Here is a 272,336-nt window from a genome sequence, read left to right on the forward strand (position 1 = left end):
CAAGCTGGCCACAGAAGGCAGTGGGAGCAGGACCAGAAGAGGGGCTTAGGGTCTGAGATGGGGAAGACGTGCCACCTGCCCCACGTCTGTCCTGCAGCCCCCACCCTGGGGCCCCAGCTGGGTCCTGGGCCCACAGACACTCCATGGACCAGGATCAGAGATGGCCAGCCCAGGGCAAGCACAGAGGAAGGCGTGGAGGAAGACAGCACAGACCCCTGGGAGGCCCTGGAGCCTCAAGTGGACCGGAGGAAGTGTGATGAAGTGGCACTCACCCATCTGCCCAGGGCAGACTCTAGAAAGTGCCCAAGTAGCCAGGTACCTGGTAATGACCTGGCCCATCTCTGGGCTATCTGCTGACCAGCCATCTTCTTCTCACATTCCACACTTGCCTCTTCCCCCACACAACCTGCCCACAAAGCGCCCCCAGCTCTGGGCCTGAGAACCCACTACACACATGCATTCATACATAGTCCACGGAGAATCCTGATTTATTTACCTGCTCTGTTCATTCATACATGTGTGCATTCATTCATTCATTCATTCGCCAAACGCTCCTTGAGCACTTCCTGTGAGCCACCAGCCCTGCTGAGTCCCTCTAGCCCCCAGGACCCCCCAAGTCAAAGCAATGATGGCAAAATCCCAACGGATCTTGATGGGGGTGGCTCAGAAAAGGGGAACCTAAGGGCTGGGTGGGACGGTGGCCGTTAGCTGGAGGGAAGCTCTGGGCTGCTGTCACAACCAGGCCACCGCATCAAGCAGGATGGGCTCTGGAGGTTGGGTAAATGTCATGCCTGCCCTTCCCCCATCCCAGGCTCCCCTGGCTGGGCCTGGCACTTCACTCTGCCGGAAGCCCAGGGTCTGCCTCACCTGGGATCGACCCCAAGGCTTCAGAGTTGTTCCCTATTCTGAGACCCCAGAGAACAAGGTTCACGTCTCAGCCAGTTCTAGGGAGCCCTCAGTTGGACCCAAACTGCCCCTCATGCCCCATCCCACCAGCTACACCAGGCTCTGTGACTTCATCATGGGCTTCCAGCTCCTCCTCGGTCTCCCTCCTCAGGGTCCTCAAAGGCCTAGAGAGCCCCAGCCCACCTTCCGAGCACCACCCACTGCCCTCCAACTTCTTGTCTGTGACTCCTCACTTGCATTTTACTCCTAATAATAGCAATATAACGAGACATATCCAACACCTCCTTGTGCTAGGCACAAGGGGTGATGTTTCCATATGGTAAGGCACAGCAACCGGAGCTGGAGGCGACCAAGAGCAGGATCCCTGGCCTGGTGTGCTCCACCCCAACCATCACATGGTTGTCTCTCTCTCATTCTTTAGGACGAACCTTGAGTATCCCATACTTAGGAGGCCTCTCCAAGCCCCCAAATAAAGCAGTCCCTTTTATGGTCACTCAGACCACCCATGGGACCTCTCACTCTAATGTCATCACACATTTGAATGGGACTGTGTTTACATCTCCCACAGACTGTCCACTCCACAAGAGCACAACTACATGTGTCCTGTTTCACAGCCCCCACCCTGGAACCTAGTGTGATGCCCAGTAAACACTAGGTGCACACTAACTACTTGCTGAATGACTAAACATATTTATCTCTTTCCTAAAAGATATGTCACCCCACCGAGAATCTGAGGTTATTTATAGAACACATACAATTCTACATGACAGAAAAATCAAAGTTGGAATCCAAGATTTTGATCTTCAATTTGACCTCTGACCTATTGATTTCATGTCTAAATATCCCACAGAAGTCCTCACATCATATGAAAAGGGATGTTCGAGTATGTTTGTGGACATAAACTACTAGAAATCACCAATTGCTAAGGGGCTAGCTTAATGGGTGAATCATGAGCAACAATGCACTGGAGTATTACACAGCTGTGAAAAGGGTGGCCACTCTCCACTTATGGGGCTCTCTCTAAGCTATAGTATTAAATATAAAGAGAAAAGACAAAGAGGAATATGTTCCAAAAGTGGAGCAAAGGACATGTTGCTGATAGTCAACTGATAAATGCTGAATGAGTAAGATCTTTCTAGAAGGACTCATGAGAATTGGGGAGCAGTGGTTTTGTCTTGGGAAAGACCTGGAGGACAGGAATTTCTCAGTTTCCTTGTCATACTATTTGTGTTTTTATCATATACAAATATTATCTATTCAAATACATAAGTTTTTGTTATTAAAAAAACAATAAGAGCGTTCCCGTTGTGGCTCAGCAGTAATGAACCTGACCAGTATCCATGAGGATGCAGGTTCGATCCCTGGCCTGGGAACTTCCATATGCTGCACATGTGGCCCTAAAAGACAAAAAAAAAAAAAGAATTCAGAATGTTCACATAAAAACCTGGATGTGAGGTTTTTCTTGGAAAATGAGAAAGCCTGGTCATACCTGGCAGTGTTCCTGGGGATGATGATGGCCAGAGCCAAGATGGGGCTGCCCCTCAGCACCTGGGGCGCAGGGTATGCACTGCCTCACCCCATCTGGCCCCTTATGTGCTGCTGACCCCAGGTCTATGCTGCAGAGACTAGCTTGCGAGGTCTGCAGAGTGCAGAGTTGGGCTGAGAAGGGTGCCCCAAGGTGAAGGGGTGGTTGTTTAGTCATCACTTCTGGCTAATTTCACTCACAACGACTCTAAAGCCACAGCAGGGGCACCACAGTTCTAGGGCTGGTGAATGTTGGCATGTCACAAGCCTGTTAGTCTTGCCCAAGAATCTGTTAACTCAATACCAGCCGGGCCCCAGCAGTGCCTCTGGTCTCATACCTCCCCACCCCCGCACCAGAGTTTGACAGCTTTAATTTCAACCCAATGCAAACCCCTGGAAAGAGGGAGCCACCAGTATCATGGCAAGGAGGTGGGTGTCAGGACAAGGACACATTGAGAAAGGTGAGTAGGCAGGCCTGGCTCAAATCCTGACCCCAGCTCTGAAACGTTGGACAAGTCACTTCTCCAAGCCTGGGTTTCCTCCTCTGTAGCCACCAGCCAACACTAACGACATGCCATTTCCAGGGTGTGGTCACTCCCTCAAGCATGCAGGCAGGGTCTGAGAGTCCTCCTGTCAACCTTGCCCATAGAAAGTATACCAGTCAGGGAGTTCCTGTTGTGGCGCAGTGGTTAACAAATCCGACTAGGAACCATGAGGTTGCAGGTTCGGTCCCTGCCCTTGCTCAGTGGGTTAAGGATCTGGTGTTGCCGTGAGCTGTGGTGTAGGTTGCAGACGCAGCTTGGATCCCGCGTTGCTATGGCTCTGGCGTAGGCCGGTGGCTCCAGCTCCGATTCAACCCCTAGCCTGGGAACCTCCATATGCCGCAGGAGCGGCCCAAGAAATAGCTAAAAAAAAAGACAAAAAAAAAAAAAAAAAAAAAGAAAGTATACCAGTCAGGAGTCTCCAAAGAGACAGAACCAACAAGATACAGATGTATCATATTTGGTACATCGGGAAAGAGACAGATTTTATTTTAAGGAATTAGCTCACACGATTGTGGAAGCTGAAAAATCTGAAATTTGAAGGACGGGCTGGGAGGCTGGAAACTCAGGCATCATTTCTGTGTTACAGCTGGCAGCAGAAGTCCTGCTCTAAGAAATCTCGGCTTTTGTTCTTCCAGCCTTCAGCTGATTGTACGAGGCCCACCCATATTATCACAGACACCCTCCCTTACTTAAAGTTAACTGATGGCAAGTATAAATCACAAGTAGCAAATACCTTTACAGCAGCACCTAGACCAGTGTTTAAACAAACCATAGGCATCATCACTCAGCCAAGTTGAAACACAATGTTTAACCATCACAGAATGTATTACTTCCTTTCATGCATGAGGAAGTTGAAGCTCAGAGCTGCTGTGCCAACTGCTTCAGGCCAAGGAGCACATGGAGGATAAAGCTGGGCGTTGGCCACAAGCCAGAGTCGGCCTCTACTCTGAGAATGTGGCTGTGGGTAGCTACCTCACCGGGCATGTGTGAGGACTGGATACAAAAATGCACACAAGGACTTCCCATCTTGGCGCAGTGGAAACGATTCTGACTAGGAACCATGAGGTTATGGGTTTGATCCCTGGCCTCATTCAGTGGGTTAAGGATCTGGCATTGCCATGAGCTGTGGTGAAGGTTGCAGATGCAGCTCAGATCCCATGTTGCTGTGGCTGTGCTGTAGGCTGACAGCTGCAGCTCCAATTCGACCCCTAGCCTGGGAACTTCCATATGCCGCAGGTGCAGCCCTTAAAAAAAAAAAAAAAAAATGCATACAAGTGCCCGAGACCATGCCTATGGTAGGAATAGAATTCATCAGGGCAGTGGTCGTAATTGGGAATTACCATCAGTACTGAAAAAGGATGAGATGGTGTGGGAACTGGGAGAGGGGCCGAGAGGAGTGTTGTTCCCCACCGTCAGAGATGGTTCTAGAGTGTGGGGCAGAGAAACCTATAGCCTCCTGGGCCCCCAAGGAGAGAGAAGAGTGGGGGAGAAGGAGGCCCCCATCAGGCTGAGAGCCCTGGTGCCAGGCAACCCGGCTCAGAGCCTCTGACCCAAGTGCAGGGGACGGAGAGGGAGCCCAGAATCACGAGTGTGTGTGCTGTCAGAAAGGAGTCTCACCTCCTGAGGCTGTGGCCAGCTGGCAGAGCTACCTGGAAGTGGGTGACTTCTCCTAAGGGTCAGGCTGGCTGGCTCCTGGGCTGGGTACTCCCATCTGCCCGCCCAAACTGGACCTATGGCCAGAAGTAGAGAAAAGCTTCCACTGAGACCAGAAAGCCTTAGACACAGCTGAGGCTCCTTCCTTAAGCTCCCCTGGCGGGAGTGCTGGACCAGAGGCAGAAGGCCAATAGGTTAGCCATGCTCTCCACCTACTGGCTATGTGATCTTGGGCGAGTGACTTAACCATTCTGGGCTTCTGTCCAATGTATGTGGCTACTCACTGCTCTGACCCACAGGGCTGCTTCAAGGGGACCAAGCCATGGCACTATTACTTGTCACCATTCTTGTTCATCATTGCATTGGTCTTCCTGGCCATCTTATTGCCCCTGTTTACCCAGCACCACTTCTCTCAGTACTACTCACTCTCTCCCTTCTCCTCCCTCTATTTTTCCAGCTCCCCTCACAGCTGGTCAGAATGTGTGCTGGGCGGGCCTCTAAATGCCTCCAGGGTCAGAAAGAAATGAAAGCCCTTGCCATCGTTGATAATCATGTCGATAACAGTGGGATTCTGGCAAAGGTTGGATGGTTGGGACTCTGACCCTCCCCCACCCCATGCTGCCCCCCCTGCTGCTATATGCCTCTTTCTTCTCTCTCTGGCCTCCAGCCTCCCTGGCCCTCTAACGTCCCTCCTCCATACCGGGCTCCTCTAGGCTTTGCTGAAGGCCCCTCAGCCTGGCTGCTCCATCAGAAGCAGTATCTGGTTGACACCGTCCAAGCTCCGAAGTGGGTCTCTCTCCACGCCACTGTCTGTCCCAGAACACTTGCCCATACTGGTCACAGCCTGTAAGGGTTCCTTGCCTAGCGTGTCTCCCCAGCAGCCCAGGGCAGGGAGCAAGGCTCCTTTTCATGTGCATCCTGCACTCGCTGGGGAAGGCAGGCCCAGCCAGCTCCCTTCAACTCCACCCCATCACCATCCCATCCCCCAGGGGGCCTGCTCTAGCCTGACCCACAGGCAGGGGCTGGGGTGTGAAGACAAGCACTACGGAACCTGCCTCTGGGACAGTCCCCTTCAGAGAACCCCTCACAGCCAGCCTGATCCTCCCCCAGCCCCCGCCCCAGACCCTCCTCCAGAGAGAAAAGAGCAAGCATGTGGGCTACAATGGACTCCTTTGTAGCCCAAACCTTACTTGCTGTGTGGCCTTGAGCAAGTACTCTTCCCTGAGTCAGTCACACTGGCTCCAAAACAGGTTAGGGCTACAGACATACACTTAAGATGTCCTCAAAGCCAGGCGGTTGTCATTGCTAAGACAGCACATGTCTACAGAGTTAGGGACCCTTGAAAGAGCCCATCCTGCCTGGGCCAGCCCAGGGATTGCAGGCCTGTTGAGTCCTCAAAAGAAGCTGGAAATCTGAGTTTCAATTTAACAATCTCCTGATTGACAACTAATTCCCTCCCTTTTTTTTTTGTTCTTGGTCTCTTAGGGTTGTACCTGCAACATATGGATGTTGCCAGGCTAGGGGTCAAATCAGAGCTACAGCTGCCAGTCTATGCCAGAGCCACAGCAACTCAGGATCCAAGCCATGTCTTCGACCTACACCACAGCTCATGGCAACGCCAGATCCTTAACCCACTGAGTAGGGCCAGAGATCAACCCTGCATCCTCGTGGATCCTAGTCAGGTTTGCTACCGAAAAGTCACGAAGGGAAGTCCTAATTCACATTTTTTAAAAGCACTTATGGGTCAAACAGGACATGTCTGGGCCACAGTTTGTGGGTGCTAGGCTGGGAGGCCAGGTTCTGGGGTCTGCTGGGGCTCTCTGGGAGGGTAGTATTTGCTCTTTGGTCATTTTCTGCTCCTTTTTGGCAGGGGAGGAGGTGCTGTTCCTTGTGTGCCACCCCAGACCTGCCTCCTGGAGTACTGGATGACTTTGCTCTACTCTGGCCCCTTAGTCAATTAGAGCCCACCCCTTGCCCTGAAGATGGCTTCACAAACCCAGGTCCAGGTGGGCCAGAACCTGAGAGGGTTCCAAAGGCAGGACCAGCACAAGGCAGGGGTTAAGGGCCTCAGAACCCTCATGCCCTGCACAATCCCCAAATTCCTATCATAACTCCTGGGCCCTGACACTGTAAACCCTGGAGCTCATGTTTCCAACCCTCCAAGGCAGAGCTGAGCTGTTTCCAGAACCTCTGGCCACTCTGCAAAGCTGGCTCCCTGCCCCCACTATTTGGTCAGGCACTGAAACTCCAAGGAGCACCCCTGGTCCAAGGCCAAGGCCACAGTGAGCATCAGCAGCACAGGCTGGAGGTTTTGTCCATCTTCAAAACTGTCCCATGTCCATTCAGGGGATTCCTTGAGGGGAAGGCTGGCAAGATTTCTCACCTGGCTGGCAGATGTGGAAACTGAGGCCCAGAGCAAAGCAGGAAGCTCACTCAGGTCCCTCAGAGACATCACCTTAGAGAGAGGCACTGCTAAAAATAGCTCCTGGGGCCCAGAGTGGGAAAGGATGAATTCTGGGGCTAGCATTAACATTTTCTTTTGCCTTGAACACTGGGCAGGTGCTGTGTGCAGCAGTCCCTGACAGTAAAGATGACACAGACTAGGGGGGAGGGGGGAAGTGAGGGAGGTCTGGTCCCAGCATCATCCCCAGATTGGAGTCTGACCTTCCTTGTCTGAACTCTGGAGGCCCGGGTTCCCCTGCCCAGGGCCAGGGTGATAAGATGAGTTTGCACTGCAGCTGAGGAGGGAGGCAAGACAGGAGCTAGGGAGAGAAGCGAGGGAAGAAAAAGCAGGGGTCAGGAGAGAGGGGAGTAAGAAGTCTGAACCCAGGAGAGGGATCACAGCTCTGCCAGAATGGGGCTCACCCAGACTCATCACTGAGGCAGGAGAGACAACCCCACTTCACAGATGGAAAAATTGAGGCTTAGGGCATGGGGTAATTTGCCCAAGATCTCAGAATCAGAAAAGCAGCAGAGTCAAGATTAGATTTCATGGCAAGTTCCTGCTGTGGCACAGAGGAAACGAATCCAACTAGTGTCCATGAGGATGCGGATTTGATCCCTGGCCTCACTCAGTGGGTTCGGGATCCGGCATTGCCGTGAGCTGTGGCATAGATTGCAGACATGGCTCAGATCCCACGTTGCTGTGACTGTGGTGTAGGCCAGTAGCTACAGCTCTGATTCAACCCCTAGGGAACTTCCATATGCCAGTGGTGCATCCCTAAAAAGAAAAAAAAAAAATTAGATTTCATGGCTTTAGCCTTTTCCCTTCAAGATCTCAGGAAGCAGTTCCCAAAATGTGATCCCCAAGATACCCAACCCTGGCATTACCAGGAGGGAGTTTTGGTTAAAATGCAGATTCCTGGGCCAGAATCAAAGGGGCATGGCCCAGGGATGTGCATTTTGACCAACGCCCTGGTGGTAGTTCTGCTCTTTTATGGCCTTTCTGGTCTGACTTCCTAGCCCCACATTCTAGCTGCACTTCTGCAGTCCAGCTAATTGGGCTGACTCACACTGTCCCTCAGAATAGGACTGGGTCTTTCCCACTCAAGGCCTCACCCACCAGTCTCCCAGCCAGCACGGCCTTCCTCGTGGTTGGGATTTCCCTTTCCTTCAGCGCCTCCTCCTCTATCTGGAATAGTTTACAACATTCTAGTTCACTTTCCACATGGGTCTGCTTTGTTTTCCAATCTTTCCCTTTATTAAACAGGAAACTCCCACAGGGCTAGAAACTTGTTGGTTTAAACAATAAGTCTCTGAAATCCATGACTTCAACTGACCCTCCTGCCAACCACAAGTGGCAAGGCTAAGAGAGCTTTACAACGAGGAAATAAAGCCTTAGGCTGTAGCCTGCCTAAGGCCAAATAAGATTCAAAGCTGGGGTTGGAACCCAGGTCCAGTGCCAATGTCCAGTTCTTTCTGCTTTGCCCCTGATCACTCCAACAGCCCTGCAAGGTGGGCAGAACAGGGATTATGATCCCATTGCTCATATAAGCAAGGCCCAGAGATGGGCAAAGCACTCAATAAGAGCTTTACCCTGTTTCCACTTCTAGCTGTACTTGGATATGACCTTCTGTTTGTTGTTCTGTTCCCAGGCAAAGCCCTCATCCTAGACCCCTGGACGGGCCCCAGGGCCACTCTGGACCCAGGTGCCTCCTCTACAGGTAAAAACTCACCTCACCTGCATTGCAGCTGGCTGGAGACTCAGAGAGAGGGAATTGGGAAGCACCTGGACACACCTTGGTCGCCATCACTCTAGACTTTGTCCCTCTTATGAATCCCAGCTGAGGAAACATTAAGAGTGGAGGAGGGCTGCTCTGAGCCTGGCACAGGCCCAACCCCACCAAGGCCAAGTTAAACTGGGAAGGGTGTGGGGCAAGGAGGCCAGGCTGGTGTTCCTGAGGGGTTTGCCAAGCTCTACTTCACAGCTGCGGTCTGGAGGAGACTCAAGGAAGCTAAGGCCAACTCTGAACTTTGGGAGAGTCCTGAGTCACTCAGTTGGTGCCCAGACAGGATGGCAAAGGACTTTGGATAGCCCAAACGAAAAATAAATAACTAATATGTGTCAAACGTCAACTATGTGTCAGGCCTCATGCTTCCACCCTCCCCACAACATCTGCAATGTGTAGGGTACATCCAGCCCTGTTCCTGTGCTCCTTCTCTGTCTCAGGTTAATTCCCTTCTTTTCAGATCAAAAAGCGCCACAACTGGTTCTCCTTCTGCTTCTGCTCCTCGTCCTCACTCTGGGATTCCTCCTTCCAACACCTCGCCCCCCCCCCCCCCCGCATTACTCCCAGGGCAATTCTATCATTGGTAAATCCAAGCCCCCCTCCTCCAGGAAGCCCTCCACTGCGAAAACAAGGCCCAGGCGGGCTGGATCCTGCTTAAGATCCTGGTCCGTAACTCTTCGTTTTCCTCCTTCTTCTATATCCAAGACATCGGTTTTTACAGCCCTACAATCCCTCAGTTGGCCCTAGTGGCGCCTCCCCTCCAATTCTGCCCTTTTATGCCCCACAAAGGATTCTAAAGCATAGAGAAAATGGGAAGGGGCCATGGCAGTACAGGATGAAGCCAACCATTCACAGCCTTGCCCTTCGTCCTCCAGGCAAGCAGTCCTGGTAAGCCCTGGCCCCAACCGGCACGGACCCGCACCCTCCGAGCTCAGCTTCTCCGCCCCAGCCCGCCCTCCAGACTCCTGGATCGCTCTGCGACGCGCCTGCGCGGAGGAAAGTCCGCGCCCGTGGCGCATGCGCAGCTGGCTATCTCTGTGTATATTAGGACGGCCGGTTCGCGGCCTGAGGATACCCGCGGACAAGGGCAACGGTTTGGCTCGATTCTTCAGCTTGAGTACCTGCCGCCGCCGCCGCCGCCGCCTACTCCTCCACAGAGTACCCCGCAGGTGAGGGCCCGCGATCTGGGTGCGGCGCGGCCGGGGACATCCCCGCGTGCCCTGCCTATCCGCGCCCCCCTGTCCTGGCCTTGGGGACCCCATCCCCCACCGCTCCAATAGCCCACTGACCCGGGGTCAGCGTTCATATGCCCGATCTTTTGCCTAATCGGCCGCTTCCCTACTCCCCGTTTATACAGGCCGCTTTCGATTTCCTTCTTAAACCCCTTGCGTTATTCTCGGGCCCTCGGCCCCCGGGTAACCTCTTGACCTCCCCTTCCAGGACCACTGCTTTCCGCCAGACCCAAGGTACTCAAGTGTTAGCCCTTGCCTCTTCCCATCTGGCCTCAGCGGCGCTTCCCCTCGCACCCCTGTCCTTTCTTAGGCCCCCTCCTTTCTCAGTTATGCCCCCTCCTTTCTCAGTTACGCCCAATTCGCTGAGCTGTATAGGGGCATAACCTCAGGGAAATCCTGGTCTGGGAAACCTGGGGCTGGAATGGATGCCTTCGTAGGCTTTGGGCAGTGTGGGGACCAGGAGAAGATCAGGATCCCTGAGAGTCCTCTCTGCTTGGATGAATGACAGTGTGGCTTCTTCCCTGACCTCACTTCTCCACCTGGGTCTGTGCCAAGGTGTCTTATCTGCACTGTGAATTCTCCTTAAGGAGCCTGTGGCCTCCCAAACCTGTTCCTCATGTCCAACCCCCTTGGTTATTAATCATCAGTATTTACTGTATTTGGTAAAGTTGCTTTGCAGGTCCCTATGTATAGAGCTGGGGAATGAATTTGGTGACCTGGGTAGACTGCAGTCACCACTTCTTAGTCAGGTCCCTCATCGGTGCTGTTGTTAGACATTTTTGAGTGAGACTTGTTAGTATCCCAGGGTACCCTTGCTATTAAAAACTTCAGGTGACACCTGAACCCAGTGACCTTGGAGTGGTATCTGCCTGATTATTAACAAGTGTTGATGTCACTCATCATCTTTGTACAGGATCAGTGCATATCCTCTCGGACATGGAGACTGTGGTTCGCCGCTGCCCATTCTTATCCCGAGTGCCTCAGGCCTTTCTGCAGAAGGCAGGCAAATCCCTGTTGTTCTATGCCCAAAACTGCCCTAAGATGATGGAAGTTGGGGTCAAGCCAGCCCCTCGGGCCCTGTCCACTTCATCAGTACTCTGCCACCAGGTCAAGGAAACCCCTCCAGCCAATGAGAGTAAGTGTCATTAGCAATGAAGTTGGGGTTGGCAATGTTTGCATTCCTTACAAGACCCACAAAGCAGCTCTAGTCCACAGTACTGATGAGGGTCATGCTATCCGGGGTGTTACTGTGTGCCAGGCTCAGTTCTTTGCGTGGATTATCTCATGGAATTGTCATCTTAACCCCACAAAGGGTGCACTCTCAGTTTTCCCATTTTTAAAGGTGAAACAGTGGCCAGCTGTCCACCTTGTAGATTGCATGTCAGTGTCTGTTAGAATTCTTCTGTTGCCAAAGCCTCATTCACATAAACACAGAGTTAGAATGTTCTATTCCAACCTTCATTAGATATTTGGCCTTTTGGCTTTTTTTTTTTCTGTTCTTTTTTTTTTTTTTTCTTTTCTTTGAGACAGGGTCTTGCTGTGTTGCCCAGGCTGGAGTGCAGTGGCTATCCACAGGTGTGATCCCACTACTGATCAGCATAGGAATTTTGACCTTTTCCATTTCCGATCTAGGCCAGTTCACCCCTCCTTAGGCATCTTGGTGGTCCCCTGCTCCTAGAAGTTCACTATATTGGTGCCGAACGTCAGTCAGACACTGGATCAGCATAGCGCACTGCAGCCCAGAACTCCTGGACTCAAGCGATCTTCCAGCCTCAGCCTCCCAAGTAGCTGGGACTGCAGGCATGTACCACCGTGCCCAGCCTTTTGGCTTTTTTTAAAAATAGACTTTATTATTAAAGCATATTTGGGTTCACAGCAAATTGATTAGAAGCTTTAGCTTTTTTTTTCTTTTTAGGGCCGCATGGGCAGCACATTTAAGTTCCCAGGCTAGGGGTTAAATCGGGCTGCAGTTGCTGTCCTGTGCCATAGCCACAGCGACGCCAGATCCAAGTCACATCTGTGACCTACACTGCAGCTTGCAGCAACACCGGATCCTTAACCCACTTAGCAAGGCCAGGGATCAAACCCATGTCCTCATGGATGGTAGTCGGATTCATTACTGCTGGGGCACAACGGAAACTCCTCTGCTAGTTTCTTAGGCAGTCACTTATCTTACACATCTCTTTGTATGGCTTCAGATCATCTAGGTTGTTCCAGGCTAAACTGTCTTCAAAGTCAACCCTTCCTATATGTTTTTCAGTTAGGTTAGGTTACGCTGAGGTATCAAGTAACCCCCAAATCTCAGGGGATTAACACATGAAGATTTCTGTTTTGTTCATACAAGGTCCACTTTGGATCATTGGGGCTAGTGTCTAAGCAGTGCCCTGGGATTCCCCACTGTTGTGTCCTACAGCTTTACCTCTGAAATAGGTGGTTTGGGGTCACTGTTGGATGAGGGGAGAGTGAGAAGGTCTCAAACCAGCTCACCATTTAAAAACTTTTCTTAACAGTAATTTCAATTACGTATAACAATAATCAGTCTAGGGCCAATTTTGCTTTGCTTGTGTCCCTAATCACCCTGTCTACTCTCAGTGAACTATTTTGAAACTGGTTCCAGAAATATCTTTTGTAACTATCAGAATGTACCTTTAAAAGATATGGGTTCTTTCTAGAAGCACCATCACAATACCATTATCACACCTAAGAGATGACAGTTTCCTGATATCAAATATTCCCTTATCCCCACTAACTCTTTGGTATTATGGCCAGGAAGCAACACATAACATTTATTGGACAGAACTAGTTACACGGCTCCAACTAAATGCAAGGATGCTGTTCTTTTTCGCTTTTTAAAATCATTTTTTTACTGTGGCAGAATGCATATAACACAAAACTTAGCACCATCCCTGTTAGCTCAGCACGTTAGGAATTCAGCATTGTCCCTGCTATGTCTTGGGTTGCTGCTGTGGCGTGGGTGTAATCCCTGGTCCGGGAACTTCCATAAGCCAGGGCAAGGCCAAGAAACAAAAGCAAAACCTTACCTTCGCAACATATTTTTTTTTTTTTTTTTGGTATTTTAGGGCCACACCCATGGCATGTGGAGGTTCCCACACTAGGGGTCCAGTTGGAGCTATAGCTGGGGGCCTACGCCACAGCCACAGCAACAGGGAATCTGGGCCCTCTGCAACCTATACCACAGTTCATGGCAATGCCAGATCCTTAACCCACTGAGCGAGGCCGGGATTGAACCTGCGACATCATGGATGCTAGTCGGGGTCGTTAACCACTGAGCCACCACAGGAACTCCTCAACATTTTTGAGTATTAAGTGGTATTGAGTACATTTACGTTGCTATGCAGCCACCACTACCATCCAGTGCCTAGAACTCTTTATCATCCCAAACTGAAATTCGGACCCCCTAAATGCTGACTCCCCATCCTCCTCCCCAGGCCCTGGCAAACATTATTCTACTTTCTTTGTATGAAATGACTACTCTGGAAACCTCACATATGTGAAATTTGTTTAAGTTGTGATTTGTTTATTTGTTGTTTTGGTCTTTTTAGGGCCACACTCACGGCATATGGAAGTTCCCATGCAAGGGCTGGAATCAGAGCTGCAGCTGCAAGCCTACACCACAGCTCATGGCAACCCCAGATCCTTAACCCACTGAGCAGGGCCAGGGATCAAACCCACGATGTCCTCATGGACTAGTTGGGTTTGTAATTGATGAACCATGACAGGAACTCCCACGTTGTAATTTTGAGACACCCGTATCTTTATTTTGCATATAAATTTTTATTTTTTTTATTTTTTTATTTTTTTGCCTTTTCTAGGGCTGCTCCCGTGGCATATAGAAGTTCCCAGGCTAGGGGTCTAATCAGAGCTGTAGCTGCCGGCCTACGCCAGAGCCACAGCAACGTGGGATCTGAGCTATGTCTGCAACCTACACCATAGCTCACGGCAACGTCAGATCCTTAACCTACTGAGTAAGGCCAGGGACCCAACCCGCAACCTCATGGTTCCTAGTTGGATTTATTAACCACTGAGCCACGACGGGAACTCCTAAATTTTGTTTTTATTAAGATCAGAGTTAGATTTAGTTTTGTCTGTCTCTGCCAAGAGAGAATAAGGCTTTTCAGACTCCACTAATTCTAGGGAGCAATTTACCTTATAGGCTCTCTTAGGTGTGTTCTCTGGGTGTGGACTTATAAGAAGAGAATGTTTTTGTCTTTTAGTAGGAAGGATTTAATCCTTTGTAGGATTTCTTTTCCGCTTTACCATTGTTCAGGAGTTAGTTCTATTTTTTAAACTGAACAACCAAAATCCTCCTTTCTTATTTTGTCCCTAGCAGTAGAGTCCTCTTTTTTTCCTGGTTGAGTACACTGTGGCTTGTCCACTTGGTAGACTACCATGCAACCATCACAAATGATATTCGCAAACTATTTACTAGCTTAGGTAGATCTCGATAATGAGTGTGGAAGAATAAACAGGCATATACAGAATAAGTAAAACTTCCTTTATGGAAGATTTTAACACAGACTGTATGGAGACATCTTACTCAAGTTGTAGGAGAGCCTAGCAGATGACTCACAGGAGTATTCCAAGATGATGAAAAAGACTTTTCTAGGACAATGAACACATTTGCTCAAGGAGAGAGGGAAGTCAGTATAACTAGAAGCACAATTAGCAGCCAGCTGTGTTAAGTCAGGACCTTCAGTGCATTTAGAGAAAACCAGTAGTTTTATATGTTAAGCAATAGCAAGCCTTTTTGGTCAAGAATCTGTTTAGAAAATATTGGCAGAGAAAAAATTGTATGACCACTTCCAGTTACCTTCAGGAATGTGTCCTCTTATGAGATATGCTGAGTATTCTTGGGGTGGATTTATTGGAAATGATCCAGTTCAAGAATGCGGAACTGTCTAGAACTAGGAAATACTACTGTGGGGATTTAAAAGTGAGAAATACTATGGGTTTGAGAGGTAGGTGGCCTGTGCCAGTTAACTCTTCATGGGAACATCGTTTCCACTGAGGCAGATGAGGAAAAAGTTGAATTAGCAGAACCTAATAAGAATAAACTTGTGTCTGGTTCACGTCATAGAGTAAGTATGAAGTTTGTCTTTGAGACAATAAGAGAAAGAAACAAGTGGTTTCCTTGTGTACTGAGCGACCAGATGTGATGCTTCAGTTTTTCCATTTCCCCCCTCAGAGGACAAAACTGCCAAAGCCGAGGTTCAGCAGGCTCCTGATGGCTCCCAGCGGACCCCAGATGGCACGCAGCTTCCAACTGGTCACCCCTCCCCTGCCTCGAGCCAGAGCACTGCAAGCAAATGTCCTTTCCTGGCGGCCCAGATGAGCCAGGGTGGCAGCAGCGTCTTCCGCAAAGCCAGCCTGGAACTTCAGGAGGACGTGCAGGAAATGCATGCTGTGAGGGAAGGTAAACAGATGACATGAACCGTCTGGAAGAATGAAGAAGCCTTTGGCTCTTCCGGACCCTCAGATTTATGTATGAACTATTTTTAGGGCAGCATTTGTCAACACCTTCTTCATTTAGGGCCAGGGAGGAAAGTCGTAAGGTCATCAGGACAGATTAGAGGACTATATGACACAATGTGGGACTTTCTTTTGTGTATGTGTGTGGGGGTGTGAGGTATATGACCAGCTTTTACAGTAATTGGTTAATTTCTGCAAATACCCCACAGGCAGAAGCTGTTACCAGTGGCCCTTTGTTTCTTTCCCACCATCTGGTGGGATAAAAGATTAAAAAAAAAAAAAAAATGTGTTACTGTAGTAAGTGCCCATCTTATGACTTCCAAGCTGTGTATCTTCCTGGTGGTCATTGAGTGGCAGCTTTTAGTTCCATTTGTGGCTGTATCCACGGAACTCACAAGGTCCCCAAAATAGCTCACCAGGAGAAATGATACTTGTGGCTGGAGTTATTTTCTGTGAAGAAAATTCTGTGTCTCAATTAGGGTTGGGGTTGTGGGGAGCAGGTTGCCATGGGAAGGCATGCCAGCCAGCTGGAAAGCTTTGGACTTTAATGTTCCTCAAAGCTGGCTGATAGCTCTGAAAATAAAACCAAACAATAACTGAAGAAGAGAAGCTTCATATATGCCATTAAGTCTCACTTTGGTTATGATGGGCTATTTTTGTGAACTAGGCAGTAAGCCATTTTTGACAGTATATCTGGAAGGTATCATGAACTCAGAATAGAACATTGGTCCCCCTCCCCCTTGTTACTTTGGTTACAGAGGTTGCTCAAACCTCAGTGAATCCCAGTGTGATTAACGTGAAGACTGATGGAGGGGAGCCGAGTGGACTGCTCAAGAACTTTCAGGATATCATGCGAAAGCAGAGACCAGAAGGGGTCTCCCATCTTCTTCAAGATAACTTGCCAAAATGTGAGTCTCGTTGCTATTTGATTCAGGAGAGTCTGTAATTTAAACATACATCAGATGAAGCATGTACTTGTGTGGCGAGTTGTGCATTAAAAGCCAGGTCCCTTGCTTGCTGCAAGTAGGCACTCTTGGTCATGGTGAGTATCATCCTGTCGGTTGCCTGCCTTGTCTCTTTCTTTTTTCTTTTTTGCTTTTTAGGGCCACACCTGCAGCATATGGAGGTTCCCAGGCTAGGGGTCCATTCAGAGCTATGGCCGGGATCTGAGCCATGTCTGCGACCTACACCACAGCTCACAGCAACGCTGGGTCCTTAACCCACTGAGCGAGGCCAGAGAGCAAACCTGCAACCTCATGGTTCCTAGTCGGATTGGTTTCCACTGCTTCACAGTGGGAACTCCTGCCTTGTCTCTCTCAATACATACTGTGTGCTCACGGGTGCTGTGCTAAACACTTGCTGTATCCAGTGTCAGGTGGGACATATAGAGTCTCAAGATGAGGACATCAAGTAACTTAGCCGGGTGGGTACTTCATTAATTGGTCCAGAATCTCCCTGCTACCACATGACCTAGCTGGGATTGGAATCTAACCCTAGATGTGCCTCATGACTATCTGACTGTACCATCTCTTGTTCCATTTTTAGCTGTTTCCACTTTTCAGTATGATCGTTTCTTTGAGAAGAAAATTGATGAGAAAAAAAATGACCATACATATCGGGTTTTCAAAACTGTGAACCGGAAGGCGCAGTGCTTCCCCATGGCGGATGACTATTCAGACTCTCTCGTCAGCAAAAGGCAGGTGTCCGTCTGGTGTAGCAACGACTACCTCGGGATGAGTCGCCACCCACGGGTGTGTGGGGCCGTCATGTAAGTAGGCCTCAGCTTTCGGATACTGCTGGCATGCTGTGACAAATCATAGATGATTTATAGGGATTGGACCTTTGGCGGGGGTGGGTATTCAGCAGCTGAAAGTGTGATGTAGCAAAATGCTCTTCTTAGCCTTTAAAAATATTTACAGGTTACTTTAAAAACAAAACACAAAACTCTAACATGCAAACAGTTAGTGGAGTGCCTTTGTATGTGAGGGTTCAAGTTTATGGGCTCACTGACCGTGCACGTCCACTTACTTCCTACTTCTCCACAAGTGAGGGCTTCTTTTACACTGGGCAGTCTTGCACAGAGAGGTGTCCTTGCTTATAGCTGTGGATAGAGAGATACACATCTGGCAGCACAGGAGGAAAAGCTACTCCAAAAAGACATTACTTTTTAATGTAGAGCCCATCGTTTTTGTCCTTCAGGAGGTTTGCCACGGCTCCGGACTCTTGAGAGAGTTGCTGGCCAGACTCTCCAGGAGGCTCACTAAAGAGAGCCTGGTCCAAGGCTTAGTAATAGATATATGCTATGTTATGTGACTGGTCCGCAGAGGGTGTGGGGAACCACCATCCAGGAGGCTCCTCTAGAGCCTGATGGGTTATTGGAGAGGATGATGTTTGTCAGAGAAAAGGAGCCTTAGTGCATTAACTAAACTTCAACTAAGACTGTTAAACAAACTCTTACTCTGGAGGCGTCCTCGTTCTAGTGTTGAGGCTTTCTCCCCCCACCCCACCCCACCAGTCTTTAGGTGAAGACAGTTGAAACTTCTGGTCCCAGATTCACAGGGAGAGAGTTGCTGGATCAATACTATTTTCAGTCTCATAAGATTCTGAAGGGAGGATCTATTTGCACAGTATTCAGAACCATGAGATTGATTTTCTGTCTCTCCTTTTCTGCCCAAAGAGATACTTTGAAACAATATGGTACTGGAGCTGGGGGTACTAGAAACATTTCTGGAACTAGTAAATTCCACGTGGACCTGGAGCAGGAGCTGGCTGACCTCCACGGGAAAGATGCAGCACTCTTATTTTCCTCGTGCTTTGTGGCCAATGACTCAACCCTCTTCACTCTGGCTAAAATGATGCCAGGTACGAAACCTACTGTGGGTGCCTTAGGTTTTCTGGGTTTCTTAGTAGTAACAGGAATATTGACAGCAAAAAAGGCTTGCCCAAAGCACTCAATTATGATAGTACCTGGAAGCATTTGTTCTTGAAGTGAGCATAAAGTGCTACCTGTATGTTCCAAGTCCCAATAGAAGATGATAACAGAATCAGATTTAGAGGGCTTGTCCTTAACGCTCATTGCCTCCAAAGTACTTGGTGTTCTAAGAAAATACTTTGGAGAACTCTCTTAATCATTGGAGATTATCTTTTGGTTGAGTTTGGAGTGAGGCAGCCAGATTTAAAAGCAGATTAATTGCCTGCCACCAAGTTATTCTGCACATATAGGCCTTCTCAGAGAAGAAGCACTAGTTATTTTGCCAGGAAGAAACTGGCACGCAGTGTCTTTTTCCTACTGGGCAAAGCAGCATTTTCAGGGCAAAGTCTTTTGTCCTTGACTGTGGAGGAAATAATTTGTCCTTGAGGCAGATGGCAATTAAACAGCATTTTTAGGAGTTCCCATCATGGCACAGTGGTTAACGAATCCAACTAGGAACCATGACGTTGTGGGTTCGACCCCTGGCCTTGCTCAGTGGGTTAAGGATCCGGCGTTGCCATGAGCTGTGGTGTAAGTCACAGATGCGGCTCGGTGGCTGCAGCTCCAATTTGACCCCTAGCCTGGAAACCTCCATATGCTGAGGGAGCGTCCCTAGAAAAGGCAAAAAGACAAAAAAAGAAACAAACAAACAAAAAAACCCGCATTTTTATCTTGTTAGGCTGTGAGATTTACTCTGATTCTGGGAACCATGCCTCCATGATCCAAGGGATCCGGAACAGCGGAGTGCCCAAGTACATCTTCCGCCACAATGACGTCCACCACCTCCGAGAACTGCTGCAGAGGTCGGACCCCGCAGTCCCCAAGATTGTCGCTTTTGAAACTGTGCATTCCATGGACGGTAAGTCTAGATACAGCCCAGTCTGAAACTTTAAATGAAGTTAATGCCTCAACTTCTTAAAAGCATTGCATTCAATTTGTTTTTGTAATTTCTTTTCATTCTCTGCCAGGATTTCGTAGTCAGGGGGATAAACTTGGGTGAATGTAGATTTTCTACTCTGCCTGTTACTAGTCTCTAAGCCCCCAGCGAAGAGCCTGTAACCCTGAATCTGGGGGAAGTTAATTTGTCTCCCCAATGTTAAAAATATCTTAGAACATAAGTTGTTATGTTCTAACTCTTACCAAAACAGCAATCTGTGAAATAGCGAGCACTTAGAGCAGTCTGTGGTCTCTCCTCAGGGGCTGTGTGCCCACTGGAAGAGCTGTGTGATGTGGCTCACGAGTTTGGAGCCATCACCTTCGTGGATGAGGTCCATGCAGTGGGGCTGTATGGGGCTCAAGGCGGAGGGATTGGCGATCGGGATGGAGTTATGCCAAAAATGGACATCATTTCTGGAACTCTTGGTATGTATGCTCTATAGTCTGTAATCTGCACCAAAATCATTATCCTAATAAGGCCAAGAACTTCTGGCCTAAAGGGTCAGGTGAGGAGATTGTATGATAGCATCTAAAACCGGGGCTGCTTTTTCGGTGAGTTTTTATTTTCTCAGTGAATGGCACAGCTTAGCAGAATCCCGAGTTGTGGACGCATGGACCCCACAATCAAGGTACATCTCCCAGGCTAACATGACAGAAGTAGCACTTGCCATCTGAGCTCATTCCAAATGTATTGTGGCTCTAGCTATATGCCATGGCAACAGCCATTACTCTTTATCGTCAGATTGTTCCCTTATATTAACAAAAAAGAATTGCAGTGCTGTTCAAGACCTGCAGGTTCAGGCATCCTATCGTGAGGCGTTGAGCTCTGTGCCTACTGAGTAGGAAGTTTCTAGTACATCAGCTACTTTGCATTTCCTCTGTTCCTCCTAGTTGAGAGGCAGTGTCTCTTGGAGTCAAACTCCAGACTCCTCCAGACTCCATAGCCATGCTACCTTCTGTGTGTAAATCCTGCCTCTATAACTCACTAGCTGTGTGACCTTCAGTTGGTAGTTAACCTCTCTGTGCCTCAGTTTCCTCATCAGTGTAATGGAGATAGCAGTAGAATCTGTCTCCCCTTGGAGAAGATAAAAGGACTGTGTGCAAACAGTTACTTAGGCGGTTACTGTAGACACAGTCTCTTTGTCTATGAGGTGAAAATGTAAACTGTAGAAATTTGAAGATTTCAAAAGTTAGTAAGGCAGTTGGAGACCCATGTAGCAGATAGCCGAGATGCCGGTGTACAGCCTGCACTTAGTAAAGGAAGGGCCGGCAGAAAGCCCTTTAGCACTGTCAAGGGGCATGAGAGCTGCATGCAGACCAGGAGAGCCTGGGTTTGGCAGGGCAGAGCCCTGCCAGGAGGAGAGCTCTTGTTCATGCGTCCTAATTTCAGCAGCCTTTGAGCTCTTGTGACGCGGGCTCCTTGAGGTATGGTCTTTGTGAGGGGTCAAAGGCTGGAAAAGAAAAATTTTCCACTCTTAAGAGCTTACAAAGAATGTTAAGTACAGAACATAATGTGAAGAGTGAGGCGGACTCTTCTGGAGTTGTTAATCCTGAAACTTGAGATAACCGATGATGCAAGGGGACTTAGAATTGAAAAATGAAGCTGGTCCTCAATCAGCCTAACAGGTTCCGAGTTTTCCTGTCTGGCAGATGTTCCTTGTCAGAGTTTTGCTATTACTTGCATAGAAAATAATACCAGTCCTGCCACAACAGCTAATATCTTTGCTGGGTGACCTTCCGGCCTCAAGGGGAACCTGGAGCAGCCAATGGAAGAGAGGGGGCAGGAGGCAGGAGGCGCCTGGGCTGCTGGGGCCAGCTGCCCTGCCAGGCCTGGTCTGCGGATCTGCGTTTAGATCCTGGTCAGACCCCAGCTTGGCCCCTGTGACTTTGGACAAGACTCTTTCATAAGGTCCTCAGCTTTTTCCCATTAGGCAATGGGCCGGCATCCCTTTATTTGTGTCTGAGGGCAAATAAAGAAGAGGAGAAGGCAAGTGCTCTGAGGCTGTGCAGCACCTGGCTCTGCACACTTAGGGCAGTTGCGGTAGTAAACAAGCTGTCTCCTCCCAGGCAAAGCCTTTGGCTGTGTTGGAGGGTACATCGCCAGCACGAATTCCCTGGTTGACACCATCCGGTCCTACGCGGCTGGCTTCATCTTCACCACCTCCCTGCCACCCATGGTGCTGGCTGGAGCCCTGGAATCTGTGCGGATCCTCAAGAGTGCCGAGGGCCGGGCCCTCCGCCGCCAGCACCAGCGCAACGTCAAGCTCATGAGGCAGATGCTGATGGACGCCGGCCTCCCAGTCATCCACTGCCCCAGTCACATCATCCCTGTCCGGGTAATGACCTGCCTGTGACTGGACTCGCTGGGGGCCAGGCCTCTGGGCTTGTCATGAGATATTCTGGTTCACACCTTCCTGAAGTTAGGCTGCAAAAGGGTGACTGCCAGGACAGGGGGCTGTAGGCAATGGCCCTCTGCCGTGTTTCTGCCTTTGGTTGACTTCACAGTGAGAACGAAGCCTTTGAACCCAGCAGGCTAGAGCAGAGGTTCGTTCTCCAGAGTGCTGGCCTTGACAGGGTAAACACAGAGCTTATATCTGGAAGGCTCCAGAAGCCTGAGCTTGGCTGGCTTTGAAGTCTGGCTTTCTATTCCTTCAATTTTGAAATAGGTCTTGTTCTTCCCACTACAACGGGTAGCCCTGTTGGTGTCACAGTTGAGTTTGTCTGATCAGTAGAGCTGGTATAGCCAAAGCTGCCTTCACCCCCAGTTTACACACATCCTGTTGCCTTCATTCTGGCTCACAGAACCTCCCCCTTTCCCCATTCGGAGCCTCGGTGGGAGATCAGGGTGAAATTAACTTCTAATATGGTTTCAGTTCTCGGGTTGGTAGCAAACAGCACTGGCCCCTTTCAGGTGCAGGTGCCCGGACAGCGCTTTACCTTCCCGCCAGGCTTGCATATGTGGCTCGAGCCCGAGCCACCTGGGCCTGCGTCTGTTTGTTTCTGCTAAGAGGGGGTCCATCTTGTTCTGACCTTGCCTTCTGTTGTGCTCACACTTAGGTTTCAGATGCTGCTAAAAACACAGAGATCTGTGATGAACTAATGAGTAGATACAACATCTACGTCCAAGCGATCAATTACCCCACGGTGCCCCGGGGGGAAGAGCTGCTGCGGATCGCCCCCACGCCCCTCCACACCCCGCAGATGATGACCAACTTCGTTGGTGAGTCCCTAGCGCCTCGAAGCGGAGTCGCAGGAAGCTGTCTGCAGTGTTTATACCTTCAGAGGCATTCAGATTTGTCCCTATTTTTTCCAAGTGATTAAGAGTGTTTTCAGATGGCACGAAACTGTAAAGACACTTAGTTGTTTGCTTCCCTTCAGGAAGGTGCAGTCATTTGGGAAGCTCTGGGGGAGCCTGCTCACCACTCACTGCTCCCGTGCCCCCTTGTCTGAGTGACGCCAAGATGCCTGGTAACGGCTATTGCAGGAGAGATGCCGCTGGAGGCCTGGGTCTGCCGGGGCCTCCAGAGCTGGGCTCTGCACTTCTATTTCCTGAACCAAGTCCACACCTAACCTCTTGTACTGACAGTCACTGTTGAGCATTTTATATTCTCACAGTCCTGTAAAACCCAGTCCTCCACCCGGTGTCCCCATAAAGGTAGACTGAAGAGGCTGCTCATGGTTGCCTCTGCCCTCTTGAGCCCTCACACACACCCCCACCCCCACCCCCACCTGAGGGAGTTCCCCTGCCTGGAGGGCTGCTCTGCTAGGAATGCTCAAGTCAGTGCAGCCAGCCCTGTGGGAGCAACTTCTTCCCTGAGGCATGTAAAGTAAAGCCAGTGGTGGGTTTTGTTTCTCTATTATTACTCCTCTTATAACAGCCGGTTGAGACAGAATTCACATACCACAAATTCCACCCTTTCTAAGTATACAGTTGAGTGTTTTTTAGGTAATGTGCCGCCCTCACCACTCTGATTCCAGTTCATTTTTATGACCTCAAAGAAACCGCACACCCCTTAGCAGCCACTACCCATCCCCCCTTCCCCAGCCCCCTGTCAGCCATCAGCCACCACCACAATTTCTGTCTCTGTGGACTTGCCTGTATGTTAATGTTTGATGTAAGTGGAGTCATACAGTACATGGTCTTTTATGCTTGGCCTCTTTCATAGCACAGCAAAGTTCATCCGTGTTGTAGCTTGAATCAGCACTTTCTTTCTTTGTATTACCAAATAATCCTCCTTCGTACAGATAGAGCACATTTCGTTTATCCATCAATTTACAGATGTTTTGGAGTTCCTGCTATAGCATAGTGGGTTAGGGATCTGGTGTTGCCACAGCTATAGTTGGGATTTGATCACAACTTCGGCCAAAAAAAAATTTATGGACGTTTGGGTTGTGTCCCCTTTGGATTGTTGTGAAAATTATGCCACTGTGAACATGGGTGTTCAAGGTTTTGTTGGGGGGTGTATTTCCATTTCTCTTGGGTATGTAGTTCCTTGAATTTTTAAAAATTGTTTCTCTTCACAGACAATCTGCTGGCTGCATGGAAGCAAGTTGGGCTGGAACTCAAGCCACATTCCTCAGCTGAGTGCAACTTCTGCAGGAGGCCACTGCATTTTGAAGTGATGAGCGAAAGAGAGAAATCCTACTTCTCGGGTATGAGCAAGTTGGTGTCTGCTCAGGCCTGAGTGTGCCACAACCTCAGTTACTCCTCCTGAGCCCAGTCCAGGCCATGTTGCATCCACATAGTCTCTCCAGAGTTGTCTTTGTATGTGAATTAAATTATATTAAATTTTAATCTATGGTAATCACATAGTCCTGAAAATAAATTCTTGTCTAAGTCATGGGTCCTCCTATTACTGGCTCCTGAATCAAAAAATCATTTTCTTCATCCCTTTAAACTTGGTCTATGTTGTTGAGTTGTATGAAATGTGTGAAAATATCCTGGTCTTCTGGGTGTGGCTTCAGAGCCTGCCCGGGTGGCAGGACCTCCCAGTCCATGACAAGCCAGCAGCTTGCATGCGCATGTGTGGCTGCCTAAGGCCGCCCAGCTGTACTCCAGTGGCTCTGAGCAGCCACTGTTTAACTCTGAGTCTCCCCCTCAAACCTAAGGCAGCAGCAGGGCAGTTAGCGCTGCCCAGCCATCCCGCTGTGACTGCCTCCCTTCCTCTTTCCCTTCCCAGCCACTGCCTCGCCTCACACTTCCCTGTGAAAGTCAGGTTTGTCTGTCACCAGCAGGTCCCCAGGCACCTGTCCTGTACCTGTAATTGCATCCCTTCCAGTGGAAGTGAAGGCCTTCGTGCTCCTTACCGTGGCTGCTGCTGCTGCTTGTGTTCTGGGTCCCACTGCTTCTGGTGCGTTCCTGTGACCATCTCTTGTCTTCTGTGTCATGAATTTCTCCCCATTGGCCTGCAGCAGGCACTCATCCATCCTAAGGACAAACAAGCTCTCCCCTGTCTCTACCCCCATCTAGCTACTGCCACATCCCTCTGTTCTGCCCCCTTTCTGCTTGGCCCTCCCCACCTGGTCTTTTGTGCTGTTCCTTGTGGAGACCTCCCTCTTCTGGATGCATCTTGCCTCGTCCTGCCAAATCCAGTGGCCCGTTTTGTTTTCCCTCACTGGATCGCCCAGTGGTATTTGAGGTGGTTTGTTGTCTTTGGCCTTTTTACAGCTTTCTCTAAGCTTCCATGCCACTCACCTTTCCTGATTTTCTTAGTCCTTCCTGAGCTGGTCCTTCTCTGAATGTTGGGCACCCATTGGGTTCCTACATAACTTAACCCTTCCCGCCCCCCCACCCCAGGTCTTCAGTTCCAGCTGTAGGTCGCAAGCAAGCACAGGCCCCACATGGCTCCTGAGGGACCCTGGGTCTGCCCGCTCCTCCCCCACTGCCCGTCCCCTCATTTCCCCTCGTCTACCCAGTTACTCCAGCCTGACATGTGGAAGTCAGCTCTGTCTTCCCTTCATGTGAGACTTGTTAACAGGTCCTGTCCGCTCTACCTTGAAGGTACATCTATCTCAGGCCAGGCCACTTCCCGTCACCTCCACTGCTACCATCACACTGGCATCAACCCTGGTCTCAACCCCACACAGCAGCCTGAGAGAAGGTTTAAAAATATAAATTCCCTCCCCTGCAGAAAACTTTTTGGGGTCTTCCAGTGGCACTCATTAAATTCTAGATGGTCATGGGAGCTGACAGCATTCTTGGGGGTCAGGATCCCATCCAGCTCTCCAAGCTCATCCCCACCCCACCCTTACCTGTTCATGCTGCCTCACGTGTGGGCGGGCGCATGCGCTTGGGTCTCAGCTGCCCAAGAAGCTTCCAGGCCTTGATGTTGGCCCTTGTTTCTCTCCTGGATTCCCCTTCCCTGAACTGTGGTGTAGCTGCCTCTCTTCACACAGGACAGGGGTCTGAGAGACTTTCCCCGGACCCCAGGCCAAGGCAGCCCCTCCTGAGTTCTCACCATCGCTTGGCCTCCCCCACCCCCTGTCCCTGGCTGCCCTTCAAACCCCTGGTCGCCACCCCTGTTGATGCTTTCCCTGTTGTTCTCAACCCTGTCTCCTCAACACTGTGCACAGTACCTGATACACTGGATGCTGAGCAAATGTGCTGAGTGAAAGAAAGGGGACTGTCTCAGCTCAGGCTGCTATAACTAAACACCACAGACCACAGAGAGACGTGTCCTCACTGTTCTGGAGGCTGGAGGTCAAGGCACCATCAGTTTTGGTGCCTGGTGGGAGCCCTCTTCCTGGCTTGCAGACAGCTGTCTGCTCACTGAGTGCATGTCCTTTCCCTCTTCCTCTTTTTTTTTTTTTTTTTTTTTTTTTGGTCTTTTTTTAGGGCTGCGCTTGCTGCATATGGAGGTTCCCAGGCTAGGGGTCGAATTGGAGCTATAACTGCCAGTCTACATCATGGCCACAGCAATGTGGGATCCGAGCCGCATCTGCAACCTACACCACAGTTCAGGGCAACGCCAGATCCTTACCCCATGGAGCGAGGCCAGGGATGGAAACTGCGTCTTCATGGATGCTAGTCAGGTTCATTTCTGCTGAGCCCACAATGGGAATGCCTCCCTCTTCCTCTTCTTAAGAAGAGGAAGACACTAATCCCACCATGAAGGGTGTGCCCTGTGCCTTAATCTAAATCTAATTACCTGCCAAAGGCCTAAACTCCAACTGCTATCACCTGGGGGTTAGGGCTTCGACTGATGGGAGGATACATTCAGCCCATAACAGGGACCCAGGGGGAGTTCCCCATGTGGCTCAGTGGTAACAAACCCAACTAATATCCATGAGGATGTGGGTTTGATCCCTGGCCTTGTTCAGTGGGTTAGGGATCTGGAGTTGTTATGAGCTATGGTATAAGTCACAGATGCGGCTTGGATCCTGTGTTGCTGTGGCTGTGGCTAGTCCGGCAGCTGTAGCTCTAATTTGACCCCTAGTCTGGGAACTTCCCTATGCCGTGGGTGCGGCCCTGAAAAGCAAAAAACAAAAAACCAGGACCATGGAGGACACCCAAGGCTACTGTGCCAGAAAGAATAGCTGAGCTGAAGAAACACCAAAGAGTTGGAGGGCCCGTCTCCTGACCCCACCATCTTTCAGCTCTAGAGAGGCGGATGCTAGCTCCTTTCCGGACCGAGCTGGGCTCCACCACTGCCCAAGAGGCTGGGGTGGGCACTGAGAGAGGTCGCCAAGTCCAGGTCCCATCAGATAGAGCCACACACCCAGGCAGCCGCAGGGCATGATGGAAGTCACATCCCCTGGGAACCACCACGCGGTTCCTTTCTGCTCAGGAAACATGCCTCCCTCAGCTTTCCCAGCTCTGCTAGAGAGCTTTCAGGGCCTTTCCATTGTCCCTCACGTTCCCACGCCTGGAACTCCCTCCACCTCCTTTCCCCCCAGTGCAATTTCCCCTCCACCTTGGATCCAGTTTCTTCCCTCTGAATGCTGAGCAAGACCCACCTTCTTTCCCACAGGGTCAACAAGGTTATCAGCACAACTTCTCACGGCTATTGAAGGTTGAGAACAAAAGATGAAGGAATGTTCTGCAGGAAGTAGATGGGATTTATGAACTGCTTACAAATGAGCAGCTTGGCTTCTAATAAGAATTCAGCTGTGAAAATATATGATGTCATGGAAGTTGCCCAAGAACAGTTAGAAGCCTAAGGCATTAAATAAAGAGTCCTTGGGGGTGGGGGGAAGAGCTGTAGCCTAAAATGCCAGCAGGTAGAATTTCCTCACATGTACGTTTCTTCCCATCAAGTTTTCCTAAGTCCTGTGCCCAGACCTCTACTTGTCCGGCACTCACTCCCTAATGGCAAAAAGCACAAGGAGGCAACACCAGGGTCTGTGGACACACGGTCCTGCTCCCAGCTTCTGCGCCTCTGAGCCCTGATCAGGGTTCTGGGAAGGTCCCTGACTCAGGAGGATCAATCTCCGGGTGGAGAAAGAACCTCTCAAAGTCACATCTGCTGATTGTCCTCAGCATATGCCCCTTCCCTAATAATGACCACCCAGGACCTGTGAGGTTTCCCAGACCTCACACATGTATATAATCCATGAATCCTTCCATAGCCTGCACAATAACTCTGGCCATGCCCACCTGCAGATGAACAAACTGAGGCTCCACAGGGGAGGTCCCCTGCCCAGGATAACCCAAATGGCAGAGCTGGTGATCACCCCAGGTAATCTGACCTGAGCCCCATCTCCTCCCCAGCCTTGCAGAGCTGTGCTGCAGGTGGTGTTAACAGGTGAGCATGCCCAGCAGTGTGGAGAAGGGGGCGGGGAGCTAGCCAGAGCACCCTTCCTGAGCACAGTGCCTCCCACCCAGCCCCACTAGAGCCCAGCTCCTAGAGCTTCTTGCAGGGCCTGGGGTAGTGGCTCTGCCCCCTGACCCCATAGAGGAGAGTAGAGCTTTTCCCTGCAGGCTGAACCAAGTGTCATGGACCCTGAAAATCACTTAAGCTGAGTCTAACAGTCTTCCTACCATAGCCCCCATGCTTCATCTCCAAAATGCTCTTCTTCTGAATCTGTAGTCCCACAAGAACCAGGACTGTGAGCATAAGTGAGTAACGTGTTCACAGAGGTTCTGGCTGGGAGCTGCCCAAGGGCAGACTCTGTTGATCTGAGACCAGCAAATTGTGCTTCCCACATGCAAACTGTGGTGCCCGGGACAGGGCCCTACTTCCTGCTCCTGCTCTGGATGTGGCCAGAGCGGCCTCAGAGCCACTCAGCAGGGGCCTCCCCAAAGACTCCAGCCTGGGGATAAGATGTTTTTTGTTTCCTTTTCTCCCCAGGCATGGGCCAAGGACATGCATAGGACCATGCTCTACCTTCACCCTGCTCCTCCAGAAGCCAAAGTGGGGCTTCTGCCCAGTAGGTCAGAGACCCTCCTCTGCCTTTCTTTCAGACAGACAGCTAACAGAGCATGCCAGCCCCCTGCAAGAGACCCTGTACCCAGGTCAGAAAAGGGAAGGAGGGCTATACTTCTCTCCCAGCTGTGGCCGATAGGGAGGCAAAAGCAGCCCCTGCCCCCACCACAGCTTCCCACAATCAGGCTGCAAGATTAGTCAATTCTGCAGGAGCTCCAGCTTTCCAGCCCAGAGGCCCTGAGCAGCTAGAGCTGCCCCAAACTGGCTGGGGCCAGCTACGCTGTCTCCACACTCCTGGTGCCCCAGGCCCCAGTTCCCAGCTCAGACTGTCAGGCTACACGTGTCTCCTCTGTTCCTTAAAGGGCAAGTTTAACTGTGAGGATGATGAAACAGCTGGCCTGGGCGAAACACGTCAAGGGCTCCAAGCCTGACAGGACCCAACAACAGCCTGTCTCCAAACTTTGGTCATCGAGGCTCTAGGCATTATCCTGAAATCTACTATCAAAACTAGAAACACACAAATACTCCGTCCTGGTCAGATGTGGCTATAAGCCTCACTTAAATGCAGTCAGCTGTGACAGGCAGGGCCAGGGAAAGGGGCCCCACATTTGTAGCCAGATGGTGGCTCACTTGGGCTTCCCTTTGAAGTCAGAACAGAGAGACCCAGCATGCACTCTAGGTGGAAACAGAAAGGGATGAACTGTGAGCGCACTCTCAAATCGTTTGTGGCTTTCAGCTTGGTGCTGCCAGGATAAAGCCAAGAACCTTCCATTCTGCAACCCGGGCCAGCCTCCTGGGTGCAGCACAGACATGGCCACCAGAGGGCGCAATCACCTCCTCTGAACTTGCTGAAAATCTTTCCCCATCTATTTAGGAGTGAACATTCCTCAGGGCCCGGGCCTCCCAGGAATCTGGTGGCCAGGCCGTCAGAAATGGAGCCGGCCTGCAAGTTCTCTGGCCTCAAGGGAAATTCATTCCGGCAGGTGAGTGAGGCAGATCCTAAGGCCAATTACAACAGAGGTTGTGATGAGCCCAGTAAGGCTGGGCATTCAGGGAGAGGTTGAAAGGGGCAGGAGACCCAGCCTGCTCTCTGGGAAGGACCAAGACCACATTCAGTGATGTTCCTCAGACTCCACTGAAAAGATGCTAGTGAACACAGCTGCCCTTAGCAACTTCCCTCTACCGCAGACCCTTTGCCCTCTGGGCCCTCCATTTCCCTCATGACAATTACCTCCAAATCACCTCTTGCCCCTCTTCATTTTAGGAAGGTGTGGAGAATTCTCCCTTCTTTCCTCCCAGCCACACCTCCAGTGAGTTCAGGGTTAGCTCTTGGCCCTCCGGTAGCATTTATTGGGCACATGTTACATGCCAGGCTGGGGGGTGGGGTGGGGAACAGGGAGCAGAGCAGTGGTGTGGCTGAGCAAAGCAGGTTGGGGCACCCCAGGCAGAGAGGCAAATCCAGGGGGGCTGGGGCAACTGGGCTGTCACTCAGTGCTATTCGGCTGTCGTGGGGCCCCGGCAGAAGTTCCGGTTATAGAAGTGGTGGTTGTCCCTGGTCAGGGCTGTGCCCAGCTGGGCCCAGAAGCTGCCCTGCCCACGGGGCTGGTGGGGCCAGAGGAGGACACTCTGGCGGCAGAGGCGCTGGCGCAGCCGCACGTAGCGGGAGCGGTAGGCATCGGGGCGCAGGATCACCAGCACTACAACGTCCTTGCGGTCCTCCAGCAGGCGCTGCTGGGCCAGCAGGAAACTGGCACGCAAGAGGCCGCTGACACGGTCCGTGTGGGCCAGCACAAACAGGGTCTTGCGGCTGCTGTAGACTGAGGCCCACAGGTTCTCGAAGAGCGTCTTGCCAGGTAACCAGTCTCGCTCCTCCAGGCACAGGCGCAGTGCGCGGCGCCCACGGCGCTCCTCCAGCTGCACCCGCAGCTCGTTGTACACCCAGTCGGCCACAGCACTCTGAGCTTTGTCAAAGACCACGAAGGCATCATAGAACAGGGCGTCTGCGCCCCGCCGCTGCCCTCGGTGGGGCAGCCAGGCCAGGCACAGGTGGAAGCAGTACCAGAGGTCCCAGCCGCAGAGGTGGTGCAGCATGGGCACAACCAGGCCCAGGGCCATGGCCAGCAGCGAGATGCCAAAACAGTTCCACGAGAGGGTCTCATCCAGGCAGAGGCGCAGGTCTTGCGCAAAGATGCTATGGCCCTGGAGCTGCCCCGGACTGCCACACTTGACGCGGCTGGGCAGCCCAGGCACGGCAGCCTGTACCTCCAGCAGGAAGCCCACGAAGGTCGCCCCACAGGCACAGTGCAGAGGGTTGGCGCTCACGTCTAGGACTTTCAGGTTGCCCACCATCGAGCCAAACCAGGAGGGCTCCACTGTCTTGAGGGCATTGGCGCTGAGGTTGAGCTCTTCTAACTGCTTGGCCAGGGCAAAGAAGCCAGGGTTCACAAAGCCGATGCTGTTGCCACTGAGGTCCAGCCTCCGCAGCTGGGTGCCAGATGGCAGGCTGCCATTGCTTAGGGCCTTCAGCTGGTTTCCAGCCAAGTCCAGGGTTTCCAGCTTGGGCAGGAGGGTCAGGCTGCTCCAGTTGAAGAAGGCCAGGTTATTGTCACGGAGATGCAGATGCTTCAGGCTTTTGGGGAGGTTGTCCAGGGCACGTGGCAGGAGGGTGTGCAGGTGGTTCTGGGACAGGTCCAGCCAGACTAGGCTTCTTAGGCCTTGGAAGAAGCGGAGATAGAGGTCTCCCTCAGCCCACATCCGGCTCAGATCGTTGCCGCTAAAGTCCAGGGCGCACAGTGAGGCGCTACAGAGCTGCTGGGACACTCGGCTATGGATGTCATTGTGCGCCAGGCTGAGGTAGCGCAGGGCGGGCAGCTGGGCCACGAAGCTGAGGTTGTGGCCCACACCCTGCATGGTAAAGGGCTGGCTATTGTAGCTGAGGTCCAGTGCTTCCAGGCGCGGCAGCTCCGTGAACGAGCGCCCGTGATACAGGTCCAGCTTGTTGTGGGACAGGTCCAGCACCCGCAGGCTGGTCAGCGGCACAAACTGAGAGCCATTGACCGCCTGGGAGATGCTGTTGTGGCTCAGGCGCAGGCACTCGAGGCGTGAGAGGCGAGCAAACATCTCCGACTGGATTGTCACCAGGTTGTTCCGAGACAGGTCCAAGGTGAAGCTGAAGGCCTTGCAGTTTGGCATGAAGTCCTCTGAGCGGAGAGTGTCCAGTGGACGTGGAGCGAGGTTCCTGGAAGGCAGCCAGACCCTCTCCCTACCATCCACCTCCCTAGTAATGGCCACTGGCCTTGCAGCTCCGCTGATGCGGTTGTCCGATAGGTCCACGTACAGCAGGCCAGGGAAGGCCCCAAAGATGCTGAGCTGGGCCTGGTTAATGAAGTTCATCTGCAGGCGCAGGGTCTGGAGCATAGGCAGTTGGACCAGAGGTTGGAGCGTGGTCTCACTGAGCGAGCGGAAGAAGATGCCATGCATGTCCAGCTCCTTCAGGGACCGGAGGTGCCCAAAGGAGGGTGCCAGGTGCAGGTGGGCAAAGGACACCTTCTTGTGGTAATTGAAGGACAGGTTGAGGCTGCGCAGTCGGGCCAGGCCCTGGAAGGCCGTGGTCTTGGTGATGCAGTCGTAGAGGAAGTTCTCACTCAGGTCCAGCACTTGGAGCCTGTCCAGGCCTCGGAACCACCTGGTGTCCAGGTTGTAGAGAGAACTGTCTTTCAACACCAGGCCTTCGAGGCGGCTCAGGTGGCTGAAGGTGTCAGAGTGCAGCTTGGGGTGGTCCTTTGGGCACTCCCTGCAGGGGTTGCGGGCATGGTCACAGCGGCGGCAGTTCCCCCCCACATCAAGCACGCGCAGGGCAGTCAGATTGGCCAGGTCCTCAGGCGTCAGGGTGACAATGTGGTTGTAGGACAACAGCAGGGTCTCCAGGCTGGGGGGCAGGCTGCGGGGCACCTCCGTGAGATTGTTGTACTTGAGTGAGAGATGTGTGAGGTTGCCCAGGCCGAGGAGGGCACCCGGCACCACCTCCAGCGCCCCCTGGCAGGGGTTCTTGTAGTAGCAGTTGCCATCCATGTACAGGTAGCGCAGGGCATGTAGGCCAGTGAGGTGGGTGGGGTCTAGCACCAGGATGTTGGTGCGGCTCAGCGACAGGGACACGAGGGAGTCGGGCAGGGCAGGCACGGTCGTGATGCTGTTGTAGCTCAGGTTCAGCTCCTCCAGGGTGGGCACGGCCAGGAAGGTGTTGGGCTCGATGGTCATGTGGCAGGGGAAGTGCATGGGGCTGAGGCCAGCCGGCGGGCAGTTCCACTTGAGGTTGAGAGTTCGTAGGCTGGACAGGTGGACGAAGTCGGAGTCGTGCAGGTGGTGGATGCGGTTGGAGAGTAAGGAGAGGCTGGTGACGTTGGCCCGGGGCGCTGCCGCCGAGAAGTGGGGCACGGACTTCAGGAAGAGCCAGTTGCAGTTCACCAGGCCGTGGGGCTGGAGCTCACAGGGCAGGAAGGCAGGCAGCCTGCCCTGGGCCAGAGCCGCAGCCAGCGCTGTCACCTGCACCAGGAGAGAAAGGGGGTGCAGGGTGCAGCGGGGGCCCTGTGGGGGTGGGCACCATATGAGTACATGGCCACAACTCCACCTCCGCTGAACTTGGGGGGTGTCTCCCAGCAGGGCTCCAGCCCCCTCCCTCCCAGCGCTCCAGGGTGGTTCCTGTTTCTCTGCCCAGCGCATGTCCCAACTCCAAGGCCCATGGGGAACTTGAACTCAGGTCTGAGACAGCCTTTACTCAGAACAAGGAATCAGAACGGGTCCTGAGACCTGGAAACCAGCCAGATGCATGACCTAGAGCGTTCATTGATAACCAAACCCCAGCTGGAGAGCAGAGCCAGGTAGGTGGTCAACAGGCCCCCCAGGCTCGCCCCCCTTCCCCTTCTGTTCCTTGGAAACCATTTCTCTTTCCTCCCGAGCAAGTGGACACCTTCCTTTCCCTCTAACCCCCTGAAAAGGCTCCTCTGCACTCTTACCAGGCTCCCCCAACCCCTCCCTCTCCACCTGGCCAAGAGGTGGTGATGAAGGTCTCCTGCTGGGGTTCAGGCTGATTACTACCCAGGGCCCCTGACCAGGGTGGCCATGCCCAGCTCTTTCCTATTTCTGCCCACTTCCCTCCAGCCCAAACACTTAACCTGCTGGGGGTCGGAAGGGATTGGAGGGGAGGCTGGGCAGCAAAGGGCAGATGGGCCCAGCCCTGGGTATCCACTTCCCTTGCAGCCCAGCGCTCTAGGTCCCAGCCTCATCACCCAAACAATGGGTTTGGGTCTAATGGCTCAGAGAAGGTCTTCTGCTCTGATGTCTTCAGGGTTCAGTGATTGTCCCCAGAGCCACCTGAGTACAGCCACTTTCATCACAGTCTGAGCCACCAAGCCCAACTTTCTCCCTGCCACTTCCCACTGTCCCCTTCCCTGGGGGCTGAGGGCTGCAATTGGTCCTACCATGACAGGGAGTGGGGTCTTCTCCAAAGGGTCTGGCTGGCAGACCGGGCAGCAGCTACAGTGAAGGATGTTCGTGCTCTCAGCCCCTTCCCGTGGTGGCAGCTCAGAGAACAGAGGAAGTGAGAATTTCACAATAACCTAGTAGCCCCCTTCCGCCACCCCCCACCCCGCCCCTCATCTGCATCCCATGGTGGGGGGGAGGGGGATGCAATGAGTCAGAAGGCATTTACATAGTCAGGTGGCAGACTGCCCCTTCACCCCTTCCTCTTTCCACTCCCCCTTCCCCCACCCCCGGCCTGTCCTAACGATCCTCCACGTGGCAAGGGCCTCACACCTGTCCTTGGGTAGAAATGAAGGCCCAGAAACCAGTCTAAAGTCAGCGAGAGATTGGAATTAGGGGCAATGCCAGACCGGGTGGGCATGCTGACACCCACGCCAGGGTCCTCCCATCCCAAGAGGAATCTCTCACCCTCCAGGCTCAGCCCTCTCAGCCTCTGCCTCCAGGCAGCACACAGGCCAGCAGCTCCCCCACTGCCCTTTCCTGCCCCTGCGGCCCCATCCCCAGAGCTTTGTGTGCCATGTGGAGCCTGGGGGGGTGGAGGCAGCCCCAACCCGCACAGGTTCACCTGCTCCCACCGCAGCTTCCTCCCTGCATTCCCAGGGCACCATCAGAGCACAAACATTACTGCCAGGCCAGCTGGTACCTCCTGCTTCATCCTCCCCAGACGCACCTCTGACCCAGGTGATTGGAACAGACCACTCAGGCCCAAAGCCTCAAGGTGACCCGAGACCCTCAGCAAGTCCTGCTGGCTCCACCTTCAGAATCCGCCCATTGCCCACCACCTTCTTGTCTGCCAGCCTGGTCTGAGCTGCTGTCACCTCTCACCTTGACCAGTGCAGGGGTCAAATCAGAGCTATAGCTGCTGGCCTATGCCACAGCCACAACAACACCAGATCCGAGCCATATCTGTGACTCACACCACAGCTCATGGTAACTCTGGATCCTTAACCCAAGGACCGAAGCCAAGGATCAAACCTGAGTCCTAATGGATAATAGTCAGATTCCATTTCCACTGAGCCACGACAAGAACACTTCCCTCACCTCCTTTATGTCTTGGCTTACAGTCACCCTCTTAGTGAGGCCTGCTCTGACCTTCTTATAAAAGCCTACCCTGGGAGTTCCCGTCGTGGCGCAGTGGGTAACAAATCTGACTAGGAACCATGAGGTTGCGGGTTCGGTCCCTGCCCTTGCTCAGTGGGTTAACAATTCGGCGTTGCTGTGAGCTGTGGTGTAGGCCAGTGACTATATCTCCGATTCGACTCCTAGCCTGGGAACCTCCATGTGCTGCGGGAGTGGCCCAAAGAAATAGCAAAAATAAATAAATAAATAAAATAAAATAAAATAAAAGCCTACCCTGGATTGGATACTCCTGAGCTTTTTTTTTTTTTTTTTTTTTTTCGTCTTTTTAGGGCTGCGCATCACAGCATAACAGAAGTTCCAAGGCTAGGGGTCGAATCAGAGATGTAGCCGCCAGCCTACCCCACAGCCACAGCAATGTGGGATCCAAGCCATGTCTGCAACCTACACCACAGCAGAGGGCAACACTGGATCATTAACCCACTGAGCGAGGCCAGGGATCGAACCCGCATCCTTATGGATACTAGTCAGGTTCACTAACCACAGAGCCATGAAGGGAACTCCCTCCTGAACTGTTTTACCTACATTGTCGTGATAGTTGCCACTTGCTAACACACCACATCATTGATTTTGCAGTTTCTTGTATATTCTCTTATTCCTCTGCTGGAATGTCAGCTACTTGAGGGCAAGAATCTATCCCCAGAGCCCAGCACAGTACCCAGCACACAGTAGGTGCTCAATATTTGCTGAGTCCATGAGTCTCCAGCCCTCAGCCCTGGGCAAGCATCAAGTATCTCTGAGCAATGCCTGAATAAGTGAACAAACAAATAGCGCTTCTGTTGCCAGGGGTGGGGAATGGCCAGGGCAGGCTTCTGGGTGGGTATCACGGCAGGCAGGCTCCAAGCTGCCAGGCATCCAGCTGGTTCATGGGCCCAGGTGGTGTAGCAGCGTGGGGGCGATGGCACTGTCTTCCTGCCTACCTGGGAACCAGAGTTTGGGGTGGGAAAGGACAGGCCTCCTTCTCAGGATCCTGGCTCGGTAGGGATCCGGTTCTCTTACAATTCTAAGGGCTTTGGCAGCAGCTAAGTAAGACCCCAAGGCTGGGACCCTGCTCTGAGTCCCAATCCAAGATACTCTCACGATAAAAAGATAGTGCCCATACAGCATCTGAATCCATCACCAGCCCCATAAGTTCCCTCCCCTGCACACCTCCCACCTGGGATGGGGGGGGTTGGGAGGGGTCTCCCACCCACTTCTCAGAGGCACAGAATAAAATTCCTACTGAGGAGTTCCCGTCGTGGCGCAGTGGTTAACGAATCCGACTAGGAACCATGAGGTTGCGGGTTCGGTCCCTGCCCTTGCTCAGTGGGTTAACGATCCGGCATTGCCGTGAGCTGTGGTGTAGGTTGCAGACGCGGCTCGGATCCCGCGTTGCTGTGGCTCTGGCGTAGGCCGGTGGCTACAGCTCCGATTCGACCCCTAGCCTGGGAACCTCCATATGCCTCGGGAGTGGCCCAAGAAATAGCAACAACAACAACAAAAAGACAAAAGACAAAAAAATAAATAAATAAATAAAATTCCTACTGAACCCCCAGCCAGTGGGAGATACTCCCAAAGTCCCTGGGACCAGGGACCCAGGCCCCTCAGGGCAGGAACACAAGTACCTAGGAGAGGTACAGACAGCTGCAGGTACACACACAGTCTGAAGGCACCAAGATCCAGATGTCCACACACAGCTGCCATGCCCCAACCTCACAGCAACCACAGCTTGTGGGCAGAGCTCACCCAGTGTGGCGGGTCCCTAAGGAGGTTCTTGTCCTGATCCCCAGAACCTGTGAACATGTTTCCTTACATGGTAGGGACTTTGCAGGCGGGATTTAGTTAAGGATCTGAGATGCAGAGAGTGTCCTGGATTATCTGAATACAATCACAAGTGACCGTATAAGGCAGAGGCTGAGGAGATTTGACTACTGATGGCTATGTGACCCCGGAAGCAGAATCAGAGAGAAAAATGCTATTCCCCTGGCACTCAAGACACAGGGAAGGACCACAAACCAAGGAAGGCAAGCGGCCTCTAGAGCTGGAAAAGGCAAGGAAACAGATTCCCCTGGGGCCTCCAGAAGAAACCAGAACTGCCAACACCAGGATGTTAGCCTTGTAAAGCTCATTTCAGACTGAGAATAAACATTCGTGGTTTTAAGTCACTAAGTTTGTGCTACCTTGTTGCAGCAGCCACGGAAAGTGAATCCACCCAGATCCCCCAGATCACCGCAGAGGTGGGCCTGCTTCTGGCACCGAGCGATGGGAGCCTCTCTGAGGCTGTGCTGTCAAACACACACAGACCACACACACACACACACACGCACGCACGCACGCACGCGCGCGCACACACACACACACACACACACACACACACGCTCGCGCTTCCCTATACACCTGCAGCCAGGAGGGCTGGAGCTCCACCTAGCAGGCAACAGGCCCCTTCAGCTTTGGGAGGGGGCAATTCTCCATCCAGGGCCTTCCCAGCCCCAGGGCCAGAGGTGGTCCTTCAGGGCCAGACTCGGTGTTGATTTAAAAATATTTTATTCTTTAAAAAATACAGCATTCAACCATCTTGTCCTGCAGTGACCCCCTGGTTCAGCCCCAAATGACCTCACCCCTCATGGCCAAAGCCTTCTGGGCTGTGCTGGGACCCTGGTCTCAGTTCCCTGGAGGCCAGGTTCATGCCAGGCCCCCCAGCCAGCCCCTTAAGCCAGCTGGGCAGGGCCCCCAGACACCCTGGACACATGGATGAGAGCAGGGGACAACAGTGGGGGAGAGTCACAAAATGCCAGCCCAGTGGCCCTCGGAAGCTGCAAGAATGTTTAGTCACCGGCTCTCCTGCCCCACAGGAGGCAACCCCCACCTGGAGCCCAGGCTGGAAAGGAGGGAGGTGGCCGTGGGGGTGAAGGTAGGGGTGGGGTAGGGGCGGCCCCACAGTCCACACGCCGGTGGGGCTCAGCTCCTGTCACCTAGCTGTCATCCCCATTCTCGCCAGGGCCACGGATGAGGCGTTTGTGGCCCCGTTTGCCTCCGGGGCCCTTGGGCTTGGCGAAGGCCTGCTTGAAGGCGTGCTGCTTGGGGTGCACCTCGTCGTAGAGGAACTCGGCCGTCAGCTCTGCCCCATCGCCGATCTCAATCTGTGTAGGGCAAGGCAGTAGCTGGTCATGCCATGGGTTCGGGGTCCCTGACACCCCCTACCTTTGGTTACCTCCACTCCTGAGGCAATCTCTTGATCTCTCATGCACCAGCCCTGGGGAGTCCTCCCAGACCCCCACTTGAAATGCCACCTCCAGGAGCGGAGCCCAGGGCCTGTGCCTTGCATGCTCTGTCACCCCCAACCTGCCTTTCAGACCCCGGGAAAGAGACATGGGGGTCACAGCTGAGGTTTGTCCAAGCCAGCAATTAGCTAGGCGGCCCTTGGCTATGCACATTACCCCTTGGGCCTCAGTTTCCCCGTCCATGTGCCCTTGTCTTGGGCTTCCAATGACCCCACATGGAGGGTGACAGGGCCCTACGGAATGGGCACCCACCTTCTTGGCGATCTCCAGCTGGAAGTCCTGCTCCACGGAGTCGAGGAGGCGGCTCTTGCAGCTGGAGTAGAGCATGCGCTCCTTGATGCTGCACTTGTAGCCCGGCATCGAGTAGATGAACACTGTGGAGGCACAGGGAGGTGACGAGGCAGGCCTGGGATTCCCACTGCCTCACGTCCCCCTGTGGGAGGCCTGCCCAGTGGGAGGCCAATGCTGCTCGTGCCCAAGCACAGGCACGGGGATCTCACTGGGTCCACTCACCCACAGACTCCAAGGGGTCACCCTCATGGGTGTGCTTGTAGAGGAAGAAGTGGTAGCGAGCAGCATCGCGGGGCACTCGAGACGGCAGCTGGGCCACATCCGTGGGCTCAGTGTGCACCAGCTCAATGGTCTCTCGCTCCAGGTCCAGCTTCTGCCGAGGGGCAGGGGGAGACGTGAGGGCTCCACATGGGGGAGAGCCCAGGCCCACCTTTCCCATTGAGAACCCCTCTGAGGTGTTGGAAATCTGTGTGATCTCTCTCGCCCGAGACCTCCTCCCAGGGGCCCTCCCAAAATGCGGGTCCCTGTAAAGAGGCCACTCCTGGGTCCAGCCCTAACTGCCTGTTGATCACTCTGCTAGCAGAGCAAGTCCTGCCAAGGACGATGGAGAGGGCAGCGGGGAAGGCTCTGATCTCAGAGGCACCACCCTTGGGCGGGCCCATCCCCGGAGGGGAGGTCTCTCAGGGGGACACGGCTTGGAAGGGAGAGGCCACTCTGCTTGAACCGGGGACATGCTGGACCTCTGGGCAGAGAGACCCTGGCTAGGGGAAAGGGGTGGTCGGGGGGCTGATGAAGGAGTCTGGGACAGGAAGTGGCTCAAGGCCGAGGGGTGAACCCAGGGGTAACATACATACGTGGTATGGAGGGCAGGACGAGGGACAGCGTCTCCCAGGTGTCCCTGCATGTGAGCAGGGGCTGGGCAGGGCAAGGGAAGAGAGTGCATCCACTACACATGTGGCTCAGGGGGACAGGCAGGGATGGGGGGGCAGCGTGTTCCCACAAGTACACGGGTTAGCTAAAGTGAACAGGCCAGGAAGGTGCACATTCGTACATGAGTGTGAGGAGTAGGGTGTGGATGCAACATGCCCTGTGTGTGAGCCTGGGGCAGGGACTGGCACCCACCAGCTGGATGTAGTTGATCATCTTCTGTCTGAGCTGCTGAAGTGCCCGCTGGGCCTGAGGCTGCAGAGGGAAGGCCAGGCCCTGTAGGGTCTGGTGTTTGCTCTCCACACTGATCTCTGTCTTCACCTGCGGACAGGTGCACAGTGAGTGAAGCCCTTGCCCACCCAAACCAAGGTGTAGCCCCACTCTCACATCCAGAGCCAAGGCCAGGGCTTCTGCCCACCCCGTCCAACGCACCCACCTCGTTAATACGGATCTGCTGAAGTTCTCTCTCGGCTGAGGTCAGCGGGGCGGGTGCTGCACAGGACGACAGATGCTTCTGGTACCCAGCAAAGGAGAGGTCATCCTGGCCAGGGGATGCAGAGGTATATATGAGCACCTTGGGGTGTGCTGGCAAAAGCCCACTGAGCACCCCAGCATGCTCACCCAGACCTCACCACTCATCCCCAAACCTGGCACCCACTTGTTCTGTGACCCTGAATAACATCCCACCCTCTGTGGGTCCATGCCCCAGTCTGGTGAGTTCCAGCCCCAGGGTTGGGGGTGGGGGCCCTACCTTCACAGTCCCAAAGAGCTCATCCTTGATGTGGCCGCCCCCAAACTCCTTCTTCACTGTGGCCCGTGTGGCTGCATACAGCATCTTCAACCGTACCTGACGGGCAGGGGGCAAACCTTGAGACCCCTCCAGGCAGGACTGACTATAAGGGAGCCTCTGGGTGGGGACCTGGTTACTTCCTTGTGCCCACGAGCCCAGCAGAGGGCGCAGCATAGACGCAAGGATGCAGTGGGGTGGCTCAGACAGCAGGGGGAGCCCTCGCCCAGTCTAATCTCTGCCTCCCAGAGCCAGGCTGACAAGGCTCTAGGAGACCCCAGGTTCTAAGAACAAGGCTTCCTTCCTTGCTCATGCCCTGGAACAAGATCTGATGTCTCCCAACTCAGACTCCCCAGGGCAGGGCCGTGTTACCTTGACCAGACCCAGCGTCCCCCCTCCTTTGATGTTGGGGCTGGGCCCCTGCCCCTAGGACTTACAGGGGAATTATCAGGTGACCAGGCGAGGAAGAGCCATTCGAAGCCCTGCGCGTTCTGCGTGTCCAGGCGGTAGAGCAGGTAGCAGGGCTGCTGGGCATCCAGCAGCGGCAGCACGGCCCTGTCATAGTCCTGGTCCCAGCAGCCCATCAGTTCCCGTGAGGCACCCAGCACGAGCTGCTCTGGGGGCAGAGGCCAGGTGAGCCAAGGAGTAGCCATCTTCCACACCCACCTCAGCCAACTGGCCTCAGCTTCTGGCTGTGGCTCAGACTCCCTGACTACCCACCTCACCTTCCCCTGGAGTCCTCAAGACCCTGAAGGATGTCCGTGTGACTGAACCAGTGCCTGAGTGAATGAATGAACATGCACTACTGCCTCTACACGTGCACACGCATGTGCACAGAAATGGCCTCAAGAATATGCCCACAGATGACCCAACACAGACAACCACACCAAGACACAGCGTGTGCCCAATGCCACCAACAGCGCGGCCCCTCAGAGACACCCACACTCTCGGACCCGCCCCATCGGCAGAGCTGCTCAGTACACAGCCTCCCTGCACCTCCTCCTGCCCCCTCCTTGCTCAGCCTGGGGCTCCAGCAGAACCTCAGCACCCCCTTCTTAGAACAAACGTGCTGTGAGCAGTGGAGTCACAGCTGGAGGCCACAGGGATCTGCAGGAGTAAAAGCACACGGGGAGGAAGGAGACAAGGGCTACTGCCACATTGTGTAAACAGGTACCCTGCTGCCATCCACCAGCTGTCAGCCCCTTCCCCAAAAGTAACAAATCAAAAGCAGCCAACCTCTTAATGCCTGGGCCGACCAGGCCTGCCACCTCCCTGGCTGGTGCAGAGTTGATGACAGGGATATCAAGGCTGGACCCACACTTTACCTATCAGCCCACAGAGCCTTAGTGTGGCACCAACACCAGCCTGGGTGTGCACAGGATCAGGCTGGAGGAAGAACTGGGGTAAGGGAACAATCACCACCTGGCCAGGGGGTGCCTGCACTTGACCACCAGGCCCTACCGATGGAGGCAAGAGTCCTGACTGTCTGGGAGCCCCAACAAGCCAGGCCCAGCCCAGCGGCCTGCCTCTGGCCTTGGCCTCCTCACCTATCCTCCCAAAACTCAAATGGGATTAAGGCTGAAGACCAGCAATCACAGACGGGCGGGGCTCCAACAGCACTGCCAAAGTTGTTTAATTTGTTGCTAATATTTTTTGAACTGGTAAGTATTAGTGGAACTCCCACTAAAGAAATGGAATTCATGGCTTCTCTAGAAAAATCAGGAGCTCAAACCACACTCAGTTGGATATGGGCAGTGGCTGCCTGTCAGGTGGCCTGGACCCTCCTGGGCACTCCCAGATGCCCAAACAGCATAATGCAGAATGGAGATAAGGGCCCACTGAGAGACTCCTTCTAAACGTCTACAGGGATGTCCTGTTTGGGAGGTGACAGGGAAGGCTGAGAAGTGGGGTCCGTGAACCTCTTTGGAGGAGTCTGGGGGGTCTATGGCTACCACCCCAAGAATCCTTCACTCCTGACCTACCCCAATACCCCAACCCAGCCTCTGAGGATATCTGAATCTGGGGACCCTGGACAAAGCCCAGCACAGCTCTGGCCCTAAAGCCTGGGGTGAATTCTGGAACCGAGCAGACTCTACTTTGACCCAACTCAATGTGTGAACAGTCAGATAGGTACCAGACTCATTTGGGGAGCCCCTAGAAGGGCCTACTACGGCATGGCTACCAAGAAGGGCTGGAAGGATTCGTGGGGGGTCTGGCCCACCCCCAGTCCTTTTTTTTTTTTTCCTTTTTAGGGCTGCACCTGCGGTATATGGAAGTTCCCAGGCTGGGGGTCAAAGACATGCAGCTATCGCCCTACAACACAGCCACATTGGATCCAAGCTGCATCTGCGACCTAAGCCACAGCTTGTGGCAATGCTGGAACCTTAACCCACTGAGTGGAGCCAGGGATCAAACCCGCATCCTCATGGCTACTAGTTGGGTTCTTACCCTGCTGAGTCACAGTGGGAACTCCCACCCACACTCCTGGAGTCTGTCACCCCTCACCTCCAGGGACAGCCCCTCAGCTGTTTTCTATCCCAGGACTTCTCCACCCCCAGCCCTCTCAAGACTCAGTCTAATCCTCTGTCTCCCCAAAGCCACTTCCCACTTCAGCCTCAGCTCAAGCTCGCCCACCCCCAAGCCCTATACCCCAGTACCTCCCCTTGCGGTAGCCCCAGGTCCCCAGAGTCCAGGTCAAAGCCCAGCCAAGCCTGGAATCCCTTGGTCCTATTCTCCAAGAGGCTGACACGTGTCCCTCCTCCCCATTGTGAGGGCACTTCCCAAGGGCAGGGCCCCAGCTTCGCCTTAGGATGCCCCCGGGGCCTTAGCCAAGCCAGGCAGGCCTGCCGACCACAGAGGAAGGTGAGTGGCACTAGCCACATGGGTCAGTGCCTGTCCTAAGTCATCCCCTGCCCCCACGCCCCACCCAGCCCAGCCTCCCAATCGGCCCTGCTGATACCTTCGGAGCCTCTGTGAGGCGGGGAGGACCCTGGGCAGGGCTCTCTGTGCTCCCTCCCTAGCTTTCGCTTCCGGCTCTGTACAACAGGCATAATGACGGTGGCTCCCCCCGACTCTCCGACACGGCATCTCCCATTCCCAGATGGAAAACTGAGGTCCTGAGGGGGCTAAAGACCCACATCCCCCCACCTCCCAGAGAAGCAGCTGGGCCCAGCCACCAGCCTGTGCCCTCGCCCGTAGGAGGCACTCACCGTCCTCAATGACGACTTTGATGAGCCGCACAGAGCCAGCCCGTGCCTTGGCAAAGAACTCCTTCAGCTCTTCGGTGGCTACAAGAACAAGAAACATGGTGGGGGAGGAGCAGGCAGAGGGAATGGGCAGAGACACTCAGGGCCTGCTCCGTCCTGGGGGGTCTGGTGGTGGAGCTGGGAGCCGGGTTAAATACGGCCCCCCATGTGACTGGGAACCCGAGACAGCCGCTGAACACAAGCTCCCAAATTTAGCCAACAGAGGTGGCAGGCGGGCGGCCTGCTGGCTGTGAGAGCTCCGTTGACAGGGCATGCAGGGGTGGGACGGCCCACTCGAGAATGGGGGCGGGCTCTGGGACAGGCCAAACCAGCCAGAGTGAATGGCCCCCACCTATCTCCTGCCCCCCAGGAAAGCCCAGCACTGAGCTGGCCTGGGACCTTCCCAAGACTGTCACATCCACAGAGAGAAATACATGAACAACTGCCCCCAATGTGCACTGATTACTGTGTCTGTCTACACATGCCCATGCAAACACACACACATGCACACATGCAATGCACATTGCATGTGCCAATAGGTACATACCAATCCAGCATATGCGAATGTTACACATAAACACTATGCGACAGAAAGAGGAACAGAAACGCAAACACTCTCAGCTGGTCAAACAGAAATGGACACACACATTTAGATGTACGAATGTACACACACACAGATACAGTCCCCAGGGTGCTAGGAAATTCGCAGACAGGCAAATGCAGAGTGTGACTGACATATGTGTGCAAGAGAGAAGCTGTACAAAATGTACCCAAAAAAACAGAGGTACACACTGACACATGCATGCATGCATACCCAGCCCCAGCCCACCAGCCAGGCTGCCTAACCCTGAGAGGCCCTGAGGAGGCAGGCCAACCCTGGCTCAGCCCCACCAGGGGGTGATAAGCCCCTACCCCCGGCAGCTGGGAAGAGGAATGGCTCTTGGAGACTCTCCAAAACAGTCCCTGTCTTGGTCCCTGAGCCACAGAGCTGGAAGGTGATGGCCAATGAATAGGGACCCAGGTACAGAGGTGAGGATTGTGGTCAGAACTAGGGAACCACAGAAGTCACAGATTCACTGATGGTTCAGATGAGGAAACCAAGGTCTAAGTTGGGAAGGGCCCTGCTTGGGCCTCTGGGTGCACAGGACCAGGCCAGCATGACCTTGGGGCTGCCCAGGGGTCAGGAGAATTCTGCAGGAGCACAGCTGGAGGGCTGAGGTCAGAGAATATTTATAGGGCCCAGACTGGGCAGCTTGGGTGTGGCGGGGGCGGGGGGACCTTTAGGAAAACAAACTCTGGTCATGTCCTCGGGTGGCCTGCATGAAGGGTGACCCTGAGCCTGAGACCTCAGGCTGTATACAAGCCTCCAAGGCTGCTGGGAGGGCAGGGTCCCAGCTAAGTTCAGCAGGCCCTTGGGGCTCAGAGCAGCCTGGCATGGACACAGCCCCAGTGGGCCAGGACAGAGCTGCTCCTCTGTGGACCCCAAGCTGGTCCATGATGAAGAGCCTGGATTCTGGGGCTCCACCTTTCCGGTAGCTGTGTGTGACCTCTGACCTCACTGAACCTCAAACCCATCTATAACACGGGGCTAATACTCCCCAAATGCTGAGGAGTAAATAGGAGACAGTGCTCCGCAACGGGGGCCTCTCCTAATAATCATTAACTTGTGTTACTGTAATGACGCGGGGCAGGCTGTGCTGAGCTGTTCCTTCCACCTGCTCAGACCTACTGCTTCTATTGTTACCAGGACAAACTGACACCCCAGTAGTGGGAGAGACATCCCCCTCCATGCCTCCTCAGCCACCATCAATAATCCAGAGGCCAGGCCTGGGATACCTGAGCCTCAATCATCAAAGATTCATGCCCCCCCTACTCTCACCCACTTGCTGCCTTACCCCCCACCCCTCCACCCAGTAAGCCTCAGGTTACAGGTCCCTCCCCTGCCCTGCTCTGAGGTCAGCAGATCCACACTTATAGCCAGGTCAGGGCTGGCACCTGGGCATCCAGGGTGATTTCTCCTGCCACCTCCCCAGGCCAGAAATGGAAAGGAGTGGGCTGCCCTCACACAGAAGGAGGGCTGGGAAAGGGGTTCAGCCCCCAGATTCCCCTAGGCAGGCTCATCTCAGCATATGGGAAATGAGGGAGTGAGGGAGGGCCCAGGCCACAGGACTGGTCAGCCCAGAGAGGGGAGGAGGAGCCCTAACTTCTGATCCCCTCCCAGTTAGAGGTGACAGCAACGATCAGACAAAGGGGAAGGAAGGGGCAGGTCCAGTGAGGGGCTGTTCCCTTCTGTGGGGCTGAGTCATGAAGCTGCCCCTCCAGCTCTTCTTGGAGAGTAGCTGGCCCAGACCCAGACCTCTGCCTTTTCTGGTCCTGTGGGCGGGGCCAGGGAAACCCTCTCAGGGCCAGCCACCAAGCGGCCACAACCGCAAGCAGACCAGGTGGTCAGGCTGGTCGATGATGATGGCCCCAGGCAGAGGATCCTGGCGTGGTAGGAGGAATGGCTGAAGGCCAAACCACTGGGCTACCTGGGTAAGCAGCCTGGGCCTTCCCCACAGGCCAGGTAGCCCTCCCAGGTCAGTGACACAGGGGGACATTGAGGCCTGGGTAGGGTCAGAACACCTGGCCCCTGGTCATTGCTTCTTTCCCATCCTGTATAAGGAGGAAACCAAGCCATTTGGGAGAGGAGGCTGATGCTCTGGGCTGAAGGAGGACCTGGCCTGGAATCTCTAGGGTCAGGAGCCTCTTTCCTACCTCCAGCCTGGAGCTGGGACCTTCCAATACCAGCTGGGGCAGACTCAGGAGATCAGAGGTCAAGGTCAGATTGGTGACTCTCCACATCCCATTTAGTTTTTCCCAGGCTGGTTTGTGAGGGTCCTGGGAGGAGCCAAAGGTCGGGGCTCCCTTCTCACACAGACATAAAGCAGTACAAACCAAACACCCATCCATGGTAACAAATGAACACTGAGATGCACTCAAATTGTGCGTGCACACACACACACAGACTCCCACAGACATGTGCATACAGTCACGAAACACTGATGTCTAAAGATGGTTCCATGCAACAGTGTCCAATCAAGACATTGCTGTATGTGCACGAATGACCCTAGATGTACACAAGCAGTCATATCCAGATGTGCACACAGGTCCGTACATACAAGTGCACATGCGTGCTCACTCCCTCAGATGTGCACATCCGGGTACACCCACTCCCAGAAAGGGACAAAAATACATAGATAGGCACACACAGGCACATCCACCCCCGGATGGGAACAGAGATACCTTCACCCCCAACTATGCCCAGTAAGTCCGCACCCCACTAAGATTTGCCCACCCCAGGCGACCCACGGCTGCAAGAGAACAGGAAGCTTCCCTAGGCTGGTGCCGGATCGGAAACAGGGGCCGGGAGCCCAGGAGGGGGCGCAGCCTCAGACTCTCCCTCGGCCCCCCGTCCGTCCGCCATCTGCCCTCACCGTGGATGCCGGTCTGGTGCGCCATGGCTCCGTGCCCCGCTCCGCCTGCGCCCTCAGAGCCCTCGGCTCGGCCACGACCCAGCTCGGCTCGTCTGGACCGGGAGGAGGAGAAGGAGGAGGAGGATGTGGCGGTAGCCTCCCAGCCTCGCGCAGCTTCCCGGGCGGTGCCGCAGGACCCGCCCCCAGAGCGCCCCGCCTCCGACGGGCGAGGCCGGGACTCGAGGCCGCGCGTGCGTGCAGTAGGCGCCTGGCTCCAGGTGGGCCCAGGGAGGAGCTTTGAGTGGTGTTTCCGCGCGCTTGCGCTTGCCTTGTTTCTGGCGGAGAATGCGATCTGCGTACCGCCTAGCATGTGTGGGCGCATGCACGTGTGTGTCAGTACACCCGGATCCGAGTGGTCTGTGGCTGGGGCGTATCCATATGAGCGCGCGCAAGCCTGAGTCCCGGTCAGGGGCCAGGTGGGTTTGCAGATGGGTAGCATCCTGGCGTGGCCTTGAAGCGGGGAAGGGGTTTTTCTGTGTGTGAATGGGCACCCGTGTGTTTGTGTGACATCTCTTTCCTTGGAGACGTTTCTTGGGCGGCTCCTGTGGCCCTGGGCACCTGGAGGCGACGCGCCTGAAGGCCCCGTCCTGACGGTGGGAGCCCAAACTGACTTTCTGCTAGACAGCCCGCAAATGAACAGTGTCTGTGGTGGCGAGTGCCCTGTGCAGAGGGTAAGGGGCCGTTAGGAGGAGGTGAAATTTGAGTGGAAACCTGGAGGAAAGCCTGGCAGAGGGGTGGGGAAAGTCTTCTGAAAAGAGGAGACTGCAGAATTCCCTTCGCGACGCAGGAGAAACGAATCCAACTAGGAACCATGAGGTTGCAGGTTTGATCCCTGGCCTCACTCAGTGGGTTAAGGATTCGGCATTTCTGTGAGCTGTGGTGTAGGTCCCAGACGCGGCTCGGATGTGGCGTTGCTGTGGCTGTGGTGTAGGCCAGCAGCTGTAGCTCCATTAAGACCCCTAGCCTGGGAACCTCCATATGCCTGCGCCATGGGTGCGGCCCTGAAAAAAAAAAATTCCTTGGAAATAGGAATTAACCAAGAAAACACATTAACTAAAACTAATAAGGTTATGTTCTCTATTCTAATGTCCATCACTGGATAAATTACACGACTACCTTAATTGCAAAGTCCTCCCTCCTACCTGGTTGGCCCCACTCTGCATCATTCTCTTTGTTTTTATCCCTGCCTGGCACATATATTTACTCGCTTATTTGTTTATTGTCTTCCCTCCACCAGTTTAAGTTTTTACCCCTGCTGTATCTCCAGCAGCTAGAACAGTGCCCAGGATTAGTAGGTGTTCAGTAATATTTTCCAAATTAGAAGTTCCCATCGTGGCGCAGTGGAAATGAATCTGACTAGGAACCATGAGGTTGCAGGTTCACTTCCTGGCCTCGCTCAGTGGGTTAAGGATCTGGCATTTCTGTGAGCTGTGGTGTAGGTTACAGACATGGCTCAGACGTGGCACTGCTGTGGCTGTGGTAAAGGCCAGCAGCTGTAGCTCCAGTTCGACCCCTAGTATGGGAACCTCCATATTGCCATGGGTGCAGCCCTAAAAAGCAAAAAAAAAAAAAAATATATATATATATATATATATTTGCCAAATTAAAACAATGTCTGAATGAACTATTAGAATCTTTGTGTTGCACACTTACTATGGCTGGACACGTTTATTCAGTCCTTATGAAAGTCCTGTAATGTATGTGTTGTTACATACATTACAGAAGAAATTTGAGGTTCAGAAAGATAAAGTGATTTGATCAAAGTCACAAGGTAGTGAGTATCCCCAAGAACCTTAGTTTCCTTAACTTAGGGAACGGGAACAGATCTACAGCAGAAATTGAAAAAACACTGTAAATCAACTATACTGTAATGAAAAAGAAAGAAAGGAAAAGAGAAAAAGGAACAAACGATGAGAAGCCCTGCTGGGCAGTGGCCCTCATTGCTTCCATCACTATCTCACACCTCAGTGATGAGGGTTTAACCAGAGAAAGGAACTTCCTGGAAGCTGGGGTTGGAGCCCAGTTCTGCTCAGCTTCAAAACCAAGGATGCAGTGAGGAGCACAAGGGCCAGCAGACTCCATCTCTGGCTGAGATCCGGTTTTAGGCAGAAAGATAAGAAAGCTGCATGCAGCTCCTCGAATGAGTCCAGGGATGATCAGAGTGTCTAGGAACAGGTAGGTTGCTCCTTTCTTTTCTTTTCTTTTTTTTTTCTTTTGCCTTTTCTAGGGCCGCTCCTGTGGCATATGGAGGTTCCCAGGCTAGGGGTCTAATCGGAGCTGTAGCCAACAGCCTATGCCGCAGCCAACAGCCTATGCCGCAGCCACAGCAACACGGGATCCGAGCCATGTCTGCAACCTACACCACAGGTCACGGCAACGGCAGATTCTTAACCCACTGAGTGAGGCCAGGTACTGAACCTGCAACCTCATGGTTCCTAGTCGGATTCGTTAACCACTGAGCCATGACAGGAACTCCAGCTTTCTCTTTTCTTGCTGTTTCTCCACACAAAGTCAGCCACTGAAATAGTTTTTTTATCAGGTGTATCAAGGATTTAAATGTGCTTTTTTAAAACAGTGAACTATTAAAATTCTGAAGAAACAAAGGGAGAAGATTGTAAAATCTTGGAGTGGAGACGTCCTTCTGAGTATGTCACCAAGCCCAAAAATCATAAAAAAAAAGAAACCAACAAATTAATTTACATTAAAAATTAAAAGTCTTGGAGTTCCCGTCATGGCTAAGTGGTTATCGAACTTGACTAGTATCTATGAAGACCTGGATTCAACCCCTGGCCTCACTCAGTGGGTTAGGGAGCATGAGCTGTGGTGTAGGTCGAAGACACGTCTTGGATCCCGTGTTGCTGTGGCTGTGGTGTAGGCTGGCAGCTACAGCTCTGATTCAACCCCTAGTCTGTGAATTTCCATATGTCGTGGGTGCAGCCCTAAAAAAAAAGACAAAAGACCAAAAAAAAAAAATTTTTTTAAGTCTTGGGGTTCCCAGATGGCCTAGCAATTAAGGATTCCATGTTGTCACTGCTGTGGTGCAGTTTTGATCCCTGGCCCAGGAAATTCTATATGCTGCAGGTGCAGCCAAAGAATAAGTAAATAAAAAAGTCTAGGGGTTCCTGACATGGCTCAGTGGAAAAAAAATCTGACTGGTATCCATTGAGGACAAGGGCAGGGACCAAAACCGCAACCTCATGGTTCCTAGTCAGATTCGATAACCACTGCGCCACAATGGAAACTTCCCACCTATCTTTATTTTAAATTGAAGTGAAGGTTAACGATCCGGCGTTGCCATGAGCTGTGGTGTAGGTCGCAGACGCGGCTTGGATCCCGAGTTGCTGTGGCTCTGGCGTAGGCGGTAACTACAATTCCGATTCGACCCTAGCCTGGGAACCTCCATATGCCGAGAGAGCGGCCCAAGAAATGGCAAAAAAAAAAAAAAAAAAAAAAAAAAATGAAGTGAGGAGTTCCCGTTGTGGCTCAGTGGAAACAAATCCAACTAGGAACCATGAGGTTGAGGGTTTGATCCCTGGCCTCGCTCAGTGGGTTAAGGATCTGGCGTTGCCGTGAGCTGTGGTGTAGATTGCAGACGCTGCTTGGATCTGGTGCTGCTGTGGCTCTGGCGTAGGCTGGGCAGCTACAGCTCTGATTGGACCCCCAGCTGGGGAACTTCCACATGCCACTAGTGCAGCCCTTTAAAAAGACAAATTGAAGTGAAAGTCCCATAACGTAAAACTAACAATTTTATTTATTTTATTTTTATTTTATTTTTTCTTTTTTTTGTCTTTTTGCTATTTCTTTGGGCCGCTCCCGCGGCATATGGAGGTTCCCAGGCTAGGGGTTGAATAGGAGCTGTAGCCACCGGCCTACGCCAGAGCCACATCAATGTGGGATCCGAGCCGAGTCTGCAACCTACACCACAGTTCACGGCAACACTGGATCCTTAACCCACTGAGCAAGGGCAGGGATCGAACCCGCAACCTCATGGTTCCTAGTCGGATTCGTTAACCACTGTGCCACGATGGGAACTCCTATTTTTTTGTCTTTTGAGGGCTGCACCCACGGCACATGGAGGTTCCCAGGCTAGGGTTCTAATCAGAGCTGTAGCGACAGCTTACACCACAGCCACAGCAACACGGGATCCGAGCCAGGTCTGCAACCTACACCACAGGTCACGGCAACGCCAGATCCTTTACCCACTGAGTGAGGCCAGGGATCAAACCCACAACATCATGGTTCCTAGTTGGATTTGTTTCTGCTGCGCCACAATAGGAACTCCACAACTAACAATTTTAAAGGGAACAGTTCAGTACACTCACTAGGTTGTGCAACTACCACCTCTATCTATTTCCAAAACATTTTTATCACTCCAAAATAAACCTCTGTATTCATTAAGCAGTTACTTCCAATTCTTTCCCACCCCCAGCACCTGGCAACCACCAGTCTGATTTCTTTTTCTATGGATTTACTTACTCTAGGTATTTCATATAAATGGAAACATAAAATCTGTGACCTTTTGTAAACATTTTGGAGTTTCATCTATGTTGCAGCATGTATCAGCACTTCATTCCTTTTCATGGCCAAATAGCCTTCCACTGTACATATATATGTATGGCAATTTGTTTATCCATCTAATTGATGGACATTTGGGTTGTTTCCACCTTTTGGCTATTATGAATATTGTTGTTGTGAACAATGAATGCCTTTGCTACAACAATTCTATTACTAGGAACGGATCCTACCAATATGCCCACACAAAAAATTGTAAAGCAAAAAACTGAAAACAATCTAAATGTTCATCACTGGGGGACTAGCTACATAAAGTCCGCATATCACATTTGTGGAGACTGCTCTGCAGCCCTCACAAGCAACAAGGCAGCTCTTCAAGGACTGATTAAAAAAAAAAAAAAAAAGTAGAGGTACTTTAGGTGCAGGATGCAGTGCAGAGTATGCTATCGTTTAGGTAAAGAAAATATATAATTGTTACATATCCATTTATTTATTTAAAATCAAATATAACTGGAGTTCCCTTCGTGGCGCAGTGGTTAACGAATCCGACTAGGAACCATGAGGTTGCGGGTTTGGTCCCTGCCCTTGCTCAGTGGGCTAAGGATCCAGCGTTGCCATGAGCTGTGGTGTAGGTCGCAGATATGGCTTGGATCCCTCGTTGCTGTGGCTCTGGCGTAGGCTGGCGGCTATAGCTCTGATTAGACCCCTAGCCTAGGAACCTCCATATGCCTAGAAAGGGCAAAAGACAAAAATAAATAAATAAATAAAATCAGATATAATTGACACTGTATTAGTCCATGGTGTACAACATGATTTGTTTTATGTACATATTGTGAAATGATTACCACAATAAATTTAGTTAACATCCATTACCACAGTTATGTTTTCCATGTAATTTAAACTTTTAAGATCTACTCTCATAGAACTCTCAAACATACCATACAGTATTGTTAACAATAATTACCATGCTGTACACTGTATCTCCAGGACTTACTTATTTTGTAACTGGATATTTGTACATTTTGACCACCTTTGTTCATTTTAACTACACCTCTACCTCTGGCAACCTGATCTCTGTTCTCTGGCCTATGGCTTTGGGTTTTGTTTTTTGTTTTGTAGATACCACATATAAGTTCGATCATTCAGTATTTACCTTTCTCTGTCTGACTTCATTCACTTAGCATAATGCCCTCAAAGTCCATCCATATTGTTGCAAATAGCAGAATTTCTTTCTTTTTTATGGCTGAATAATATTCTATATATAAAACTTTCTTTATCCATTCATTCATTGATAGAACAGGTGTTTCCACATCTTCACTGTTGTAAATAATATTGCTTTTTTTTTTTTTTTGCCTTTTAGGGCCGCAGCCACAGCAGGCTAGGGGTCAAATCGGAGCTAGAGCTGCCAGCCACAGCAATGAAGGATCTGAGCCTCATCTGTGACCTACAACACAGTTCATGGCAATGCCAGATCCTTAACCCACTGAGTGAGGCCAGGGATCAAACCTGAAACCTCATGGTTCCTAGCTGGATTAGTTTCCACTGGGCCATGACGGGAACTCTGCAAATATCTTTTTGAGGTAGTGATTTTGTTTTCTCTAGATAAATACCCAGAAGTGGAATTGTTGGATCATACAGTAGTTCTATTTTTAATTTTTTTTGAGGAACCTCAGCACTGTTCTCTATAGTGGTTTCTCCAACTTACATTCCCAGCAGCAACACGTGAGTATTCTCTTTTCTCCAGATCTTCACCGGCACTTATTATTTCTTGTCTTATATGTAATTTTTTTCCCTTTAACTTGCACAGAATACCCTTGACATCTGTGTAAGGATCCACAAAAACTAGTAATATTGGTTATCTTCAGAGAGGGGAACTGAGTGGCCAGGGGATGGGGTTGTGGGGAAATTTGTTTCTAAATACACTTTTACACCTTTTAAAAATTAAATCTGAAATAAATCTTGTGGAGCTCCCATTGTGGCTCAGTGGTAACGAACCCAGCTACTATCCATGAAAACTTGGGTTCAATCCCTGGCCTCCCTCAGTGGGTTAAGGATCCGGTGTTGCTGTGACCTGTGGTGTAGATCACAGACACAGCTGGGATCCTGAGTTGCTGTGGCTGTGGCGTAGGCCAGCAGCTGCAGCTCTTATTCGACCCCTAACCTGGGAACTTTCATATGCTGTGGGTCTGGCTCTAAAAAGCAAAAGAAAGGAAGAAAAGAAACCTTGGGAGTTCCCGTCATGGCTCAGTGGTTAATGAATCCGACTAGGAACCATGAGGTTGCGAGTTTGATCCCCAGCCTTGCTCAGTGGCTTAAGGATCTGGCGTTGCCATGAGCTGTGGTGTAGGTTGCAGACTCGGCTTGGATTAGTTTCCACTGGGAAACTAATCCAAGCCGCATTGCTGTGGCTGTGGTGTAGGTCGGCGGCTACAGCTCCTATTCAACCCCTAGCCTGGGAACCTCCATATGCCGTGGGAGTGGGTCAAAAAATGGCAAAAAAGACAAAAAAAGAGAGAGAGAGACAGAAAAGAAACCTTGTTATGAACATGTATGCGGCTCAACAAAAGCTACTGTCAACGTAAGTGAAGAAAATATGGCATACAATTCTTTTTCCTTTTTCTTAGCTTGCTCCTTCCCCATCCTCCTCCATCCCTCACATCCTGACTGATTTAGCTGAGGAGAGTTCTCCAACCAGGAGGAGGCAGGCTTGGGTTCATTTGAGCAGCTGGGAGAAGGGTGTCAGGAAGTGTCACTGGAGAGTGAGTGAGCAGTTGCCTGGCCTCCAGGGAGGACTCAGTGAAGGAATGAATGTTCCACCCCAAGGAACCTCACCTACAATTTCAGACACTAAAAACAGAAGAGTCTGGAGGCTTCTGGAGAGAGAAAAAGGCAAATAGCCAATTCAAAGGTCTGAGAATGACAGATGCACTGGATTTCAGCAGCAGCAACAGCCAAAAAAAAACCAAAAAAAAAAAAAACCGGAAAAACATGCTGAAGGTAGGCAGGGGTATAGTCTGAATTGAGCTGATTTTCCTGCTGCAGCTAGGAGTAGTCCTATTAATGGTATGTTTGGGCATTCACTATTTAATATAAAGATTTGTTGGAAGTCTCATGCATTTGAGTGGGATATTGTGGGATACAAAACCCACAATGAACAAAGCAGTCAGAAAGAACTCTGAGGCAAAATATAAATCAAAAGAAAATATAAATCAAAAGCAAAGGCAGGATACAAACTTTCAGACTTGCGAAGACCCAGAAAATTACCAGGACACAGTCATCCTTTTTTGGAAAGTTATTAGAGGATGTGCTTCAGCAGAATGAAGGAGTAAATCAAGAGAGTCAGGCTTAGATCCAGGCAAGAGCAGAGGCTTCTAGGAGCCTAGGGAGCCAGAGGAACTATGGTGTTACTAGAGGAACACTCAGGCCACCTTGGAATTGGGAGGATGGGATTGCCATAGGACTCCACATGGCTTTGAAAACTTAAAATGGCTAAGCTGGGCAACACCTAGCTGCCAGGACCTCTCTGAATACACCTAGAGGATAGGACCTTCATTCTCCCAAGGGAGCCCAAGAAGATGGGTTGGGGGAATAGACGGTTTGCATTGTTTCCTCTAATTTTACATTTTAAAAGCCTCTGAGTCCTTGGCTTGTGGAATGAGGATGTTACCCCACTGACAGAATTGGGTCTGTATCGCCTGGAGTCCCCAGTCTGTTTCTTTCCTAATGACAGGTCAGGTGTCTTTTGGAAAGTTTTCTCTGATTTCTCCCCTGTCCCCTTTGCCAGCTGGATCAAACAACACCTACCAGGACTTCCACCATCACTGCAGGGGAGCTCATTTCCAGTAGTGCTGTTCTCCTGAGCCCAGCATGGGGGACCTGGAACACATGGGGGTCAGTAAATTAGCTCCAGGCTCCCATTCATTTGAGGGAAGGGGTGCTGGGCACAGCTCCCTACCCCGGAAAACTTCCTTTTTGGGTGAGAGGAACTCCCAGTGGGGCAAGGCTGGCCTTCTGGAGGAAGTAAGGCCTAGTGAACATGAGCTGGACTTAGGCATGGAGGGGAAAGTAGGGACTCCTATAGCCTTCCCTGGGGGCCTTGGGCTATGAGGCCTCAGGGGTTTGAGTTAGCATGCCTGCCTTCCTGAAGGAGGAAAGGGGAAGAGAAATCCCCTGTGGGGGTTCTGAGTCAGCTGCACTGTCATAATGGAAACAGCACAGCCCTGGGCTTCAGGACACTTCCCCTCTGTGGGTCTGAGACCTCATTATGAAATGGAAATAACAGTCCCGTGCAGGGAGTGGGCTTATGTGACAGAGGGTGACAATGCACTCTGTTAACATGCAGATGTGAAGGGGGACATATCTGCCACCTGTGGTGGCACCTAGCCAGGGGTTAAGAGACTGCAGCATTCTGCCTCCAGGCCAGATGAAAAGTCTTTCACTTCCCTTAGTGGTAAGTCTGAACTCTGACCAGTGGAGTCTTTTGCGGACCATGGATTCCTTTCGTCCTCCAGTCACTTACACTCTAGTGAGGACCTAGTGTCTAGTGAAGACCGTGCCTAGTCCGTCCAGAGAAGACACTTTGATTAGAGGGGCAACCGTTTAGGAGACTTGGCCCTGAGGGTGGGAGCGGAGTCTAAAGATAAGGAAGACCAGGGTGACCACCAAGCCCAGTCCAGGAGTGGAGGGTGCCAAGTGGAGTGGGTGAGGCATGGTCACTTGAAGGAACACTCTGCTCTGAGACTCTTACTCAATGTGTCAGTCTGACACCTGCAAGGACATCTTGTTCCTGCCTTGCTCTTTCGTAAGTTTGGGGCACAGCAGGAGGCCTGGGGCTCTGCCATGAACACTGATCGAGCCTGGAGACTCAGGTGTGCTCGGATCACCTCCTCCAGCCTCACTGGGCAGGGAGGAGGAATTTTTTCCTCTCGAAGTCTCCTGCCGTGAACGTCAGTCTCCTCCAGTTCCTGTGTGACCCGGGGCCAGCGACTTCGCCTTTCTAGGCCTCAATGTTCTTGCCTGTAAAACGGGGTTTTCCACAGCGTTGGCCTGTTAGGTGGCCTGAGGAGCCGGATGGCACCAGGGTGCGTTCGGACTCTATGGGGGCGGGAGATTGGGGTTTGGGGGCGTCACCGCCCAGCTGGCCCCGCCCCGCCCCGCTTCCTCCTCCCGAGACGAGAGGGCGGATGCTAACTCCCCAGCCTCCCCGCCCGGCGCCCCGCAGGCAGCCAGCCCCGGCCGCCGCACCATGTCCGCCGACTGGTTCCGGCGCCGCTTCCTGCCTGGGGGTCCCCTCACTGCGCCGCGGCCGCCTCGACCTCGCGCCAGCCCCGTGCCCTACCGGCGGCCCCGCTTCCTGCGCGGCTCTGGCTCCAGCACCAGCACCGCCGACGCCTCGCGCCGCCCGGACGCCCGGCCCCGGCCGGTGCGTAGCCCCGTGCGGGGCCGCGCGCTGCCCTGGAACGCAGGCTACGCTGAGTGAGTGCCTAGCCCCAGGCGGTCCCCGCCGGACACTCCCGCTCCTCTTATTCTGAGGCCCCGACCCCCCCACCTCTGTGATCCCGCCTGGGGTCCCGCGCTGTCAGATAAAACAGACCAAACCGAGGGAGGGACCCTCGCCCCCTCAACCTGTGGTTAACTACCTCTGGTCCCCTTTCCGGACTTTTGACAACCTCCCATATCGACCAGAGGTCGAGAAGTACCTGAACCCCTGGGGCTTCCAAAAGAGGTAGGGACATTTGCTTGTTTGGGGTTTTTTGTTTTGTTTTTTGTTTGTTTGGATTTGGTTTTTGGTTTTTTTTGTTTGTGTGGTTTTTTTTTTTTTTGGTTGTTTTTTTTTTTGGTTTGTTTTTTTTTTTTTTTTTTTTTTTTTTGCTTTTTAGGGCCGCACCCGCGGCATATGGAGGTTCCTAGGCTAGGGGTCCAATTGGAGATACAGCTGCCGGCATACTCTACAGCCACAGCAGCGCCAGATCCAAGCCGCGTCTGCGACCTACACCACAGCTCACAGCAAGGCCAGATCCTTAACCCACTGAGCGAGGCCAGGGATTGAACCTGAAAGCCCATGGTTCCTAATCAAATTCGTTTCTGCTGTGCCACGACGGGAACTCCCAAGAGAGGTAGGGACATTGGATAGAGTTCCAGGGTTCTGGGCTTTAGAGATTCCCTCCCCTCCCTACAACCTCAGCAAGGGTTATGGCCTGTGCTGCATGGGACTGGGATTCTGGCTGAGATGGGGCAGAGGATAGGCAAAGAAACTGCGTATCTCCCCAGGCAGCCTGGCTCTTAACCTCCCTGCCCAGTGAGCAGGTAGGCTCCAGGGTGGCCTAGCCTCTGGAGTTTTTGCCTCTCTAAACAGCAAACTTCCAGCATTTGCTTCTCCAGGTGTGTGTCAGGGACAGCATGGGGGCCGTTGCCCCAGAAGGAGGGCTCCTCTCTGTGTTCCAGTTCTGTTCTCTATGCCCATGGGGGCATAGGTGTGTCCCTAAAGGGTCACTGATCACTTCCTGGCCTCAGGATCATCAATGCAGAGAAATCTGAGTTCAATGAGGATCAGGCAGCTTGTGGGAAGCTATGCATCCGGAGATGTGGGTTTGGGGTTGAAGAGGACCAAGAATGGCTGACCTTGTGTCCAGAGGAGGTGAGTGCAACTGGGCCTGAGCCCCTCTTACAAGCTGGGACCAAAATTTGGGGCCAGGACTGCAGGCAGAGGTTCTTGTCTTGGTGCTTAACCTTGGGCCATGGGACAACTGGGGAAACCAGGCAGAGCCTGACTCCAAGCCCTTCCTGTACAGGTCCTGACAGGTCATTATTGGGCACTGTTTGATGGGCATGGCGGTCCAGCTGCAGCTATCCTGGCTGCCAACACCCTGCACTCCTGCCTGCGCCGGCAGCTAGAGGCTGTGGTAGATGGCATGATGGCCACTCAGCCCCCCATGCATCTCAGTGGGTGCTGCATCTGCCCCAGTGACCCCCAGTTTGTGGAGGAAAAGGGCATTAGGACAGAAGACCTGGTGATTGGGGCTCTGGAGAGTGCCTTCCAGGAGTGTGTAAGTATGGCATTTGCCTGGGGAAGGAGGGAAGATTTTACCCCCAAGGACCCGAGGAACTCTGGGTTGTGGGGCATCTCTTCGCACAATGATTATCACCTTGGATCTTTGGACTGGAAGGCTAATATTGGGTTGATTGGGGAGTTCCACTGTGGATAAGTGGGGTTGGTGCAGTGCCAGGACTCGGTTTGATCCCTGGCCTAGCACAGTGGATTAAGGACCTGGCGTTGCCACAGCTCAGATCTGATCCCTGGTCTGGGAACCCCATATGCTGTGGGGTGGCCAAGAAAAAGAAAAAAGGATTGGGTTGGTTGGTTTGCTATTGAATGGCCATCATTGTCATCATGTCTCCTGTTTATCTATTGCCTACTATGTGCTATGCTTTTACCTGCATCATCTTGTTGCATACCCTGTTGGTTTCCCTTCCTCACTGTTTTGATAGGACTTCCTTCCCTCCCAAGAGATATGTCTAGATCTCCTAACCACAGGGATCTTGGAGTCACAGCTAGACTTTGGGCTGGGACTGCCAGGCTTGCTGGTGTGGAACTGAACTGTAGGGTGGGGGTTGGGGACAGTGATATAATGGCAGTACAAGCAGTGGCTAAAGCAGCCTTGGTTTGCCCCAGGATGAGGTGATCGGGCGGGAGCTGGAGGCCTCAGGCCAGGTGGGCGGCTGTACTGCCTTGGTGGCTGTGTCCCTGCAGGGAAAGCTGTATGTGGCCAATGCTGGGGATAGCAGGTGAGTGAGCCCTGGAGGGTAGGCAGGGTGGGGCAGGCAGGCAGCAGAAGCAGTGAGGACAGTGAATGGAGGCAAGAAAATGGAGAGACAGAAATGGGAAAGATTGGCTGAGTCATATACCTGGCATGTATCGAGTGTGAAAGTGGACAGCAGATGTCACGGAGGGCAGGGACCTCAGATGCCAGGCCAAAGGGCTGAGCCTTTACCTTGCAGGCCTTAGGTGGTCATGGGAGGCTGAACAAGGGATTGACATGGGCAGAGCTGGCCACTGGCATTTGGGAGAGGGGCCAGCAGGAGGGAGGCCATGGTTGAGGATGGAGGCTGACCCACAGACCTCTCCCTCTCCTCCAAAACCGCATCCAGGGCCATCTTGGTGCGGAGGGATGAGGTACGGCCCCTGAGCTCTGAGTTCACCCCAGAGACCGAGCGGCAGCGGATTCAGCAGCTGGTAGGTGCCCTTGGCTGAGGGAGGCTGTGGAGCCCCAGTTCCTGGGTCCAGGGCCACCAGGAGCCTGATCTGAGCATGATCTCCCTATCCCAGGCCTTTGTCTACCCTGAGCTTTTGGCTGGTGAGTTCACCCGACTGGAGTTCCCTCGGCGACTGAAAGGGGATGACTTGGGGCAGAAGGTTTTGTTCAGGGATCACCACATGAGCGGCTGGTGAGTGAGGTGGGGTTGGGAGACACCATTGGGAGAGCCCTGGGGTCCAGGCCCAGTTGTGTGGCCTGGAGCAGTCCCCTTCCACCTGGGCAGGGTTGGCCCTGTGTTGGGGTGATGAAGTGGGAAGCAGAGTCTGGGTTGATGCTGGGTCTGCTCCTGGTAGGAGCTACAAGTGCGTGGAGAAGTCGGATCTCAAGTACCCATTGATCCATGGACAGGGTAGGCAGGTCAGTGAATAGCCCTTCCAACCCTCTTAAAATTGTTCCCTGTAGAAGTGAAAGCTCCTTTGTCCCTTGTTGGGGGCTGTGGCTGGGGTCCTGACTCTGCTCCAAGGTCATAGGATGTTTCTCCCTTAGCCCAAGCACCCATGGACTGCAGATCACCTCTTGTACATTTGCTAGGGCTGTTTGCTGTCATCTCACACCTCCCTTGTCTCCAGGCTCGGTTGCTGGGAACACTGGCTGTCTCGAGGGGCCTAGGAGACCATCAGCTCAGAGTCCTGGACACAAACATTCAGCTCAAGCCCTTCTTGCTCTCTGTCCCACAGGTGAGGGGACAACAGTCTACACCAGTTTCTATCTGCCCAGAAAGGCAGACAGTGAGGTTGACGGGAGCTGGGAAGGGAGCGATGAGGAAACCTCAGGCTTAACTTGCAGGTGACTGTGCTGGATGTGGACCAGCTGGAGCCACAAGAGGAGGACGTGGTTGTCATGGCAACTGATGGGCTCTGGGATGTCCTGTCCAATGAGCAGGTGGCATGGCTGGTGCGGAGCTTCCTCCCTGGCAACCGAGAGGACCCACACAGGTACTATAGCTGCTGGGGATCAGCCAAGGGCCTGGGTTGGTGCCAGCAGCAACATCAGCAGCAGGGCTGGCCCTCCCTCTCTGGCCCCAAAGTACATCTATGGGATGGTCCCCCCAGGTTCTCGGAGCTGGCTCAAATGCTGATACACAGCACGCAGGGGAAGGATGACAGTCCTACACAGGAAGGGCAGGTGTCCTATGACGACGTTTCTGTGTTCGTGATTCCCTTGCACAACCACGACCAAAGGCGCGGTAGCCACTGAGGATTCAGACATTGTATCCCAGATAACTTAAGGGCCAGATGCAGCGTGTGCATCCCTCCTCCATGGTCAAAAGCAAGTCTGCCTGCTCTGCCCCTAGATACAGCCCCAACCCCAACCTATTTCAAGGGAAACATTTCTACCAGGCAGTCAGAACTGGAGGAACATGGAGAGTCTGGCTCCCCAGGTCCCCCGCTGTGGCAGGCAAGGAATGAGTACTAACGTCAGTGATTATGTCTGGCAAAAATTTACAACTTAGGAAACCAATGTGAGGCTCCTCAGACAGGATCCTTAACAGCCCAATATATCATTCCCAGATGAGGAGTTAGATGACGGGCGTAGGCCAAGAATGCCAGGAAGGGCAGCCTGCCTGTGTTTGGATCCAGGTCTCTAAGCCATGAATGTTAGGTTATCTACTACAAAACCCCCAAAGCCAGTGGCGGCTGCCTCATATCTTCTAAACAGCCATGTTGAAGCAGGCCCTGGGGAAGAGACCAGCTCAGATCCCTACCCTCATGCCCTCTGGTCTAGAGAGGTACAGGGCTGGAGGGTAGCTGGGGGAGAATAAAGAAACAAGGGGGCCCTCGAGTTGGCAGAGCGATGAATCTCCTGATTATTGCTCCTGCCTCTAACCTAGTTTCCTGATTTCTCCACTCTGGCCCCAGCCCTGCCCTACACTGATGCCAACAATGCCATTTTGTTGTTCCCCATCACCTCCCTATTAAATGTTTGTGTGAAGAACCTTTGTGATTCGTGAATTACTGTACAGTTTAGCTTTACAGTACACCTTTTGCTTTCTGCTATTCCCTTTTAAAAAAATCAGTCTTGGAGTTCCCGTTGTGGCTCAGTGGTTCATGAATCCGACTAGGAACCATGAGGATTTGGGTTTGATCCCTGGCCTTGCTCAGTGGGTTAAGGATCTAGTGTTGCTGCGAGCTGTGGTGTAGGTTGCAGATGCGGCTCGGATCCTGCATTGCTGTTGCTCTGGTGTAGGCCGGCGGTTCCAGCTCAGATTAGACCCCTAGCCTGGGAACCTCCATATGCTGAGGGTGCAGTCCTAGAAAAGACAAAAAAAAAAAAAATCTGTAAAAGAAAAAAAAAAAAAAAATCAGTCTTAGCCCTTAGCCTTAGCTCCATCTTACCTGTTTGCCTATATTCAGTATTCTGTTCTCTCTGGCCTCCCTGGTTCCCAACTTGGGGTGAGGCCCAAAGAACTGTTGCCCAGGGAACAGAAAAGCAGTCTCCACTCCATCTGCGAGCTCCAGACTTGAGGTATGAGAAGTGATACCTTTGCTTTTTTAATGTAAATTAACCTTAACAAATGGTAAATTTATAGTAAAGCTAGACTTACTGATGGGAGACAAGTGCCTTGGGGCTCCAGGGCTTGCTGTCTAATGAGTAGCTTGGTTCTTGATCTTACCCACAAGCCCGTTTTTTATCATCTAGCACTTGCCAAAGCACAAATGCTCAGGAAGTATTTGTTGAATTGTTTGTTGAATTTCATGACCTCAGTCTTACCTAACTCTTGCTTAATCTACTCCTTCTTTAGTCTACACTTGAGATTAATTCTTGCTAGGTAACTCCCAGCCCTAGACTGCAACTAGAAAAGATGAGGGCCAGTAAGGCCTCAGAACTGATGGTTAAACTTGTGTTTAACCATCACTGGGGAGGCTCTCTCAGGCCTCCTTTCCTGCCCATTAACTGATTTTAGACTCTATTTCCTGCATGTTCTCTGGGGAAGAGACAGGAAAAACTATGAAATTACTCATTTTTCATAGTCATATTCCAGAGCCCAGCACTTTTGGGCCTCTATCTGTCCCTACCTGAGTATGGACAAATGTGGTTGGTCCCCAGAGCTTTGGGCTGCTTCTCCAGACCTCCTCTAGTTAGGCACTGGCAAGCACAGAAGCATGCCCCTACCAATCTGTAGGAGTTTTACTTCCTCCTTGCTCAGCAGTTCCCATCCCCCAACCCCTAGTAAAGCACGCAGTGCCCTGTGCCTGCCAATCAGTCACCCACATCAACTACTAAGCCAGTTAGCCCATACAGTCTTCTGATTCAGCCTACTCTTGCTCCTCACACCATAAGGCTGAAGCCCAGGGAGTGGGCAACAACGAATGGGTCTCTCAACTGCAAACTAGCCAAACCTACAGGACTGACCACTGCAGGATCTGACGCACTGACCTATATGTTCATGTCTCTCAGCAAAGTCAAAGCTGCATAGCCCTCCATCAGGCTGAGGAGGCCTCTTCTTTCTTGAGCAGTCATGTCGAAAGCCTATACATGGCTTACCACTCACAAGCTAGGATGCACCCTCTGCTGTCCTCTAGAGCCCTTGGCCAACCTCTAATGACCATGGGCAAGGTGGCAGCCCCAAGGTATTGTAGCTGAGGATGCTGAGCTACTGCTGATACCGATTCACCCACCAAGCAATGGGTTATAAAGCAACTGGCCAAGCCTTCTGCCAGAACTGGTGCAGGAGCCCCAAAGAGGATATTCTTGACCCTAATAAGCCAGGGCCTGGCAGGATGAACCTTATCCCAGCTGGAGGCTGCCAACCTGATCAAGGGTTGATGTAAGAGTAGGGGAGGAAAGGCAGCCTAAGGCACATGCCAGATGCAGTCTTTGAGGAGCTCAAGGTTGGCTCTGGCTGGGTTTACACAGTCAGTCATTTCTGGCCCCATGGTTGCTTATTAGATCTGGCAGTTGAGACCCAAGCTGCTTGAGAGCTGGGTCCAAGGGTTCCTCCCACCAGCCCACAGGCCTTAGTCACCAGGGGCAGTCTGAGGGAGCCCAGCAATCCATCCACACAGCAGTACAATGAGTCCCAGGGTGAGGCAGGAGGACTAATAGGAGACAACCCTCTTCCCTCCCTCCAACTCTAGGAATGAGGCAATCAATGCTATGAAAACTCAATGGAAGAGGCTGCAGCCATAAAATTCTGTTTAAGACAGATAACGTGGAAAAAACGTTTATATGTTAAGTACAAAAGGGACATAAAATTGTATATACAGTAGAATAACAACTATGTAAACACACCAAAAATCTATGCACAGAAATGTCTAGAGGAACATTTAACACCAAAAGGTTAACAGTGGTAACATTTGGGTGGCAAACTGATTCTTTGTAATATTCCCAGATTTTTCCTTAATATGCATTAATTATGATTGCAAGGGGGGGAGTTTTTTTCTAAAAAAATATCCCACTGGCTGGTGGCTGAGCAGTGCAGTGACTGTCACATATAAAAAAATCAGTGGCTTTGGCCCTGACTCTTGGGAGCATGGTGCATCCCCACCCCCAGGAGAGCTTAAGCACTCTGGCTCCCAATGAAAGTGTCCTTGCAGCCCCAGTCCTCCTCAGCCTCTCTGAACCACATACTCTTTTTTCCCTTAACTCTACCTTATTCCCACCACATCATCACCTCTTGTCACTTTCAGCTGCATCTTTCCCTTTCCTTCCCAACTCAGGAGCCAGCTCTGTAGTCACAGGTCCCCATAAATAGAAGCTATGCAGTGCATATTTTCAAAAGACAGGGTGCCTCAGCTTTGGACACACTGGAACGCAACATAAACCATAGACAAGTCATGCTTGGTGGCTGTTCTGGTTGCAGATCTGTTAGCATGCATTAATTATGCTGCCTTTCTTGTTAACCCACAGTTCCAAGTACCCTTTGAATTTATTCATACCATGAATTTTCTACCCTAGAAAGCCAGGGGTGGGCAGTAGTAGCTCAGACCACTTGGTTTCTGAAAGTTCCTCTACTCTGTGAATAAAGAGCTATACAGTGTGTGGCACCACAGAAGCTGCAGATTCCAGTCTGTGTCTGGGGAAGATGTATGCCCCTTGCCCTTAAGTTTGAGGAACAAGCAAACCAAAAAGCAATTGCTAAAAAAGCAAAACTTTTAAAACAGTAATTGCTAGCAATTCACAGCCGATTCCTGCTGCTGCTTTACAGAGGCAGTGATGGCTTACTTTCCCTCCTAGTGGCTAGATGCACTTGGGCATCTCATTCGTAACCTTGTTAAGCCTGTTTCTGGATCTGCAGGGAATGTGTTAGCTCCTTCAATGTTTGGTAACTTAGTAAAATAACATGCCACTTGTCCTGCTCTAAGAAGGCCATGCAGGGGGAAAGGCTATAGCTAGCAGCAGCTCACCTCAACTGCAATCCGGAACCCTCCCTCTCCCAAGAGAAGGCAAAGAAAAGCAAGAAAGCAGACAAACCAGGTAAATAGGAGTGACCTGTAATTGGCAAAGAAGCCTCAGACAAGCTGAAATGCTCTGGTTCCAGCATCCTGTCCCCAAACGCTGGGAGCCAGATACAAAAGGCATGCAAAAGTGACTGTCACACACATATAGGCGCAGACAGGAGCATCACTGGGCAAAAGGGGGGCTAATACTGCAGAGAAAGCCCCAAAGTGCGGCTTGAAGAACACAAGGGAGTCATTCTAAGACCCTCACTTAGCTGCCATGGGGACAGCAAACACTTGAAAGCTTTGCTTTTGTTCAGTATCCCGAAGGGAAAAAGGTAATAGGGAAGACTCACTAACACTTGTGGCAAACACCATTAGCAAGGATGTGGTCTTTCTCCTGGGGCACAGGACTCCATCTCCTTTAACTGAACTCTGATACTTTTTAAATATATTTATATATATATATGCACACATACATATATGTATATATGTATGCACACACGATATATTTAAATGAAGGCATACACACACTGTGCTAAAATACAAACAACAGAATCCAAAGTCATATATAAAAAGGCTAAATATAACATATAACACAGGCCTAAAGCCAGCTCTTGGTTGGGAGCTGGGAAAGGGGTGGTTATCATCTGGAGACTATGTACACAATTTGTGGTGGGCAGGGAAGGTATCAGTGTAAACAACTCAGACTCACTCCACAATACTGGCCCACAGGAAAGCGTGATGTAGCTCATATACAAAAATAGATACCCACCTTGCTTTTGTACACACCCAAGCTTGGCAGGCACCCAGAAGGACCACGGGTTGTGTTGACGATGGGGCACCACACTAGGCTGCTGCTAATCATCCAAGCCCTACAAACTCACTTCTACCTCTCCTCCCTCCTTTTCAGGCTCTTGGCCCTTTTCCCACCCAACACCCAGAGGCCGAAGCATGCCCTCACATGACTAACTTGCAAGGCTTCCTGGCAAGCAAGGTCCTTCTGAATCTGTCCCTTTCTGACCCTAAGATGTATGGAGACTTATTTCTGTATATGTTTGGCACCTAAATAACATGATGGTTGTGGAATAATACCACAATGACACAGGGAGACCCAGTAACAAGACATGCAGGATGAGGGGAAGGGGTACTGAGCTGCCCTAGTATCTCAAAACCAGAACTGTGGCTTCCCATGCATTTATGGGGGTGGGAGAAGGGATGTGCAGAATTAACAACTTCACTGACTCCTCAGCAGCAAATACATTCAAAACTGAAGGCGTCTTGAGGGCCCCACTATACCCTAATCATGAGTCTGGTCACTCCTCTGGAGCTTGATGCAGTGACAGCTGGAAAATGAGTCCCGATTGAATCTGCTGCACCAAGAGTCCTTTTGAAGAAGCTCCGCAAAGTAATTTTTTTTCTTTTGAGTAAATGTACAGCACATCCTTGGGAGGCCATGTGGAAGGATATTCTCCAGCCCAGTCAAATGATCCAATCCCACTACATCTTAGTCCCCTCTGAGTTTCTTCCTGCTGGCCACCCTCACTGTACAGAAAACAGCCGAGTAGCATGAGGGTCAGTCATCAATGGTGGGCAACCAGAAGGCCTGGATGGAAAAAGAATATAAGTCAACTTTAAAAAGACAAGCCTTGGAGTTCCCGTCATGGCTCAGTGGTTCAGGAATCCGACTAGAAACCAGAAGGTTGTGGGTTCGATCCCTGGCCTTGCTCAGTGGGTTAAGGATCCGGTGTTGCCGTGAGCTGTGGTGTAGGTTGCAGATGCGGCTTGGATCCTGTGTTGCTGTGGCTCTGGCATAGGCCGGTGGCTATAGCTCCAATTCAACCCCTAGCCTGGGAACCTCCATATGCCACAGGTGCAGCCCTAGAAAAGGCAAAAAGACAATAAATAAATAAAAAAGCAAGCCTCTCTCCTCACTGCTAAGGGTTTTTCTTACCCCTCCCCCACATGATTAAGGTACTGAAACCCCAAGTTGGAGGAGTTATGGCTGGTGGCTCTCCCTCCTGACCAAATGACTCTGGCAATCTATGAAGACAGAAACACTCTGCCATCTATGTGAAAGTAAGCTGGTTCTTTTCCCCTCCAGCACTGCCTAACTTCCAAAACAGTGGTCCAGTGCCGAGAAAAAAAGGACCATCAGGGAGATGGGTACCTGGGTAACTTGGCCTTACTGCTAATCTACCAAGTAACCTCAGATATGCCTTCTCATTCATGAGCTGTGAAAAATCAGAGGGACTAGATTGGATGGTTCTGCTGCATTGTTTTGTGACCTTGGTTTAGATTAAAAAAAGAAAAAGAAATGGAGACAATGTCTTCTGGGAGGTTTAGGAGATGTCAAGAGGTAACTAGAGGCTGAGACTCACTGACACTTTGTTAGTGCTGTCTATAAAGAGACAGGGGCCTGGAGGAAATTCTAAATGATGGGTTGTGGTCAATTAGAAGAATTTCTGATGAACTTAGTGTAAACTGAGAAGAATGGAAAAACTGAAAGGCTGCAGCCACAGAAAGCTGGTTCACAGTATTTTAAGAAGCCAAAAAGATATGAAGCGCAGTCCCAGATAGTTTGGCATAAAACCAGGAGCCAGAGCAATAACTGGCCTAAGATCTCCCAGGAGCGCAGAGGTGATCCTAGATGGAAAGAAGAGTAAATGTGAAAGACCAGCCTCACCAGAGATCAAATAATGAGGTAAAACAGAGAAGCCACCAGTTGAGAAACATGAACTTGGGTGCTTATAATTATACTGATTTAGAGCACAGCTTGCTGTGCTTATTGAAGCATCCACCACAACTAGAAAAGAGCCCCTTGGTGGAGGACATCTCCCATTGTTCACATACCATGTTGGAACATGCGCTGGCAAAGGTCATGAACTTGGGGTTGAACTGCAAACAGGTAATGGGGCCTGTGTGTTTGCCATCCAACACAGCTACTTTTATACCACTCTCTCCATTCCAGACATGGATCTTGCCATCCTCTGAACCTAAAGAGAATGATCAAGGAATATAACAACAGCTCAAGGCACAATACAAAGACAAACGGGAAAGTCATAGGCTAACATCTGGAGAGAGGGCAAGCTATAGGATCCAGCCCTCAGAAGAAACTGAGAGGGAAGAAAGACAGCGATGAAAAGGCACTTCAGGAGTTGAACTTAACCCTAGTTATTTGTTCCTGTGCAAGTCACTTCCCCTCTAAAATCAGTTTTCTCATTTAAAAAGGGGATTGGGGAGTTCCTGTCATAGCTCAAGAGAAACAAATCTGACTAGTGTCCATGAGGATACAGGTTCAATCCCCGGCCTCACTCAGTGGGTTAAAGGTTTCAGCATTTTCGTGAGCTGTGGTGTAGGTCACAGACATGGCTCAGATCCGGTGTTGCTGTGGTTGTGGTGTAGGCTGGCAGCTACAGTGCCAATTTGACCCCTAGCCTGGGAACCTCCATATGCTGCTGGTATGGCTCTAAAAAGACAAAATAAATAAATAAATAAACAAAACAAAAAGGGAGCTGGCAGTTTCCACTGTGGCTCAGTGGTAACAAACCCAACTAGTATTCATTAGGATGCAGGTTTGATCCCTGGCCTCACTCAGTGTGTTAAGGATCTGTGTTGCTGTGAGCTGAGGTGTAGGTCACAAGTGTGGCTCAGATCCGGTATTGCTGTGGCTGTGGCTGTGGCATAGGCCAGCAGCTGCAGTTCCAATTCAACCCCTGGCCTGGGAACTTCCATAAACCGTGGGTGCAGCCCTAAAAAAGACAAAAAATTTTAAAAATTTTAAAAATGTTTTAAAAGGGGGGATGAATAAAAATCACCCTACAAACATCTACACTAAGACGACAGAATGCAAGATTACACCAGGAAGTTAGTACTATTAATAAGATAGTGCTTGTAAAATTTAACTCTATGCTGGTCTAGGGAAGACCAACATTAATTCTAGTTCCCAGTAAAGAAATGCAAAGTCAGGACAGTTTAAAGACACTATACCTTTGATATAATGTACTACACAGAAATCTGAGAATATCTATCAAAATGATAATTAATAATATCTTAATTATGAGTTCCTGTTGTGGCAGAAACAAATCTGACTAGCATCCATGAGGATGTGGGTTCAATCCCTGGCCTTGTTCAGTGGGTTAAAGATCAGGCACCGCTATGAACTATGGTACAGGTCGCAGACATGGCTCAGATCTGGCATCGCTGTGGCTATGGCTCTGATTTAAGCTCGAGTCTGGGAACCTCCATATGCCACTGAGTGCGGTCCTAAAAAGACCAAATAAAAATAAAAATAAAAAATTAGTTAAAACACCACCTCACACCAATCAGAATGGCCATCATTAATAAGTCAACAAATAACAAGTGCTGGAGGGGTTGTGGAGAAAAGGGAACCCTCCTGCACTCTTGGTGGGAATGTAAACTGGTACAGCCACTATGGAGAACAGTTTGGAGATACCTTAGAAATCTATACATAGAACTTCCATATGACCCCGCAATCCCACTCTTGGGCATCTATCTGGACAAAACTCTACTTAAAAGAGACACATGCACCCACATGTTCATTGCAGCACTATTCACAATAGCCACGACGTGGAAACAACCCAAAAGTCCATCGACAGATGATTGGATTTGGAAGGTGTGGTATATATACACAATGGAATACTACTCAGCCATAAAAAAGAATGACATAATGCCATTTGCAGCAACATGGATGGAACTAGAGAATCTCATACTGGTGAAATGAGCCAGAAAGACAAAGACATATACCATATGATATCACTTATAACTGGAATCTAATATCCAGCACAAATGAACATCTCCACAGAAAAGAAAATCATGGATTTGGAAAATAGACTTGTGGCTGCCTGATGGGAGAGGGAGGGAGTGGGAGGGACTGGGAGCTCGGGGTTATCAGATACAACTTAGAATAGATTTACAAAGAGATTCTGCTGAGTAGCATTGAGAACTATGTCTAGATACTCATGTTGCAACAGAACAAAGGGCAGGGGAAAAAAAATACATGTAACGATAACTTGATCCCCTTGCTGTACAGTGGAAAAATAAAATTAAAAAAAAATTAGTTAAAACTAACAAAAATAATATAATACAGAGTACCAGAGAAATAACCCCAAGGGAGATAAAGGAAGCTTACCAATCATAATAAACTGGGAATCTGGAGTAAATGAGGCCTCCAGTGTGACAGCTTTGCTGTTAGCATAACCCTAAAAGAAGCAGAACAATTCTTATTACATGCCATTAACAAAAAAGAAGTGCCTATAAACAAAGACCCAGCATACACATCACCTTCCTTTCTGTGAGATTGTCTCCCCTTTATGCACAGTGCCACCAAGGTTCCAAACTCGGCCACCACCCTCTACTATTCACCCCCTTATTCTCAACTACATAACCAAGGGGACAAGAAAATGTTTACAGTCAGGAATTATTATATATCTAAACATCAAACTTGAGTCACTGGGTAAGAAGTGTCTCAGAACCCAGAAGAAGTAAGGTCATATGCAGGAAGAAAAAGAAAGTCCATGCCTCAATCAGTGAGCCAAGGACGCAATTCGAACACAAGCTAACACAATTCTCAGAAGGGATGAGCATAGCAAAAAGGAATGAACACGGAAAAAGCCATGCTCAAAAGTGTCAGCTCACCCCAAATGTATGCATCACCACTCCCTTGAATGCATCAATGAGACGGATGAAGCTGCCATTGGTGGAGATGAGAATGAGTTTGCCATCATTGCTGAACTTAAGTCCTGTCCACTCACAAGTCCGATCATACTGCATTTTAAATGTCGCAAATGGCCCCTGCAAAAGATAAAAACAGCAGCCCCAAGCCCAAGGCACATTAACAATGCCTTCTGCCAGAACCAATCCCTTTAGATTCCTTTTTTGACTAGGGAAAACAGAGGATGAAGTACTGCTCTGATGCTCTCCGATATTTACCACATACCTCCTCTACTGTAAAAAAAGGCTCTTAAATGTCCATCTTGCCTTCCAAAACTTTAATAACATTAAGATAGTGCAAAGCCTGAAAGATTTACCTTATCAAAAGAGCGAAGATCATAAAGTTTGACCATTTCGGAATTGACACCTGCAGCAAAAATTAACCCTTCTGGATCAAAAGAACAAACTGGCTTGCCTTGTAGATGCATGAGACCCTAAGAAAAGAAGTTAAAAAAGGTTAATGAACTCATGATCCTACCGCTACATAATATACTTTTCCCAATGATAACTAAGAAGGGGACACAAACAGATACCAATCTACCTACAGTACAGAAAGAGCAAACATAGGAGTTCCCGTCGTGGCACAGTGGTTAACGAATCCGACTAGGAACCATGAGGTTGCGGGTTCAATCCCTGCCCTTGCTCTGTGGGTTAACGATCCGGCGTTGCCGTGAGCTGTGGTGTAGGTTGCAGACACGGCTCGGATCCCGCACTGCTGTGGCTCTGGCGTAGGCCGGTGGCTACAGCTCCGATTCAACCCCTAGCCTGGGAACCTCCATATGCCGCGGGAGTGGCCCAAGAAATAGCAACAACAACAACAACAACAAAAAAGACAAAAGACAAAAAAAAAAAAAAAAAAAAAAAGAAAGAGCAAACATAAAACTAAAATGAAGTTTTTAAAAAATAGGTCTGAGTTTCCACTGTGGCACAATGGGATTGGTGGCATCTTTGGAGCACTGGGACACAGGTTCAATCCCTGGCCCAACCCAGTGGGTTAAGGGTTGGCGTTGCCTCAGCATCAGCATAGGTTGCAACCATAGCTCAAATATATGATGATCCCTGGCCAGGAAGTCCATATGCCACAGGGCAGGAAGGAAAGAAAGGAAGAAAGGGAGGGAGGGAAGGAAAGACAGACAGAGAGAGAGAGAAAGAAAGAAAGAAAGAAAAGAAGGAAAACAACAACAAAAAAGCAGGTCTCCATGCAACTGATTTCAGATCAACCCAAACTGCACAATTTTACAAATGCTGCATTCAAATAAAAACAAATCCCTGGAACCTAAAATCTAGCTCAAAGGCTTCTAACTTTTTAAAGCAATAAGCCACACATCATAATGAATATGCACTGGATGAAGGTACTAGCTTAATTACCAGCTACCTATCAAAGACTCTGGGATCCCAGAATGTAATCACTGCTTTCCCCCTTCCTTGAGAAGGAGTTGATGATGGTGCCAACCATAGTAACTGTGAGGGAACATTACCTGGCAGTTAGGAGACCGGAGATCCCAGAGTCGAATGGTCTTATCAAGAGACCCAGATATGAAAGTGTCATCCACAGGTGACATAGACAAGGCCACCACCCTGCAATACACCAAGATAAATAGGTGTTGAAGGACAATATTTGTAAAAACTGGATGTGACCTTTACAATACTTTACCTGCCTACCTATATATACGTGTTCTCCTAAAAATGCCATTTTAAGAAACACACATACACAAACAACCTGGAATAATCAAAAGCAACGAGTATAATTTAAAGAATAACTTAAGGGAAGCATTCTCTCGCAAGTGGGTTAAAGATCTGGTGTTGTCACTGCAGTGGCTTGGGTCACTGCTGTGGAGTGGGTTCAGTCCCTAGCCTAGGAACTTCTACATGCCATGGGTGTGACCAAAAAAAAAAAAAAAAAAAAAAAAAAGAGAGAGATAACAAGTGTCTGTGAGGATGAGGAGAAACTGGAACCCTGGTGGGAATATAAAATGGTACTGCTGCTCTGGAAAAGTTTTACATCTCCTTGAAAAGTTAAAGACAGAGCTACTATATGATCCAAGCATTCCACCCAAGAAATATGAAAACATTATGTCTAAAAAAATCCATACACGTTCACAACAGCATTATTTATAATCTCCAAAAGTGGAAACAACCCAATTGTCCAACACCTAAAGAATGGATAAACAAAATATGTTAACTCCATATAGGAATATTATTTGGCAATAAAAAGAAATTAAATGGAGTTCCTGTCATGGCGCAGTGGTTAACGAATCCGACTAGGAACCATGAGGTTGCGGGTTTGATCCCTGGCCTTACTCAGTGGGTTAACAATCTGGCATTGCAGTGAGCTGTGGTGTAGGTTGCAGACACGGCTCCAATCCTGCTTTGCGGTGGCTTTGGTGTGGGCTGGAGGCTACAGCTCCGATTAGACCCCTAGCCTGGGAACCTCCATATGCCGCGGGAGCAGCCCAAGAAATGGCAAAAAGACAAAAAAAAGAAAAAGAAAAGAAAAGAAAAAAGAAATGAAGTGGCTCAGCAATAAGGAACCCCCCCTAGTATCCATGAGGACGCAGGTTTGATCCCTGGCTTCACTCAGGGGGTTAAAGGATGTGGCATTGCCGTGAGTTGTGGTGTACATCACAGAGGCAGTTTGGATTCAGCATTGCTGTGGCTGGGGTGTAGGCTGGCAACTACAACTCCCATTTGACCTCCTAGTTGGGGAACTTCCATATGCTGTGGATCCAGCCCTAAAAAGAGAAAAAAAGAAATGAAGTACTGAATCATATTAAAACAAGTATAAAGTGAAAGAAGTCAGGCACAAAAGGCCAAATATGGTCTGATGCCTTGTATACAAAATATCCAGAATCAGCAAAGCCATAGAAACAGAGTAGAAAGCATCTGCCAAGGACTGGGAGGAGGAGAAATGGGGACTGTTAATGGATACAGGGTTTCTATTTGGGGTGATGAAAGTATTCCAGAATTAGATAATGGTGATGGTGAATATACTAAAAACCATTGAATTGTACTCTTTATAAGGGTGACTTTATGGTACTGAACTCTTATCTCAATTAAAAAAAATAAAACCAGGAGTTCCCCTGCTGGCACAGCGGAAACGAATCCGACTAGGAACCATGAGGTTGTGGGTTCAAACCCTGGCCTCACTCAGTGGGTTAAGGATCTGGCATTGCCATGAGCTGTGGTTTAGGTCGCAGACTCAGCTTGGATCTGGTGCTGCTGTGGCTGTGGCATAGGCCAGCAGCTATAGCTCTGATTAGACTCCTAGCCTGGGAACCTCCATATGCCGAGGGTGCAGCCCTAAAAAGATAAAACAAAAACAAACTATGATTTTTTAACTGGAAGTGTGTGAATTACTTTTGTTCTCAAACCTGAGTGGCATCAGCATCACCTGAAGGCTAGGTCAAAACACACATTGTAAGATCCATGTCTATTACATAAGCACATTCCCCCTCTAAGACCGCTTCCCTTTCCTTAACAGTCCAGCTATGCCCTATTAAGTATGATTCTTTGTGAAATAAGAACTTGAAATATTTGTGTGCTATGCTACTTCTTCATTTCTAAATTTCTCCCCTAATAAACCCTAACTTATATTTGTGGGGAAAAAAACAAAGACCCATGCCTAGTATTTCTCCCCCGCCCATTCCTACAGCTGCACCCATGGCACATGGACATTCCCAGGCCAGGGGCTGAATCGGAGCTGTAGCTGAGGCCTGTGCCAAAACCATGACAACACCAGATCCTTGACCCAGAGCCCAGCCAGGGATTGAAGCTTCATCCTCACAGAGACAATGTGGGGTCCTTAACCCACTGAGCCACAACAGGAATTCGTATTCCCAGAACTTCTAATCCAGTAGGTCTAGAATAAGGTCTGAGAATCTGTTTCTAACAAGCTCCTAGGTGATGGTTAAGACTGTTGGTTTGGACACCACACTTAAGAAAGCCACAGGCTTAAGTTAACAGCAACTGTATTTCTTCCTTTTTTTTGGCTGCTCCATGGCATACGGAGTTGCCAGGCTAGGGGTCAGATCTGAGCTGCAACTGTGACACCACCAGATCCTTAACCCACTGTGTCGGCCCAGGGATTGAACCTGCACCCCAGCACTCCCAAGATGCTGCCAATCCCATTGCACCACAGAGGGAACTCCTCCAGCAACTATATTTCTGATATGGATCCCATTTTATTTATTTATTTTTTTGCTTTTAGGGCTGCACCTGTGGCATATGGAGGTTCCCAGGCTAAGAGTCCAATCGGAGCTACAGTTGCTGGCCTACGCCACATCCATGCAGGATCTGACACATGTCTGCGACCTATACCACAGTTCACGGCAACACCATATCCTTAACCCACTGAGTGAGGCCAGGGATTGAACCTGCAACCTCATAGTTCTTAGATTCATTTCCCCTGTGCCATGACAGGAACTGCTGGATTCCATTTTATAGTTATACCATTAACAGTCACTCATTGAAAAACATTTCCTCCAAGAGCTCTCTTGTTCCCTCTGCTCATGTTCCTTTTTTTTTTTTTTTGCTTTTTAGGGCTGCACTTGTAGCATATGGAAGTTCCCAGGTTAGGAGCTGAATCAAAGCTGCAGCTGCCAGCCTATTGCACAGCCACAGCAACTTCAGATCCGAGCCGTGTCTGCAACCTACACCACAGCTCATGGCAATGCTGGATCCCCAACCCACTGAGCAAGTTCAGGGATCAAACCTACACCCTCATGGATACTGGTCAGGTTTGTAAACAGAGGAGTTTCTGTTTGTGGCTGATCATGTTCTTGCTCTGCCATGCCCTGCACTGAAGATGCCTACCACCTCCCTAGTATCTGGGCAATGCTGAGAAGGATGGCACATAGCTCCACTTTACCTACCTCTCGCAGCATGCCATAGCCCCAACCAAGGGAGTCCTGTGTGCCATGGGCTAGGACCTGTACAGAGCCTATGGGTCTACCGTACTACCTTTTGAGGAAGCCATTGTGAAAATGAACACTCAAATCCCTCTTCCTTCTAGGTGTTATGGAAGAGTAGTTCCACATTCTAGCTAGACTGCAAAACACTTCACAGATACATGAGCTGGTGTCATAGGTGAAAAGTAGAGAAAATGTTGGTATTGTACTGTTTCACAGTGACAAAGTAAAGCCTGAAGTCAAAAAAGGTGACCAGGAGTTCCCGTCGTGGCGCAGTGGTTAGCGAATCCGACTAGGAACCATGAGGTTGCAGGTTCGATCCCTGCCCTCGCTCAGTGCGTTAACGATTCGACGTTGCCGTGAGCTGTGGTGTAGGTCGCAGACGCGGCTCGGATCTTGCATTGCTGTGGCTCTGGCGTAGGCTGGCAGCTACAGCTCTGATTCGACCCCTAGCCTGGGAACTTCCATATGCCGCGGGAGCGGCCCAAGAAATGGCAAAAAAAAAAAAAAAAAGACCAAACCACATAGCTTGCTTATGAATGAATTTTTTCAAATGTAGAAATAGAGGAAGTTCAAGTTTTAGATAACACTGAGAGGCTCAGGAGGTTTGGGATCCACTAGAAAGAATCGAAGCAGTTCTTTTCATGGCTCAGTGGTTACCAAACCCGACTAGGATCCACGAGGACTCGGGTTTGATCCCTGGCCTCACTCAGTGGGTTAAGGATCTGACATTGCCATGAGCTGTGGTGTAGGTCAAAAACATGGCCAGATCTGGCATTGCTGTGGCTGCGATACAGGCCAGTCGCTACAGCTCCAATTCGACCCTTAGCCTGGGAACCTCAATATGCTGTGGGTGTGGCCCAAGGGGGGGAAAAATCGACTTAAAAAAACATTTACACTAGCTCCTCAACTTAAAAACTTAAAAGATATTATCGGCCAAAATTTCCTGGGAATGCTGAGCTGGTAATAAAACAGTGAGTAGAATGCACATGGACATGTTATTTTACGCCTCAGTATTCAGTTCAAAAGCTTGGAGAAGGCCATCTTGGCACAACACTCTATGCTGAGAGGTAGAGGGAATACAAGGAGGAACAAGACTTTAAGGAAGTTTAACTGTCTAGTCCAGACAACTCCAAGAGAGGGCCAGAAAAGGCATTCTGGAAGAAGTAGCATTTGTGGTGACCAAGGTTTCAATGGAAGTGGACTTTCTGGAAGGTGCTGGATAGGAAGGCATTAGGCCAATGTTCAGGAAGTAGCCCAGAGTTCACCTCAACTGGAGTTGCAGGAGATCCTAACACTGGGAAAATGGGTCAGAGAGGAAGGAGAATCTGACTCCAAGGCTTTGACGGAGGCTGTGCAGTGGTCAAAACTGTAAAATAGTGTGCAGAAGCAGGATGGTGAGAGAGAAGATTAGGATATGACAATAATTTACCCAACAGGGTATGAGCTATAATAGAAACAAAGGAGTGAGTACAGAACAGAGTGACATAGGAGATTAAATTTAGAATTTAATCAACAGGATTTATCAACTCACTGGATGTGAAGGCAGGGGAAAAGGAGTGAAGAGGCAATAGAGGCTTTAAGTTGGGAGAACCAGAAGGGGCCAAGATGCAGAAACATGAAGCAGAGGAGCTGGCCCAAGGAACCTACCAATAATGGATAGAGTGTCAGACCTATCAGGTGAGGGCAAAGAAGAGACATCCACACAGATGTGTATAAAACAGATGTGTAGGTGGAAGTCAAGTCTGGAAATCATGGGCTGAAAATACTGATTTGGGAAGCCATCTGAGGAGAGGTGAATGGTATCAGTGATGGAGATATTTGAGAAAATAACAAGAGAGACAAAAGCTAGGGTAGAACCTTGTTTACTTTAGGGTCAAAAGGAGAAAGAGGCCAAGAATAGTAAGAACAGAACCAAGATGGGAGAAGTCAGCTGCCAGAGGAAAAAAAATTTCATTGAGAGGATGAGCACCAAAAAAAGCCCCAGGCAGCAGATTTTACCTGGAGGCAGCAGAGAAAGGGGAGTAAATGGCTTAGCTTGGATAGAGTAAGTTAGGCAGTGAATGTGTATGAGAAGGTGGATATGGAAATATGACGATTATTCTTTCATGTTTGACAGTGAAAAGAAGTGGGTGATGGTTCTCTTGTGGTGTAGAGGATTAAGGATACACCACTGTCACTGCAATGGCTTTGGTGCGGCACTGCTGTGGCGGAAGTTCAATCTCTGCCCAGGAATTTCCAAATGCCAGTTGTGGCCAAAGAACCCTGACATTATAAAACAGAATAAGGAAACAAGTTTTTTGATTTTCAAAAAGTAACAAAGGACTTTATTCATTTTTTTTTCACATCCTTATTAAGATCTTAATGTGGAACAAGTTTACAAAGAGCAGAGGCCTGCTGAAATAGGGACCCCCATACTGACAAGGCCTCATACATGTAAAAAGTCCTTTCATTAAGGGATGTCTGGTATTTGGGATTCCTAAATGCTAAATGTAATTTTTACTACATAGGCTTCCACTGAATATCTTTGGATCCGTATTTTTCCTAATAATTTTTTTTTTGCCTTTTAGGGCCTCACCTGTGGCATATGGAAGTTCCCAGGCCAGGGAATGAATCAGAGAGCTGCAGCTGCTGGCCATGGCCACATTGGATCCAAGCCACATCTGCAACCTAAACCACAGCTCATAGCAACCCAGATCCTAACCCACTGAGTGAGGCCAGGGATTGAACCTGCATCCTCATGGATACTAGTCGAATTCACTGCCACTGAACCACAAGAGAAACTCTTTCCTAAAAATGTTTTGAGATTTTGGTTGATCTTTGAAGTCCTACTCCTGCCTCCACAACCCTGATTAATCAAGAATTGACTGTAGGGATGATTAAAAAGACAAGATTAAAAAGTATGACAAACAGCAGTAAGGAACTAGTTTCCATTCTCTAATAAAATCTCTCCATTCTTTTATTCTCCAGATAACCTCAGGGATAAAAGAACTATCTACTTCTCTAACACTTGAGTCTTACCTTTTGCTATGTCCAGGAAAGTATCTGATGTATTTGTTGTCATGTAAGGACAGGTAACGAATAGTATCTGTAAAAACACAAATAAAGCATGATGATATCCTACTTTTTTTGTTGGCCTCCCTGGTTCATATGGAGTTCCCAGGCCAAGGATCAGATCTGAACCACAACTGCCGACCTATGCTGTGTCTTTAAGTCACTATGCTGGTCTAAGGATTGAACCTTCATCTCAGCGCTGCGGAGATGCTGTTGATCCAGTTTCACCACAGCAGAACTCCAATATTCTACTATTTTTATTTTTATTTATTTATTTATTTGCTTTTTACGGCTGCACCCATGGCATATGGAAGTTCCCAGACTAGGGGTCGAATCAGAGCGGTAGCTGACAGCCTATACCACAGCCACAGCAACGCCAAATGAGAGCCACGTCTGTGACCTGCACCACAGTTCATGGCAATACTGGAATCTTTAGCCAACTGAGCAAGGTCAGGGATCAAACCCGTATCCTCATGGATGCTAGTGGAGTTCATTACCACTGAGCCACAATGGGAACCCCTACTACTATTTTTAAAAGAATTTACTTGAAAAGGCAAGGTCAAGAGTTCCCTTGGACAGCAGGTTAAGGCTTTGGCATCACTGCAGCAGCCTGGGTCACTGCTGTGGCACAGGTTTATTCCCTTGCCTGGAAACCTCCATATGCTGCAGGAGTAGCAAAAACAAAAACTCAGGTCAAAGAATTCACTGTTTTCCATTACCCAAGCAAAGTATGAATAAATACTGGTGAATAACTCCTCTCCACAGCACTAGAGAGTTTGCGTAATTCAAAAGCAGAGCTCTTGGCACAACATTGTAAATCAACTATACTTTAATAAAAAAATTAATTGAAGCAGAGTTCTAAAGTTGACAGCATATAGAGCAATGTTTAAAATCATTGTTGCTACCAATCTTTGGTTTCTGCATAATTACAGTGAAACCTATCCTGCAAATATGCCCCACCTATCCCCCCCACCCAAAAAATCCTCACAACAGCTTTAGTGCCCACAGAATAATAAACCTTAAAGAAAAACATAGGGCCACTCAGGAAACAGACTCAAAGAATTAAGTAGCAATGCTAAGCTGAGGACCAGATTGGACTTGGGCAAAATATCTTTGTCCAGTGTTCTCCAACAGCATGTCAACCCAACCCTTCCAAATGTAATCTGAATGTAAACTGGATATACAGTTTACATTAAAACTAAATAAAATGGAAAGAGAAGTAATGTTCTAGTCCTTTTGTAATTAACCAACTATCCACTGGTCCCTTAAACAGAGAAGTGAGTTAAAAATAATACTGATAGGAGTTCCCTTGTGGCTCAGTGGGTTAAAGATCTGGCAATGTTGGAGTTCCCATCGTGGCACAGTGGCAATTAATCCAGCCAGGAACCATGAGGTTTCGGGTTTGATCCCTGGCCTTGCTCAGTGGGTTAAGGGTCCAGCGTGGCTGTGAGCTATCGTATAGGTTGCAGACAAGGCTTGGATCTGGCATTGCTGTGGCTGTGGTGTCGGCCAGCAGCTACAGCTCCAATTAGACCCCTAGCCAGGGAACCTCCATATGCTGCAGGTGTGGCCGTAAAAAGAAAAAAAAAAAAAGATCTGGCAATGTCTACTGTGCACATCTCTAGCCTGGGAATTTTCGCATGTCTCAGGCAAGACCAAAACAACAACAAATTATTATTATTGAGGAGTTCCCGTCGTGGCGCAGTGGTTAACGAATCCGACTAGGAACCATGAGGTTGCGGGTTCGGTCCCTGGCCTTGCTCAGTGGGTTAACGATCCGGCGTTGCCGTGAGCTGTGGTGTAGGTTGCAGACGCGGCTCGGATCCCACGGTGCTGTGGCTCTGGCGTAGGCCGGTGGCTACAGCTCCGATTGGACCCCTAGCCTGGGAACCTCCATATGCCACGGGAGCAGCCCAAGAAATAGCAACAACAACAACAACAAAAAAGACAAAAGACAAAAAAAAAAAAAAAAAAAAAAAAAATTATTATTACTGATAATAATAATTATTGGCATTCCTGTTGTGGCTCAGCAATAAGGAACCAGACTAGTATCCATGCAGAGATGCAGGTTCAATTCCTAGCCTCGCTCAGTGGGTTAAAGCATCCAGTGTTGCCCTAAGCTGTCATACAGGTCGCAGTTCAGATCCCAGGTGGCTATGGTACAGGCTGGCAGATGCAGCTCCGATTCAACCCCTAGCCTGGGAACTTCCATGTGCCATGGGTATAGCCCTAAAAGAGACCAAAGAGGAGTTCTGTCCTGGCTCAGTGGTTAACGAATCCGACTAAGAATCATGAGGCTGCAGGTTTGATCCCTGGTCTGGCTCAGTGGGTTACGGATCCAGCGTTGCCATGAGCTGTGGTATGGGTCGCAGATGCGGCTCGGATCCCGCGTTGCTGTGGCTGTGGTATAGGCTGGTGGCTATAGCTCCGATTGGACCCCTAGCCTGGGAACCTCCATATGCCATGGGAGCGGCCCTAGAAAAAGGCAAAAAGACCAAAAAACAAAAACAAAACCCAAAAAAACAAAGATATATGTATGATAAATAAAAATAAAAAGATATACAGCGTTGCCGTGAGCTGTGGTGTAGGTTGCAGACCCGGCTCAGATCCTGCGTTGCCGTGGCTCTGGAAGAGGCTGGTGGCTACAGCTCCGCTTCGATCCCTAGCCTGGGAACCTCCATATGCCATGGGAGTGGCCCAAGAGATCACAAAAAGACAAAAACAAAAAACAAACAAACAAAAAAAACAAACAACAAAAAAAAAAACCACACAAGACATTTAAAAAATCAAAATTATGAACTATACCAACTCATAGTTGTGAGATTTTGACAATATCAAAGAAGAATAATCAGAGATTTATGCATAGGGAAAATAAGGCAAACACTCTTAAAAACCAAGTAATTCCTTCTGAAAAAGTAAAATAAAAAATGATGGTGGTGGTAAGGGAATGAGGTGCCATAAAGAACTAGAAATTACAATGCCTCTAAAAAGACTACAAAGAGGGAACAACTGTTGAGAAAGAGGTAAAAGGAAATGATGTCAAAATACAGAAAGGAAAGCAGAGAAAGAACATTTCTGGAGGCAAATAGAACATAGGAACAAAGAGGGTGAAAGCACCAAGTCATCCCAATGGCTCACAGGGGTACTTATAAGAAGACATTCAACGTGGGAGGGGAAAAGGGCACTCCTTTTATGTTCCCAACTGAATATGTTTTTTCTTGAAAACACCATCAAAGTTTTCAAATGACAACTATAAAGTCTTCCTGGTTGTTCTATTGCTAGCAACTACTCACCTGCCCTAAGCAGAAAAAGACTTCCTCCCCATTACCTGGTTTCCCAGAGATGAGCAGGGCGTCGCCATCCTCTCCGCCCCACTCAGTAGCTGGCGCACTGTTCCTGGCAAGGCAGTGGCCTGTACAGTTATCTCCTGTACCGGGTGGTATCATAGACCCTCAAACTGTACAAACTACTACCTCAGCCTGGAATCAGGCAAAAGGATACGGAGCGTTGGAGGAACTCTTCAGGATGCACTCGAGACAGGAAAGGCAACATCCTCACAGCAGAGGCCTGGCAGCAAAGCTGCAAGTGCCGCACATTTGCCTCATCTTGTACCGTATTTGGAGAATCCTCACATAATCACTCAGAAAAACACCCCAACAGAATAAATATACCCGTCATTCAGATGATCACAGAGCTATAGTTCCTCAAGATTCTAATGTTTTAGATTCTTGTCCAAAAGCATCAAGTGCACTGCCTACTTCTAAAACCATTTCTGAAACAGAAGCATGAAAAGCAGAAATAATATACTTACTAAAAATCAAGTAGAGGCAGAAAAGTCTCAAAAAAAAAAAAAAGGACTTCTATCCACCTGCTCTGAGTTGGGCATAACCAAAATAGCAGTCTAAAATGAAATAATGTACACATCAGTGAGGTAAGTTTTTTAAAAAAAAGAAAAAGAAAAAAGAGAAAGTCCTAATATGAAAGTGTCATAGCTCAATTCTAAGTCAATCTGACAACTGAGAATGTTATCCCAGGGAAAATGTAGGTAAAAACAGAGATCCTTTATTAGAAAGAAAGAAATTCACAAGTTTTATTTCTAAAAATAACTCTTTACTCTTCAAAGACATTAACTTTATTTAAAAGGAAAAAAGGATAAAATTCAGATTAAAAAAATATCCCTGGAATCAACAATAACTAAGGTCAGTATGCTGCCCTTTGTGACAGACCATAAATGGTTGGGCACACACCAAAAACTCTTCTAAGGTCCCCTAACCAACACAGCTTAAACATCTGTGAAAACTTATCTCAAATCTATTTTGAATGGGAAAGTAATGCTGTGTAACACTTGCTGTGTGTCAAGTATTCTTTCCTTTTATTTCTTCTGAAAGTATTCTTCCAAGTTTCAAGAAGCACAAGAAGTTCCCCTGTGACACAGCTGGTTAAGGATTTGGCATTGCTGGAGCTGTGGTGCAGGTTCAATCCCTGGCCAGGGAACTTCCACATGCCACAGGTGTGCCTCCCCACCCAAGTTTCAAGAAGCACAAACCATAAATATAATTTGTTGCTTCCTATTTCCACTCTCCACTCTAAACTGAGGACCTTACATACTCAATTTCAAGTCCTTCAAAAGTACTAATGGCTTGCTTTCAGCATCCTTTCAGTCATAAGTGTACTAGCATACCTAACATCATAGGAAAATTTAAAGTACCTATAACCAAAGCAGAAGCAGTCACAAAGAGTCCATGAACTATTTAACAAAGGTTTTAATTTAAAAGCATCACCATAACTTCCTAAAAAGAAGACTTGCTTACCGTCTATTTTGTTAGAGCTGTAAACAACTGTGTTTGCTGCATGAGTGTATCTGATGAGGTCCACGCCATATTTCTTACTGTACAGGGTTCTCTTTGGTCTGACGAAGAAATGGACAGAGAAAGAAAACCATCAAAATTCTCCATCACCAAAATGTAGGATCTTCATTTAAAGAAAAACACTAGAATGATGTGGGAAGGGTGAAGATTCTTGATAAGCTTTAACACTGGAAAAAAACAGAATTTCTTCCAAAATAGAATGAAAGAAACAGAATCGATCAAGTGCAACAGCCTTTCACCACTAAACACCAAATGCTGAAGAAGTGGAATCAAATCTGAGAGCTCAATTCAGTCTTTACTACAATGTTCAAAATTAAGCTCTGAGAAAAAGTACATCTATTTGGGAAGAAAGACACATAAGTCATAACTTTTAAGAAAGAGGAAAATGGGAATATATCAGATCAATGAGGCCAGAACTCTTCTTAAGCCATTCATTTACAAAGATGCTTTCTTCAAGAAATAATATATCAAAACTGAAATGAGATACGAAACTGTTTGCCTTTCCTAAAAGAACATTTCCATCCTATCTTCAGGTCCAAAACACTTACTGAGCCTTTCTGCAAACAAACTTTACTTTCCCTACCAAAACTAGTCATTGATTGTTTTCTTTCTATGTAAGTCTAAGCTAGAAGTTACCAATCTATTTGTTGAAGCTCCTTCAATGTTACCTTCTTCTATAGAACCTTGAAGATCAAACTGAAACTGATCTCAGTAAAATATTTAACCAAAAACTTCATAATATTTCTACACTTAGGCGTAGGAGGATTCCATAAATCCTATACCGATATTTACCAGTAATTTAATATAATATATAAAGAAGTTGTTCACCCTCTTGGAGTTCCCACTGTGGCACAACAGGATCGGCGGCATCTCTGCAGTGCGTAGACACAGGTTTCATTCCCAGCCTGCTACAGTGGGTTAAAGGATCTGGCGCTGCCACAGCTGCAGCATAGGTCACATCTGCAGCTAGGATCTGATCCCTGGCCCAGGAACTCCATATGCCACGGGGCAGCCAAAACTGAAGTGTTGTCACCTCACATCACTTCCTAGTTTTAAAGCAAAATCCTAATGCATTCTTTTCAAAGGGTTTTACAAAGTCTATGCACAAAGTTTTTTTTAACAAATATTGTGGTAAGGTTCTTTACACAAACTATATTCTAAAGATCAGGAATAAATAAACCTTTGAATAATTCACATCACCTACCACAGATAATACCCTTTGTATGTATTTTTTTTTTTCTTTTTGGGCAGCCCCACAGTATTGGCATATGGAGTCCCCAGGCCAGGGATCAAATCCGAGCCACAGTTACAATCTACGCTGCAGCTGCAGCAATGCCAGGTCCTTTAACCAAATGATGCTGGACTGAACCTGCATCCTGGCGCTGCAGACATGCCACGAATCTTGTTGCTACACAGCGTGAACTCCACATATTCTCTCAGAATTAAAAAAAAAAAAAAAAAAAAATGGAGTTCCCATGGTGGCTCAGCAGTTAACAAGCCCGACTAGCACCCATGAGGATGCAGGTTCGATCCCTGGCCTCGCTCAGTGGGTTAAGGATCCAGTGCTGACATGAGCTGTGGCGTAGCTGCAGACATGGCTCGGATCCGGAGCGTGGGAACCTCCAGATGCCGAGGGTGTGGCCCTAAAAAGACAAACAAAATAAATAAATCACTCAAAAGATGAACTTTATCATAAAGAAAGTTTAAATGAACAGTAACATGGGAATATTAAGCATAAAAAATCTTGTTTTAGCCATTTTCAAATGCCCACCATTAATAACCTCTTTTATTAGAGGTTGATATTGATATTATTGATATTAGAGGTTGATTATGATATGATATTGATATTATGCTTTCCAATAAAACATTACTTTTCTTCCTAAGGGCCAGAGAATTGATCTAATCTACGTCATACACCTACCTGGTCACAAAGCAAAACTAGAACCCAGGTCTCTTATCAAGCCACTCTCTTACCACAGACCACATGAAACAGGTCACAATTAATCCATACAACTTTTAAAGAGCATACTGTATACTACTGTATAAATACCAAATTCCCTAATTTGGATAACTGTACTCTGGTTACCTAAGAAAATGTTCTTGTGCTTAGTAAATTCATGTTGAAGTGTTGAGGGATAAAGAGCCTTAATACCTCCATATTACTGATGATTCAGACAAAAATGCATATATAGACACACACATATAAACAAACATTCACATGGATAATGACAAAACAAATGGGGCAAAATGTAACCAATTATTGGATCAAGTGGGAGGTCTCTGAAACAATATGGTAACTTTTCTGTAAGTTTGTAATTATGTAAAATGCTACCTGAATGAATGAACTGTATTATTTATAAAATTAACATTTTACTTTTAACAAGACAACACTTCAAGTCGATGTCATTTCTACAACCAATCAGTGGAAAATATGCCATATTTGGAGACATACTGTGAAGAAATGCTATCACCATCTTCATTTCCTTTAAATGAGGTAGGTATACATCTCTATCTCCAGGTTCCAAGGAGAGGTTCTAATCTGTGCACAAGCACTAAACATTTCAAGCAAGTCAACTTCAAATTACTTCCAGCTCCAGGACTCCAAAACTCCAATCCCCAGCTTTATAGGTTACTCTCTCTTCCAGGCTGCTGTAAGTGGCCAGATTTGGACAGAAATGAGTAACATTGACTTGAATCACTCAGCATCGGTCCAGCTAACAATAACAACCCTTTTCTCAGAACCACCACTATAGGACCCTCTTCCACATACTTCAGGCAGATCCTGAAGCCAGTAACATAAGACTTTTTCACAATACCAGCAGGAAAGTTATAAGGGGGAGAAATTATAGCTCAGCGCCATACAGCTTTAATTCACAAGTGAAGAAACAAGTTCCAAAAATTTATAGAAGACATCAGTTTAAACAAAAATAAAAAAGACAAAAGGAACAGAGAAAAACTCAAGGATTCAAAAAATAAGATCTGGAACTAGATAGCAAAATGAAGTCTGAGAAAACCAGTAGCCTGCTTTAAAACCAAACATCCACAAGCCTGCTTGGGGAAGATGGCTGAAGGGAAATCAAATTTAGCCTACCTAAACCAGCTTCTACTCCAAAGGAACTCACAATTTAGCAAGGACTACATGCGTGAGGCAAAGCGGACAGGTGCACAGGGAAAAAAGCAAAATGCGGTGCTTTCAAGATTTTGCAGAGATACAGGTGTGATGAGTCTCCAGAGGACTTGGGACAACCTACAAATGTCATGGTCTAACTAGGAATTTTGCTAAGTCCAAGTAGACCATAAAGTGTAACTTTAAAAGAAAGTGTTAAGAGGAAACATGAAATTGTTAGACGATGCTTTCTTTGTTCTACTGGGAGGTTCACATTCAGGTCAGGACTGGACCGCCAAGTTTGTACGTGTCTGGCAAAAAGGAAAAGTTTCAGATGTTGTTAAAAAGTTAACTATAAACGTAGGCTTCGGCACTGAGGGAGTAAGAGAACTATTTGGAACAGAAAGGAAAAGAAAGAGGGCCCAAAGAGGCACAACAAATAAATCCTGACAGCTAACAACTGCAACCCACGCGGCCTTCAGGCAGAAAGGCGGCGGGAAGCTGAGGGGCAGGGGATGGGCGGAGTGCCAGGCCTGAATCGAGGTCACCATGGAAAGGGCAGAGAGAGGGAGCTGCCGCTGCTGAATGAGGCAGCAGAGCAACCTCTGCAGTTCCGCGCGGGGGCCACAGCAAACCGGCACCTTCGAGGGAGTCGGAGGGGCGGAAAAGCTACCAGCTGAGGCCGCGGTGGGCGGACCGGGCGTTTAAAGGTCAAGGTCAAGGTGGGGTTCGGCCAGCGCTGCAAAAGCGCTCGCTGAGAAGGTCGGGGGCGGGGAAAATAAATACGATTATTATTATTATTATTGCTATCCTTATTTTCTAAAGAAAGAAAAAGGTCTCCTGGACAGTTTCGGAGTGGACGCGGTCCTGGCAGGAGCGTGTGCAAAACAGGCAGGGGGCCGGGCGGAGGGCGGGCCTCCGGACTAGCACTGGGCCTAGACGGGGATGGCGGGAGGGACTCAGACCCGAGCCCAAGGCCACCGCCGCACTCACTTGCCCTCCTGGCAGTCATAGAGCACGATGGAGTCGTCGTCGCTGCTCGAGATGACTGTCTCGCCGTTAGGGCTGAAGTCGAAGCAGTTAATCTTGTCCGAGTTCTCGCGGAACACCTTGGCGACGCGGAAGCTCCGCAACACGCTGTCGGTCAGCTTCATGGCGGCGGCTGCTAGAGGCGGCGGCGCAAGGCCGGGGCGGGGCCCGGCGGGCGGGCGGGCTGCCGAGGGGCCGACCGGGGCAGGACCGGCGCTGCGCTGGCGGCCAGAGGGAGTGCGGGCGACAGTCGGGCCACCTACTCCTCTTCCTCCGCCTTCTCGGGCAACACTCTTCTGTCTGAACTGTGGAGCCTTGCCGACCGTTCCCCCTCACAATCACCTCAGGACCAACAAGCGCGGCACCGGCTCATTGTGTCCGCCATCTTGGGGCGACAGGCAGAAGCCGAGGGCGAGGAGCCTCACCGCGGCGCAAGACGGGAAAGGGGGCGGGGCGAGAACGGCGGCGCGAGGCGAGGCGGTGACGTCAGCGCGGCCGGCAGAGAGAGTGGTGTGGCTGGGTGGCTGGGTGGCGGGGTGGCCGGAGGCGACGGTTCCCGGAACTGCTGCTGGGCGGGATGGGTGGGGACTCCCAAGTCCTTCCCACCGGAGCCCCAAGGTCTCTGGTGCCCGTGAGGCAAGAGCCTTTGTGCTGAATCGCAACCCGCCGCCGACACTGGGGCGCCCCCTGTAGGCCTCCCCCACCAAAGGGCGAGTGAGAGCAAATACTGCCCCTTGGGCTATCCCCCAGGAGGCTTGTTCTTGTTTTCGTGGGTTTTTGGTTTTTTGTTTTTTTTTGTCTTTTTAGGGCCACACCCGGGGCGTATGGAAGGTCCCAGGCTAGGGGTTGAATCAGAGCTACAGCTCCCGGCCTGCACCACAGCTACAGCAACACCAGATGCGAGCCACTCTGTGACCTACACTATAGCTCAGGGCATTGTGGGATCCTTACTCCACTGAGAGAGGCCAGGGATTGAACCAGCAACCTCATGGTTCGTAGTCGGATTAGTCAACCACTGAGCCACGAGGGGAACTCCCGTTCTTTTTAAATTGAGGTGTACTACACGGTAGACTGCATAATTTTTTTTTTTTTTTTTTGTCTTTTGTCTTTTGTCCTTTTAGGGCCACACCCATGCCAATGGAGGTTCCCAGGCTACGGGTCTAATCAGAGCTGTAGCCTCCGGCCTACGCCACAGCCACAGCAATGCCAGATCCAAGCTGAGTCTGTGACCTACACCAGAGCTCGCGGCAATATCGGATCCTTAACCCAATGAGCAAGGCCAGGGATCGAACCCGCATGGTTCCTAGTCGGATTCGTTTCCGCTGCACCACGACGGGAACTCCTAGACTGCATAAATTTTGTGGATGAATTTTTTTCATTTGGCTGAATTTTTTTTTCATTTGGCTATACATTAATGTGATCATCACCCAGGACTTTTCTTCAAACCTTCTTTAAAAACCTTTAAATCGTTATAAGTGGGTAAAATGAACTAATTTTAAGTGTTCAGCTACACACATTTTTATAAACAGTCATCTTTAAGTTTTAAAAACTTGTAGCATCAATTACAAATAACTTTTTAAAAATGGAAAAGTATCTTCTCATTCAACAAGACAGTTTTAAATTCTCTCAATATCCTCCTCATTCATATATCAACATAAGCTATAGATGCAACAATTCGTTCTCCCTCCAGCTCTAGTATTGCATCTTATACATTTTTCCATATTAACTTAAACCAGATTGTTGTTGGTATTCTCAATCTAGGTATAATTTATGTACAGTACAAATCAGCTTTTTTGGAGTTCCCTGTTGGCTGGGCAGGTTATGGATCTGGTGTTATCACTGTTATGGCTCTGGGTACAGCTGTGTTACGGGTTCCATCCCTGCCTGGAACTTCTGCATGTCCTGGGTACAGCCAAAAAACAAAAACAAAAACAGCCTTTTTTTTTTTTAGGGCCACACTTGTGGCATATGGAGTTTCCCAGGCTAGGGGTCAAATCAGAGCTGCAGCTGCAGGACTACATCATATACCGAGCAACACAGGATTCGAGCCGTGTCTGCAACCTACACCACAGCTCACAGCAGTGCAGGATCCTTAACCCTCTGAGTGAAGCCAGGGATCAAACCCACAACCTCATGGTTCCCAGTCGGATTTGTTTCTGCTGCGCCATGACAGGAACTCCAAAAACAGCCTTTTTTATAGATTTATGATTTGCGACATCCATATACAGTTGTGCAACCGCAACGTTCATGATATAGAAAGTTTTTGGTTTTTTTTTTAAGGGCTGCACCCACGACATATGGAAGTTCCCAGGCTAGGGGTCAAATCAGAGCTACAGCTGCCGGCCTACACCACAGCCACAGCCACAGCAACACAGGACCCAAGCTGTGTCTGCAACTTACACCACAGCTCACAGCAACGGCAGAAATCCTGGGGCACTGGGGGATTTCTGGAAAGAACTAGGGTCTGTGTTCCATCCCTGGGTGAAAAAATAACCAGGATCCCTGCCCATAAAGAGAACTTGTTGGAGTTCCTGTCGTGGCTCAGTGGTTAACAAATCCGATTAGGAACCATGAGGTTGCGGGTTCGATCTCTGGCCTCACTCTGTGGGTTAAAGATCCAGTGTTGCTGTGAGCTCTGGTGTAGGCCGGCGGCTACAGCTCCAATTAGATCCCTAGCCTGGGAACCTCCATATGCCGAGGGATCGGCCCTAGAAAAAGACCAAAAAAAAGAGAGAACCTGTTCCTGGAGAGGAGAGTGAAAGATCCTGGTCAGGTCTGAGTTGCAATTGCCTTCTGACAAAGAGCAGAGCTTTTGGCTACAATTTTTCTGGGGTCTGGAAAAAGCCTGTTTGAGTGGAACTCAAATGGATGGCAACTTTCCAAACTGCAAAACAGTAGAAGAAAAGCCCTCTGTGCCCCAGAGCAAACATTTCCCTGCAATTTCTGCTTTTTTATTTCACAGGCTAGGAAGGCTCATGTAGTCTGCTTTGAATGGTTAGATAGCAACAAAGATCTGGTGCCATGTCCTAAAACTGTTGGGAAGTGAATATACCATTTTTTCGGTCCCTTTTAATCTACAAAGAAACAGCCATAATTTGTGAATATTGTAAACCAAAAGATATCTTAAAGCATTTTTAAGTTTTGTGCTTCCTGTACCTTTTCCAGATTTCACTGTTAAGACCAAAGCTTCCCCCCTAAGACTTCCTGAATTATTTTTGAAATGGAAAAAAGTCATTTTTTTTTATATTTTAAGAGCATCCCGAAACGGCTCAGCCTATTTCACATTCTCACTGTTTCACATTCCAAGGCTGGCTCTCTGCCCTGTTGTAGTGGGGCTCTCCTAGCTTCCAATCCAACAGTGCCGCATAGATTGGGCTTTAAAAAGTGACCCAGGGAGTTCCGGTTGCAGTTTAGCAGTAACGAACCTGACTAGGATCCGTGAGGATGTGGGTACGATCCCTGGCCTTGATCAGTGGGTTAAGGATCCGACGTTACTGTGAGCTATGGTGTAGGTCGCAGATGCGGCTTTGATCCCACATTGCTGTGGCTGTGGCGTAGGCTGGCAGTGGCCCTAAAAAGCAAAAAACAAACAAACAAAGTGGCCGAGGGGCTCCCTTGTGGTACAGCAGGTTTAGGATCTGGTGTTGTCACTGCAGCAGCCCAACTAACTGCTATTGCAGGAGTTTGATTCCTGGCCTGGGAACATCCATATGCCATGAGTATGGCCAAAACATAAATGAATAAAGTAAAATAAAAAGTCACCCAGATAGGCTAGCTGCAGTGGGAGGTGAGCAGAGGGGAAAATTGCAGTCAGAACTGTCAGATTGCCTTATAGAGCATCAGACTTAATTTTTTATTTTTCCTTTTCTTTTAATCATTTTTCAATTATTTACACAGTTTTCACACCAGCAAATATACATCCATTGCAGAAAAATTAAAAATATAAATAAGTAATTAAAAAATGTCCAAAAGTAGCTACTATTAATCAACTATAATAAAAAATTTAAAAATACAGCAGAAATTACCAGAACAATGTAAAACAACTATAATATTTTTTTTTTTTCTTTTTTGGCCACCCCGAAGCATATGAAGTTCCTGGGCTAGGTATCAGATCCGAGTCACAGTTGGGACCTAAGCCATAGCTGTGGCAGTGCTGTATCCTTAACCCATTGTGCCAGGCTGGGGATTGAACCTGCAGTGCAGTGCTCCGAAGACACTGCTGATCCCCTTGCACCACATCAGGAACTCCTTTTTTTTTTTTTTTGCTTTTCTTAGGGCCTCACCTTTGGCTTATGGAGGTTCCCAGGCTAGGGGTCTAATCGTAGCTATAGCTGTCGGCCACAGCCACAGCCACAGCCATGCCAAATCCGAGCCGTGTCTGTGACCTACACCACAGTTCACGGCAATGCCAGATCCTTAACCCACTGAGCAAGGCCAGGGATCAAACCTGCAACCTTGTGGTTCCGAGTTGGATTTGTTTCCGCTGCACCATGATGGGAACTCCGGGAAGTCCTATTTAAAAGAAAAAAAAATTAGGAGTTCCCGTCATGGCTCATCAGGTTAAGAACCCTTCTAAACCAGTCTTCACAAGGAGTTGGGTTCTATCCCTGGCCTTGCTCCGTGGGTTAAGGATCTGGCATTGCCTGCCAGGAGCTATGGCATGGGTCACAGAGGCGGCTCAGATATGGCATTGCTGTGGCTGTGATGTACGCCACCACCTGTAGCCCAGATTTGACCCCTGGCCTGGGAACTTCCATATGCCACAGGTGCAGCCCTAAAATAAATAAGTAAGTAAATAAATAAATAAATATTGTACTTATCCCAACACTGGGAAATCAATCACTAGCTAGCAACATTACATGTGGTGCTTATATTGTAACAAAGGGTAGGAAAAAAATGTATGCATGTAAGTGTATCTTGGCCCCCATGCTGTACAGCAGAAAAATAAATAAATAAAATTTATAAATAAATAAATACATAAATAAACATTACATGTGGGGAAAGTAAATGATGTGTAGCCATAATAACAATTATCTTGCATACACATTTTTTATTATTACATCACATTATTTATACACATGATCCCACTTGATCCTCATTAATGACTCTGAGAGGCGAAAATGCAGGCCAAGAGAGGTATTCCAGTAGCAAGTGGCAGAACCTGAGCTTGTCTATAGGTAACTTTGTGCATATTCAAAGCTGTTACCAAACTCAGGTTTGGTTGCTCACTGCTTGAAAGCCAATTCAGAGACAGATGTTTGTTGTAAAGGGAAAGGTTTCTTTTTTCAGGAGGCCAGCAACTTGGGAAGAAGGTGGATCTGTGTCCCAGAACCAACTTCGAAGATTCTGCTAGGCCATGAAAATTTTTAAAAGGAAAAAGGAGAAATAATCTCAGTTAATCATTAAGGTAGGGACTCAGATTCTCTGTCACTTACCGCTCTGTGTGCAGACTTGCTGACTCCCCATGCTCTTCCGTTAGACCCTATCTGGTTCACATAGTTTGCACACACAACTGCTGAAGGGGAGGCTGGGGAAAAGATCTAATCATCTGTTAATGTTGTATTCTTCATTTCTACTTCTTTAATTGAAGGAAAGTGTGAACAGATTAGGTAAAGTATTGTGTGATAAAAGGACTTGGAAGGTGTACTTGGGCCTGAGGTTAGTTAAGCATGGGGAGCACCTGGTGTCAAGGTTAGTTAAAATATAGCTTTGTTAGATGACTTGAACTTCATGCCCAGTCTAGACTAAATGACCATACATTTTAAACTGATAAGTTTAAAATTAAGTTTTATTGCAATGTTATAGTTCATTGCAGAGTGAAATGTAATTTTATCTTGTTAGTTAAGATGTAAAAGTTATTATGAGGCTGTTTATGATGTAATTTTCTGTTAAATAATCACTTGGTAAAATTAAAAAAACAATATTCTAAGGCTGTAAATTTCTGTTAAACTGAAATAATACATTTGAAAAAAATATATATATGTATGGCTTTGCTAAAGTGATAAGACAAAAGGCCTTCTGCAAAGAGCTGCTTCCTGCAGAGAGCTGCTTACAACACTAGACAATAAATGTGCAGAGATAGAGAGGTGTAGGTGGGAATTGATTGGGTAAGTAGACATATCTGAACATGTGTGGAAACATGTGTGAACCAGCAAACTGATGAGGATGTGCAAACCTTCATCCCACGATCATGACCTCTTTTCTGTAAATTAGGACTCAGTATGTGGCTGTGTTTCAACTTGAGCTCAGAATACTAGGTTCTGTCTCAGTAAACTTACTTCGTTGTTGAACAGTAAATCAAAACTCCATTGGCTCCTCTTATCACTCACCTAATTACGTTGAGTCCAGGAAAACCAGTCCCAAGGCTAGAAATTAGCTCTAGCACTTGGTATCAGTGGCAGATAATAATATGTAAATGGAAGTTCCCATTGTGGCGTGGTGGAAATGAATCTGACTAGGAACCATGAGGTTTGCAGGTTCCATCCCTGGCCTTACTCAGTGGGTTGAGGATCAGGTGTTTCCTTGAGCTGTGGTGTAGGTTGCAGATGAGGCTTGAATCTGATGTTGCTGTGGCTGTGGCGTAGGCCAGCAGCTACAGCTCCGATTTGATCCCTAGCCCGGGAACTTCCATTTGCCAAGGGTTGAGCCCTAAAAAGCAAAAAAAGGGAGTTCCCATCGTGGCGCAGTGGTTAACAAATCTGACTAGGAACCATGAGGTTGGGGGTTCGATCCCTGCCCTTGCTCAGTGGGTTGACGATCCGGCGTTGCTGTGAGCTGTGGTGTAGGTTGCAGACGCAGCTCGCATCTCGCGTTGCTGTGGCTCTGGCGTAGGCTGATGGCTACAGCTCCAATTAGACCCCTAGCCTGGGAAACTCCATGTGCTGCAGGAGCAGCCCAAAGAAATAACAAAAAGACAAAAAAAAAAAAAAAAGCAAAAATAGAAAAACCAAAAAAACCACAACAAAAAATAATATGTAAATGACTTAGTATTTTTTATAATTGTATGTGTTGTCTTCAAAATAAAATTGCTCTTGCTAAGATCAATAAAGATCTTCTGTTTATCCAATCCAGTGGTCACTTTTCAGCATTTTCCTTCCTGACCCCTACCTATGGTCTTGACTGTTCTCTTCCTGAATCTCTTCTCCATGGTTTCCCTGACATCATTCTGACTTTCTTCTCACCTGTCTGGACACACTCCTAGTCTCTTCCTGCCTGTTTTTTTTTGCCACTCCATGGCAGACAGTACTGGCTGCCTATCCAAAAGTTTTCTCCTCTTGTTCCTTTCTTCTGGAATCCCCTTTTTTTTTGTTCAGATATCCTCCCTCCTCTGAGTGGCAATGTATTTTCCAAGAGTTGAGCCCAGACCTCTGAGATAAATCCTGATTAGTTTAAACCACTTGTTCTCAAAGTGTGGACCAGCAGCTAAAAATGTGGCCTCTGTATACCTGCACCAATTAAGTTTCAGAGACAGAGTTTTGAGGAAAAGAGAGAACAGCTTTATTGCTTTGCCAGGCAAAGGAGGACACAGCAGGCTAACGCCTCAAAACTATGTCTTGTCTTGAGATGGGATAGCAAGGGTTTTATAGGTTTAGCTCAGAAGACAGGGTTATTGATTAAGGTGTCTATATTATTCTTTATCCACAGATCATTTCAGAGTCGTCAAATCCGGTGTCAGTTGGTCCAGTAATGATTTCTGGTTGTCTTCGAGGTTATCGTTCCTTGACTTTCTCTCTGGAAAGAAGATTTCTTACAAGGAAGGGATGTTAGGGAGTGTTTCAATTACAAAAGTAAACACTAGGTGTGATATAACTCTTAACTAGAAAGTAACCATTAGTAAAAGAAAACAGTCAAGGAAGAGGTCATTTGTGAAAAGCCAGATGCTAGGTGCAATGTAACTCTAACTACAGTAGCAATAAGTTAGTGGGCCAAGGCAGGACATAACATAATGGAGACTCTTTTAAATAGTTTTTAGCTGTAACAATATTTTCTAGAAGTCCAATGAGCCATCCATTGTGCCATGGAGCCACCTTAATATTTTCTAATCATTAACTCTTGTATCAATCAGCCTTTTGAGACTGAGGGGAGGACTGAGGGGCTAAAGGAAAAAACTTTTACTTCAAAACACAAAAACTTAGGGCCTGGTACATGGTTTCAGTCCCAGGACCAGCAGCATCAGTTTCACCAGACAAACACTGATCATCAAAAATTCAGGGAGTTCCCAGCATGGTGCAGCAGAAACGAATCTGACTAGGAACCATGAGGTTGTGGGTTAAATCCCTGGCCTCGCTCAGTGAGTTAAGGATCCGGCATTGTTGTGAGCTGTGGTGTAGGTTGCAGACGAGGCTGGAATCCCGCTTTGCTGTGGCTGTGGTGTAGGCTGGCAGCTGTAGCTCTGACTGGACCCGTAGACTGGGAACCTCCATATGCCGCGGGTGTGGCCCTAAACAGCGAAAAAAAAAAAAAAAAAATTTCATATTCTCAGACTTGGAGTTCCCTGGTTGCTCAGTGGATTAAGGATCCAGTGTTGTCACTGCTGTGACTCTGGTTACTGCTCTGGCACTGTTCGATCCCTGGCCCAAGAACTTCCATTGCAGAGTTCCCATTGTGCTGCAACAGGATTAGAAACATCTCTGCAACACCAGGACACAGGTTTGATCCCCAGGTCCGCACAGTGGGTTAAAGGATATGGCATTGCCACAGCTGTTGCATTGTAGGTCGCAACTGTGGCTTGGATCTGATCCCTGGCCTGGGAATTCCATATGCCACGGGTTGGCCAAAAATGAAAACAAACAAACAAACAAAAACCCTTCTGCATGCTGTGGGCATGGCCAAAAAAAATTCACAGACCTCACCCCAGAACTGGGAGCTCTGGGGGTAGGGCCCAGCAAGCTGTATTGTAATAGGCCCTCCAGGTGATGCTGATACAGGTTGAGATCTGAGAACTGCTGGCCCAAGCCAATCATGATGAGTAGACTTGTTCCTCTTCCCAGTAATGGCATTAGGCATGCACCTGTGATGAAATTTTTGCTAATGAGAAATGAGAACAAGTCTGCTACAGAAGGGGTCTTGGAAAGGTTTCTTTGCTTCTGAAAGGGATAAAAGGGTTCATTCATTCATTGCACTGGATGTAATCCTGGGACTTCTACAGCCAGGTTGAACCATGAGGAAGATAGTTCAGCAGGTTGAGAAAGACAGACTGGAAAGATGGAAGGGAAATGTTATGAGACGAATTGTGTCCACCTTCTAAAAGGTATATTGAAGTCCTCACCCCCAGCACCCCAGAATGTGACCATATTCGAAAGCAGGGTTGTTGCAGATGTAATTAGTTAAGGTCATACTGGAGTAGGGTGGTCTCTAACTCCAGTATGACTGGTGTCCTTATAAGAAGAGACACACAGGAGGAAGATGACTGTGTAACAATGGAAGCTGATTGTACAGCAGAAATTATCACAACATTGTAAATCAATTATACTTCAATAAAAATATGAAAGCAGAGATTGCAGTCTGTCCTACAGACTTCAGAGGGAGCATGGCCCTGTTTGATAGGTGGCAACTATAAAATGGAGAGGAACTGAAATAAAACCAGATGGCCTGATGCGGGACAGATTTATAATTAGATGGTCTCCAGGCTATGGCTGACGGCCCTTGAACAAAGATAATCTCATGAACCTCAAAACCTCAAGATAAACATAGCTGGAGAAAGTGTTAAATTTTATTTTATTTTATTATTATTATTATTTGTCTTTTTAGGGCCACATCTGCATCATATGGAGGTTCCCAGGCTAGGGGTCCAATTGGAGCTGTAGCCGCCGGCCTACATCAGAACCACAGTAACGTGGGATCCAAGCCCAAGTCTGCAACATATGCTACAGCTCACAGCAACGCCAGATCTTTAACCCACCGAGCAAGGCCAGGGATTGAACCCCCAACCTCATGGTTCCTCATGGTTCCTGCAAAACTGAGTTTCTCCATATGCCAGGGGAGCGGCCCAATAAATGGCAAAAAGACAAGAAAGGAAGGAAGGAAGGAAGGAAGGAAGAAAGGAAGGAAGGAAGAAAGGAAGGAAGGAAGAAAGGAAGAGGAAAGGAAGGAAGGAAGGAAGGACGAAAGGAAGAAAGGAAGAAAGAAAGGAAGGAAGAAAGAAAGAAAGAAAGAAAGAAAGAAAGAAAGAAAGAAAGAAAAAGAAAGAAAAAGAAAGAAAAAGAAAGAAAGACAAGAAAGAAAAAGCCCCTTGCTGTCAGGCAGTGAGCCTGGGTCTCCTCTTGACTCTGTGCTCCTGGACACTTTTCTGGTCAATAAACTTGCTTGAGATCTCACAGTCCTTGGTCTTTGGCCTCTTGTATTCTAACACTGCTGACAACCTGATTTTATACTACTCGGCTCCAGAACTGTGAGACAACAAAATGCTATTGTTTTAAGTCATCCAGTTTGGGTGACTTTCCTAAGATAGCTCTAGGAAACTAACACAGGGTCATCGTGAACTATTTAGCCAACACTAGAGCCATTTCTACCTTGAGATCCCTTGTTATGTGAAAGAACTTTTCCTTATTGTTTAAGCTAGTTGGACATGGTTTTTCTTTTCTTTTCTTTCTTTCTTTTTCCCTGAGCTTTATTGTGATATAATTGACATATAACACTGGGTCAAGTTTAAGGTGTACAACATGATGACTTGATACACTTATATAAAAATGTGAAATGATTACCATACTAAGATTGGGATTGGCTCATTTGTTAAATTTCTACATTTCATGCAGTTTAAAGTGACTTAAACAAATATATCATCTTTTCAAAACAGGTCTCTTGCTGTCTCATGCACTGGACTCCTAATTTAATTTCAGAGACAGAGTTTGGGGTGAAGTAGAAAAGAACAGCTGTATTGCTTTGCTAGGCAAAGGAGAACACCGCAGATTCATGCCTGCAAAACTGAGTTTCTCAACGTGGGTGGCGGTCAGGGAAGAGTTAGAGAGGAGTTTTATATCAATGGTTCAAGGGCGGGGTTGCTGATAAAGATCAGGGTATGTGCAGGTTCTGCATTCCTTTAATCTGGCCTCAGGTGGGGATAAGCTTCAATTTTCCAGGTTATCAAACTGTGACCTCTCTGGAATGAAGAGTGCTTCATCAAGTAGTTAACATCTTTCATTTGTTGGGAGTTTTAGCTCTAGAGAAGAGCTCAAAGATATGATTTGTGAACCCCTTAAGGCTGGAACTAGGACCCTGCACCCAGGCTGCATTTTTAGTTCTAGTCTGGTCCTCCCCTTTTCTGCATCCCCTCCATTCCCTGATTAGTAGCTATTTGAACCTGCCCTTTGGAACTCAGGGACTAGCAGGGAAGGCTGAAACCTATTCTGTAAGCAAGAAATGGGGGACACAGAAAGGATTTGTACCTGGGAGTCCCCGGGGTCCTGCTCAGTTTCAAAAGGATGGCCTCCTTTGCCTGGTAGCAGGACCAACTACATAATTTGCAGACCCAGTACAAAATAAAAACATGGACCCCTCTTCAAAAAAGTTAAGAATTGCAAGACAGCAAGAGCAGAATATTTAGTCAAGTTCAGGGCCCTTCTGACTTCGGTTCCGTGTGTGACTCCCCAGGTCACATAGCTGTAAAGCTGGCCCAGCCACAACTGTGAGCCTTTCTGTGTGCACTCTAAACACATTGTTTAAAGCTCTTAACCCCATTTTAATGATGAAGACTGAGGTTATGAGAGGTTAGGTAACTTTCCCAAGGTCATGCAGCCCGTAACCACTAGAGTCTGGATTTACATTGTGTTTCTGGACTGGAAGGCTCCAGCTCTGTTTCTACTGCAAAGAGTAGATAATTGTCACATTTAACAAAGTCCATTGTTGGTAAACAATGCCGTCTTGTTCTGGAAGGAAGGGATGGGACCTTCCCAGATAAGCTTAGACTGCCCAGAGCCAGGAAGAACTGCCTAGACCCATAGAGCCTCTGCCTCTGAAACTGTAGAACCATTGGAAAAGGCTTAAAAGTCCTTTCTGCCACCCCAACCTACACTGCTTTAGCAGCCCTCTTCAGTCCCAGCTGAGCTGCTTCCTGGTGCTTGTTTGTATTCTCCCCCACCCCTCCTTTCAAGAAAAATAGCTCTAGGGTGTTTAACAGCCTTTACTTAAGACAGCTCCAATCTAAACCTGCCTCTGGACTGCTTGACCCTCTTCTCCCACTGAGCAACCTTTTACAACATTTTCCATCACTAGAACTCTGGGCCCCTACAGCACCCTGCCTTGGGTCTGCCTTGGAGAAGTGCCCAGCAGAGACAAAGGCAGGGTGGGAGGAGTGGGGCGGTGAGAGAAGGGGCTCCTAAAAACTCACTGCAGCGCTGACTCCAGCAGCCCCTCTAGGGAGCTCTTCTACTCCTCGGTGCAAACTCCATGAGGTGTTAGGGGCTGAAAGGTAAAAAAGAGGAGTCTGAGCCCCAAGGTGCAGGATGTCGAGGACAAATGACCCAGCGGAGCTCCCCACCCCCCAAGGTCACTGTCTCTAGTTTGGAGGTGATGACAGACACCCCCTGGCTTAGCTCAGGTTTTGCATTAAAAAAAAAAAAAAAAAAAAAATTACTGCTTTATTTTCATGGTGGATTTTTAGGTGGCAGAGATTTTTATAGGTTCTCTTATGAATGCACTATAATTCATACTACTTTTCAGGTTAAAGTAACCAAACTGAGTTTACCTTATTAGAGAAAAGTATGAACACATTCTTATTTGCTGGGCTTCAAGGCCCCTTCAAGGAGGTTGAACTCAAAGCCTCTGGCTAAAACAGGAATTACCAGATCCTTATTGTAATGCCCGTCTTCCATATAGAGCAACGTGGCCTACTCCTTCCTGCCCCCTACTAGGAAAGGTATGTGGCCCACTCCTCACCCAGCCCTTATAGGGCCCTTGTAAGCTCCCAGCTCCCAACTAAGACCCCTCTTTCCCAACCAATCAGCAGGTCAGCACGTATATCACAAAATCTCTCCTCTCCCTGGGTTATAAAAACTGACAGGCCTGCAAGATCTGGGTAAGCTCTCCTTGATTATCAAGAAGTTGGTCCATTCTATTAACAGCATCTTGCCTCAGTAAACTTGTCTTGCCATTTTTTTTTTTTTTTTTTTTTTTGCTATTTCTTGGGCCGCTCCCGCAGCATATGGAGGTTCCCAGGCTAGGGGTCCAATCGGAGCCGTAGCCACCAGCCTACACCAGAGCCACAGCAACACGGGATCCGAGCCGCGTCTGCAACCTACACCACAGCTCACGGCAACGCCGGATCCTTAACCCACTGAGCAAGGGCAGGGACCGAACCCGCAACCTCATGGTTCCTAGTCGGATTTGCTAACCACTGCGCCAAGACGGGAACTCCAGTAAACTTGTCTTTACTTTGAATCCAGAATAATCTTCTTTTGGACCCATGTGCGCAGACCACGACAATATTCACTATTTTTATTTTTGGTTCTAAATCAGGATTACATTTCCTGCTAGTCCTGAATTCTTATTATTTGCCTCTGTGCAGTCACAATTAAAATGCAACAAAGGAGGGGGACCCTAGAAGCCACATGAACTAATGAAATAAAAATCTGCCCTGCCACAGAAACCCAAGACTGGTGCAGAGAATTTCTCTTCGTGGAAGCTGCTTTCTGCTTTGTTCTCCCGATTTGTGGTATTGATTAGTGCACAAGACTCTCCTGAGTTTGTGAATTCAAACAGCAAAATGTTTTTGACCTTTTCAATATTGTTACAAACCTGTTGACTAAAAAAAAAAAAAAAAAAAAAAAGTACAGTCTAAGAGCTGAGAATTATGTTTTATTTGGTGAATATACTGAGGACTTAAGCCTGGGAGATAGCCTCTCAGATAGATCTGAGAGACTGTTCCAAAGAGGTAAGGGAAGAGCCAAGATATATAGAAACTTTGCACCTCTCCTGTGGGACTTCAAGGCTTCTCCAAGGAAATAAAACTCAAAAAGCCTCCAGCTGAGATAAGAATTGCCAGACCCGGAGCTTCCGTTGTGGTGCAGTGGTTAATGAATCCGGCTAGGAAACATGAGGTTTCGGGTTTGATCCGTGGCCTTGCTCAGTGGGTTAAGGACCCGGCGTTGCCGTGAGCTGTGGTGTAGGTTGAAGATGCAGCTCAGATTCTGAGTTGCTGCGGCTCTGGCGTAGGCCAGCAGCTACAGTTCTGATTCACCCCTAGCCTGGGAACCTCCATATGCTGCGGGAAGCAGCCCTAGAAAAGGCAAAAAGACAAAAAAAATAAATAAATAAATTAAAGAATTGCCAGGCCCTTATCATCCCACCTGTCTCGCTGTCATTGTTACAATGTCCTGAGGACCTACCCACCCCACCAACTTGGCCTACTCCTTCCTGCCCCCTACTAGGAAAGGTATGAGGCCCACTTCTCACTCTGCCCCTTTGGGGGCAACATATACACCCAACAAAACAGCAAGTGTAGTTAAAGACCCCATCCTTCCCCAACCAACCAGCAAGTCTATCAGAAGACCCCATTCTTCCCCAACCAATCAGCAGGTCAAAAGGTGTATGACAAAATCACTCCTCACACTCCTTTTTCTTTGGGTTATAAAAACAGATACAACCATGCCCCAAGAGTTGAGAGATAATCAGCTCTCCCTGATTATCAGGAAGTTTGCTCACTGTGTTAATGAAAGGATGAAAATGCAACCTAACCCTCCCAGAACCCAGGAAGTTAATAAAAAGCTCTAAATGCCCCCGAATTCCAGACCCTGCTCGCTGCCAGTAAATAGGTAGAAGGTCACACTTCCTATTGTTCCAGGGCCTGCTATCCTGGCCTAAGTAAGATAACAGGAAATGAGTTGACTAATCACTTATCTGGATTCTGTAAAACTGACTGGCACCATAGAGGAATTGATTACACATTGAAAGCCCTAGTGACCTATCTCAACTGCAATCTGTCACTCTGCCCAGGAGCCCACGCAGATGCGGACCTCCGGAGCTATTTTAAAATGATTGGTCCACGGAGCGCGGGCTCTCAATATTTTAAAATGATTGGTTTGCGACGCACAGGCTTTGTTGTGAACCCCATAAAAGCTGTCCCGATTCCGCACTCGGGGCCGCAGTCCTCTACCCCTGCGTGGCCTACGACTGTGAGCCCCAGCGCGCTTGGAATAAAAATCCTCTTGCTGTTTGCATCAAGACCGTTTCTCGCGAGTGATTTGGGGTGTCGCCTCTTCCGAGCCCGGACGAGGGGGATTGTTCTTTTACTGGCCTTTCATTAACAGTGTCTCTTGCCTCAATAAACTTGTCTTTTCTACACCTTGGTTTAAATCCGGAAAATTCTTTTTCCACTCACATGCAGAGACCACAACATCTTCCCCTCCAGAAAACCCCCAAACCCCCAGGTAGTTGAACATTAAAAGATTACTATTTAAAAAACAAAAAAATCCAGCCTCCCCCCAAAAAACCCAAAAACCAACCAACCAAACAAAAAACAACAACAACAAAAGTTTACTATTTATTTGGCCTCATCCCAGACATATGAAGTTCCCAGGCTGATTTTGTAGAGATAGCAGTGAGTGATGACTTGAAGCAAAATCTTAATTATCTGCTCAGGAATTGAACATGGGCAGTCTGGATGAAAACCAAGAATCCTAACTACTAGACCAGCTAGAGACCAGAAGCAGAACTTCTGTCATTCTTGCCTCCTGTTGAATGTAACAATGTTTCAAGGAGGCAAAGACTAAAAACAGGTACAAAGCTTATTGTTAGAAGCACAGTACAACATGTGGGAGAGCTACAGAGAATTAGTCTATTTTATCTAAGGCAGAAGCAAAGCAGTAATACACATACAAAGGAGGAGTAAGGTTGAAGACAGCCCCCCTCAATTAGGAGCTGGCCAGAGATGAGTTTTTTTTTCTTTTCTTTTCTTTTCTTTGTGCTTTTTAGGGCTGCCCCCTAGGCGTATGCAAGTTCCCAGGCTAGGGGTTGACTTGGAGCTGTAGCTGCTGGCCTACACCACAGCCACAACCTGGGATCCGAGTCGAGTCTGCAACCTACACCACAGCTCCCAGTAAAACACCAGATCCTTAATTTAACCCACTGAACAAGGTCAGAGATGGAACCCTGGTCCTCATGGATACTAGTTGGGTTCATTACCACTGAGCCATGATGGGAGCTCCCAGAGTGTGATTTAAATCACTTATTTAGGACAGTACTTCCAAGCCATTATTATCCTTTGGCCAATTCTCTTGTTCTGCCTTTCACCTCTGACCAGACCCAGGGTCCTCCCCAATCTGTGTACCTATCTTTTGGCCAGGATGGATTCTAAGGCAAGGCATGGTGGGAAGGTTCTCTAGATTTATCATGGCCTGGTGTCCCCTCCCTTTTTGATCCAGAGGGGTCTCTCTATGCATGTGTAGTTGGGGTCTCCCTGACCCCAAGGATGGGAAGTATGTGACTGGTCTTTTAGCCTCTCTTTTGACCCTGCTATTACCACTGTTTAACAAGTACAGAGAAGGCAAGTACCAGTTATTTACCTTGTGCCTGTTATTTCTATCTTGAAGTATAGATAGGTGGCTGGTTATAAAAGTTTATCCCGGAGCCCATCTATCTCCTGCCTCCGGAAGTGTAAACTAGAGGCTAGTTGTAATTGTCTATCCTGGAGCCCATCTATCTCCTACCTCAAGGCCAGAGATTGGGTGGACCACAGCTGCTGTGACCTATGCCACAACTGTGGCAATGCTGGGTCCTTAACTCACTGTGCTGGGCCAGGGATAGAGATCCTAGTGCTCTAGAGATGCTGCCAATCCCGCTGCACCACCGCAGGAACTTCTCAATGGAGGTTTACATTGCCTTATTTTTATTAATTATTTTTTGGCTGCACCCGCGGCATACAAAAATTCCTGGGCCAAGGATTGATCCTACACCACAGGAGTGACAACGCTGGATCTTTAACCACTAGGCAACCAGGGAACTTCTAGATTGCTTTATACTCATAAAACCTCTGGGCTGAAGATCTCTTCATGTCCATCAAAGGGGATCAGAATATCCCACACCCAAACATGTCACTTTTTTTTTTTTGTCTTTTCAGGGCCGCACCTGCAGCATAAGGAAGTTCCCAGGCTAGGGGTCAAATCGGAGCTGCAGCTGGCAGTCTATACCACAGCCACAGCAACTCGGGATCAGAGCCCCGTCTGTGATCTACACCACAGCTCATTGCAACGCTGGATCCTTAACCCACTGAGCGAGGCCAGCGATTGAACCTACATCCTCATGGATACTAGTCAGATTTGTTACCACCGAGCCACAATGCAAACTCCCAAATATGCCACTTTGGCATAAGAATTATTTTGAGCTGAAGGAATATAGAAAACAGTAATGCCCTCCTCCTTTCTACTGAAAAGCAGGGCATTAATTTCCTGTGAGAGTTAAGGAGCAAGGTCTCGTGTGCCCTGGCGCAAAAAGCCAAACTCTGACAGAGTGTGTTTATAGCAAAGTAAGGGTCCATTGCACGGTGCCAAGCAAGGGAGTGGGAGACAAGTCTCAGATCGAGTGCAACTTGGTCTCTGAGCTAGGGATATTTTTAAAGGGAAAGAACAAAGAAGCTGGGATTAACGATTGTTCTGGGACATTTCTGTAGCTTATTTTAATCATATTTTCAGGAGCCATGATGTCTCTGGTTTACAGTTCTCTGGCCAGGCTTGGGAGCCTGTTAGTTCATTTGCCCTGGAGAAACAATCTGAATTTGCATTTTTTTTTTTCGGTCTTTTTGCCTTTTCGAGGGCCACTCCCACGGCATACGGAGGTTCCCAGGCTAGGGGTCGAATTGGAGCTATGGCCGCCGGCCTACACCACAGCCACAGCAACGCAGGATCCAAGCCGTGTCTGCGACCTACACCACAGCTCACGGCAAAGCCGGATCCTAAACCCACTGAGCAAGGCCAGGGACCGAACCCACAACTTCATGGTTCCTAGTCGGATTTGTTAACCACTGCGCCACGAAGGGAACTCCCTGAATTTGTATGTTGATGATGGTTTCTACAACAGCAATTTTAGTCATCTGACTCTAGTTGAGAGTGTTCAGTTAGCACAGGATTGTGGTCAAAGAGGACAAGAAAGGAATTGAGGTCAGAGGAGACAAGAAAAGGAATAAAGTTTTGGTTGGAGAGATTAATCACAAACTTGGTAAGAGAACTCAGTTTTAGGGAAGATTGGTTTTGAGAAAGGTGCCCTCCCCACACCAGGAGATGGGGAGCCAAAACTGAGATAAATCTCTACAAATTACCTCAGCAATCTTTATTTTCCATTAGTTTCCCCCATATATTTACTTTCCCACAATGTACTGAGAAGCTCATACCCCTTTTGCCTTGTCACATCTCCAAAACTGATCATTCTTTGTTAAAAATGCTATATAAGCTCACAGGCCTAATGGCTTTTTGGGGGTTTTCACTTCATTTCTGTGAGGGTCCACCTATCCATATAAAATCAACTTTGTTTTCTTTTCTTTTTAGGTCTGCACCTATGGCATATGGAACTTCCCAGGTAGGGGTCAAGTCAGAGTTGCAGCTCCTGGCCTATACCACAGCCACAGCAATGCAGGGTTGGAGCAGTGTCTGTGACCTATGCCACAGCTCAGGGCAATTTGTGATCCTTAACCCACTGGGCAAGGCCAAGGATCACATCTGCATCCTCATGGATGCTAGTCGAGTTCTTAACCTGCTGGGCCACAATAGGAACTCCTGAGATGAACTTTTTTCTCTTGTTAATCTGTCATTTGTCAGTTTAATTTGTAGAGCCTCAGTCAATGAACCTCAGAGAATAGAGGAAAAAATTTTTTCTTCCCTTACACCATCTTTGCCCACCTAACCAATTATTTTCTTGGACTGAAGTTGCTTGTCACATTTCTTTTCTTTCTTTCTTTTTTTTTTTTGTCTTTTTAGGGCCACACCCACGGCATATGGAGGTTCCCAGACTAGAGGTCAAATTGGAGCCAAAGCTGCCAGCTTATGCCTCAGCCATAGCAATGCCAGATCCAAGCCACATCCTTGACCTATGGCCGAAGCTTGCAGCAACGGTGGATTCTTTATCCCACTGAGCAAGGCCAGAGACTGAACCCACATCCTCATGGATACTAGTCTTGTTCTTTATTTTATTTTATTTTTTTGTCTTTTTGCTATTTCTTGGGCCACTCCCATGGCATATGGAGGTTCCCAGGCTAGGGGTTGAATCCGAGCTGTAGCCACCGGCCCACGACAGAGCCACAGCAACGTGGGATCCGAGCTGCGTCTGCAACCTACACCACAGCTCACAGCAACGCCGGATTGTTAACCCACTGAGCAAGGGCAGGGACCGAACCCGCAACCTCATGGTTCCTAGTCGGATTCGTTAACCACTGCGCCACAACGGGAACTCCATAGTCTTGTTCTTAACTTGAGGAGCCACAATGGGAACACAGCTTGTCACATTTTGACATTACTATTTATTGCCAAAGTGCACCTACTATCAAGGTATGTTTAAGCATTCTGATGAGCCTGTTTTCTTGGGCCCAAATTCCACTTCCTCATGAAGTTTTCTACTTCCACTCACCATCATCTCTTTCCCTTTTGTGAAATCCCTTCCACCTAGGATCTGCAGCACTTTGTAGCTGAGCATTTCTCTCTCGTTAACTCATTAAAAAGAGAAAAAATCCCAGCTTGTATTTGTGTCTGGTCCTATGCAAGGCAGTGGAAACGCAAATATTAGTCAGACCAAGTTACCACCTTCTAGGAGCTCACAGTCCAGTGTGAATCTAAACTGAAGGACATAAGCTTGGGCCTTGTTGACATTCCACAGCACCGGTGTCATGTAAGCAGCTGGGCACCTTAGCCTCTGGCAGCTGCCCCCTTCCTTAGAGAACAAGGTTAGCTGATAAGGAGAACTGCATTTGCTACATGGTTACTCATCTAACCACCTCTTTGACTCCAGCATAAGCTGCCTGCTTGAAGTCAGGAAATAGAGCCCTTACCCTAAATCGTTACTATTTAACCTAAACACTATTACTAGTTAAGGTTTAAAATAACTTAACCCACTGCTTTGCTTCTGCACCCCTGCTTAGGCATGCGTACCTCCTCCCAACCTGGGTGTAAGTTTGCTTTTATAAACGCGGTCCGTTTCTTTGTTCGTGGCTTCACACTGTTTTAGGCACTCTTTTAGGCAGTGTGTGGCCCTGGCCAGTAATAAAGACTCCTAATTTGGCTTTTTTTCTCTGTTGGAATGGTCTCTGTTCTTTTACTGTATAACAAAACCTTATCTTTAAATGCATCTTGTGAGTAGCTGTAGGGTGGGATGGGGATTAAAAAAATGGATATAGGAGTTCCCTTTGTGCTGCAGTGGTTGATGAATCCGACTAGCAACCATGAGGTTGCGGGTTTGATCCCTGGCCTTGCTCAGTGGTTTGAGGATCCGGCGTTGCTGTGAGCTGTGGTGTAGGTCACAGACGAGGCTTGGATCCCCATTGTTGCTGTGGCTCTTGCATAGGCTGGTGGCTACAGCTCCAATTCGACCCCTAGCCTGGGAGCCTCCATGTGCCACGGGAGCGGCCCAAGAAATGGCAAAAAGACTAAAAAGAAAAAGATAATATATCTCCTGCTAACAGTCTGATATAACAGCGCTGGCACAGTAAATGGTGTCTGTTTATGAGAGTCTGGGACTAAATAATGAGAGGATGCTCAAATTTACACCCCCTCTTCTGGCCCCCAGCACTGTCGGAATGTAATTACAAAAGCAGAAATTTCTCAACTAAGAGTACCACTTCTTACTCATCCCAGCAGCTAGACAGAGCGTTTGGTCCACCTAGAAGGCACTCAGGAAACGTCTCTTGAGTGTTGGAGGAATGAATAAAAGCATTTCTCCCGAAGAAAACATTAGTAACAACAATGTACCCTTCTGCACCTTTTTTTTTTTTTTTTTTTTTTTTAAGGTCCACACCGGGGCATATGGAGGTTCCCAGGCTAGGGGTTGAATTGGAGCTGTAGCGGTGGGCCTATGCCACAGCCACAGCAAAGCGGGATCTTTAACCCACGGAGTGAGGCCGGGGATGGAACCTGCGTCCTCGTTGATACTAGTCCGTTAGCTATAGCTGAGCCACTAGGGGAACTCCAGGAATTGTCTTTTTGTATAAGGGAAGGTAACAAGCCAGGCTCAGGGTGAGAGCGGGGACTCCGTGGGAGGCCTAAGATCTTTCGTGTTTACACACTGCCTGTGTGTTCGAGAACCACGAAGCAGAACTCTCTTGCTGAGTTGGAGCTGTGATTTGGTCGCCCAAGGGAGAAAGGGTAACCGGAGAATTGTGGAATAACAGCGGTGAGGGGAAAGGATGACTTAATATGGCGCCAGAGTGGATGGGTTGTGTAGAGTGATTTTTCCTCCCGCTTGATTAGTCCAGTGCCTGGCACCTAACAGTAGGTCGGAATGATTTGAGACTGATGGGATAATACAGAATAAAGGAGGGGGACGGATTACAGCAGTCGGTGAAGCGGGGATTATTATTCCACTGTGGAGATGAAGACACTGAACCCTGAAAGTGCCTTCAGCCGGGGATGTAGTCGGTCAATGATGAGCCAAAACCCCGATCCAAGATGCCAGTCCGGATCCTCCAGCAGCTCTCCCTAGAAGTCCCAGCCCCGCCCCACGCACTAAAAGTTCCGGATTCCGCCCCGCCCCCTTGGGGGACTTCCGGTCACGAAAGGTGGGATCCGCGGCCTGGAGCTGTGGGGCAGTAAAGTCCGCACCGCCAGGGCCACCGGGTACCTTGGGCTTGGTGACGGCGGTTGCTGCCCTTTATTTCTCGGGTCACTACTGGACGTTACGCGGCAGCCATTTCCTTCGTGTTGGCCTGAGGCCTCGGCCCCAGGGTAACGTCATTTCCGGGGCTGGGCGGACAGGCGAAGGAGGAAAGGGCTCCAGCCCCGCTTGGTGGGGGGAGGACTCGAGGCGGGTCTGCTCAGTATTTCCGGGTTTTGCGCAGGATCGCTGGGGGTTTTAGGAGAGGCGTTGTCACGAGTTGAGTTGCTGGGTTTTGCAAATAAAAAGGCAGGGCGTGTAATTAAATTCGAATTTCAGGTGAACAACAGATAAGTTTTTAAGGGTTCCTTTGTGGCTCAGCGGGTTAAGGATCTGGGCGTTGCCCCTTGCAGCGGCTCTAGTCGCTGCTGTGGCGTGGGTTCCACCCTTGGCCCGGGAATTTTCACATGCTCCTGTTGCGGCCAAAAAAAAAAAAAAAGGAGTTCCGGTGGTGGCTAAGCTAGTATCCCTGAGGACGCAGGTTGGATCCCTGGCCTCACTCAGTGGATTAAGGATCCCGAGTTGCTGGGAGCTGTGGCAAAGATTGCAGACGCAGCTCGGAGAATTTGGCATTGCTGTGACAATTGGTGTAGGGTGGCAGTTACAGCTCCGATTGGATCTCTCGCCTGGGAACTTCAGTACGCGGTGGGTGGGGCCCTAAAAAGACAAATAATAATAATAAAATTTTTTTAGTATAGGTATGTCCCCAACATGGTATGGAGGTTCTTACATTTAACAAACTACTTGTTTATCTGAAATTCAAATTTAACTGAGTGACTTGTACTTTATCTGGCTACCTTAGTCTTGGGCGCCCCCTGCCCTGGGCTGGGATCCTCTAGGCCCCTATCCATCAGAGAAACTGGTACAAAGTTCACCCAGGCTGAAAAATCAACTATTGCTACATGCCAAAGGGCTTTTACCTCTAATTCTAATGGCCCAGCCCCAGAGGTCCTAGGCCACAGCTGAGCCCATTTTGGATCCCTTTGTGTTGCCTTTCACAGCTGATCTGGGGCATGCTTGGTTCTCTTCCGGGAAAGCTGAGTTTCATGTAGACTAAATGGCTGAAGGCTAGAAGTTGCCAGGTTTTTTTGCTTTTTGTTTTTTCCTTCCTCCCTCCCCTCCCTCCTTCCCTGGCCATAGATTGAATATGCTGCAGCTGTGGCGATGCAGGATCCTTTACTGCACCAGGCCAGGATCGAACCTGCCTGTATGAGCAACCAGAGCTGCTGCAGTCAGATTCAGCAGGTTAAGGATCCAGGCGTTGCCACTTGCAGGGGCTCTAGTTGTGGCTGTGGCGTGGATTCCATCTCTGGCCCAGGAATTTCCTCATGCTGTAGTCGTGGCAAAAAAAAAAAAAAAAAAAAAAAAAAAAAGGAGTGCTCATGGTGGCTTGGTGTTAACAAACCCCTGCTGTAACCATGAGGATGCAGGGCTTCAGGGCAGGAACTTCTGACAGGTTGTTTTTTATTTTTTGTTTTTGTCTTTTTAGGGCTGCACCTGAAGTTCAGGTTCCCAGGCTAGGGGTCAAATCAGAGCTGTAGCTGTCTGCCACAGCCACAGCAATGCCACATCCAAGCTGTGTCTGTGACTTACACCACAGTTCACAGCAACGCCGGATCCTTAACCCACTGAGCAAGGCCACGGATCGAACCTGTGTCTGCATGGATGCTAGTGTCAGATTCGTTTCTCCTGAGCCATGATGGGAACTCCTGCCGGGTGTTTTGAGTGTGGGATAAGATGATGTTTGGGTTCCATTGTTAACAGTGGACAGCTTCAGAGAGTCCAGAGATGTGCAGGGGAGACTATTAGTCTTAATCTCATTCCACTTTTCTTTTTACACATGAGGCCCCATGAGAGAAATCGAGCTGTCCTTGTGGTGGATCTGGAGCCTGATTCCCAGCCCCTTTCTCTTGCTCTGTCCACACTTGCTGCTGCAGTCAGCTGTCAGCATTTATGGTGGGCATTTATTAAAGTAATGCCTTTTTTTTTTCTTTTTCTGTTGTACTTGTAGCATATGGAAATTCCCAGGCAAGATGGAATCTGAGCTGCAGCTGTGACCTATGCCTCTGTCAACACAGGATCCTTAACCTGCTGCATCACAGCTGGAACTCCAATAATATCTTTTTCCTTTGTCACAGCCACACCTGCGGCATATGGAAGTTTCTGGGCTAGAGGTCAAATTGGAGCTGCAGCTGCAGGCCTACACCACAGCCATAGCAACACCAGATCCAAGCCACATCTGCGACCTACAACACAGTTTGCAGCAATGCTGGATACTTAGCCCACTGAGTGAAGCCAGGGATCTAACCATCATCATCACGACACTATGTTGGGTTCTTAAACTGCTGAGCCACAATGCACATTCCAGTAATGCCTTTTTCGAGGTGAGCTCTTTGGGACTTTATTGTCCCTAAACTCCTCTGCGGCCTCTTGACCTTCACCTCAAGACTTCTTTAGCCTTTACTGTGCCCAGTGGGGAAAATGACTACTTGGCCTCAGCTGTGGGAGCTTGGCCTTTGCCTGCTCCAGCCACACGGCTCTCACCTCTGTGGGTGGTGTGACCCAAGACTGGTTATGTTATGTCAGAGCCAAAAGTCATGTGTTCAGCAGGGGTGGGTCTGACCATGTAGGTGGAAGGGCATCCTTTTCTGTCCAACAGATTGGGCCCCATGGTACCTGTGGCCATGTGGTGTCTCAAGACTTCTTCAAGGTTTTACTATGAGCCAGACTTTGCTGCGACTGCTGTTTTGAACCTGAACCTCTTGAAGGATTGACCCCGAGTGCTAGAATTCTTCAGTCTATGTGCCTCTGGGCCTGCCTGTTGCCCTGTGGATGCATTCTAGGCATGCCTATCAGTGTCCTGGCAAACCTACAGCCTCCTTATACAGATCTAGCCTTACCAGGCTCCCCATCCCAGGGCTATGAGCTAATGAAATAGAGCAGGCTGGAGGTCACTGGGCTTGAGGTCAGTTAGTGGGACAGCCAGCAGCCTTATAGCCACAGAAGTGGTAAAGAGGCAAGGAAGGAGTACCAGAAAGGGGCATTGCCCTGGGTGAGGCTCAGAAGTGCAGGAGGTGGAAAAGGGGTGCCTCAGGAGCCCACTGTTAGTAATTGTTCCCCCTGTGAATGATTAACTCTCAGCGCGATCTGGAGGAGGGCTCAGCCAACAGGACCTTTGGACTTGGGGCAGTGTCCAGAGGGCTGGCGTGTGACCTGCCGAAGAGGAGGACATGGTTGGGTGGCAGGCCTGGGCTCTGAAGACTGGTGCGCCATCAGGCCGCTGAAGGCCTTAGGAAGTCCCCTTGGACTGGCAGATGGCCCATTCTTGAAGCAGCAGCTGTGGGGTCCGCTGGGTCTGAGCCCTCAGAGCTGTGGCTGGTGGCAGCCTCCTGTCTCTGGCCTTGCAGCGGTCTCACTAGTGCTTTCTTTCCCCTAGGCAGCCATGGGTTCCAGGTGGTGCTGAAAGCAGGAGCAGTGGGGCATGGCTATAGCCCTGCAAGTCCTGCGTCACTTCGCCCGGGCCCCCTCGCGCCCACTCCTCTGGGGGTGCCCATTGACCCGGCTGGCCAGTGGCATGGCCCTGGAAGAGCAGGCACGGCAAATATTTGAGAGCACTGTGGGTGCCATGCTGCCAGGTCCCATGCTGCAGCGGGCACTGTCCTTGGATCCTGACAGTGGGCAGCTGAAAGTGCGGGACCGGAGCTTTCAGCTGCGGCAGAACCTCTACCTGGTGGGCTTTGGCAAGGCTGTGCTGGGCATGGCAGCTGCAGCTGAGGAGCTACTAGGCCAACATCTCGTGCAGGGAGTGATCAGCGTGCCCAGGGGGATCCGTGCTGCCATGGAGCATGCTGGCAAACAGTAAGGAGCCTTGGGAGGGTTACTCCCCACAATCCATCTGGAGAGGAACCTGGGCCCAGACTCAGGCTGGATCGGGGCCTCCTTCCTTCACCAGCTTCTGTTTTCTTCTGGGTATGGCCTGGCTGCACGTGGTTGTCAGAGGGCACCCTTCTTCATGTCTCTTTACCTGTATATCTGGAAATTCAGGTGGGAAGAGGAAGCCACCCCATCTCTTGCTCTCTATTCTCTCTCCCTTCAGAGAGATGCTGCTGAAGCCCCATAGCCGTGTCCAGGTATTCGAGGGTGCGGAGGACAACCTCCCGGACCGGGATGCACTGCGGGCCGCGCTGGCCATCCGACAGCTGGCCGAAGGCCTCACAGCTGATGACCTGCTGCTTGTACTCATCTCAGGTGTGGGTGCTAGCTTGGCTGGGGAGATGGGTTCCAGATATCAGACCAAGAGACCATTGGTCTGAACCAAGGTCACAGAGCAAGGGAGGCAGTAGAGATCCTGGATGGCTGACTCCTTGGTGGCCTCCCCTGAGCCGGTGGGGGTATTCCTCTCAACTGATCTTGTTGGGGAATCATGAGAGGGAACCCAGGGAGCATCTCACTCAGGGCCTTGCAGGGAAAATATCCCTCTTGTTGCTGTGTGTGTACCATTGTTACCCAGAGCTAGAAATTCGTTCTCTACCTCCCTCAGAGCCCCCTCTGTGGTCCTCCGCTGTCCTTTCCAGGTCTGCTCCCTTCCCAAGCTCTAAAAGAATAGTTCTTCCATTGTCTGCTGGGACTTGGGCTACTGCAAGGCAGGGTTCACCCTCAGGTGCCCAGGGTGTGGTGACTGTGCACACATTCTCTATATGCCCACATGGGGGCACCCTAACCCCACCTTTCTAGCCTCCACTTCCCTAAGATAGGCACTGCTGGCCTGCTCTCCTGGTGGGGAAGTTCCTTTGCCACCCATCCCCTCTGCTTGAGGTCTTCACTATCTCTGCAGGTGGGGGATCGGCGCTGCTGCCCGCCCCCATCCCGCCTGTCACACTGGAGGAGAAGCAGAAGCTAACCAAGCTGCTGGCAGCCCGTGGAGCCAACATCCAGGAGCTGAACACCATCCGGAAGGCCTTGTCCCAGCTCAAGGGTGGGGGGCTGGCTCAGGCTGCCTACCCTGCTCAGGTGTGTGGGTCCCTTCTTCCCCAGACAGGCCTGGGCAGGTGGAGCCAGGTCCACATGTGCCAGGGAGATGTAAGGCAGAGGCATGGTGCAGGAGTTCACAAGGCCAAGTGTTCTGCACACTCACTTGAGAGGGATGAGAAGTGGGCAAGGAGATGCTCTGGGTGGTGTGAGGGCGTGTGGATGGATGGAGGCAATTTGTCGTCATGGGCTCTGGGGCAAGGACCAGGTGGGACTGAGCCTTGCTTCTGCGACCCCTCCCCAGGTGGTGAGCCTGATTCTGTCCGATGTGGTGGGAGACCCTGTGGAGGTGATTGCCAGCGGCCCCACTGTGGCCAGCGTCCACAGTGTGCAAGATTGCCTGCACATCCTCAATCGTTATGGCCTTCGTGCTGCTCTGCCACGTTCTGTGAAAACTGTGCTGGCTCGGGCTGACTCTGACCCCCATGGACCACATGCCTGTGGTCATGTCCTCAATGTGATCATTGGCTCCAATGCACTGGCACTGGCTGAAGCTCAGAAGCAGGCTGAGGCACTGGGTTATAAGGCTGTGGTGCTGAGCACAGCCATACAGGGTGATGTGAAAAATGTGGCCCAGTTCTATGGGCTGCTGGCCCGAGTGGCTGGAGCCTGCCTCACCATGCCTGCGGCTGGAACCTCTGTAGAGGAGGATAAACAACTCTATGAACTGGCGGCCCAGCTCCAGCTCCCAGATTTGCAGCTGAAGGAGGCCCTGGAAGCTGTGGTGGGAGCTCAGGGGCCAGTTTGCTTGCTGGCTGGTGGCGAGCCCACAGTGCAGTTGCAGGGCTCAGGCAAGGGTGGCCGGAACCAGGAACTGGCCCTGCGTGTTGGAGTGGAGCTGGGACAGTGGCCATTAGAGCCTATTGATGTGCTGTTTTTGAGTGGTGGCACTGATGGGCAGGATGGGCCCACAGAGGCAGCTGGGGCCTGGGTTAGGCCTGAGCTTGCCAGACAGGCCGTTGCCGAGGGTCTGGATGTGGCTGCCTTCCTGGCCCACAATGACTCATATACCTTCTTCTGCCGCTTCCAGGGTGGGGCACATCTGCTGCACACGGGGCTGACGGGCACTAATGTCATGGATACCCACCTCCTGTTCCTGCGGCCTCGGTGAGGCATAGGTCACATTTTAGGAACCTACAGGAGGTCTGCGGGGCGGCATCCTAGAGCAGACCAGGGTTTGTCCCCAGGGCCTCACCAAGCTTTACAGCCTCTCTTCACCTTGGTGCTGGCTGCTTGGTTGCCCTCACCTCCCAGACCCAGGGCCTGTGTGTCTTATTTCCCAACCAGAAGGCAGATGGGGACTCTCGTCCACTCCTACTTTCAGCCATGGCAGCAGGTATCCCTGAGGACCAAGCCCTGGGCCAGTTTGCTGTTCCCAGTCTTCTCCCCCAGGCAGCCCCCTGCTCAGCTCCTGCCCCCGTTTCTTCTGTGGTGTGAAGCAAGGAGGACTGAAAATAAAAAGGACCACACCAAAAAAAAAAAAAAAAAAAAAAAGAGTTCCTATCCATGCATCGGGGGAAAGAAATCCGACTAGGAACCATGAGGGTGCGTGTTTGATCCCTGGTCTCGCTCAGTGGGTTAAGGATCCAGCTCACAGCAGTGAGCTGTGGTGTGGGTTGTAGATGTGGCTTGGATCTGGTGTGGTTATGGCTGTGGCTGGCAGCCGTAGCTCTGATTTAGCCCCTAGACTGGGACCCTCCATATGCCACAGGTGCGGCCCTCAAAAGCAAAAAAAAAAAAAAAAAGGACCACACTCTGGTTCTCAGTTCATCTTTCTTCAGAGCAACAGAGCAAAGCCTAGCAGGGAGCGGCTGAGAAATGGGAGCAGTATCAGGCAGCAGCCCCAGCTGGAGTTCCCTGTACCCTTCTCTGCAGGGCATGTGTTTCACTTAAACAGCAGCCTGGGAGGCTTGAATCTGGCTCCCAATGAGTTTGATGTGGGTGAGCAGAGATCCCCAGGAGGACGGCCTAAGGATGTCAGTCCCTGGGGTCCAGGAAGGACTGGCCACCTGTCCAGCTGTCACTCTTCCCTGTGGCATCCCTGCCAGGTCTGTCCACCCTCTGCTGTGTGCCTCGCTGGGCGTATGCTTACTGCCTGCCACCAGTAAGCATATTCCTTTCTGTCTTGGGACAACCCTTAGGCAGAGACAGTACTTACTTCATTTGAGCTACCTCCTGGATTTCCAGGGGCTACCCCTGGCCACTCAGGACACTGGGCCTCGTTTCCTTGTGCCAGGCCCATTTTCCCAAGCTGAACACCTGCAGATCGTTTAGCCATTCTGGAGACACAGTCCAGTTCTTGGTGCCAGCCTACGGTAGGGTCTCCAGTGCTATGGTGGTGGGTCAGAGCAGTGATGGGGTTCAGTAGCCCCTCACCCCTACCCCTCTACACCTGGTGGGGAAGAGGCCAATGGGGAGGGGTGCAAGAGTTGAGGGGTTCCCTTGACCAGGCTAGCAGCCTGCACTGGGAGAGAGAAGGCAGCTATCCTGGCTCTCCTTGGGCCCCTTTGCTAAGTGTCCCAGCCCTCCGCTGGCTGTCCCCGCCGTGCGCCACGGCTCCAATCCCTATATGAATGAGCAGTAGAATCACATAGGAATAAAAAGCCATAGAGAACAGCGAGGCCTGGGGCTGCTCCTGCTGGCCCCCTCCTCCGCCCTGGCCGTGCTCTCTTCTCTGAGGGTGTGAGGGGCTCTGGACCAGGGCTGGCATGCCCTGCCCCTGAGAAGCCCCTCTCTTCTCCACTTGAGTTCTGGACAGTGCAGCTTGCAGATGGTTCCTGGTGGGCTAGGGATGGGCGGGAGATGAGCAGGGCCCTGGGGGCCAGGGGGATTTAGGGAAAAAGGAAATTCCCACCTCTATGTGATGCTGGGGCTCCACTTTCTTTCCTTTCCTTCTGTCCTGGCAGGGGGTTTGTACTGATGGGAGGTGGTGGTGGGGCAATCATTGTCTTAGGGGGTACTGTCCCCACATGGCCCTGCCTGTGCCCTTGTGATCCTCTGGTAACCTCTAGATATGCCCTGTCCCTGCTTCCATCCTTGCCCTCAAGGGCGTGAGTGTTAGTACTAGGTGTCAAGTTCCCAGCAAGAATGGGAAAGGAGGGCTCTGGCTGTGGCAGAGGACCTGTGTGCCACGTCCCCAGTGTGTGCCTGTGTGCACGTGGTGGTATGTGACATGCCAGTGTTGGTGTTGGCATCCAGGAGTCGGAATGCATCTGTGTGAGCACACAGAGCTCCTCAGCCCAGGGGCTCTGCTGCTCCCTGTGCACCAGACTGCTTATGTGTCTGCTGATGGGGTTGGGTGTGGGTGAGGTCTTGCCGGAGGCTACACCTGTGGCACCTTGGTCCCTGACCTGTGCATGTGTTCGTGGGGGCTGGGAGACCAGAGGGTAGATTTTACCTAACTCATTAGTCTTGCCCATTTGGTAACCTCAAGATGAGAAAGGCTATATCTGGCTGCCATCTAGATGAAAATATGAGATGAAGCCTACATGGTGAGTGTTCAGTATGACTTTTGCTTCGTAAATGTCAATTATGGGTCATGATAACTGTGCCTATTCCATGACTCTTGACATCTGTCTCTCCTTGCTTGGATTCCTGCTGTCTTTGTTCCTACCTCATCTCCATCCCCAGAAACTTTCCCTGCCTACTGCCTTCATGGATCCTTCCGTTTTCTGCACTTAGCATGAACTGAGAGCAGCTGGGCAATGGGCCTGGCCAGCCGTTGGTGTCTGCTAATCCAAATCCCTTTGTTTTATAAAACAGAGAGGGAAGGTAGCTTGTCTGGGGCTGCTCAGCAAGGGTGCCACAGAACCAGCATGAGAACCTGATTGGGATCTGCCTGACCATCCCCTGCCTAGCCTCTGGGGCTCAGAGACCCTGGGGCCTGGCCAGGGTTCACCCAGACCCAGGGACCCACTCCTGCCTCCCTGCTGCCTCATCAAGAACCTGGGGATGGTGACATGACCACGCTTGGCCTCTCTAGGGGTCCTCAGAACAGCTTTGTCCTTTGCTCTTGGCTTAGATTTCATGGCTTTGTTGTGTGTGTGATTTGACAGAAAGCCACTCTCAGTTGGGAGGTAGCCTTTGCACAAGGGTGTGTGTCTCCATCCACATGCACATCTGTGTGTGTGCACTCAGGGACATGTGTGGGCATGTGTGTATCCAGTTCAACCCACAAACAGTCACTGAGTGGGCCTCTGGGCTGTGCTCTGCTCCATCCTGGGATGGGGGCACACACAGTTAGGTGTGATTAGAATGTCAGGGGAGATGGTGATACAATTTCAGCAAGGAGACCATAAAGACTTGGCAGAGGCCAACTGGCAAAGGGCCTTGCGTGCCTGGCTAAAAGGGCTGCACTTCACACTGACAATGGTGGCAAGCCCCATGAGGCAAGTGATGCCAGGAGGCTGTCTTAGGACTTTGATGCCAAGGCTTCCTTACCACGAGGGGGCGTGGGGAAAGAGTGCTGCAGGTGGGAGAGTGTGCATCACCAGGCTCGAGAACCCCTCTGCATGCCCCTCTGCAGCCCCACCCTGGTAGGCTCTGGCCAGCCCAGGCAACTCTCTGGATGCCCACTTTGGAACCAAAGCTGGAAGCCCTGGGTCAAACACCCCTGGCAGTAACCTCTGTCACTGGGAATGTCATCAGGGCATGGGGATTTGGGGCAGAAAGGCTGGGCAGCGGTGGGCTTTGGTGAGCATAGGTATCTCACCCTCCTGCAGGCTCTCACCAGGGTGGCAGTTAAAAGACCTGGAAGGAGCCCTGGAGTGGGACTTAAGTCCTAGGTCCTTATCCTGGCCATGCCACCTTCCTTTCTCCAGGCCTTGGCTTTCCACCCTATTTAATGGGGCAACATCCTTGTCCTGCTTACCTCTCTTGGGAGTGCTGGTAGCAGATGGATGTGGGTAGGAAAGCTGTGTGGAAGGGGACTCAGGGACAGAGGGAGCAAAGGGAGAGGTATTGGCCTTGTCCAAGGAGAAGCTCAGGGAGTTCTTGGACTAGGGAGGCCCCTTTCTTCCAGGCAGGGCCAGCATTGAGCTAGTGAGGCCTTGGTGCTCACTCACTGAGGCAGAACGAGTGACTGATGCCCTCCGGCACTGGACTGGCAGTGGCAGAGGGTGGTATTCGTGTCTTTAATGGCTGCTGGGGTGCACAGTGCCCTGGGAGGTCACTGAGCCAGTGGTGGGATCATTTGGAGCTAGAGGAAGCTGATCTACCCTGGGAGAGAGCCCCCTGAGTGCTCAAAAAAATGGGTATTGAGCCCAGTTCTTCTGGATTTGGATCATGTGTGAGGGGCCTCATCAGGCTGGGGGGTGAGGGAGGGAGAGGCTTTGCCTGTCTGCAGGCCAACAGTCTCTAGCCAGGTGAGAGGATTATGGTGTGCCGGGGACTGGGTGGGGTGGGGGTGGAGAGGACACTGACACACCCTGAGTGGTGGGGAAGCCAATGGCCCAAGCAGGCTGCAGCTTGAGAGGGCCACAGAGCTGAGGTGAGCTGTACCCAGGCTGGGAAGGATGGTCTTTCTCCCTGAGACCAGGATGTCTGAAGGTCAACCCTTCCCTGGCAACCAGGGGGCTAGCTGAGGCTTTGGGCTTGCATTTTCTCAGCTCAGGCTGCCCTGGCTTGGGGATCTCTGATCTGCCTCCACCCCCCGCCCCGGACATGTTGCTGCATCTAGAAGGTGGTGTTGCTGGCTTTCAGGAGGAGGCTCTGGCCAGGGAAGAGGGCCAGGGAGAGTTGGCCCCCAGAAACAAGGGCCCCATCTGCCCAGTCCTAGGGGGACAAGTGGTCCTAGCAGCTCTGCCTCATGGGATCACCTCCCATCATGATCTTGTCCACTGCTGGCTCCTGGGGGTTTGTGGAGCTGTAGAATCTGGCCCTGCCTTAGCCAGATAACCAGGGCTGGCTCCTAAGATGCACCCCACTAGGAATCCCCCAATCCTTCCCCCACACTCCTGGCCTTTCCTGCTCCTCCTCTGGCAGCCTGTGGAGCCTCCCTGCTTGCCTCTCTGGGGAAGTGTGAGTAGCACACTCTTCCCGTCCAGCTCTGTCTCTAAATCTCCAGCTCTAGCTGAGAAGGGGGCGGGGCCCCTGGCACCGGCGTTTCCCCCTTCTCTCCACTCTCACCCACCCTCCCAGCATCAGGTCTCTGGTTCTCCGAGTAGCCCTGGGTCATCTCCAGTCATCGCACTTGTAGTCCCACTCAAGATCCAGGGCTCTGTCTCCACCTGTCCTCTCCCAGCTGCCCCCACACCCCAAGGCATTCCTCCCTTTCCTGCTCAGTTCACCCGAGAAAGCTGACCGCCTGAACATCTGGGCTCCCACATGAATACCTACTGATTGCAACTCTGGGTAAAGCTGTCCTGGGGACCCTATCTGGGGGGAGCTGGTCAGAGACCCCTAGGGGAGGGAGTGTCCCTCCTCCATGTGGTTCTGTGGGTCTGGTGGTCAGTAGCTTGGGATGAAAGCAGCCAGCCTGTAGCACAGGGCAGAGCTCTCCTTCTTTGCCCATAGCCCCCGACCTGGGCAGTGGGAGCAGTCCAGCACCTCCCAGATCAGCAACCCCACCCCACCTCAGGAACAGGTACTTGTTGGGGTCACAGCCTCACGGACAGCTTGGCTGCTGCTACTCAGCAACCTCAAAGCCACAGCCCAGCCAGAGGCAGGGTCCAGAGCCCTGGACTCTAGGACTGGGCATTCACTTAGACCTTTAGGGATGGCACTTCTGGGCAGCTCAGCTCCCGCTTGTCCAGTCAGATCTCTCTGAGGGTCTCCCTTATCCAAGGGCCACCCACAGATGCCAGGAGCCAGGGCAGGGACAGAGCCTGCCAGCTCCTGACGAGCTTTGACCCCGCAGCCAGCTGGTTGCCCCTCTGTCCTCGGCTCCAACTGACCACAGGAGAATCTGAAATCCGGCACTCTGACTGCTGCTCCTACCGCCCTGGGCAGCGAAGCGGTGGACTGGACTGCCTGGTCTCCCCACCTGCCCGCCCCCCGGAGCTCCGGCTGCCCGCCTGGCGGTGCCCGATCCCCCAGCTCACCTCGGTGGCGCTGTCTCCTCACCAGAGGCACTGCAGTGTGGGAACTGTCCCGAGGAGCCGGTTCTCAGCTGAAACAAAGAGGTGGGAGAGAGAGAGGGGGGCAGCGGGAGAGGGAGAGGGTGAGTGAGCAGGCGAAGGAGTGGAGACTGGAGGGGGAAGAGAGAAGGGAGAGGATGAGAGAGGAGAGGGGAGGGGAGGGGAAGAGGCCATGCGGAGGGAGAGAAAGCCTGACTTCCAGGGACTGGAGGGCCAAGGAAAGAGGAAATGGGGAGGGGGCGGAGGGGGTGAGGGAGCCAGACCTAGAGTGGGGAGATTGTTAGAGGGCGGGATGTGGGGCAAGTCGGGGGGGTGTGGGCAAGAGAGGAGGCCACAGGCGGCAGCCAGTAGGCTGGGGGCTGGGCTGGGTGGGCAGAGGGGCCCCACCCCTGTCCCGTGCCAGGCTTTGGTACTTGAATGGGCAAAAGGCCACTGAAGGGAATGGGAGGGAGAGGCGAGCCGCCAGGCGAGGGCTAAGGCACTGGGTTGTGGGCTGGCTGGGAGGACGGGCCAGGGACAAAGGCGAAAGAAGAACAAAGGTGTCCGAATGGAGGAACCGGCCCCTGCTGACCTCTGGGTGCCGCAGTCTGGAGTGTCTGGGACAGAGTCTCTTGAATGGAGGCAGGTCCACTCTGGGGCAGTCCAGGCTCTGAGGTGGCAGTCTGAGGTCGAGGAGAGAGGATGGGCAGTGGGAGCAGGCAGGGGTCCCCTTCTTTTGCCTTGACTGACCACACATCAGGATGCTGGTGTCATTGTCTCTTTGGGGGAGGGGTGTTTGGTGGGGTCCAAAGCCTGGACTGAGAACTTGGTAGAGGGAGTTCCCTTTTAGGGAAGAGCATTTGGGGCCCCAAGGGAGGTGGGGAGGATGGTAGGCACAATGGGGAAGGGGAGGAATGAGAATGAAGGGAGTTGGGAAGCAGGGGTAGGGAGGGGGTGAGTTGGGAAGGAGGCTGCAGGGGGTGGGTCCAGAGCTGCAGCCGCTTTACAGGCCCATCTAAAGCAGAGACCTCCTTCTGCACGCCCCTCGATTCTTGGGCTGCCTAATGCAGACCTAATGAAGGATGGAATAATGAACCACTTCCCCCCTGCTACTCTCCTGCTGCCAAGTGCTGCTGTGACAGGCAAGGGCACCAGGGAAGTCAACTTGGGCTGCTGGGGCACAAGTCTCTGTTAGTGCTGTGGGGAGCAGGGGAGGTAGGGTGGCCTTGACCAGAGCCATCCCATCCCTCTCTAGTCCCAGGCATGGCGCCTTGGGCTGTTGCAGTGTACTCTCATGCTTAGAGGCACAGGAAGCCCTCCTAAGCCTTCTGACCAAGGAAAGTTCCCCTTCTTGTCTCCCTGGAGACTCCTTATAGAAAGTCCAGCAGGAGTTCCCTTGTGGCATAGCAGGTAAAGGATCTGGCATCACTGCTGAGGTGCAGATTCGATCCCTGGCCCAGGAACTTCCCCATACTGTGGGTGTGGCCCAAAGATAAAAAACAAAGTCCAGCATACCATCTTTCTCTGGAGAGAAGGGGAAGAGGAGGAAGCATGGGCTTGCCTAAATCTGTGACAAGGAGAGGGGGAGAGAGTCAGCCTCCATCCCCCGATGCATGGAAGGGTAAGAGCTAGATGCCCTGAGACTCTGCTTAGCCCAACTCCCTCCACCTCCTTAGGGAAGCCCTCCTGGCCCCACCAAAGAAGGCCACATCAACCTGGCTGCCACTGGTCCAGATGCCTCCTCCAGTAGCCTGGGATCCCATAAAAGGAAAAGGACCCTCCTTCCTCCCTAGTCTCCTTCTACTTTTTATTTAGAAATAATTAAAAACTTACAGAAGAGTTGTCAGAATAAGAATAGTATAAGACTCCCTCTTGCCATTTCAAATATATTTAATTTTTTTTTGGCTGCCCAGCAGCATATGGAATTCCCAGGCCAGGGATCAGATCTGAGCCACAGTTGCAACCTAAGCTACAGCTGCAGCAACACTGGATCCTTAACCCACTGTGCTGGGCCAGGGATTGAACCTGCGTCCCAGCACTCCCAAGATGTCACCGATCCCATTGACCCACAGCGGGAGCTCCAACTATTGTTAATATTTTGCCTTACTTGCTTCCCTCCCTATATATGTATTTGCTCTGTATGTGTGTGTATAGTTATATGTAATTGGTTTTCTTTTCTTTGTCTTTTTAGGGCCGTACCTGCGGCATATAGAGGTTCCCAGGCTAGGGGTCTAATTGGAGCTATAGCTGCTGTCGTATACCACAGCCACAGCAACACAGGATCCATGACCTAAACCACAGCTCATGGCAATGCTGGATCCTTAACCCTCTGAGCAAGGCCAGGGATTGAACCCACATCCTCATGGTTACTAGACAGGTTTGTTAACTACTGAGCCACAACGGGAACTCCTGTTTTTCTTTTTCTTTTTCTTTTTTTTTTTTTTGTCTTTTTGTCTTTTGTTGTTGCTATTTCTTGGGCCGCTCCCGCGGCATATGGAGGTTCCCAGGCTAGGGGTTGAATCGGAGCTGTAGCCACCGGCCTATGCCAGAGCCACAGCAACGCAGGATCCGAGCCGCGTCTGGAACCTACACCACAGCTCACGGCAACGCCGGATCCTTAACCCACTGAGCAAGGCCAGGGACCGAACCCGCAACCTCATGGTTCCTAGTCGGATTCGTTAACCACTGCGCCACGACGGGAACTCCCTGTTTTTCTTTTTCTTTTTAGGGCCACACCTGTAGCATATGGAAGTTCCTGGGCTAGAGGTTGAATCAGAGCTGCAGCTGCCAGCCTGTACCACAGCCACAACAATGTAAGATCTAAGCCCCATCTGCAACCTACAGTGCAGCTTGAGGCAATGCTGGATCCTTTAACCTACTGATCGAGGCCAGGGTTTGAACCCACATCTTTATGTATACTAGTTAGATTCTTAACCCACTGAGCCACAATGGGAACTCCTAGTTATACATACTTTTTTTCCTGAGGCATTTGAGAGTAAGTTGCAGATGTTATGGTTAAAAGGATGGTTTCTTATTTGTTTCTGTCTCTTGGAGCCAGTGTAGGGGAGCCCAGACCATGTTGTGTGGAGTGAGTGAAGGCTTGGGAAAGGCAGTGCATGAGGGGACATCATCCATTGAGAGCCTGAGGCCTGGGGGCTGGAGGGGCCTGGCCAAGGCCACCTTGACAATTGTGCTGGTTCAGAGTTAGGCTCCTCATCCCTTTCATTTTTCCTTTCCTCCAGCCTGAGAGGCAGTGAGCCGTTGCCCACCAAAGTGAGCATGTGGTGTTTGCTCGGCATGGAGCTGCAGCATATGTCTATGGAGGTGGCAGCAGACGGGTGGGGTGGAGCTGGGAGAACAGGAAAGCCCACACTGTAGCACCTGGGCACGCTCACCAGACTGGGCACTGTCTGGCCCTGGGCTTTAGAAGACCCGGCTGATAGAGGCCCCAGTTCCAGTGCTGAGGCCTCAAACTCTCGCCTTTGGGACCCTCCTCACAGCCTCATGAGAGACAGAGTAGAGATGGGGGCCCCTGCTTGACAGGTGGTCCATGGTGATCAGCTTAGTGCAGGATGAGGGCTCTGATCAGACTGGGGCTTACATGACTGTCTGACACAGGGCTGGCATTCCTTCTGTGTCCTCCAGAGCCCCAAGTGCACTGGAGTTCCATCTTGGGGCTCTCCTTCAGATGGCTGCTCTCTTATCTCTCCAACCCCCATCTGAAAGTTATGGTTAAAAAGTCTGGCACAGGGATTTCCTGTTATGGCTCAGTGGGTTAAGAACCCAACTAGGGAGTTCCCGTCTTGGCTCAGTGGTTAACGATCCGACTAGGAACCATGAGGTTGCGGGTTCGATCCCTGCCCTTGCTCAGTGGGTTAACGATCCGGCATTGCCATGAGCTGTGGTGTGGGTCGCAGATGTGGCTCGGATCCTGCGTTGCTGTGGCTCTGGTGTAGGCTGGCAGCTACAGTTCCAATTAGACCCCTAGCCTGGGAACCTGCCATATGCCACGGGAGCGGCCCAAGAAATTGCAAAAAGACAAAAAAAAAAAAAAAAAAAAAGAACCCGACTAGTATCCATGAGGATGTTTGGTCTTGCTCAGTGGGTTAGGGATCTGGTATTGCTGTGGCTGTGGCGCAGGCTGGTAGCTGCAGCTCTGATTCAGCCCTGAGCCTGCGAACTTGCATATGCCACAAGTGCAGTCCTAAAAAGAAAAAAAAAAGTTTGGCATTAGAAAAAAAAAAAAAAATCACTCCTTGAAAGATGATCTGAGCTCTGAGGCCCCAGTTTCCTCTCTCTCTCTCTCCTCTCTCGTAGGTGAAGTCCTCTTCCGCTAGGAAGACTTTCAGACTTTCAGACTTCCTCAGACTGTCTTCCATTTCACATGTCAGCCCTGTTTATTCCTTTGCTGGCTCACACTGGTGCTGTCCCCAGGGCCTATTCCTTCCTCCCTCCTGGCTGCCCCAGGTCGGGCATGTAACTGATGTCCCATAGATGGATGACGGTGGCTTGGTTAGTCCTTCATGGTCATTGGGTCCCTCTAATGCCACCGTGCTCAGTATGCCTGAGGTTCCATAGGCTCTGGGCTGATTGAGGTGGGGGCTGGGCAAGGGTACCCAGTGGAGAGAGGAAGAAGGTTCTTTAAGATCATCAGCCTATCAGGGCAAAGGCAGGTCAAAGCCTGGGTCTCGGACCACCTGTCCAGCACCTTCTGCTTCCTCCTCTGGAGCATGGGTGGGCTTGTTCAGGGCTGTGGCCGAGGGGCCTCCCTGAGTCCCACTTGGGTGACCATAGCGCCTGCCAAACTGAGGCAGGGATGCCCCCCTCCCCTGAATCCATTAGCCCCAGCCCATCCATCCATGTGAAAGCCCAGGGGACATGGGCATTCTCCCCTCACCCATCCCCCCAAGGAGATTTCAGCCAATTAGCACATACAGTATTTACTTAATTAGGGTAATGCCATAATTAGTGTAAGTTGGGCTCCATCGCATGGCTTCAACATGCAATTAGGAGCCATCAGCGGGAAGCAACATTGTGAAAATGCTCATTCAATTTTTGTTCCAGCATGGAGGCTGCAGCAGCTGCCTCTGCTTGGGAAGGAGGCTGGCAGAAGCCGCTGTGTGTCTGTGGGGGCGGGGGGAGGTGACTGCCAGCGGCTGACAGAGCGTCTAGGACAAGAGAATCGGTGGGGGCAGAAAGGCAGTTTCCAGGGCTAAGGGCATCCCTGACCCAGTCTTTCTCATCACAGATGGGCATTGCTGCCCCTGACAGCCAGGGCTCTGTTAAGAACCAGACTAGTATCCATGAGGATTTGGGTTTGATCCCTGGCCTTGCTAAGTGGGTTAGGCATCTGGCATTGCCGCAAGCTATGGCGTAGGTTGCAGATGTGGCTGAGATCTGGCATGGCTGTGACTGTACCTGTGGCGAAGGCCAGGGGCTATGTCTCCGTTTTGACCCCTAGCCTGGGAACTTCTGTATGCTGCGGGTGTGGCCCTAAAAAAAAAAAAAAAAAAACAAAAAAACGGAAAAAAGAAGTGCTGTGAGAACCAAAATCAGGCCCCAGCAAGTCTATTCCTTGCTTGGCTGGGTCACCTGGGAAGATCCTCTATCTCTCTTTTAATTTTTTTTTTTTTTTTTTTTTTTTTTTTGTATTTTTGCCACTTCTTGGGCTGCTCCCGCGGCATATGGAAGTTCCCAGGCTAGGGGTCCAATCGGAGCTATAGCCGCTGGCCTACGCCAGAGCCACAGCAACGCGGGATCCGAGCCGCGTCTGCAGCCTACACCACAGCTCACGGCAACACTGGATCCTTAACCCACTGAGCGAGGCCAGGGATCGAACCCGCAACCTCACTAGTCGGATTTGTTAACCACTGAGCCATGACGGGAACTCCCTAAAATTTTTTATTTTTATAAAATTTTTATTACTCAATTACATTTATAATTGCACAACAATCAAATTTGATGGCATTTCCATCCCAAACCTCCAGCACATCCCCCCATTTCCCAACCTGTCTCATTTGGAAACCATAAGTTTTTCAGTCTGTGAGTCAGCATCTGTTCTGCAAAGAAGTTCATTGTGTCCTTTTTTCAGATTCCACATGATGGTGATAGCATTTGATATAAGTGTCTCACTGGCTAACTCCACTTAGCATGATAACTGCTAGGTCCGTCCATGTTGCTGCAAACACCATTATTTCTTTCTTTTTAATGACTGAGTAATATTCCACTATGTTTATGTACCACATCTTCTTGATCCACTCCTCTGTCGAGGGACATTTAGGTTGTTTCCATGTCTTGGCTATTGTATATAGTGCTGCAATGAACATTGGAATACATGTATGGAGTCATGGTTTTCTTGGGATAGATGTCCAGGGGGATTGCTGGATCAAATGGTAGTTCTCTTTTTAGTTTTCTGAAGAATCTCCATACTGTTTTCCACAGTGGTTGCACCAATGTACATTCCCACCAATAGTGTAATAGGGTTCCCTTTTCTCCACACCCTCTCCAGCACTTATTGTTTATGGACTTTTTGATGATGGCTTTTCTGGCTGGTGTAAGGTGGTACCCTATAGTGGTTTTGATTTGCATCTCTCTAATAATTTTAGTGACGTTGAACATCATTTCATGTATTTTTTGGCCATCTGTATGTCTTCTTTGGAGAACTGTTTGTTTAGATTTTTTGCCCATTTTTTGATGGGGGTGTTTATAAATTTTGGAGGTTAATCCCTTGTCAGTCACTTCATTTGCAAATATTTTCTCCCATTATGTCTTTTCATTTTGTTTAGGGTTTCCTTTGTTGTGCAGAAACTTTTAAATTTAATTAAGTCCCATTTGTTTATTTTCATTTTTGTGGTCATTACTCTAGGAGGTGAATCTGAGGAGATACTGCTGTGGTTTATGTTGGAGAGTGGCCTATGTTTTCCTCTAAGAGTTTTATAGTATCTGGCCTTATATTTAGGTCTTTAATCCATTTTGAGTTTATTTTTGTGTATGGTGTTGGGAAGTGTTCTAATTTCATTCTTTTACATATTGCTGTCTAGTTTTCCCAGCACCACGTATTGACAGGGAGATCCTCTCTCTTAGGCCTTGGTTTCCCTGTTTAAATGGAGAGTCCATGATCTCAGACATCCTGGGACTTTCCAGAGTCCCTGGGGAGGTGGGACCCAAGGAACATGACGTCTGTCTTCCTTCCCTCCAAATTACATTGATTATAGTTGTCCCTCCCCTTTATGTCCCACCTCTGCCCTGCTGGGGGTCAAGGTCCCTCGGGAGATGGTTCTGACTGGCAATTCCAATTGCCCCAGGCTGGGCCGGCTGCCCTTCTGAGCTGAGGAATCCTGTCTGGGAGGCCTGGGCTCTGGGGGCCCTCCTAGACCTTCCACTCAATGGTGCCCTGTCTTATAGGTAATACCCCTCACTGGCTGGACTTTCCTCTCTTCCAAGCCATTCCCTGGGTCCAGAGCCATACATTCAAAGTGAGGCCAACTTGTTTGTTAGTTGCTGATTATGGGCCACCCACCTTGGGCCTGGCTACTGGGGTTAAATGGGGAGTGACAGGCAGGCTGAGGTGAAGGTCACCATTTCCAGGGGCTTATCACCTCAGGGTTCAGACAGGCCCATCCCCAAGGAGTGTCCTCCAAAATGTAGGCAGAGATAAGTTCCAGGAAGAGCCAAGTTAAACAGGTAGGAGTCTCGACTCTCTCCCTCACCAGTCAGGAGACACAGCACCTTCAGGGCCTGGGGCAGGCAAGGATTTCAGCCAACAGAGGATGGACTTCAGGGGGTAGCACCAGTGTGAGCAGAAGCTGGGAGGCTCTGGGGATGTCATCCTCAGGTGTGAGGTGTCTGGGTGGGCTCTGGGGAGCTCGAGGAAGGGGCTGGTGACTCTGGCTGTTTATGGGAAGCTCAAGGCATTCCTTCAACATCCTTAACCAAACGTCCATACTATATGCCAGGCATATGGTGTTCTAGGCTAGGGATTCAGTAGGGACCAATATAGATGAAATTCTTGCCTTCATGGAACCTATACTCTAGTGGGAGACAAGAAAATGAGAACAGTGTCAGGCAGGTACGATGCAGAAGATCCTAACAGGGCAATATGCTTAGGCTGAGCCCCCTCTCTCCCATGTGGCTTCAGTGTCAGCTGAGGCGGGCAGCCAGCATGATGGGCTGGGGGAAGGGCGCTGTTCCCACAGGTGTGGCCCGTGACCCCTGCCTCCCCCTGCCTCCCAGACTCTCAGCTCTTTGGGGTTCACTCCTGGCCAACAGTCATGACTCCTGGGCATCCCTTCTGCAGGGAGAGGAGGTGGCTGCCACCGCCAAATCCGTCCTCCTGGATCTACTCCTCCATGCCAAGCACATTAGGGGATAATTAAGTAAAAATAGGCCTTCCGACCAGTGTAGCTCATTAAGGCCTAATTAAGTTAATTAGTTCCAGGTGTGGATAGCGCGGCTCAAGTGAGGCAGCGGCTGTTTGCTGTAATTGCATTTTCACAGCAGCAGTGGTAGCAGCGGTAAATGGTGGCGGCAGAGATGGTGGCTTCCTCTGAGGCCTGGAAGCCTGCCAGGGAGTCCAGGAGGCAGCCACTGAACTGGGAGGGGCGTGAAGCAGCCAGGCTGGCCCACGACCACCCGCAGAGAGCAGAAGCTGGAGGTTTAAGGTCAGCCAAGCCCAGAGGCCCCTTCCTCTCAAACAGCCTCTCAAACCTTCTCTTCGACTTGCTTACTCTCTGCATGGAGGTTAGAGGGTTGGGCTTGGGGGTTGTACAAAGCCACCAACAGGCATCCTCCCCTCCAGGTGAGTAGGGTGGGGGCACCGTGCCTCGTCCTTTGAATTCCCCCACACCCATGGTGGTCCGCAGGAAGACTTAGCTGAAAGGGAAGATGTGGCTCAGAGGCAGTGGGTGAGACCTCTAGGATGCCACCTAAATCACCCTCTCCCTTTGGTTTGAAGCCCCAATTACTGTCCTTTTCTGATAGATGTGTATCTCGTTGAGACGCTCCCACTTTGCTGTTCAGGACAGGAGTGGGACCATACAAGACCGGGGTCCCCTGCAAAGGAATGGCTGGCTTGGTCTCCTGCCCCAGACATCTCCTGGGGCCCACTTTTTTTTTTTTTTTTTTGTGTCTTTTGTCTTTTTTGTTGTTGTTGTTGTTGTTATTGTTGCTATTTCTTGGGCCGCTCCCGCAGCATATGGAGGTTCCCAGGCTAGGGGTCCAATCGGAGCTGTAGCCATCGGCCTACGCTAGAGCCACAGCAACGAGGAATCCCAGCCGGGTCTGCAACCTACACCACAGCTCACGGCAACGCCGGATCGTTAACCCACTGAGCAAGGGCAGGGACCGAACCCGCACCCTCATGGTTCCTAGTCGGATTCGTTAACCACTGCGCCACGACAGGAACTCCCCACTTTTTTTTTTTTTTTGCTTCCTAGGACCAAACCCACAGCATATGGAAGTTCTCAGGCTAGGGGTTGAATTGGAGCTGCAGCTGCCAGTCTACAGCCACAGCAACTTGGGACACAACCGTGTCTGCAAGCTACACCACAGCTCAGGGCAATGCTGGATCCTTAACCCACTGAGCAAGGCCAGGGATTAAATCCGCATCCTCATGGATGCTAGATGGGTTCATTACCACTGAGCCACAATGGGAAATCCATCCCTGAGCCCCCTTCTTGCCAGAGCTTCTATACCCATCTGACCCCGAGGACACGCCTGTGTAGGACAGCCCTTCCAGCCCTGGCCACACTCTTTCATTCATCCATTTGGCTGTTGCTTACTGAGCGTCTCCTCTGTGTTAGGCAGCAAGGGTGGGGCTGGGGATGCAAGCCTGGGCGAGACAGATTAGATCCTGCCCCATGGCGCCTTTGGTCCCTCTGAGGAGGCAGACACATTAATAGCCAGGGCCACAGTTTTGTCATGGCTATGGGAGCACAGGCGTGTTTAACCCAGACATGGGAAGAAAGGTGCCTGAGCTTCAGTGAATATGATCTAGGTGAGGAGTGGGCAGGTACCTGGTATGTGCCAGGAGCTAAAGCACCCCTCTCTGGCCAGAGGGCAGCATAAAGTGTCAAGTGGTGAGGAGTGGGGGACGGGTCTGGGAGGACCAAGGGGGCCATGGAGGAATCCAAGCAGGACTGCTGGATAGGGGGAACTAGTAACTGCTGGCTGGTGGCTGGGAAGCCAGGGAGGTGGTAGCTAGGGTCATGGCTGTGGGTGTGGAGAGGAGGGGATAGGGCTGAGGGCTGTTGAGGAGCAGAACAGACAGGGCTTGGTGCACTGGTTGGGTGTGAGGCGTGGGGAAAGAAGAGCTGTCAGTTCCCTTGGGAGAGGCTCTGGGAGTGGGACTGAGCTCTGAAATGTCCCCACAGTGATCAGACAAGGAGGAGGTGGGTGAAGTGCCTGGGATACAAAATTTGGGGTACTTGCTGGCATCTTGTGTTTCTACCTGTGCCCCGTCTGTGGTCCTCTGAAACTTCTCACTAACATATAACCTGGAAAGTAGAAGCCATTCTTGGAGATGGGGCAATGGGGCGGAGGGTGGCGGTTCTGGGCAGTGTGTCTCCCTCCATCCTTCACCCCCTAACTGGGAGGTTCTACCTTTTCTGCACCCTCAAGGGCTGGGGTGGGCTGAGATCCATACCTTAGTGTCTCACATACTCTGGCTAAGGACACGTATCTGGCTTCTCCTTGCATGCCTCTCAGGACAGGGCACTCCCTGCCACCTGGATAGCCCAGTCCCCTGGCTTGGGCCCTTATACAAAATTGTTGATCCTGAACCCAAATGTGCCTTGCTCTGTCTTCTACCTAATAGTGGCCTCAGCTATGCCCTCCTCCCTTTCCCCACCTCTCAGGTTGGTCTGCTGATCCCCCTTCCTAAACTTAACATCTCTGAGCTTCCCCAAGCTGCCCCTCCTCCCACAACACCTCCAGAGCAGTGCCCTCTCCACTTGTGCAACAACCCACTTCCAGTGCATTGTTCCCTCTGCTAGTTAAAATCCCCTCTCCAGAATCGGTACTCCCCAAAGTCCTCGAGCAGGGAGGCTACAGGGCAAAGTTCAGTCCTGGGATCCCCACACAGGTGGATGAAATTCCAGCTCTGGCCCATGATGGGTGGCTATCAGCATGGCAATGTTTTGGAGCACCTGTAAAAGGGGAAACAAAACTTGCCACCACCTTCTAGGGCTGGTGCAAGGATTAAATGACATGATGTATAAACCTCATGACACATACCAGTTCCTCAATAATGCCTTCTTAACCTGTGGCATCAATGAATAACTACAGAGATGGATACTGTCCTCCTCCTGGCCTGGGAAGCCCACTGGTGCAGCCTCAGCCCAGGCCCCGGCACCTACCTTAATGGCCTCAGGTAGTAGACACCACTGCCGCCCCGTCTCACATCTAGCACAGACGAAGAGCTAATCCCAGAGGAAGATGTTCATGGCAAGAGGAAGTGACATTGTCTTGAGATATCTGAGCTGTGTTGAGTTGTGGGGCTGGGGCCCTGCTGTTTTGAATCACTTCTCTGCTCAGTGTTCTCTCTGGCTGCAGGCTCATTCAGGGGACCGGTGGTAGCTGAGAAGGGAGGTGCAGATCCACCCTGACTGAGGTGTCTGCCTGCAGGTGTCTCTGGGGCACATCAACAGACCGTGTCATATCTCTGGGGCTGCCCTGGTGGCAGGAGCCTGTCCTGAGCCTGAGGGTCCTGCAGAGGGAGCCCCAGATCCCATGGAAGGTGGCCGACCCAACAGAGGCTCACTCCAAACTTTCAGGGTTGTGCTGTTTATTGTGGGGGTGCCCAGATGCCTCCCCCACAAGACTGGGGTGGTGAGCTTGGGCCAGGAGACTTGCAGGAGCCCCTCAAAGATCAGAAGAGCCAGCCCAGGAAGGAAGGACAAAAGTCCCTACAGCCTAGTCTCTAAAGCTGTCCTGCTATCCTCCTCCTGTGAGGGCCATCCTGGAGCCATGTGCGCATCCTAGGAACATCCTTTGCTCCTGGTCAGGGTTCCCTGTTGAACATCAGAGTATGTCTCTAGGGGATTCCTGTAGATTGAAACAGCATTCATGCTCTGTAACTCCTGGTAATTTCTGGATTCCTGTGCAAGGGGGAAGAGCGCCGCAGGGGAGGGACCACAGGTGTGAAGGCCCAGAGCAGGGCAGCAGGGTGGACACATGGGAATGTGAAGTCCTCTGGGCAGGCCAGGGTGATACTGGGAGCAGAAGATGTGAAGTGTTTGTGAGATTGGCAAGGAGATGGCTTTGTGCAGAGTGCACCTTCATTCTCACCCCAGCTCTGGCCGGGAGGGCTCCCTGTTACTCTAGCACCCCCATTTATTTTATAGATGGTTCTAGGAGAAGGTACTTGCTAACAGTCACACAGCTGGGGGGGGCCTGGGCCGCCACAGTCTGCTCCCATCCCTGCCAAGTCCTGGTGGCTCTGCTCCTCCCTGTGGGGCTGTCAGGAGGAGGGTCAACTGTGGGCTCAATTTGCCATTTTGTTTAGGAGCCTGATGGCTTGCGGTCCTGGGTCCCCAGTAGGCCTGACTCTGCTTCATGCTCTCTGTGGGGTGATCCAGCATGATCCAGAGCTTGGTGCTGTGCCACAGTTTCCCTAGTTGTACAGGGAAGTTATCAACCTGGTTCAGTCACACTCTTGCCTCTCAGAGCCATATTGCACCAGGAGAGAGAAGTGGCCCATTCACAGGTGGGGAAATGAGGCAGGGGGAGGGAGCAGGAGGGCCTGGGGCCCAGGTAACTCCCAGGCCTGCAGACCCTGCTCTGAGGGTGCAGTCAGCATCCAGGAGGAGAGACTAGAGGGGCTAATGGCTGGCAAAACTCAGCTTTTCCCATTTTCTTTGACCTGCCCTCCAGCTCCCTCTGCCTCGGGTTCACAACTCTACCCCAGCTGAGTGTGTCCGAGGCAAGGCCCCCTTCTCCCCACCCCCCATTTATGGCTTGGTCACAAAAGCTGGACCGTGACCAGACAAAGGGACAGGGATGAAAGTACTGGTTGTCATGGTAACCTGGCGGGTTGCTGGGACCCAGGGGAGGGGCTTGGCCATGTGCCTGAGCCCAGGCATCTGGACGACCTCTGAGCATGAGCCAGGGTGGCCCAGGGGCTCATAGGGATGCCCCTCCTGCTCGGGGCCCACCAGAGCCGGTGAACAATGACAGCCTCACCCCCCACCCCCATGGCAGCACCTGCTCCCCAGGCCTCCCCTGGTGGCCCCATTATCCTGCACCTGCTGCCCTCCCACCACACCTGCTCCTTAGCCCAGGGCGCCCTCCCCAAGGCACTCCCTGCCCATTCCCAGGCCCAGCTGCCTGCTCTGAGGGCCAGCCAGGAGGGGCTGTGGAACCAGGAGGGGTGACAGGGAGGGCCCTGGGCATGTTGCCCAGCTAGCTGTGCCTGATCTGGCCCATGACAAGGCCTCCAATCCAGGACCTCAATTTCCTCACCTGTAAAATGGGAGCAATCATTCCTGCCCTCAGGGCCTCTGAGAGTAAGTTTCCTTCTGCTTGGAAGCAAATCTGAGGCCCCCCCAGAACTGGGTCAGGGTGGACAGCTAGGTTGGAGAGGGAAGTGGGCTGTCCTGAGTCACACTCTCAGGGCCACCTCTATTAGACCACATGGAGCCCTGAATGCTTCCTGCACATTTCAGAATCACAGTTTAGAGGTGGAGTTGACATTTCCAGAGGCCCCTCATGGGTACAGAGGTGTTGGGCAGGGGACCTATCAGTGCCAGTTTCTTGAGTGGCCTGTCAGGAGTATCAGGGAAAGAGGACTCGGGGGCAGGGACACAGGGAGAGTGAAAGCTGCCAGAGAATGGCCCTGGGGATTCCAGGTGCTCCAATAGTCAGTTCAGGTGGGAACACAGAGTTCCTAGGAACTCTCAGCGTCTGGCTTTCTGATACCCTACAACCAGATGCTGGAATGGAGGAGGGACAAGGGGACAGGAGGAGTGGGAAGCTCTGGAAGATGACCCTGTCCTGGAAAGGGAGGGATGCCTGTGGCCACTGGTCTTTGTCTTGTGGCCTACATTCTAGGCTCCCTACAGCCTGCAGGACAGCCCAGGCTCCCATCCTGCTCTGCAGTGACCTTGAGTGAGGCCTCTTCCCTCTGGTTACCTCAGTTTGCTGACATGGAGTGTGGAAGCAGGTTGCCAAGGAGACTGCCAGCTCCAGCTGCCACCCTGGCTGTTTGAACACCCCTAGGCCATTGCCACTAATTACAGAGGGCCCCACCTCTCTGTTACTGAGGAACTTCCTCTCTTGAACAAACCATCCTTACTGACCTGTCCAGTTGCTTACACACTTCCTCCCAAGGTCTGGCAAGGGCAAAGCTTTTGCCAAGAATGGAAGTATTTAGGGTAGGGTAACAGTCTGGTGTCCCTCAGACCATTCTGTACAGGGGGCCCAGGTACAGGGCTGGGCCAGATTTGTGTTTCCCAATGTGCGGATGGGAAAACTGAGGCCTGGCAAGAGAAGAGACTTGCCTGGTGAGTTAGCAGCAGAACCCAGGCCTCCTGATCTTATCATAGATGTTTCTAGAAGTGGACTACAGGTCAGAATGGCAGTCTGGTCCCCAGACTCAGCAAACTCAGGCTACCCAGAAGGGCAGGGTGGGAGTACTTGGTGGGTCATGGGGCTGAGATGATGAGGCCACTCACTGCCATGAGATCGCTCAGTCGATGCTGACTGTGTTGCTTGGAGCTGAGGGGAAAACAGAGGCATGCAGAGCCTAATTATGATAAACGGCTCTCCACAGCTCTTTGGACCCCTTAGGGCCTGGAGTTTTGGGCCAGGCAGATAGGGGCTGGTGGAGACCCCCTCCTGGCCACTGCTCCTTGTGAGCAGAACCCCAGCATCCTGGACTCTGGAGTGGTCTGGAATTACAGGTCAGAGGAAGCAGGGAGGCTGGGGAAGATGGTGTGAAGTGTGGTCATGGGCAGCTGGGTGACAGTTGGCTACTGTCTTCAGAGTAATGGCCTGATGTGGGTTGTTCTGTCTCCTAGTCATTTCCTTGTGTCCTTCCAGGATAGATGGAGCTGGCAGAATTGCTGGGAAAAGTAGCACCCTGGTCCCCACCACTCAAGCTCACCTTTTGGTTGGGGGATATAATAGTGGCCATTACATGGTTGCCTACGAGGTGGTACTGGCTCTAGTCCCCTGAGGAGGCTGTGAGTGTATTCTGTGGGCTGAGGCAATCAGGGAGGGCTTCTTGAGGAGGTGTATCCCAACATGAGAAGAGAAGTGGCAAACAACAACAACAACAATAACAACAACAAAAAACAAAAGGAGGAGATTCCATCTGGGAAGCTCCGTATGAATTCATGGGGGAGTGGATTTGGACTGGGGGCTGGGATGAGGGCTGAGCATTCATGGCTGACTGGTCCTCAATCCTCCAGTCCCCCAGGAACTCCTTTCCACTCCTCCTCCTCCCGGCTCTGGGCTTTCAGGGTCTTGTCTTTCAAACTGACCATGTGGATGAAAGGAGAGTTAATTTGTCTCCATTTTTATTCATCAGAGAAAATACTGGTCAGAGCTGCTGAGGCCAGCTGGCCAATGGCAGAGAGGGGAGGGTCCGTGGAGGCCTGGGGGGAAGGTGAGCCTCGGTGCTGGCCCAGCCCTCCCTCTCATACCCTCCATGCCTGTGACTGCTTTCTCATGGCAGCAGCTCAGAGCTACTGGACTAACAAACCACAGGGAATTCCTGGGGCCCAAGAGGCTGGCAGGGTTGGGGGAAGGAGGAGAGTGGGGAGCTCCAGCTACCTGGTCTGGATGCCTGTCATCTTTCGTTCCAGCTGGCTGGCTGGCTATATGAAGGGACTATTCTGCCACCCATTTACAAAGGGCATTCATGTCTGCAGCTAGAGAAGCCCTCCTTGCAGCCTCAGTACTGCCAGCAAGAAGCACAGGGGAGGGGGCCCAGGCCTGCCATGCCCCTCAGGCCCCTTGCCCAAAGGCATGGGCCTGGGCGAGGGCACACTTAGCAGCCTGTCTGTGCAAGCCCTGAGCTTCCAGCCCACCAGAGATGGATAGAGAGCCTCACTCACCCACCCTTAAACTCTTTCAGGAACCCAGTCTCTCCCTATTTCAACGAGAGCGAGGCTGAGCTCCTTTCCGGCACATATGGGGCAAAAGACTGTCCTCCCACCACAGGAGGGGCAGGAGCCCAGTGTGGGGTCCATGGCTCAGCTCCTTGTTCCTCTCCCAGGGAACTGGTAGACTTGGTGGCCTTTGGGGCAGGGCAGGAAGACCAGAGCCTGAACCCATGCCTAACCACTGGAAAAGATGGCATTTGAGGCTGGGCCCTTGAGATCCAGGAGTTACAGAGTTCCCATTGTAGCTCAACAGGTTATGAATCTGACTAGTATCCCCAAGGATGCAATTTCAATCCCTGGCTTTGCTCAGTGGGTTAAGGAGCCGGTGTTGCCGTGAACTGTGGTGTAGGCCAGCAGCTACAGCTCCAATTTGACCCCTAGCCTGGGAACCTCTGTATGCCTCAGGTGCATCCCTAAAAAGAAAAAAAAAAATTGGGCATTTACATAATGATCATCAGGTCCTACCATGCCCCCCAGCCCCCACAGTACAAGCCAGTCTTACTAATCCTTAGTTTTTCCCTTCTAGGAAATGGGGCCAGTTCTCAGAAGGGGTTCTCAGGGTGAGGGATGGTTTTTACATTTTTTACATTTTCTTTTGGTTTGTAACCCACCTCTTTTTCTTATAGAAAAAATGGAAAGACTAGTAAATACAGTGGGCATCTGTAAACTTTTAGATTTTCCAATTGTTGCTATCAGGCTACTTTGGCTTTATTTCTTCTCTCTATATAGTTATACATAAATTTTGCCAAATTATGTGATAGGAAGACATCTTATCTTTTGCCCTTAAGTTCTTTAGCTCACATCAGCTAAGACAAAGACAGTCTCCTATATAACCATAATATCATTATCACATCTGAGAAAATTAACAAGAATTCAGCATCCAGGACAGGAAGGAGGATCCAAGCCTGATCCCATGCCAGATTTTAGAGCAGATGGGCACGCACGCCATCCACTGCCCATCCGGAGGAGGGCTGAGGAGGAGCTGCAGATGTGTGTGTGTCTCCTGGATCACAGAAGTGACTCTACAGTGACCCGACCATCGGTCTGGTAGCTGGGACTTAAAGACAAACTTTCCCCAATTATTCTCATATTATCGACATCATTTTATCTTTTTTTTTTTCTTTTTTTCTTTTAACTAGGATTCAATAAAAATTGCCGCACTTTGAAAACAGCACTGGGCTGTTTTGTCTCAGTCCCTAGTATAGTGTGGGAGGGGAGGTGGGTAATGGAGCTCCGATTTGAGAGCCTAAAGAGTTGACACTATCCCCGCCCACCCGCAACCCGCCCACAACCCGCCCAGGAAGCGGCCCAACCCTGGTACTGGAAGCCTTGAGTCGGGCGGGAGGAACCAAGTCCGGGCTTGTGTAGGGGAGACCGGCGAGGGACTGTAGAGGTTCACTGCCGGAAGTTGCCTCTAGCCTTGCCAGATGGTCCCGCCCCTTAGCAACCGGCCCAGCGTCTCACCCTAGAGACGGGCCTCCAGATCCACATCTTGTGGTGGAGCCGGTAGGTCGGTAGGGGTAAGTCAGTAAGTCGGTGAGCCCAAGGGATGGTGGGGCGAACGCCTTCAGGTGGACCTTGTTAAGGCTCAGAGAGCGAGTGCACGGGAAAGAGGACGCCCTCCTGGCCCAGGGTCCATATCCCTGTCCACTAACCTTTGTGCCCTTTCTCCACCTTGACAGGTGGGAAGGGAGTGGAGTGCACTTTTAAATAATTTTGCAGGGAGTTCCCGTCGTGGCTCGGTGGTTAATGAAATCTGATAGGAACCATGCGGTTGCGGGTTTGATCCCTGGCCTTGCTCAGCAGGTTAAGGATCCTGCGTTGCTGTGGCTCTGGCGTGCTCTGATTCCCTAACCTGGGAACCTCCATATGCCACGGGAGCAGCCCAATAAATGGCAAAAAGACAAAAAAGAAAAAAAAAAACCAACTTTGCAGATAAGTCCTGTTTTTTTGTTTGTTTGTTTCTTTGTTTTGCCACACCCCTATGCTGAGAATGTAGCTTTCTCCCCTGCCTGTGGGAGGACCAAGCAGGGAGAGCCATGATTCTAATCCTCCTCAGCCTCGAAGTCCCCATCTGCTCCGCCATCTTGATCCTTCTCTCTCTTCCCCATCTGTAAATGGGCAGGGTACTGCTGCACCTGTCTCACAGGGGTTACGGAGATCAACTTCCTTTTTTTTGCTTACCTCATTCATTCACTCGCACAGTCATTTGCCAAATGTTTTCTAGGCATGTACCATTGCCAAACCCATGCCAGTCCCCTGCTAAGTATTGAGATTCCAGAGATCATTGTCACTTGAAAATGGTTGCATCTGCAGCCTTTGCGCCCAGTTGTGCCTGATGTGCACATATAATATGTGCTCACTGGAGGGAGCGTGAGAACACGCTCAGACAGCTGTGGGAACATAGAGGAGGTCACATCAGGTGATTGCTCCAAAAAGGTGGAGAGAACCCCAAGCCTGTGGGGGTTATTGTCACCAAGTATTGTTTGCCACATAGCCCCAACAAGGGCAGAGACTTCCAAGATTTCTTAAGCCACAGATCCATTTGTCAAATGAGACCTTACACAGAACCCTAATATGTGAAATAGGTAAAGGTTCAGGGTCTTCATTGAATCAGGGGTGGACACTCACCTTGCAGAACCTCAGGGCTCCTTGGCCCACTGTTGAGAATTACTGTTGTGGTGCTAAGGACATAGACCTTTGGGTCAGCCAGAGGTGGAGACCTTAGTTTCCATTCTGGTTCTGCCAGTTCTTGGCTGTGTGTCTTTTCTGAGTTTCTTGACTCCTGGACTTTAGTTTCCTTGGTTGTGGATTGGTGATTCTAGTAGTACCAGTTTTGAGGATCATATACTCCTGGTCATCTGTGTCCATCTAGCCCAGTGCCTTTTGCCCCCAGCAACACTGCAGTTTCCTGGATGCTTCTCCATCTGTAATCTCTGCCGGTCTTATAACACACCAGGAAATAGCCAAGCATATTCAAGCCCATCTGAGAGCCCTGGAGACCAGGGAATGGAATGGCTTCTTGTGGGGCTGGGGGCTGGTCTCTCCAAGACCTGTTCTTTCTGTTTGGTGATTTTCTTTAAAGATGAAGCAGACATCTGTGGGATGGCTGCCACAATGGGGCTGAGCCCCAGTTGGTCCTTTGTCTTTTAGGGTGCTCTGGGAAGTGACTGTCAGACAGGTGGGCCAGGTTCAGCATCATTTTCAGCACCTGCCCTGGGAGGCAGATGGCCACTAGGGAGTAGATTCAGGGAGCAGAGTTCTGGTGGAATGTGCTTGACTGGCTGGAAGCTGGTCAGCCTTTGGCCTGAGAGCATGGGACTTCCTGTCGGATTCCATCTGTGCTTCATACTTTCAAGCACTCTTGCCAGCTCACTACCCCTTTCTTAGAAATGGACTCAGAAGATGCAGGCTGCTTCAGTACTGCTTGGGTAGCTTTGCCACAGGCAGTCCTGCTGCCTACCCACCCTTCAGGTCAGACCAGGCAAGATTTCCCTGCTGTGATCCAACAGAGCCTGAACTGGCCAGTCCCACCACATGGCTAAAATGGAGATAATGGAGAACAGAACACTCAGCTAAAAGAGCAGCCTGTACCACAGCTCCTGGCTGCTTTGTCCCAGTGTGTGTGGTGGGGATGGAAGGTGGGGCTGGGGAGAGAATGGGACAGAGCAGGGAGGGAGCCTTGCTTGGGCCAGGCCTCTATTTCCTTTTGTCAAGTAAGATGGTATTGAGGTAATTTTAGACTGACTCCCCCCACCCCCCTTTTTTTTGTAAGGCTGCACCTGTGATATATGGAAGTTCCCAGGCTTCCTGGGGTTGAATTGGAGCTGCACCTGCTGGCCTATGCAACAGCCACAACAACACTGGATCTGAGCCACATCTGTGGCCCATGACACAGCTTGTGGCAATGCTGGATCCTTAACCCACTGAGTGAGGCCAGGGATTGAACTCACATTCTCATGGATACTAGTCAGTTTCTTAACCTGCTGAGCCACAAAGGGAACTCCAGACTGACTCCCTTTTAATTTTTGCACCGGCATTGCATGCAAACCTCTTCATCCTCATAACCTTGTCCAATTTCTTATAATGCTCCCCCGACCAAAGGTTTCCCCCAGTGATGCATTTGGAGGCAGTCAAAAACAGCAGTGGTTTGGCAAGGGATTGCTTGCCCGGCAATAATGACCCTGCAAACCCTTGTCCTTGGGATGTACATGCAATCCAGTGGTGCATCTGCTGTTCCCTTTGGGGAGACAGGGGGGTGTAGTTTCATCAGCTGGTCTAAGAGAGGCAGGGTGGATGAATATCTTTCTGTTGCTGGCAGAGAGATCCGTGGGCCAACAGGTCAGGGTCCCTCTGGGGAGGCGATTTAGTCCCCTAGGTCTTGGGGTGGGTAGGAGAGATGGGCATGGGTGGGGGATGCAGGGCCCTGCGCTGGGGAATCAGGGCAGTCTGGCAAGACTGAGTGGGGGGAGGGCACTGAGGCTGCCTCTGGCTGAAAGTTATTTTGGGGAAAACCAAGCAGGGCCCTTTACTGAGTGAGCAAGCTCTGGGTCTCTCTCCTTACTCCTTTTGTGAGAAGCCAGGCCTTGCTGTCTAACGTGGGGGAGAGGGCTCAGAAACAGAGTACAGAGGATGCGCTGGGGTGGGTGTGTCTGTAGAGCATTCAGCGCCTGACTCTGGGGTCTCATTTCTCACATGCAACATCCAGGGAAGGCCATGCTGTCTCCTGGGAGGAACCTTCCTGCACTGTGTATCTGTCTAGGAGAGCACTTCCTCCCTCTGTTATCCACATGGGGGGCTGGAGCTTGTGGGGTGGCAGACTAGGCATCCCTGTATCCTGGTGGCTCTGGGAACTGAGCAGAGGCTGGCAAGAGCCCAGTGACACCAGTATCTCCTCCTAGGACCTCTGGCTCAGACATCACTGAGAAGCATCATGGAACGGCCTAACAGAGAAGGCTACAGCCCAGGAAAGACCCCTCAGGGCCCAGAGTGCAGCGGTATTCTTGCAGGCCAAGAGTGCAATCTGAGAGACCTAGAGCATAAACTGGGGAAGATCTTTCTGGGACCGGAATCTGGGTCAGAGAAGCTTCCTCTAAGCCCTGATCCTAAGACCCCACCTTTACCCCTGCCTCTGGCCACACCCATACCCTCAGACTTGGGGCAGCCCCGGAAGTTGCCCTTGACAGGCACTGATAAGAAGTACCCCGTGATGAAGCAGCGTGGGTTCTACTCTGACATTCTCAGCCCTGGAAGCTTGGATAAACTTGGGGTGAGTGTGACAGCCATACCCTACCAAGCCTGACCATTCCTTGTGGATTCCATTTGAATTTCCTTTCATCTGTCCAACTGTGTCCATCCATCCATCCATGTTCACTTATCCCTTTGTCCATCCATCTGTCAATCTAGCATTTTTCCATCTGCCCATCCTTCTGACCATCCATCTCTGTCCATGCATTCAACAATTCATTACTGAGCACCTGCTGTGTGACAGGCCCTGGGCTAAGCCTGCTGACAGTGAGGATGAGACATGCATATCCCTATTGTCATGGGGCAGTGGCTTTGGTGGGGAATCCCCTCCCCCCACCAGCTCTGGATGGGGAAGGAGTCCTTGGACAAGGGGGTGTACTGCTGAGATCCACGAGATGGCTGTGAGTTTGCCGTGTGAGATTGGGGCTGGAGGGAGTGTTCTGGGTAGGGAGAACAGAAGGTACAAACACTTGAGGCCCCTGACAGAGGTCATGGCTGATGTGGAAGAAGAAGGTAGAAATATGAGGGGAGAGATGGAGGGTGGGGGAGGATGGAGAAGGGGGGCATTCAAAGAGCCACAAAGGTCCTGGACAGCCTTAGGAAGGTTTTAGGCAGGGGAGGGGCCAAGAGAGATAGGGTGAGGATCCACTCTTACCCACTACATTGGGGGTACCAGAGTGCCCTTGGCAGTGGAAGAAGACACAGAGACACTTGCTGGCCTTACCATACCTGCCTTGTGGCTCAGCCCCTGGATGCACACCATGGGTATTCTCAGAGTGAGGAGGGGAGCTGTGCATGACCAGAATGGGGTCAGGCCAGAGTCATCCAGATGACCACAGTTGGTCACCTGCTGTGGCCTTTGAATGAGGAATTGCACAAATTCTTCTTCCCTGATCCTTCCCTGTCCCTGGGCCCCTGTGGTGCTTCCCGGTGGCCTTGGGGGCCTTTCCAGGTCCTTCCTGTCCTTGAGATGTTTACGCTCCCTCAGGGCTCTGGGGTTTGGTTTCAGGAAGTGTGTCGCGGCCCCTGCATGACCCAGGACCTCCTGCGGCAGGCTGACCTTGACAAGTTTACCCCAAAAGGTCAGTACCCAGGAGGGCTGAGTGGGTGGAAGCCTTTAGAGGCAGGGCCTCTGGCTTTAGGGAGATTGTCTTCTCTAAGTTGAGGGTCTCAGTTTCCTCAGCTATAAAATGGGAATAACAGGAGACAAGGTGCTGTGCAAGGGCCCAGCTCACGGTGAGTGCTCAGTGAAGCATAGCTGCCCGATCGTTACTCTTGGCAGAGTGGATGTGACAAGGGCACTGTGGTGCTCTGGGGCTGAAGGCCAGGGCCTCAGTTCCCTCAGCTTGGCTGGGGACAGTAGGGCATTGACATGAGTGTTTTCAGCCTCCCCTGGAATGTGCGCTTGTTGGAGGGCAGGACAGTATCTGAGTTGTAACCCAGCCCAGGCTGCAGCATCTAGAACTGCGTGCCCCAGAGATCTTTGCAGAAGATGGGAAGGGGCAACTTCTCCCAGGCTCCGTGATGAGTCTTGGAAGGTCTGGGCAAGTCTTCAGGGCTTGGGGCAGTCTGCAGTGGCAGAGGGGAGGGAGGAGTGGCTCCAGGAGAGACAGTGAGCTGGATGGGGCCATCCTGGCTGGCTGGCAGACAGGATGCCCCCTTCCATGGGGCACAGGTGCTCTATGGTCCCATCTGTCTTCTCTTCCACTCTACCCCTGGGAGAGCCCTGGCCCTGTGCTGGCACTGTCCAGATTAGTCTTTTGGGGGCCTGTGTGCATCTTGGGGGTGTGTGAATCCCTAAAAGCAGCACAGGAAACATCACATTTACGTGCATTTGTGCAGTGAGGGGCCAGCCTATTGTGGGTAACAGTTTCACAAGTATTTATAGCTCAGAAGGTCTGTGGTTACAAGTCACAGATAAGGGCTGTGTTGGAGCTGGGAATGGTGCCCCTACTATGGAGGGTGGGGTGGGATGGTCAGCAGCTGTACAGCCCCACCTGCATGAAGAGAAGGATGGTCAGCAGCTGTATAGGCCCACCTGCATGAGGAAAAGTAGCCCCAAAGGGCCACAGGGTGATGACAGTCAGGGTTCTTGGCAGAAAGCTAACCAGAGGCCTGGGCTCATGGGCCAGCAGGGTTGGGAGCCCTGCTTTGCTGTCCTCACTCTCACTCCTTCTTGGCTCCTGAAATGCAGGCCCAGGCCCAGAATTTCATAGTCCTGAGTGTGGAATGTGTTAAGGACCCAGAGGCTCAAGGGCAGATGGATGATTAGGGATCTGAAAACTGCCTTCTGGGTCAGGCCTTTTTGGTAGTACCTGACAGCTCTAGTGAGAGAGCTAGCTTAGCTGAAGGTGGATGGCTTCTGCTGAACCTCTGGAAGCTTCTGTAGAGCCCCAGTGGGTACCCCTAAAGTGGGCTGTCCTGTGGTGGGACTGCATCTTGACTCCAGAGATGTGAGGCCCATGGAGCGGGTCACTAGGGCCTCTCAGGGAAGGGGGTTGGGGGCTGTCACTGAGCTGTTTAGAGCCTGCTCAGGCTCTGGGAAATGTGTCTCATCTCCTAAAGCATTTTCCTGCACCCCCTTCCTGCTTCTATGGTCTTGGTTTGCCTGGGACTTTCCTAAGTCCTGAGAAGCTGGAATGTCACCCTATCAGGATGTCTTTCCCCACATCTCCTCTGTCCTCCGTCCTGGAATGGAGGCCTGTTTGAGGGGGTGGCCCTTCTGTGACTTGAGGGCCCCATGGGGGCAGGGTGGAAATGCCAGCCATTCCTATAGTATCCAGAATGTCTTGAGTCTGAAAACAATCCCAGTGAGTGAATAGCATTCAGACTCTGAGATGCTTGGGAGAGCTTCTGGGGTAGGGGTTGGTAGAAACCCATCCCAGACATGCAGGGAGCTACCACTTTGCCTTCCTGTCCAGCTGTCATCCTTGATGGTAGTTGAATTTAGCATCTGGCTTGAGCAAAGGCCACTGGCACCAGGGTTGTGGGCAGCACATAGGGGAATGGCTGAGCATGCTGGTTCTGGGCAGGAAGAGCAGGACCAAAACAGACCTTCTAGAGGCCATTGTTCTCCAAACTCAAGATCCCTTGGGTGCCTGGTCTATACCTGGCTTCTCCTGCCACTGCCTGGCCACAGGCTAACTCTGAGCTTTCCATGCCCTAAAGTGTGCACACCTGGTACCTGCCTAGTTCTGTGTCTAGTGGTTGTTGGGCTCCAGTCTGAGACCCTGCAGCTCCTGCTCCTGCCCCTGCCTGCAGTGAGAACCTTTGAGGTTCCAGAGGACTTTGAAGAGTGCCTGGAGCATCAGCGCTTTGGGTCCACCACCAAGCTGCTCACCCAGACTGACTTCCCGCTGCAGGCCTATGAGCCTAAGGTGCAGGTGCCCTTCATGGTGCTGCCGGGCCAGTGCCCTCGCAAGATTGAGATCGAGAGGTATGGCTGGGGGTGCTGTGGGAGGGCCTGTCCTCTGGGAGGTGGTGTCCGCCTCAGCTCGGGGAGTGAGGGACATTAGGAAACTAGTGACCATTCTCATGGCAGAGGTTACTAAGATGGGTCTTGTGCAAGCATTCAAATAAAATCTTCTAGGAGTTCCCATTGTGGTGCAGCAGAAACGAATCTGACTAGGAACCATAGGTTGCAGATTCCATCCCTGGCCTTGCTCGGTGGATAAGGATCCGGTGTTGCTGTGAGCTGTGTGTAGGTTGGCAGATGCAGACAAGTTTCGGATCTTGCGTTGCTGTGGCTCTTGTGTAGGTCGGCAGCTACAGCTCTGATTTGACCCCTAGCCTGGGAACCTCCATATACCATGAGTGAGGCCCTAAAAAAAAAAGCAAATGAAATCGTCTAGACTTTTGGTTTGTTTCTTTTCTTTTCTTTTCTTTTCTTTTTTTTTTTCTTTTTTGTCTTTTTAGGGCCACACCTGCCGCTTATGGAAGTTCCTAGGCTAGGGGTCAAATCGGAGCTGCCGCTGCCAGATCTGAAGCCACATCTGCGACCTACACTGCAGCTTCTGATAACATCGGATCTTTTAACCCACTGAACAAGGCCAGGGACTGAACCTGCATTCTCATGTATACTAGTTGGATTCTTAACCTGTCGAGCCATGACAGGAGCTCCTCTTTTTTTTTTGGCCACACTCACGGCATATGGAAGTTCTCAGGTCAGGGATCAGGCTCATGCCACAGCAGTGACCTCATCTGCCACAGTGATGATGCCAGATCCTGAACCTGCTGTGCCACAAGCAAACTCCTAGCCCTTTGGTTTCTTAATAGAAACAAAATGCTTTCCTTGCTATGCAATCGGGTCAGGTGGCGTTTAAGGCAATGTGGTAGAGCTGCCAGGCAGGATAGAAGGGCAATTGGGGTGCAGGACACCAGGACACCATTTCCTGATAAGTCCCAGAGGAGTAGAAGGCTCTGGAGGGGTCCCTGGGCCACACTGCTAGCACCTCAACTCTGTGGGCCCTTGCTGACCCTCATGAAGCCACCTCACATGAGCTGAGCTGTCATGAGATCCTCTTGTCTCCCTTGGCCAGGAGGAAGCGGCTATACCTGAGCCTGGATATCGAGCAGTTGCTGGCCAGTGAGGGCATCAACTCCAACAAGCTCATGCCCAGGCACCCAGACCCCCACCACCCCCAGACGATCGAGCAGGGTCATGACCCACTCTTCCCCATCTATCTCCCACTGAAGGTGAGTCCAAGTTCCACGGAGGGCTGGTGGTCGCAGATCCCAGCTGAGGGGTCAAACTCAAAAGGGGATCCCACGGCAATCATAAGCACTCACTTGTCAAACAGGACGACTGTGTAATCAGAGTGCTGCCCCTGCTCCTTGGGATTTGAGCATCCTAGGCTGGGGCAGGAGCCCCAGGACCCTTGGTATGCTAATTCTTGACTTCTTCCCTGGGAGCCTGGGAAGCCTGTGTACATGATCTCTGTCCCCACCCCACCCACGACATGAAGAAGCAGCCTATTTAGTCTGTGGAGTAGTGTGCATTTCTTCCTGACTGTGGGCTCTGGGGTCACTGGGGTGGGGAGACCTACGGTGGAGGAGGGCACCATCGTAGCTCCTTTGGGGTACCAATGGGGAAACCAAGGACAGGGAGGAGAAGGAGGGAGTAGCCTGCTCTGCTTTGCATTCCCTCCCTGCCCTTCCTTTCCATGGCCCTGAATAGCCCTTGCCTGGTGGTCCCTGTGGGGAGGCAGAGTTGAATCCAGATGCATGTCACTCTAAGGATGGCCTCCTGACAACCTGGGTCTCCATTGTTTTCGAGTCTGGGTCGGGGCTCAGGAAAGTGCAAGGACCACCTCTTCCCTTGGACCTGAGCTGGATGATCCTGGCTAGTGGGAGAGAGAGCCCCTAACCTGCTCTGAGTCCCCATGTGGCCCTCTGCCTGAACCTCACCCTGAACCTTAGGCGGACAGGGTTTCAAAGAGCCAGAACACACAGACTCCCTGTGAGCAGCAGAGGAGGCACTCAGCCCCCTGGACCCCAATCTTCAGCTGTTGTATCTGGGAAGAGCCTATTCAGGCCCCCTACCCTCTGGCATGTCCAGTCCACTCAGGCCCACCTGGGGTGGGCTGCCTCCTCCTGGCATCTGCTGCTTTCTTCCAGGTATTTGACAATGAGGAGTTTGATTGCCGGACCCCCAGCGAGTGGATCAACATGGGTTTGGAGCCAGGGTCTCAGAACAGGAAACCCGTCCCCGGAAAAGCCCTCCTGCCCACTGATGACTTCCTGGGGCATGGTGAGCAGGGCTAGTGAGAATGAGGGAACAGGATCTTGGTCTGTACCATCCTGTCTTGGCAGCAGCCCAGCCATAGACTCCTAGGCTGCCCTGGGGCCTCAGCCATGGGAGGTGGGCCTCACCTTTTGAAGGCATCCCAGCTGGGAAACAGGCCAACAGGCTGGCTACATAGAAGGAAGTGCAGGGACCAGGGATGACATGGATGGTTAGGCTGGGGAAGGGACCCTCATGGATGGTTAGCTGGATGGTGTCTAATATTAAAAAAAAGTCTTTGATTTATTGGTAATAAAAATATGCCAACTTATTAGACATATTCAAATGTGTATGAGGAATCCAATTCAAGCCCTTCCATCCCATCACCCTGAAATCCCCACTGCTCCAGCTGTAAATGGCTTTCACTGCTGCATGAACAACACATATGCTATCACACACACTCACACATACTTGCCTGCAAACTCACACATTCACAAGCACTCTGCCACACTCACCCACCATCCCTCACACACAAATACAGTTGCACATTTTCACCACACATACGCCTACTGTTACCCATTCACAACCGCTAGCATACCCACATGAATAGCCTCTCACTGATGTCACACAGATTTGCCACATCTTACCCATGTCTGTGTCTGCCTCTCCTTTGCCTCCGGCTTTGCCCTGGGGGTCATGGAAGCTCTCTCCAGTTTGCTGCTGTTGGGAGCAGTGCCAGGCTGACCTTCCACGGCTGCCACACAGGTCTGCGTGCCTAGTCTCTGTGTAGGCATCCTGGGAAGGTCGGGGTCAGGGGGTTGGAGGTGGCTGTCCTCCTGTGCAGGGCTGAGGGCCACTCTACTTCCTGCATTTGCATGGCTATGCCGCCGTGGAGTGGGGAGTGGGCCCAGTGGGCCAGCATCCAGGTGGGAGATAGGACTGTGAGAGCCTTGCTGGTCTTCAGACTGCGCAGCCACCAGGGGGCTCTCAGTGAGTCCATTGTGCAAGATGTAAGTTTATGTTTCGATTTAAAAACATGTTAATGCTGGAATCAATTTCTCTGAACTAGACAAGAAACCCAGAATGTTTCCTTTACTTCGGACTTAATTACAAAAATAATTTAACTCAATTGTTCCCAGGTCTCTAATTCCTGGTAATAAAACCAGAAGGCTTGGGCTGCATTAACCTTAAAGGCACCATATAGCAGCATCCTGGAAGTATGTCTGCTGTCGCCCCTTCATACTCCCAGCCCTGGGCCTTAGCATCAGTGGGAGGAGGGACTGGCTGGGAGCATTTCTGCCAGAGACTTCTGTTTTCTGCTGGGGACTTCTTGTGCCATCTTTTCCTCTAAGTTGAGTCAAGACAAGGTGAACAGTTTCAAAAGAGGAAACAATTAGGAAAAGGGAAGAGCAAAACAGAACCAAAGCCAGTGAGCTATATACCATAGCAACTGCCTTTGCTCATTTATCTGGCATCCGTCATGGGAGCATTTACTCAGAATTCTAGGTGAGGAGTAATACGACTTTAGGCTCTGTGAGAGACACAAACAGGGTAACAGGTCAGAGAGTGCCTGGGGCAAAGGTGCTGTCTTAGGCAGAGATGCTTCTCCAAGGAGAAGTCACTTGAGCAGGGAACAAGCCAGCATCCAGGTGACCTGGGAGAAGACTCTTCCAGGCAGAGAGCACAGCCAAAGCTAAGGCCTTGAGGCAGGAGCAAGCTCTAACATCATAGGGATAGCCAGACATCCCCTGTGGCTGGAGAGGAATGAGTGAGGGGGCAATGGCATGAGGTGAGTTGGAGAAATAGTCAAAGGCTTTAGCCCAGAGAGTGGGTGGGAGGCCCATCCTGACCAAAGAAGCCCTGAGGCCCACTTTGAGGCCTTGGCAGGGAAGCAGTTTTCTACCCTGTCCTGCCCTGAGGTGAAGGGCCTGGGAGCTCATCTGCCTCATTTAGCCTAAGGGCTTCTCTCAGCCTTGGTCACCTTGAAGGGGTCCAGCTCAGACATGATGAGTTTTACACCTAGGTCCTCAACAGGACTCTCTTTGCTTGGGGCTTTCCTAACTCCTGTCCCGGCCCTGTTGGCCTGTGTCTTCCACTGCCTTGATGGTGTCATGCAGAGCATCAGTGCAGGCAGGCCTGGTCCTTCTGGTTCCTCCTGCTGTCAGGGGTTCTGCAGAGACCAGGTCAGCCGAGAGGAAGCAGGCCCCTAGCTCTGCTGGAGCCAGGGCCAGGGGTCAGCCTGGTGGGAGAGAGGCCAGACTAGTGGCCATTGAGACCTTTCCTAGCACCCACTGTCTACATGCAGAGGGGCCTGTTACTGCCCCATGGCAGGGAGCACTGGTGGGCTCCCCTCCTGTTTCAGAGGATCCCAAGAGTCAGAAGCTGATATACACATGGTGCAATGTCGGTGTCCTGGACTACGACAAGGAGAAGAAGCTGTACCTGGTGCACAAAACAGATGAGGGTGGTTTGGTGCGAGATGAGATGGGGAAGCCTATCCTGAATGGAGGAATCACAGCTGAAGGTATGAGCTCTCTGCCCTGGTTTTAGGCAGAACCCCCAACTCAGGCCCTGGCCTGGCCTGTGACTGAGGCCAACTTCTGCTCAGGGCAGAGCCAGCTCAGGTGAATTCCCCTTGCCATGTTTGTCCTATAGCCGTCTGTCCCTCAACCAGTGAGAACCAGAAGACCCGTCACTCAAGAGACCCCAGGAAGGGCAATTGGGCATTATATGATAGGCTACCTCTGAGCAGCTGATAGTGCTGCTTTTAGTGTCATGTTGAGAAGGACCCTAAGGCCCATCATTTAGTGATGTCTGCCCTGGGTGTGGCATTCAGGAATGGGCACTTGTATAGTCACCTCAGTATAACTCCTCTCTGCACGGCTTTTTAGAGTTTATAGAGGACTTTTACATCCATTCATGACAACCTGTGACATGGGCAGGTCAGGGAGTGTTGTCACACCCATTTCACAGACGTGATGGGTTTACTTGCTCAGGGCTATCATGCATCAGTGGCAGAGCCAGGTTGGAATTAAGTGCTTTTGCCTCACTGCATGACCTTTATCCCTCCCACCCGACCCCAGGAAGGCCACCTCTCCTGATCTGCCAGTACTGGGTGCCAAGGATCCAGCTTCTCTTTTGTGCTGAGGACCCACGTGTGTTCACGCAACGTGTGGTCCAGGCCAATGCCCTGCGCAAGAACACGGAGGCACTGCTGCTATACAACCTCTACGTGGACTGCATGCCCTCCGAGGGCCAACGGCTCATCAGTGAGCAGAGCCTGAGCAAGATCAAGCAGTGGGCCATGAGCACACCTCGGATGCGCAAAGGGCCATCGTGAGTGCCACCCAGACCCTTCCCCATGCCCAGGTGGTGCCTCCTCCAGGGGGCTGTCCAGTGGGGAAGTAATGCTGCCCATGGAAGGGTATGCTCCCTCCATGCTCATCTGTTTGGGGTTGTCTTGGCATTCACTTGGGACTTCTTGGGCCCTAAACAATTTCCAGTTCATCCCCAGATCTCTCTGTTTTTTTTTTTTTTTTAAGGCTGTGGTAGCAGCAGTATATGGAAGTTTCAGGCTAGGGGTTGAATCAGAGCTGTATCTGCAGGCCTACACCACAGCCACAGCAACTCAGGATCCCAGCCACATCTGCGACCTATACCACAGCTCACAGCAATACCAGATCCTTAACCCACTGAGTGAGGTCAGGGATCAAGCCCACATCCTCCTCATGGATACTAGTTAGGTTTGTTACCGCTGAGATATAATGGGAACTCCAATTCATGGATTCTTAATTTTTTTCAAAGGTTATAACCTGTTACTATCTTTTAATTCTGATGCTCAAATTGTCCAAAGATTTGGCCAGTGGGAGCCTTTTTAGGGTGATTCCTGTGTCCTTTTTTGTTTTTTTTTTTTTTTGGCCACCCCATGGCATATAGAGGAAAAACTGTACTAAATAGACTTAATTCTTTAGTTTTCTTTTTCTCCTTATCCTGGGGGCAAATAGTCCAAATACTATGTTCAAAAACTTCTTGGGAAGTTGCCGTTGTGGCTCAGTGGTAACAAACCCTACCAGGATCCATGAGGATGTGGGTTTGATCCCTGGCATCACTCAGTAGGTTAAGGATCTGATGTTGCCATGAGCTGTGGTGTAGGTTGCAGACATGGCTCAGATCTGGCGTTGCTGTGACTGTGGTATAGGCCTGTGGTTACAGCTCCTATTTGACCCCTAATTTGGGTACTTGCATATGCTGTGGGTGAGGCCCTAAAAAAAAAAGTCACTTGATTTAGTTCTTCCCACCCAGTGTAGTGGGACATACTCATTTAATGAGCTATTTGTTTTATAAATTTATATAAGAATATACAGAAAATATATGTATAATATACATATATGTATTTTATATTATAACATATTTATAATATGCATACATTATATATTAATATATAGAGAGTATATATACATGTATATGTGTTTCTTTCTCTATGTGGTACATATATAAACACATATATAAAATATACTCACTAATGTATATTACTCAAAATGGCACACTCGGAGATTTGTCACTTTTCACCCCCATTCATTCTATCCTATCCACAACTCCTATGTTTTCCCCCTTGTTCCCACCATATGCCCATATGTAACCAGTATCATTCGTTTCTGGTTTATCCTTTCTTTATTTCTCTTTGTACCAATGATATTTTCATGTATATTTTCCTATCCACCTTCTTACATGAGGAATATCACACTATAGACATTCTTTTGCATTTTGCCCTTTTTTTTTTTTTTTTTTTGGCCACACCTGTGGCATGTGGAAATTCCTGGGCCAAGGATCCAACCTGCACCACAGCAGTGACTCAAGCCACTGCAACGACAACCCCAGATCCAATTTTATCTTTTTCCAAATGACTAACTAGCATTTATTAAATGATTTTTCAGCGTTTATTGAAACCTCCATCTTTGACCTGGTGATTTGAGATGCCACCTTTATTGTGTGCTAATTTCCAAACGTACTTGAGGAATCCTGCAGTTTCTGTGCTATTCCACTGTTCTGTTTGTCTATTTATGTACTTTTACTACAGTTTTAATTTTAGATGTTTTACAGTGTGTTGTAATGTCTTGTAGGGTCAGTCCCCCTTTGCAGCTTTTCGCTTTCAGTATTTTCCTGGCAATTCTTGCATGTTTTTTTGTTTGTTTTAATTACTTATTTTTAAAAATTGTGGTAAAATATACATAATATAAAATTCACCATTTTACCCTTTTCTAAGTGTACATCCACATTGCTGTCCAGCCATCACTACCATTTACCCGCAGAAGGTTCACCATCCCAAAGTGAAACTCTTTACCTGTTAAATATGACCCTATTCCCCTCTCCCTCAGCCCCTGGCAATCACCATTCTACTTTGTGTCTCTGTAAATTTGACTACCCTGAATAGCTCATATTCATAGACTCACACAGTACTTGTTCTTTTGCAACTTCTTTCACTTAGCTAATGTCTTCTAGTATCATCCGTGTTGAATAATATTCCATTGTGTATATATATATATATATATATATATATATATATATATATACCATATTTTGTTTATCTATTCATCTGCTTTTTTTTTTTTTTTTTGGCCTTTTTAGAGCCCCACCCTAGGCATATGGAGGCTCCCAGGCTGGGGTTGAATTGGAGCTTCAACTGTAGGCTTACACCACAGCCACAGCAACTGGGGATCCAAGCTCTGTCTTCGACCTACACCACAGCTCATGGCAATGCAGGATTCTTAACCCACTGAGCAAGGCCAGGGATTGAACCCACGTCCTCCTGGCCTCTAGTCGGGTTTGCTAACCGCTGAGCCATGACAGAAACTCCTGCTTTTTTTTTCTTTTTAGGGCTGCACCTGTGGCACATGGAGGTTTCCAGGCTAGGGGCTGAACTGGAGCTATAGCTGCCAGCCTACACCACAGTTCATGACAATGCTGTAATCTTAACCCACTGAGCGAGGCTAGGGATCAAACATGCATCCTCGTGGATGCTAGTTAGGTTTGTAACCCGCTGAGCCACAACAGGAACTTGTATCCACTCATCTGCTAATGGACACTTGATTGCTCCCTTTTTTTGACTATTGTGAATAATGCTGCTGTGAACATGGGTGAACAAAGATCTCGTCATTTCCCTGCTTTCTATTCTTTTGGATATAAACTCACAAATGGAATTACTAGATCATATGGTAATTGTATTTTTTGTTTACTTTTTATTTCATAATGATAAACTTTGTAATCCCCCTAGACTTGGAGGGGGATAAGAAAAGCATGGAGCCCCCAAAAACTGAAGTGAGAGCACAAAGGTTATAGGTTATTATGAGCAGATAGAAGAAGAAGTGGTGTAGTGCTTAAAATACTAGTCCAATTGATTAGTTATCCGCAGTCAGCAATGGTGAGCTTCTTCTGGTCTTGCTATTCCTGGACCCAAGGCACTCCATGGTTTGCCCACTATTCATGCCCTCTTTTACCTTGCCAAAAACCAGGTGCTTGCCACCCAACCACTTGGTCTTGGTAGTGTAGATGAAAAACTGGGAACTGTTTGTGTGGGTCCCGAATTTGTGATGTACAAGATGCTAGGACCCAGATGCTTCAGGATGATGCTTATTATCAAATTTCTCCTTGTAGATGACCACCGAGGGAGCTCCAAAAAAGCCCTATTTTTAATTTTTTTGGAAAACACCATCCTGTTTTCCATAGCAGCCACACCATTTTATATTCCCACAAGCAAGGCACAAGCGTTCAAATTTCCCCATATCCTCACTGACACTTGTTATTTTCTAAGTTCTTTTCTTTATAATAGCCATCCTAGTGATGTGAATTGGTATCTCATCATGATTTTTATTTGCATTTTCCAAATGATTAGTAATGTTGAGCATTTTTTATGTGCTTATTGGCTATTTGTGTGTTCTTCTTTGGAGTAGTGTTTAATCAAATTCTTTGCCTATATTTGAATCCAGTTGTTTGTTTTTTCTTGTTGAATTTTAGGAGTCTTTGTATATTCTGGATATTAATCCCTCATGAGATATATGATTTGTAGATATTTCTCCCATTCCATGGGTTGCCTTTTTATTCTGTTGATATTGTGACTAGGCACAGAGTTTTTCATTTTGGTAAAGTCCAATTTGTCTGTTTTTTCTCTTCTTTCCTTTTTTTTTTTTTTTTGTCTCTTTAGTTCCATACCCACGGCATATGGAGTTTCCAGGCTAGGGATCCAATCAGAGCTGTAGCAGCCAGTCTATGCCAGAGCTACAGCAATTTGGGATCTGAGCCGCCTCTGTGACCTACACCACAGCTCACGGCAATGTGGGATCCTTAACCCACTGAGGGAAGCCAGGGATGAACCCATGTCCTCATGGATGCTATTCGGGTTCATTAACCGCTGGAGCCATAACGGGAATTCCTTTTTGGTCTCTTTAGGGTTGTACCTGCAGTATATGGAGGTTCTAAGGCTAGGGGTCGTATCAGAGCTGCAGCCGCTGGCCTACACCACATCAGTGTGGGATTCAAGCCACATCTGTGAGCTACACCACAGTTCATAGCAATGCCAGATCCTTAACCCACTGAGTTAGGCCAGGGAGTGAACCTTCATCCTCATGGATTCTTGTCAGATTCTTTTCTGCTGAGCCACGACAGGAGCTCCTCTACTTTTTTTTATTGCCTATGCCTTTGGAGTCTTGTATAAGAAATAACCACCAAATCCAATGTCATGAAGCTTTCCCCCAGGTGTTCTTTTAAGAATTTTACAGTTTTCGGAGTTCCCGTCGTGGCACAGTGGTTAACAAATCCGACTAGGAACCATGAGGTTGAGGGTTCGATCCCTGCCCTTGCTCAGTGGGTTGACGATCTGGCGTTGCTGTGAGCTGTGGTGTAGGTTGCAGATGCGGCTTGGATCCCCAGTTGCTGTGGCTCTGGCGTAGGCTGGTGACTACAGCTCTGATTGGACCTCTAGCCTGGGAACCTTCATATGCCACGGGAGCGGCCCAAGAAATGGCAAAAAAAAAAAAAGAATCTTACAGTTTTAGCTCTTATGTTCAGATCTTGGATCCATTTTGAGTTAACTTTTGTATATAGTCTTAGGTAAGAATCCAACTTCATTCTTTTGCAAGTGAATATCCAGTTTTCCTAGTACAATATGATGAAAAGGTGTATTTTCCCCATTGAGTGGTTTGGCTCCTTGTTGAAAATCATTTGACTATATGTGTACAAGGGTTTATTTCTGGGTTCTCTTTTCTTTTCCACTGGTCTGCCAGTGTTTCTTTATGCCAGTATCATACTGTTTTTACTACTGTAGCTTTGTAGTAAGTTTTGAATTTGTGTTGTGTGTCTTCCCACTTTGTTCTTTTTTGAGTGTTTTGGCTATTGGGGTCCCTTGAGAGTCCATATGAAATTTGAGATGGATTTTTCTATTCCTGCCAAAAAAACCCCAAAAACAAAGTTGGGATTTTTTCTTTACTTTTTTTTTTTTTTTTTTAGGGCAGCATTTGGGAAGTCCCCAGGCTAGGGGTCAAATTGGAGCTATAGCTGTCAGCCTACGCCACAGCCACAGCAACATAGGATCTGAGCCATGTCTGCGAACTATGCCACAGCTTATGGCAATGTCAGATCCTTAACCCACTGAGTGAGGCTAGGGATTGAACCCACATCCTCATGGATACTAGTCAGATTTGTTACCGATGAGCTGTGATGGGAACTCCAAAAGTTGGGATTTTGGCAGAGATTTTTCCTACTTATTTCCCTATGTGAGCTTTAGTATTTTTAAAAAATGCTTGGTATTTTTACTAGGATTGCATTACATTTTTAAATTACCTTGGGTATAGCTGACATCTTTTAGGATCCTGAATTTTTCTATCCAAGGACAAGGGATGGTCATTCACTTGTTTAAATCTATTTGTGTGTCTTTCAGAAGTTCTTTAAACCTTTTTTCATATAGATTTCACATGCTCCTCATTAAGTATTTTATTTTCTTTGTTGCTATTATAAATAGGCTTTCTTCACTATAATGTCTCTTGATTTCTTTAAGCTAATTTATATGCTGTTACCTTATTAAAATTAATGTTTGAGTTTATTGTTGATTCTCTAGAGCTAAGTGCACACTACCTGTAAATAGAGGTAGTTTTACGTATTATTTTCCTACTCTTATTCCTCCAATTACTTCTCTTATCTAATTGCATTTTCTAATACTTACAGTACAATATTGACTAGCAGTGGAGATGGTAACCATCCTTACTGTGTTCTTAATATTAGTGGAAATACCTCTAGTGTTCTCCCCTTAAGAAAATGCTAGCTTTATTTAAGAATGTATCCATTGATATCTATTTTCTTTTCTTTTTCTTTTTTTTAAGGGCTGCACCCTCAGCATATGGAGGTTCCCAGTCTAGGGATCGAATCAGAACTGTAGCTGCTGGCCTGCACCACAGCCACAGCAACTCAGGATCCGAGCCTTGTGTACATCTGCCACCTACACCACAGCATCACAGCTTACAGCAACACCAGATCCTTAACCCACTGAGCAAGGCCAGGGATCGAACCCACATCCTCATAGATGCTAGTTGGGTTCTTTAACCACTGAGCCACGATGGGAACTCTATGATAGCTATGTTCTTAAATTTTTTGGTCACAGCTTTTTACCAGTGGAGATAATCATATTTTTGTCTCCTCACATCTTTTATCATGCTGAATTATATTAATCAATTTCCTAATATTGAAACAATCTTGCAATACTTTAATAAATCCCTCTTGTCCATGGGCACATCATCTTTTAATGTGGTATTAAATTCTGTCAGTTAAATGCTATTTAGGACTTTGACATTGATGTGTGATGCTGGTCTGTATTTTTTTGGGTACTGTCTTTAACAGGTTTTAAGCAAAGTTATACTTGCTTCATATAGAGAATTTTGACATTTTCCATCATATTCAATACTCTGCAACAATTTATGTTGCATTAAGGCTATCAGATCATTCTCTTGTAAAACCATTTGAACACGGAATGTTTTTTGGTTTTTCTATAACTTTATCTACTTTTTTTTTTTTTTTTTTTTTTTTTTTGTCTTTTTGCTATTTCTTGGGCCACTCCCGCAGCATATGGAGGTTCCCAGGCTAGGGGTTAAATCGGAGCTATAGCCGCTGGCCTACACCAGAGCCACAGAAACGTGGGATCCGAGCCGCGTATGCAACCTACACCACAGCTCATGGCGACGCCGGATCGTCAACCCACTGAGCAAGGGCAGGGATCGAACCCACAACCTCATGGTTCCTAGTTGGATTCGTTAACCACTGCGCCACGACGGGAACTCCTCTAGTTTTGTTGTATTGCGATCAGAATCAGAGAGTGTTATTTATAATATTTCTACTATATAGTACTTGCTGATGTTTTCTTTGTGACAGTATATAATCACATGTTTGTGAATGTTCCATTTGCACTTGAGAAGAAGTATATTCCTATTATTAAGGTGCAAAAGTTTTACATAGACATGTATTCCATAGTTATTGATTATGTTCTTTGCAACTTGTATCTCTCTACTTATTCTTGTCCACTGAGAGTAGTGTCTAATATGATCATAATGAATTGTGGCTTTTAGCATTAAAAAGCATCCTTGATCAGGTGTAATTTTTTTTTGTTTTTGGCTGCACCTGCAACACGTGGAAGTTCCCAGGCCAAGGATCAAACCCGCGTCATAGCAGTGTCCAGAGCTGCTGCAGTGACAATGCCAGATCCTTAACCTGCTGTGCCACAAGGGAACTCCAGGTTTAATGCTTTTTTAAAAAAATTATACTTGATTTACAATGTTCTGTCAATTTCTGCTATACAGTAAAGTGACCCAGTTATTTATATATATATATATATATATGTATATATATATTCTTTTTCTCACATTATCCTCCACCCTGTTCCATCATAAGTGGATGTAGTTCCCTGTGCTATACAGCAGGACCCCATTGCTTATCCACACCAAATAAAATAGTTTGCATCTCCTAACCCCTAAACTCCCAGTCCATCCCACTGATACCCCATACCTTGGCAACCACAAGTCTGTTCTCCATGTCCATCAGCTTGTTTCTTTTCTGCAGATAGGTTGATTTGTGCCATATATTAGATTCCACATAAGTGATATGTGGTATTTGTCTTGCTCTAACTAATTTCACATAGTATGAGAATCTCTAGTTCCATCCATGTTGCTGCAAATGGCATTATTTTGTTCTTTTTTATGGCTGAGTAGTACTCCATTGTGTACCACATCTTAATCCATTCATCTGTCAATAGACATTTAAGTTTTTTCCATGTCTTGGTATTGTGACAAGCACTGCAATGTACATAGGCAAGCATGTATCTTTTTGAATGAAAGTTTTGTTTGGATATATGCCCAGGAATGGGATTGCTGGATCATATGATAGTTCTATATTTAGTTTTCTGAGGTACTTCCATCCTGGTTTTCCATAGTGGTTGTACCAATTTACATTCCCACCAACAGTGGAAATTCCCAGCCCACGCATGCGCAGAGAAAGATATTCCCAAGGCGATGGGCCCTTCCTCTTCTTGCCCTCCTCAACAACGGCGCCTTGTTTCTGCAGGCCCAGGCCTCCTCCGGGGTTCCCTTGGCTGAGGCCCTCTGATTCCCAGCCCGTGGCACACCGCTCCCTAGCCCCTCAGGCTCTCTCCACACAGCCAACCCTAGTCCTCTCAGACAATCCTAGTACTTTCCCTAGAACTGACCTGGGGCACTCAGTTCCTCCCCCAGCGTCTCAGGCTGTGGTGTCCGGGGGCTGTGATACTGATGGTCTGTGCAGCTCTCTCTCTGCTTTGCCTTCCTCAGTCCAGCAGCTGCGCTTTTTTCTGAGGGTTTGAGGTCCCTCCTTCTTGGCTCATCTCCCCATCAGGTAGGTGGCTTCCCAGGGTGTGGGTGAGCTCTTTCACAGCTCCTCTCAGGAGTGTTGGTCCTATCCTGATTCCTTTTTTCTCTTCTCTCTCTCTTTTTTCCCCCCTTTTGTTCTGCCCAGTTATGTGGAGTGTTTCTTGCCTTTTTTGGATGTTTAAGGTCTTCTGCCAGCATTCAGTAGATGTTCTGTGTGAATCATTCTACATGTGGATTTTTTTTTTCTTTTTTTCTTTTTTTGTCTTTTTGCTATTTCTTGGGCCGCTCCCGCGGCATATGGAGGTTCCCAGGCTAGGGGTCGAATCGGAGCTGTAGCCACCAGCCTACGCCAGAGCCACAGCAACGCGGGATCTGAGCCGTGTCTGCAACCTACACCACAGCTCACGGCAACGCCGGATCGTTAACCCACTGAGCAAGGGCAGGGACCGAACCCGCAACCTCATGGTTCCTAGTCGGATTCGTTAACCACTGTGCCACGACGGGAACTCCTGGATGTTTTTTTTTTTGACGCGTTTGTGGGAGAAGGTGAGCTCCATGTCTTACTCCTCCGCCATCTTCCTAATTCTTTTTTGATCTGAATTTTACTTTGTTTGCTATCAGAATCGTAACCTGGCTTTTTTGTTGTTTTCATTTTCCTGATATATCTTTACCCATCTATCTTTTTTTTAGCCCTTCTAAAGTACTTTGTTTTATTGATTTATTTTAAAAAAAGGTTTATTGAAGTACAATTAATTTAACAAGGCTGTGATGAATTCTGCTATAGAAAAAAGTGACCCAGTCATACTAAAGTAGTTTGTTTTAGATAGGTCTCTTGTTATCAGCAGTTTTACTTTGTGAGTCAAATTTAAAATGTTTTTCTTGGCGTTCCCTTGTGGCTCAGTGTGTTAGGGATCCGGCATTGCTACTGCAGCGGCTCAGGTCACTGCTGTGGCATGGGTTTTATCCCTGGCCCAGGAACTTCCACATGTCTTGGGTATGGGTATCAAAGAAGAAAAAAAATCTTTTTCCTTCAAGAAGTGTGTTAATCTCATTTATTTTTATTGACATGACTGATGTTTGATCTCAGTACTGTCATATTATTTCATATTAATAGTATTATGAGTATTACAATACAATTCTGTGTTCTTCTATAAAATGTGTTTTCTTTTTTCTTTTACTTTTTAAATTTCTTTTGGTATTGTTGACTGCAAAAAATGCATAACTTAAAAGTTGAGAGTTATGTTTTACTTGGTGGGCAAAACTGAGGACTTAAACCTGGGACACAGCTTCTCAGCTAGATCTAAGGGACTTTTCCAAAGAGGTAAGTGAGGAGCCAGGATATATGTTAGTTTTTGCAACAAGGACTAGGTAGTCAGAATGTCAAAAAATTACTGTTAATTAAAGAAAACCAGACATATCAAGTTAAGGAATTTAGCACTTATCTATGAATGGGAAGTTGCAGGAGTCTGGGCTCACTGAAATCCTTCCTTTGATAAGCACCTCAGCTGTCTGAGGCCAGTATCCTTGGCTTTCTCATCTTGGGTCTCTTCTGTGTGCACCGTCTGGGGTTGGTTGCAGCAGCTGACCACTAGATGGCAAGCATCCTGTTCCCATCCTGAGTTCCTTCAGGGCCTTACCACTGTGAGGTGATGGCTTGATGTTTGGAACATCCTTTGTTTACTGATATGGCAGGCAATATTTTTTTTCATTGACAGCATTTAGGACAATCTGTATCTTTATTTTCCTTTATTTATTTATTTATTTATTTTTGATGTGTGACATTTATTTATTTATTTATTTTATCACATCTGTAGTTGTATAATGGTTATCACAATCCAATTTCACAGGATTTCCATCCCACAACCCACCCTGCAGTATATGGAAATTCCCAGGCTAGGAGTTGAATCAGAGCTGCAGCCTCTGTCCTATGCCATAGCCACAGCAACATGAGATCCAAGCCACATCTGTGACCTACACCACAGCTCACAGCAATGCTGGATCCTTAACCCACTGAGTGAGGCCAGGGATCAAAGCTGCATCCTTACAGATAATAGTTGGGTTTGTAACCGGCTAAGCCACAATGGAAACTCCCAGTATCTTTATTTCAGTCGTATATTTTGTGCCTTTTTTTTTTTTTGTAGTGCTCTTAATCCCCTGCTTCCTTATTTAACCTTTGTCTATCTACTTTGTCCGTTTTTATATGTCCTCTAACCTCTTCCTATTTCCTATGCAAAAGTACTTGATCTTGTTTTATATTCCTCATTCTTTTTCCTCCCATTTTTATTTACCTCTTTCTACTCAGTTTTTTTGTTTGTTTTTTTTTTTTTTTGTCATGTCTGTGGCATGTGTAAGTTCTGGGGCCAGGGAATGAACCTGGGCCACAGTAGTGACTCAAGCCACAGCAGTGACAGAGCCAGATCCTTAACCTGCTGAGCCACCAGGGAACTCATCTACTTAATATTTTAACATAATATTCTTCTCTATCTTATTGTTAATATTAAATCTACAATATTACATGTGTGAGCCTTTTTCCTGAAGTCTCCTCTCTCATCTTGTAGGAGAGGGCAGAAATCTTTTTCCTTTTATCCTAGGTTCTTGGCTGGGGCTCTGTGACAAAAGACAGATAAACAAGAGAAAAACATACAAATGTATTTAATATAAGTTTCATGTGACATGGGAGCATTCATAAGAAAATGAAGACCCAAAGAGGTCTAAGCATTTTAGGCTAGGTTTGATGAAGAATGGAAAGAATGGGAAATGTGATAGGAGAAAAGGATATGACCTAAGTGAGTAACCTGGGGGAACCTGAGCAAGGCCTGTTCATTCTGGTTTCTCTTGGCCTCACTCCATCTAGGAGCTATGGCTGTCCCTTTGCTCACACAGTCTAATGACCTGCTTCAGTGGAAGGCCAGATCCTTCCTGCACCTGACCTTTTTCTGATTCTTTCAGCTTAGAACATTCTCTGCCAAAGTACCATATTTGGGTATTGTATCCTGAACCCCATCAATCTCTTGATTGGTTGGAGCTCCTCTTCTAGTAGATTCCTCATAAAGGACTTAAGGATATAATGTTCCTAGATTTCTTGCATGTTTAAAACTTGAAGTACAACATGACTGGATATAAGAATCTCAGTTTATACTTTTATTTCTTGAGGGTTTTTTATTATTTATTTACTTATGTATTTATTTATTTATTTTTGTCTTTTTAGGGCTGTACTCATGGCATATGGAGGTTCCCGGGCTAGGGGTCGAATCGGAGCTGCAGCTGCTGGCCTTCACCACAGCCACAGCAACGCCAGATCCGAGCCACATCTGTGACCTACACCACAGCTCAGGGCAACGCCGGATCCTTAACCCACTGAATGAGGTCAGGGACTAAACCGGCAACCTCATGGTTCCTAGTTAGATTTGTTAACCACTGAGCCATGACAGGAACTCCTATTTTTTATTTTAAAGCTATTCTCTTGTTGCCTAGTTTTTTATGTTGCTTTGGAGACATCTGATGTCAGTCTAAATCTCCTTCCCTTTGTAAGTTTTTTGATTTTTTTTTTTTTGCTTTTTAGGGCCGCACCCACTGGCATATGAAGTTTCCAGGCTAGGGGTTGAATCTGAGCTACAGCTGCTGGCCTACACCACAGCCATAGCAATGCTGGATCCCTTAAACCATTGAGTGAGGTTGGGCTCAAACGATTTCCTCATGGATACTAATCAGGTTCTATACTGCTGAGCCATCATGGGTACTCCCACAGTGGCCCTTTTAGATATGTAGATTCAGATATTCTTTTATTTCTGAAATATATTCTTGAATTGTAGTTTTAAGTATCTATTGTTTTGTTTCTCTTCATCAGAGATTACATTGTATCTATTTGTATGTCCCTATCTATCTATCTATTTATCTTAACATGTTGCTTCTTCTTAGCCTATTTTTTTTTTCTCTTAATTTGGCCAGCCTGCAGCATGCAGGAGACCTGGGAACAGGGACTGGACCCATGCCACAGCAGTGACCCAAGCCACTGCAGTTACAACATTGGATCCTAAACCTTCTGAGCTACCAAAGAACCCCCATTTTGCCTATTTCCAGTTCACCTACTTTCTGATCCTTTTCTGTTTCTTCTTTTTCTCATTTTCATTCTCTTGCTTATATTCTTAACTTTTTTCAATGTATTTTATTAGCTTTTTAAATTTGAATTGATTCTTCCTTGGATACTTTGCAGTTCAGCTTTCCTTCATGAGATATTTCCATTTTTTTTCTCCCTGAATCCAATTCAGTATTTTCTTTTCTTCCTGTTATTTGCTTATTTCTCTTTTTTTTTCATATGCCCAAAAATCTTGAAGAGATTTAGTTCAGTTTTAAGTATTGTGTTAGTTTTATTCTGCTTTGTCTTTTTTTTTAAGGGTAGGTAAGAATTTTCATCAATTGTTTTTCTTATAGTAGCTTTATATAAATGTAGTCTACTTTTCTAGTTCCAGGGTGCCCTCTTCTGTTAGTGCAGTGAACTCATTTATTTTTTTAAAAAAATAAATGGCTGTGTGTGTGTGTGCGTGTGCGTGTGCGCGCACGCGCTTTGGGGGGACTAGTTGTGTGTCCTCTTATCTCGCAGGACTCTAATTTTCATTTTTGCTTCTTTCTCCCTCACCCTCCAATCTCCAGAGGACTCATTCCCTTTTACTTCTCCCACATAAGTCATGCCTTTCAGAGAGTGCTACCTTGAATGCATGCTGCTAAGTCCCTTGCCTGTAGCACGTGCTCTCATTTACCAGGACCGTCGTTCAGTATTTTTACTGTTAGGAGAGACCTTCTCTTTCTGAAAAGATTTTAGAGCAACCTTGGGTCTACCATAATCCCCTCTTCTGCACAGTTTTTCTCAGACTGCCCTTGTTCTCCATGAAGTCTTAGAGCTGTAGTGGGAGAGAGAGTGTACTGGGAGTTGATGTTTATTTTTCTAGTTAAAGATAGTGTAACCTTGGGCATTTTCTTTCTTTTTCTTTTTCTTTTGTTGTCTTTTTGCCATTTCTTGGGCAGCTCCTGCGGCATATGGAGGTTCCCAGGCTAGGGGTCTAATCGGAGCTATAGCTGCCGGCCTATGCCAGAGCCACAGCAACTCCGGATCCGAGCCTACACCACAGCTCACGGCATCTGCAACCTACACCACAGCTCACAGCAACGCCGGATCCTTAACCCACTGAGAAAGGGCAGGGATTGAACTCGCAACCTCATGGTTCCTAGTCGGATTTGTTAACCACTGTGCCACAACAGGGACTCCAGGGCATTTTCTTTATTCTAGTTATGCTAAAGGTATGAATGTGAGTAATGTTCTTTGTTCTTGATTTTCTTTCTTTTCCTTCCCTTTTAAGAATGTACTGGGAGGGTGGACTGATATAGCCTCCATTATCTTGGTTGACTAGAATTCTATCGCTTAAGTTTTATATCAGTTCGTATCTCTTTGGCTATAAGTTACAAAGATCCTGGGCTTAGATTGGTTTAAAAAACAGGGAAATTCGCTACTTTACCTATAAGAAGAAATCCAGTGCAGGACGTCCCAGCTTGGACTTCAGGGCTCGCTCTGTCTCTGGTGTGTGCTGGCTTTGCCTTCAGGGAGGATGGCAGCAGCACTTGCAGAGGTGCATGGCCCACAGTCCATCAAGTTCTGTGTGGATTGGAGTCCTTAGAAGCAGAGCCTTTTGGGGAGGTTTGTGTATGTGTGGTTTTTGGATGAGGTCCTCCCAGGAGGGTCTATAAGGGAGTGAAGCGGGCAGGATATGATGGAGGAGGTGGCCAGGCAGAGTTGGAATTTCAGGAGAAGTCTAGCCTCTGCGACCCCATGGGGAACTCTGGAGCATGAGTGACACCACAGAGTTTGTCCTGAGGGAGACAGGACAAGTGGCGTGATTCTTTAGCTCTGCATCAGTCATCAGTCAGTCATAACTGGATGTCATCACTCCTAAATAAATACTGTTGGGACAAACCCCTCCGGGATCAGCATAGACTAGTTGAGATGGTGTACCCCTGCAGCTGGGGATGCTTCATCTTCTCCTGAGTCCAGCGAGAAAGGAACAAATTCTACAACAAAAAGTGAGGTGCAATTAGGAGGCAGTGGACATCCAACAGGCTGCCAGCCATTTGTGTGGCAGGTACACATCTTGTACCAGGACTGGGGCACAGCGGTGAGCACCCCCAACAAAGGGCCCCCTCCTGGCTCTCAGGCCAGCCAGGAAGACAGGCAGTGAAAAATCTGGGTGACTGGGATTCTGATGAGTACTGTGACAGCAGAGGGAGGGAAGGAAGCGGAGATATCTCAGAGAAGCTGCTTATATCAGGTGGTGAGAGGAGGCCTCACCAGGGTGAAACTTTGAGTTGAGGCAAATGATGTAAGGGGAAAAGAGGATTCTGGTTGAGGAGAAAACAGTGCTGAATCTGGGAGGTGGGGACACATTTGCGGGTCATGAGGAGCATTATGGGTCAGTGTGGCTGGAATGGAGCAGAGAGGGCAAAGTAGCCTGGGAGATGTTGCAGAAGGGGGCTGGGCATCATTATGCAGGTGGTGACAAAGAGCACGCCCTGTGGAGGGCTTTGAGCAGAGGACAGGCCTAAGCCATTTAGGTGTTTAATTAATTTTGGCCTTGGTGTGCAGTGGCTTGGTGTGGGATATCATTTCCTAGACCAGGGATTGAATTTGACCACAGCAGTGAGAACACCAAATCCTAACCAGTAGTGCACCAGGGAACTCCCCTACATGTTTAAAATATCTTCTGTGTTCCTGTCACGTGGAGAATGGGTTGTAAGGGGGCAAGAGGGGAGGGCACCGTGGTCAGTGAGGAGACTAACGGTATCATCCAGGCTGGAGATGATGGTAGTGGCTGGGGCCAGGGCAGTGGCTGAGGAGTAGGGAAGAAGTAGATACATTTGGAGTTTCTTTGGAGATGGAGCCAGTGAGATCTGCTTGTGGTCAAATGTGCCAAATGCATAAGCAGCAGAGGAGGAGGCAACAGGGCTCACCCGGTTTGGCTTGGGTGCCTTATGCTGCTGAGTGTGATGACAGAGGCTGGGACTAGGCAGGGGCAGAGAGAGAGGCTGGGCCTTGCATGTGGTGAGACCCCACCCCCACCCCAGGGGTGATGCTGAGTGGGCAGTAGCTACGCCAGGGGAGACTTGCTGGTTCTCAGGGAATCGAAGGACCAGGTGGGCTGCCTGAGGAGAAGGGGAAGGGCTAGAGCAGAGGAAGGACTTCAGGGCTGAGTCCTGGGACAGGCCAACATGTAGAAGTCAGGGAGGCAAGGAAGAACCCGCAGAAGGTGTCCTAGGAGTTCTGTGAAGATAGCTGCAGGGAGAGATGAGAGCCATCAAGTCAAATCTCTGGGTGTCCAGTGAGATGAGGATGGCCACCACTGGATTGGATGATGTGCCTTGGAGGTGGGGGAGGAGAGAAGAAGTGAGGGGGAGGAGAGCACCTGCTTTGCCATAAAGGGACAAGAAGGGATGGAAAATTCATAGGAGGACGTGCAGCCGGGGTACCGTTTCTAATGGTGGAAGACACTGGCCTGTGTGTGGGCCACTGGGACGGACCTGGCAGGAAGGATGGAGGACGGAGGTGGCTGAAAAGAGGCAGAGTGGGTGGAGCTCAACTCCAAGGGAGGCTCTGATGGGTGTACCTTCTACTGTGGGGAAAGGAGCATCTGGAAAATGGGCCTGTGGATCTGAGGGTGAGCGATGAGGTTCCTGTCTGATGGCTTCTGACTTCAGGGTGAGATATGAGGCAGTTAGTAATCCCTCTGGAGTGGAAGCCGTGTCGTGGGTTTACACAGAAGGTGAGAAACATCCTTTTCCAGGTTTGAGGGATGAGATGGATTTCTAGGCTGTGTTAAGAGCCTGACAAAGAGAAGTGAGAAGCAAAATGGGCAGATTCAGGGACTGATGTGATGTGGGTAGTGGGTAGCATGAGACAGGCACGATAGGGCCTGGGGCCCAGGAGGAGGTGTGCACATGAATGCAGAGTGGATGCCCCAAACTCATGTCCTCAAGTCTGCAGAGTAGAGCCTGGGACCCGGCCAGCCTGCAGTGTGGCGGTGGCAGGGTTCATGGAGCCCCCTGACTCCACCCTCTCCTGTCACCATGGACAGGGTTCTGGAACACCTCAGCAACCTCTGCAGAGAAGTGAACCTGGACTATGAGCGCAGTATGAACAAGATCAACTTTGACAAAATTGTCTCCTCCAAGCCTGAGACATTCTCCTACGTGACCCTGCCTAAGAAGGAGGAGGAGAAGGTGCCCACACAAGGTGATGGTGGCTGGACAAATGTGGGCCCATGGCCTCTCCCTCTGGGACCATAAACCAACATTCACCTCCCCTGTCTCCAGCATTCATCCCCCTTTCCCACCTGCCTGGAGAGCGGGGGTGGAGGGGTGGGGTGTGTGGATGGGCTGGGGTGGAAGAAGGCTCTTTTTTTTTTTTTTTTAATATTTTCTAGGGCCGCAGTCATGGCATATGGAGGTTCCTGGGATAGGGGTCCAATCAGAGCCGTAGCTGCCGGCCTACACCATAGTCTCAGCAATGCGGGATCCCAGCTGCATCTGAGACCTACATCACAGCTCATGGCAAAACCGGATCCTTAACCCACTGAGCAAGGCCAGGGATCGAACCAACAACCTCATGGTTCCTCGTCGGATTCGTTAACCACTGAGCCACGACAGGAATTCCTGTTTTTTTTTTGTTTGTTTTTCTTTTTAAGGCTCTTTTAAAAATAGTAGTCTCGGAGTTGCCATTGTGGCACAGTGGGTTAAAAACATGGTGTTACAGCAACTGTGGCATAGGTCCAAGATTTGATCCCAGCCTGGGAACTTCTATATGTCTCAGGTGCAGCCAAAAAAAAAAAAAAAAGTATTGTGAGTGGTGTGGAAGCAGCAGGGGGAAGTGTGGGCAAGGAAGGCATTTGTCCAGAAGTAGATGAAAGAGCTCTGATTCTCTGGCCTAGGGACATGGAGTCCTCTCTTCTTCCAGTAGCAAGAGCAAGTTGCCATTCCTGCAGCCCCATTTGACATGTGGAAGACTTGAGTCTCAGAGCTCTATATTTTAAGCTCCCTGAACCCTGCCCCAGCTTCCATGTGTGTGAGTTGCCCAGGAAGCTGGGGTGGGGTGAGGTGAGGCCATGGGCATTTCCAGGGCCCTGGGGCCTGTGCCTTCCTTTCTTGGTGCTCCAGGGCAGGTCCCACATGGGCCCCAGGGTTGTGTGCAGGGTTGTATGCCCATGGTTCTTACCCGCCTCAAAGGGCGCTGTGACCCAGAGGAACCTGGGGGGAATTTGTTTATCTACCCGAGAGTGGGCACCTCACTGCAGGGCCATGGGGTCCCCAGGTAGGCCGTTGGGGAGGAGGGGTTCCGGGGACATGGGCATCTCTTCTAGGGAAGAGGCAGGAGTTGTTCCCTCCATCAACCCCCTGTAGATCCATCCCGATGACCCCTGGTACATCCAAGGCCGACCTGACCTTGGTCCTCGGCCCCAACCCCCACAGGGCTGGTGAGTGTCCCCAAATACCCCTTCCGGGAACAGAAGGCGGACTTCACCTTTGTGTCCCTGCTTACGCGGTCGGAGGTCATCACAGCCCTCAGCAAGGTGCGGGCTGAGTGCAACAAGGTGACTGCCATGTCCCTCTTTCACTCAAGCCTCTCCAAGTACAGCCGTCTGGAAGAATTTGAGCAGATCCAGTCACAGACCTTCTCCCAGGTGTGTGGGCATCTAGGGCACGGGGGGCAGCAGCCAGTCATGGCCTCGGAGCCCAGCTCTACAGCCAGCAGCCTCAGGAAGCCTGGGGTGGCTCAGCTGCTAGTGAGCCCCTCCTTTCCTTAAAACCAGGTCTTGCCTCTTTTTAGACCTTGTGGGAGGCTGTGGCAGGAGCCAAGAGGGATGGTTCATCTTGAAGTCATTTTCTCTCCCAACACTGGTGGCCTCTGAAGCAGACTCCTGGTCTTGGAAGACAGGCGCCAGCCAGCCTAGGAGGAAAGCTCCTCCTCTCTGCTCCACTCTGGGCCTTGGTCTCTCTTTCTGCCTCTGTCTCTGTGCCTCTGTGTCTCTCCCTTGGCTGGAGGAAAGCCCTGTTTTGGCAGCCCCTCTGTCCCTACCTCCTCTGAGCAGCCCTGGTCTGCAGGAGGTCACAGGGGGCATTTGTTGGCAGGACTTGGCAGTAAGCTGGGGTCAGAGGAGATCCCTCCATGGTCATCTGAGTCTAGAGAGTCCTTGAGTGAGGAGGCTGAGGCCAGTGGGACCCCCGGGTGACCACCTGTGGCCTCTGCAGGTGCAGATGTTCCTCAAGGACACCTGGATCAGCACACTCAAGGTGGCCATGCGCAGCAGCCTGCGTGACATGAGCAAGGGCTGGTACAACCTCTACGAGACCAACTGGGAGGTGTACCTCATGTCGAAGCTGCGCAAGCTGATGGAGCTGCTCAAGTACATACTGCAGGACACGCTGCGCTTCCTGGTTCAGGACTCGCTCACCAACTTCTCCCAGTTCATCAGTGATACCTGCTGCAGCGTGCTCGATTGTACCAATGACATGGTCTGGGGCGAGGACTTCATAAATAGCCCCTACAGGTGGGGCCCAGCTAGGCAGAAGGCACCAGAACTGTTCCTTGCCAGGTGCCGGTGGCTAGGGCAGTGCAGGGTGGGCGGACCAGGGCAGCCAGAGTTGGGGGCCCAGCACTGTGGGGTCCTGGATGCCAGGGGGAGCCTGGCTCCTGCCCCATTTGCTGGGGAATATTCCACTAGCTCTGACTGTCAAGTCTTGTGGTGACCTCCATATCTCAGTCAGCCACTGAGCTCCTCAGTTGAGAAATGTTTTTTGAGCACTTGCCATAAACCAAGCAGGGTTCTAGGGGAACAAGAGGGGCACAGCCCTTGCTGTCATATGGGCACAGACAGCAAGCAAATAAATAGACACAATCGTTGCTGATCTTGCCAAGGGCTGTGACAGACGGGGGTGGGGTGCCTTGCCAGGGGGTCAGGGAGAATGTGGCATCTGAGCCAAGAACTGAGCCCAAGAGGAAAGTAGCCATGAGGAGTTGCTGGGGCAGAGGTACCAGGTGGAGGGACCAATGCATGACACAGAAGGGAGATAGGACTTGGGGCCGTCAAGGAAATAAAGGCTGGCAGCTGCAGCTGGAGTTAGGAGGGCAGGGAGGGCTGATCAGGACGACATGGAAGAGGGTTGCAGGGACCAGGCCAGATTGTGCAGAGCTTCTTGGGGTCTTGGTTGGGGCCTGGGTTTATTTTAAGGGTCGTCCTCAGTCATCAGCAGGGAGAAACCATCTGAATTACAGTTCAAAACTCTGCTCTGGATTTGTGGGGGCGAGTGAGGCAGAAGAGAAGTCAGACTTAAGACTCTTGTCATTGTTGAGACAAGAGGTGACAGGGTCTGGATGGGGCAGATTTGGGGCAGGATTTGGGTTTGGCTGCAGGAGGACATCTAGCAGGAGGAGGGCAGGAGAGGAGACATGGCTGACTCCTGGAGTTGACCAAGCCCTGGTGGGTGGGTGGCTGGTGGGAGTCAGGGGACATGGAGCGTCTGAGATGCCCATTCGAGGTCAGGGTGGTGGGTGATTGGCAATCCAGAGTGTGGTTTGGGGACGCTTGGCTGGGACCCAGGTTTGGAGGTCATTGCATGGAGCCAAGGATGGTGGGCTTCCAGGGAGAGTGTGGGCACCACAAGTGCCCAGGGTCTGGGCAACCTACCTGATGACCTCAGGACCATGCAGAGGTTCTCCTTCTCCCTGGTGCCCATGGGCCTATGGGCAAGTGGCAGGAATGGAGAAGCCTGTTTGGCTGGTCTGGGTCTTCCTCTCTGGTAACTTGGAGTTTTCTGGGAGGGGAGCAGAGGCAAGTTTCATGTGTGGAGAAGCTTGAGAGCCATCCTGCTGGCCACCAGGGCAGGGGCTGGGCCTCCTGTATGCAGGCCTCTTCAGGCCCTTGCCCACTGTCCGCCCGGCCACTGCCCCCACAGGCCCCGCAAGAACCCCCTGTTCATCGTGGACCTGGTGCTGGACAGCTCAGGGGTGCACTACAGTACGCCGCTGGAGCAGTTCGAGACTTCTCTGCTCAACCTCTTTGACAAGGGCATCCTGGCCACCCATGCAGTGCCCCAGTTGGAAAAGGTACAGCGGCACTTTGAGGGCTGGGCACTTGTGCCAGGTGCTGCCTCGGTGACACAGCAGTTCAACTTTATCACAGGCCTCCCACCAGCCCGGCAGTGTGCTCAGCTCTCTCATTCCTGAACAGCTCATTTAATCTTCACCATAAACTGAACTGGGAGCCATTAACACCCCCGTTTTGTAGATGAGGCTTAGAAAAGTTTAGCCCAAGGTCACATAGCTGCTAAGGATCACACCTATGGTTTCAACTAGGCTTGCTCACCCTCCCCTGCCACAGCCAGGTCTGCTAACTTGATGCTAGCCCCTGACCTCTCTCTTCTGCTCAAGATGTAGACATAGACCAGCCTCCTCTCCCAGGACCCTTTCTCAATAGCTCTCAATCATCACCACAGCATGGCTCACCACCCCAGGCCCAAGACCCTCTGGAACCCCAGTGACCTCTGTCTCCCTTGCTGATCAGTCAGAGTCGTCATGACCTGGCTGCCCCATTGGCACGGGGGCTGAGCCAGGCAAGGCGGAGGAAGATGCTGCTTTGGGGTGGCCTCAGGGGATTTCCTGCTTGTATTACTCTACCATCCCATCTAAGAGACATGGCAGCAGACCCTCTCCCCCTGGCCCCACCACGCTCTCTGTGTGCTTGGCCACACTGCTGCTCACTCATTCTTTGGATCACACTCTAGCCCCTCTGTCTTTTTGCCCTGTGGCTCATCCAGTTCTGCACCCCTCTCTCTTTGCCCTGCAGCTGGTGATGGAGGATATCTTCATCAGTGGCGACCCCCTGCTGGAGTCAGTGGGGCTTCATGAGCCGCTGGTGGAGGAGCTGCGGGCCGTCATTGCCAATGCTCTGCGCAAGGCCATGATCCCACTCCAGGCCTACGCCAAGGAGTACAGAAGGTACCTGGAGCTGAACAACAGTGACGTTGCCACCTTCCTCAAGTACGTATGTGTTTGAGCATGTCCATGTGTCTCTGTGACCTCCACCCACCCTCTTACCATCTCCTGCTTCTCGTGGATACCTGCTGTCTACAGGGCCTTCCAGACACAGTGCCCATCAGCTGAGGAGGTGCGGGGGGTGGTGCTCACCCACCTGCAGGAGAAAGAGATCCTGGACAGCTCACTGCCCAGCAGCATCATCATCGGACCCTTCTACATCAACGTCGACAATGTCAAGCAGAGCCTGTCCAAGAAGCGCAAGGCCCTGGCCACATCCATGCTGGACATCCTGGCCAAGAACCTGCACAAGGAGGTGGATGATGTAAGTGCCCACCTGCTTGGCCCCAGTGACTGCACCAACTCACACCAGTGCACACACAGTGAGCTCCCACAAGCAAGGCTCAGGGGTGTCTGCAGACTGTCAGGCCCATGGAAGGGTCTGGAAGTCACCCTGCCTCAGCCCTGCCAGGAGTCTTATGGGAGGTCCCAGGAGGTGGGGGCTGCTATCTTTTTCCCTGGACTTGTAAAGACCTGGGAAGCTCTCACGAAGGTCACCTTGAGATGTATCATTTTGCAGAGCTGATGGTGTACAGGTGCAGGAGGCTGGGGAAGTGGAAATGCACTGGGTGACCCTCAGCTCCCCAGTGAGTTGGCTGACAGCATCCCTTCTTGGAATGCACTGCAGGGTGTAGTGGAGTGGGGACAGTCCCCCCCAAGTGGGAGGACACTTGGACCGAGGTTGATGAGCAGGCCCTAGGGAAGGCAAGAGAGGGGCTTACAGACTCCCCAGCACCCTCTCCCTCCTGCCAGATCTGTGAAGAGTTCCGCAGCATCAGTCGCAAGATCTACGAGAAGCCCAACAGCATTGAAGAGCTGGCGGAGCTTCGTGAGTGGATGAAGGGCATCCCGGAGAAGCTGGTGGGGCTGGAGGTGAGGCAGGCACATGGGGGCTGGGGGTCTGGGGACAGGCAGGGTCCTAGAGGCTAGGAGTAAGGTAGACACACAGAAGACCGGTGGGCTTGCAGGATTATAAGGCCGAGTGCATGAGGGGGATTCAGAGCTATGCTGTCTGGGAGGTCAAGAGGGTGGAGGGGCTGGAGGTTAGGGGTGTGTTGGCCATGGCCTTTGGAGCTCTGAGCCCAATGCTGACTTTATACCCGATACCTCCTCTGCTTGCCCAGGCCTCCCCTCTCTGGAAGAGAGCAGCCTCTTCCTAGCACCCTACCCCTTTGGGGAGCCTGGTCCTAGTTATCCTCCCATGCCCCAGGCACACATAGTTCTCCTCACTGCTTATACATGCAGGAGCGGATTGTGAAGGTCATGGATGACTACCAAGTCATGGACGAATTCTTTTACAACCTCAGCACAGATGACTTCAATGACAAGTGAGTGGGGTGGATAGCAAGAGGTGGGGGTGGGGGTAGGTATTGAGCCAATGTGGCTGCAGGCTCTGCGGCCACAGCAGAAATGTCCTGCCAAGATGTCCGAGGCCTCAACTCCACACAGGCCAGGTGGGCATTGGGCAGAAGGAAATCATTTGGGCCTCTTGGTCTAGGGACCCTGCTGCCCCCTACGCTATCTCCGTTCTCTGTCCCATCATCGGCGTGACATGCACATGTTCACTGGGCCTAGGATCCCCTTGTTTGTGGTTGGGGCCTTTGGGGGTCCTTGGGAGCATGGAGAGAAGGCAACACTCAGCCTGGTGGGTGGTCTGTGACAGGGGAGGGGGGTTACTTATCCCCACCCAGCTCAAGAGCCTCATGGGAAACAGCCTTAGGTTGGGACTGCCTAAGAGATGCCCTTCCCAGCCTGTCTTAAAAGACTGGGGGTCACTGGGGCTGAGTGATGGGCACTGTCCTCTGGGAGCCCTGCCCAGGAGTCCCAAGGTACCTGCCTTAATGGGACATCCTGGTGTTCAGGTTGGTGGCCCCCAGGATCTGTAGCCCTAAGCCAGCTGTAGGCAGAATCCCTGAAACCCACAGGACCCCCTGTCAGCCAGGCAAAGGGAGTTCATCTGGTGGCCCTGGCAGGGCACCAAGGAAATGCATGCTAGAAGCTGTCACTTTGCCTCATCTGAGATGAGGCCCCTCCAGACCCGGGGAACTCAGGATTGTTTCTCTTGTTTTGGGCACCATTCCTTCCCTGTCCTGTCACTGCACTGGGCACATTGGGTGTGCATCTCCCTAGATGCTGCCCACAATCTCAGGGTGGGGACTGCTTCTCCTGCCCGGCAGCCCCACACTGTGGCAGTGGCAGCGGCTGCCTTCCGACTCACCTCTGCTTCCCAGTTATGCAGTCCCAGCTACTGCAGCTGCTGCCCAGGTCCCTTACTCTCCTCTTCACTGTGGCCTGCCCACCCTGTGATTTCAGTGTGACCTTCCCCCTTCCCCACCCCTTCCCCATCCAGATGGGCTGCCAGCAACTGGCCCGCTAAGATCCTTGGGCAGATTGAGATAGTGCGGCAGCAACACATCGAAGATGAGGAGAAATTCCGCAAAATCCAGATCATGGACCAGAACAACTTCCAGGAGAAGCTGGAAGGGCTGCAGGTAGGGCTGAGCTGAGGGTTCTGCTGGGACCAGCTTTATACCCAGCCCCCACCCCCACCCCTCTACCCCTCCAGGGCCAGGCCAGACCCTTTGCAGTCAGGAGGTTCTGTGTCAATGTTTAGTTGTTTGACAAATGAACAAGTGACTAAATAACGAACTGAAAGGCCAGAGAGGTGCTTGGGCAGCAAGTTCCAGGAAAAAATAGGAGCAGCAAAGAGACTCAACTCTTCTGTTATGTCCTCGTGCTCCAGTGGGTAATGGGCACAGCGTTCACGGCACTGGGTCTCCCTCTGACCTTGCTGTGTTAATGGGGTGGTCAGCTGCCTGTGACAGGAACCACTCATTGTGGAAGAAGAAAGTCCTCTCTGAACTGGAAGATGTTGATACCTCCTGTGGATCTTGGGAGATATTTTGTGTGGGGATGTGTGGGCATGGGTGGGGCCACAGAGACTTCTGACCCCTTGCTTTTTGGCCCACAGCTGGTGGTAGCTGGCTTCTCTGTCCATGTGGAGATTGCACGTGCACACGAGATTGCCAATGAGGTGCGGCGGGTCAAGAAGCAGCTGAAGGACTGCCAGCAGCTGGCGATGCTCTACAACAACCGCGAGCGCATCTTTGGCTTGCCCATTACCAATGTAGGCCTCTCCCTGGCATGCTGCCCCGCTCCCCACCCCCAGCCCTGAGAAGGGCTCAAGGGGGAGCCTCTGGCATTTGCAGCCACATCTGAAGCCAGCGGCCAGGTAGCAGGACCCTGGCATTTGGATGGCAGGTCTGAGCAGGCTGCAGAGAGGAGCTGACCCACCCCTGGCCCTCAGGAAGGAGGCTCAGTGCAGGCCTTGCTCAGCCACTCAGAGCCCAGAGCCCACTGGGGGAAGGAAGAAGGGAGGCCAGGCCTGAGTCCATGGGGACAGGATCTGGGAGAGCATTCAGAAGCAGGGAGGGAGCCCAATAAGGAGCAGTGGAGAGAGACTGGGGCACACCCCAACACAGCTCTGGAGAGAGACTGGGGCGCACCCCAACACAGCTCTGGCTCTTCTGTGCAGTATGACAATCTCTCCAGGATGGTGAAGGAGTTCCAGCCCTATCTGGACCTCTGGACCACTGCTTCTGACTGGCTTCGTTGGTCTGAGAGCTGGATGAATGACCCCCTGTCAGCCATTGATGCTGAGCAGCTGGAAAAGAATGTCATCGAGTCCTTTAAGACCATGCACAAGTGTGTGAAGCAGTTCAAGGACATCCCAGGTAGGCAGCCCAGCCAGCCCGTGCCCTCCTGCCTGGCCTGTGCCAGCAGCCTCTCACCCCTGTCTGCCCTGCCCACAGCCTGCCAGGAAGTGGCCTTAGACATCCGGACACGCATCGAAGAGTTCAAGCCATACATCCCACTGATCCAGGGGCTGCGCAACCCTGGCATGAGGAACCGGCACTGGGATATGCTGTCCAATGAGATCAACATTAATGTCAGACCCAAGGCCAATCTAACCTTCGCTCGCTGCCTCGAGATGAACCTGCAGGACCACATTGAGAGCATCAGCAAGGTGGCTGAGGTGGCCGGCAAGGAGTACACCATTGAGCAGGTGGGCAGCCACTAGCAGGGCCAGCTGCCCCACCCGTGAGCTGCCCAATGTTGTGGGGAGAGGAAAGCCCATCCTGGGGTCGTTCACCAGGACCAGAGCTTGAGGTGCATCCTCTTAAATGGGTTAACAATGTTTGTGAGGTGCTTGGCAGTGTCCACTATCCCTGTTGTTACTCACTTACTCCTTTCAAGTTACTTCCTCTCTTAGGAAGATGCTGAGAGCATTAGCTTCATTTAACAGATGAGCAAATTAAGGCTCAGAGAGGTTCAGCGACTGGCCAGGGTGACATAGCTGGGAAGTGGAACCAGGGCTTCTCACCAGCACCTAGCCTCTTACCACCGTGTGTGTGTACATGCATGCCTTACACATGCACCACATGTGAGAATGAGTTAGCCTTGGATTCCGACGAGGGCCTGTGGGGGTTTTGTTGACCAGAGAAGCTGAGAGTTTGGAGAGGGTCCTTGAGTAAAGGTCATGGCCAGGCAGAGCCTGCCCTTCCCTGCTCAGTGCTGCTCAGACAGTGTAGACCAGCTCCTTCCCGGGCCCAGCTTTGACTCTTTCCCACTCCAGGCACTGGACAAGATGGAGAAGGAGTGGTCCACAATCTTGTTCAATGTGATGCCCTACAAAGAGACAGAGACCTACATCCTCAAGAGCCCAGACGAGGCCTCGCAATTGCTCGATGATCACATCGTTATGACCCAGAGCATGTCCTTTTCACCCTACAAGAAGCCCTTTGAGCAGCGCATCAACTCCTGGGAGAACAAGCTGAAGCTGACCCAGGTGGGCCCTTCCTGTCCTCCCCCACTCCCCGACCCTTGCAGCACCCTGTCCCAAAGTTGCTCTTCATGGTGTCTGGGTGGGCTGGAAGCAGTGAAGTGCCTTGCCCAGGTGTGCATGGCTCCTGGCTCTCTGACAGGCCCCTCACTTAAGGGAAAGGGACTAGAATGGGTCTGAGGTTTAGCTGCCTGAAGAGGCAGTTTAGCACATAGGGGTGGGGCTAGTGTTTGGTACAAAGCTGAGGCTGAGGAGGGATGCATGAGAGCTGCCTGCAGACCCCTGAAGTGGTGCCTGGCCTTAGGACAACTAGGACCTCCAGACTCAGGACTTTCTGGGCTGGATACCATGAGGCCCTCAACATTCTCTCGCATTCAGTCCTGAGCCTCCCACTCTGTCTCATTTGAAGCTGGCTTGGGGCGAGGGTGCCAGGGCACTGGGGACTGTGGCTCTTCAGAGCCTTTAAGGCCAGTGGCTGGGGCTATCTGCAGAGCCCCAGTGGTCAGTCCCAGGGCCAGGCCTACTGGTGTGATTCCAGGAGCCCCTTTCCTGGGCCTTCCTGGGTGCTCTTCAGCAACTTCCACCAAAGGCCGGAAGCTGAATAAGGAGGGCTTGCCTATGTTCCTTGGGTCATCCATAGATGGCTGAAGTTGTCAGCTTTGTCCCTGGGTCTCTATCCTTTGTTCACTCTGTCCTCTCTACCTGGAGTTCCATCTCCTACAGGGCTCAGCATCAAGCAGCCTTCACTGATTCCCCCACACCTGACTGCAAGCTATTCTCACTGAGGCCCTTGTTGATGCCTCTTACAGAGCCCATCACACATGCTGGGCCCTTGGTGATTAGAGGCACAACTGGCTGTTTTGTGGACTGTGGGCTCCTCAAGGGCAGGGACCACACCCTGTTCTCTGTTTCTCCTGGTGCCCACATGGGCCTGACCTGGGTCTGACACAGAGTTGGCCACAGCACACATCTCATGAAGAAGAGAATGGACAAATGAATGAATGAGTTTGCACTGATAGCAAAAGATGAGAGATAAATATGGAAAGTGGAATTTAGTAGAAGAGGGGGAAGTGCCTTGTTTTGAAGAAGTCTTACTCTTGGACTGATATTTTAGGGTATTTTAGGTATCTCAAGCTCAAGTCCCAGTGCACCTCAAAGAATCCTGGGGTCAGAGACCCAGAGTCCTCCCAGGAAAGGAGACTCGTTCTGTCTTCCATGCATTGGGCTTTAACCTTGCTATTTCAGGATTTTCTCTTTTGGGCATTGTTTTCTCCTGGGAAAGAACAGCTTCCCTGCTCTGTTGGAATCTTGGGCATCCTGTGGGGGATTTGGGGTTTCTCCAAAGGGCAGGCATCCATGCAGTCTCTTTGTTCCCTGGAGTACTGTGGCTGAGAGTACCATCTAGAAATTTCCCCACATACGTTGGCTCTGGTGCCCAGTGGTCTGCATAGAACTCTGTTGAGATAAAATGTCTAGGTCATGGAGGACAGGACCCAACTTGCACCCCAGGCCCTGATAGTCCATGCCCTGTCCAGGAGGTGCTGGAGGAGTGGCTGAACTGTCAGCGGGCTTGGCTCTACCTGGAGCCCATCTTCAGCTCTGAAGACATCAACCGCCAGTTGCCAGTGGAGAGCAAGCGCTATCAGACAATGGAAAGGATCTGGAGGAAGGTCATGAGGAATGCCTATGAGAACCGGGAGGTGAGCTCACACCGGGATGGGAGGGGCAGCTGGGGCCACCAGGGAGCCTCTTGGTCTCATCTCCCCCTGAACAAGAAAGACTGGAGGACAAGTCCAAGGCTTTGATTTTGGCCTGTGTGCCCCTGACTGGGCTCTCCAGTCTTGAAAGACATGCCTTAGAAACGCAAGACTTGATGGTTTTCCTTTTGGAGATTTACAGTATTTTTAAGGCCCTGACAAGTCCTATAGCAAATCAAATTCCTCGGCTTTGATTAACCCTGTTTTTTTGTTTGTATGTTTGTTTTTTGTTTTTTGGTCTTTTTAGGGCTGCACCCACAGCATATGGAAGTTCCCAGTTCCAGGGGTCAAATTGGAGCTGCAGATGCTGGCCACAGCCACAGCCACAGCCACAGCCACAGCCACAGCAGTGTGGAATCCTTAATCCATTGAGCGAGGCCAGAGGTCAAACCTACGTCCTCATAGGGAGTTCTCTTTATGGTTCAGCGGTAAGAAATCTGACTAGTATCCATGAGGAAGCAGGTTCAATCCCTGGTCTTGCTCAGTGGGTTAAGGATCCGGAGTTGCCATGAGCTGCAATGCAGGTTGCAGACGAGGCTCGAATCTGGCGTGGCTGTGGCTGTGGCCGGCAGCTGTAGCTGTGATTCAAGCCCTAGCCTGGGAACATCCATATGCCGAAGCTATGGCCCTAAAAACACAACACAAAACAAAACAAAAATCCCTACATCTTCATAGATACTAGTCAGGTTTGTTACTCCTGAGCCACAATGGGAACTCCAGCTCTAGATTTTTTGACCATAGATGTTTTTTCTCTGGAGCTGATGGGAGTGTTGCACGTTGCCCTTGGCTTGGGGCTGTTTTCCTGCCCTCATCCCTTCCCAGGCCCCACTGAGTGTCTCTAGGTGGCGTGGGTGCTCTCTGAGCCCACTTTGCCAGTTCCCGGTCAGACCGTGCTCACTTCCAGTTTCTCTCTGACCCGGGCCACACAGGTGATCAACGTGTGCTCTGACCAGAGGCTGCTGGACAGCCTGCGGGATTGCAACAAGCTGCTGGACATGGTGCAGAAGAGCCTCAGCGAGTACTTGGAGACCAAGCGGAGTGCCTTCCCCAGGTGGGCACCACAGGGCCCATGCCCACTCTGTTGGCGCCTGCCCACAAGGCTGGGGTGCAGGGATGTCAGGGGTCCTAGGATGGCTGGGACCTAGGGGCCTCCTGAGGCACTGCCTCATTGATGTTCCCTGGCAGGTTCTACTTTCTGTCTGATGATGAGCTACTTGAGATCTTGTCTCAGACAAAAGACCCCACAGCTGTGCAGCCCCACCTGCGTAAGTGCTTCGAGAACATTGCTCAGGTGGGTAACTAGGCCAGGGGTTCAGGGCCAAGAGCCCCTCTCCTCTCTTACCCCAAGTCTTTTTAACAGGAAATGAGGTGGCAAGTGAGATTCCTGGGCCTTGGAGACATATTTGGGGCCCATGGGAGGAAAGTCAGCTGCAGAATCCTTGAGTCAGGGTTGGGAGCCCTTGGCTCCAAACTCATGCAGGGGAGCCCTGTCCCCCAATACACAGAGGTGCTAACTAAGCTGAGAAACCCCTGAGGCCAGAGGCTCCTAACTCCCCTTGTCTTCATCTACGAGGGGGGCCACAGAGGCCTGCACAGGATGGGGGCAGGCAGAGCAGGCTTCACTTCCTTCTCCAAGTGGGCTGGGCCACAGCTGGAGACAAAGCAGCCCCATCCTGACCATGAGCAGTCAGGAAGGCCCAGTGAGGCGGCACTCTCTTCCAAAGGTGGAGGGCAGGAGTTCCCCTTGCGGCTCAGCAGTAACGAACCTGACTAGTATCCATGAGGATGAGGATTCAATCCCCAGCCTTGCTCATTGGGTTAAGGATCTGGCATTTCCATGAGCTGTGGTATAGGTCATAGACATGGCTCAGATCTAGTGTGGCTGTGGGCATGGTGTAGGACAGCAGCTGTAACTCCACCTGAGCCCTAGCCTGGGAACTTCCATGTGCCTCAGGTGCAGCCCTAAAAAGAAAAAAAAAGGGGGGGGTGAGCGCTGCTGGGTCTGTGGTGGGCAGGGCCCCCAGGTACACCGGGGGTAACCTCCCCCTCACTGCCCCCTTCCCACAGCTGCTATTCCAGGAGGACCTGCAGATCACACATATGTACTCGGCGGAGGGTGAGGAGGTGCAGCTGTCCTTTTCCATCTACCCATCCAACAACGTGGAGGACTGGCTGCGGGAGGTGGAGCACAGCATGAAGGCCAGCGTGCGGGACATCATTGAGAGGGCCATCAAGGCCTACCCCACAGTGAGCCACGCCCCCCACCCCCAGCGCAACCTCTGAACCTGCTCATCCTTTCATTTGCTCCTTTCTCAGGGCCTGCCCTCCATCCCGGGGACTGGGCTGCCTGCCTGCCTCCTCCTCAGGCTACAGGCTTGACTGCTGCTAGAGGGTCTTTGGGGACAGTGCTCCTTGGGGGTCTGCTCAGGGAGGAATTAGGGAATACCCTCCAAAAAGTGAGCCTTGTTCCTAGTGATAATGAGTTGCTGTTCTTATGTTTTAGACACTCACTGTGTGCCAGGCCCTGGGCCAGAACTTCACCTACATTACTATTCAGCCCCACAATCAGTAGCTGTTCTGGGGGTTAAGCCTTATCCTACAAGTTCAGCTGAGAGATGTTTCCTGCCCAAAGGGCATGTGATTTGCAGATGGCTGTCAGGATTTGAACCCAGGACTGTATGTTCTTCAGTCCTGGATGCCCACCCCTCTGCTTCCCTGTCTCCTCTGCTGAGGAAATGATGACTCTGTCCAGTCCCAAGAGGCCCAGAGCTTAATGGCTTTTCTGCTTTTGAGGTGGAATTAACAACTTAAGCCCAGAAACGCAGATGACATTTAAGGGGGATAAGGTGTGCAGGATCAAGGCCGCCAGCTTCCTGAGTCAGTTCTGCCTGTGTTGTCTCCCCAGATGCTCAGGACTCAGTGGGTTCTGAACTGGCCTGGCCAGGTGACCATTGCCGGGTGCCAGACCTACTGGACCATGGAGGTGGAAGAGGCCCTGGAGGCCAGCAACCTCAGTACCCAGCTGTTCCCCCAGCTCTCCCGGCAGGTGGGACTCCAGGGGCTCACCATCTGTTCCCCATGAAAACCCCACACCTGGGAGAGCCCAGTCCCTCCAGGACCTTTGTCCTTTACTGATCCTGGAAGAGGCCTGGGGTTGGAGCCAGACTAGAAGGTCACATACCCCTGGAATGAATGTCTGATGACCAGCTACCAGTGGGAGGGATGGGGGCTTTGAGGGGTGCTCTAAGGCCAGTTAGGTGCCCTCTCCCAAAGGTCAGGGTGGGGGCCTCATACCTGGACCTGGAGCCCTCCTGGGCTATTCCTCAGCCTGCCTTTGCCCTGTGCACCAGCTCTTCACCACACTCCATCCTCAAGCCCTCACCAGGCCCCACCACCTGGCACTTGATACTACACGGCCGGGAAGCAGATGCCATGTGTGTGCCTCTATTTTGATTCACTTCCCTGCCAGACTTCCCACATGGCAAATGTCCTGCCCGCCCTCCCCCATCCAGTCCCTGCACCCTATCCAGACCATCAGAAGCCCCCAGGATAGAGGGGTTGTTCCTGGCGGAAGCCTACCCTCTGTGCAAAATAGGGGAAACCTGCCAGCTAAATGGCCCTGCCCATTCCTGATTGTGTCCCCCAACTCCTGCAGCTCAGTGACCTGGTGGCACTGGTGCGGGGGAAGCTGTCCCGCATGCAGCGAGCCGTGCTGTCTGCGCTAATCGTCATCGAGGTCCACGCCAAGGATGTGGTGAACAAGCTTATCCAGGAGAATGTGGTCAGTGTGAATGACTTTGAGTGGATCTCACAGCTGAGGTGAGGACACAGGTGCCCCTGGTCCAGCCACGCCCAGGCCCCGAGCAGCAGCAGGAATGTCTGGGGGAGGGTGGGGAGTCAACGACAGTAGGCTGATCCCTGCCCTTGAGGCCCTGGGGCAGACTGGGTGGGGTGCCTTGGTGCCCTCATTCCTCAAAAGAACTGCCTCTCCTTGACCACATACTCGGCCCAGTGGTCCACATGGCTTGGGAACCCATCTCCCTACAATGCCAGGTACTACTGGATGAATAACAACCTGTACATCCGGGCTGTGAATGCCGAGTTCATCTATGGCTACGAGTACCTAGGCAACAGTGGGAGGCTGGTGATCACACCCCTCACGGACAGGTGAGCACCCCTCCCCACACTCCCTCCCACACTGGGGCCCTCCCTCCAGCTCTGGCTAGCCCAGGAGTCTGGGGCTCACAGGGCATAGTCAGTCCATGATGAATCAGTCCATCAACGCCTAGGAATCTGGGCTTGGGGTTTAAAACCGGCTCCACCCATCATGGGCTGAGTGACCCTGAGTAAGTGGCTCAATTTCTCTGTGTCTCACGTTTCCTCTGCAGCCTCAAAGGGGTCATGGGAGTTTCATGAGCTGATGTGTAAAGCTCTTAGCATGTATGTGGTGCTTAGTAAGGATCTAACGGGTGTGGGCTCTACTGATTTTTATCAGTCAGATCCTCCTTTCAACATGCCAGAGGAATTGATCTTGAGAGAAATAATGGGCAAATCCCTTTATAAAGTGAACACTTCTTTTCTAAAGCCATGTCTTTCCCTGTCTGTTGCTTGTATTTAGTAGCAGCTGGATTTTCAGATTGCGTTTTGAAGAAAGGAAGGGAAGTGTGGCCACAGGCTGGCATCCTGGCAGGTTCCTGAGCCATGCACTGCGGGCCATGGAATAGGATGGGAAAGCACTGGTCAGGTGGCCAAGGGCCCCAGTCCTGACCTCAGCAGCCAGGGCTGGGCACACTTGGGGCCCAAAGAATGGGGAGGAGCAGGAGCTGTATTTCCACAGGGCTGAAGACTGTGTGAGGGGGAACTCTCTCCCTTCATGTCTGTGGGACTCCTGAGGAAGGCGCACGGCCCATGCCCACCTCCTCTCACTCCTGCAGGTGCTACCTGACCCTGACTGGGGCCTTGCACCTCAAGTTTGGGGGTGCCCCAGCTGGCCCAGCTGGCACAGGGAAAACTGAGACCACCAAAGACCTGGGCAAGGCCTTGGCCATCCAGACCGTTGTGTTCAACTGCTCTGACCAGCTTGACTTCATGGCCATGGGCAAGTTCTTCAAGGGCCTGGCCAGGTGAGGCTAGGTGTGCGGGTGGCACAGGACAAGGCAGGAAGGGTGAACTCTCCCGGGGACACTGTTCTGGGGGAGCCTCACAGGATGGTTGAGGGGATGGGATGGGATAACAGGAGTCAAAAGCTAGGCCCAGAGTTCCCGTCGTGGAGCAGTTGTTAACGAATCCGACTAGGAACCATGAGGTTGCGGGTTTGGTCCCTGCCCTTGCTCAGTGGGTTAACAATTCGGCGTTGCTGTGAGCTGTGGTGTAGGTTGCAGATGCGGCTCGGATCCCGCGTTGCTGTGGCTCTGGCATAGGCCTGTGGCTACAGCTCCGATTGGACCCCTAGCCTGGGAACCTCCATGTGTCGCGGGAGCAGCCCAAGAAATGGCAAAAAAAAAAAATCTAGGCCCCTGGAGGGTGTTGGGATGGGTGGTGGGCAGCAGGATTGTGGCTGATGCCGTTGAGGGCTTCTTCTAGCAGAGTTAGAGGGGGGTCTGGGAGGTCCTGGGAGGCTCATATCCCCCCATGTTCTCCCCTTGCTTAGTTCTGGGGCGTGGGCCTGCTTCGATGAGTTTAATCGCATTGATATCGAGGTGCTATCTGTGGTGGCACAGCAGATCACCACCATCCAGAAGGCACAGCAACAGCGGGTGAGCCTCTGGCGGTGCCCCGCCTCCACACCTCCTGCATCTTACCACCTTTTCACTTCAGTCGTACTTGCCCTGCCCATGCTGCCCTGTGACTCCCCACCCTGGCCTGCTCTTAGCCCGGCCTCTCTCATTTCCTAGGGTATTGGGCACCCTTCCCTCTAGCAGAGCCGTCTCAGGGGCACTTTTGTAGCCAGTCAGGGAACCCCATATCCTAACCCCACTCTGGGTATAGCTCCCAGACTAAGCTGCAGTAGGCGAAGTGGTCTCTCCCCACACCCTGACCCTGATGGGAACCCTCAGCCATTTGTGCTTCAAGTTTTGTTCAGGGTAGCCAGAGGTCTTCTGGGGACAAGACCTAGGAGGTTGGCAGGTGCCCCAACCCCAACCCACCCATGGGTCCAAGTCAGAGCTAAGCTTGCCCAGTGTTGGAAGTGGGGGTGGAAGGAGAGGAAAGCAGATGTGTGAAGGCTTCAGGGAGCTGGGACATGGGAGGCCACAGGTAGCCTCTGGAACCAGAGGTCTTAAGCCGGATCCTGAGAGAGGGGCCAACCTGTGGTCAGGGGTCCAATCTAAGCTGACCAGCTATAGCATCTGAAGACAGATGAGGAGGACCAACCAGAGGATGGGGCAGTGAGCTAAGCCCTCCCCACCCACATAGGTGGATCGCTTCATGTTTGAAGGCGTCGAGATCCCACTCGTGCCGTCCTGTGCAGTGTTTATCACCATGAACCCAGGATATGCTGGCCGCACTGAGCTGCCTGATAACCTAAAGGTGAGTTTAGGTCTGGGTTGCTCCAGGAAGATGTTGATGGCACTGGGCTTAGAGATGCTAAAGCACTCAGGCCAAGACATACAATTGCTGGACATCAGGGACTGGGATGCCCCAAGGTAGCCCACCTGCCCAGAGATCTTGAGGCACATCCCCAGCCATGGAGAAGAGGCTGCAGACTTGTCTTCAGGGCTTGGGGGAAGGTAAGGGGCAGGTTCAAGTCCATACAAAGGACCAGTTTCTAATAGACTGAAGGATCCACTTACAGGGGAGTATAAGCCTTAGCCATGGCGGGCATAGCACAGGGAGGAGCCAAGACTCAGTGGGAGGAGGGCAGTGGAGCCAACTTCAGAGGACCAGCCAGCCCAGAGAGCAGGTGGTGCTCTGGGAAGGGAGGTTGGCCCCACTGTTCACGTATATACTTCATGCCCCAGGCGCTCTTCCGGCCCGTGGCCATGATGGTTCCGGATTATGCCATGATTGCTGAGATCTCCCTTTATTCCTTTGGCTTCAACGAGGCCAGTGTGCTAGCCAAGAAGATCACAACCACCTTCAAGCTTTCCTCCGAGCAGCTCAGTTCCCAGGTGAGGTCCTGCCTCAACCAGGTTCTAGGGCCTGGGAGCTGCTGCCTGCCCCCAGCAACCCTAGGAGATAATAATCACATCCCCATTTCTCAGCTGAGGACACCGAGGTCCTAGCAGCTCAGAGCCTAGTCAGGCTCATGCAGTGCACAGGGGAGCTAGAAGAGGAGCCTGGAACAGATGCCCAACTGGGCTAGTTCAGGTGCAAGGGAGGGTCAACCGGTAAGCGACCAAGAGCCATACCACCCAAGGCTGTGGAGCAAGTGTACCTAGGATTTGTGGGACCAGAGTGGGACAGCCAGCCCCCTCCACCAGAGCCTCCCAACACCAGAGCCTTCCCCTCAGTAAGCTGAACCCAGGTTTTAGGGGCAGATGCTATTGGTACAGGCACTGGTGGGTGAGTTTTCCTGTTTGGCTCCATTATCAGGCAGCCCCTCCACCACCCTTTGCAGTGGCAGAGATGAATCCCAACTCTGGGCTTACACGCTATCAGCCTAGTTTAACGGCTCCAGAAAAAGTTCCTGGTGTCACTCTAATGGGCTCTCTCTAGGTGACCTTTTCACACAGGAACACCCATCACTGTGGCCTAGGGGACCATACTGCCTTTGGCCGGGTGGGGTCCACTGAAGCCCATCGGCTGGAGGAGCAGTCAGTTACTGGGAAAAACACCAGCTGTCACCACAGCGCACCATGGTGCCCTCACCTCCACACAACCTCCTTTCCAACCATCCACTGTCAAAAATGTTCCCCCCTACCCTTTAGAGCAACTATCCCCACATGGTTCAGTAATGTGCTCACCCCTTCTCAAGGGCTGATGACCCAAAGCCAAGCCCAGTCTCTTCATCCAGCTCTAAGTCCAAGATTTCTGGGAAGTGTGTTGGTCTGTGGGTCAGATCCAAATATAGCTTTCATGACCTGGCACTGTGGGAAAAAATTGTAAGTTTAACTATTTCCAACACACCTGCTCTGTAACAGAGAAGAACAGAGCCAGCAGCTAAAGCGGGAAAGGCCATGATGTCGTAGCCAAAAAGGTGGGTCTGGAGAGATGTGATTAATGTTAGAATGAAGCTGAGAGAGGAAACTCCTTCATTCCCTTTTTGGAAAAAAAAAAAAATTGAGTGCTGCCCTGCCCTTGGCACTGTGCTTGGACTACAGGGATTGAGCTGTAACCAAGGCAGACTCCTCACTCTCAGGGGCCAAGAGTCAAACAGGGATGCAGGATGAATAACCTGGAAAAGGGAGAGGCCTTCTGGGGCGGCGAAGTGGAGGGCAGCAGGGGAGCCTGAAAGGGGCACCTCGCCCAGGCGGGGCAGGTAGGTGGGTGCAGATAGCCTGCAGGGGAAGTGACACTTTCATCTGCAAGCTAGGCCGGGAGGCACAGCCAGGTACCAGGTGGGAGGCAGAGTGTTCCAGACAGAAACTCTGAGAGGGACAGTGCCCGCCCATCCCTCCTCCTGCATGATGGTGATAGGATCACTATGACTTCGGGATGAGAGCTGTGAAGACTGTGATCTCAGCTGCTGGGAACCTGAAACGAGAAAACCCCAGCATGAACGAGGTGAGCTGCAGCCAGAGAGGTGCCCGGGCAGCAGCTGGGAGGGGGGCCTTGGAGGCATCTGGAAGGGCATCTGAACTGGGCCTCTGCTGCAGGAGCTGATTTGCCTCCGGGCCATCCGAGATGTGAATGTACCCAAGTTCCTGCAGGAGGACCTCAAGCTCTTCTCTGGAATCGTGTCCGACCTGTTCCCCACCATCAAGGAGGACGAGACTGACTATGGCATCCTAGACAAGGCCATCCGCAGAACCTGCGAGAAGTACAACCTCAAGGATGTGGACGGTGAGCCCCTGCCCTGGCCCAGGCCTGTGGGGGCCGGAGGAGGGCTGGGTCCAGCCACCCCAGGCTCACAGTCCAGCCTTAGGTTCCCTCATGCCTGGCAAGTGTGGTGCAGGCTGGGGCTCTCTGCCCAGCTTAGGAGAAAATGATCAAGGCTTAGGAGGGGGTCATGGGAACCTCTAATTTGAAGCCAAAAAGGACAGAAGCTGAGGGTAAACTGGGGCCCCAGTACTTGCACCTGGTGTCTGAAGTGGGAGCAGTCTTGTGGGACTGAGCCCTTCGCCTGCAGGTTCTGTCCACAGGCAGCACAGATGCCCTAGTCCGTCCATACTGGGACCCGTCAGGTGCTAGGAGTCTGAGGAAAAACTCTTTCCTTCATTCGTACATTCAACACTTCTGACACCAGCTGTGTGCATTTTTTCCCTACACTTAACCGTTCTTGGACACAGCTGGGTGTTCTACTGTTCAACAATCCTGACATTCATCAGAGTTAGCACAGAACCTACAGGCTAAGGGCTCAGTCCCACAGACTACTACCACTTCAGACACCAGGCGCAAGTACTGGGGCCCAGTTTACCCTCAGCTTCTGTCCTTCTTGGCTTCAAATTAGAGGTTCCCATGACCCCTTCCTAAGCCTTGATCATTTTCTAAGACGGCTCACAGAACTCGGGGAGACATGTACATTTGTTGGTTTATTGTATAATAAAGATGTGATCAAGGGTATAGATAAACATCCAGATGAAGAGATATATATAGAGAGATCCATCTCCATGGAGTTGGGGTGAGACCCCTCTAGCATGTGGATATGTTCCCCAATCTGGAAACTCTACAAACCCTTAAACTTTTGAGACTTTTTGGGAGGATCCATCATGCAGGCATGATCAGTTAACTTCACTTCCAGCCTCTCTCCCATCTCCAGAGAGTGAGAATGGGCCTGAAAGATCCAAGCTTCTCATCATTGGCCTTTCTGGTGACCAGCTCCCTCCTAAGGAGTTCCCCACCAAGAGTTGGTTTCATTAGAACACAATGTTCCTAACACTCGGGAGATTACACAATTAGGAGTTCTGTGTCAGGAAGACTGGAAATTGGAAAAGAAGTTTTTTCTAGCACCCCTACTTACAAGAGTTTGAGGAGCTCTGCATCAGGAATCTGGGATCAAGGCAGTATGTATGTTGCTTATGCTTTCACAGTAGGGACCAGGTGTTGCCTCTCCCCCAGGCCTTTTGCTATAGCCCCCCTTCCTTAGGTAAGGAAGTGTCACATCTTGGACCACACCCTCGGCCTTGCTCCTCCCTGATGGAGGCTCTCCTTTGCCCCCTCCTCACCTGCTTGATGTTTGCTGTCTTGATATGGGGAAGATGGTGAGTTGTGGCCTGTCCACAGCCCTGCTCCACCTCATGCCGGCCAACCCTCCCCTCTTTTGGAGGAAGGGCCCCACCCACAGGCAAAGCATGTTGCTCCCACCTGTGGGACCTGCTCCCACACCTTGTATAGTCACAGCGCTGGAAACATTTATCAAAGTGGCGTGAGGGAGCATCTGGGCCCTCCTTGAACAGGCTTGTTACAGAGGTGCCACACAGCTGGAGGGGTTCTGGAGAATGCCATCTTCTGACAGTCTCTCCCTGACCCCACCCTCTTCTCTGATAAAAGGTGGGTGTCTCAGCCCAGCCATTGCATGGCCAGTCATGAAGCTTGAACTCTTGTGCCCACAGCCCAGGCCTAGTTGCTCTTTCCTGTCTTCCCAGGCCCTTTCAGTTGGTCCTTTGTGGAGTGGGGGAGGGGTGCTTCTCCAGAAAGTGACATCTAGCCACCCTGCTCACAGGGGGTTCCATCCAGCGGCCTGATGCGCTCATGCTACAAGGCTGTCCCCAAGGCCTGGCCCCCATGCCTTCCACTATTCTTCTTTCCACCTGCAGCTCTCAGGCCCCTCTGGCCCCCCAGGCCCCAGCAGATGTGTTGAATGAAGTCTCAAACTCTTTGTCTCTCAGGGTCATATTTGCCATCACCAAGTAACTGGATCTTGTCCTTTAGCATGGACCCCCCCAGACCTGCATAGCTCCACTGACCCCCACTCTTGGGCCAAAGTGACGTTAGGGAGTAATTATCACAGTGGAAGTCATGGCTGGCCTTTAGCAGAGAATTCCTACACTGTGCTGGCTCTGTGCTCAGGGCTTCAACTGTCTCTACCTGTGAGGTAGGTACTCCTGCTATCCCCATTTTACAGATGACACCGCGGCTCAGGGAGTGAGGTAATCCACCTGAGGTCACACAGCAAGCTGGTGGCAGAGCCAGGATCCTAGCCCTTACTCTGACCCCTGGGTCCCCCTGCCATGTCCCTCCAGGCTTCCTGACCAAGTGCATCCAGCTCTACGAGACCACGGTGGTGCGGCACGGCCTCATGCTCGTTGGACCCACTGGCTCTGGCAAGAGTAATGTAAGTGGAGCCAAGCTGAGCAGCCCAGTGTCCAGAGAGTGGGCTGACAGCAGTGTGGCCTGAATAGAGGACTTGGCCCCCATTGTACCTCCTTGGCCTTTAGAGTATCCCTCCTGCCCTCTCGTGGCCCACAGTCCACTCTAGCCTTGCTCTCTGGGGAGCTGGGAGGCTCACTCTGGCCTGTTTCTCCAGTGTTACAGGGTCCTGGCGGCCGCCATGACATCACTGAAAGGGCAGCCTTCCATCAGTGGTGGTGTGTATGAGGCTGTCAACTACTACGTGCTCAACCCCAAGTCCATCACGATGGGCCAGCTATATGGGGAGTTTGACCTGCTCACTCATGAGTGGTGAGTGGGCCCAGAGCCCTCCAGGGACTGCCCTGCTCCCAGACCTCTGCAGGCTGTGGGCCATGGGCCCCTTCCCTCCCCTAGCTGAGTGGAAGATTGGGAGCTCTGGCCCTGGAGCCCAACTGCCTGGGACTCTACCCACCACAACCCTCCTCACGGAGTGACCCACCTCACCCCTGGGGGCCTCATCTGCAAAGTGGGGATAAAAGTGACTCCATTGTTATGGTAAGAAGAAAATGAACTTAACACGTGGAAGATGCCTGGGACAGTGTGGCACCTGCCAAGCGCCTAGTAAATGCTGACTGTTGTCAGTACCCCATGAGAAGCTGGCGGCCCTTCTCCAGGCCTTAGCTCCTGGGCTGAGGTGTGAATTTTCGGGGAAATGTGTTGAGCTGGGAAAAGGCAGCAGGGTAGAGCCCTTACCACCACCTACACACACATCAGCACCTGAGGGCTGTCCTGTCTCTCCAGAGAAGTCTTCAGTCTTCTGATGAGGTGTCTGCTTGGTCCCAGTGTCTTGGAAACCCACTGGGGGGATGAATACTGGAGACAGGCAGTCACCCACTTTTCCAGATGTAGGCCTGTCCTGCTTCCTTCATTTCTGAAAAAGGATCTCACTCATACCCACTCCAGGCTCTTGTGTGGGTGGATGGAAACCTGGGGGTCAGAACAGAAAAATGCCCCCCTACCCACCCCATTCCCTGGCATTTGGTTCCTCTGAAATCTGAGCCTTACTGGGTTCTAGATATATCTCACAACCCTGCTTTCTCTGAAGGTCACTTAAGCCTTCTCCACCTCTGTTCGTCTTCTGGGACCATTGGACCTCTCTTTCTTTGTTGTCTCCTCTCTCAGCTTCCTTTTCTTTTGGAGATACTACGTTTCATCTACCTTTAATATAATTTCATGAGGATCAGCAGGGAGAGAATATAAGCACATGTTTTCATTATATCATATTATACCAAAAAGTTCAGTTTTCCTACTATAACTTTTAAATGAGTGAAGAATTGAATAAGGAAAAATAAAAGCAGAGAAGGGCCTGCCTAGATCCAGGTGTCCCTGGGAGCCAGCTGTGCTCACCCCCCTGCCTCCCCGGCACCTGCAGCCCTGTCCTCCCTCGTGGCTGCAGGACAGATGGGATCTTCTCCTCCCTCATCCGGGCGGGGGCCATCGCCTCCGACACCAATAAGAAGTGGTACATGTTCGATGGGCCAGTGGATGCCATCTGGATTGAGAACATGAACACGGTGCTGGACGACAACAAGAAGCTGTGCCTCAGCTCTGGGGAGATCATCAAGCTCACAGAGGTGTGTCCACCTGTCCACTGGCCCTGCTCGCCTCCGCAGCTGGGTGGGCCCAGAGGCCAAGCCTTGCCCCCCTTCATCTATCCCTCTCAGGGCCCTGCTGCCTCTTGGGCATTTTCCACAACCCTCCCAAGAGCCAGCTCCCAGTGCCCTCCCTGTCCCCAGGCCCCTGTACCTCAAGCCAGTCCCGCACAGCCCCTTGTGCTGCTGTTCTGACAGCCCCACTTTCTGTGATGCTCTGAGCCCAGGGCCACGGTGATGACGACTACCTCACAGCTCCTGCTTGATGCTGCCTTGTGCCTTCCAGGCCCACCTGCAGCCGTATCAGCCCAGTCTGGGTCAGGCATCCTGGCACTGTGGCTGGAGCCTGGGGGACAGGTGGTACAGACCTGGCCATAGGAACACCCGCCTGGTATGAGGGGAAGTTCTCAGAGAAAGAGGGGTATTGCTTGGGCATAAGAGCAGCCAATCTCCTGAGAACGACGAATGGTCAATGCCATCCTGTGTCCATGTATACAGGTGCAAGGCTCTGGAGCAGAGCACACAGTTCCCATCAGATTTTCCCAGGGCTCCAAGGACCCCAAAATGCCCTGACCCCAGACTGGCCAGAGGACTCCCAGGAATCTCCTGACTTAGACCCTTCCTCAAGGGCCCAGCGAGGGCTAGGTTATCAGCCGAGGGCCAAGGGGTTCTTGGTTTCGCCCCCGCCCCTGCACTCTTCCTGGCCCATCATTTGCCCCGTGACCTGCCCACTGTTGCAGAATGGGCAACCCCTCCCCATGGCCCTGTGCCCTTTTCCCAGCCCTGGATGATGGCAGCTAGCCCACTCATGCAGTTCATCTTGGTGCCAGGTGATGACCATGATGTTTGAGGTGCAGGACCTGGCGGTGGCTTCCCCAGCCACAGTGTCCCGCTGTGGCATGGTGTACCTGGAGCCCAGCATCCTGGGGCTTATGCCTTTTGTTGAGTGCTGGCTGAGGCGTCTCCCTGCTTTACTCAAGCCCTTTGAGGAGCAGTTCAAGGCCCTCTTTGTCAGCTTCTTGGAGGTGAGTGAGGCCACATTGTGCCAGCTCAGGTGGGCAGTAGGTACCCTGTCGCGAGAGCTACAAGGTGTCCCTCCCTCCAGGGATCCATCGCTTTTGTCCGGTCCTCAGTGAAGGAGGTGATCACCTCAACCAACAGCAACCTGACCATGAGTCTCCTCAAGCTGCTGGACTGCTTCTTCAAGCCCTTTCTGCCTAAAGAGGTGCAGTTCTGAGCAGTGGGCAGGGGCCTGCTCCTTCTAATCCCTCTCTCCTTGCCTAGGCTGCCTGAGGGCCCTGAATCCCAAGTCCAGCTTCCAGGAAGGGAAACGCGGATTGACTCCCATGAGTCACAGGACACCCCATCTAGTCTGCTACAGATGCAAAACTGGGAGGCAGAGGCCAAGGGATGCCCCCACCCCTGGCTTCCTCCAGCCACCCTGTTCTGTTTGGCTTCTGTCCCCAGGGCCTCAAAAAAATACCTCCTGAAAAGCTGAGTCGCATTCCAGAGCTGATTGAGCCCTGGTTCATCTTCTCCCTGATCTGGAGTGTGGGCGCCACAGGGGACAGCACCAGCCGTATCAGCTTCAGCCACTGGCTCAGGGTCAAGATGAAGCTAGAAAACGTGAGAGGCGGCAGCCCCCGGGCTGGGCTCCAAGATTTGGGATGTGCGTGCTGAATACTGGGTGTTCTGGGCCTCCCCCAGGCCCAGGCCCCCAGGGACAAGTAGCCACACAAGCTACAGGGCCTCACTGCCTGGTTCTCCCCCGGCCCCTTGCAGCTGACCTTGCCCTTTCCAGAAGAGGGGCTGGTGTTTGATTATAGGCTGGAGGATGGCGGCATCAGCAGCACTGACGATAATGAGGAAGATGATGAGGAGGGCAAGCAGGTGACTGCAGGCCTGCCCCCCTGGGGACAGGACAGGGAGGGCCCCCTGTGTGGTGGCTATCCTTGATGAATGACTACAGAGAGGAGGCCACTTTGATGGCCACAGGTCTCAGGCTAGGGTAATTTGCATCATCTCATGTGTCTTCACAGACCCATTTCCCAAATGAAATTGAGGCTCAGAACAGTATACCAAGCTAGTCAGTGGCAGAGCTGGACTTGAACCTGGGACTGGGAGATGTTAGAGTGCCTCTGTTCCCAACCCAGAGCACTTCCTCCCCCATAAGGATGCTGTACCTAGGGATTAACCCAGTTCTACTTAAAAGTACCACTGGCCCAGGGGCTGGGCTCCCCAAGGGTAGGGGAGGAAGCTTATTGTCCCCATCCCTCCTCTTAGCCAGCAAGGGCTCCATGAGGATCAGTCCAGAAGGAAGAGGGGCCAGAGAGAGATGGTCACCACACAGGGTCCTTCCAGGGGTCTCACAGGGTGCATTTGAGTCTAACCATCAGTACTGCCCCAGTGGACATGCTGGTTTGACCTCTCCATCAGGGGAGGTCTGCAAGTTGAGTCAGGGCCGTGGGTGAAAGGATTCCTGCAGGTGGGGATGGAGGGGAGATGGGCCAGGTGACCTCTTAGCATCCAGGTGTTCCCAGCCCCATGGTGCCAGTCCCCACACGCTTGTGTAACTTAGACTAAACAAAGAGTTGTCTGGTTCCCAGAGCATTTCACTCATGCAGAGGCCCAAGGACTGGCCCCCAGTGGAGGCAGCTGGATGCAGGGAAGCCTTCACTTCAGCATCTGTGTGCAGAGAGCCCCCTCTTCCCAGTGGTTGGTTCTGGGACTGCCCCAGCCTGTGCAGAAAGTGGAGCATGGAGCTTCCTATTTATACTGGAAGCAGTCCCTTGCCTAGACCCTCTTGCTAAGGCCCTGCACTGCAGCTCCTTGCCCTCCTGGTGCACTTGGCAAGGGGTGGGACATTGAGAGGTTCAAGGCTCACCCCTGTGCCACCTGTGCTTCCAGGTCACCTGGGTGAAGTGGATGGACTCCTCAACTTTGTTCACCATGATGCCAGATACCAACTACTGCCACATCATCGTGCCTACCATGGACACTGTGCAGATGTCGTACCTGCTAGACATGCTCCTCACCAACCACAAGCCTGTGAGTATCCCTGTCACGCCCTGCCTCACCCCACACCAAGGCAGGCCTCCCTCATAGACTGGGTGGTGGCTCCTATGCCGGGCCTGTGAGAGCGCTCTGACCCGGGACCCTTGCTGTCCTAGGTGCTGTGCATCGGGCCGACGGGCACAGGGAAGACCCTTACCATCTCCAACAAGCTCCTCAAGAACCTGCCACTGGAATACATCAGCCACTTCCTCACCTTCTCTGCCCGCACCTCAGCCAACCAAACCCAGGACCTCATTGACAGCAAACTGGACAAGAGGCAGGCACCCTTGTTCCTTCCTGGGTCCCCATGTCCCCCAGCCTGGCTCAGCCAACTGCTCTCTGCCCTCCCCTCCCAGGTGGGCCCTGGGCTGCCTTGCAGACTGCTCTGGAGCCTTTTGCCCTCAGGAATTCCTGCTGAGCTCTTTTGTGGGTGCTCTCCCCTGGCTGGGTACTCAGTTGTTGGCTGCCTAGAGCAACCAGGTGTGATGTCCCAGGATGCTCAGCATGGGACAGGGAGCCGCTCAAAAGCAATTCTGGGGAGGCTAAAATTAGCGGTGGCTTCCTGGAGGTGGAGCTGCCATCCTGCCACCCCAGATTCCCTGAGGACCTGGTGCCCATGGCTGCTGGGCTCATACAGCCCCTCCCTGCAGGCGGAAGGGTGTGTTTGGGCCACCCCTGGGGCGCAACTTCATCTTCTTCATTGATGACCTGAACATGCCAGCCCTGGAGACCTATGGTGCCCAGCCACCCATTGAGCTGTTGCGCCAGTGGATGGACCATGGTGGCTGGTATGACCGCAAGATCATCGGTGAGTGCTGGCTGGCAGGGCCGGGTGCCTCACCCATTAGGCACAGTGGGTACAGGGCTTACAGGACTCATGGAGAGTGCACAGAGATGTTTTGATTTCTTTTAAAATCAGGGGGGATTAGATCAAAGAATATTTAAAAGGTATAATAACATATTTGTCTATGTACCAATACTCTTGTAAAGTATAATTTTTTTGTCTTTTTAGGGCTGCACCCGCAGCATATGGAGGTTCCCAGGCTAGGGGTTGAATTGGAGCTGCAGCTGCCACCCTACACCACAGCCACAGCAATGCCAGATCAGAGCCATATCTGCGACCTATACCACAGCTCATGGCAACACCAGATTCTTAACCCACTTAGCAGGGCCAGGGATCAAACCTGCATCCTCATGGATTTTTTTTTTTTGTCTTTTTGCTATTTCTTGGGCCGCTCCCGTGGCATATGGAGGTTCCCAGGCTAGGGGTCCAATCGGAGCTGTAGCCACAGGCCTATGCCAGAGCCACAGCAACGCGGGATCCGAGCCGCATCTGCAACCTACACCACAGCTCACAGCAACGCCGGATCGTTAACCCACTGAGCAAGGGCAGGGACCAAACCCGCAACCTCATGGTTCCTAGTCGGATTCGTTAACCACTGCGCCACAACGGGAACTCCTAGTATTTTTTTTTTTAATGGAGGAGGAGGCCCATAAAGGCAGAAGTGCCCAGGGCCCACATAAGTCTTAACTGTGGCCCCAGGCAGGGCTTTCTGACTTCCTGCCCCCACCCCCTCCAGGAGCCTTCAAGAATCTGGTGGATATCAACTTTGTCTGTGCCATGGGCCCCCCAGGGGGAGGCCGGAATGCCATCACCCCACGGCTGACTCGCCACTTCAACTACCTGTCATTTGCTGAGATGGACGAGGTCAGCAAGAAGCGCATCTTTTCCACCATCCTGGGCAGCTGGATGGGTGAGTGTTGGGCCAGAGTGGGGAGGCCATGGCTAAGGCAGAAGCCCAGGCGAGGTAAGCTACAGCGGGTTTAGTGGCTGAACCACTGACCTTAGCCCCAGCTTCACCCTTGACTCAGTCGTGTTACCTTTGGCCAATTCATGAAGAAACTGAGCCTTAGTTTCTTCATCAGTAAAATGGGTGATAATATTAGTGCCCACCATCCCAAGCTGTGAAAGTTAAATAAGTAAGATGTTGTATGTAGAACATCTAACGTGAGGCCTGCGCGTGGTAACTGCTGAATATATGATTTATACACACACACACATATGCATTCACCCATAAGGACACACGTATATGTTAGAAATGCTAAGGGAAGGATGTTACTTTTGTAAATCAGGAAAAGCTACAAGATAGAATAAAGAAAATGACCCAGATCTTCCATGGTACTTGCAGAAAAGTCTGCCCCACGGTGCAGTCTTTCCCCAACAGTCCACTTCCCACCTAACACAAACACTGATCTTTGAACTCCACTTGGGGCCATGCCAGGTGGTGAGTGCTAGGAGTCAGGATTTTCCTCCTCTGAACTGGCCTGGCCTTCCTTGGAGGCTGGAGGCCAGAACTGGCCTCCATGCCCAGTTTGGGAGTGGGGGCCATATAGCTCTGAGGAGGGCAGTATGGTGGTCAGTGGTTGCTTTGGGGCTGCCCAGCTTGGCACAGCCAGCCAAGGTGGGCAGCAGGGGGCCCGCCTAACTTGGAGCCCCGTGTCTCTCTCTCAACCCTCTAGATGGACTCCTCGGAGAAAAGAGTTACCGGGAGCCCGTGCGTAAGTGCAGGCCTGGGCAGGGCCTGGGAGGGCCTGGGGCCACTGGTTCCAGGGCAAGCCCTAGACTCCAGTTGGATGTAGCTGAGGCTGGGTCCCGGGGCCCACAGTGAACCATCTTCAGGCTCCTGAAGGGACCTCGGGCCACTGCTAGAGCCAAGCTTAGCCCAGGCACCAACAGCCTATATAGGCTCATTCACCCATTATATGGCTGGTCAGTCCTTCAGTGCCTGGGTTAGTATCTGACCCATTGTAGAAGAGAGTCAGTGAACATTGTAGGAATGAATAAGGGAATCCAACAAACCCCCCGTGTATGAAGAAGCAGAGGCTCCCAAAAGAGCTGGCCCTCTCTGAACCTGAGAGCCAGGAGTGACCAGAGCTGGAGTCAGGCGTCCCTCATGTGGTAGCGGATCTGCCATTCATAGCAGGGTGACCGAGCACTCCAGACCTATTTAGGCCTCCATATCATTGCCGACCTGCACCCAGGTCCCCTGAGTCCTCTCTTCTCTCCTGTTCCTGGGAATGGACTTCTCTGCTCCTGCGTGAGGCCAAGCCCTCCTCTTAGGCCTGTGTCCTATCCCCTATTGCCTGCTTGACAGGCCCTGACACCAGTAGTCTCTTCTCCACTGGGCCTCCATCAGTGTGCAGACACACTCCAGTTTCTCCCACCTTAAGAACAAAACACAAAGCAAGCCCCCTCTTGGCCCCTCCCTGCCCCCAGCCTTTGCTCCATTTCTATGTCTCCTTGACACAGAACTCCTCAAGAGCGTTTTCTCCTCCTACAGGCACCAGCCCTCCCTCCCACCTTCCCTTCAGCCCACCAGTCCCCTGAGAGGGCTCTTGTCACCAGCAGCCTGGTATGTCCAGGCCAAAGTTCAGCTGGTTCTCACCTTCCCTGGGCCCTTGGCTCTCTGTGGGGGTCACCCTTCCTCCTCCCAGTTGCTATTCTAGATTGATGGAGGTTTGCTCGCAGCCTCTCCCCTCTCTCCACACTCTGCTTGGACAACATCATCCTGTCCTGGCATTCAACCCCATCTTAGTGCAGACACCACCCAAGCCTGCATCTTCAGACCTCTCTCCTGAACCCTGGGCCCACCAGCACCTGATGCCTTATTCATCTCAGGTGATGGCCACTCCCTCCTTCCACTCTCCTCTCTCTGGACGAGGGCCTTGGTAATATCTGGACTCCCCTCTCTCTGTCTGTCTGTCTCTCCTCTGTCAGGACGTCCTGCTGGCTGTCCCTCCAGAACCCACCCTGAATCACACTGCTGACCTCCCCAGCCAGTGCTCCATCCTCACTCACAAGCCACTGCAGCAGCCCCCTCCCTGGACTCCCTGCTTTTTTCTTCACCCCCTGCGGCTGTCAGTCTGTAGGTCCCACCCATCCACCTCTCGGAACCCCAGGGACCCATTCAAATGCTAAATCAGATCACACTCCACCTCTCTTGCAGAAGGGTGTCCAGGTCCTGACAGTGGTGGGCACACCTTGTCACTTCTCTGCTCTCACCTCCCCCTGCTGGTCATTAACCCTCCAGATGGACCCACCTTAGGGCCTTCACCCTGGAGGTGCCCTCTCTGGAGCACCTCCTGCAGTTCTGGGCCTGCTGGCACCTCATGGCTTCAGGCCTCTGCCTGAGTGCCCTCCTCAGCGAGGCCTCGCCCCGGTTTATGTCAAATCCCCCAACTTCGCTCTCTTCACAGCTCTCTCCACACATTTTCCACCCCCCATCTACTGTCAGTCTGGTCAGTCTGTCTCCCCACAAGAATGTCGACTTGTGGGGTGAGGAGCGTGTCTGCCGGGGCTGCCCTCTGTGCCCTGCACTTGCCCCTGTATTAACAGATGAGTCCTACTGTCCCTTCTTTGCTTTTTTCCCCTCTTTTGGGGGCTGCCTCTGCCCCAAAATCTCACTGACAGAATTTTGGTTACTAGCAAAGAATTGGATAGTTTTCAAAGCACAAGGAAATAGGTTGTGTTAGTGGTGAAAATGCAAGGGGGTGGTGAGTTCCCAAGGTCACAGCTAAGCTATAGACTTCCACGTCCATGTGGTGTCCTCCTGAACCCTGTGTGGGCCATGCAACCCTCCCCTTATATGTCTCAGAGTGGTACATTCCAGGTCTGGGACATGACCCTTAGGGCAAGGCAGTAAGGGCTTTACCCATCACTGACCCTATTATTGTCCCCAATTCCATGAACATGTCCCAGTGCCCCAACACATGGACAGGCTATGTCAGTAATGAGGATGTAAAAAGGGGGCCCCCATGTGAGAGAGTCCTCACCCCAAGGTGGGGGACGTCAGGAAGACCTTGTGGGGGAGGTGGCATCCAAGAGGGCTGCAGCGTGGGTAGAATCCAAAGATGCAGGCTGGGGGAGAGGCATCTGCGGAGAACATAGCATTGGATCTGCAGGGGCTGCACAGGGAGCTCCCACCAGTGTGACCCAGGCCCACTCTCCTGTTCCCATAGCCGGAGCCCCCAACATCGCCCACTTCACGGACCCCCTTGTGGAAGCTACCATCAAGGTGTACTCTACCATCACCTCCCAGCTGCTGCCCACCCCAGCCAAGTCCCACTACACCTTCAACCTGAGGGACCTCTCCAAGGTCTTCCAGGGTATGCTCATGGCTGACCCAGCCAAGGTCGAGGTGAGGACCTCGTGAACCCCCTCCCCAGTGTCCAGCAGTGTGTCCCCACTGCCCTCGGAGTCCTCCCTGGGCTCCTGCCCAAACACTCTCTAGCCTTGCTCTGGCCAGACCCTGGGGCAGGGGGCTGGGGACGTTAAGGCTGGTGCCAAACCCCCAGGAGCCTTGCCTCCATGCAGCTAAGTCCCATCTTGCAGGTGAAATCCATGCCTAGAACAGTGGCTGTGGTGGGGTCACACAAAAGCAGGAGCCAGGGCAAGTTGAGGGAGGAAGGGTTCCTGATGGAAGCCCTGGGGTGAGAAGACTGGGGGAAGAGTGAGTAGAATGCCTTCTAGGAGCCAAAGGCACTGGCTGGAAGGAGCAGGAAGTATAGTGGGGAGCAGTGTCAGGTACCCTGGGCAGGCGCTGGGGAAGGCTCTGTGGGCTGCAGAGGGAGAGTGTCTGGAAGGAGATGGGAGCAGGGGTGGGGGACAGGGGGTAGATTTGCATTTGGCAATGGGGAATGGAGGAGTCAGTGTGCATGGAGCCCAGCGTCAAGGGGTCAGGTAAACAGAACAGACGCCAGCCCTGGCCCTGCTCAGCTGTAGCCAAAGGGGTTGAGAGAAGAGCTTTAAGCCTTCCTCAGGGTGCTCTCGTCATCAGGGAGAGGTGCTGGCAACAGAGACGGGGATGGCAGGAGAGTCAGAGGGGATGTGGGGGTCAAGTAACAGGCTTGGCAAATGGTTAGATGTGGGGTATCAGACGTATAAGGAAAATCAGGTGTTCCTTTCAGATTTGGGGTTTGGGAAGCTATGGGGACCCTAAGGGGAGAAGTGATGGAGCTGGGTGTCCAGCAGGCACTTGGCCGGCTGGGGGTAGAGAGGCCTAGGCTGCAGCGTGTGGACTCCACCCTCCATTGGTCAGCAGCCATGCAGGGCCCTGGCCGGGTCTTGGTGGGAGAGGCCCCTGGTGGCTGAGGTTGCAGGGCTGAGGGTGGGCATTGACGCTGGGGCGTCTGCAGGACAAGGTGCAACTGCTGCGCCTGTGGTACCATGAGAGCTGCCGTGTGTTTCGTGACCGCCTGGTGAACGAGGAGGACCGAGGCTGGTTTGACACACTCCTGGAGAGCCACATGGAGCAGTGGGAGGTGGCCTTCCAAGAGGTCTGCCCCTTCCAGCCCATCCTCTATGGGGACTTCATGTCACCGGGCTCTGACATCAAGTCCTATGAGCTCATCACCAATGAGAAGAAGGTGAGGGGCCTGCTGGGGCCCAACCCCTGACTCCCTGGGACCCCAGCCCTCCGTGGCCACTGCTAGGAGACCACTGTGCTACAACCAGAGGGTCAGACTCTGGTTTAGAAGGCCAGGGCAGGGACTTCAGGCCAGCAGTTGCCTCTCGAGTCCCTATTTCCTCACCTGTCAAATGGGTGCAGTAGGCCCTGAGGACAAGCCTATAGTTCATCTGAGACTGGCTCTGTAAACAGGGGCATGCTATGCCCGAGCGAGGGGCTATCGTCCTCAGAGAGTCCAGACCCAGGGTGGCAGGATGAGGCTGGAGAGAGTGGGCCTCCTGGTAGTTTCTCCCCACACACATCCTCTCCTGTTTCCCAGGTTGGTACATCCTGGTACAAGGGAGCAGACAGATCTCTGACCCTAACCCTCAGGCTCCTTCAGGAGGACCTGCCTCTTTTTTTTTTTTTTTTTTTTTTTTTTTGGCTGACCCATGGCATGTGGAAGTTCCCTGGGCCAGGGATCAAACTCATACCACAGCAGCAACCCTAGCCATTGCAGTGACAACACAGGATCCTTAACTCCCTGAGCCACAGGAGAACTCCCAGACATGCCTCTGAAGGCCCAACACCCCACCTGCGCAGGGGAAGAGGGCTGGCTGTGTGAGGGGGCACTCTCCCTGTTGGGGCATGGTGCACAGGGACAGAGAGAGAACCTATCTCTCCCCATGCCCGGCCCCCCAGATGATGCATGTGATTGAAGAGTACATGGAGGACTACAACCAGATCAACACAGCCAAGCTGAAGCTAGTACTCTTCATGGACGCCATGAGCCACATCTGCCGCATCAGCCGCACCCTGCGCCAGGCGCTGGGCAATGCACTCCTGTTGGGGGTGGGCGGCAGCGGCCGCAGCTCCCTCACACGGCTGGCCTCGCACATGTGAGGGCCCCCAGGGTGTGCTGGGCAGTGGGTGGCCAGTGGCATAACTGTTAGTTCTGTCCAGGTTCCACCCTGTGGCAGACCCACGGAGCCCATGGGCTTCTGAAAGGTCTGGGAGTGGAATCTGGTCTCCAAGGAGAGGCAGCCCCAGTAGCCTGTGATGCTGCAGGGAGAAGGGGGTAGCTGCAGGCATCCATAAGGATTTCTAGAGGAGGTGGTCTTGGGCCTTCTTTTTGAATCAAAGCTGGGAGTATGGAAGGGAAAGGCCTTCTAGGCCGAAGGAGCAGTTTTAGCAAAGGTCTGGAGGTGAGAGAGTGGGTTCAGGGCCGGGAGAGTCTGCAGGTATGCCTAGGATGGGAACAAGATTTCAGATGGCTGGGGAGAGATGTGGGTACCACCAGCCCCTCAGTGTTGGTCTAAAGCTCTGGCTTCACCAAACACCTATCTCCAGGGCCGAGTATGAGTGCTTCCAAATTGAGCTCTCCAAGAACTACGGCATGATGGAGTGGCGCGATGATATCAAGAAGGTCTTGCTCAAGGCTGGCCTGCACAATCTGCCCATCACCTTCCTGTTCTCAGATACCCAGGTGCTGCTGCCATTGGCAGTGGGTGGGGTCCAGGGTGTGCTGGCTACAACTCACCTCAGTGCAGCATCCTGCAAAGTGTTCAGTCCTTCATCTCCAGGTCACTATCACTTAGGGTGGCTCTTGGGAGGAACATCTGGGACCAGGGTTGGGGGCAGGGATGGGGCTAAACCCGGTCTATCAGAGCTGAGGGGCATAGATCTTTACCCAAAGGTAAAGACGGCCACTGGCACCATGGCTGACCACAAGTGGGACCACACTTACTAGTCAGCAGCTTCCCACTTCAAGGACTACAGGAAATGTGCCCAAAGTGCTATGCCCACAGCTTCTCCTTTTGGGGCTGCTCCCTCTGAAACTCCCTAGGTGTGAGGCCTCTGCCCAGGTCTGAAAGGAGAGGCTGTGGGTCTGGGGCCTCAAGACAAATAGAGCAGAGCTTAAACCTGGCTGTCAGGGTTGGGCCAAAGCTGAAGTCCCAGAAGCCCCGCCCTGGTCAGGAGTCCCCCTGTTCCCAGCCTTGCTCCTGCCCTCAGGCTGCTCTCACATAGGCAACTGAGGTTGTCCTGCGGCACTGGCCATATGAGATGGGCAAGGATATGTTTCTGTCTGTGACCTGGTTTCCTCCTATCAGTCAACTGAGGCCTGGCAAGTGAGGAAGAAGATGCTGCATCTCCCACACAGGATCCAGGGCCCTTCCACAGCCCAGCTGTGATGTTCAGAGTCTTGGGAGTGGGGCAGGCCTAGGGGTGAGTTCTAGACCATGACCTGAGGCTCGCTTGTGTGACCCTGGGCCTCTCTGAGCCTTAGCGGCATGGTCTGCAGAATAGGGTGCTATGAAGGTCCAGTGAGACCATGGTCATGGAGCCCAACACCCAGGGGCCACCCTCAAGGCTCAGATCCTCCATCCCCATCTTCCTAGATCAAGAACGAGTCCTTCCTGGAGGACATTAACAATGTCCTGAGCTCTGGTGACATCCCCAACCTCTACAATTTGGATGAGCAGGACCAGATTGTCAACACCATGCGGCCCTACATCCAGGAGCGGGGCCTGCAGCCCACCAGGGCCAACCTCATGGTTGCCTACACCGGGCGTGTGTGCAGCAACATCCACATGGTGCTATGCATGAGGTACATGTGCCATCCCAGCCTCACGGGGATGGCAGGTTGGGCGAGGGTGCACCTGGGCCTGCCAGCGGGCCACTTGGTCGAGGTTGCTGTGTTGTGTCCTGGCTGCCACACCACAAGGCTGTGGAATGGCCCCAGGTCCTGGGTTCCTAGGGGTGTAAGTCAGTGTCTCAGGGCCTAATTTGGACCCCCCACCCTGCCCCGATCCCAGCCCCATTGGAGAGGTCTTCCGAGCTCGCCTGAGGCAGTTCCCCTCCCTGGTCAACTGCTGTACCATCGACTGGTTTAATGAATGGCCGGCACAGGCCCTGGAGTCTGTGGCTACCACGTTCCTGAACGAGATCCCAGATCTGGAAGCCACCCCCAAAGTAACTGAAGGACTGGTAGGTATCTTGGTGAGGAGGAAGCCCGTGGGGAGAACTGTTTAGGTTCAGGCTTGGGGTCACCTAGGCCTGCTGGGTGAGAGTCCTGGGCCTCCCACTGACAATAAGCCTTTCGACAGACAGCTTTACCTGCCTAAGCCTTGGTTTCCTCATCTGTATAATGGGAACACCACTGGGTTGTCAGGCTGAAGCGGTTTCAAGGGCACCATCTTTTCTAGGGGCTTTACAAGGCTAGCATCAGTGGTCTCCTTCCCCACAGATTCAGGTATGCGTGTATATCCACCAGTCGGTGGCCAAGAAGTGTGTTGAATACCTGGCTGAGCTGGCACGCCACAACTATGTAACCCCCAAGAGCTACCTGGAGCTGCTCAATATTTTTTCCATCCTCATTGGGCAGAAGAAACAGGAGCTGAAAACCGCCAAGAACCGCATGAAGAGTGGCCTCGACAAGGTGGGCTTGGATAGGGACTGTGGGCAATGGCCTATGTGCCTGTCGTGGTTCTGCCCATTCTATTTCAGCCCTGACCCTGGAGGCCCAGCCCTGCCTTTTCATTGGTAGCCCACAGTGTTTAAATGGGTGTCTTCTTCCCTTACCCAGAGAGCAAAAGCTGCTGGCCAAAGGCAAGGCCAAAGCAGGCCATGCCAAAGATTTTTAGGGGACTGACTGTTCTTTTCCTCTGGGGTCCACTAGGCAACCTGGGGGCCTCTGAAGCTGCCCACCAGAGCCTCTCACTTGTGAATGAAGGTGGCCCTGCAGGGCCCTCTCCCCTGCCCCCTCCAGGCCCAGCTCTTTCTCTTAGGTCCCTGTCACACCTCTCTCTGCCCCCGACCCTCCAGCTGCTGCACACTTCAGAGGACGTGGCCAAGATGCAGGAGGAGCTGGAGATTATGCGCCCCCTGTTGGAGGAGGCTGCCAAGGACACCACGATCACCATGGAGCAGATCAAGGTTGGGGTGCTCCGGGGCCCCCTCCCTGATTGCTGACAGTGTCTGAGGATGCTAGCACCCCCAGATCTCCACAGGCTGTCACAGCTGAGAGAGTCTTTGGAGAATGGGGCATCCCAACCCTCATTTCCTTCATTCTCGAGAGGCAGACTCAGAAGGGGAAAGGGGAGGAGGGCACACCTGTCCCTGACACTGGCCACCACTGGGCACTCCCTGCCTCTGGTCCTCAGGTAGACACAACCATTGCTGAGGAGACCCGGAATTCAGTGCAAGCAGAGGAGATCAAGGCCAATGAGAAGGCTAGGAAGGCACAAGCTATTGCTGACGATGCCCAGAAGGATTTGGATGAGGCTCTGCCAGCCCTGGACGCAGCCCTGGCCAGTTTGCGCAACCTCAACAAGAATGATGTGACTGAGGTGGGTGGCTAGGCATCTCTCAGCATCCCTCCATGGTGTCCTCTTAGGTCCTGGCTCCTAGGCCCTCCCTCTATACATCTCTTGAGAGTCATGTGTCAAGAGGTGAGAGCAGAACTAGAGCTTGAACCCAGCTTCCTGCCCTTATTTCCTTGTTCCAGCCTCCAGGGCTCTGGAAGGTGCACAAGGAGGGCTTTTGGCCCTGAGAAATGAGTGTCCAGGACCTTGTGACCAGGCGTGGATACATGGGAAAGCTGTAGTTACCACAGGCTAAGGCAGACCTTGGATGATTCCTGGGTGTATTCTTGGTCTGCAGTGCTTAGTGGGGCCCACCCTGTCTGGTGGCTGTCCCTTCCCAGGGGTACCCATTCCGTGGTGGACCTCCCCCTTCCCCACTCTTGGTCTGGCCTACAGGTGCGTGCCATGCAGCGGCCACCCCCTGGTGTGAAGCTGGTCATAGAGGCTGTGTGCATCATGAAGGGCATCAAGCCTAAGAAGGTCCCAGGAGAGAAGCCTGGCTCCAAGGTGGATGACTACTGGGAGCCTGGCAAAGGGCTGCTGCAGGACCCTGGCCGCTTCCTGGAGAGCCTCTTCAAGTTTGACAAGGTGAGCGTGCCAGGCACTGGCCAGCTGGGAGGGAGGGAGGGCAGGACCCAGCTGGGCAGGGTCCTCCCACCAGCACTGGGGCCTCTGTCCCCTCTCCCTCTGCCTGCAACCCACACAGTTCTGTGGCCACAGAGCTGACGGGACCAGATCCTGGCCCAGAAGAGCTCTCCAGCTAGTGAGGGCAACAGACCACCAACAGATGGATATTGAGGAAATCAGGACCTGGGAAGGCTCCTGTGCCCATAGGTCGTCACCCACTGTCACTCTCAGGCTCTGCAGCCTGGAGATTCTCTCTCCAGCCCTTTCCTCTCTGCGACCCCCATGACCTGGCCAAGACCTTCACTGACTACTCATGCATTTTTCCTTTCCCTCAGCTTCAACACTTTAGCACCTGTCTCTGGATTTCTGTCTTCCTGTCTTCCTGTCTGTCTGGGGCTCTCAGTATCCATGGGCGTGTGCTCTCACGGGGCTACTTACAGTTAGGTCAGCCTGGAGCCCACAGCCCTCCTGGAGCGCTCCTCTCCAGCCCAGAAATTAGTCCCTCACAGGCCCACCCCCCACTGCCACGTGGTAATGTTTAAGCTCTGGGCACATCCCAGGCTTCGCTGGAAAGGTAGAGGCAATGGCTCCTCTCAGTGGCAGCTGGGCTCTGATGGCCTTCCCCAGCCCTCTAATTGAGTCCAAATCGGGAAGTTCACAGCCAGTACTCAGGATCCCCTGGTCCCAAGTTCTGACCTTGGGGAGCTCTTCAACAATGCAGATTCCTGGGCTCATCCTGAACGACAGAGTTAGATTCTCCCAGATTAGGATAAGAGCCCCAAGGGTATGATGGGCTCTCAGGGTGGGGGTTATTACACTTGAATCACCCTTATTACACTTGGTTCTGGTTGGACATCAAAACCATTCACTCTTCTTCACACCAACCAGGAAGTAGCCCTTGTTACTTTTTAAATGCGGCCTGTGTATTATCAGATTTTGGGGCCGTGGCATTTCTTGAGAAAGAAATCTCTGATGGTAATGTATTATTCGACATCCTAGAACAGGAAAGTTCCTCTTCTGCCAGCCTTTCTGGGTAGTGTTTATTCCCTAGGGAAGACACCTCTACTGAGGCTTGCATGGGACATAGAGGCAGGACCAGGGCGTCCCTCAGTGGGCCCCGCTGCCCAAAGAGCTTTCTCAGCCCTCTCTGGGAAGCAGCCCTGAGCCCACAATCCCATCCCCAGGACAACATTGGGGATGTGGTGATCAAAGCCATCCAGCCATACATCGACAATGAAGAGTTCCAGCCAGCTGCCATCGCCAAGGTGTCTAAGGCCTGCACCTCCATCTGCCAGTGGGTGCGCGCCATGCACAAGTACCATTTCGTGGCTAAGACCGTGGAGCCCAAGCGGGTGAGGGCCGGGTAGACCCAGGGCGAGGGAGGGGGGCATGGGTTCCCTGGCACCAGGTAAGCTGACCCTGCATCCTCTGCCCACAGCAAGCCCTGCGGGAGGCCCAGGATGATCTGGAGGTGACACAGAGGATCCTGGAGGAGGCGAAGCAGCGCCTGCACGAGGTGGAGGATGGCATCGCCACAATGCAGGCCAAGTACCGAGAATGCGTTGCCAAGAAGGAGGAGCTGGAGCTGAAGTGTGAGCAGTGTGAGCAGCGGCTGGGCCGTGCCGACAAGGTGCGAGCACCCCTCTGGAGAGGGCTTGTGGACCCTGCCCACCCCTGACAGGCTAGAGAGACCTGGGTGGTCGGGAGGGGGGACCACCTCAATGACTGCGTGGGGCAGGGACACCCAGTTCCCCAGCCCAGCCTCCCAGAGCCCATCCCCTGGGCTGCCCCTGCAGCTCATCAACGGGCTATCAGACGAAAGGGTGCGCTGGCAGGAGACGGTGGAGAACCTGCAACACATGCTTGACAACATCGTCGGAGACGTGCTGGTGGCTGCTGGCTTTGTGGCCTACCTGGGCCCCTTCACGGTAAGGAGCCCCCAGCCCTGCCTGGAGACCTCACCTCCACAAGGGTAGCCTGAGGGTGGCCCTTTTGTCACTCACTCATCCAACAAGCACTTATCAGGTGCCCTGTCTGAGCCAGGTACTATTCTGAGCACTGGGAATATGGCAGCACACAAAACAGCCACAAAACAGGCTAGAGGTACGAGCCCACACTTCCGGGCTTGCTGTGCTCATCTCATTCAGTTCTCACGGCTACCCTGATGGGTGGGCATTGCTGTCATTACTCTTGCTCCACACAGATCAAGGGCTGAGGATTATGGAGGCTGGGATGTTCCCCAAAGGGGAACTAGAGCTCAGGCAGCCGTCTCCACATCTGAACTCTGACCTTTGTGTGCATGCTGAGTACAGCGGGGCAAGGGAAGTGGGAGGGCATCTCGACTGTCATGGTATGCTGGCCCTGAGTCTGGCATCTCCCCAGGGCCAATACCGCACAGTGCTCTACGATAGCTGGGTCAAGCAGCTCACCACCCACCATGTCCCGCACACCTTGGAGCCCACGCTCATCGGGACGCTGGGAAACCCTGTGAAGATACGCTCGTGGCAGGTGCCCACCCGGGGAGCTAGAGCAGTTGGGCTGGGCTTGCAGTTCAGTCCAGGCTGGGCCAGGAGCCTCCCGCCTCCCTCCCACCTTCTTTCCTGGGGCTGCTCAGAGATGCCTCCCCTGAACCCGCCCAGGGCCAGTCAGAGGGTGGTGGGGAGGGGAGGAGAAAGCTGAGGTGCTGGCTTCCTGGGCAGAGAGTTCAAGGGATGCCTGTAAGCATGGGAGTGGAGTGAGAGAGCAGTGTCCAGAGTGAGGGTTGAGAAGTCGTGTCTGAGTTAGACCCCAGAGGACAGGTAGAGCTGGGACTAGGCGAGACCCAAGAGGTTGTAGGCAGAGGCCGAATGTAAACATAGGACAGGAGGGTGGATGGGCTTCACTGGCTCCATGAAGATGGTCTGACTGAGCGAAGACTCAACAAACAGGCAAGAAGAACAAGAGACCTGTGAAGGGGGGGTGTCAGAACCAGCCATTAGGAGGGAGACAGATCCTTGGGGCTGAGACCTTGTGCACTGGCCCCCAAGGGGTGAAATACAGAGAGGAGAGACATAGCCAAAGCACCAGGTTGGGGGCAGCAGACCCTGCTTGTGTGAGACCTCTGACCCAGTCCAGTGCCTGGTCCCTCATAGATCTCTGGCCTCCCCAACGACACGCTGTCAGTGGAGAACGGGGTCATCAACCAGTTCTCCCAGCGCTGGACCCACTTCATTGACCCTCAGAGCCAGGCCAACAAATGGATCAAGAACATGGTGAGGCCATTGGCCAGGTGCCACCACCTCACCCAGCGGGGCTTAGGGGCAGGGGGACTCGCTGAGCCTCAGGCTGGCTCTCAGCCTCCATGGCCTCCACCCACCCCCTGTGCCCACAGGAGAAGGACAGTGGGCTGGACGTGTTCAAGCTGAGCGATCGAGACTTCCTGCGCAGCATGGAGAATGCCATCCGCTTTGGCAAGCCCTGTCTTCTAGAGAACGTGGGCGAGGAGCTGGATCCTGCCCTGGAGCCTGTGCTGCTCAAGCAGGTGGGCCCGCAGTGGCAGAGGTGTGGGGGCCCTGTCCACCCAGGCAGGGTGAGGGCCACTCCCTTCCCCTGCCTCACTGTGAAGCCCAGCCCATGGCGCTTGCCCATCTTACCCACCACAGACATACAAGCAGCAGGGAAACACTGTGCTGAGGCTGGGCGACACGGTGATCCCCTACCATGAAGACTTCAGGATGTACATCACCACCAAGCTGCCCAACCCACACTACACGCCTGAGATCTCCACCAAACTCACCCTCATCAACTTCACCCTGTCCCCCAGGTAAGCCCTCAGCCACAGGCCCCCCAAACATCAGCTCTGCCTCAGCCTGCCTGGCTGCCCCTCTCCCACCCCCAGGCCAGGACTCAGTGAGTTTCCCCCTCAGAGAGACTGCCAGCTTCCTCCCAGGCACTCTGCATTCCAGGCCTTTCTAGCCCCTCCACCAACTCCCTTTACTTGCCACCATTCCACCAAAGAACCCTTTCCCCCAGCTCATCCTGATCCCTGGTTAAGACTCCCTCTCTCAGCCTCCCTAGCCAGCATAGCCCCACCTCCTCTGGCTACCCTTTCCCCTCAGCTCAGCACTCGCAGGCCCTCGTGCACTCACCCCCAGAGCTGTCTTGGAGTCCTAAGTGGGGCATACTCTGTCTCCCAGTACCCAAGCCCTCTTTTCTGTCCTTGCTTCCCTGAGCTCAGGCAATATGGCTTTGGCTGGCCACCCACACAGACGCTAAGGCCTCCATGCCAGTGGCCATCGTGAACCTCTCCCCAGGCCAGGGGGTGAAAACACCCTTAAGGCCTGTCCCTCCATGCCACCCACAGCACCTTTCGGCTGACAGGGAGTTTTTCAGAGACCCTCAGCAGCTCACATGTTCAAGTGCCTGACCCCTACTGGGATTCTGGGCTGCCGCTTGAAGTCTCACTGAGAACTGGTCACTTTGAAGCCAGGCTCTGCCTTAGCCCCGCAGCCTGCGATAGAGGCTAGGCCTCCCAGGCTGACGCCAGCAGGGATGCTGGGCTTTTGGAGCCCCAGGAGCACAGGTAGATAAGTGAGCAGGCTAAAGGAAGGCCCTTGAGGGCCCAGCAGGTATTATAGACATAGTGTCCTCTGCCTCTGGCAGTGGCCTAGAGGACCAGCTGCTGGGCCAGGTAGTGGCTGAGGAGCGGCCTGACCTGGAAGAAGCCAAGAACCAGCTGATTGTCAGTAATGCCAAGATGCACCAGGAGCTGAAGGACATTGAAGACCAGATCTTGTATCGGCTCAGCTCCTCTGAGGGCAACCCTGTGGATGACATGGAACTCATCAAGGTGCTAGAGGCTTCCAAGATGAAAGCTGCTGAGATACAGGTTGGTAACTGCCTGTCCACCCCTGCCTGCCTCTCTCCACCTATCCCGGCCTGACCCCTGTCCGCACCCACCTCTGCCTTCTGGGCCTGACTAGCATTCACTACTGTACCCCCAGGCCAAGGTCAGGATTGCAGAGCAGACAGAGAAGGACATTGACCTCACACGCATGGAGTACATTCCCGTGGCCGTCCGCACCCAGATCCTCTTCTTCTGCGTGTCCGACCTAGCCAACGTGGACCCCATGTACCAGTACTCCCTCGAGTGGTTTCTCAACATCTTCCTCTCGGGCATTGCCAACTCAGAGAGGGCAGGTAGTCCTGGCACAGGTGCACATGTTGACACAGACACCAGGCTCCCCCCGGCACAAATGTGGCACACCTGGACACATTGCCACAGCGAGTGCACACACATGGACTCATACGTTCACTTGTACACACCCTTGTCAAACTCACACTATGTAAGAACACACATGCCCCTCCTACCCTCCTCAGAGCCCTATTTCCAGGAATTTTAAGTGCCCCAAGAGGATGGCCAGACTGCCCCTGTGGCTGCTGGGGAAACTGGCTGGGCTGGGCCCCAGGGATCTTGCTTCTCTCCCTTTCCCCTGCACTGCCATCATCCCTCTGCCCACAGACAACCTGAAGAAGCGCATCACCAATATCAACCGCTACCTGACCTACAACCTCTACAGCAACGTCTGCCGCAGCCTCTTTGAGAAGCACAAGCTGATGTTCGCCTTCCTGCTGTGTGCTCGCATCATGATGAACGAGGGCAAGATCAACCAGGTGTGTGACGCAGCGGCGGCTGCAAAGCCGCCCAGGACAGACTGCCCGAGGAGTTGTCTGTTGCCAGGAATACAGGGTAGAAGGAAAGGGAAGGCCAGGCTTTAGGACACAGCAAGAGCAGAGGGGCAGAGGCCTCGGGAAACCTAGTACCTTGCTTAAAAACAGCCAGAAGGCCCTGGCTTCACTGTAGCTCCACAGGTCCTCTGCACAGGCCTTCTTAGAGCCTTGCGTGCTAGTGAGTGCAGAGATGGTCCTGAGCCTCCCACCTCGTGGTCTCATGGGCCCAGGTGTTTTGTGGTGCATTGGAAAGCACTGCCCAGATAGTGACAGCCACCACTGCTTGAGCCCCACTGTGTGCACGGCATTGGGTTCACGGCTACCCTCTTACCTACCTCCATGAAACCCCTGAGAAGCAGAATTTTGATTCTTCCTACTTTCTGCATGAGGAACCAGAGGCCCAGAGAGGTCAAATCCTTTGCCTGAGGTCACACAGCCAGGAAAAGGTGAAGATGTAATACTAACCCAGACCTGTCCAACTCCCACCCACAGGGGTATGCCATTCCTCTGGCTAAGGATGGTAGGAGAGGCAGTGCTGGGTGGAGCGCTGTAGGCAGGCCTCAGGGCCTGGGTGCCAACCTCCCCTGTGCCTTGCCAGAGTGAGTGGCGCTACCTCCTGTCTGGGGGCTCTGTCCCGGTCATGAGTGAGAACCCTGCCCTGGACTGGCTGTCAGACCGGGCCTGGCGGGATATCCTGGCACTCTCCAACCTACCGGCCTTCTCCTCCTTCGCCCTTGACTTCGTGAAGCACCTGTCAGAATTCCGGGCCATCTTTGACAGCCCTGAGCCCCACCGGTGAGCTGGGGCCCAGGGCCCAGCAGGGTGGGCGCATCGAGGGGGTGAGACCCAGGGATAGGCCTGCCCTGGAGCCTTCTCTGAGGGGCCACCTAGGGTTGTCCTGCAGCTGTGGCTACATCTCTTTCGTGCCCCTGGCCATGTACCTCTGGACTCCTCACTTTTCCCTGCTGTCCAGCCAGCAGAGGCCCTGTGGCCAGTGCCCTCCCACAGGGCAGCTCTCAGGGGGACATGGGCACTGTTGCAGGGAGCCCTTGCCTGGTATCTGGGACCAGTACCTGGACCAGTTCCAGAAGCTGCTGGTCCTCCGCTGCCTCCGTGGGGACAAGGTTACCAATGCCATGCAGGACTTTGTGGCCACGAACCTGGAGCCACGCTTCATTGAGCCCCAAGTAAGTGCTGTCAGCCAGCGCCTGGGCTAATCCTCACCCTGAGTCCCAGGATCCTGGCTGCACCTGGATGGACCACTCTGCAGCCTTGGTCAAGCCAAGACCCCTAGCCACCCCCAAAACACTCTGGGAGATTCCAATCCCCACCAGGAAGCCCCTCTGGGGCTCCCAGGATCGCCCTCCTTTGCCCTGATCCCCTGCCCCTGACGAGAAGCTCTAGGTGGCCCTAGCATCTCTCCTGCCCTGCAGACAGCCAACCTGTCGGTGGTATTCAAAGACTCCAACTCCACCACACCCCTCATCTTCGTGCTGTCTCCTGGCACCGACCCCGCTGCTGACCTCTACAAGTTTGCTGAAGAGATGAAGTTTTCCAAGAAGCTCTCTGCCATCTCCCTGGGCCAGGGCCAGGTAAAGGCAGGGTAGGGGTGGGAGGAGGGAGCTGGCAGGGTGGGCCAGCTGGTCCCCCATCACTCCGTGCTCCTGCCCCCACAGGGTCCTCGGGCGGAAGCCATGATGCGCAGCTCTATAGAGAGAGGCAAGTGGGTCTTCTTCCAGAACTGCCACCTGGCACCCAGCTGGATGCCAGCCCTGGAGCGCCTCATCGAGCACATCAACCCCGACAAGGTGCGCCAAGGGCATACCAGCACATCCGTCCAGGACTGATGAGGCTAAATGAGATGGTCCCACAGAGCACTCAGCCCAGCCCCAGGCACACAGAGGGTGCTCAGAAAGTGATATATATATAAAACATGCATCGACTAGATTCATCTTCCCAGTGGTTCTCCAAGTTATTGTTACCAGTGACCCTTTCCCAAGGCCACCCAGCACAAACTGGGGACTCTGGGACTTGCTGAAGCCCATATTCTTTTTTCTTTTTGTGGCTGCACCTGCAGCACATGAAGTTACAGGGGTCAATATGGAACTGCAGCTGCCGTCTGTCACAGCTGCAACAATGCTGGATCCTTAACCCACTGAGTGAAGCCAGGGATCAAACCCCAATTCTCACAAAGATAACACTGGGTCCTTAACCCGCTGAGCCACAACAGGAACTCCACAAAGCCCATGTTGTTTTGTTTTGTTTAGTCTTTTTAGGGCCACACCCACGGCATATGGAGGTTCCCAGGCTAGGGGTTGAATTGGAGCTGTAGCTGCTGGCCTACACCACAGCCACAGCAACACAGGATCCGAGCTGCATCTGTGACCTATACCACAGCTCACAGCAATGCCAGATCCTCAACCCACTGAGCAAGGCTGGGATTGAACCTGAGTCCTCATGGATGCTAGTCAGATTCATTTCCACTGAGCCACGATGGGAACTCTGAAGCCCATATTCTTTTTTTTTTTTTTGTCTTTTTGCCATTTCTTGGGCCGCTTCTGTGGCATATGGAGGTTCTCAGGCTAGGGGTTGAATCAGAGCTGTAGTCGCCAGCCTACACCAGAGCCACAGCAACGCGGAATCTGAGCCATGTCTGCAGCCTATACACAGCTCACGGCAACGCCAGATCTTTAATCCACTGAGCAAGGCCAGGGATCGAACCCGCAACCTCATGGTTCCTAGTTGGATTTATTAACCACTGCGCCACGACGGGAACTCCAGAAGCCCATATTCTTAACCAGTGGCTAAGTGTGGTGCAGCCTGGCCTGGCCCAATCCAGGGATGGAGTCAGGCTGAGGGTGGGCCAGGGTCCTTGGGTTGAAAGGAGCCTAGCATTGGGGCAGAGCCACTGGGTCTCAGTGCTTATGTGGGGCGTGGCCACCAGGTGCACCGGGACTTCCGCCTGTGGCTCACCAGCTTACCCAGCAACAAGTTCCCAGTGTCCATCCTGCAGAATGGCTCCAAGATGACCATTGAGCCACCGCGAGGGGTCAAGGCCAACCTGCTCAAGTCCTACAGCAGCCTGAGTGATGACTTCCTCAACTCTTGTCACAAAGTGAGACACACTTGGCATATGCCCCACCCTTACCTGTCCTACCTCCATCTCCACCCCTCATGTGTTCCCCTTCTCCCCAACCCTCCACTTCCTGCAGGTGATGGAGTTCAAGTCCCTGCTTCTATCTCTGTGTTTGTTCCATGGGAATGCCCTGGAGCGTCGTAAGTTTGGGCCGCTGGGCTTCAACATCCCCTACGAGTTCACAGACGGGGACCTGCGCATCTGCATTAGCCAGCTCAAGATGTTCCTAGATGAGTATGACCACATCCCCTACAAGGTGGGCTGGGGACCAGCTGGGGGTGGGGAGCTGGGCTGTTGCAGGGGGCCTCACCCACCCCCTCTGTAGGTCCTCAAGTACACAGCAGGGGAGATCAACTATGGAGGCCGCGTTACCGATGACTGGGACCGCCGCTGCATCATGAACATCCTGGAAGACTTCTACAGCCCTACCGTGCTCTTACCAGAGCACAGCTACAGCGCCTCGGGCATCTACCACCAGATCCACCCCACCTACGACCTCAACGTGAGTACACACTGTGGCCATGCCCCAGTCAGCCTGCCAGGCTGGGGTTCTGGGGTGCTGTGAACATCTGGGTGCTAGGAGGTGTGGTTCCTGCCCACCAGTAGCTCCTGTTCATTGGTCGATCCATCCCACAAAGATGGCCCTGGAGCTCAGGTTCTGTGGGGGGGCAGGGGAGTGGGGGGAACTCCAGCCTCTCAGCCCCTGCCTGAAGAGTAATTATTCTGTGAGGTGGCGCAGCTCCTCTGAGGCTGCCAGGCAGTGAGGTGGTAACCAGTCCAGATCACACAGTGAGGGAGAGCTCCGTAAGGAAATGATGCTTCAGCTGAGATGTGTGAGGAACAGGCAGGGGCTATGTAGGGCACCCCAGAGTACAGATCAGCAGTGTAAAGGGCTCGTGATAGGAGGGGCTGTGACAGGTTGGAGCAGCAGAATGAAGAAGCAGGGAGCTGGGTGACAGGGAGAAGTGGGCTAGGAGGGAGCAGAGGCCATGGCATCCCAAGGGTAAGAGGAAGATGTGTAAAGGCTGCAACCAGGGGTGATGAGTAGGAGATGTGCTCAGTTGGAGGGCCACTCCACAGGCTGTGGGAAGAGCAGGGCAGGGGCTTCAGTCCAGGCCCTCCTATTCCCCCAGGGCTACCTCACCTACATCAAGAGCCTGCCACTCAATGACATGCCTGAGATCTTTGGCCTGCATGACAATGCCAATATCACCTTCGCCCAGAATGAGACCTACACCCTGCTTGGCACCATCGTCCAGCTGCAACCTAAATCATCTTCTGCAGGCGGCCAGAGCCGGGAAGAGGTCAGTGGCAGCAAGAGAAGGAGCCCAGCAGTTGGGAGGGCCAGTTTCCTATCCACCATCCCGCCTGCTCCCCTGTGGGAAGAAACTGTGTGAATGTAGAATCCTGCATGGGTTCAGGGGGACCAGCCCTGATGTGTCCCTTTGCCCCCACAGATAGTGGAGGATATAGCCCAGAACGTTCTGCTCAAAGTGCCTGAGCCCATCAACTTGCAGTTGGTGATGACCAAGTACCCTGTGCTGTATGAGGAGTCAATGAACACGGTGCTAGTTCAGGAGGTCATTCGGTAATCCCCTCAAGTCAGCGGGCCCCCAGGCCATAGAGAAGTCACAGCAAGAGCTACCATGGGCCAAGTGCCAGCCACACCAAGTGCTATAAACCCATCCTTTAACTCAGCCACATTTTTATTATTCCCGTTTTACAGAGGAGTAAACCAAGGCCCCAAAAGATTAAGCAACCTAAGGTCACTGGTACTCCACCCAGCTCTATGCTCTAGCCCTTATGTCCTGCTATCGTTTTTCTGTCTATGGCCTACAACTGGGGAGTGTGGATACGGCCACACAGCCCAGACCACTGCCTTCCTCCTTGCCACTGACTCCACAGGTACAATCGGCTGCTGCAAGTGGTCACACAGACACTGAGAGACCTGCTCAAGGCACTCAAGGGGCTGGTGGTTATGTCCTCGCAGCTAGAGCTGATGTCTGCCAGCCTGTACAACAACACTGTGCCTGAGCTCTGGAATGCCAAGGCCTACCCATCGCTCAAACCACTGTCCTCATGGGTCATGGACCTGCTACAGCGCCTGGACTTCCTGCAGGCCTGGATCCAGGGGGGCATCCCTGCTGTCTTCTGGATCAGCGGCTTCTTCTTCCCCCAGGCTTTTCTGACAGGCACCCTGCAAAACTATGCCCGCAAGTCTGTCATCTCCATTGACACCATCTCCTTCGATTTCAAGGTCTGGACATAGCCAGGGCCAGGTCAGGTGACAGGCTGGGGTGTGGCCCAGGCAGGAGGGGTACTGAGGCCACAGCTGGCTGGCAGAACCTGGGAATCCTGAGCAGGAGTTGTGGGATAGAAAGACCCAGGCCAGAAAAGATCATAAATCCCAGGGAATTCCCTAGGAGCAGGGTGCAGACTGTAGGCTACCAGCTAAAACGGCTGGTGGCAGGAGGCAGATCTGTTGCCTCCTGACCCAAATCCTAACTCAGATTCTGGGTGGTTATATGTGCGGGGCATCTGTGTGCCCACCACAGGTGATGCGCCCATCAGTGTCAGAGATCAAGACAAGGCCCAAAGAGGGGTGCTTCATCCATGGACTCTTCCTGGAAGGTGCCCGATGGGACCCTCTGGCCTTCCAGCTGGCCGAGTCTCGGCCCAAGGAGCTATATACAGAGATGGCTGTTATCTGGCTCCTGCCAACGCCCAACCGCAAGGTCCAGGACCAGGACTTCTACCTCTGCCCCATCTACAAGACGCTGACCCGTGCTGGTATGGGGCCTGGGGAGGGACGCCTATGCCACAGGTGGGGGCCCAGGGTCAAGCCAGCTCAGGCCAACTTAGGCCAGTTAGGCCAACCCAGGTTAGCTGAATGGGCTGGCTGATGGAGGTCAGTCAGCACTCCTGAGATCTGACCAGGCCAGGCCAGAGCTGGGCCAGCAACAGGCAGGGTGATACCCAGGGGCTGGGCTCATTCTGTTGGGGGTGGCCCCTGAGCTCACCATCCTCTTGACTCCCTCAGCAGACCTATTTTGGTTCCTGGGAAACCCACCTTGGCCAGTGGAGATTCATGAGGCCTGGAAGGAGGTGGGGCCAGGCTGGCTTTAGCAGTGAATGAGCAGGGGCATCAACTCTTCTGCTCCCGTCTTTGTCAGTGCAATAACCCAGGGCAGACCTGAGCTTTGGCCACACCTGCCAGACAGGCGTCCTCTTGGGTCAGGTCCCCCTCCTTGTCCCAAGCTCACTCAACCAATTCTACTGCCTTTCTTTATACCCTGGTCCTGCACTAGGTGAAGCAGACAATTTAACCCCCCCACTTCTTGCCTGCTCCAGGAACACTCTCAACCACAGGCCACTCTACTAACTACGTCATTGCTGTGGAAATCCCCACCGACCAGCCCCAGCGACACTGGATAAAGCGTGGTGTGGCCCTCATCTGTGCCCTGGACTACTAGACCCAGACAGAAAAGCTGAGGCCATTAAAGTTTGATTTCATGAGCAGTCCAGCTGAGCCTTAGCTGCTTACACCGGGCTCCCTCTGCCAGGGTAACCGTGAGGAGGCTGCAGTGGCCTCATGAGAGAATGTGATTAGTGGGGAGAAGTGGCAGAGATAGCAGCTTTGACCTACTGGACCTGTCCAAATGGAACAAGGGAAGAGAGGTATAAGCCCTGCAAGGGTCCCAGGGCCTCTCCAGGGTCAGCACACCAGGCAGGACTAGAGGCAGCCCTGCCTCCTCCACCAGGTTGCAAAGCCATCAGCTCTGGTGAAACCCATGGCCCTCGCCTCCCAAAGTGCACCTTGCACACAACTCTTGAGATTCCATAGCCTTTTGGTCACACGCAGGGCCTTGGACCCAGGAGGTCTGATTAGGTCCTTGCTCCTGACACAGCCTAACCTATAAACCACAGGCCAGCAAGCACAGGTGGGCTCATTTCTTAGGAGTTTTATTCATTCATTGATCCAATATTTACAGGGGCCAGAAGGGTTGGGTTACGTTTAGCGTAGAGAGGCAGCTGCCATGCCTGTCAGCCACCAACTACCCCAGGTCACTATGTACAGATAAGGGGCCTGCTTGGATCACCTTCAAAGCCACATGACAGAAGCCACGAGGCCACATTTGGGGCCCAAGTTCTAGAGGCAGTGCTGGGCCCATTAGCCCTTGGCATCATGCCCCCTGGGAACACGGGGGGCTCCAACTGGTTGTCCTGGTCCTGCTGTCCCCCACCCTGAGTGCCTTGCAGAGACTGAGAAAGCTGGCACAGCAAGGAGAGCTGAGTGGTGCCAGCTTCCCGCCAGCACCCCTGTCTCTACTGCCCCAAAGAGGAGGGAGACACGGTAATACTGAGGGGCTGGGCAAGGGGCTCCTCTGAGCCCCAGGGATAGACCCCAGGAGCCCAAGGCAGGCCACTTGCCAGGGCCACAACACTGAAGACAAAAGAGCCCAGGGCCTGCCACAGAGAGCAGTCTGGACAAGCCTGGCTGGAACCAGGAAGTTTACAGGCCACCACACAGCTCAAACACTTCTCTCTGCTCAGGTCACGGGCCCACAACAGGCTGCTCATCCCGTGCTGGGACACCGCACTCCCAGTCTAGCCCAGCAGCCGGGTCCCTGAGTTTGGAGCTCTTCCAGGAGTGAAGAGCAGACCTGACCTCATCACAACAGGGGCGAGAGCAGAGGGCCCACTGCCCAACCAGGCCCCCAGCTTTGACCCTGTAGGAGTGGCCCCAGCTCTCCAGGATGACACCTGTTAGGTGAGAATGCAGAGTCATGAAGCTGACTATGCAACACAGTGGTGGCAAGATGGGTTAGAGCCCAGAAAAATAGATGTCTCTGTAGGTAAAATATATGTATTCTGCTGCCCAGGCAGAAAGGCCAGGACCTACCGCTCCACAGCCAGCTGTGGAGGAGGCTGCAGCACCTCACTGTGCCCCAGCTCCAGCTGCTGCTTCCAGAGCACTGAACGCAGAGAATCCCAGCCTGGCTCCCATTCCCAGAGTCTGGGCTCTGTGACCGGAACTATTCGGTAATACTGGGAAGAGGGGGACTGGGGCAGGGAAGGAGCCCTGGTGAGGGCCACACGGCAAGAGCAGGTGGCAGGGTCAGGGCCAGCAGTCCTCACTGGCGCTTGGCTTTGTAGGGGCGTGACCGTTTCCGCCGGTCGGGCTTCCGCTGCTTGTGGAGCCGACCAATGCTGACACCCTGGCGCCGCCGCACTGAGATGTTCTGCTCCACTAGGTTGGCCAGCATGCCTGTGGAGAGGCACAGGCCTTTGAGCAGGTGGGTGGTGGATGCCCAACAGCTACTCCCTCCATTGGCCACAGCCTTAGGCCAGGAGCTGAGGCTCCTTCTGCCCTCCCTGAGACCACAGTCTCCTCAGGCCCTGAGAGAAGCCTGAAAGAAGAGGCCTGAGGGCCATAGCTCTGAGCAAGGCATGCCAGGTAAAGTGCAGAAGGGAGACCCCTCACCTTCCTGAGCCAGCATGGAGATGAAGGTGCAGATGAACTCATCGTAGTTGTGAGTCCTTCTCTGGTCGTCAATCTGTGAGAAAGAAGGAGGACATGAGGACATTGCAGCCATCTACCTAGAGCAGCCACCAGCTGACCCCAGCAGGTTGCACCTCTGGGAAGACAGGCAGGCGGAGGACCAGCACCTGGAGAGAGGGCCCACCTTGAACTTCTTCCTCTTCTCCACTTCTTCCTTGAGGCAGGCCTCATAGTTTGCGATCTCAGCTTCCACACACTTCAGCAATGCCAGCAGCTCCTGCCAAGACCCAGCAGTTGCACCCATGAAGGGGAATGGCCAGCGCCAAAGCCCCCCTACCAGGAGGCAGCTAGGGACAAGGACAAGCAGGCAGAGGCCCTGGAGCCCACTGAGGCCTCCTGCCACTACACAGTCCAGACAGGCTAACTGGCACTTGGATTCAGCCACTACCCTTTACATCAAAATTCCAACTAGGAACCCAGCACCTGGGCAGCACTGTCCTAGGCCCTTCCCTGGTCAGGATTAGAAGAGAAGGTCACAGAGGGTCTTACCTTGGGTGAATACTTCTCCCCACTCAAAGGCTCGCCAGGCCTGACCAACCCAGGCTTCTCTCTGCCATCCATAGCTTCTACCATGTCCTTCTCCTCCGGGCTGCCAGACCCATGGCTGCTTTGGCTCAGTCTGACAGAAGGGGAGGAACCCTTCCCACTCTCTGGGAAGAGAAGTCATGAGAAGACCCATCAGAGCGCAGGACACTTGGTGGTCACTTGGCCACCACCCTCCTTAGCATGCCACCAAGAGGCCAGTGAGCTGGCCCAAGGCCCACCTGTCAGTGCTAGGGGACTCAGCACGCCATCCTCAGCCAGGTGCAGCAGGCCTGTGCTTATAACAGGACCCAGGTCACGTACAGCGCGATTGTAGCGTATGCAGTCAACACGCAGCAAGCTGTCGTCCTCTCCAAACAGCACCTTGGAGATGTGGGAGGTGACGGGGCTAGAGGGCCGCGTGGGGTTGGCCGAGCGGATGGGCGAGCGCAGTGGTGAATTGAAAGCACTGCCAATCTCAGAGGCTGTGTCCGTGCTCTCATTGCTGGGGGTGGGTGAGGGCTGCGAGTGTGTGGGCACTGCCACAGCCGGACTCCCAGCCCCGCTGCTTGTCTTGATGGACAGAGGAATGGAGAGGTCTTTCTGAGATTCTTTGAGCTTCTCAGCTAAGACGTTGATGGTGTTGGGCTGCAGCACGGAGAGCTGCCCATCTCCAGAGCCACTCAATGGCCCTGGCTTCCCTGGACCCTTTCGCTTATACCTGTGGGGCCCAAGGAGAGGTGAGCCAGGGAATGGTCCAGGTGACCACACCGAGCCGTGTCCAGAATGACCTAACACATCCTGGCCTCCAGGGACTGACCTTGCAGTTCCCGCACCCTGAGCTCAGATAGCTGCAGCCAGGGATCCTCAAAGGTCAGCTCCTCTACTCCAGCTGCCTCCCTCTGGCCTTCTAAAAGATACCCCTACCCCATCTCCTCCATCCCTGCTTCATCTTTCAAGGCCATTTCCCAACAGGACATGCTTTGATGTCTGGCTGTGCATACACAGCCTTCCCCCAAGCCCTCCAAAATCTTCGTGGGACCCAGAGTCAGCCCCTTCATGTCAGCCTCCCCCAGGCCCCACACTCAGTAGGAGTTCAGCGTTATTTGCTGAAGGGTATTCACAGCGCTGAAAGATTCAAGATAGGATCGGCAGCACTCAGCCTCCAGCCTTACAGAGCCAGGGCTGACCTGATGGCGGAGTTGGTATTCTGCATGTCATCCTCCTCGTCATCCTCATAGTCATCCTCATCGTCTGAATACTGCTGGGGTGGGCGGATTGGAACTCGGCTGCGGCCCACGCCTGCTGCCAGGTCTTCCTCCTCCTGGAGCAGAGACCCAGGGCAGCCATGAGCAGCGGCCAGTCAGCCCAAGCTGGGCACGGGACCCACAGCCAGAGAGCCAACATGGCTCCCCAGGTTGAGTCCAGGTGCTCCAGAGCCCATCCATACTACTGCCTATGTGACGCTTTGAAATGACACAGAGTGCCTGAGACACCTGCATTTATTTTGCCAGTAGAGCCCAACCCATGGAGATGATCCTAATGCCACACCCTAAACATCTGGCTCCAGAATTGTGTACGTGAATTTAAAGTCAGGAGCTCTCTCTGCCTCCCCAAGCCCCTAACCTTCTGAATTTCAGACAAAGGAACCTGGTTACCTAGGCCTGGATAGAGGGTAATCCCCAATGAATCCCCTGAGGAAACTGCCTGTTGCCAACCTCTCAAGAGTCCTGGAGGAAACCCTCCTAGCTTACCTGCATGGGGGACTTGGCATAGTTGTGATTGTCCAGAAAGGCTGGCAGCCGCTGGACAATCGGAGTGGGGTTGGGGGGAACCCCATTGAGGCTGCTCCCTGGAGGCTTCACCATCAGCTTGGGTTTGCTGGGAGGGCTGTGGGTCAGGGCTTGTGGGCACGAACCAGCCACTTCCTCCACACCATCTGAGAAGGCGGGGAGCACAGGCAGGCCTTTCAGCCTGACCCTCAAGCAAAGCTGTCCTCAGTCGATGGTCTCCCCAGTCCTGGGACACAGCACTGCTCCCGTTCCCTTTCCAGAGAACAGCTGAGACAGCTGATACGCTGGGAGTCAGCAAAAGCTCTAAGTCATGGGCCCATGGTGAGACAGAAGGAGAGATGAAAAAAAGGAGTAAAAAGAAAAAATCCTCTAGAGAAAAGTAGAAAGGGAATATACATTGGAGAGAAGGCTTGGGGGCCGGTAGTAATGGCAGCCCTTTACAGGTGCCTTTCTTTAGGGAAGGACTGCTCTTCCTCCATGTTCCATAGGGAGAGAGCTGCAAGCAGTAGGCTTCATGCCTCCTGTAGAAGCCTCTGAGTCACTGCCCAGGTGCCTCTACAGAAAAAGACTTGCTCTGCTTGGGTCTCCCATGTCGAGCTATGAGGGGATGACTCTTAGGCCTGCGAGCGGCTCCAAACCCCCCACCAGTACCTGTGTGAGTGCCCTCAGAGGCCACTGAGGCCCTGTTTGCTTCCACCGAAAGCGGGGACTTGCTGCTGACTGGTTTGGACTCTTCAGGCAACTGTGACTCTTGAGACTTGTGGGTTTGAATCAGCTCTGGCTGGGTTACCCTAATCAGCTGAAGACAAAATCCAAGGCACAGAGGCGTGAAGGCAGACCCTAGCTTCTACCTTGGACAGCTGAGAGCCTTGGCTCTACCCATTCACCCAAAGGGAAACAAAACAGTCAAACCTCGTTTAAGAAGCTATTCTCCCCTTCCTCATGCCAAGTCCCACCTTTACCACAAAGGGAACAAAGGATAGGAGTGGGTAATTGAAGCCCAGATCCACAAGAATAAGAGACAGATGCTCCAGTGGAGGGAAGGGGAGGGTGGCTGGGCTGGACAGGGACCAGAAGGGGTATCCACCTGCTGCAGCGACTCCAGTATTGTCTGACGGTTCACCTTCAGCACATGCAGCCTGGCCTCGTACTTGATCCTGCGGTCAGGCACCACCGCCATCAGGTTGAAGCGGATGTCATGGTAGGGCTCCCTGCAGTCACAGTCATGGCCATGAGAGCAGCTCTTGCCCTGGCCCCACCATTAGGTTAAGGCAGAGATCCTGGCAGGGCTCCCTGAAGTCATACCTGCAGCCACAGGTAGAGCCATCCCCCCACCCCCACCCCCTGCAACAGACAGAAAGCAGCTGGCCATGTGCACTAGGCACCTGTGCTGGTGCCCTCCAAAAAGCTATGTGAGGGGCCTGTCAGGAAGTGAGCCAGCAAACCGGGGCCACTTGAGGTTCCAGCAAGGCCATCCCTTCCCAGCCAATCCTGAAACAGGACACATGCAGCCCAGGGAGAAACAGGGAAAGAAGCTGGGAGCCCAAAATCCAATCCTGATCTTGTCAGATTCATCATGTGGCCGTGCACAAGCTATCTGGCCTTTCTGTGCCTTGGTTCCCTCTTCTGTATGCCTCCCAACAGGGGCACAGCTCCAAAGGTAGCAGGGGAACAGGACTCTTACCCTGCAGTGGCAAGGCCGATACGCTCCATGATGACCCGCCGGGCCTTGTCTGTCCATTCCTCATCCTCCCCCCAGGGCCCTGGGGAAACCAAGATGTGGAGTCAGAAGGTGGGAAGCCCTGAGTTTGGGCAGGCCAGGAGAGGGAAAGAGGATGGAGAGCAGTTGAGCCAGAGAATCAGGGGCTGATCAGACAATGCAGCGCACGGTGCCATCCAGCCAAAACCAGATGTTCTCAAGACCCACCCCCTGCCACTGGGTCCCAAGTACCTGAGGACCCTGAACCCCAACTCCTTAGGTGGTGAGCAGAAAAACCCAATAGGCCCCCAACTCAGGCTGCCTACCATGGTCAATGGGGTAGACCTTCAGCCCATCGAGCTCAAAAAGCCGGCCTGTGATAGGCACATAGCTGACAAAGTGGAATGCCTCCATGGTCCGCACTGCACTAAGGCCATTCTGCTTCTCAGGGAGGTGGCGTGGCTCGGGCCTGGGAAAGGACACAGTCAGTGCCCAGAATGGGACAACTCTTCCTCGCCTCCACCCCATCAGCTCCCAAGTTCCCACACACCTGGCATGGCTATTATGTGCCTTGGCCAGCTCCGGAGCATTGCCAATCGCATATCCTTTGCTCTAGAAGGAAGAAAATAAGATCACATCAGAGCAACTTCTAGGTAGGTCTTGGGTGGGAAACAGAGCTCAGGAGAGCAGGCCTAGAGGCATTCCAAGAACTTGAAGAAACACAGGTGGACTCTCCTGACTCTGGAGCCCCCAAAAGATGGGCCTTAAAAAAAACTGCTTTACATGACTAATTCACCAGTCAAATGTAACATAAATATGGTCTGAAAAGGGAAAAGCCTCACAGTGAGAAGCGCTATGTAGTAACATTACCAGTGGCTCTACCTAGCCAGCTATGAAGGAGGATTAAGGCACTGCAGCCTACCTCAGGGCTGAAGCCTTTGGTGAAGTCCTTCATGCGACTCAGGGTAGGCCCCAGGTCCACACTGCTGCAGTTCAGGAGCACACTCAGCAGGGCATGAGTGGCGCAAGAGTTGGGGATCAGCTGTGAAACAAGGAACAGTCACCCATACACAGCATCCCTCATCCCAAACCCATACTCATCAGAAATGGGGACCCAGAGAGGGACAGCCATATCTGGACAATCCTCACCAACTCCCCTCATCTTTACCCAGTATTTGTTCATTCACCTAATTACCCATCAGTTGTCAGGGGACATGGAGAATGGACTCAGATACCACCCTGTCCTAAAAAGGTTCCCCCGACCCCCACCCCCGTTTTTTTTGTTGTTGTTGTTGTTTTGGTTTTTTGCTTTTTTGGGCCATACCCACAGCATATACAAGTTCCCAGGCTAGGGGTCGAATTGAAGCTACAGCTTCTGGCCTACACCACAGCCACAGCAACGTGGGATCTGAGCCACATCTGCAACCTACGTCACAGCTCATAGAAACACTGGACCCCCAACCCACTGAGCGAGGCCAGGAATCGAACCCTCATCCTCACGGATACCAGTCAGATTCATTTCCAATGTTCCACAAAGGGAACTCCCGAGGCCCCCCTTTTTTTATGAATAAGAGCTCAGTTCCTTCTACCAAGGGACTTCTGTAACCACCACCTATGGTGTCTGCCTATCTCCTCCTTCTGCCTTCCCCCACCTTCCAAGTGAAGAAAATGATAGCACCCCACCCTCCAGAAAGAACACAGAGCCCAGCAGACCTGGTGGGCAAAGAACATGTTATTCACAATATCATCATCAATCACAGATGTATCATCCACCAAGGTAGAGACCTTGCGACGGGATCGGCGTTCTTCGATCCATTTGAACAGGAAGATGAATCCATACACAGGGCTGGGGAAAGTAAGGCATAGAGCTAGACCAGTCAAATGGTGGAAGGCAATCTGTACCCCCTTTCCTCTTCCCTATTCCTCTGCACCACATTACTACTCAGGTGCCTGTCTTGTGATCCCATCTCTCCCTTGGCTTCTTCCCAGCAATGCCCAAAGTGGCCCTGAGCCCTCACTCCCCAGAAGCCCACTGGAGGCAGTCAAGTATCAGCTTCTGGCTGTGGTGCTCCAGGAGTCCATCCAGTATCCTTATAAAGTATACAGTTCTGGGATAAGAAAAGAAAAACTGGAACCAATGGCCCAGGACCAGGTGGCAACAGATGGTAAGGCTAGAACAAAAAAATGTGATGAGGAATTTAAACACTGATTCACACTTGTGAAGCCCAGGGCCCAAGTCCCAGTGCTGTCAGGGAAGTAAATGAAAACCCGTATCAGTCCCTTCTTTCCTGCGAAATAAAAGCAGACTTCTCCGTTTAGTCACTGTAGCTGTTCCTCCACACCTCTATTCTACAGGACCACCAAGACAAGACCCTGAAGATGGTCACCCAGAAAGATGCCTTGTCAGATGTCACACACCAGCCAATCTAGACGAGACCCCTATGTGGAGATTAAAACCACTGGCACACGAGCACATTAAAGCAGTAATAAATTACAGCTGCACAAAAAGGCAACATATGACCTAGGTCAAGTGAGTGGGGTTTCTGGCAGGAAAGTCAAAAGAGCAACTAAATTTATTCCAAAAGACGTTAGGAATTGAACTGGGGGAAAGAGGCTACCATCCAAAGGGAAGTACTGAGGGAAAACTGGGGGAAACAAAAATACAGTACTGGCTTCATCAGGAGGACACCCAAAGAGGAGGGATGCTTCCTTATATGAGATTTTACAAACTGGGGCTACTGGTACTCCCTTCCTTGAGGCGCACTCTCTCCCGGGCCCCTCCCTAGCCCTTGGGGTGTAAGGGGCGGCCCTGGCGCCAAGCCACTCACCCCTGGCATTTGCTCTGAAGGTCATAGATCTCCTCCACCTGCACCCCTTTGACACCTGCGATCAGGGAAGAAAATAAGTGGGGAAGGGCAGCCCCTGGCTATGGAGCAAGGGCGCAGGAGTGGGCCCCCACAGCCCAGAACTGGCGGGTAGGAGAGGCTCTTACCAAAATCTTCCACCAGGAGGGTGAAGAGGCCTGGGTGGAGCGACAAGAAGAGCGGGTGGTAGTCAGAAAGGCGCATCCCGGACCCACCCGGCCTCCCCAGCTCCCGGCCTGCCCAGTCCCCTCCTCACCAGGGTCGCTCTCCAGCTCCAGCCAGCCCTTATTCATCTTCCCGCGGGGCGGCCCCTCAGCGCCATGTCCAGGCCCCCCGACCCACTGCCGCCCCCGCCGGGAGCCCCCCGCCGCCCCCGGGGCTCCTAGCCCCCCACACAGACAACGGGCCCTGCCGCGTCACCCGCCCGCGCCGGCGGCATACGTCACCACGGCGCGACGGTCTCCACCCCGCTTCTGAGCTCGTCTTCCGCGATTTCGACTCCAGACGCCGGCGCTTGCGCGGGAGGGTGGGGCAAGAGGAAGGGGAGGAGCGAGGGCGGTGTTGAGTACCAGAGGCGCGCGAGGAAAAGGCGGGGCGAGATGGGGCGGGGCCGAGCGGAGGGGGCGGAGTGGGTACGCCGGTGGCGCGAGAAGCAGGGGCGGGGAGGGGCGGGCGCGCGGCCGTTAGCTCGCGGCCGTTAGCGATCCTTCCTTGCCAACGGTCAGTGCAGCGGTGGTCCCCGTGAACGCAGTTTCCCTGGGTTACAGTCCGCGTGACCCGGCTCTCGTTTGCGCGCTCGCCCCCTTCGCCGGCGCAGTCACCGCGCGGGGCGGCCGCCCGTGAGGTAGCAACCACGGCTTGTGACAACGAATAAAGCTCCAGGACAGCGGCTCCCTCGGCGACAGCTGGGCGAGCGGCCCCGGCCGGTAGCTGCAGGCGGTGTGCTACCGTGAGGAGCAAGCGGCGGAGGCGACCTCCGGCCCGGCCCCGTACCAGCCGCCCGGCAGGCGCGACATGAGCCTGGTCCGGCATCTATGGGATGCTCCTTGAGCCCCTTCTCCGGCTGTTACCTCCGGGGGCCGCTTGTGGCCACACCGATACGTATTTTCCAAATAAACCATTGTTTATTCTTGCGGCGGCGGGGCCGAACACGCTTATTTATTTTTAATTTTTTCAACAAGCTTTTACCCAGCACTTAGCCAGTGAAACAATTTGGTCACCGTTTCAAGGGAGCATCCGCTCGGTAGCAAACCTCGGACTGAGCAGCTTGTGGAAGCCAGCATCTGCAACGTCTCTCATCACACGCTTTGAAGATTGTTGCGTCTTCCTGTAACTACCAGTGTGCTCAGAATCCCATTCAAGGAACGTCTTGTCCAGCGATGCAAAGAACTGAAGTTTCAAGGTTTTATTTCTATTGCTAGATGTGCGGGACTCCCCCACTTACTGGGACTTGCACAATAGCCAAGTGGATCCCCTAGTGCACACCCTTCTTTCTCCTCTTCCAGTCTGTCTAAGGGCTTTTGTTGAGTAAGAAGCCATCAAATATCATTTACCAATGCAAGTGGCACTCGTGGATTAGAAGAGGAGATGGAGCCTTAGTTTTCTGAACAGCTAGTTGCCTGAGGAGTAACTAGTTTGTGCAGAATAGTGGTCCCTAAAGATGTTCATGTTCTCCAGCTGTGCTCTGAGGACATGGATGCGGAGTGTGTGTTCCTGGAGTGACCTGATTCACTCAGCTCTCTTAAGAAATGCTGTCCTTCTCTCCTTTGAGTAGACACAGTCCTTCCTTCGTAGGAGTGGATTTTATTTCTTTTATCCCGCTTGCCATTCAGGGATTTCCACCTTAACCAATACAAACTGTGAATTTGAAGTGAATTTGTAATCAGCTGACATTGGTGGGAGGAGGAGTGGCAGGGTGTCTTCTCCACTATGGGGCCTTTTACCCTTGGCTCAGATCTAGAGGAAGGTTGAAAACAGGCCAAACCTCAGTGACCATTTAAGCCTGGTGAAAAGTGGTAGGAGCCAAGGGATAACTTGTCATTGTTGTCTCTCACTAGAGGGAGTTCTTGCATTGGGTAACCAAAATCCCAGAGGCTCCTTTTCCTAGGAAAGTGCTATCTAATCTAACTTTTTCTGGGCAGAATTAAGGCACCCATACCTGGGGGAAAAAGGAGCTGTTTTTCCTGAGTGCTACCTCAGGCATTTACTAGGCACACACAGCCATTTAGCCAGTTCAAGCAATAATTCCAAGTTCTCATTTGGCTCTGCGATAGCAGTAACTGATCTTGAGCAAGTGCCTCTCTGTGACCTCTCTGTGCCTCAGTCTCCTCATCAGGAAAATGGGGATAAAATGGTACCTATTGCAAGGGATTTTTGTGAGTTAAATGTAAAATGCCCAGAACAGTTCTTGGCAAGATTTAATAATTACCGGCTCTTTATAGCATTGATACTGGATGGGTCCCTTTTATTCCATCACATGGATGGGAAGGTGAAGTGCACTGTTGCTTTGACCCTGTGGAACTTGATAACCAAATATAGGTTTAATTGCTGACTTGTTTATATTTATAGCTGGAAGATCCTGTATTGTCCTCATTATAGTGTAGAAGATTCAAGATAGGAGAGAGAGGCAGTAGCGAATGAAGACTATAAAAGAAAAGAAGAAGAAACGTCAAAGATTGAGGTAGAGTAGGCACCATAAGGGAGTTTGGGAACAATTGTCCAGTGGCCTGTAGTATATGCTTCCCTTTCTGTCCACTTTGCATGGTCATGGAGGCTAGGGTTGGTTAGTGCAGAAGCACACACCAGTCGTCTCCTATACGCTATCCAATAACCTCTCCTCCCAGGGCTGTCCCTACTGCCTAGATTCATATCCTGGCTCTAGCACTTGCTAACTAGGGGACAGGTCACTTCATTTCTTTAGGCCTCATCTGGAAAATATGCAATAATAGCACCTACTTTTTAGAGCATTCTGTAGATCCATTGGATTAACGCTTATAAAGAACGAAGAATATTGCTTAGAAAGAGGAGACTCTTAGTAGATTTTAGTATCATTTTATAATGTTTTGTGAACTTGGTACCACCTGGGATTCAAGGTAACTAAAAGTATTAATAGTAAGAGGATAAAAGGGGGTTTGCTCGTGCATTCATTCAACATAGGCAGCACAAGTACTTGAAGAGAAAGATGGCTATAATCTCACATAATTCAGTGTAAGTTGAAGGATATGTTTTGTGCTTTTAAAAAATATGAAAGAGAAAAAGAAAACTGATGCCTTAGCCTTTAGCTATTTTGGTCCTTCATCAGACCCATCAGTGGCATTTTGAGGGAAATGTTACAAGAAGTGTCAACAGAATCCTTAAAGACTACCTTGTACTTATTCCATCTCTTGTATAGAAAATCTGCCAAGACAAGGAGGGTAACCCAGAGGAAGCCTTCTTCAGGGCCTGGTAAGAAAGACTGGATATTCTGTTCAACTGCTGCTTCCTGACCTTAGCAAAGGCCACCTCTGTAGGGCAGTAAACTTGATCCTCTCACTGTCAGTTCCTTCCCAGAATCTAGGATCCTGGAAAACTCAAGGTCTGTAATTTCTTTTTTTGGCCACACCCACGGCATATGGAAGTTCCTGGGCCAGGGACTGAATCTGAGCTACAGCTTTGACCTATGCCCCTGCTTGGCAATGCCGGATCCTTAATCCGCTGCACTGGGCCAGGGATCAAACCTGCACCTCAGTAGTGACCTGCACTGCAATGGAGACAATGCTGGATCCTTAACCCACTGCCACAGTGGGATCTCCTGTAATTTTTAAATGTCATGTCCAAAGTTCAAGAAACAAGTTAATGAAAGCCACCTGAGATAGAAGTATATGAAGTGAACAGGTGCAGCTAACTCCTTTAGATATGGCTAAAATTATATAAAAGCCTAACTGATGTCAAATAACACTTCATCCCAACCTCCTCCTTGTCATAATGACTTTTCTCAGTACTCTACTCCTCCTTGTAAGTAGAGTAATAGTTACAATCCCAAATGCATTTTTTAAAAGTCTTTTTAGGGCTGCACCCGAGGCATATGGAGGTTCCCAGGCTAGGGATCAAATCGGAGCTGCAGCTGTGCCACCCTGTGCCACAGCACAACACCACAAGAACCGAGCCACATCTGTCACCTACACTGCAGCTCACCGCAATGCCGGATCCTTAACCCACTGAATGAGGCCAGGGATCTAACCCACATCCTCATGGATACAAGTTGGGTTCATTTATCACTAAGCCAGGACAGGAACTCCCCACAAATGAATAATTAACATTCTCTCTTCCAGTTTGCCGGCTATGCCTTCGAGAACCTGGGGATCCTGAAAAATTAGGGGAATTTCTTCAGAAAGACAATCTCAGTGTGCATTATTTCTGTCTTGTGAGTATATGGTCCCCTTTGCTTTGAATGTCCTATAGCTTTGCTGTACAGTCTGTATACTCTGTTTTTGCATTCAGCCTCAGATCCATTGCCCCATTTGCTTGTTTTTCTTAATAGCTTTTTTCATTAAAAATCTAACTGTTGGAGTTCCCTTGGTGGCACAGTGGCTTAAGGATCCAGCGTTGCCGTGAGCTGTGGTGTAGGTCGCAGATGCTGCTCGGATCCTGCGTTGCTGTGGCTCTGGTGTAGGCCAGTGGCTACAGCTCTGATTCGACCCCTAGCCTGGGAACCTCCATATGCCGCGGGAGCGGCCCAAGAAATGGCAAAAAGACAAAAAAACAAAAGTGGAATTACTAACTTTATGTTTAAATTTATGTGAAGCTGCAAAATCATTTTCCACGAGTGGTTGTACCAGTTTATACTCCCGCTAGCAATTTATGAGATTTCTATTTGCACAATGTTCTTGTCCAAACTTGATATGTTTAGTTTTCCTAATTTTAGCCATTCTACTAGTTGTATATTAGTATCTCATTGTGGTTTTAATTTGCATTTTTCTGATGACCTAAAATGTTGAGCTTCTTTTTGTGTGCTTATTGGCCAGTCAGATATTTTCTTTTTTAAAATTTTTATAGTTGATTTACAATGTCAATTTCTGCTGTACAGCAAAGTGACCCAGTTATACATTTATATACATTCTTTTTTTCACATTATCCTCCATCGCAAGTGATTAGATATATTTCCCTGCACTGTACAGCAGGATCTCATTGCTTATCCAATCCAAAAGCAATAGTTTGCATCTACTAGCCCCACATATATTTTCATTCATGAAGTGTCTATACAAATATTTTGCCCATTTTAAAAGTTGGGTTGTTATGTCTTACTGAGTTATAAGCGCTCTTTATATTTTCAAGGCTACAAATCCTTTTTCAGTTATGTGTATTGTGGCTGTGACTATTTTCTCCCAGTCTGTGATTTGTCTTTTTGTTTTCTTAATGATGTCTTCGAAGAACAGAAGTTTTTAATTTTGATGGAAGTCCAGTTTATCAATTTTTCCTCTTATGGTTAGTGCTTGTTTGTGTTTCTCAATAAATCTTTTTTGTCTGTGCCTTGAATTACCTCTGTGCCTTTGTCAAAATTAATTGACCACCTATGGATGTGGTTGATCTATTTTACGTTATTGATCTGTGTGTTGATCCTTATACTAGTACCACACTATTTTGATGGTTGTGGCTTTACAGTGTCTTGAAATTAAATAGGGTAAGTTCTGCAGTCTTTTCCAATATTGTTTTGGCTATCAGGTGCTTTCCTTTTTTATATAAATTTCATATTTAGCTTGTCGATTTTTCTTTTAAAAAAATCTGTTGGGATAGTGATTTGGATTACATTGAATTTAAAGATCAATTGGGAAGAATTGACACAATATTGAATCTTCCAATCCATAGACATGTTATATTTCTCCATTTATTTGGGCCTTTTAAAATTTATCTCAGCAGTTTTTTAGTGAAGAAGTCTTACACATATTTTGTTAAATGTATTCCTAAATATTTTGATTTTTATGCCATTATATGTGGTATTTTCAAAATTCATTTTCAAGTTTGTTGCTGGAATATAAAAATGCAGCTTATTTTTGTATATTGATTTTGTATCTGCAACCTTGTTAAATTCACTTACTAGTTCAATGGTTGTTTTTATTTAAAATTTTTTTTGTAAATGCTTTAGAATTTCTTGTGTACACAATCACGTGTAAGTAAAAGGCAGTTCTACTTATTTCTTTCCAATCTTTATGTCTTTTAATTCTTCTTCTTGCTTTATTATAATAGCTGAGACCTTCAGTCTAGTATTGAATAGAAGTTATATGAGTGATATCCTGTTTTGTTCCTAACATTAGAGGACAGATTCCAATTTTTACTGTTAAAATATGATGTACATTAGCTGGAGGTTTTTCTTAGATGATTTTCATCAGACTGGGAAAATTCTCTTTCATTTCTAATTTGCTGAGGGTATTATGAATGTGTGCTGAATTTTGTCACATGTTTTTTCTGCACCTGTTGAGATGATTGAGATTTTTCTCATTTTGTTAATGTGGTGTCTTACATTACTTGGATAATGTTAAACTAATCTTGCATTTCTGGTACAAACTCTGGTCATGATGTGCTATTCTTTTTACATGGTGCTGGATTCAATATTTTGTTTCATTTTTATATCTGTGCTCGTGAGAAAGAGTGGTTTGTGATTTTCTGCTCTTCTAAGTCCTATTTTGTTTTGCTGTTAGGTCTTGTTTAATTTCAATGCATATGTAAGCATATACATTTTAACATAAAAATAAACATGTACTATACACAGTGTTTTGTATTTTACTTTTTTAAACTTCATATACTTACAGAGATCTTTCCATATAGAACTTTTTTTTTTTTTTTTTGCTTTTAGGGCCGCACCTACGGCATATGGGGGTTTCCCAGGCTAGGGATCGAATTGGAGCTCCAGCTGCCAGCCTACACCACAGCCACAGCAATGTGGGATCCGAGCCACGTCTGTGACCTACACCACAGCTCACGGCACACCGGATCTGTAACCCACTGAGCGAGGCCAGGGATTGAACCCACATCCTCATGGATCCTAGTTGGGTTTGTTAACCGCTGAGCCATGAAGGGAACTCCAGCCATATAGAACATATTGATCTAGTTCGTGTGTGTGTGTGTGTGTGTGTGTGTGTGTGTGTGTGTGTGTGTGTGTGTGTTTTAGTTGCACCCATGGAATATGGATGTTCCCGGGTCAGGGATTGTACCTTTGCCACAGCAGTGACAACGCTGGATCCTTAACCACTAAACCACAGGAAACTGCAGTCTAGGGTTTTTGGTTTGTTTTTGTTTTTTTTTTTCATTTTTTAAAGTTTTATTGACGTATAGATTTATAATGTTGTGCCATTTTCTTAGTTTTTTTAAAATGGTTAATTAGTATTCCATGTTATAGGTGTGCCAAAAAGTATTAAACTCCTATTAGGAGTTCCTATTGTGGTTCAGTAGGCTAAAGACCCAATGTAGTCTCTGTGAGGATGCGAGTTCAATCCCTGGCCTTGCTCAGTGGATTAAGGATCCAGCATTGCTGCAAGCTGCAGCATAGATCGTAGATGCGACTTGGATCCAGTGTTGCCTCAGCTGCAGCTCCAACTTGATCCCTAGCCTGGGAACTTCCACATGCCACAGATGTGGCCATAAAAGGGAAAAAAAAACCTTCCTATTAAAGGACATGTAGATTGTTTTTAATCTTTCACTACTGATCTTTCTTCTTGTAGAAATTATACATGCTCATTGCAGAAAACGTTAATAACACCCACAGGTGTAAATAGAAATCATTAATGTAGTCCTAAAGCTCTGAGACAGTGTTAAAATAGATGTTTTAAGCCTAATTGGAAGTATATGGCTATAACCAAGTATCTTCAAGTTATCCAACCTTGTACAGTCATTTTTTCTATAATGGAAAATAACCTCAGCCCCCGTTACTCATTACACATAATTGCTGCAGCAAGTCCAGCAGCTTCCTTAAAATTTTTGGAAGCTTCTTGGGATGGGACTCGAGTGTGATGTTCTTCCAAAGTATGTACACCTTCATTATCATGGGTACATAACAGGTTAGCTTCTTTTCCCTTGAATTCCCATTCTAAACTCTGCTTTGGAGGCTTTTCTGAAACAAAAATCCTTTAAAGTGTGTTTTTAAAGAAAAATTCAATTCCTCCCCTTTCTTTATAAGGTAGAATGACTATAGTCAGGAGATTTTAAAGTCCCATTTCCATTTCTGTGGAGAGTATACCCTGAGAAGAGTATTTACTCTGCATGGAGAGGCAGGGCAGGCAGTACAGCGGGTGGGGAGAGAGTGGGTTCATGTGGGCCCAGATGTGGATGCAGCTCTGTCGCTTCCTTGCTGTGCGACTGCAGCCACACTACATCTCAGTGGCATCTCTAAGATGAGGATCACAATGGCACCTGTATCACAAGGTTGTGGTGAGCAGAAAATGAATCAATACACAGGGAATGCTTCTCCAAGTGCTCAGCACACAAAAGTAGTTTTCAGTAAATGAGAGGCAGTGTAGCACAAAGGTGGGTAGGGGCCCAGCTTCTGGAGTTCTGAGGTTCTGGAGCCAGTCATGTAATCTCTCCCATAAAATGAGGTGATAATAGTACCTACCTCTTAAGGTTTTTATGAGGATTATATGAGTTAATGTTTAAAAAGCACTTAAAGCCTTTGTTAAGTAAATGACCCAATAATTGCATGTATACTCCACCAAGTTATATTTCTTAGCTCCCTTACCCTGTCATCCTCCTCACCTTACTGCACTGTTTCAGTTATCATCACTGTTGACAGCCTGGTTCTGCTGCCCCTCTAGATCCTATCTAGCAAGCTGCCTCAGAGGGGCCAGTCCAATAGAGGTTTCCATGGATTCCTGCCTGAAGACATCAAAAAGGAGGCAGCCCGGGCTTCTAGGAAGGTTAGAAATGGGAGACCTTGGGGTGGGCCTCTTCTCACACTTCTCTCATCACCCCCGTTTCTGTTCTTTTCGCTAGTTCCTAGTTCAAAAATCAAAGGACTCTTGGATTTCCCAACTAGTCCTTCTCTTAATTTCCATGCTTCTCAAGGGTATAGTACTTAACATAAGGAGAGGGAGCAACATCCTGAGCAAACAAAAAAGAATTCAGTGCTGCTCGTAGCTCAGCTTCAGCATGCCCTAGAGCTTTTAGGTCCAATGAGGAAGAGGAATGGGCATTGCTTCAAAGAATTTCCATCCCATGGAACTATGTGCCACAGAATTTCTATCTGTCTGTCTGTCTTGGGGCCCTGAGCACTGCCTGGGATCTCATTTGCAGATCTGCTTTGTGTGTAAGAAAAAGGGAGCTGCCATCAACTGCCAAAAGGATCATTGCGTCAGAAACTTCCATCTTCCTTGTGGCCAAGAAAGGGGTTGCCTTTCACAATTTTTTGGAGAGTACAAGTGAGTAATGAAGGGGGAAAGTTAGCCTGCTCTTTTGCAACTTGTTATTTAGCATCTAATGAAATCAGAGTCCAGTTTTCACAGGCCTTTTTCGATTCATCAGAGACTCTGTCCCTTCATTCAGTAATGAGTAACAGTGTCTTGACTTGGCAATTTCACAGGGATTAATTCTTGCTTCCCATCCCCTCCTTAAATTACAAACAGCTGGGGATCTTAGCTGCTCAGAACTAAGTGGGGCTTTCAGGAACAGGAGGCTGTGGAGATAGTCCCCAGAGCTTTGCTCAGTGGGAAAGCAGCTGGGAGAAGGCATGTGGCTCTTCTTCACTCTGCTCCTCCTCTTCCCCATGAGCCTGGAAGTTCACTGGGCACAGCCTGTGTGGTTGATTGCCCTTCCTAAGCTGGACAGCTGGAAAACTGCATCAATGACAAACCAGAAACTGAATCTATTTACTCTGCCACAGATCATTTTGTGGGAAACATCGCCCAACACAGAATATCCAACGGGGAAACATGGGGGAGGAAAGCTGCGTCTTGTGTTGTGAAGACTTATCCCAAGCAAGTGTTGAAAACATCCAGAGCCCGTGTTGTAGTCAAACTATCTACCACCGCAAGTGCATACAGGTGGGGCTTTCTCTGTGCTGGGGGCCTTCCCTATTGGCTCAGTTCTGAGCACCCTGGGAATGCTCAGGCAATCCCAGCGTGTGTGTGTGTGCCGGAGGCCTGTATGCAGGGCTGGTTCCAGAGGAAAGTCAGCCCAGTCTCTGGTCATCCTTGACCTGTAGGACCTTATTCATAAGATTTAGACTAAACAAAATCTTCAGGATGGCTAGAGCAAATGAGCTCATCCTAGAACACGTCAAGTAGCTTCAAAATCAGCCATGCTACCTCGAATTGAAGGAAAGGGAAACATGTATCCGGATGCTTGACCACCACTGGGTCAAGCACTACCAGGTCCCATGGCTGGAGATGACAGCTGAGGCACTCCTGTGTGCTCTCTTGAGCTTTTGGTCCCTGGTCTGACACCTGGATTTGCAGCTCTCACACTAGCCCATCAAAATTCCTTGGCCCATAACCCTCAGTCACGCCCTCTTAGCAACATTCTCTTGGTGAGATGAGGGTGGGGGTGAAAGAAGGTGATCATAGGTAGTGCTTTTATGGATACAAAACTCTTCCATGCTTCTCTTTCAGAAATATGCCCACACATCAGCAAAGCATTTCTTCAAGTGTCCACAGTGCAACAATCGAGATGAGTTTCCTCAAGAAATGCTAAGAATGGGAATTCATATTCCAGACAGGTAGTGGGAACCTCTACAGCAGGAATTGAGCCAGGGATTGGGTTGCCTAGATTCCTAGAGAGAAAGTGAGTGTGAGGATAGTTCAGAGAATGAAGAAGCAGCAGAGGCTTATAGTGAAGAGGGAAGGGTAGAGGGAGAGCTTTTCAATTATAAAGAGGAGGATGGGAAGTGGGGGTGGTGGTTAGCATGTTTCTGAAAAAGGTGCTTTGGCAGTCAGAGTTCCTTGGGTTCTTAAATTCCAGTGTGGAGCTAAGGAACCCCCCGTTCCACTCATCTGCTTCCACCCTCTTCCTCTGCCAGGCCACTCATGACACCTCGTTGAAAGCATTCAGGCAGCCTACTGAACTCTTTTGCTGTGCTAGCTTGAGTTCTTCCGAGATGCTCCCAGATAGACAGAGGTTTTCCCAACGGATCATATGTCCCTTACTGTTTCTTCTCCCACTGCAGAGATGCTGCCTGGGAACTCGAGCCAGGGGCTTTCTCAGAGTTGTATCAGCGCTATCAGCATTGTGATGCCCCCATCTGTCTGTATGAACAAGGCAGAGACAGCTTTGAGGACGAAGGGTAAGGAAAGCCTTCTACCTTGAAAGATTTCTCATCAGGGCCAATTTAGAGTTAGAGCTTGACACAATTATTAGGTGCAAGGAAATTGCCTTTGTCACCCTACAGACCTCAGGGTGAACACAGTTGCCTAGTCCCTCTTGACCAGCTTGGGACTCACTCATGTATAAGTGAAAAGGTTTCTCTGCAGGGTCTGCTCTCCTTGTGCCCAGTGGAGAGACACTCAGGGCAAGTTCCTTCCCAAATCTACCTTGTGAGTGGCTGTACCTGACCACAGGTCCTAGAATCAGCACTCAGCCACACCTCTGTCTCTGGTAAAATGTGCAGTGAAAACTATCTAGGGAGCCCTGAACAGAGGCCTGGCCTGCAGCGAACATCCTGAGAGTGGTAGTTAGTGGTAGTTGTTCCATGACCCTCCCGTGGCTCTTCCTCTAGGAGGTGGCGCCTCATTCTGTGTACTACATGCGGCTCCCATGGAACCCATAGGGACTGCTCCTCTCTCAGATCCAACTGTAAGAAATGGGAGTGCAAGGAGTGTGCACCTTCTGCTGAAGCCACAGGTGGGTCTGGAGGGATGGTCTGGTCTAAGAACCGGGGTCAGGCTCAGAGGACTTGTGGTGCCTGGGAAAGTAGGAGAGCGTATTACCAGGTGGGACTTTTAGTTAGTACTTTAGTTTGGGAAGGGAAGCAGCTGGGGAGGGGCTTAAGGACCTGCGCCTGGGAGAGAGACAGAGGGGCAAGTTTTTCTCTCCCACCTTTCTTTCACCACAGACTACACACCTGAAAACTCAGGTGACATGCCCTGTTGCAGCAGCACCTTCCAGTCCAGGGAACATTTCTGCAGAGACACCAGCCTGGAAGAGAATCCAGGCCCTTCTTGGACTGATTGGCCAGGACCTACCTTATTAGAAAAGCCAGAGTCCTCTGGTCACAGGAGGGGGGGCCACTCCTGGAAATCCAAGGGCGTCAAAATCATTAAGTGCTGCAAAAAATCCAAGTAACAGTTTCTGAGTAGTTGCTAACAAGCACATTTGGGTATGAAGCCATGCTCCTCCATCAGATCTGGGGGAGGGAGCACTTTGGGACTGTGAGACAAGGAAAGGGGGCCGGCAGTCAGACTCTGAACCAAGGAAAGAGAAGTCCCAGGGGACGTAGGACAGAACAGAACTGTGATGCCAATTGTGGGATGTGTTTGTGGCTATGGGAGCAACTCTGCTCTTTCTGCCCGATTCCCAGAGGGCCCTTTCTTCTCTTTTTTTTTCCACCGAGGTTCTCCCACCTTAATCTGGTTCTTTACCCACGTTTGTTATTATGCAAATAAAGGTTTTTCTCTCCATTGGTGTCTCCTTATAAATTCACTCTGGAATTTATCTAGCATACTAAGAAATCTGGAGGGTAGAGCGAGGGAAAGGAAAATCTACCTTTCTCACCTATAAAATTCAGTGAATTAAAAGTAGAACTTTCAACTTAAGACATGTAGCTCTGGAGGGAAGCCAACTTTATGGGGACACAGATTTCATTGTTGTACAAATAAACACACAGGATCTCATCAGGAAGGTGAGCCATCAAAGCTGTCCACACTGGACTGAAAATAGGCCACTATTGCAAGGCTTGAGACCCTGGACTCAAACAGGCCAGGGACTGCCATGCTCGCATGGGGCAGAATGGGCTCCACTCACTCCAGGTGACCTGGTCTTCAGCATACCTCCCAGTATGAGTGAAGACATCTCCACTCAAACCCTCCCTTCTGGTGGCTCAAGCATCTCCAGGTCAGGTAAGAGGGCAAGGCAGCTAGGATAGGAATCTGGCAGAAGGTCTCAGGAGAAACTGAATAGAATCCATTGCACATTTGTTTGTTTTTAATGATTTGTGGGATTTGGATCAGTGGGGGAAACTCAGAACTATTGCCAGATACTGAGTTCTCAGGGTCTCACTAAGTCACTGTCACTGATGGCAGAGGACGGGATTCTTGATTCAAATGTTGCTGACCTCTCAAGACTTACATCTGAATGTGTGATCACCTTTGGTTTTGACCAGATTAATTTAGAATCACAGGGGGTGGGGGGAGGACAAAGTAATGCTTTAAAAAGAAATCAAGAAGTGCTAAAAGAATCATAATGAAAAATATTCTCTTGGCTTACCTTTTCCTACCCCCATTCCTCCTCCCTAAAAGCAACTACTTTCCACTTTCTTAGTCATTTCTTCATAGATTAATCTTAGATCTATTATGTTACATAAAGGTCTAGCATCTTTAAAACCTTCCTGGAGTTCCCGTTGTGGTGCAGGGGAAACGAATCCAACTAGGAATCATGAGGTTTCGGGTTCGATCCCTGGCCTCACTCAGTGGGTTATTTAAGGATCTGGCATTGCTGTGGGCTGTGGTGTAGGTCACAGATGCAGCTTGGATTTGGTGTTGCTGTGGCTGTGGCATAGGGCAGCAGCTATAGCTCTGAATCTACCCCTAGCCTGGGAACCTCCACATGCCACAGGTGTGGCCCTAAAAAAGCAAACAAACAAAACCTTCCCATTTGCATTCTCTCTGTCTTTCGTAATTGCATCACAGTTTTTGTCAAATTAATCTTCAGGGTTTTTTATGACTCTGTAAATGATCTTTACTATTGAGCTGAGCTCAATATGCTGTGATTATTTTTCCTTTCCTTTACATTGTTTTTTCCCTTAAATAAATACCTGTCTCTCTTTTTATTTGATCAATTTGCTATACCTATGGCTAATTCTTCCCAAATGTTTCACATGATCAGTTGTCTGAAAATACAAATTTTCTCATAGGCTGAGCACCAGATCACTCTCAAGGGCACTTCTTTTCTGAAAGATCTGCCTCCTAGAGCCTACTCCTGAGCTAGCTGCATCTTGCGTGTGCACACTGCACAGCTATCACAGGGCTCCCCATGACTAAGCCTTTTTTCTTCATTTTTTCTCCCATGGGTTTGGTGACTCTGTGCTGTGCTTCCTAACCTGGATATCCAAGGACACTGTCAGAGCTCTGCAAATGGCAAGAGAGTTTTTAAAATGGTAGGTTTTCATTTCAAAAACAATATTTTACTTTCCTTAAAGCCTCAACTCTTTTTTTTTTATTGTAGTTGATTTACAGTGCTATGGCAATTTCTGCTGTACAGAAAAGTGACCCAGTTATACATATAGCCATTCTTTTTTTCACATTATCCTCCATCATGTTCCATCATAGGTGATTAGATATAGTTCCCCTTGTTATCTAGCAGGAAGCCTCAACTCTTGCGTGATAATTCACAACTGAAAGATATTTCCAAAATTGACTGATTTCTTTTTGTGTTCCTATAACCTGGGTCGCCAACATCTGAGGTAGTATCTTTCTCTTTAAAAAGAGTCCACGTGTATGCTACTCAAATAGTAGACTTGAAAGTAGTAGCCTCCTAGCAGTGCCATCTGGACTCCAGCTGCAGTGGGTGGGAGGTAGAGCTGGTGGCAGGGGTGCATTTTGTCACCTGGACGTTCAGTTGCCCAATCTCTTTGTGCAGTTGGTAACTAGTAGTGCACGTGTGTGCATACATCCCTTTAAATTATTTCTTAATCAGTGTACCCTTACTTTCCATTGATGGTAATAGCTAACCCCATTCTTATAGGCTAGGAAGCCCAACGTTGAAATGTTCTCTTCTTCATCTGTGTCTAATCAGTCATTCTCCACTCTGGGCTTTTTTCTTAAACTTTTAATTAAGGATAGTTTTTGATTTACAGAAAAATTGTGAAGATACTGAAGAGTGCCCACACATTCTAGGCCCAATTTCCCTCATTGTTAATCTTGCATCAGTATGGCACATTTGTCACAATTAATGAACCAGTACTGATACATTATATTAAATAAATAAGGTCCATACTTTATTCACATTTCCCCAGTTTTTACCTAATGTCTTTTTTTCTGTCCTAGGAGCCCATCCAGGATACTGCACTGCATTGAGTCCTTGACTATAGGTCCCTCCTGGATCTAACAATTTGTCAGATTTTCCTTGTCTTTGATGACCTTGACAGTTGTGAGGAGTACTGGTCAGCTATTTTGTAGAGTGCCTCAGTTGGGATTTGTCTGATGTTTTTCTTATGATTAGACTGGAGTTATGGGTTTGAGGGAGGAAGACCACACAGGTAAAGTGCCACTTTCATTCCATCAAATTGAAGTTACATACAATCAACATGACATCACTGTTGAAGTTGATCTTGTTTATCTGGCCAAGTTGGTATTTATCAAGTTTTTCTAGAAAGAGAAAAGTTACTCTCCCAACCCCCCACCCCACTTTCCATTCTGTAAATTTTGGAAAGAAATCACTCTGTGTATCCTACGATTAATAACTGGGAATCTATACTCCCTCCCTCTTTAAGGAGAGTAGCTTCATGTGTTATTTGGAAATCTGTGTGGGAGATTTATTTGTCTTATCCCACTTATTTATTTATTCAATCATTTGTATCAGTATGGACTCACGGATATGTATATTATACTTCGGGTTATAATTCAGTTCTACCATATTTTATTGCTCAGATTGTTCTAGCTTTGGCCTTTGGGACTTCTTTTTCACGTGGTACTGTTTTCTATGTTTTGGTTTGGTCTGGTTTTGAGCACTTCTTTATTTTTTAGCACTACAAAATGCCTTGGGTTCTTCTTGTATATTTTAAGTATCTGTTTTCACAAATGATGTGTCTATTAGAATTAACTGCCATGGAGTTCCCAATGTGGAGCAGCGGGTTAAGGATCCAGTGTTACTTCAGCTGTGGTGTAGGTTACAGCTGAGGATTTGATCCCTAACCTGGGGACTTCCATTTGCAGTTGGTACAGCTGAAAAAGGAAGAAAAATTAAAAAGAATTAAGTACCATTTTATAGCCTAGGACCTGGAACAAATAGTGCACTTGGGGAGGGTAGGGATAGATGTTAAATAAGAATTCCCCAAAGGACCTGCTCCCCTTCCTCTAATCCTTACTGTCGTGGAAGCTATGAACTAAGGCCAGGAACCTCAGAATCTCACGTTTCCCCTTCTCTTCAACCACGTCTTTCTTGTCATTTTAACTGTTTTTCAAATGTTTGCTTTCCTCTTCATCCCACTGCCAATGCTCAGCTCAGACCCCTGTGCCTCACAGGACTGTAACAAAAGCCTTTTCTCTGCCTGGTTTCCTATATCTACTTGCTTTGCTGACATGTCCACCCTCTCCCCAACTGCTAATTACCATAAAACATCTGCTAGCTCTTTACTCAAGATGGCCCCCACTGAGATGAACATCTAAGGCCTTCCGCAAATGTGACCCCACACATATGGCTGCATCTCCTAGGACACCCCAACCACCGGCACTCTGCCATGGCTGCCCTGGAAAGAGCATGAGATGTGCAGCCTGGAGAGCCATAACCTCCACCCTCGGCATGATGAATCCAGCGCAAGGGCCACTTCTTCATTCCTAGGCACTCTCCCTGAGCTCTGCTTGTACCCCTGTTATAGCTTGCTTCATTCTTCATCTGGTCCCATGATTGTCTCTCACACTAGACTGGAAAGAGAAGGGACATGTCTGTCTTACTGACCTTTCTCCCCCTCATGGTGTCTGACTTGGGACCCCACATTCAGAGGCAGTTTTATGTCTACTGCATGGTTGGAAGTGCTCAAACCTTGCGTTTATATGATTGTTGTTTTACTGTCAAAACACCAGAGGGCACTCTGAGCATGTTGAGAAAGAAGATTATAACTGTTTTGACCTGGAAAACCAAAAAAGGCCCATGAAAGCATGCTTCTGTTTGGGGATTGCACAGGATTTACTGCTCTTCACTTATTCTAAACACATCCTTCAAGTTTACTCATAAGTTATGCTCCTGTTGTACTTAAAGATTAGTATAAAAGTTACTAATGACACTTCTATCAGAGGTCAGATCCTCAGACTGCCTTCATGGTCTCTCTAAACCCGAAACGATCCTCCTAATCCTTAGTGCCCTCCTCTTACCCCTAAAAATGGGGACTGCCAGTCCCAAGGAGAATGGGTGATATGGTTCTGTTTCTCTTCTGCCCCAGCCTCTTGCTCACCCCCAACCCACGACACATGCTCTGACATCAGGGCTTTTGGTTGGTGGTTCAAAGGCTCTAACCTCTTGTGGGCAGGGTGGGTGGTTGCTATGAGATAAAGCACCTCCGTTGGTCTTGCCCCAGGGATACAGTGTCAGCTCCCTGTGCTCCCAGGCTGGCTGGAAGTGAGTTGCAGCATCACAGGGGTTCCTAGGTGTGAGAAGGTTCCCTAACTAAACCAGGGGGCCCCATTCCAGAGGGGCTGGCTATTTGCAAGAGTCTCGTGCCTTGTACATTTTTCTAAAAAGCAACATGGCAGGGGGAAGCCATAAACTAAAGAGCTGATATCTTTCAGAAAATAATCTCACTTTTTCTTTCTGGCATACCACCTCTAGCCCTGGGCTCCCTGAGCAGTGTGAGAGTGTGAGGCCCCTGTAGAGGGAGTGAGGCCAGGAGCTCATCCCCCTCATCTTTGGTATAAACTTGTCCCTTGAGCTTTCCCTGAAGTGCCCCTCTGATAAACAGGAAGGCATATGCGCCATCAGTGTCTGTCCCTCACAGAGCATCTGAGACCTGTCTAGGCCATCAAAGCCATCCCCAACCCCCAGGAGTACTCTGGAGGGGACTCTAGCCTCACCAGAAACAATTCCCCATTGTATCTCTCCACTTGGAAATCATAGATTTGTAAACAGGCCCTTACATTTAGACAGGTCCTGCCCTGGCTTTGTGCTGGTGTTTTTGTTTTTTTTTTTTTTTTTTCTTCCCTGAACAATGTCCTTTCCAGTAGAGCCAGCCGTTCACACCATTGTCTGAGACCCTTGGACTACAGGAAACAGCACCAGATTCTTATCAGCTGGGGGCAGGCGGTGGAGGGGGGGTAAGCAGTGAACAGATGAGGTCATGCCCATAAAGCAAGCTGCTGATCTGCCACGTCATTCTTCTCTACCTTTATCTGTCAGAGCAGAGCCCCCCTTGTCCTCCCAACAGGCAAATCTGGGCTTCTTGTGCCCCTAATACTGCCTTCTCCATTTGATGGCAGCCACCTGGACTCTGCTCCAGGCCTCTGTGGATTCACTTTGGAATCCTGTCTAGCCCACACTGTCCCCTTGCCCTGGTCTCTCCACAGTGGGATATTCTTGGCAGTGAAACACACCACCTTGGGATGGATTAGGGTGCACTCCAGTCATCTTCTTCCCTGGGGGAGAGAGGTCAAGCTTGGTCACCTGAGTCCTTGTAACAGAAACCCTGACTGCTGGAGGCCTGGGGTGATGAGGGTGGGCATCCTTTATGAGGCCTCCCCAGAGACTGTGCAGCATTTCCCATCCTCAGCAGAGAATGATTTTTTTTAAAAGGCTGCATTAATGACAGCCCAGTGGGGAAAGTGAAAGGCTTCATTAAGGACACAGCCTCAAACAGAGAGGGGCCCAGCAGTGGTACCCACGCAAAGGCAGGCTTGAACTGGGCACAGGGCCACAGCTGCTGTTACTTCATCTCCTGTGTACCAGGAGGGTGGGTGAGTCCGGAAGAGGAGCCAGGGTGGGGGCCCAACAATCCTTGAGCTCCTTATCAGGTATAATATACAAACCTAGCCCCACCCATTCATTCTTTCTGAACACCAGGGCCAAGTTTGTAATCTCAGAAATCCCTGGGGATTTAATCTTGGTGTGTGTTCAGCTTTCTCCAAGCTGGAGGCTCTGTAGACCAGGACTTGGGTGAGGCTGGGGTGGTTCCTTAACTTTGATGAAAACTGGGCTGTTTTTGAGCAACTGTTCTATAGTTCTAAGAAGGAGACGTGGCTGTCTGGAGACGCCTCTGTTTGCTGGACCAGCAGAGGCATATGAGAAGTTCTTTGAGACCCGCCTGGCTCTAGGTGCATCTGGGCTCTTGCCAGCCCACAGAGAAGATAACCCGGCAGGAGGCAAGCCTGGTTCCTGATGTCTGCTGCCTGTCCACTCCTGCAGTTGGGGGATTCTAGGGGTATCTGGGACCTGACCAGGCTTCACCAAATGCAAAGGAAGCACGGAAGCCATTTGATAAAGTGAAAAGGGCTGTTTTCCTCCCTTATTCTGCCCCCATCTTGCCCCAGCCCTTCCTTAGAAACTAGTCTTTTGGACTGAGGGACAGCCACAGGCTTGGGGTGGAATGCTAGCCCTCCACAGAGGACCATGCCAGACACAGGGGGAGCAGGAAGTGGGCTGGGAAGGCAGGCTGGGTGTGGGAGAACAGGACCTAGAGGCAGGGCAGAGTCCAAACCCAAGGGAGAGCAGACTGGCGGCTTGGGTAGCAGGTCCTGCTTAGGTGCTGGCCATGGGAAACAAAGATGTGGCTGTTCCATCTTGGAAGTCAGGGTCTCTAGAGTTTACAGGCATCAAAGGCAGAGATTAATAAATTAATCTCACATGCCAAGGGAGGGAATTAATCTAACCAACATTTTCCCAAAGTATGCTCTTCAAAACATTAGAAACATGAGATGATAACCATTCCATGGGAAAAAAAGGGATAGAGGACCATGTTTTGGAGGATCATGTAGCATGTTAGTAGGCATGCAAATCACCAAGAGATCACTGTGGGCTCCTCAGGGTTTTCCCAGGGCAAGCAAGCAGGCAGTGCATAGCTCCATGGGGGTTAAGGGGGTAAAAATCCCTTGTTTATTTGACCATATTGAGGATCTCATGGGACAGTTGTTCCAAAGGATGCCATTTTGGAAAACATTTGACGAGTCCCTTTCTTAAGCCCCTTTCCAGCTCTAAATCTGTTCGGGAAATCATGAAAGAGGCCCAAAGACCAGGAGGAGTATGAGACCTAGAGGAAAAAGCTGGGAGAGGAAGATAGTGTGAAACCCCTGAGGCAGGAAATAGGGCTGGAGATGGGAGGCGAGAAGGGGAGTGAGGGGCAGGGGGAAGTTCAGGCCCAAAGGGTCTTCATGGTGTGGGTGGTGGTGATGTGGGAACAGAGATACAGGGCACCCTGGGGAGAAGGGGGCTATGAGGTCACATTCCCACACCTTCCCAGCTGAGCACTCAGCACTAAGAGGTACTCTAACGATGCTTCTCAGATTGGGTGAGGATGGCTCGGGGCTGGGCAATAGGCTTTCACCTTCTGCCAGGCCTGGGTGCTTCTGCATGGTCCAGAGGGTGAAAGCCGGGGGCCACTCCAGGGCCCAGGCTGCAAGTTGGGACTGATGACTAACCTGTTAAGCCCTCTAGTCTGTAGCAGGGATTGAGGGGCCCATGCCAGCTAGAGGCTGGTCTCCCAGGTGAGGTGGGGTGATACCCCACCCATTTTTAAAGCACCCCAGCCTTTTCCCACCTCCATCTAGCACCAGTGGAGTCTGCTCTGTGGGCGGGGAGCATGATGTCACAGGGAGTGGGGGCTGGGGGAGAGGCACGTCCTGCAGCATGCCCAGCTGGCCAGACTCTGGGGCTCCCCCTCCTCTCCCAAAGCTGCAGCTCCCACAGCACAGCCTGGCTCCCCAGGCAAGAGCACAGTGCCCTTAATACACATTGGTATGTGGCTGATGGAGACAGGCGCCTGGCCAAGTGTTGCTGTCACAAAGTCAAGTGTTATTGTGAAAAAGGAGCAGGGCTGCCTACATGCCCAGCTGCCCTTTGCCAGCATTTTTTTTTTTTTCCTGGCTCAAAACCTTCCTGAAGTTCCAAGAAGTCTCAGAAGCTCAAGGGACAGGATTTTCCTAATTTAATAAGCAATCCCAGCTTTATAGGCAAAGCCCTCTGACTCCTTCCTTCCCCTGATACCTGTCTCCTTCCCTTCTAGAAAATACCACCCAGGGTAATTTCTCCAGGAAAGGACAGGGAAGGCTCTTCATTTCCAGCTCACACACATGGCACCAATTTAGTACAGAAATACACAGATACAATAATGATGTAATTATGCCATATAAATATTAACCTTATCCCTTTCCTTGTAGGTGGTTTGGTAAACCACTGCGTTGTCCGCACCACCGCTCAGGGGCGGTGTGGACAATTAAAAGAGCAATAGTAATTATAAGAAGTGTGCTTTGAAGACAGAGAAATCACAAAACCCATCTCAACATATGAATACAAAAATAGAATTCACACACAGAGGCATTTCCAGGAGTGAACACCACACAGTACCATGGGGTATGGGATGGCGATCAGTAGAAGTGGCCATAATTTTCCAAGTGCAGGTGTCCCTTGTTTTTAACTCCTTCTCCCTCCATTTTCCAGAGTAACTTCCCCAGAGGAGCCTGCCTGGAGCTGGCCATGCCTGGGCCCAGCCTAGAGGCCACTGTGGGGCCTGGTTACTTCTTCCTGGGATAGAGGGGCAGAGCTGGCTGCATCTCTGACGCCCATTGCTGGGGCTCTAAGCTCTCTCCCCATCTTCTTCCATGGCCTCTATCTCCTCCTACCTCTTCTCCCCGTCCCCCTCCCCCAGGGTCCTCTTCTCCTCTGCTGACATCCCAGCCGCAACCACCCCAGGCCAATGGCTTCCCAAAGTGCTGTCAGGTTCATCTCGGTGCTTCTGGCTCACTCTCTGTGCAGATGGGGGATTTCTATTTCTATTGCCAGGTAACTGGAGTTCCCTGGAAGGGGTGGGGGGATGCAGGGGCTCGGTCAAATCCAAGGCAGACAAGGTCTGCGTTTGAGTTCAGTGGGGGCAGGAAGCCCTGTCTTGCTTTATATCTGTTTTTTCCTCCTTCTTTCATCTTGGTGTTTAATGGAGGGAATCTGGAACCTGATGCTCTTGTCTCCTTCCTGTCAGTTTTGTGCGTCATTGACTTGTTCATATGCAGGCTGGGAGCAACTTTTCATTTAGTTCTCCTCCTCCCCCTTTGTGCTCCCCAGCCCAAGGAACACATTACTGCTGATGGCAAAAACACCTCCCTACACACCCAGATAGAATGCATCCTGGCCACCTGAGACTCACCGCAAGAAACAGCAGGACTTAGCACTTGCCCCTACATTTTTTTTTCCCTTAAAAGAAAAAATGCTTCATAAATGAACCATCCACAACAAAGTCTTATTTAGCAGAAACCAAAGATCCCAGAGTGGGAAACATCTGGCCCCTGGGCTAAGAGATGCCTTCTTCGGTCCTTGAGAATGCCTGACCGTGAGTCCCCTAACCCGTCCTAGGGTCTTCCACCCTCTCCCATCTCAAAAGTCTCAATCCTCTAGGGTCTCCTAGGCAAAGCTCTGCCGTGGTCCTGCAGCTTGCTCACAGAGCTGCCTCATCCCATCCTCCCAGGCTGTGGGCAAGCTTGCACTGCCCTAAGACAGCCCACCCCTCCAACCACCCCCACACTTCCCGAAGCTCCCCCCTCTCTAGCTCTAGTCCATAGAGATGGGGGATAATGCACTCCTAGAATCCACCTCCTCCCCACTCAACAGCACGGAGACCCTGATGGTGGGCAAGGGAGATTCCATTGGGAGCTGTGCGCCTGGCCCACCTTCCAGGAACCCTGGAAAACCCAGGAAACCCAGCCTGGCAGTTCCAGGGCCTGGGGAAGGGAAGTCAGGCTGTGTGATGTCCCTACCCCTTTCATCTATGAAGTGGGGCCTGAGGTCCAGACCAGACCCAGGGACCTCTGGCAGCCTATGCTTCTGTAATTCTGAGATGGAGAAGAGGTGTTGGGCAGTGGAAGGATCCACCAAGGTAAGATATAAGGGCACAAAGTGTGAGGGGGGTCTTTTTGTTCCACCTTCTTGGTGCCTCTGCTTTCCCTCCCCACCTCAATCAGGGTAGGTCTTCCTGACCGGTGCTTGCTTATAGGCAACTTCTACTGTCCTCAGCTTCCTGAAGGCCCCCTGCCCCAACACCTCTTCAGAAGCACCCACACACCCACTGTGAGGGCCACTCAGAATTGCCAATGTTCTGCAGACTGGGTAAGAACCACCCAGCCCTCTCGCCTCCAGGCACAAGCAGAAATGTGTGCTGGGGGCCTTGTTTGAGAACAAATAGCAGGCCCACTGGGGTTTCCAGCAGCCAAAGGGTGCTGGCTCCAGCCTGGGATGGAGAGCAGAGAGGCAGGGAACAGGCTAGGACACAGGGCTCTCCATCAGGCTCCAGCCTATCCTGTGGGTGGCCTGTTAGGCGTCTGGGGATAAAGATTCCCATCTCTCAGAGGCAATCAGGCATGTTGGCCCCCCTCTCTCCTAGCTGGGTGGGTGGGAGATGCTGGGGGCTGCTGCTGGCCACTCGGCCCATCCCGACCACCCCTCCTCCTCTGTCTTTTATGTGGCCTCCACTTCCCGGGGCGTCCGGTTGCGCTCGGCCTGCACCCGGCTCTTCACCTTCTTGCCTAGCTCCAGCCCCACCCAGTTCTTGCCCTTGGCCTGTTTGCTGCGGCTCCGGCTGCGGGAGGGGCACCACACACGCTCACAGTACTCATCCACCCGGGGCAGGTTGGCAAAGCCGATGAGCTGCAAGATATCCTTATACCAGGCCTTGGAGGGGGTGGAGGCCAGGCCTTCCCGGGTTGCAGGCTCCTCTGGCCTCAGCCCCCGGGGAAACAGAGTGTCGAGCTGGGTAGCCACAATCACCTCCAGAGCCAGGCGGACCACCACCTGGGAGAAGCCGTGCTCCAGCGTCATGCAGGTGTAGGTGCCCGCATCCAGGCGGTTGAGCCTGCGGAACAGCAGCCCCTGTTCTGTTTGCAGGACACGCTCATCTGTCTTTACCTGTTGAGGGTGTGGGAAGGCATGAGCAGGCCACGGAGCAGGGCCTCCACCTTCAACTTCTCTGCTCCCTGCATATCCAAATTTTGCCATCTCGGTGCTCATTCTCCCCTTCCTAGCGGCTTGGCAGGCTCAGCTTCCTCGACTATGAGCTACTGGCAGGCAGGGCCTCACCTTCCCATAACCCAGGATAGGGCCTCCAAAGGGAGCTTCTCAAGATTTGACTGGCTTCTCCCCTAGTCACCCGGGACCCCTACCTTGGCCTTGGGGGACCCTGGCACACATTCACAGGGAACAGTAAGTTAAAGAGTATTTATGGGCTATTACTCTGGCCCCAGGATCCGAACTGCCTTCCACTTAACACACACACACACACACACAGGACTCTCCCTGTCTTTGTCTCCGTTGTTCGCGCCTCCTGAAGTGCAGGGCCCACAGCCCCATTACAGTGTAGGAGGTGGGAACACAGTTCTGAACCAGCCCTGTCTGTGGTCTGGACCCTGTCTGGGCTTTAGTCTGCATATGTGTACATTGAGGCTGCACTGCTTGGGTGGTGAGTGTTGTGTAACTCCATCTCATGGCTTCCCTGGCCCCCTGGGGGAGTCTTCTCAGTGCCCAGCCCAACAGCTGGCCCAGGGCTGGCCTCCCCCACTTCCCAAGCTGGAAGGAGAGCCCCTCCTATAATGAACCCGCTCCCTCCCCTTCCCTGCCCCGTGGGAGCAGCTTGAGAACAGTTCTTCACCCTGTCCCACCCACGCCAGCCTCAGACCCCAGACTGAAGCCATCTCTGGGGTTGACAGACTTTCTGGATAGGGGAGGAGAGAGTCTAGGCAGACAGCTGGACTCCAGGGAGGGAGTATGGGACCATGCAGAGTGTGTGTGTGTGTGTGTGTGTGTGTGCGCGCGCGCGTGCACACGCAAGAACCAGTGGTCAGGAGTCCGGGCCTAGGACAGAGGAGGACTCCCTGGAAAAGAGACTCTTTCAAAGACAAGCTATATATGTAAGCATGGGGGTCTTCCTGACCAGCTTAGACCCCCTGCCCTCCCTTCCATCTCAGCTACCCCCTCTCAGATAGAGCTCAGCTCATTACCTGGGAGTGTGTGGGCTCCCTGTCACTGGAGCAGTTCTACCACATCTGGCCTGGGTGTTCCCAGATGGCAGGAACAGGGGCACCTCCCTATGGGCACCCCATGAGCTTAACGCATACTTTTCTTAAGTTGATCTTGGCGGGTTCCCCCCAGAGTCCTTTCCTGGAGCTTGGGGTTTAGGGAGGGGTGGGACCTCAGGACACATGCAAGCTGAAGGCAGGATCCTCACTCACCTGGTTGGGTCCCTCATCCCCCCGACTCTGCAAGAACCAGTGCACGGTGGCCTGGGGGGACTTGGGCAGGCATTCTAGGAAGGTGCTGTTGTGCTCTGTGCCGTACACCGTGGTGGCTGCCACAAGTCCCGCAGCTTCCTCTGGAGGGATTTGGAGGTGGCCTCAGCTCAGGAACTGGAGGACCTCCAGGACCACTGACTGACGGCTCAGAAACCCCCACAAATATGACAGGGACCTGGGGGGTCTATCAGTCCCCCCAAGCAGCTCACTCTGCCCAAAGATCCTACACCTGCATATGGACAGGAGCTGCAGACAAGGGAAAACTGATAGGAAAGGACCCCCTCAAATCCAACCCTGGGTGGAGGCCTGACTATGAGGAAGCAGCAGCAAAGTGCAAGAGGGAGATGGGCTTGTCTTTACTGAACCTGCCATCAGTGGGGAGGGGAAGTGATGGCGCCCCTGCTGCAGAGGCCTTGCTGATGCTTCTAAATGATGGTGGGCCTGAAGAGGAGTGCTTACTAGAGGAGTGGCCTGAAGCCACACTTCACGGGATCAATGCCAGGCCACTGGGGTGAGTGGGGGCCCTGTGAGAGCCCCACTGGTGCCTCCATGCCTGTCACCACTCACCGTCCTGGCTCTGGCCCAGGCACTGCAGGGCAGGGTTGCCGTGACGGATATCCTGCCGGCGGATCCGGCGCTTGCTGGTGCCAGGCCGGTAGCGGGTGCAAGAGGCACCGTCCCACGCACAGTACGGGTCCCTGGCCAGGCAGCACTCTGCACAGGCACTGCCATAGGTCTCACACTGGTGCAGCTGCAACTGGGCCACTCCCAGCCTCGAGCCCACATACAGCATTTGCTGAGAGAGACAGAGAGGGAGCCCAAGGTGAGTCTGTGCTCCACCTAGAAGCAGCTGGACTCTCAGCCACCTTGGCTTTCCTGAGACCCCTACTATTTTTAAGTCTTCCAGAACCTCTTGGGTGCATTCCCAGAAGCTCACCTGATCTACATCAGATCCTGTTAGGGCGTGGAGGGGATGAGGCACACCTGGAGTCTTTCCTCTAAGGGGCTTCTCCAGACCCTCCCTGCAGCTGACCTTGGCCCTCTACCCAATGGCCTTTATCCTGCCTTGCCTCTGACCTTAGAGATGAGCTCTGTGCTTTAGGAATCCCAGTAAAAAGACAAGATTTACTCAAAGATAAACTGGGGCAGATGAAGTTGGAGGAGATTTTGCCCCTCACAAAAAGACACACAGCCGACGACGTCTAAAAAGTGACTCTCCTATTTGATTTAAAATCTGGATTTTGTTTTCAAGCACGTTTTTGTCTCCCCTGAGGAATAATGGCCTTTGTGTATCTCCCCCTATCTGAACACAGGCTCATTTACTTGGGGCCTCCCACTGCCCCACCCCCTCTCTGGTTTCTTGCGTGGGAATCTCAGCTCCCAGCTGGACTTTCAACCCTCCTTGCAGAGCCTAATCAGGCAGCCCCAGGGCCTGCCATGACTTGGCTTTTGGTTAGACAACAGCAGCCCTCAGGGAAACTCTGGGAGCTGGTGGGGAAGCAGGAGCAGTAGGGAGCCACGGCAGCTGCTCTTACCCTTTTGACAGAGATCTCCATCTCAGTGATGGGTGTTGGCACCTGGGGAAGAAGAAGCAAGACCTTCCCTGTAACCCTGCTCTCGGCCTCCTCTAGCCTCTCGGTGGAGGCCACCTTTCTCCCAGGTCAGTGCACTCTCTGGCAATTAAGGCCAGACAGTCTTTCCCACATGTCAGGTCATTAAAAGAGTCCCCTTGCCCTGACTGGCCTCCAAGACTTAACTAAAAGCACAAAGCCCCAGTGTCCCCTCCACAGCCCTGGTCCCCAGCAGTGAGGCAGCTGTCTCAAATCACCCATCCATGTGGGACACACAACAGACTTGCTGTCTGACCCTCTAAAGGGGCCAACAGAACCCTCTGGGGACTTGGGATCTCACTAGGACTTGAGCTTGGCAGGGCTTTGTCAAGGGACAATCTCCTCAGCCATCCCTCCCTAGGCCCCCCAAATCGCAGCTCACAGATAGGTGTCTCCAGGCCCACCATCGATTAATAGCATCAGCAAGGCCTCTGCAGCAGGGGGCGCCATCACTTTCCCTCCCCACTGATGGCAGGTTCAGTAAAGACAAGCCCATCTCCCTCTTGCACTTTTCTGCTGCTTCCTCATAGTCAGGCCTCCACCCGGGGTAGAATTTGAGGGGGTCCTTTCCTATCAGGCCCCCAACTCACCTTAAACACCTGGAGCTCCTCCAGAACCACTTCCTCAGGCTCAGCAGAACCCTCCTGGAGGGCGATGACCTTGAGCACAGAACCAGAGTCTGGGGCAGGGTGGGAGGGGTCAGTGGGAGAGGAAGGGACAGCCTGGGTCCCTGCAAACCTCCCCAGCCCCAGGCCACCCACCGGTCCCCAGGAAGATGACATCATAGGTCCCATCCTCGGCCTCTACACGGTCCACAACGATCTGACGCAGCTGCTGGGCCAGGTGGGTTTTGACAAGGACAGGGCGGTCCCGCCAGGGACGCACAGGCCGGAACATGAGTGGGTGGGCTCGGGCAAACTGCAGCACCTCATCCGGGTAATCCTTGGTGCTGCCAAAGGGTCGTCCTGGCTGTGAGGTCATCTTGCTGGGGCACTGAGGGTAGTGGCAAAGGGAGTACCTGAAGCTCCCTGGGATGGCACATTCCCCACCCCAGTCTGTTTCTAGGCCTCACTGGCTGGGCATGCCAGCCTCGCAGGGACTGCTCTCATTGTAGAAGAGACTCCTCAATGCGGTCAGGCTCAGCTTCCCTCCCGGCCCCGCCCAGGTCCTCTGGAGCCCAGCTCAGTTGCTGCCCTGGGGCTGCAGGCGGTCACAGTCCTATCCCCTGGTGAAGCCCCTCCTGGCATCTACACACCCTGCTCTGTCCCAGCCAACTACTCACCATGCCAGGGCGGGGAAAGGGCACCTTGCCCCCATAGGGCCTCCACTGGTGCTGGGGACCATCTTGGTGGGCAAAGGGCCCCTTGAAGACTTCCCAGATATCTGCCATGTGGTACACGCAGACAGCGTAGCCCTGGAACACAGTACTGCAGAGGACGAACAGGGACAGTCAGGCTAGGGTGGCTGTCATAGGCAGGAAGGGGGCAGCTTGGTTCTGTACGTAGGACGGAGGATGATGGTGCCTGCAGTCAGCAGAGACCTGAAAACAAGGACATCCAGGCAGCGAATACAGCCATGGTGTCACTGAGTCAGGGACAGAGATGGCACCCATGGGGAGGCTGGGAAATGAAGGCAGAGGCTCAACAGAGGAGGCTGGGGGGTGCAGAGATGGGCCTGGGGTAGGGGTGAGGGGAAGCCCACCTGACCATGCTGAACAGAGCGTACACCTCCAGGCTCTTCCCTGCGCTGGGCCACAGCAGGAACACATCCTCTGGGAGATAGAAGGCCACCACCAATGCCCCCTACTCACTGGCCCTGAGCCCTCCCCAGCCCACAGCCAACCTGCCCTGGCCACGCCCTTACCCAGCTGGTTGAAGTGGGTCTCAGCACCGCCAGGGCCAGGCACCGAGCAGAGCAGCCTGGCTTTGAGGAAGGTGCTCCATTTGTTCACCAACACCCGCTGGCCGCCCATGTCATTCTGGGGGGTGGGGGCCAGTCAGCATGGGCCCTGACGACAGGCCCCTCCTCCTGCTCCTCCACCCTCACCCTTGGGGAGCGGCCTGGATGTCAGCTCCACACCCTTGCCTTGGTTCCCTGCTGCTGCGGGGGGCCAGTGCAGGATGGGGGACAGGTCTGGGAAGGTGGGTACGGCCAGGATCTGAACCTCACTGCCCCTTTCACAGCTCTTACCATGCAGACGCGGCCCACGCGGCTGACAGTGACTCGGCTCAGGCCCCCATCGGGTGAGGGGACAGTCTCCGAGAAGAAGAAGTACACCTTGTCATCGTCCTGGTCGGAGTTGTCAGGGATCCGGGCGGCCATCACAAACCGGGGATCTAGAAGGTGAGAGGATGAAGCTGGTGCAGGGCCCTCAAACAGAAGGGAAGGGGGGTTTGGTGGGGGTGAACCAATGAGGAGGGGAAGGGGCACAGGGACCCCATTGGAGGCTGAAGTCCCAGGCAGAGGAGTGGGGATGGGCCACCCTTCTGGTCTCTGCTCCAGAGTCAGTTCCTCCGCCTCACTGCCAGTTCCCGGGGCAGACCCCTGGGCTCACCATGCAGAAGGTTCTGGTCAGAGTCAGAACGCAAGGCTGGCCGGGGACCCCCACTCCGGAAGATCATGGCCTCTCGCCCCAGGAAGTCAGCATTGAGGCCCGTGTATAGCTCCCCACCTGGGGTGAGGGTTGGGGGCACAGTCAGGAGAGTAAGGCCAGGCCCTGGACCTGGGTCCCCCCCTTCCCGATGACATGAGCCAGCTCCCACCCTTGCCACATCTGCCTTGGCCTGGGCATCACTCACCTACAAAGGTGCTGGCGAAGGGACGGCTGGGCTCGTGTGGGCACCTCCCCCGCCCACTTTCTACACTGTAGGGCTCAAGATGGAGCACATGCTGGGAAAGGGAGGGAGGATGGGAGGGAGAGGTGTCACCTAGGACAGGGGCACCAGCCCTCCTCCTAAGGAATAGCCATCGCGTGCAGCTGGAGAGTGGGGGTGAGCAGAAGGCGCCCTCATTCAGAGCCTTGCCAGCAGGTCAGCTCCACCACAAAGGCGCCTTTCAGGGTCTGGCCCCTCTGTCCTGACCCAGGCTCAATGGGGAATGTTCAGGCAGCAGGGAGGAAATGTCACTGCTTCCCAATCCCTTGTGGGGCCATCTGGCTCACCTCCCCACGATGCCCAACGGCAATGAGAGCGCAAGTGGGTTGGAAGGCACCAGTGCCGCAGGCCAACAGGTGGGTCCGGTTGTGGGGCTGCAGCACCCGCACAAAGTTGGCGCACTCCACCTGAGGGGGGAGGGGAGGGGAGGAGATGGACCGAGTGTGGGGGCACATTCTTCAAGACCTTCAAGAGTCTTCAAGATCTGCTCCAAGTGTCCCCAGCACAGGCACCTAGGGAGCATCCCCAAGCTCTCCTGGGACTCAGGGCCTGGGCATTAGGTTAGGGTGGGGGCAGTCACTCGACAGCACTCACCAGAGGATCTCTTCCCTTGTGAACACACTCCTCCCTCTGTCCTGGCTGCGGTGGCCACAGGACCTGAAACACAGCCTGGCTGACCACTGACCTCACAGCCTCAGTTTCCCCAGCTGGCCTCCCATCCAGAGTTGCCCAGCCCTTAGACCCACTTCCCCTTCAGCCCAGCTCACCTCCCGGGCATCTGGCCATGCCTGGTCCAGCCGCAGAGAGTAGATGGCATCTCGGCCGCCCAGAAACAGGCGGTCCCGGTACTCATCCAAGTACAGGGCCCGAAGGTCCAGGGAGCCCCGAGGACCCAGAAAGATGGCAGAGCGGTTGACAGAAAGGAGGTCTAGGAGGGGGTGAGGAGGGGATCAGGGCTTACTGCTCAGCCCATTCTCCAGCCAATGTGTGGAGGTGAAGGGTCCCAGCTGCGCAGTCACCCTCCACACACACTCACATCTGGAAAAAGTTTGCATCCACAGGACTGCTGGAGAGCTTCTGGGAAATGACTCCTGGGGGTGGGTGGGAGAGGGGGCCTCTGAGCCTCCCACCCAGCCCAGCCCACCCAGGGGCCTGCCCCCTCCCCCTCCACTCCTTGACCCTCTGGTCTTCAGTTAACGTCTCCTTCCTACTTGCCCATCTGTGCCCAACCCAGTCCCCAAGGAAGATGACTCCATGGGCGGCACTTATGGCAGCAAGCTGGATGAAGTGCTGGGAGAGCCTGGAGGAAGAGTGGGTGGTCTGAGCAGCGTGCGAGACTGACTCAGTGGGACAGGCAGACAGGCAGGGGAGAGCGTTCCCAGCAGGGAACATGTGGCTAAGGCCTGGGTGGATCTCTAAGCTCCAGGCCATGGAAGTGGATAAAGAGGGTTTTCTCCTCCATAGATGCTGCCCACCCAGCCCCTGGGGATTAGGGTGGCTGTCTGGAGATGATGATCCCAGGAGGTAGGGATCCTGAAATAGGTCCTTGGGGTCCAGCTAGGTAGTTGGGTGTACAAGGGCAGGCAGCAGGAGGTGGTGGGAAGGGGTGATGGCCAATCTGGGGAAGGTCATCCTTGTCCCAGCACCCACTCTATTCCCCAATTCATTAACAGCCTCTTCTAGGAAGACCTCCATGGCTGAAAGTACTTTGTAGGGGGATTGGCCCTATTTGGGCCTTTTCTTGTAGTCTGACTACCCCCACCCCCAGTCACAGGGTAGTCCACATCTCCCTTCCCCAAATCCCTTCGAACTCTCTGGAGCAGAGCCATGTCTCCCCACTCAAACCCTCCAGAGCAGGCCTGGGTCTCCCCACCTTAGACAAGGGTTCCCGGGGAAGGTGGTCACCCCTCTGGTTTCCCCAAGAAATATCTGTGGAGAGCTTGTGTCTCAGGGACCATTTCCACGGAATCAGAGAAGGCCTGTGCCAGCTGCAGCACAGCGGATCAGGTTAGATCTGCAGAGGAACCTCCTGGGCCAGGATGGGCAAAGAAGGTAGGCTTTGAAGAGCCTCTTGGATGGAGGGGAGGAGGAACGGCCAGCGTTGCAAAGTGGGCTGCTAGAGGCAGGAGGGGACTGAGGCTGTGGAGATAGGGTGAGAGACCCCACTGTAGGGCAGACAGAGGGACAGGATGCCTCTCTCTCTCCCACTGTCTGCCCTGGGCAAGAAGCACGGCTGCTTGCAAACAGAGCCTCCAGACCTGCCCCCTCTGCCCCCTCCCCATCTCTACTGAGGTCTCACTTCTTGTCTCAGTTGCCCCCTCAGGTTTTCCGCCTGGGCGTCTCTCTCCTGTCTTCACCCTGGCCCCTCTTCCAGGACCTGTCCCCTTTCCCCTGCCTTCCTCCCTGGCTCCTGCCTCTGGCGGCCAGCTGGGAGCACCACACCGCCCGTGGGGAATGATTAAAGTCCTTCCCAAGGGCTGTGCGGGGAGTGACCGTATCCCTTTGGCTGGCAGAACAGACTGCTTGGGGCTGCCGGGGGCCCCATGGCTGGAGTCTCCCAGGGTGCAGGTCCCCCCCCGCCCCCCCCCCCCCGCAAGACGCGCGCGCACACACACAGGGTACACACTACCCTACCTCGGTAGGAGAGCCGCAGGCGGGGCACGCTGGGGCCAGGGCTGGGACTGCCTCCGTGGAGCAGGAGGCCCCCCAGGAGGCAGCAGATGGCCCAGGCTGAGGGGGCCATGCGGGGAACCAGGGGCACCACGCTACTTGGAGAGCTGCCCTCGGTCCTGCCGCTGGTTGTAGTTTGCTCTGTTGCCGCCAGGCCTGCCACTTATAAGGCGGCGGCTCCACCCAGTCCCAGGCAGGGAAGGCGGAGAGGAAGAGGGAGGGGGCAGGAGCCCCGCCGCTGTCCACCTGCAGCTTCTCTCCTCCTCGCCCTATGATGCCTGTGTCAGAATGGCTGGTTCCTCACTGGGGAGACTCTTTCCCAGCTGGGGTGTGGGTGGTTTATGCAGAAATGTCTACAAACGCAAGACCCCAAGCTCTTGCAAACTGTTGAGGGAGGAAATAGCCTGGAAGAAAGATTAGAGATCAGAGGTTGATGGGCTGGATGGGGCTCTAGCTGGGCTCTCCTTTGCTCCTTGCCCCTCCAGTACTCATGATAGAGCCCCCCCGCAAACTGATTCTGGGCCTAGGTCCCAAGGGTCCAGCCCTCTGAAGTCTTGGCCTGGCTTCGCAACTCCCCTGGTAGGGCCCAAGTTGCCTTGGGGAAGTCATTCCAGCCCAAGGGGCTCTGCATTTTGGATGGGGGCTTGAGGCCTGGCCACACTTCACAGATGTGAAATTGGCAAGAGATGAATGCTCAGACTTCTCTACCAGACCTGTTCCTTTCTGGCCTCCAGGCTGGGGCAGGGGACAGGTTTTACCCCATACAAGGGAGGCCCCCATTGCCCTGCTTCCCTCAGCCCTCCAGTCCTCCCGGAGCCTCAGGGCCCAGGGTGTCACCAGGTAAGAGGTGGGTTCTTCCCAGAATCCCCTTCTGCCCATAGACCCTACCCCTATGATTCCTCCAGAGTGATGGTGGAGGGAAGGTGCTCATACCCCTACTCCCTCTGCTCTGAGCTCTGAACAAAGGAACAGGAGAGTCATAGAAGGGGGACAAGGGGGGATGAGGCTAAAGGGCTGAATAAAGGCAAGTGAGGAGACCGCTCCCCCACCCCACCAAAACTGGCCCTATTTCCACCCTCCACAGGTGCCACTCTACCCCATTCCAGACTCCTACATGCAGGCCCCAGTAGCCCTGGGTGCTAAGATTTCAACCTTGAGATATTGAAATCGGTGTTCCCAGGATTCTGGAAACTCCTGCAAGTTAGGCCTCCCAGATGGGCCAGGCTGAGCCCTCAAATGATAATAATGATTAGGAAATGGGGCAGCAGAGAGTGAAGGATGTGGACCAGGCCACATAGCAGCCTGAGAACAGGTCCTGCTCAGTCCTGCCCCATTCTGGGTCTCTCTTTTGCTTCTTAGGCTCCGGAGGGTCCTGGGACCCCCACCTCCCTTCCTATCTCATTCCTAAAAGGGAAGTGGATCAGCCCTTTGAGTTAACATGAGGAAGACCCAGGGATTTGAACCCTGTCTCCTGGTCCCCATCTCTCCTCAACACATACATGCCTCCTGACCTGGGATTGGGCATGTATCCCCAAAGAACCTTGGCCAAGGCCCTTCCCTCTCTGGGTCTCAGTCTCCTTGCCCAGTCAGGGACCAGCCACCTTGGTTATAAAAGGCTCTATAAACTTTAGAGGGGTGCTTGTGCAGGGGCTGCCGTGATAGTGATCACATCCTGGGCCTTCTGCATCCATCTCCCTGGAGAGATGTTTCAGCCTATAGACTGGGCTGGGAGCCAATATCTGGCTAGAGATTCAGCTGGACAGCCTCTCAACCAGCATGTGGCCAGCAGCTGTGGGCGGTAGACCCAACAACTTCTCAGAACTTCCAAATCACCCTGGGGATCTAAGCTCAGCCAGGCCTCCAGCTAGGGCTGCAGGGGAGGCTCAGGTCTCCTGGAGCAGCATGTGGGTATAGCCTACTCCACGCTGCAAAAAGCAGCTTGTGCCAGAGGTTAGGACCCCCAATTCTAAACTTGTCATGCAGCCTTGGGCAGATACTCTTCCTTTCTGGGCCTCTTTCCCAGTCTGGACAGGGGTAGGGATTGTCCTTTGGTAAAGATCTCTGCTTGGGGCTATTGGTGGGGAAAAGACTCCCAAGGGTCCCTCTGATTGCTGGGATCAGTGGGCCCAGCCACAGACATCTTGTGCCATCTAATGGACAAAGTGGGAATTGCAGGAGGTCCCAAAACTGCGTGCTTTGTCAGGCCCTTGTGATAGGTACAGGTACACAGCACAGACTCTTGGGATAGCAGGCAGTAACAAGGCAACCCCTAATATGAAGAGGCAGGTGCAGTGGGAGATACTCCAGTGGTTGCTTCTTATGGAGGAAGATAAGGCGGGCTTCATGAAAGAAATACTATCTAGGCAAAGGATGACACAGCCCAGAAGAAGTGGAGAGGACTGAACATAGCAAAACAGAATTGGGTGATGTGTGCAGGAGAATGCAGTACCATGTGCTAGTTGGAGCTTGTCAGCCCTTGGTGGTGTACATGGTGATGTGTATTGTCATGTACCAGGTGCCCCAGGTAGGCATGTGAAAGGGTCCAGCCCAGAACTCTGGGGTCAGCATCACTGGAAGGAATAGATGTCCTTAGTCCCTCCCCCACCAACCTCATTCTGGAACAGAGATATTGGGAAAGTGTCAAAGGGCTTCCTACTTGTGGACCCCTATCTTTAAGGTACCAGCCAGCCACCCTCCTTGCACCCTCTTTGTAGCTGGCCCAGTTATCCTCCGTTTTGTTTGCAGAGGGCCTAACTCTTGGGGGCTTTTTCTTCTTCCCCAATCCCATCAGGATCTCACATCCCCTGGGTGCCCTCGGCTTCTGAGGCCCTTATCCTCCTTTTCCCACCTCAGCCACTCATTCTCCATGTCACCACCAACGATGACATGACCTTCAGCATCCCATTCAGAACATCCCTCCTCTGATCCCACCTCCTGTGCTCAGTGTCCCCGCTGCTGCAATTCTCCCCTCCCTTTTGAGCCAACCCTTTCTCCCTGCCCAGCTTGGGTCCAGTCCCAGAGCTATGACCACGCCCCAGACACACTCCCAGAGACCCCAGCCACTCACCCTCTGCAGCTTTGCCCCTGCATCTCGCTTCACCCCTTGCTCAGTTTCACTAGGTTGCTCCTATCATCAAGTGCACTTCCCTGGACCCCACATCTCTCCTTAGCTCCAGCCCATTTCTCTGTTCCCTGAGTGTCTGCAAAAATTCACCAGTGCTGTCTGCACTTGCCATCTCCCATTTACCTTGCCTTACTTCTTTGGTCCTTTTAGTTGCGCTCCCACCCCTCCACTCCAGTGAAACCCTCGTGTCCAGATGACCAAGTTGGACACAAGGCCTCAAAGCTCCCCAGCTCCATGAGCATCCATCAGCTGACTTCAATGCCTCCTTCCTTCCCTCCTGGGTCCAGAGGCCCCACACTCACCCAGGTTCTCTCCCACCCCACTGGCCACTTCTCCCCCCACCCAGATTGCCCAGGTGGGATTCCCAGTGCCCAGTCCTGGGCCGTCTCTCCCTACACACCCTCTCCCTAGGGGCCTCCTCCAGCACCAGGGCTGGGAAGGCACTTCTTACTCTGATGACACCTGACTTCATAGCCCTTCCTCCGCCCTCTTGCTTAGCTCTAGCCTTGCTCTGATGTCCCCACCAACCTGTCCCAGAGGTATCTCGACTTTGACAATGACAAAGGACCTTCCATCTCTCCTGTGATTACATAATCTGAATTGAGTCCTCAGGAAACACCAGGCAAATCCAAATCTCATTAGATTCTACAAAATAACTGGCCTGCACAATTCTATAGCGTCAGGGTCATTAAAGGTAAGGAAAGACTGAGAAACAGGTCAGAGGAGAGTAAGGGAACGGGACGACAGGACGCAGTGTAGGATCATGGGTTGGATCCTGGTCCAGAAAGAGAACTTCATAGGGCAACTGACAAATCTGAAGGAGGTTAGCAGGTGAGTTAGTAGTTGTGTGTCAGTGTTAATTTCCTGGGTTTGATCTTTTCCTGTGGGTATTTAAGACATTAACATTTGAGGAAGCTCTTGTGAAGTATAAGTGGGAGTTCTTTGTGCTATTTTTGAAAGTCTAGAATTTCAAAATGAAAAGTTAAGAACTGTTAAAAAAAAAAAAAAGTCAAAAGGAAAGGAGGAACCTCCATTTCCCAATACTCCACTGCCAAACTTGTGCCCCGACCCCCCAGTCTCCCCTATCTTGGGAGATGGCAGTTTCGACTTTGACTCCTTCCTTTCTCACACATCCCATTCAATCCTCCAGTGAGTTCTATCCATTCTAGTTCCAAAACATGCCCTCAATCTGTGTACCTTCCTCCACCCTTCTCTCCCCACTGCACTAAGGGCCACCAGACCTCTCACCCTAAAGTTGCCAAGGCCTGGCAACCGGCCCAGTGCTGCCTTTCCACTCCTGCAAAGCTGCAGTCTTTTCCCGTGCCCTTCTGTGGCTGATTCCTGTGGCTGATTCAGATCTCCTCCAGGAAGTGGAGGAGATTCAGTGCCACCTCCTCTAGGAAGCCTTCCCAGACCATTCTATCTCATGGCCAGCACACTTCTACAATCCCCATTCCAACACTATGCGGGTTTCTTCAGTGCACTCCTCTCCCTCTTTGTCTTCCTGAGTCTACTATCAATTCCATAAAATTAGGGACTGGGACTGAGGATCTCAGCATTCAGCCAGTGCTGGACACAGAATATACATGTGACTAAACCCTGGAATGGTATCCTGGCAGGTGGTGGCACCCACAGTAGCCCTGCCTCCTCTTCTGAAGTGTCATCATTCCTGGGTGTATATGTAGGTCCTTGAGTTTTCCAGCTCCTGAAGCCAGGATTTAGGGGACCCCTGGTCTCTCTAGGCATCAGGCAGCTACTGCCAGCTCTGACCTCCACTGGAGGCATCTCCAGAATTCCAAGACCGTCTCTGGAATGTTGGGCCTGTCTGGGGAATGCCAAGGCTGGGGCACAGGTGCAGAGGCTGTGGAGTGACTGGGTGGAGCAGGGACAGCTGCTGACATTCTGGCTGCAGCCTAGGCACAGTGGCAGCTGTCCCTCTTGCAAGCACCACTGCTGACACCTCCACTTCCTTGCAGTCCTCTACCTCCCCAAGGCCAGTTTCACTATTCTGTCCATAGTTCTGGCCTGGGTACCCCCACTAGGCTGAGAGCCACCAGGCCCTCTGCATCTATTCCCTGTCAGGGAGGAATTGTGGGCTGCTGGAGCTGATGAAGTTCATGGTAACTAGAAATCATGCCCATCTGGACCTGGTCCATCAGACAGAGTCCTCGGCTGGGGAGCCAGGTGGCTCTGCTCTTCCCAGCCTCACTGCATGACCTTGACAGGCCCGGAGCCTCTCTGGGCCCCACCTGTCAAATGGCCAAGGGGAGGCAGAGTAGAAGATATGCCCCTCGGTCCCTTAAGCCAATGCCGCCAGCAGGAAATCCAAGTGGGTGGGCAGATGGCCTGGAGCTGCAGGCCAGCTGAGCCCCCATGTGGTCTGCTTCTCCCCAACCAGAACCAAGGAAGGGCTGGGGCTGCTGTGCTGCAGTGACTTCTGTCTCCAAGTAGTGGATCCCTGCCTGCCAACTGGCTGACCAAAACTATGGCCCTGACGGGGCCTGTGAAATGCAGATTCCTGGGCCATCACAGCCTTCAGATGTGGAATTGCTGGAGGTGGGGCTGGGGCACCAGCAGTTATAGAAAAGAGACAGTGGGGCACGGAATGTTGTAGTCTCTGATCTAATCCAGCCCCTCCTGCAGAAGGCAGTGTGCAAGGGTGGTTAGGGTCTGGGACGGGGAAGGAAACTGCTGCGGCAGGAGTAGACCCTGGGGAAGAGTCATGAATGGAAGCCAGGCACCAGGCTCCAAGGAGCAGGGCTTTATTTGCATTCTCTAGGACAGGGCTGGGTAAGGTAGTCAGGGAGGGCCTGTGGTCAAGCACATACCCAAATTCATATCCTGGGGACTCTGGCTCCCTGCCCCCAACCCCGGGGCTGGGCTGGAGTTGGAAGGTGGTACAGGCAGCTCTGAACGAAGGTCGGTGTTTACTCCACCCCCTTCATGAACTCCAGGAATTCTGTGGAGAGAGGGGCGAGCATAGGTCAGAGGTGGATCGGTGCTGGCCTCTTGGCAGCAGGGATTCAGTGCACCCCCACTCACCGTCATAGTCAATGCGGCCATCATTGTTCTTGTCACCATCTTTCATGAGCTCCTCGATGTCATCCTCTGTGATGGTCTCGCCTGTCGCCTGAAGCATTATCTTCAGCTCCTCCAGGTCGATATAGCCATCAGCGTTTCTGCCAATGGGTGAGGGGAGCCTCAGAGCCCGTGATGGGGGCACAGAGAGGGGAAGAGGCAGCCCTGCTCATGACCCCGGGAGGCAGGGGAGGGCCACTGGGAGGTGGCGCATCCCATTCCCTCACTGTACAGAATGGGAGACTGAGGCCTTGAGGTCACAAGACTGTCCCCCTCTCCCCAGCTCTGCTAGGGTTAGGGTCAGAGGTCAAGGGTCATACACTCACTTGTCAAACATGCGGAAGAGGTCAGAAAGCTCCTCCTCAGACTTTCCTTTGCTGTCATCCTTCATGCACCGAACCATCATGACCAAGAACTCATCGAAGTCCACTGTGCCACTCCCTGGAGGGAGGGGTGTGGCACAGCCATTAGAGAAGGATGGTCAGAATGGCTGGCACTGCCCTTGACACTAGACCCCAGTGCTCTCACTGCATCCTCACACTAACTCTGTGAGGCCTGTGTGGTCCTTGGGCCCATTTTATACATGAGACGGCTGAGGTTCAGAGAGGCTAAAGAGCTCCTTTAAGGACACAGAGTAATAAGTAGCAATCCAGGATTCAGGGTCCCAGTGAGCTGGGAGTGCTATGGGTTTGGGGCTGGGTGGGGAGGGGAGGGGGCTCACCGTCTTCATCCACCTCGTCAATCATCTCCTGCAGTTCCTCAGGTGTGGGGTTCTGGCCCAGCATCCTCATCACTTTGCCCAGCTCCTTGGTGCTAATGCAGCCATCCTCGGCGCCCAGCACGAAGATGTCAAAGGCTGCCTTGAACTCTGTCCAGTAGGGGAAGAGGAGAAACAGAGCGGCCAGGGCTCAACAGCCAGAAACCTGGAAGGTCAGACCTCTAGTTCCACCTGTTAACCTACCCACTTCCCTCTGACATCTGAAGTCAGAGGGAGAGGGACTCTGGCCTCTGGCCTCCAGCCTGGGGTCCTCCTACTCCCCCAGCCCAGCCCTGCTGTTCCCCTACATGCGTGTTTGAGCACTCACCATTTTTCTGCTCTTCTGTCAGCTGCTCTACCTAGAGAGGAAAAGAGGTCTCAGGACTCAGGCTCAGGCCTTCGCTGCTGTGGAGGAAATCAACCCATTCCATAGCTGGGAAGACTAAAGCCAGGAAGAGGTAGGCCATTCCCAGGTCACAGAGCAGAAGAGGCCTCAGTTCTCCCTCCCTGCCCCCCAAAGCCCTGAGGTGACCTGGCTAGCCTCACTGAGACTGGGCTCAGGGCCAGGGTGACAGGTGGGAACCCCTTCCACGACCAAGGTGACCCTGAGTAACAATAGTCATCGCCCTCCCCACCCCACCCCCAACCCCCGGCTGAAACCCAAGCTGGGTGGCCCAAGAGACAGCTGTCCCTCAGGTTGGGACAATAAAACCAAAGTGGGGCTAGGCAAAGCCACCCACTGTAACCTGACCGGGGTGGCCACTGGGCTATTTTTAACGGGGGACAAAGTTAAACCTGGTGATTGTTCTGGGGACTCTGGCATGCAGGGGGTGGGGCAGCGTTATCTAGCCCCCTGGCCTGCTGGAGCCTCAGGAGCCAAAATTAGTTCCCAGCCCCGCCAGGCCTTGTATGGGCATGGGGCGGAGGACTGCCCCCCCAGCTCCATGGACTCCTGCAGGATAGGCAGAGGCACCCCCTTCCTTTCCCCGGGCTGAGGGAGGGGTTCCCCTGGGAGCAGCTGTCCATGTCAGATGTCCTTGTCTCTACGGTGGGAGGAGGTCAGTAACACACCCCCCTGCTGGCATGGAATCACATCTGAAGCCCCTCAGTGGGCCCTGCAGGGACCTGAAGTGACCACCCTCCAGCCCTTACCCCTGGCTAAGCCACTGATCCGGAGCCTGCCGAGCTGGATGCGGGCTGGGGCCTCAGCTCTCTGTTCCTTCTTCCCAGCTCCCCACCCCCATGCCCAGTCCCTCCCTGCCTGCCTTAAACTTCAGAGCCCCTTCTCCAGCTCAGGATTCCAGCTCTCCAGCCCCCTCCTCACAACCCCTATCCCACTCTCCACAGCATCTGCAGCCAGCCAAGGGGCTGGAGGGGGTGGGGGATTGTGGACATGTGAGAAGCAGAATATGAGGGGCAGCAGTGGGGGAGGTGGGGACAGGGAAACAGCAACAGAGCCTCAGAGGGAGAGCTTGGAAGGAACAAAGAGATGGAAAGAGACTAGAAACAGCAAAAGTCCAGAGACCAGTGACGTAGACTAGAGACATTTGGAGACAGGGGCAGACATGATGCCAAAGCTGCGACATCTTCCTCCACCCACCCTGACAGCTACCCACAGACCCTAAACTCCTCACCCCTTCCACACCCTGGAATGCCAGCCCCACCAGCCCCTGAGGGCCTGGGTTGAAAGTACGTGGTCCCTCTCCTGGATTCCCACCATCTCCTTCAGGTGACCTTGCCCCCATCATGAGCTGAATGAGCCCCCTGTGGGCCCGCCACCCCAGCCCTGCCCAGGCCCATCCCTCACCGCAGCCTTGTAGATGTCATCCATACTGGCGGCTCACAGGGCAGGCTGCTGAGGTTGCCAGCAGCGGCCCTCGGCTTAAATAGCCCTGCCCCGCCACATTCCCGGCCCAGCCCACCCCTGCCTGCCGTATCCTCCACTCCCTCCCCTGGACCTGGTGATCTCACACTGGCCTGAGTCCCTGTGTCCTCCGCCCAGGGCAAGGAGAAGATGAAGGGCTATAAGGACCAGGTCTCTCTCCCTCTGTCCTCCATCTCCCCAGGGACTCTCCAGAAAAGTTTTTTGAAAAAATGAAAACATAAGCCCAGGACAGACGGGAGCTGTGTACAGGGGCCTCGCCTGGGGCCCACTATACTGCAGCTCCTGTCTGCCCCGGAGGTGAGGCCCCTATACACAGCAGCTCAACCCCTATCCAATCAAGGGAATAGGTGAGGCTCCTGGAAGGACTTGCTTGAGGTCTGGCTGACGTGGCAGCTCCTAACTTAGGTTAAACCTCTCTGGAGCAGGGGCAACACTATGTAAGGAGAGGGTGGGAGAGCAGAACCCTCAGAGAAGCCTCGAATGCCAAGTTCAGAGTACGGTGCTGTGGTACTAGTGGAGAAGGAAGGCACTGACCTACCTCAGGAGAGTATGGGCTGGAGCCTTTCTGCCAAGGGTGCCAGAGAAGCCCTGCCTGAGACCTCTCATCTCCCCAGGGAGAGAAGTACTAGCTCTGGGCTTGACTGCATTCAATCAATCATTCAACAAACTCACTCTCACAGATGCCCCATCTGTGTAAGACTGTTCCCCTGAAGTTGGTTTACCACCTCTCTCTTCTAGATCTGGGTCTTCCCCTGGGTTAAGGCTCCTTCTCTGCCTGTGCTCCAGTACTGCAGTTCCTGGGTCCAGAGCCAATCTATCGCCCCCTCATTTTGAGCTCTAGTAGAACACCAGCGGGGGTCTTGTGCCAGATGGCCAGCACATAGCCATTGCTTCCACCTAACTCAACACCTTCTCGCAGAACTCACACCAGCTCCCTGCCTTGCCTGCCAGGCGTTTGCGTGGACTAGCCCACTCAGTTCTCTGGAAGCCCATGTGACATAGATCTGAGTCTTGGAGAGGTTAAGAACTGACACAATTATTCTGTCCTGCTTGCATTCTAAGCCCCAATTTTTCTTCTCCTTTAGCCTTCTTGTGCTCAACTGGGAATGAGCCCAAGAGGAAGGTGAGAGGTAACCACTGCCTCTTTTCTGGAGAAGGAAACTGAGACCAAGCGAAGCAGTGACTCGCTTCAGGTACGCCGGAAGGTGCGGGGCCATTGGTCCTT

At 51.4% G+C, this 272,336-nt stretch overlaps 10 protein-coding genes, 3 non-coding genes and 1 pseudogene across 36 annotated transcripts; 5 read left to right on the forward strand and 9 right to left on the reverse strand.

Moving 5' to 3' along the window:
• The first annotated feature begins 9,995 nt into the window (after nt 1-9,995).
• Nucleotides 9,996-24,171, forward strand: ALAS1 (aminolevulinate, delta-, synthase 1 pseudogene; annotated as a pseudogene). The gene is given in 11 exon segments (NR_029391.1): nt 9,996-10,026; nt 11,003-11,224; nt 15,296-15,523; nt 16,338-16,487; nt 17,125-17,347; nt 18,257-18,441; nt 19,230-19,409; nt 19,748-19,912; nt 21,554-21,822; nt 22,544-22,706; nt 24,011-24,171. The product of NR_029391.1 is annotated as an aminolevulinate, delta-, synthase 1 pseudogene (transcript).
• On the reverse strand, nt 11,611-11,910 carry LOC146397332 (signal recognition particle RNA). Its single transcript, XR_014825376.1, has one exon.
• A 6,006-nt stretch (nt 24,172-30,177) lies between the features above and the next one.
• On the reverse strand, nt 30,178-34,433 carry TLR9 (toll like receptor 9). The gene is made up of 2 exons (NM_213958.2): nt 34,329-34,433; nt 30,178-33,435 (listed from the first exon to the last, which is right to left on the reverse strand). Exons 1-2 carry the CDS (start codon nt 34,329-34,331, stop codon nt 30,346-30,348), a joined length of 3,093 nt encoding a protein of 1,030 aa, NP_999123.2. The 5' UTR covers nt 34,332-34,433; the 3' UTR covers nt 30,178-30,345.
• A 3,599-nt stretch (nt 34,434-38,032) lies between these two features.
• Nucleotides 38,033-47,687, reverse strand: TWF2 (twinfilin actin binding protein 2). 2 transcript variants are annotated; one of them, NM_001435270.1, is made up of 9 exons: nt 47,510-47,687; nt 44,001-44,078; nt 41,229-41,407; nt 40,756-40,851; nt 40,441-40,545; nt 40,200-40,325; nt 39,300-39,450; nt 39,039-39,160; nt 38,033-38,645 (listed from the first exon to the last, which is right to left on the reverse strand). In NM_001435270.1, the coding sequence occupies exons 1-9, from the start codon at nt 47,532-47,534 to the stop codon at nt 38,478-38,480; spliced, it is 1,050 nt and encodes a 349-aa protein (NP_001422199.1). In that variant the 5' UTR covers nt 47,535-47,687; the 3' UTR covers nt 38,033-38,477. The 2 variants fall into 2 exon arrangements, with proteins under 2 accessions (NP_001422199.1, XP_084843090.1); XM_084986964.1 differs by having other exon boundaries at nt 41,229-41,402; nt 47,510-47,668.
• Nucleotides 47,688-57,248: 9,561 nt separating this feature from the next.
• PPM1M (protein phosphatase, Mg2+/Mn2+ dependent 1M) lies at nt 57,249-62,310 on the forward strand. Of its 4 annotated transcripts, none has more exons than XM_084988474.1 (10): nt 57,249-57,785; nt 58,442-58,697; nt 58,852-59,106; nt 59,733-59,845; nt 60,209-60,293; nt 60,387-60,505; nt 60,669-60,732; nt 60,945-61,052; nt 61,162-61,310; nt 61,428-62,310. In XM_084988474.1, the coding sequence occupies exons 3-10, from the start codon at nt 58,972-58,974 to the stop codon at nt 61,570-61,572; spliced, it is 918 nt and encodes a 305-aa protein (XP_084844600.1). In that variant the 5' UTR covers nt 57,249-57,785; nt 58,442-58,697; nt 58,852-58,971; the 3' UTR covers nt 61,573-62,310. The 4 variants fall into 4 exon arrangements, 3 of the variants coding, with proteins under 3 accessions (XP_084844600.1, XP_013837219.1, XP_003132302.3); XM_013981765.3 differs by having other exon boundaries at nt 58,574-58,697; XM_003132254.7 differs by having other exon boundaries at nt 57,249-57,535; nt 58,574-58,697.
• A 2,198-nt stretch (nt 62,311-64,508) lies between these two features.
• WDR82 (WD repeat domain 82) lies at nt 64,509-88,849 on the reverse strand. 4 transcript variants are annotated; one of them, XM_003132249.6, is made up of 9 exons: nt 88,418-88,849; nt 84,262-84,359; nt 79,418-79,484; nt 72,968-73,067; nt 71,807-71,923; nt 71,415-71,570; nt 70,909-70,978; nt 68,610-68,752; nt 64,509-67,362 (listed from the first exon to the last, which is right to left on the reverse strand). In XM_003132249.6, the coding sequence occupies exons 1-9, from the start codon at nt 88,576-88,578 to the stop codon at nt 67,333-67,335; spliced, it is 942 nt and encodes a 313-aa protein (XP_003132297.1). In that variant the 5' UTR covers nt 88,579-88,849; the 3' UTR covers nt 64,509-67,332. The 4 variants fall into 4 exon arrangements, 2 of the variants coding, with proteins under 2 accessions (XP_003132297.1, XP_084844601.1); XR_014823210.1 differs by lacking the exon at nt 68,610-68,752 and adding an exon at nt 69,195-69,484 and having other exon boundaries at nt 67,145-67,606; nt 69,999-70,978; XR_014823209.1 differs by having other exon boundaries at nt 67,145-67,362; nt 68,610-69,477; nt 69,883-70,978.
• MIRLET7G (microRNA let-7g) lies at nt 82,851-82,930 on the reverse strand. Its single transcript, NR_038522.1, has one exon. It is a non-coding gene; the product is annotated as a microRNA let-7g (primary transcript).
• Nucleotides 88,850-109,659: 20,810 nt separating the features above from the next.
• Nucleotides 109,660-116,972, forward strand: GLYCTK (glycerate kinase). Of its 10 annotated transcripts, XM_084988479.1 has the most exons (6): nt 110,341-110,512; nt 112,245-112,617; nt 113,670-114,091; nt 114,330-114,481; nt 115,068-115,243; nt 115,506-116,972. In XM_084988479.1, the coding sequence occupies exons 3-6, from the start codon at nt 113,715-113,717 to the stop codon at nt 116,370-116,372; spliced, it is 1,572 nt and encodes a 523-aa protein (XP_084844605.1). In that variant the 5' UTR covers nt 110,341-110,512; nt 112,245-112,617; nt 113,670-113,714; the 3' UTR covers nt 116,373-116,972. The 10 variants fall into 10 exon arrangements, with proteins under 10 accessions (XP_005669685.1, XP_084844609.1, XP_005669684.1 ...); XM_005669628.4 differs by lacking the exons at nt 110,341-110,512; nt 112,245-112,617 and adding an exon at nt 109,660-110,138; XM_084988483.1 differs by lacking the exons at nt 110,341-110,512; nt 112,245-112,617 and adding an exon at nt 109,765-110,138 and having other exon boundaries at nt 113,674-114,091.
• An 824-nt stretch (nt 116,973-117,796) lies between these two features.
• MIR135-1 (microRNA mir-135-1) lies at nt 117,797-117,886 on the reverse strand. Its single transcript, NR_038482.1, has one exon. It is a non-coding gene; the product is annotated as a microRNA mir-135-1 (primary transcript).
• Nucleotides 117,887-130,796: 12,910 nt separating this feature from the next.
• On the forward strand, nt 130,797-220,896 carry DNAH1 (dynein axonemal heavy chain 1). The gene is made up of 78 exons (XM_021068887.2): nt 130,797-131,113; nt 143,321-143,688; nt 144,676-144,748; nt 146,928-147,102; nt 148,205-148,361; nt 149,283-149,415; nt 151,751-151,912; nt 152,472-152,724; nt 169,382-169,539; nt 170,772-170,983; nt 171,552-171,850; nt 173,256-173,406; nt 174,146-174,339; nt 174,433-174,658; nt 175,147-175,266; nt 175,639-175,721; nt 176,744-176,885; nt 177,365-177,520; nt 177,929-178,127; nt 178,206-178,459; nt 179,030-179,242; nt 180,772-180,936; nt 181,923-182,044; nt 182,179-182,284; nt 183,061-183,240; nt 183,899-184,039; nt 184,649-184,812; nt 185,047-185,160; nt 185,928-186,116; nt 186,644-186,749; nt 187,408-187,521; nt 187,953-188,102; nt 189,571-189,657; nt 189,750-189,936; nt 192,276-192,367; nt 192,560-192,714; nt 193,841-194,018; nt 194,867-195,061; nt 195,142-195,261; nt 195,504-195,662; nt 195,819-195,926; nt 196,944-197,084; nt 197,207-197,367; nt 197,741-197,898; nt 198,671-198,844; nt 199,611-199,649; nt 202,110-202,288; nt 203,286-203,516; nt 204,239-204,435; nt 204,887-205,022; nt 205,936-206,144; nt 206,353-206,524; nt 206,784-206,975; nt 207,362-207,472; nt 207,700-207,885; nt 208,297-208,488; nt 209,712-209,879; nt 209,966-210,157; nt 210,324-210,455; nt 210,910-211,035; nt 211,659-211,778; nt 211,898-212,047; nt 212,169-212,329; nt 213,169-213,394; nt 213,510-213,705; nt 214,028-214,179; nt 214,835-215,031; nt 215,279-215,423; nt 215,670-215,828; nt 215,913-216,044; nt 217,181-217,351; nt 217,449-217,628; nt 217,698-217,874; nt 218,506-218,676; nt 218,830-218,960; nt 219,278-219,629; nt 219,928-220,162; nt 220,724-220,896. The coding sequence occupies exons 1-78, from the start codon at nt 130,834-130,836 to the stop codon at nt 220,843-220,845; spliced, it is 13,113 nt and encodes a 4,370-aa protein (XP_020924546.2). The 5' UTR covers nt 130,797-130,833; the 3' UTR covers nt 220,846-220,896.
• Nucleotides 220,897-221,319: 423 nt separating this feature from the next.
• BAP1 (BRCA1 associated deubiquitinase 1) lies at nt 221,320-230,287 on the reverse strand. 3 transcript variants are annotated; one of them, XM_084988478.1, is made up of 17 exons: nt 230,255-230,287; nt 229,942-229,971; nt 229,778-229,832; nt 228,663-228,795; nt 227,872-227,991; nt 227,500-227,561; nt 227,276-227,418; nt 226,935-227,013; nt 226,338-226,461; nt 225,902-226,049; nt 225,212-225,396; nt 224,648-224,781; nt 223,700-224,178; nt 223,425-223,585; nt 223,060-223,152; nt 222,858-222,930; nt 221,320-222,641 (listed from the first exon to the last, which is right to left on the reverse strand). In XM_084988478.1, the coding sequence occupies exons 4-17, from the start codon at nt 228,678-228,680 to the stop codon at nt 222,508-222,510; spliced, it is 1,953 nt and encodes a 650-aa protein (XP_084844604.1). In that variant the 5' UTR covers nt 228,681-228,795; nt 229,778-229,832; nt 229,942-229,971; nt 230,255-230,287; the 3' UTR covers nt 221,320-222,507. The 3 variants fall into 3 exon arrangements, with proteins under 3 accessions (XP_084844604.1, XP_001925271.3, XP_005669689.1); XM_001925236.7 differs by having other exon boundaries at nt 230,070-230,260; XM_005669632.4 differs by lacking the exon at nt 228,663-228,795 and having other exon boundaries at nt 230,070-230,260.
• A 249-nt stretch (nt 230,288-230,536) lies between these two features.
• On the forward strand, nt 230,537-242,391 carry PHF7 (PHD finger protein 7). Of its 3 annotated transcripts, none has more exons than XM_001928213.5 (11): nt 230,537-231,215; nt 232,382-232,493; nt 233,205-233,257; nt 234,124-234,215; nt 238,597-238,698; nt 239,075-239,199; nt 239,661-239,820; nt 240,388-240,494; nt 240,942-241,058; nt 241,491-241,615; nt 241,827-242,391. In XM_001928213.5, exons 2-11 carry the CDS (start codon nt 232,450-232,452, stop codon nt 242,054-242,056), a joined length of 1,155 nt encoding a protein of 384 aa, XP_001928248.2. In that variant the 5' UTR covers nt 230,537-231,215; nt 232,382-232,449; the 3' UTR covers nt 242,057-242,391. The 3 variants fall into 3 exon arrangements, with proteins under 3 accessions (XP_001928248.2, XP_084844611.1, XP_013837223.1); XM_084988485.1 differs by having other exon boundaries at nt 230,537-231,179; XM_013981769.3 differs by lacking the exon at nt 232,382-232,493.
• An 8,551-nt stretch (nt 242,392-250,942) lies between these two features.
• SEMA3G (semaphorin 3G) lies at nt 250,943-262,409 on the reverse strand. 3 transcript variants are annotated; one of them, XM_084988477.1, is made up of 17 exons: nt 262,232-262,409; nt 261,471-261,736; nt 260,365-260,688; nt 260,192-260,254; nt 259,885-260,004; nt 259,523-259,613; nt 259,279-259,395; nt 258,915-259,060; nt 258,588-258,702; nt 258,426-258,495; nt 258,007-258,151; nt 257,486-257,717; nt 257,315-257,403; nt 256,650-256,691; nt 255,682-255,910; nt 255,055-255,194; nt 250,943-253,735 (listed from the first exon to the last, which is right to left on the reverse strand). In XM_084988477.1, the coding sequence occupies exons 7-17, from the start codon at nt 259,343-259,345 to the stop codon at nt 253,289-253,291; spliced, it is 1,722 nt and encodes a 573-aa protein (XP_084844603.1). In that variant the 5' UTR covers nt 259,346-259,395; nt 259,523-259,613; nt 259,885-260,004; nt 260,192-260,254; nt 260,365-260,688; nt 261,471-261,736; nt 262,232-262,409; the 3' UTR covers nt 250,943-253,288. The 3 variants fall into 3 exon arrangements, with proteins under 3 accessions (XP_084844603.1, XP_001928286.2, XP_084844602.1); XM_001928251.5 differs by lacking the exon at nt 261,471-261,736 and having other exon boundaries at nt 260,365-260,525; XM_084988476.1 differs by lacking the exon at nt 261,471-261,736.
• A 5,907-nt stretch (nt 262,410-268,316) lies between these two features.
• Nucleotides 268,317-271,066, reverse strand: TNNC1 (troponin C1, slow skeletal and cardiac type). Its single transcript, NM_001130243.1, has 6 exons — nt 271,034-271,066; nt 269,555-269,585; nt 269,191-269,337; nt 268,796-268,910; nt 268,434-268,570; nt 268,317-268,350 (listed from the first exon to the last, which is right to left on the reverse strand). The coding sequence occupies exons 1-6, from the start codon at nt 271,055-271,057 to the stop codon at nt 268,319-268,321; spliced, it is 486 nt and encodes a 161-aa protein (NP_001123715.1). The 5' UTR covers nt 271,058-271,066; the 3' UTR covers nt 268,317-268,318.
• Nucleotides 271,067-272,336: the final 1,270 nt, after the last annotated feature.

This window comes from Sus scrofa, chromosome 13 (assembly GCF_054392235.1).
Source record: "Sus scrofa isolate SSC_HxYL_T2T_F1_AM1 chromosome 13, Sscrofa_HxYL_maternal_Yorkshire_Landrace_v2.0, whole genome shotgun sequence".
NCBI classification, from domain to species: Eukaryota; Metazoa; Chordata; class Mammalia; order Artiodactyla; family Suidae; genus Sus; species Sus scrofa.

Bases quoted from the DNA above. Each gene is read 5' to 3' on its own strand.
- TWF2 (NM_001435270.1), bottom strand. From the start codon at position 47,534: ATGGCGCACCAGACCGGCATCCACG. The intron at 39,451-40,199 runs GTGGGTGCCAGT...GCCCCTCGGCAG, and splicing joins TGATCAACTACATCCAGCTG to AAGCTGGACCTGGAGCGAGA. The intron at 38,646-39,038 runs GTGGGTGCCCAT...TGCCCTACACAG, and splicing joins AGCTGGAGATCGCCAAGAAG to ATTGAGATCGGCGATGGGGC.
- PPM1M (XM_003132254.7), top strand. From the start codon at position 57,306: ATGTCCGCCGACTGGTTCCGGCGCCGCTTCCTGCCTGGGGGTCCCCTC. The intron at 59,107-59,732 runs GTAAGTATGGCA...GGTTTGCCCCAG, and splicing joins AGAGTGCCTTCCAGGAGTGT to GATGAGGTGATCGGGCGGGA. The intron at 61,053-61,161 runs GTGAGGGGACAA...CTTAACTTGCAG, and splicing joins TCTTGCTCTCTGTCCCACAG to GTGACTGTGCTGGATGTGGA.
- WDR82 (XM_003132249.6), bottom strand. From the start codon at position 88,578: ATGAAGCTGACCGACAGCGTGTTGCGGAGCTTCCGCGTCGCCAAGGTG. The intron at 71,571-71,806 runs GTAAATCTTTCA...TATCTTTTGCAG, and splicing joins ATCTTCGCTCTTTTGATAAG to GGGCCATTTGCGACATTTAA. The intron at 68,753-70,908 runs GTAAGCTTCCTT...CATTCTCTTTAG, and splicing joins TTCCCAGTTTATTATGATTG to GTTCAGAGGATGGCAAGATC.
- GLYCTK (XM_005669628.4), top strand. From the start codon at position 113,715: ATGGCTATAGCCCTGCAAGTCCTGCGTCACTTCGCCCGGGCCCCCTCG. The intron at 114,092-114,329 runs GTAAGGAGCCTT...CTCTCCCTTCAG, and splicing joins ATGGAGCATGCTGGCAAACA to AGAGATGCTGCTGAAGCCCC. The intron at 115,244-115,505 runs GTGTGTGGGTCC...ACCCCTCCCCAG, and splicing joins AGGCTGCCTACCCTGCTCAG to GTGGTGAGCCTGATTCTGTC.
- DNAH1 (XM_021068887.2), top strand. From the start codon at position 130,834: ATGGTGGCGGCAGAGATGGTGGCTTCCTCTGAGGCCTGGAAGCCTGCC. The intron at 131,114-143,320 runs GTGAGTAGGGTG...ATCTCCTCCTAG, and splicing joins ACAGGCATCCTCCCCTCCAG to GACCTCTGGCTCAGACATCA. The intron at 197,085-197,206 runs GTGAGTATCCCT...TTGCTGTCCTAG, and splicing joins TCCTCACCAACCACAAGCCT to GTGCTGTGCATCGGGCCGAC.
- BAP1 (XM_001925236.7), bottom strand. From the start codon at position 230,106: ATGAATAAGGGCTGGCTGGAGCTGGAGAGCGACCCTG. The intron at 227,562-227,871 runs GTAGGCTGCAGT...TCTTCCTTCTAG, and splicing joins CCAAAGGCTTCAGCCCTGAG to AGCAAAGGATATGCGATTGG. The intron at 227,419-227,499 runs GTGTGTGGGAAC...GTCCTTTCCCAG, and splicing joins GCACATAATAGCCATGCCAG to GCCCGAGCCACGCCACCTCC.
- PHF7 (XM_001928213.5), top strand. From the start codon at position 232,450: ATGAAGACTATAAAAGAAAAGAAGAAGAAACGTCAAAGATTGAG. The intron at 240,495-240,941 runs GTAGTGGGAACC...CTCCCACTGCAG, and splicing joins GGAATTCATATTCCAGACAG to AGATGCTGCCTGGGAACTCG. The intron at 241,616-241,826 runs GTGGGTCTGGAG...CTTTCACCACAG, and splicing joins ACCTTCTGCTGAAGCCACAG to ACTACACACCTGAAAACTCA.
- SEMA3G (XM_001928251.5), bottom strand. From the start codon at position 262,340: ATGGCCCCCTCAGCCTGGGCCATCTGCTGCCTCCTGGGGGGCCTCCTG. The intron at 259,614-259,884 runs GTGAGCCAGATG...TCCCTTTCCCAG, and splicing joins CCGTTGGGCATCGTGGGGAG to CATGTGCTCCATCTTGAGCC. The intron at 257,404-257,485 runs GTGGGTGGCCTG...ACCCTGCCCCAG, and splicing joins TGTCATCTTCCTGGGGACCG to ACTCTGGTTCTGTGCTCAAG.
- TNNC1 (NM_001130243.1), bottom strand. From the start codon at position 271,057: ATGGATGACATCTACAAGGCTGCG. The intron at 269,338-269,554 runs GTGAGTGCTCAA...CCTACTGGACAG, and splicing joins GACAGAAGAGCAGAAAAATG to AGTTCAAGGCAGCCTTTGAC. The intron at 268,351-268,433 runs GTGAGTGGGGGT...CTCTCTCCACAG, and splicing joins TGGCCGCATTGACTATGACG to AATTCCTGGAGTTCATGAAG.